Consider the following 243,793-nt stretch of genomic DNA (forward strand, 5'->3'; position numbering starts at 1 on the left):
TAATTTTGGCAATGAAAGGGAGATTGGAGATGGGTCTGAAATTAGCTAGCACATTAGGGTCTAGATTGTGTTTCTTGAGGAGGGGTTTGAGTGAAGCTGTTTTTAGACTGTCTGGGTAGCTTCCTTGAATTAGAAGGCTGTTGATGATACTTGTCAGAGGTCCTGAGATCGTGTTAGGGATGAGAAGCAGGAGTTTCGAAGGGATATTATCAGCCGGATGGCTGGATGGTTTCTGTCTTTTTAGAAGGGATTCGATCTCTTTGGTGGAGATTGATTCGAAGCTGTCAAGCTTGGGTTTAAAAAAGGAGTTGGAATACTCGCCTGATTTGAGAGGTGTTGTATTTGGAGGTAGAAGGGCGAGTGTATTTGAAATCTTCAATTGAAAAAATGAAGCGAGCTCATTAGCCTTGGATAGAGCTTGTTCGTCTGGAATAGGTGGCGGGGTTGATTTAGTGATTTGTGTTACGTAGGCAAATAGGGCCTGGGCGTCATACTGGTAATGATGTATTTTGTTGGCGTAGTATTCCTTTTTTTTTTGTAGGATGCAGGTCCTGTAGCGATGTAAGTATCCCTTGTATGCTGAGAGGGTAGATGCGTTGGGGGTTTTTCGCCATCTATTTTCTTTATGGCGTAGGTCTTGTTTCATCTGTTTTAGTTCGGTGTTGAACCAGGGTTGATTTCCCTTTTTTGTTGGATTGATTGTTTTGGAGGTCATTGGGCACCATTTGTTTGCGACTGCTTCGGTAATTTTTTGCCAGGAGGATAGGGCTGAGTCGGGATTAGATAGGTCCAGGTTAGAGAGTTCCTTGGAGAGCTCGTCGCTGAGTATATCCGATGGACATGCTTTCCTGAATTGAATGGTGGAGAGGTGCGGAGCGGTGTGTGACTGTTTGTATGTGGAGAAGGAAGCTTCTATCAAGAAATGATCTGACCAAGGGATTGGGGAACATGTGGGATCTCTAGTGCACATGAAATTAGAGTTAATGAATATTAAATCCAGGATGTGTCCAGCTTTGTGTGTGGGGTTGTTGATAGTCTGAGAGAATCCCATTGCAGTTAGGGTTGTGAGGAGGGCTTCGCAGTTCGCCGATCTAGGAATAGCGTCTGTATGGAGGTTGAAATCGCCCATAATCATTGTTGGTAGGTCTGAGTTGATATGTTTCACTATGGCTTCTATGAGGGGTGAAGGGTCCGTTTCTAAAACTCCTGGAGGAGCGTAGACTAATAGAATTTGTAGAAGTTTTGACTTGACTAACCCCAGTTCCAATTTGGACTCGGTCTTGATAGTGTGTGCGGTCAGTCTGAGTTCTTTCTTGGTGGCTAGAAGAAGTCCGCCTCCTCTCTTTTTGTGTCTATGGAAAGTGAAAATGTCATAAAGCTGGATAGGTAGTTGATTGGTTAAGGCAATGTCCGAGTTTTTTAACCAGGTTTCTGTGATGGCACAGATGTCTGGGTTGGAATCCAGGAGGTAATCATTGAGGATGTGTGTCTTTTTGGTTAAAGATTGTGCATTGAGGAGGGTTACTGAGAGTAGCGTGAGGCCTAGTAGTTGGTTCAAAGGTGACGTCATGATTGGAATAATTCTTTTTTGTATGATGTTGGTAGAGTTAGTTAAGGAGATTTTCCTCTGGTTGTGGATGATAGGGATGTTGTAAGATAGCATGATGAGTGAAGTTCTGGAAGAGGTTTGGTTTGAGAAATGTTTGGTTGGGACTGGATACAAACTGGTGAGAGTCTGTATGAATACAAGAGATGTCTGAGGGGCGGATGAGGGAAAGGTGTTTGTCTAAAAAGAGGGGTGGTTTGGGTGATTGCTGAATGGGTGTTTGTACGTTTGTTGGTTGACTGGTAGAATGCTCTGTCCTCCGTAAGCGTGGATGGGGTTGTCTGATCAGTTGCTGATAGCGGTCCTATCCAGAAGGTCCCTGCATTTAAACTTAAGCAGGGCTGTTTTGTATTTCTGGTTCAGAGACTTGTTAGAGTGCTGGTTTGCCAACGACGAGAGGAGGAGGAGTCTGTCTATTATGAGTGGGTTGTTAGCGAGAGTATTTAAGGAAGGTCACTAATTGTGAAACAGTTCATACCGGCGTTTCACCTTGCGTGGAAGTGTTGAGGATGAAGCCTGGGTAGGTGTTGGCTTCTGAGTAGAGAGATGGACCTGGGCCTGGGGCACTCCAAGGGGCGCGCTAAGGGGCAGGCCCCTTAGGTCGCGCTCCTTCGGGCGCGCGACGGACGGCGCACGACGCCGTCGGGAGTGGCCTAAATTTAAAGGGATGATAGGTGCCTTCTGATTGGCTGAGAGGCTGGTGCTGCGCTGGTCGGCGGGGCTTGGGTCCCAGGCGGGGCGGCGCCGACGAGGTCGGGATGACCGGCAGGGAGGCAGGTGAGCCGCGGCAAAGGGCTGGCCGGAACAAGGAGCCCCGATTTAAAGGGCTTACCTTTTTTTTAATTATTTAGTTCGGGCGTCAGTTCCTGTAGCCTGCTTCAGGCCTCCGATTGGTTGAGCAGGTCCCACGTGGTCAGATCGCAGGGCTGGCGGCTCGGAGCGCTGTGAGGCAGAGGCTGGGGCTGCGCTGGTCGGCGGGGCTTGGGTCCCAGGCGGGGCGGCGCCGACGAGGTCGGGATGACCGGCAGGGAGGCAGGTGAGCCGCGGCAAAAGGGAAAGTGGATTTATATTCAGACAACAATCAACAAGCACTGAATTGCACAGGCTGGGTAAACAAATAAGCATGGGAGTAGCTTGCTTATTGCTGTGGTTACTACCCCTAACCAATTAAGCTAGATACTTAACTTAGATGCAGTTCCAGCACTGTTCTCTACATTAATGGTGGGGGTGGAAGGGAAATAGAACCAAAAGGTTACTAAGGGCTAAGAGTAACATAAGTTTGAGGAAAAAAAAAAAAAAGTGTGAAAGCTTGCTGGGCAGACTGGATGGGCTGTTTGGTCTTCTTCTGCCATCGTTTCTAGGTTTCTATTAAGGTTGTCACATAAAACATGCTGCAGATATTTGAGAAGAGGATGTTTATTAAACTGATTTATAGTCCACACCCTTCAAGGCAGTTAACAATAAAAGACATACAAACATTTCAAACACGCAAAAAAATTTTTGTTACAAGAGCAGACACAAAAAAACTAGCATAATAAAATAAGCCTGCTACATAGCTTAACTAGATACGTCTAACCTCTATCTGCCTTAACTACTGGTCTCATGTAAACCTGTACTATTGCTCTTAGCAGAGGGGGACAGGTCTGAGAGTATAGCACAGTAATAATGATGCTATTTTGCCTGATTATAAGGTGAGGAAATATAAATACCCATGTCCTGGATTATGGAAATAGTGGGCCCAATATTCAGAGATATTTGGGTTTACATCTTAACTACATATAACTTAATCCAGCTAAGTTTCAAGGGATATTCAGCAGCACAGCTATGCCGCTAAATATCTGCGCACAAATTGCTACTTGCCCAGATAAGTTATATCTGACTAAGTTAGACCAACTCTCTGGCTGGTCTAACTTACCAATTAACCAGATAAGAGTGATTGCTACTTATCTGGTTAACTGGATAACTAGCACTGCCCTGATCCTCCCACTGCTTGCCCACATTTTAAGATAGGTGGATGTCACTTGTACAGCTATCTAGTGGCTACTGTAAGTTTTGTTTGTTTAATGGTTTATGCTGTGTACCCTTCCTAGGGTAAAAGATAAGAACATAAGCGATACCATGCTGGGTCAGATCAAGTTCCATCAAGCCCCAGGATTTTGTCTCTGACCAAACTCCAGGAATGCAGCAGATCCCAACATACAGCTCTAGTTCCTGTTGCTCATTCCCCAAACTAGTAATGCTTTTTTTTTTCAGTCTACCTGGCTAATAATGTGTTGGTCTTTTCCTTCAGAAAGTTGTCCAAACCTCTTTTTATATATTTCAACATCTTTATTAAACAATAAATTACAAAACAAGTTCAGCAGATTGCAATACAATTGCCAAATTAGAACATTCAATGAAAGATGAAAATCTTTTTCCATATTTTATGGTTCTGTCCTTCATTCCCCCCTCCCCCATCAACTACAAGGCCATTATATGATGTCCAACCTCTTGGAAATCCCTGCTATGCCAGTCATTTTGGCCACGTCCTCTAGCAACAGATTCCACAGTTTTGTTGGCATTGAATGAAAAACTTTCTATGATTTGTTGTTAAGTTTCAGGGCGTGTCCCTTTGTTTTAGTATTTTTTGACAGGGTAAAGAACTGCCTTCTCTTTTCCTGTTCTGCCCTAGTCATGAAACTTTTATTATGTCCTCTCATATGTCTCTTTGCCAAGGTGCAGAGCCCTAACCTGTTGAGCCTTTCTTCGTAGGGGAGGTGCTCCAGCCCTTTTATCATTTTTGTTGCCCTTCTCTGTATCACTTCTAGTTTTTTTTAAATCTTTGTTCGAGATGGGACAACACAAAGGGTGCAGTCTCGCCATGGAATGCTTAGAGCTCGGATGCCCCTTTCCGGTAGGAAGGCTGTGATTCCTCCTCCCAGGCTCTAGGGGACGCTGCAGCCTTAGGGCCACGGTTCTCCCGGGCTCGGGGGCGCTTTAAGTCTTAGGCCGTGGTTTGTCTTCCTCCAGTGCTACAGTGGATACTGCAGGCTCAGGCCCGCCTTTCTTACTCCTCCCGGGCTCCAGGGGGCGTTGCAGGCTCAGGGCTGCAGTTACTCCTCTCCTCGAGGGGACGCTGCAGGCTTGGGGCTGCGGTTTCTCCTCCCGGGCTCCAGGGGACGCTGCATGCTAAGGACCACGGTTGCTCGGTTCCCCGCCGGGGGTGCGCTTGTGCCTCTGCAGGGATTCGTGCCAGAGCTTGCGGCAGTGAAAGCGCCGGGAAAAGGCGGCCGTGACCTGCACGGGGGGGGGGGGGGAGAGGGAGAGACGCACTTGGAGCCTGTGCTGAGAGTCCTTGAGCAGCATCAACAGGAGAGAGGAGGAGGCTATGCCAGGCGCTCCCATCTGGAGCTGGAAACTAGGAGCTCCGGCGGGTGGAGGGTCCTAAGGTGCTTTCAGCAGGAGGACGAAGTCAAGCCCAGGTCAGTGACGGGAGAACCCCCTACTCCTCTTCCCCCCCCCCTCATCCTGGCACGGGTCAGTGATGAGAGCCCCACCCACCCCTCTTTTCTTCCCGTTCTCCACATCAAGGCACAGGCCAGTAATGGGAAGCCCTTCCCCCATACCAAGGCACGGGTCAGTGATGGTAGATCTCTCTTCTCCCTCATCAAGGCACGGGTCAGTGATGGTAGATCTCTCTTCTCCCTCATCAAGGCACGGGTCAGTGATGGGAAGCCCTTCCTTCCCCCATACCAAGGCACGGGTCAGTGATGGTAGATCTCTCTTCTCCCTCACCAAGGCACGGGTCAGTGATGGGAAGCCCTTCCTTCCCCCATACCAAGGCACGGGTCAGTGATGGGAAGCCCTTCCTTCCCCCATACCAAGGCACGGGTCAGTGATGGTAGATCTCTCTTCTCCCTCACCAAGGTACTGATCAGTGATGGGAAATCCCCCTCAACTCCCCCCTCACAAAAGGTTCCGGACAGTGATGGGAGATCAGGGTTGCCAGGTTTTCATGAAAGAACAAGCACTTTTTTCCAAAAAAACAAGCCCAAAAAAAGCCCAAAACACGTGAAATTGAAACAATGTCTGAGTCGCATAGATGACAGAGGAGCTTAGCTTTTTGCATGTTTCTCCGTTTTAGCAGGTTGCAGAAGGTCTGCATGATGTGCACGAACGTCACTTACAAAATTTACACGTAGCCTTATTCTCATTGCTGAAAACCGGCTGAATCCATGCTTTTAGTTCACGTTCCTCTTCCCATGCTTTGCAGTACTTTTTACTGTATTTAGCCCAGTTTCTTACTGTAGCCATAGTAGATCAAAACCATTTAGTAGTGCAGCAGCCAAGGACGGAAACAGTAGGTATAGACTGGCTTTCTTCCAGCGGTGATCTTCTACAGGGAGAAGAAATGAAAGAAAAAAAAAAAAAGCAAAATTAGAGGAAAGCAAAAGTGGTGTAGAAAAATAGCATTACAAGTTTCCATGTCACACTTTTTTTTACCTGTAGTCAGCAGGTATGGACAAGCTTTCTTTTGTCAAAATAAGGGTGTTTTTTTTTTAATAAAAGGTGATCAGCTACAGGGAAGAAATGAGAAAAAAAAATAGATAAAATCAAGTGGAGTAGAACAAATTGGAGAAATTACTTACCTGATAATTTCGTTTTCCTTAGTGTAGACAGATGGACTCAGGACCAATGGGTATAGTGTACTCCTGTTAGCAGCTGGAGACGGAGCAGATTTCAATCTGACGCCAGCCCCTAGTACAGTGATGGCCAACCTTTTGCGCTCAGTGTGTCAAAATTCATAAAAAAACAGAGCATAACTCGGGTGGTGTCACTTCTAGAAAAATCCATAATTTTGTGATATTTGTAGCTCTAATATTAATAACAAAGTTATAATTTTAATATGTTCTGTATTTATTAATAAAGCAAAACAAATAATTATTTACCTTACCTGCTTAGTGACTTTTTTTTCTGAATTTCATTGGCTAAATCTTCAATTAAAACACTCTCTCCCCCTCCAAACTCTTACTCCCCTGGATTTTCTCATACACACTCATGCTCTCACACTCACTGGTTCCCTCACACACACACACACACACAACCCCAGGCAGGCTCCCATTCATCCTCCAGGCAGGCTCCCATGCATTCACACACATACACCCCCAGGCAGAGTCCCATTCATTCATATGCACACACTAAAGGCAGACCCCCCTCTCTTTTGCCAGCAACCTCAGAGCCTCTCTCATTCCTCTGCTGCCACTGTCACTGCTGCCGCATGGCTATTGGGGAGATGCCGATTGCTGCTACTGACACTGAAGCCCATTCTGCTGCCTCCTCTGTGCAGGCCCCGTGGCCTTCCATTTTCTCCATGCTGATCTCGTACATTGTGAGATCTGCATAGAGAAAGTGCTATTCTTGCACATTCCCAAAGATTACATGTGCCAATCACTAAAAAGTAATTTATTTTGTTTTTTACCTTTGCTGTCTGATCTTCGTTTTCTAATTGGTTGGTCACAGGCTTTTTTTTCCCACCTTCCCTTTCTTATTTTTTTTGCCAATTCCTTTTATATTGTCTTTTTTCTGTTTCTTTTCTCTCCATCTTCTTCCCTCAAACACACAGGTTCTCATTCTCACATGCTCTTCTCTCTCACACACAGGCTCTCACTGTCACATGCTCTCTCTCATACAATCATTCATACACACAGTATCTCACTGGCACATGCTGTCTGACTCACACACAGGCTCTCTCTCACTCCCACATGCTGTCTTGCTCAAGCACATGCTGTCTCTGCAAACATTCAGGTCCTCACGCTCACACACAATCTCTCAACTCATCTCATACACGCACGCACACACACACCCACCCCCCCCCCCCCCCCTCTACAGACCCTCAGCCTCTCTCTCTCACCTCTGGGCCTCCTCTTCGTGGGTCGTCGCAGGATGGGCTCTGCGGCAGCGCTGCTACCAGGCCTCTTCCTCTTCTCTGGCTGCTGCGACTTGGGATTTGCGGCTGCCCGTAACGCAAGCGCTGCTCCTCTTCTGCACGTGCCGATGCTTATCACCTCCTTCCAGCCCACGTGGCTCCGGCAACGTTTACTTCCGGGGCCACACAGGCAGGAAGGAGGAGGAGCATCAGCGCGTTTAAACGTGATCTTTTTCTTCGGGCCACGGCCCTGCCTATCTGCCTGTCGCTGCGCCCAGGGGCATTGGGGGGTGGAGGGGTCCGGAGGGTGGGGGGATACTAAAAAACTAGTTTTAAAGGGTCGGTGTAGCCGATTAAAAAAAAAAAAAGATTCCCGATAGTCCACGAAATGCTACGCGTGTCAGCAAAAAGTCTCGGCGTGTCACCTCTGACACGCGTGTCATAGGTTAGCCATCACTGCCCTAGTACACATACCCCTGCAGGAAGTGAAGCTCCTCAGTATTCTTCCTTGAAAAGCGTTGTGGATATATATGTGACTGACTGATTGATTAACTTCATATTATGGTTAACTAACTTGTTAGAACGTTTAAACTCGATTAAACTTGATTAACTTGAACTGATTGGTTGACTATAGCTGGAGACCGCCAGTGTACTCAACCGGAAAGCGTCGACACCGGGCAGGGTGGACGTCTTAGGTAAATAAAGACATGGCTTACCCGTAACTCATTGGCACAATGCCTCAGGGCAGCCCAGGGTGGGATGCTGAGTCCATCTGTCTACACTAAGGAAAACGAAATTATCAGGTAAGTAATTTCTCCATTTCCTAGCGTGTAGCAGATGGACTCAGGACCAATGGGATGTATAAAAGCTACTCCCGAATCGGGTGGAAGGCTGCCCGTGGTCCACTTAGAATTGTCCTTGCAAAAGCCGTGTCCTCCTGAGCCTGTACGTCCAGATGTCCGCAGGTGACAGCATTCTAGTCTCTGCCCAGGACACCGCCTGGGCTCTGGTTGAATGGGCCTTGACTTGTAGTGGTTCTATGTAGGCCGCCTTAATGACTTCTTTGATCCAGCGGGCAATGGTTGCCCGCGAGGCCGCTTCCCCTTGCCTCTTTCCGCTGTGAAGGACGAAAAGGTGGTCTGTCTTTCGTACCGGTTCCGACCTTTCCAAATATCTGGCTAGGAGTCTGCCGATGTCGAGGTGACATAAGCTACGGTCTTTTCCAGAGTTCTTCACGCCGTCCATCGTTGGTAGTGCGATGGTTTGGTTGAGGTGGAAGTGAGACCACTTTGGGGAGGAAGGAGGGAACTATGCGTAGTTGGATGGACCCCGGGGTGAATCTGAAGAACGGTTCACGGCAGGACAGTGCTTGTAGCTCCGAGATGCGGCGGGCCGAACACATGGCCAGCAAGAACACTGTCTTTAAGGTTAACAGACGGAGCGATAGGCCTTGGAGGGGTCTGAAGGCGGATCCCGCTAGGAACTCCAAGACGAGGTTGAGGTTCCACAGAGGTACCATCCACCTTAGAGGTGGGCGAATGTGTTTGACTCCTTTCAGGAAGCGTGATACATCCGGGTGCGAGGCTATGCTGTTGCCCTCACTCCTGGAGCCATAGCATGACAATGCTGCTATCTGTACCTTGATGGAATTGAGGGACAGACCCCTTCTGTAGCCCATTCTGTAAGAATTCCAGGATCACGGGAACTCTGGAGGGGCGTGGCTTGACATTGTGGTCTTCGCACCAGGCCTTGAAGACTCTCCAAATCCTTATGTACGTTAGAGATGTGGAGAACTTGCGTGCTCGGAGGAGAGTATCTATTACAGCCCCCGAGTATCCGCTCTTCCTCAGTTGAGCCCTCTCAATGGCCAGACCGTAAGCGAGAATTGAGTCGGGTCCTCGTGAAGGATCGGGCCTTGTTGGAGCAGGTCTCTGTGCGGCGGCAGGGGTAGTAGGTTCCCTGCCAGCAGTCTTCTCATATCTGCGTACCAGGGTCTTCTTGGCCAATCCGGGGCCACCAGGAGAACTAGTCCCCTGTGTCGCTGTATCTTGTGAATGATTGCGCCCAGCAAGGGCCAAGGCGGGAAGGCGTATAGAAGGGTCCCCGGAGGCCAGGGCATCGATCCCCTGGGACTGCGGCTGAAGTATCTGGGTACTTGAGCGTTGGATCTGCTTGCCAGAAGGTCCATGTTTGGGATCTCCCACAGATTCACTATCATTTGGAAGGCTGTGGATGACAGTTTCCATTCTCCTGGGTTTAGACTTTCTCTGCTGAGGAAGTCTGCCACAATGTTGTCTTTCCCGGCAATGTGGACGGCCAAGATCTCCTGGAGATTTGCTTCCGCCCACGCCATCAGGAGGTCTATTTCTAGGGACACCTGTTGGCTTCTGGTTCCACCCTGTCGGTTGATGTAGGCCACCGTCGTGGCGTTGTCCGACATCACTCTGACCGCTTTGCCTCGAAGTATGTGGGCAAATCGCAGGCAGGCTAATCTGGCTGCCCGTGCTTCTAGGTGGTTTATGTTCCATCCCGCCTCTTCTGCGTTCCACTGCCCTTGGGCGGACAGCTCTTCGCAATGTGCTCCCCATCCGTGTAGGCTGGCATCTGTGGTGAGCAGGGTCCAGGTTGGGGAGGATAGGCTTGATCCCCGGCTCAGGTGGCTGTTCTGCAGCCACCACCGTAGCTGGGTCCGGACACTGCCCGGGAGTGGAAGGCGTACGGTGTAGTTCTGGGACCGTGGACTCCACCGCGTTAGAAGTGAGTGCTGTAGAGGTCTCGTGTGCTCGCACCCATGGCACTACTTCCAGCGTGGACACGCTGTGGGACGAGGAACGCTCAGCAAGGTTTGAAGCCGGACCCGCAGCTTTGACCTCCTTGCGGGGGTCAGGCTGACCTAGTCTTCCTTGGTGTCAAATTGGACTCCTAGGTATTCCAGCGACTGTGCGAGCTGTAGGGAGCTTTTGTTTATGTTGACCACCCATCCTAGGCTTTCCAGTAGAGCTATGACTCTGCTGGTTGCTTGGTGGCTTTCCTCCGGTGACTTCGCCCTGATCAGCCAATCGTCCAGGTAGGGATGAACGAGGATTCCCTCCTTACTGAGTGTTGCCGCCACTATTACTATTACCTTGGTGAACGTCCGGGGTGCTGTGGCTAACCCGAAGGGTAGTGCCCGGAACTGATAGTGACGATTCAGGACCTTGAAGCATAGGAAGCGCTGGTGTTCCTGATGCATTGGGATGTGTAAGTAGGCCTCCGACAGATCCAGGGATGTGAGGACTCTCCTGGTTGTATTGCCCGTATGACAGATCGTAAGGTTTTCATGTGGAAGTGGGGAACCCTTAGGTGGCGGTTGACAGACTTGAGGCCCAGGATGGGCCTGAATGTGCCCTCTTTCTTGGGTACGATGAAGTAAATGGAGTAATGTCCAGTATTCATTTCCCGTATAGGCACCGGGGTTATGGCCTCGAGAGTCAGAAGCCTGTTCAGTGTAGCTTCCACTGCCGCCCTCTTGAGGGGGTCGTGGCAGGGAGATTCCACGAATTTGTCGGGGGGAGTTCGAATGAAGTCCAGGTAGTACCCCTCCCGGATGATGGCCAGGACCCATTTGTCCGTAGTTATCTCGACCCATCTGCGGTAGAATAAGGCTAGTCTGCCCCTATAGCATCTTCCCTTGGATGGGTCGGCTGATTCTCATTGTGGGGTGCGGCTGGAGCCTGCACCCGCGCTGGTTCCTCTCTTGGTGTGCTTGTTCCGAAAGGACTGGTTCCTGCCCGTAGGGCGGGGTGCTCGATAGTTGCTTTTGAAAGGGTTGAAGCGCTGTGAGCTTCTGCCTCTGGCAGATCTGTGGAAGGGACGCTGGTTTCTCTTAGTCTTGTCTTCCGGCAGGCGCGGTAATGGGGAGTCACCCCATTTGTTGGCCAGTTTCTCTAGTTCGCTGCCGAAGAGGAGGGATCCTTTGAAGGGCATCTTTGTTAGACTCGTCTTGGAAGAGGCATCCGCCGACCAATTTCGGAGCCAGATCTGTCTTCTGGCTGCCACAGTGGACTAGACACCTCTGGCTGTTGTACGCACTAGATCGGAAGCCGCGTCAGTGAGAAAGGACAGAGTTGATTCCATGTCCTTTCCCGGGGTGCTGTTCCTGGCTTGAGATAGGCAGGCACGCGTCACCACGGTGCAGCAGGCCGCAATCTGAAGGGACAGAGCTGCAACCTCGAATGACTGCGTTAGCAAGGCTTCTAGGCGCCGGTCATGAGCGTCCTTGAGCGCCGCTCCTCCCTCCACTGGGATGGTAGTGCGCTTAGCGACCGCGCAGACCATGGCCTCCACCCTAGGGCACGCCAGGAGTTCTTTGGTCGCTGGGTCCAGGGGATACATGGCCGACAGTGCTCGACCCCCTTTGAATGAGGACTCTGGAGCATTCCATTCTAGGTCAATTAGCTGTTGTGCCGCCTGTAAGAAAGGAAAATGGCGAGACGTCTGACGAAGGCCCTCCAGCAGGGGGTTCATTCTAGGTGCCCCTGAGGGCCCTTGGCCCGGGATAGCGAGTTCCGTTAGACATTGGGATACTAGGTCCGGGAGCTCATCCTTTGTGAAGAAGCGTCTCATGGTTCGGTGTGGCTCTGTCCCCGGGGGGGAGTTCCCCTTCTTCCAGGGGCTCAATTTCCTCTTCAGAGTGGTCTGTGTCCCCGTAGGCGGAACTTCTGGATGGTGTGGACCTGTGCCTAGGCCTCGAGGGTCCTGGGGCATGAGTTTGCATCCTGACAAAGGCGTGAATCCCCTTGAACCGCTCCACCCAGGATATCGAAGTTGGGTCTAAGTTGAGGGGCGCCGGTTCTCTGGGAGTCCCCGAGTGCGGGGGTGGACTCCCTGGGGCCTGCTAGGTCCGGGGTGCCCCCTGAAGAGCTAGCATTGGGCACTGGCTGGGAACAGCCCTGGCCTGGATCTCCCAGGGCCTCCTCCAACTGTGCGCACAGGGCGTCGGCCTCCTCGCTCTGTGCGGCTCTGACGTGGCTTGCTTGGCAGAGGCCTTGCGCTTTTATGCCAGACTCTGGAGGTGCCATGACCGTGGCCGCGTGAGCTCGTGCGCTCCAGTGCGCCTCATATGCGCTGAGATGTGCGCCTAGCCGCAGATATGCGCCTTGTTCCGTGCGCGCAGCTTATGCGCGTGAGGTATTATGTGCGCCAAGTTTATGCGCACAAGCGACTTGTGCGCCTAGCTCAATTTGTGCGCTCGAGTTGAACGGCGAGGCGGGTCAAGATGGCGACGGCGAGCATGCGGGCAATATGGCGACCTCCTCGGAGGGTCTCCACGTGGGTAGACCCTCGGGAACAGCTGGGGCCTAGCCCTGCTAGGGCGGATCAAACCCGGCGGCAACTGGCTCCGATCGGCGGCCTATGCTTCTCTTCGATCCTCGGAGACCATTTACATAGAAGATTTCTACCTTACCTTGTCTTCGGCGCTTCCCCGTTTCATCCCGGGCGGTCTCTGGCTGCAGGGGGGAGAGGGCAAATACCTTCACCGCCGAGCTCGAGGAATGCACCCGCTGCCTCTCAGCCATGCCCAAAATCGGGGGCTAAGTCCCTGCTGAGATTCGGCCACCGGACCGAGGCTCACCTCTGAGGGACCACGGAAATCACCTCGGGAATCTCAACTGGGGGAGGGACCCGAGGGTATCACCGCAGGAGAGTGGGGCTAGTCTTCAGGTAAACTTTTCTTCTTAAATTTGGGTTTTTCCTTGAATTTTGGTTTCTAACGCTCAGAGAGCGTGCAGATAGCCCCCAACTGCTTTGGAGACGGAAAATACTGAGGAGCTGCACTTCCTGCAGGGGTATATGTACTAGGGGCTGACGTCAGATTGAAATCTGATCCGTCTCCAACTGCTACCAGGAGTACACTATACCCATTGGTCCTGAGTCCATCTGCTACGCTAGGAAATAAGATACCAGCCCCTCACACTCATTCCCCCCTCCGAGCACATCCCTGGCCCCACACACTCACTCACTCATTCCCCCCTCCGAGCACATCCCTGGCCCCCACACACTCACTCATTCCCCCCTCCGAGCACATCCCTGGCCCCCACACACTCACTCATTCCCCCCTCCGAGCACATCCCTGGCCCCCACACACTCATTCCCCCCTCCGAGCACATCCCTGCCCCCACACACTCACTCATTCCCCTCTCCCCACCCCCCCTCCGAGCACATCTTCCGGCCCCCCACACACTCACTCATTCCCTCCCCCATCCGAGCACATCCCTGGCCCCACACACTCACTCACTCCCCTCTCCGAGCACATCCCTGGCCCCCACACACTCACTCATTCCCCTCTCCGAGCACATCCCTGGCCGCCACACACTCACTCATTCCCCCCTCCGAGCACATCCCTGGCCCCCACAGCACTCACTCACTCATTCCCCCCTCCGAGCACATCCCTGGCCCCCACACACTCACTCACTCATTCCCCCCTCCGAGCACATCCCTGGCCCCCACACACTCACTCACTCATTCCCCCCTCCGAGCACATCCCCTGGCCCCCACACACTCACTCACTCATTCCCCCCTCCCGAGCAACATCCCTGGCCCCCACACACTCAACTCACTCATTCCCCCCTCCGAGCACATCCCTGGCCCCCCACACACTCACTCACTCAGTCCCCCCTCCGAGCACATCCCTGGCCCCCACACACTCACTCACTCATTCCCCCTCCGAGCACATCCCTGGCCCCCACACACTCACTCATTCCCCCCTCCGAGCACCATCCCTGGCCCCCACCCACTCACCTCACTCATCCCCCCCTCCGAGCACATCCCTGGCCCCCCACAACACTCACTCATTCCCCTCTCCCCACCCCCCTCCGAGCACATCCCTGGCCCCCACACATTCACTCATTCCCCCCTCCGAGCACATCCCTGGCCCCCACACACTCACTCACTCATTCCCCCCTCCGAGCACATCCCTGGCCCCCCACACACTCACTCACTCATTCCCCCCTCCGAGCACATCCCTGGCCCCCACACACTCACTCACTCATTCCCCCCCCTCCGAGCACATCCCTGGCCCCCACACACTCACTCATTCCCCTCTCCCCACCCCCCCTCCGAGCACATCCCTGGCCCCCACACACTCACTCATTCCCCTCTCCCCACCCCCCTCCCAGCACATCCCTGGCCCCCACACACTCACTCATTCCCCTCTCCCCACCCCCCCTCCGAGCACATCCCTGGCCCCCCACACACCTCACTCATTCCCCTCTCCAAAGCACATCTCTGGCCCCACACTCTCATTCCCCTCTCCCCACCCCCCTCCGAGCACATCCCTGGCCCCCCACACACTCACTCATTCCCCTCTCCAAGCACATCTCTGGCCCCCACACTCTCATTCCCCTCTCCCCACCCCCCTCCGAGCACATCCCTGGCCCCCCACACACTCACTCATTCCCCTCTCCAAGCACATCTCTGGCCCCCACACTCTCATTCATTCCCCTCTCCCCACCCCCCTCCGAGCACATCTCTGGCCCCCACACTCTCACTCATTCCCCTCTCCCCACCCCCCTCCAAGCACATCTCTGGCCCCCCACACTCTCATTCATTCCCCTCTCCCCACCCCCCTCCAAGCACATCTCTGGCCCCCCACACTCTCATTCATTCCCCTCTCCCCACGCCCCTCCGAGCACATCTCTGGCCCCCCACACTCTCATTCATTCCCCACCCCCCTCCAAGCACATCTCTGGCCCCCACACTCTCATTCTCCCCTCCTGATACCTGGCTGTAGTTGCACAGTCTGAAGATCCCTTTGCTGTTGCCCTGCTGCTGCCCTTCCCGTTCCAGGTCTGCCAACAAACATGTGCTCGTGAGGTATCCATCAACAAGGCTTGCAGCTCACTAGTTGAATCCTGCTCTGATTGGCTTACTGCTGCAATATAGGGATAGGGTGTGCCGGATATGGACAGGCTTCATCGCAGCAGCAGCAGCCAATCACTGTAACATCAGAGCACAAGTCCCGCCCAACAAGCCCAAAAAAACGCGACTGGCAGAAAAAATAGCCCAATTAAAAGCAACCAGCGAATCGGAAAAAAAAAACGCGAATGACTAGGAAAAGAAGCCCAATTTCGCGGTAAATAAGCGAGGTTGGCAACACTGTGGGAGATGCCCTTAATTAGAGATGGATGAATGATGGCAGACCTTCCCCCGAGCTCCTCCCCACATCAAGGCACAGGTCAGTGATGGGAAGCCCTCCTCCCCCCATACCAAGGCATGGGCAATGGGAGACTCCCTCCCCCCAGGTCCCCATACACAACAGGCACAGGTGAATGATGGTAGCTCCTCCCCAAACCGAGACACAGGAATGCAAGGACTACACACAAATATCCTCACCATTCTCTTCCTCCCCCGGCTCCCCCCAATCTGCCACGCCAACCCACAGATGAGTGAATTGGAACCATCCTTCCCTTCCCACAAAGGCTGAGATTAGTGACAGAATTCCCCTGCCCCTCACCTGCTCCAGCACCAGGTACAGGTCAGTGCAGGCTAATGTCTCCAGATGGTTTGCTTTTGTGCAGTCCTTGACAATCTCAGCCTCTCCAATTTACTGCTAATTTATGTATTTTATTTATTTAACATTTTTATATACCGGGATTCATGTAAATATTACATATCATCTCGGTTTACATTATAAACGGAAAATGCCCTTAATTCTTATGCCCTTCTTAATTCTTGCTTTGTGCCAAAGAGACCTTACTGGAGTTCTTGAGGTGCGTGTGCGCAGGCAATGTGTCTAGGCAGGTGGAAAAACTTCAATATTTTTCTGGTCTCTGATTGCATCATTTGGTATTTGAGGATTCTCTCTCAGTCTATACCTTGTACAGAATAGTTGCTTTGTACTGACTCCTGTTTTAGCAATTCGGTTCTTGTGCTTTTCTCCTTTACTGCTTTGTCTTCCATTGAGCTTTTTGTTAGTGATCAGTGATGGGAGACCCTCTTGGTGTTTAACATAGAAACATAGAAATGACGGCAGAAGAAGACCAAATGGCCTATCTAGTCTGCCCAGCAAGCTTCACACATATTTTCTCTCATACTTATCTGTTTCTCTTAGCTCTTGGTTCTATTTCCCTTCCACCCCCACCTTTAATGTAGAGAGCAGTGATGGAGCTGCATCCAAGTGAAATATCTAGCTTGATTCGTTAGGGGTAGTAGCCGCCGCAATAAGCAAGCTGCACCCATGCTTATTTGTTTTACCCAGACTATGTTATTAGCCCTTATTGGTTGTTTTTCTTCTCCCCTGCCTTTGAAGCAGGGAGCTATGCTGGATATGTGTGACGTATAAGTCTTCTCCCATGCCGTTGAAGCAGAGAGCCATGCTGGATGTGCATCAAAAGTGAAGTATCAGGCACATTTGGTTTGGGGTAGAAACCGCCGTAACAAGCCAGCTACTCCCCGCTTTGTGAGTGCGAACCCTCTTTTCTTCTCCCCTGCCGTTGAAGCAGGGAGCTATGCTGGATATGTGTGACGTATAAGTCTTCTCCCATGCCGTTGAAGCAGAGAGCCATGCTGTATATGCATTGAAAGTGAAGTATCAGGCTTATTTGATTTGGGGTAGTAACCGCCGTAACAAGCCAGCTACTCCCCTCTTTGTGAGTGTGAATCCTTTTTTTTTAATCCTTTTGTTTAGAGTGGTGTTGGGTGCTTTGTGAAGGCTGCCTTAGCCAGTAAGGTACAGAGGAATTATGTATGTCTGACAGGTGGCATGCAGTCGGGGTGAATGGGCAATAGGCTGATTTTTGGGAGGTTTCTCACTCTGCCTCAATGCCATTCATTGCAGCTGTAGTGAAATCTTCACAGTTGCGTCATATGAAAGCAAAACCTGGCGCAAGAGGAAGCAGCGCAAAAATGTCAAACAGGGCAAGGACCCAGGCAGCAGGTGACACAGGAATGGACGGGGTCTATGAGGGCAGCAGGTGTCGCAGGACACTGACTTGGGCGAAAGTTATCATAGGACAGGGTCTAAGCCAGCAGGTGCCACAGGACAGGGTCCATGTTGACAGCAGATGTCATAGGACAGGGTCCCAGGTATTAGGTATCACAGGACAGGGTCCATGTTGACAGCAGGTGTCACAGGACAGGGCTAAGAACCAGACATAGTAGAGTTTGAATCCCATTCTCCCGCTAATGCTCCTTGTGACCTTGGTCCTGTGACTTCACCTTCCATTTCTTCAAGTACAACTTACTGCAAGCCCTCTGAGGCAGGCACCTACCTACAGTACCTGATATTACTTGCCTTGAGCTTGCTAATTAAATCTAAAACCCAAGCTGTATGTTGTGCTGGATGCTGTTGGTGAGGAGACACCTGGGACTTGTAGGTTGGTCAATGTCCTGATTTGTGTTTCTAATTTTCATGGACTCAGTGTGCCTGAAAGGTGGTGTTTTAGAATATAAGAGCATAAGAAATTGCCATGCTGGGTCAGACCAAGGGTCCATCAAGCCCAGCATCCTGTTTCCAACAGTGGTCAGTCCAAGTCGCAAGTACCCAAACACTAAGAAAATAACCACTGCTATTACTGGCATCAGTAGCATGGAATAGACTTAGTTTTTGGGTACTTGCCAGGTTCTTATAGCCTGGATTGGCCACTGTTGGAAACAGGATGCTGGGCTTGATGGACCCTTGGTCTGAGCCAGTATGGCATGTTCTTAAGATCCCATGCTACTGATGCCAGTAATAGCAGAGGCCATTCCCTAAGTCAACTGATTAATAGCAGTTAATCGACTTCTTCTCCAAGAACTTATCCAAACCTTTTTTAAACCCAGCTACACTAACTGCACTAACCACATCCTCTGGCAACAAATTCCAGAGCTTAATTATGCATTGAGTGAAAAAGAATTTTCTCCGATTTGTCTTAAATGTGCTACTTGCTAACTTCATGGAGTGCCCCCTAGTCCTGTTATATGAAAGTATAAATAACTGGTTCACATCTACTTGTTCAAGACCTCTCATTATTTTAAAGACCTCTATTATATCCCCTCTCAGTCGTCTCTTCTCCAAGCTGAACAGCCCTAACCTCTTTAGTCTTTCCTCATAGGGGAGCTGTTCCATCCCCTTTATCATTTTGTTCGCCCTTCTCTGTACCTTCTCCATTGCAACTATATCTTTTTTGAGATGCGGCGACCAGAATTGTACACAGTATTCAAGGTGTGATCTCACTATGGGGTGATACAGAGGCATTATGGCATTTTCCGTTTTGTTAACCATTCCCTTCTTAATAATTCCGAACATTGCTTTTTTGACTGCTGCAGCACACTGAGCTGCCTATTTCAAAGCATTATCCGCTATGATGCCCAGATCTTTTTCCTGTGTGGAAGCTCATAATATGTAACCTAACATTGTGTAACTTCAGTATGAGTTATTTTTCCCTATATGCATCACCTTGCACTTGTCCACATTAAATTTCATCTGCCATTTGGATGCCCAATCTTCCAGTCTTGCAAGGTCCTCCTGCAATGTGTCACAATCTGCTTGTGATTTAACTTCTCTGAATAATTTTGTATCATCTGCAAATTTGATCACCTCACTCATTGTATTCCTTTCCAGATCATTTATATTGAAAAGCAGCGGTTTGTAATATTTACAGGATTGGAACAGCAGGAACAGCTCCTAAAACACGACAGAGCATGGCAGCAGGCAGCCGTGCTGTTCTCTGGCTCTGGGGCATGTTTGTGTGGAATAGACCTGACAGAGGAGGGAGGGGATGGCCCTTATTCTCTCTTCCTGCCCTGCTCCTACCTGCGCTGGTAAAGCACAGAGAAGGATGCTTCCTGTTGGAGCACATGCTGTACACAGAGCCCCTGCAGGAAGTGGGCAGTCATCTTACTGTCATGCCGTCTATGGTTTGGTTTCTCTTTGTCTGTGGGTGAGCGAGTGCTGGGTCTGGGAGGTTAGGAGTGTTCCCCCTCACCCCCTTCATTCTCCTGGTTGCTTCTGTACCTTCAGGGCTCTTTCATTAATTCTAACTCCCACGGGAGTTTTATTTTGGATTTCCAGTCTATTTAGAGAGTTCCAGGAACTGTAACATCATGAGCCCTGAAACTAACAGGTGCAAACTAACTTGAAGCAGGCTCTGCTGCTTCCTCTTCTGTGACTCTCTGTGCTCTGGCTGCCACCCCTCCTCTTGCACCATTGCACTCTGTGGCTTCAGGCAGAAAAAGCTTCCTGTGTTGAGCCCATACTGTTCCAGAATTATTTTTGGTACATGAATGGTATTTTTGTTGTTTCATTAGGAGAGGCTTTTCTTATATTCTTGCGTCAGCTTCCCGTGGATCCGTGCACCCGTGCCAAAGACGGTTCCCGCTGCAGCTGTTTCATTGTGTTAATAAGTGATGTCAGGAGACAAATCTGCATTGTGTGCAGGACGGAGTCCGTGTCTTTGGAGGCCTTTCCAGGCACCAGAGAGCTACAAAGCATCAGGGCCAGGACCTGTTTCTCCCTGATATGGATGGGTACTTGGCCCGCTCTGACTGTGGAGACAGGGCCAGGTGCCGGCAGGAATGAGGCACTCCCTGACTGGGGGCATAGAGGTGAAAGTTCCCGAACGAACAGCATCAGTGTGGTAGAGCAGGGGTAGGAAACTCCAGTCCTGGAGTGTCCCAAACAGTTCTGGTTTTCAGGATGTCCATAATGAATAGGTATGAGAGAGATTTGCTTGCACTGCTTTCACTGTATGCATATTCATCATGGATAGCCTGCGAAGCAGATCTGTTGGTGGCTCTCTAGGACTGGAGCTACCTACCCCAGGGTTAGGTATTTTGGAGCAGCATAGCCAGGGGTCTCTGAGTAGTAGCAGCATGGATGGGGTGGGGTTCTGAGCACAAGGCAAAGGATGGGAAATCTCACCCGTGACTCAGCTTCTGCTTTTGTTAGTTCTGTTCTCGTATTTAGACTTGTGGCCTCACACCTTCCCTCTTTACTTCCTCTATCCCAGCTGCAGCTCGGCCTTTGAGCCTACTGCCAGTCACAGCAGCTTGGCTTCTTTTCTGACCTGGCTCCTCCTGTTCCTTTTGCAGTTGAGGCCTCCTGGAACTGGTCTTTAAATGAGCCTTCATTTACTGCTTAGGTTTTTCTTTCCTTCCTCTTGTTGAGCCCAGTTCCCATAGTTCTGGCTCAAGGGCTGCAGATTGTGGTGTTAGTCCACAGTTTGCTTGGTTTGTACCCGGAGTCTGACTACTACGGTAGGTGTCGGCATTTGTGCAGTGGTGAAGAATCCCTCCACCCGCCAGCACCCCTGACTCTAGCCTACCTGAACAGCAGAATCCAGACTCAGATCACCCACCTGACTGCATGTGGCACTGTCACAAGAGTCCTAAGGCCAGTCTTGTCACTACAGTTGCTGGACCTTTGGTCTGACCCAGTATGGCACTTTCTAATGTTCTTACAGTTCTTTAATGCACCGTGCTTGGGGGCGGCGGGAGGAGATGGGTAGCTGCTTGCATTAGTAGGATCTCTTGGAAGGTGCTTAGAGGAAGCAGTAAGCTCCCTGAACATGTCACATTTTAATCAGGAGGAAAATAAAGGGGGGAGGGGGTCAGCCTGATGACTTAATGGTAGATTCTGCATAGTGCCATGCAAAGGACTTGGGGTCGGTTCCCTCTGCAGGTCGTCTGTGTCCTGAACTGGCTGGGGATGCTGCAGAAGCAGCGCTCACAGGTCCTGGGGGACGGAGTCATAAACATTGTGCAAAAAAGCAGATTTAGGGCCCATGACTGCAAGGTTCCTGAGGAAGACCAGGGTTGTTGCACCGAGCTGAGGACCGTCGCTGCATTGACTGGGTTAAGTGAGCTGGGAGGGGGGAAAACTCCCTTCGTGGTTATGAATAAAGATCCCAGCTCTGGTTCCGACTGCACTGAAGCCCAAAGGAGCAGGAGACAAATGCTGCCGTGCCCCAGATGCAATAAAGAGAAGTTCATATTATTATAGTCCAAGAAATCCCAACTCTCAGCGCACGTGAGTAGTCGGTCTGCTCCTCTTATAACAGGTGGCTCTAGTTTTCTCTTCTGCAGTCTTTGGCAGTTCTTCAGTCCCCACATGTTGGGGGCCAGGGATAGGCCGGCTTTCTTCAGCACTGTGCTGTACCATGGGGGCAGGCCTATCTCACTTCCTAATCGCAGTTTTGTTTCTCACATATTATGATTTAGATTCCTCATTTGTATAGCACTATCAGGAGTATCTTTTGTTGAACAGAGGTGCATAAGAGGCAGCCCCTGCTCCTTGGAGCTTACAGTCTAGTCAAGGCAGACCGACAGGAATCAGATGTAAAAACAGTGTGGCTGGGATTGGGAATAATTGGGATAAACTTTGTTGTAAAGTATTCTAGTAGTGGCCCCCCCCCATCGCTGTCATGATTATTTATATTGTGCTTCTTCCAGGAGCTGTTACAGAAGAGAGAGGCCTACAAATGGCACTCGTGCACTTCACTTCCATTTGGGTTAGTGTGATGGTCACTAAATAGTACAAACATCCGAAGCCCAGGCCTAGGGTGTGATGTCAGTAGTGTGCAGCAGTGGCTCTGCACCTAGGCAGAACATTTCTCAAATTCTTGCCTTCTTACAGGGAAACATTGGTAAAACAAGACAAATCTTCAGTATCAAATCAGAATCTAAAATTAATTCAGCATCTGCTCTTAATTCTGCAGGGGATGTATTCGGAGACAAAAATTATTTATTTTTCTTCTTCTGGCTTTAACAAATAATCCTCATCCAAATTTTCTTCTTTTCTTAATGTCTCACTTAACCCTTTTTTTTTTTTTATTAGAAAGGTTCGGGCTAATATTTCCTTGCTTCTCCCCTTGACACTCGCTATTCTCTTCACCCTTAAAACTTCTCAAGTTTTTCAAGCACATATACAAATAGCGCAACTCAGCAGAGTATCCTGTGACAGTAACCTATAAAGGGAGGTTCTGGAGGCTACGTTTAGGCTTTTAGCTAGATAGCTGAAATCCAGAACCTCCAGGGTTGCATTCTCGGAGATGCTCCCCGTTCCACGTGCAGGATCCCAGGGGCAGGCAGAGCTCTGGAGTCTCAATGCAAGGATGAAATGAAGGTGCATGGAAGATTGCTTTAGGCTTGATAGAACTGGGGATCATTCTGATGGGAATGGACTTTGCCTTAACTAGGGTACAACCTGGTTGCTGGGGCTAACATTTAAAAAGGAGATAAAGCAGCAATTACTACCTTCACAGAAGGCAAGGGTGTAACCTGTATGGAGCAGCAGCGGCAGACGATAACCTCACTCTGATCCATGCACTTCTAAATCACTATTGGCTTTCCCCCACTGTCTAAAGTTGCTTCGTGTAAGTTACCTCCATGCCTTCTGTTAACGGTGGTATCTGCCACTCTGTGCAGGTTACCCCCATGCATTCTATTAATGGTAGTAACTGCCGCACTGTGAAGGTTACCCCCATACCTTCTGTTAAGGGTAGTAACTGCTGCTCTGTGCAGGTTACCCCCATACCTTCTATTAATGGTAGTAACTGCCGCTCTGTGCAGGTTACCCCCATGCATTCTATTAATGGTAGTAACTGCTGCTCTGTGCGGGTTACCCCCATACCTTCTATTAATGGTAGTAACTGCCGCACTGTGCGGGTTACCCCCATGCATTCTATTAATGGTAGTAACTGCCGCTCTGTGCGGGTTACACCCATGCATTCTATTAATGGTAGTAACTGCCGCTCTGTGCGGGTTACACCCATGCATTCTATTAATGGTAGTAACTGCCGCACTGTGTGGGTTACCCCCATGCATTCTATTAATGGTAGTAACTGCCGCTCTGTGCGGGTTACCCCCATGCATTCTGTTAATGGTAGTAACTGCCGCACTGTGCGGGTTACCCCCATGCATTGTATTAATGGTAGTAACTGCCGCACTGTGCGGGTTACCCCCATGCATTGTATTAATGGTAGTAACTGCCGCACTGTGCGGGTTACCCCCATGCATTGTATTAATGGTAGTAACTGCCGCTCTGTGCGGGTTACCCCCATGCATTCTATTAATGGTAGTAACTGCCGCACTATGCGGGTTACCCCCATGCATTCTATTAATGGTAGTAACTGCCGCTCTGTGCGGGTTACCCCCATGCATTCTATTAATGGTAGTAACTGCCGCACTATGCGGGTTACCCCCATGCATTCTATTAATGGTAGTAACTGCCGCACTATGCGGGTTACCCCCATACATCCTGTTAATGGTAGTAACTGCCGTACTGTGCGGGTTTCCCCCATGCATTCTATTAATGGTAGTAACTGCCGCACTATGCGGGTTACCCCCATGCATTCTGTTAATGGTAGTAACTGCCGTACTGTGCGGGTTTCCCCCATGCATTCTATTAATGGTGGTAACTGTCGCTCTGTGCAGGTTACCCCCTTCCATTCTATTAATGGTAGTAACTGCCGCGCTGTGTAGATTAACCCCAAGCCTTCTGTTAAGAGTAGTAACTGCTGCTCTGTACAGGTTACCCCCATGCCTTCTGTTAAGAGTAGTTACTGTCGAGGGCAGCTGGAGAGACATTTTCCCTTTTTAAAATTACCTGGTAAGCGATGTTGTTAATACGAGGTCTGAGCAGAGGTCAGTGTACAACCTCTCCAGACCACTATCTTGGCTGTACAATTTGACAATATTGATTGAATAATAAAAACCGTTTAAACTAAAATTACCTGGTAAACCGCAGAGACTGCTACCATCTGTGAGTAAATAAATTTCCTTGTTGAACCGGACTTGCCGCTGTGCCTGACATCAGAGGGAGGGGCCGGAAGTGCCTTTTAAGATCGACACTCCTGTGGCGCAGCCACCGGTGCGCCACCAAAGCCGCACGCACATAAGGGGCGCGCGGCTTTGCCTGGCTTAGCCCGGGTTTGCCCAGTTTACCTGGTTTACCTAGATTACTGCCGGAAAATCTCTGGGGAAAAAAGGATAAGAGAGCGATATAGAAGCATCATTAAGCGTAAGAGTTCATCTTTTTCTGTTATTAATAACTTCTTGACCATGCCAGCCAAAAGGAAAGGGAAAATAAGGGTTTTTTTTCCCTCCGAACCTTACCCTCCCTAATGCAACTCGAAATTGATCACTTTTTGACTCAGCTGGAAACGCAGGGAGCTAGTGAATCCGTTGGAAGTTCGCGGGAAGGAGAATGTGAAGCTTACCAGGATAAAGCATCCCTGAGCCCAGACCAACGCCCGCCTCCTGCTCAACGCAGCTCTGGTGAGGTCACAGTCCAGTCGCCCCCCCCCAATAAAGTGGATGGAGCGGGGGGGGGGGGGTGCTGTCCTCGGAGTAGCACCAGAGGGAAGGAGTTCCTTAGAGGCTGGAGAGAGACGTGATGGGGAAACATCTGAGAGAGAGAGTGCCAGGAACTCGCAGCTCCTGGGCAATCAGAAGATCTGCTGCGCAATATTAGCACGGCCAGAGACAGTTACTCTAGAGGCGATTTGGGAAGTGATTACTGGACTGAGCTCAACCATAAACAGGCTGGAAAAAAAAAGGATTTGGTTTCTTCAAATTTCCAAGAAAAAATTCAGAGTATTCAACAACAGAATAATGAAATTTCCAATAGAGTTGGGGAGACCGAGAGTAATATCAGGTCTCTTCAAAAGCTTAATGTTATAATGGTTAAAGATCAATTAGCTAATTCACGTCATCTTGAAAGGATTGAAAACAATATTATACACTATACGCAAAATCCCTGCTATTTGTGAGGTCAAAAATATCAATCCAAAACAACTCAATTTACCCCACTCATCTTACTTTAAACATTTTTTTATATGAGTGGGATACATTTAGTTATTTGGAAAACAATATTAGACATCCTAAACGTTAGGATGTCTAATATTGGGTAGCGGGGGAAATTCCCTTTTATTTCTTTAAAGAGATTCCTAGTAGAACAAAAAGAGCTTCGGCTCCCACAGTCTCTATTCCCGCAAACCTAGCAGGTTTTCTGGAGAGTTCTAGCTTAGAAGTCATAGATCGAAATACCCTCATAGTGTCATTCATTACTACACAAGATATAAACAAGCTTAGGAGGAGGTATTTCCAGAAAGTTCCTATATTTATTCTATGCCCAACCAATTAAGATATATCCTGATCTTGCTCCAGTTACTCGGGTGAAAAGAAGGGAATTCTTGTCTTTAAGACAACAGGTTATCTCTTTGGGATTTTCTTTTGTATTATGGTACCCTTGTCGGTGTGAAATTAAGAAAAATGAAGATGCATTTGTATTTTTTTCAGATAGAACAATTGCGTCAGTTTTTGGCGGCTCGATTACCCAGTACTTCCTCCCCTGTGCTGTAAATGAGTAGGCTTTAAATTAATATATGAATACCAGCTGATATTCTATGTTACTGCTTATTACTTTTGTTATTTTTCTTTGTTGATTATCTCCTTAAATAAGATTTCTATCCTTTCTGCCCATACATTTTACCAATATAATTTTGTTTGTTTGTTTGAATGTACGAATTTAAAAAATGTTCAAATTGAATGTATAATGGTTTTCTTTTTACTAATTTCTATAGAGGGATGAGTGTAAATTCTAAGTGGATAGATCAAACTATCTTTGAAATTTATGTCAATATTTGTAAATTCAAAATTTTATAAATAAAGAATGAAAGAAAAAAAAGAGTAGTCCCTACCGCTCCTTGCATATTACCCCCATGCCTTCTGTTAAGGGTACTAACTGCTGCTTCAAGCAGGTTATCCCTTTTCTTCATGTCCTATCTCAAGCCTCTAGGAATCTGCAGTATTTATTCCATGCCCTTTTGAATTCATTCACTGTTCTCGTCTTTACCACTTCTTCTGGAAGGGCATTCCAGGCATCCACCAGCCTAGCTTCTCTGTAAAGAAGTATTTTCTGATCTTGTTTCTGAGTCTCCCCCCTGGAGTTTTATATTGTTGACCCCTGGTTGTACAGTTTCCAACAGAAAAGTTCTGAAGTTTGTGCATCATAAATACCTTTCAGGTATCTGCATGTCTCTGTCACATCTCCCCTGTACTTTCTCTCCTCTGGGGTATATATATTTAGATCCTTCAGCCTCTTCCTCATAGGTCTTTCAAAACAGACACCACTTCAATTTGGTTGCTTTCCTCTGGACCACTTCCATCCTATCTATCCTTTTTGAGATACGGTCTTCAGAACTAAACACAGTACTCCAGGTGAGGTCTTACCCAAGATCTGTATGAGTCGAATGACTCTAAACTGCCTATATCATTTGCTGATAAGAAGGATGTGAATACAAATAGAAATACTTATAAAAATAAAACATACTTTAAAATGTGTGTATGTGAATGTCTGAATAGTAGGGCTGGAGAGTTAGAATATGTGGCATTGTATGAAAATATATAGACATAATAGGCATCTCAGAGATGTGTTGGAAGGAGGGTAACCAGTGGGGCACTGTGATACCAGGATATAAATTATATTGGTATGACAGGACAGATCAAATTGGAAAGGGGTGGCACTACTATATGTAAAAGATGGCATAGAGTCAAGCAGAATAAAAGTCCAGCAGGAAACAAAAGGCACTGTTGAATCTTTATGGATAGAAATTCCATGTGTGACATGTAAAAGTATAGCAGTGGGTGTATACTGCCATCCACCTGACCAAGATGCAGAAACAGTCTGTGAAATGCTGGCAGAAATTAGAAAGGCAAATAAATTTGGCAACACAGTAATAATGAGAGAGTTCCGTTACCCCCATTCTTGATTGTGTCAGTGTCTTTTCAGAATATGCTAGTCAGATTTAGTTTCTTGCTGCCATAAATGGCTGGTCCTAGAACTGATGCCAGTCTTGCATCAGGTAAAAAAAAGTTTAGGCATCTGGATTGGTTCCAGAATGTGTTTCCAACATCAAATTAAGGCGACCATTAGATCTGGCTTCTTCAAGCTGCATCTGCTTTGTGGCCTAAAACCTCTGCTCAGTCCTGGTGACCTTCGTTCAGTAGTTCAAGCCTTGATTTTGCCCTCCCTTGACAAATAATGTGGTCTATTTGGCCTTCCAGCTGTGGCCTTCATAGCACCGCAGCTTTCGCAAAAGGCAGCTGCGAGTCTGATCTCAGCCATGTGCTTACGCGACTATATTGCCCCAGTTCTTTTTTACTTACACTGGCTTCCAATTCAGTTGGGAATAAAGACTAAAATCTCTGTGATGGTTCATCACCTGCTTCAATTGAATTCCACACCCGTAATTTGAGATCACAGAATAGAGTATTGCTTGAGGTACCATCACACAATTTGGCATGATTTCATGAGACGAGAGAGAACTTTCTCCATTGCAGCTCCACAGTTCTGGAACTCCTTACTTGCAGAGCTGAAGCTCAACACGAAATCTAAGACCTTCAGAGCCGGGCTTAAGATATATTTTGTTTAATGTATGATTATGATGTCTTTAATGATCAATTTAAAGCTAATATGATGAGCAATTTCTTTTAAAGTGGTTTTACTTTAATTTATTTTGTCTTTTGTATTGTCACAACTGTGTATGTTGTTGTAAATTGCTTAGAGTCTTGTACAAGTGACGATTCATAAATTTTAATAAACTGTAAACTGTAGATCAAGTCCTCAGTAGAGCTCACGACCTGATGCAGAAGGTTACTATGATGGAGCCACTTAGCAATAGTGATCATAATGTAATCAAATGTGACATACTCACTGGAGGGAGGACATTAATAAAACTACTGCAGTAGCATATAAAAAAGGAGATTATGATGATGTGGGCTATAAATAAACACTTAACACTGTTTTCTAAAAGAGAGATTTTTATTGGAATATTCTAGGAGAGTGCAATTATCAGCAAGGCAATTCAGAAGCTGTCTCAGAGAATGTTATTGACACAGAAGATTAATTAGGTTACCATCTCTAATTTATGCACCAATGAGTGTTTGCATAACATTTTCCTAATTGGCTGGCATTATAATTTTATCTCATAAATGCTAATGAGATTGAAGTACTGTAAACTGAGCCCAGAAGGTGAATTCAAAACTCTGTGTTGTACTGTGACTACGTTTTGACCTTTTACATACATTTTAGCATTTCAGCAACCTTGGTTAGTTTTGCAAGTCTGATTAGTGCAATTTCACAGTACGGTAGTAATAGCTTTATAGGAAAATCTTTTCAAAACACTTATTATAATGACAGAATGAGGAAATTTGTAAACAACTAAAATGAACATTTCCAAAGATTAAAAGTCTGCATGAGGTGTGAGCGTTGTTTAGAAATACAATCTTGGAATCCCAGATAAAATGTATTCTATACATTAAAAATGATCAATGGAAGACCAAACGACAGCCCACATGGTTTAATGATGAGGAAAAGAAACTCATTGTTTGAAAAAACATTCAGCAATAATACATAAAACAGCAGTCAGGTATATAGGCTTCATAGGATCACATAAATCCATTTATCCTTTCTATAAACTATATATGTTTATCTCCCTATTTAATTACAGAAATAGTTATTTATAGACTCTCTTGGAAATCGTAACGCAATGCAACCTATCATTTAAAAAAGCCACAGTAGCTGAAGACTGGAGAGTGGCTCCAAGGGTAATCTGGGAAACTATAAAGCAGTGTGCCTGATGTTGGTGCTGGGCAAGATATAAACTGTGTACATATTCACTACAGCCTTTTGCACTGTTATTACCCATATGATGAAATTGGACCTCTCGTGTACGTAATCCTATTAATCATATAAAAGGACAAGATCCAGATCACTCATCATATACCTTATATTATGAAACGCTTTTCTGCATGTTCAGCTGCCCTCTACAGGACTGTCTATGTACGCAAGTACATCCGACTGTGCATCCGAATTGTGCACCCAGTTTCTTTTGGGCGCGCGGACTGTGCGCACATTCTAACACGTATCGGTTGTATGCCCAGGTTTGGTGCGGTGACAGTGTGCTTAGTTTTGCGGCGCAAAGACTTGGGGTGCCTAACTTTTGTGCGCTGAAATGTTTTCAGTGCGACTCGGCTGGATGCACATCTTCAGTCGCCTGTTAAGGGTACTGACAAACTAATGGCGCTGGTGACCAAGAAACCTAAGCATCTTTCTCTCTGTGTTACCTGTATTATTCAGGCAAGTCAGCCTGCAGGGCCCTCTAACATGTGTCAGCACTGCTTAGAGGCTCAGGGAGAATTATCTTCCTCTGTTTTTACTAAGCCTGGTTCTTCCTAGCCTGATGATGGCCTGGTTAAGGACTTGTCCGGAGGAACACCTGACCTTGGAACTTCCTTAACTGGTTCCTCAGCGGGGGATGGCAGCTCAGTGGGCCCCCGCACAAGTGCCTTCTGGTTTTGGCATAGGTCCTTCTGCCTTTTCTTGGGTAGAATTTTTCAAGGATTGCAATCCTTTCTTCAGATGCAGTCCTCGGCCCCGTCCAATCCTGTCAGATCAGATACTCAGGCGGTGGCCTCTCCCTCTTCTGGTACTGTGTTTAAGCACCGAAGCACACCTTTGGTTAGCTGTGGGTATTCCCAACAGGAATCTGGATAGCACTGATGATAAGGCAGACCCTGACTTTCTGGTGGATGGGGAAATTCCTCCGAGTCTGGAACCATGTAGGACTATGTTGTGGTTTCTTCATAGAGATGAACTGCTGGCCCTGATTCCCCAGACTTTGAAGATGCTGGGAGTACCTGGTTCAGATTCCATGTCTGAGCCAAAGAAAAATCCCATTTTGGTTTCCTTGGTAAAGCCTCTTGTTTTTTTCTGTTACAAAAGCCATTCAAGAATTGATTGATTTTGAATGGGACGCCTCGGAGGCAAATTTCAAAAGGGGTCGAATCTTAGAAGGACTGTACCCCTGGATTCAGTGTTGAGAGAGCATCTGCATTTTCCGAAAGTGAATGCGCTGGTCTCTGCTGTCTGTAAGCAGACAACTATCCTCTTGGAGGGAGGAGCGGCCTTGAAGGATGTGCATTATAGGGAGGATTGAGGCCATCCTTGACTAAGCATTTGAAGCAGTGGCAATGACATTGCAGATAGCTTCCTGTTGTTCCCTGTTGGCTCACTCTTGTCTGCTTCTCTCTCAGGAAGTTGATGATTCTGGAGTGAATTCCAGAGCAGTTATGGAACCCACCGCTGCCTTTTTTAGTAGATGCAGGCTGCGATTTGGCCCGTACCTTGGCCAGAGGAATTGCTTTGGTAGTAGTGGCCACGAAATTGGTCAGCCGACGCGACCTCCAAATCTAATTTTACAAAATTGCCTTTAAAGACTTGCTCTTGTTTGGGAGCAAGTTGGAGAAATTGGCCAGTAAGTGGGGTGAATCCCCAGTTCCTCGGTTACTGGAGGATAAGAAGCAGTTACTGCGCCCCTTTGGTATGAAGAGATGTCTTAGGGGTTCCAAGGGTTTCGCCCCTACAGAGGGTCGAACTTTGAGGACTCGGCCTTTCAGCAGGTTTCAGTCCTTTTGTCCTAGACAGCCCAAGAAAGACACGGGCTCCGAGCCTCACAATGAAGGTTTGCCGACCCACCCTCGGGAACAGGGAATAGGGGGACACCTCTCTATCAGATGGGTCGAGATCACATCGGATCAGTGGGTCCTGGAGGTGATTTGAGGAGGATATGTACTGGAGATTCGCACTGTTCCTTGCGATGTGTTCATGGTGTCTCCCTGCCACTCCCCGCAGAAGAAGCAGGCAGTGGAATCTACACTATCAAGGCTCCTCAGTCTGAGGGCTGTGGTTCAATACCTACGTCTCAAGAAAGTACAGGGCGATACTCCATTTATTTCGTTGTGCCCAAGAAGGAGGGCTCCTTTTGTCCCATCCTGGATCTCAAAGGAGTCACCCGTCATTTGTGAATTACTCATTTTTGCATAGAAACATTGCACTTGGTGATAATGGCCGTGCAGTCGGAATTTCTGATCTCTTTGGATCTGTCCGAGGCATTCCTCCACATCCCCATCCGATTTGGAATACCAATGTTTTCTGTGTTTCGTGGTGTTCAGGCGTCATTATTAGTTTCGGGCGCTGCCTTTTGGTCTAGCCACCATTCCCAGAACTTTTTCCAAGGATATGGTGGTGGTGACGGCAGAGTTGAGAGAGGATGGAATCCTAGTACACCAATATTTGGATGACTGGCTGATTTGAACCAGGTCCCTGGAAGAGAGCTGCCTGGTGACCCGCATGGTAATCTCCCTATTGCAGGAGCTCAGTTGGGTGGTGAACTTAGCCAGGAACAAAATTTCCTCAAAACTTAGCCAGGAACAAAATTTCCTCAAAAATTCACTTTATTTCATATATTTATTTGGCATTGCTTATTTTTATATTTATTGCTACGTTAAATAGTTATACTTCTTATATATAAAATATTATATTTCTTTATTTCCAGTTAAACTATTATCACTTTATTTAGTATTATGTTAAATTGTCAACCAGTTATACTGTTCCATATGTTCTACGGTTCCATGTAAAGCTCCGCTCTCTGTTGAGCAGTTCTTCGTTTTATGTAAACCGGAGTGATTTGTAGTCCCTACAAGAACTTTGGTATATAAAAATTAAAAATAAATAAATAAATAGGAACAGTCTTCAGCCATCTCAGTTGTTGGAGTACCTGGGTGTTTGGTTCGACATGAGGCAGAGCAAAGATTTCCTGACAGAAGTTTGTTTTCAGAAGCTGATGTTGCAGCTGCGTCTTTTGGTGAACACTATACACCCAACAGTGTGGTCCTATCTACAGGCATTCGGTTTGATGGCGGCAACCCCGGAAGTGGTGCTGTGGGTGAGAGCACATATGTGTCCTCTTCAGTGCTCCCTGCTATCTAGTTGGAACCCAAAGTCTCAAGACTATTCAATATGGCTCCACTTGCCAGTGGAAATCTGCTCTCACCTCCAGTGGTGGTTGCAAGCAGATCATCTGGGAAAGGGCATTTCCTTGACATCGCCGGATTGATTGGTACTCACAACAAATACAAGTCTCCAGGATTGGAGAGCTCACTGTCAAGAACTAATGGCGCAAGGACGTTGAAATAAAGAAGTCTCTCTCTCTAGAGCATCAATTGCCTGGAAGCCCAGGCAGTCTGGTTGGCTTGCTTGCAGTTCAGCACTTGTCTGCAGAGTCGAGCAGTCTAAGTAATGTTGGACAATGCAACAATGGTGGCTTACATCAATCGGTAGGGAGGAACCAAGAGCCAGCAAATATCACTGTAAATAGATCAACTTATGGAATGGGTGGAAGGGCATCTCCAGGTGAACTCGGCATCTCACATTGCAGGAAAGACAATGTAAGAGCAGACTTTCTCAGCAGGAAGAGTCTGGACCCAGGAGAATGGGTACTGTCAGACAAGACGTTTCAGCTCATAGTGGATTTCTGGGGCTTTCTGTTCCTAGACCTGCTGGTGACTTCTTGCAGTGCAAAGGTTCCTCGATTCTTCTGTCACAGGAGAGATCCGAGGTCCTTGGGTGTCGATGCTCTTGTGTAAATCTGACCAGAAGACAAGCTGCTGTATGCTGTATGCCTTTTCCCCATGGCCCATGATGGGCAGAATAGTTCATAGAATCGAAGGCCATAGCAGAGTGGTGCTCCTGGTGGCACTGGATTGGCCCAGAAGAGCATGGTATGCAGATCTACGAAGACTTCTGGTAGAGACCCCCCCTTTATCTTCCATCGTACAAGAATCTGTTGCAGCGGGGCCTGTCCTTCACGAAGATCTGACTCTGGTTTGTCTTACAATATGGCCCTTGAGAGAGTTCGCTTGTTGAAGCATGGATATTCTTCTGCGGTGATTGCCATCTTGCTATGAGCTTGAAAGTTCTCCACTCCCTTAGCCTATTTACGAGTTTGGAGAGTATTTGAGGCTTGGTGAACCTAGAAGATGTGGTAGGCCTGATTGACAAACTGAAGAGTAGTAAATCACCTGGACCGGATGGTATACACCCCAGAGTACCGAAGGAACTAAAAAATGAAATTTCAGACCTATTAGTAAAAATTTGTAACTTATCATTAAAATCATCCATTGTACCTGAAGACTGGAGGATAGCAAATGTAACCCCAATATTTAAAAAGGGCTCCAGGGGTGATCCGGGAAACTACAGACCGGTTAGCCTGACTTCAGTGCCAGGAAAAATAGTGGAAAGTGTTCTAAACATCAAAATCACAGAACATATAGAAAGACATGGTTTAATGGAACAAAGTCAGCATGGCTTTACCCAGGGCAAGTCTTGCCTCACTAATCTGCTTCACTTTTTTGAAGGAGTTAATAAACATGTGGATAAAGGTGAACCGGTAGATATAGTATACTTGGATTTTCAGAAGGCGTTTGACAAAGTTCCTCATGAGAGGCTTCTAGGAAAAGTAAAAAGTCATGGGATAGGTGGCGATGTCCTTTTGTGGATTGCAAACTGGCTAAAAGACAGGAAACAGAGTAGGATTAAATGGACAATTTTCTCAGTGGAAGGGAGTGGACAGTGGAGTGCCTCAGGGATCTGTATTGGAACCCTTACTGTTCAATATATTTATAAATGATCTGGAAAGAAATACAAAGAGTGAGATAATCAAATTTGCAGATGACACAAAATTGTTCAGAGTAGTTAAATCACAAGCAGATTGTGATAAATTGCAGGAAGACCTTGTGAGACTGGAAAATTGGGCATCCAAATGGCAGATGAAATTTAATGTGGATAAGTGCAAGGTGATGCATATAGGGAAAAATAACCCATGCTATAATTACACGATGTTGGGTTCCATATTAGGTGCTACAACCCAAGAAAGAGATCTAGGTGTCATAGTGGATAACACATTGAAATCGTCTGTGCAGTGTGCTGCAGCAGTCACAAAAGCAAACAGAATGTTGGGAATTATTAGAAAAGGAATGATGAATAAAACGGAAAATGTCATAATGCCTCTGTATCGCTCCATGGTGAGACCGCACCTTGAATACTGTGTACAATTCTGGTCGCCGCATCTCAAAAAAAGATATAATTGCAATGGAGAAGGTACAGAGAAGGGCTACCAAAATGATAAGGGGAATGGAACAACTCCCCTATGAGGAAAGACTAAAGAGGTTAGGACTTTTCAGCTTGGAGAAGAGACGACTGAGGGGGGATATGATAGAGGTGTTTAAAATCATGAGAGGTCTAGAACGGGTAGATGTGAATCGGTTATTTACTCTTTCGGATAGTAGAAAGACTAGGGGGCACTCCATGAAGTTAGCATGGGGTACATTTAAAACTAATTGGAGAAAGTTCTTTTTTACTCAACGCACAATTAAACTCTGGAATTTGTTGCCAGAGAATGTGGTTCGTGCAGTTAGTATAGCTGTGTTTAAAAAAGGATTGGATAAGTTCTTGGAGGAGAAGTCCATTACCTGCTATTAAGTTCACTTAGAGAATAGCCACTGCCATTAGCAATGGTTACATGGAATAGACTTAGTTTTTGGGTACTTGCCAGGTTCTTATGGCCTGGATTGGCCACTGTTGGAAACAGGATGCTGGGCTTGATGGACCCTTGGTCTGACCCAGTATGGCATTTTCTTATGTTCTTATGTTCTTATGTTGGTGTAAGGATCGAGGTGTTTTTCCTTGTCCAGTTAAGATCCCGTTCATTTTGGAATTTTTGCAGGATGGGTTAAATAGAGGGTTGGCCCTTAATTTGTTGAAGGTACAGGCTGCAGCTCTTGCCTGTTTCAGGGGCCAGGTGCCTGGTGAATCCTTATCGTCTCATCCTGATGTGGCTCGTTTCTTGAAGGGAGCGAAACATCCTCTTCCTCCCTTGCGGTAACCAGTTCCTTTGTGGAGGCTTAACCTGGTGTTGGATTTCTTGGTGGGCCCTATGTTTCGATCACTGCGTAGCCTTTCCTTGCGGTTATTGACCTTGAAGTCAGTGTTTCGGGTGGCGATATGTTCTGTGCATCGAATTTCCAAGCTGCAGGCCTTGTCTTGTCGGTAGCCATTCCAGCGGGTGCCTCCAGGAGCGATTCAACTGCGTATTGTTCCTTCATTCTTACCTAAAGTGGTCTCTGATTTTCACTTGAGTCCATTTCCTTGCCTTCTCTGGAGAAGGAAAGAGATGCGGAGGAGTATTGCCTGTTGCATCTCTTGGATGCCAAGAAATATGTCTTGAAGTACTGGAAGTTTCTAAGCCTTTCATAAAGATGGATCGCCTTTTTGTCCTTAATGTTGGAGGTAAACAGGGTGAACCGGCCTCGCGGACTTCAGTAGCTTGCTGGATTAAGGAGGTAATCACAATCATGTGGCCACAGAAAAGCCATTGCCTACTCAGGTTAGGGCTCAGGCAGTGTCGTGGGCAGAGGTTAGATTGTTGTCCCCCATCGACATTTGCCGAGCTGCGACATGGTCCTCCTTACATACTGTTATGGTTATTGATGTTTGAGTGGATCCTTGGAAACTGTGGCAGCTGACCACGCCCATGGGGGGCAGTCCCATGAGGGACCACGGTGTCTGGCTAGACTCTGAACACACAAACACAGATTTGAATCTTTATTTAAACAGTTTTGGAAACTACCAGAGGTGGCAGTAGTGAGTAGTTGATGTTGAGCTCGGCTGGGCGAGTATCCCACAGGACACTGGAACAGCGAATCCTCTGCTTGGCTGTGCTGTAGTGGAAAGAGACTGAGAGTTATGAGTACACAGTGAGAAACACACAGAGTCCCAGGTAGAATAGGAGAAGCTCCAAGACAGGGAGGGCAGGCCTTCGAGGAGCGAGTACCTGGCTCCAGGGAAGCAATACTGTGGAATAGATGGTAGTTGTACTCACACATGGAAACTGTTAGTGAAGTCTTCCAAGTCGAAAGGGTTGTAGATGCAGGCAGCGACTCAGGGAACATGGGCCCTCGAGGAGCAAGTACCGGTTTCCTGACAGCACCTGAAAGAAGCAGAAGAGGCTCCCGAGGAGCGGGTACCCCATTAGCAATAAGAGTTCCAGTTAATGCTGGAGTGGCAGAGTAGCTTCGGTACGGAGAGCGAATCCCATCCGTAGTGTTACGGGGTTGCTAACTCGATTAGCTAGCAAAAGTAGTAGGCTTAAATATCCGGGCAGCGTGACGTCATCTCAGGGGGACGCCCCTGAGGTTCGCGCCAACGAGGAAATAAAGATGAGGGCGGCGTGCGCGCGCCCTATGGTACCTTGGAGGAGCATGGCGGGAGGCAGCACCAAAGCAGGTCCGGGGATGCCGGAGAGGTCGGCAGCCAGTAGTCCGAGGTGTGCGGGAGGAGCTGCAAGAAGAGTCAGGTAGGCGGGACAAAGCCGTTGCAGACTGTCTGGATATGCAGGCCCAGGAGGGTGCAGTCTTTGCACGTGCGGTTTTGACTGGGCAGTGGGCAGCCTCCCATCTTATTAGGGAGTAGCTTTGGTACATACCACTGGTCCTGAGTCCATCTATCTACATGCTAAGAGAGAAGAAATTACTACTTACCTGATAATTTAGTTTTCCTTAGTGTAAACAAATGGACTCCCTGCCCTTGGCTGCCGAATGATTGTATTAATGGGCCTCCTGTGTGGCTACGTGTTCCACAGGATAACTGGTAAGTGTTCATCCAGTCCCTAGATTGGGGTACATACATTTATTGCCTGAGTTTAGTGTTTCCTTTTGGTTGAGTACAGTAATGATTGTCTGTTTTTAATTAAGTTTTTTTGCTAGTCTGTCCACAGTTGGCTTTTGAAGAGAATACTGGCAGGCTGATGTCACTGCAGGGGTATATATATATACTGTGACGTCAGTTTGCTCTGTCGCCATCTGCTGGCATAGGTGCATAACCCACTGGCCATGAGTTCATCTGTTTACACTAAGGAAAACTAAATTATCAGGTAAGTAGTAATTTCTCCTTAGCCAGGTAGTCTTGGGAAAGCTATTGCTATCCCTGGGAATGAGTAATAAGAAATAGATCTGCAGAATACTTTTGATTCAGACTGGCCACTGTTGGAGACAGGATGCTAGGCCTGATAGACCTTGGTCTGATCCAGCACAGCATTTATTATGTTCTTAAGTGTATCAAGACATAAAACATTGAACAAGATTGCCTTTAAGATTCAGGAACAATCATTATTTCTTTCTAGTAAACTTATATTTGCTGCCAAGGGTCATTAAAACTAGTTTATATCAATCTGAGTGACCCCCAACTTGTAATCGCTTAATACAATATTTGCTATCCTGCATAGACTGCACTCTCTCAAACTACCTTTCCAACGATGAACATATAAAATAGGAGTTAAGGCCAAGGATGAAAGCTGGGGACCTGGACCAATGTACTAATCCGTTTTCTTTACACATACGATAAGTAAAGACCTTCTTCCCTAAACCCTTTTCAAATTGACCTCCATGGGACCTGTTCATGCATCCATTGTCCTGCCCCAGAATGCCATGTTCATATGCCCCTTCTACTGCCTGTTGGTTTGCTGTGTCAATCGTCCTGTTGCTCTGAGCTTATTTATTGGTGCAGGTTATCTTGTTTTTAGCAAGTCACTCTGTGCCAACTGGAAGTCTTTAATAACACTTACTTTCTTTCATACTTTGCTAATTGACCATATGGACTGGAGTGGAGGCAGTGCTGTGCATGGAAGCCCCAGGCCTGACTGGAACTGAGCATGTGGAGGAAGCATTCACAGCTACTGGAGAGCGCTGTGAACTGGTTCTGGAAAGGCTTGCGGTTTCTGGCCCTGAGGCTGTTTGCTGCAACAGTGGTGAGGGATTTATAAAATCAGGGGAAAACCCTTGGATGGTTGCAAATGAGCTATGATGCCATCAGCCTCCAACAGAGACTGGTTCCAGTTGGGATGGAAGCCGAAAGGAGCCGCAGGAATATCTTCCACAGGCCAAACTACAAAAATAAACTTAGAGCGTACATGCGATTAGAAACACGCAAAATCAATATTACTCACCATGGGGGAGGGTGAACCTGGTTACAGAGTAATACTGCATGTTCCGATGCGGCTGGAATCTGTCTTTAGCTGGGCCGACAGTTGGTCTTTATCTACGGTTATCTGCTGTTTCATCTGTCCAGCATGGCAAAAAGAATAGGGTAAAGAGTAGAGAGACTGTACCCAGATCGTAGACACTCTGCTTTACCATACAGCTGATTGGAACGGAAGCCCCTAGAGTGTCATAGCAGATGAAATCTGTTTGCTAATCTTGTTTTCCCGCCCTTGACAGATGCTGGGAGGTGCCTCAGTCATGATGGAGGAGCAGCCACCACAGCTTGTGGACTATTTTGTGGTGGCGGGATTGACGGACACTTCTAAGCCCTTGGATGATGAGAGCCACCAGCGCGTGGCACGTCCCACAGAGCCCATCACCGATGTGACCGTCATTGTCCGGGCACTGGGAGAGGAAGTGCCAGAAGGCTTCACCTGCATAGAAAACACCCCTACAGGGCACCCTGCAGACCTCAACGCTGGTATTCTGAGCACGTCCCAAAAGTACATCTGCTACAGACGAGGAAGGGACAAGCCCCCGATCATCGAACTGGGGTAGGGAAAAGTCAAGGGGCAGGGTGGGGGGAGGGACTCAGAGGAGCGGGGAAGGAATGGAAGTAAGATTGTCAGTGTTATAGATTTTGTGGAAAACCAAACACTGGGAGGAGGGGTGGGGAGCTGGAGGCTGGGAGTGATGGTAGGATAAGGAGCAAGACAGAGTAATGGATGTAGGAAGCCAAATGCTGAAGTAAAAGAGGATGCTGGGAATAATGGAGAGGAGGCACAAATGTCGGGTGTGTGAAATGCCGGTAGTGCCATGTATTCTTCTATCTGATGCTTTCAGGGTTTTCTATGAAGGGAAGGATCACCTGAATTTGGACTACCAGGTCATCGATACCACACCATACAGCCACTCTGCTAATCTGAACTCAGGGGGCCCTGGGCACCATCATACGTTTCTGATGTATCGTCGGGCTCTCAGGTCCCAGGGCCTGAACATGCTTGGTGTGACTGACATCTGTATCATTAATCCCAGCAAGGGGGAGAGTACCCCCCACACTTTCTGCCGTGTGGACAAAAACCTCAATACAGCCATGGTGAGTAACATGACGTATTAGTCTGTAAGCAGCTAATTTCCTTTCCTAATCGTCTGTAACACGAGGAATAACTCTCCCCAGCTCATTCCCCACTGCCATATGTAACGTGGTATTATGCTGTAACCAGGCCCCCCCCCCCCATGGCGAGTAACATGTGGTATTACTCTGTGACCAGCTTCTTGCTCCCCTGCCCCCCCCATTGAGCAACATATAGTATTACTCTGTAACCAGCTAATTTCCTTCCCTAATCATTGGTAACATGAGGTATAACTCTCTAACCAGCTCATTCCCTCATCCATGGTGAGTAACATGAAGTATTACTCTCTGACCAGCTCATTCCTGTTCATACCCAGATCACTCCAGACTCCTGGGATTAGGCCTCCCTTCCAACAGATGGAGACAGAGAAAGTTTCACTGGCATGGGCATATAGCCAGGAGTGCCACCTGCAGTCGCTCAGTATTGACCTGTATTTCTCTGTCTCCAGCAGATGGTAGATGTGCAAAACCTGCAGTAAAAAAAAAAAAAAAAAAAGAGGGAATGAAGACAGCTGCTAGTATCCCTCCCTGAAGGTTGTGAGGCCCTGGTGAGACTATCCCTGCTGGTGTCGAGGGGAACGAGCAGGGGGTTGGGGACCCTTCTCTGACTTGCTTTTTCGCTGCAGGGGGGTGATTAGCTGGTGGAGCAGTTTCCTCTCTCCCCCCCCCCCCCCACAGGAGAACAGGTGGAGTCCAGCAGCTCTTCAGTCAGGAAAGTACCCCTTTTCTTTTCTCTGTCTGATTTAAAGGTGCATATAAAAAAAAAAAAAAGTAAAAGTTTAATTGAAGGTGGGGGAGAAAGATTGTGCGGCAAGGGTACTGGTGGCCGGGAAGTCTTTGTTTAAGAGTCTGGGGCTGTTCAGAGGTGAGTGCTTGGGCAGTGGGCAGTGAGACTGATCTCCGTGTGTGGTGGCGGGATAGTTTTTGCTACACGGTCAGGCATGTCAGCAGACAGTGTTTTGTTTGTGAATGGCGCGTGGCAGTGCATCTCTCTCCTGCGGCGATGCTCGCGCGCAGTTGTCCCATGCCGGATTGTGTTCCCGCTGCCATTCTGGTAGAGAGGACGTGTCAGAGCCAGCAAGCACGGCATTGGAGTGGCAGCCGAAGCAGTGCTCGGGCGTGGGGGCGCCGTTGAAATCAGGTAGTCAGGAAGTGGTAGTCAGGAAGTGGGACATTCCGGAGATGGGCCTGAATGTAGGCTGGGCAATGGCTAAGCTGTATCCCTTGCCTGAGGACACACTTGAATTGTTGGCACTTCCTAAGGTGGACATGTCTGTGTTGGCGGTCACCATTCCTGTAGCTGGCTCAGCAGCGCTGAAAGATATACATGACAGGAAGTTGGAGATTCACCTCAAAAAGGTGTTTGAGGTGTCTCCCCTTGGCATTCATGCGGTGATGTGCAGTAGTTTCATGCAGAGGGCCAGTTTACGCTGGGTGCAGCAGTTACAGGCTACTAGAGCTCTATCTCCGTCCAAGGCTAAGCAGGCGGACTGCCTGGAGGCAGCAGCGGCCTATGTTGCGGACGCTTCATATGACCTTATCAGAACTTCTTCCAGGGTTATGATGTCTGTGGTGTTGGCAAGAAGGTTTCTCTAGTTGAGGAACTGGTTGGCGGATGTTTTGTCTAAGTCTTGGGAGCCCTGCTGTTCAAGAGAAAGCTTCTGTTTGGAGAAGACTTAGAGGAGCTTGTGAAGCAGCTTGGAGAGTCCACGGGCCATAGGCTGCCAGAGGATAAGCCAAAAAGGAACAGAGGTTCCTTTGCTGGGTGCTCCCATTTTCGGTCGAGCAGGCAGTTTCATCCTGGTAGGTCTTCGGCAGAAACCCAGAGGCAGGGCGCTGGGAGGCAGCAATCCAGGAATCGGTCCTTTCGAGGGGGGTAGAAAGTCAGACAGAGAAGGTCTCTTCCAGGGTTAAGCGACTCTAGTCCACTCCTCTCTCCCTTGAGTGGGAAGATGTTTCTTTCTGTTTTATGAGGAGTGGACCAAGTCACAACAGACCAGTGAGTACTCTGTGTGATAAGAGATGGCTACCCATTAGAATGTTCTCGTCCGCTCTGGGACTTATTTATGTTTTCCCCCTGTGCCCCTGGCTACAAGAGAGAGGTGGTTTAAGGAACTGTGGATCGGTTACAAAAACTGGGAGCCATAATTCCCGTTCCTACAGAGGAACAAAGGACGGAAGGTATTCCATTTATTTCGTGGCCCTGAAGAAGGAAGGGTCCTTCCGTCCAATTTTAGATCTGAAAAAGGTGAATGTGACTCTCTGGGTTCCACATTTCCAAATGGATACCCTGCGATCGGTGATTTGGGCAGTGCGCAAGGGAGAATTCTGGGCTTCTCTGGACTTGACCGAAGCATATTTGCACGTTCCAATCCATCCAGATCACCAGTGGTTTCTGCGCTTCATAGTCCTCTGGGAAACATTTTCAGTTTTGTGCTCTTCTGTTTGGTCTGGCCACGGTGCCACAGACATTTACCAAGGTAATGGTTGTGGTGGCCGCAACCCTCAGGAAGAAGGGCATCTTGGTTCACCCATATCTGGGCAACTGGCTCATTTGAGCGAAGTCGGAGGCCCTGGGGACTCAGGTGGTGTCTCAGGGATTGGAGCAGCTGCGATCTCTGGGCTGGGTAGTAAGTTTGACGAAGAATCATCTCATCCCCTCTCAATTTCTAGAATTCTTGGGAGGATGTTTTGACACCAGAATGAGGAAGGTGTTCCTGATGATGCGCGTATTCTCAAACTGCAGGAGCAGCTGTGCAGGTTGTTGGATGCAGCAATTCCTAGGGTCTGGGATTACCTTCAGGTGTTGGGATCTATGGCCTCGACATCGGAGCTAGTCCCTTGGGTCTTTGCCCAAATGAGACCTCTGCAGCTGTCCCTCCTCTCGTGTTCGGACCCATTGTCAGAGCAGTTTCACCTTCCTTTGTGGCTCGAGGAACCTGCCAGGTCCAGTCTTTCATGGTGGCTTGGCCAGGAGAATCTCAGGCTCGTTGTGGCCTTGGAGGTTCTGAACTGGGTGGTAGCTACCACCGATGCCAGTCTCTTTGGCTGGGGGGCAATGTGCCAGAATCAGTTGGCCCAGGGACAGTGGTCCACGGAAGAGAAGTCCTGGTCTATCAATCATTTGGAAAAGAGGGTAGTGCGGTTTGCATTAATTGCTTTTCTGCCTTTTTTGAGCGGCTGTTCAGTGCACATATTGTCAGACAATGCGATCATGGTGCTTACATCAACTGACAAGGGGGAATCTGGAGTCGGGCAGTAGTCCAGGAAGCTTGCGACTTATTTTTCTGGGCGGAGCAGAATCTGGCGATTCTCACAGTGTCTCACATTGCCGGAGTGGACGATGTACAGGAGGATTTTCTCAGCAGAAACTGGACCCCAGGGAGTGGGAGCTGTTGGAAGAAGCGATGGTTCTGATTTGTCGCCGGTGGGGTACCCCCAGCTTAGACCTCATGGTGTCTCGAAAGAATGCCAAGGCACCCTGGTTTTTCTGTCACAGAAGTGAGCAGAGGGCCTAGATGCTCTGGTTCTTCCATGGCCCTGGGGAATTTTACTGTATGTGTTTCCTCCGTGGCCTTGTGAGGAAACTGATAAGGGGAATAGAAGATTACCCCGGAGAGGTGATTTCTGTTGGTGCCAGAGTGGCCAAGGCACCCTTGGTTTGTGGATCTGGTCAACCTGGTGGTCGATGTTCTGCTGCGACTTAGTTGCCGAACCTTCTGCAGCAGTGCCAAATATTTTCTGATCAGGTGGACTGCTTTTGTCTCGCAGCCTGACTTTTGAGAGGTGCCATTTGAGAGAAAAAGGGTACCCGGAGGATGTGATTTCCACTTTCATGCAGGCTAAAAAGATTTCCACTTTGGCACATGTCAGAGTTTGGAAGGTTTTTTGAGTCCTAGTGCACTAACCAGGGAGTGGTCTCCACTCAAGCCTCAATATCTCACATCTTGGCTTTCTTGCCAGGAGGGTTTGAAGAAAGGCTTGGCCTTTAGCTGTCTTTGAGGCAAGGTGCATGGAGTATCGTTGGCAGCTCACCCAGATGTGGTTCAATTCCTCCCTGGGGCAAAGCATCTGTGTCCCCTACTGTGGAGAATATGTCCCTCATGGAACCTAAATTTAGTCCTCAGAGGCATGTGTGGAGCCTCTCTTGAGAAGGGCAACGTTGAAGGACTTCATGTTAAAGGTGTTGTTTTTGGTGGCCATTTGTTCCGCCCACAGGATTTCGGAGCTGCAAGTGCTGTTGTGCAGATAGCCTTTTCTGAGGATTTCGGATTCTGGGATTTCATTGAGGACAGCGCCCTCTTTTCTCCTGTAGGTTGTGTCAGCATTTCGTTTGAACAACACCGTGGAACTTCTGGCTTTTCCAGGTTTAGACGTGTCTGCTCCACTCACTAAAGATCTGCGATGCTTGGAGGTGAAGTGGATTTTGTTGCGATTCCTCAGGGATACTAATAACGTCAGGGTGTCTGACCATCTTTTTGTGTTGTGGAGTGGTCCTAAGAAGGGCCAGAAGGCTTCAAAGTCTACGATAGCAAGATGGTTGAAGGAAGCTATAAGCTTGGCTTATATCCGTAAAGGACGCCCTGTCCCGGTGGGATTGAGGGCTCATTCAGTTCGGTCTCAGGCAGCTTCTTGGGCTGAGTTCCAGTGCCACAGGAAATTTGTTGGGCGGCTACTTGGAAATCGTTGCACACTTTCTCCAGACATTATCGTTTGGATGTCCAGTCCCCAGAGACCAAGGGCTTTGGTGAGAGTTTTATAGCGGGACTCTCGCAGTCCCAGCCTAGTTAGGGGAGCTTGAGTACATCCCAGGACTCTGGACTGATCCGGGTATGAACAGGAAAGGAAAATTGGTTCTTACCTGCTAAATTTCATTCCTGGGATACCACAGATCAGTCCAGGGTCCCACCCTGGTGTGGGGAAGAGGCTGCTTGTACTTCTGTCATGGTTCTATTGTATATAGGCTGCAGAGCTACTTAAGATTTCAAGTGTGTTCTCTTGGTTGGGAGTTACAAAGTAAAGGGTTTTCTTTCAAGGCGGGGTTTATCCTTTTTCCCCCTTGCTCGTTTTGGGATAAATCGTGTTACATATTTATTAGGATTGTTGTAGGAATAATGTTGGCTTGGGTACAGGTCAATACTGAGCGACTGCAGGTGGCACTCTTGGTTATATGCCAGTGCCAGTGAAAACTTCTTTGTCTCCATCTGCTGGAAGGGAAGCACAATCCCCAGGCGTCCTTACTGATCCGTGGTATTCCAGGAATGAAAATTAGTAAGTAAAGACCAATTTTCCTTTCCCTCTCCCATGGTGAGTAACATGAGGATTAACTCTCTAACCAGCTCATTCCTCTTCCCCCATGGTAATGCCTTCCCCACCCCTGCCCAGTTTGGCTTGGTCCTTGGCAGTCCCTGGGAGTGAGTTCTTCTGCATCTGATCCTTCATTCTTTTCTCTGTCCTTGTAGTGGGGTCCAGCTCTCTTCCTCTGCTATAAGAAGGCCATGTCGAAAGCGCACTCACTGGTGTACAAAGCAGGTGTGTTGTACCTTTTAGTTTTGCTTTCTTCGCCTCACCTACGTTGGGATATTGCTATTGCTGTAACATGGCCGGCGGTTGCATTAGGTTCCTATAATACAGCTCAGGGAGCTTGGGGCCTGCCGTAGATTCTGACTGGAATAATCACACTGCGATTATTGGACAGTCCCTGATGTGCCCAGGGATGTTTGTCACCAGAAGGACATGGGAGTGATTCCTCCCAGACCTCTGCGGCTCTCTGGAGTGCTGCAGCCTTTTCCTTTCACTGTTTCTGTTTCTGTCTTGGAATGAAACTGCAGGACTGATCGGACGCTATCCTGCCCAGGACAAGGATGCCTTCCCCTTGCCAGATTCTGTGCCAGTGTTCTGCTTACCAATGGGTGCGACCATTGAGAGCTGGCCACCGAATACCAAGTACCAGCTGCCTGTGTTCTCAACGTTTGTGCTCACCGGAGCCCTAGGGGGCAAGGTAAAAACCAAGTGAGCAGTGGCAAGAGAAGGATCAATGACTTACCGGGGAGAGATGATCTGTAGACCATGCTGCAGTGTAATTACAAATCTTTGACTCCTCCTAGGCCCCCATTAATTCTTCTCTGTATTTAAGCGGGTTCTCCATTTTCCTCCCTTCTTCCCTGTTTCTTTGGATGGGCTCCTCTTTGCCCTGCTCAGTCCTGGGTTATTTCTGCCCTTCTGTAGGTGTACGGAGCTGCTATCCAGTTCTATGAATCATACCCCCGGGAGCAGCTGACGGAGAAGCAGAGCCTGCGCCTGGGACTGCTCAGCGTGGTGGACAGGCGCCCCATCACCAACAAATCCGTGCAAGCCAAAAAGAGCATCTGCGTCCTTTCCCACTGGCCATTTTTTGATGTGTTCCAGAAGTTTCTGACATTTATCTATCGCTACTCCATCTCTGGACCACATGTGCTGCCTGTGGAAAAGTGAGTGCCACAGAAAAGAAGGGACAGACAGCGAGGAGGGAGGCAGGCAGGCAGCTGCCGAGGGTGCCAAATGTCCAGGTCAAAGAGATTCCTCGCTTTCTTTAGGACCATGTGCAGCTTCGGTGGGTGCTGAAATCTTAAATCTGGGGGAGGACAAGGGACAGATGCATAGAGAGAGGGGTATTTATTTATAAAATTATAACCTGCCAATCCACAGATCGCAGCGGGTTACAGTAAACATACATAGTATTAAAAGAAACACATCTCAATATTGCATTGATTTTATGACATTTAAACAGGATAAAAACATACATACAAGGTAAGGTGGCTTATTCTCAACCACATGTATCACAGTGGCCAGGCATGGAAGTGACCAAAAGGGTAAATTGGGCTGGAAATGCAGAAGAAAACAGATTGATTTCAGAAGGTAATTTTCTGTCCTAAGGACATTTTGGGAGTTATAGCCTGCAACACTGAACGTACAGTCACGACACTGGGCTAATTGGATCTTTTTTAAAGGAATAGGTGGGGCAGTAAACGAGTTTGGGAAAACGACTAGGTGCAAGCCTTCAATAGGTTTAAGTACTAATGGCAAGATTTTAAATCTAATGCGAGACGAGCACATGTAAAGGAGTCCCAGAGACCACACGGGCTGCAGAGTTCCTGATGACCTGTAAGGCCTGCAGTGAAGACTGGAGGGGAACCCTAGATGGAGGGAACAGCAGTAGCCTAGAGAGGATAGAATTGAAGCCTGTGTGATGATAAAGAAATCGGAGGTGTTTAAGAATGGGTTAATAGTGTGGAGCAGTCAGAGAAGATCAGCTACGAACCAGTGATTGTATTTGTAGGTGCAGAGAGAGAGAAGAATCCAGGAGGCCAACTAAATCTTAAGTTTTGGATTTGATTTGAATGTTAATGTTTTTAAAGGACCAGTGGGTGAGAATGGAATCCATTTCAGTCCATGAAAGAAAAAGTATCTCAGTTTTACCAAGATTTAGACCAAGGCTGTTACATAGCAACCAATCACTGAGCTGTGAAAAGCAGAGTACAAGTTTGTCGAATGCAGCAGAAAATCTAAAAGTAATAGGGAAAAAAAACATTGTATGTCATTGACATACAGTTTGAAGGAGATATCGAGCTGAGAGAGAATATGGCAGGAGTAGGTAAATTTTGAATAGTATAGGGAAAAGTGAGGAGCCTTGAGGGACCCCTGTAATAGGAGGTACAGTGGAGCAGGATGAGTTGCCTGTAAACACTCTGTAAGACCGGCCTGATAGAAAAGATGAAAACCAGAGGACTATAGAAACAATACCCAGTGATTCAAGATGGCCCAAAAGAATAGGGTGATTTATGGTGTCGAAGACGGCAGGTAAACCAATAAGGACCAAGAAATATTGAAGTCCCTTGTCAAACCCCTCCCTAATCGTAGCGAAATTATGCAGAAGCAGGGTCTCTGTATTATGATGTAGATGGAACCAGAACTGAGGAAATCCTGTAGTTGATTGAAAACTACTTTCCCTGTACGTACCCAGATCTGTCCAGCTGCCTGGGTTTTGCCTCCCTTCCAGCAGATGGAGACGGAGAAAGTTTTACTGACACTGCTTCATAATCCCTGGTGCCATCTGCAGTCCCTCTCTGTCTCCAGCAGACGTAGAGGTGCAAAACCTGCAGTCTGGAAATTAGTTAAAAAATATAAAGAGAGAGAGGGGAAAAGAAAAGGAGAGAAGATTTTCTCCCAGAAGATTGGCAGGTCCTGGTGGGACCATCCCTTCTGGTGCTGTGGTGGACAAGCAGGGGTTTGGGAACCCTTATTAGGCTCGGTCCTTTCGCCGCCGGGGGTAGACAACTGGTGGGGCCAGTTCCCTCTCCCCCAGGAGGATGTGCAGAGCCTGCTGCCCATCTTCAAGGGAAGTGTCCTTAAAGTTAAAAAAAAACAAAAACAAAAAACAAAAAAAAAAGCACAAACAAAAAAAAAGTTCTTTTGTTTGCATCGATCGACCCGAGGGGCTGATCGCAGGCAGCCATGCAGGGGCAAGGCTGCGACAGCTCTTGCATCATTTCTTTAGCGTCCTCTGAGCAGCTGTCGGGGCGTGCGATTGAGCCAGCAAGAGCTATGCTGCAAGGCAGTCAGTGTACCGCATGTGGTTGATGCATGCGTGCACCTGTCCCGAGCTGGTGTTTGTTCCTGCTGCCTCTCTGGGGGAGAGGGCGGCTCGGGAATGGCCGAAAAAGGGTCAGGGAGGTAATGAGTCTGCAGGGCTTGTGGGTGATGCAAGCGCAGTGAGCCCCTTCCCAGTTAGCGAGGGAATGGTGGCCATTTTAGGCTTCACTCATGGCTGCTTCTGAAGCTGCAGGGCAGGGGGGGGGGGAGGGATCTCCCTCCACCACTGTCCTTGGCCAATTGGAGTCCCGCAGAGGAACTGGGAGTCTGTTGGGGAAGAGGAGGACCTCCTGGGGGAGGATCCTGATGATCCTGCAGTTTTTTTCTTCCGAATTTCTTTTGATGCATAAGGCGTATCTCGCCAGGAAGGCTGTGAGGTGGCATTTTCCCAGGCAAGAAGGTTTGTAGGGTCCGTGCCCTAAAAAAAATAAAAAATAAATAAAAGGACCAGTGCGACCAGGATTCAGAGAGTCCTTGGTAGGGCTGCGCATTCAGATGTTGCGGATGAGGCCTTGGGAGATTCGGAGGATGAGGAGCCTCCAGGAGTGGACCCTCCTGAGATGGATTCTTCTCCAGAGGGACAGGATCTGGAAGGGGCGGGGTCAAGCCCAATTGTTGAGGGGGACAATCCGAAGGTGGTTTGTCTTTTCCACAGGGAAGAACTGTGGCCCCTGATTCCCTGTGTCCTTAAGGTGCTGGGAATTAGGTTCCGCAAGAAGAATCTTATCAGGAAGAGGGATCCAGTCATGGATGGCTTAAGAGGTCCAGCAAAAGCCTTCCCCTTCCATAAATCGATGAAGAAGTTAATGGTCAGGGAGTGAGATACTCCAGAGACCGGTTTGAAGGTTGGTAGAGCAATGGATAAATTATATTCGTTACTAGAGGACACACTTAAATTGTTGTGGATGCCTCAGTGTCTGCGATTACGAAGAAAAAAACATTCCAGTGGCCGGTTCTGCAGCACTTAAGGATATGCAGGACAGGAAGTTAGAGGTCTATCTCAAAAAGATCTTTGAGGTGTCTGCCCTGGGCATTTGTGGTTTGCAGCAGTTTTATGCTCTGGGCAGGTCTGTGCTGGGTACAGCAGTTGCAGGCTGACAAAGCGATGTTGGTGTCAGAGGCAAAGCAGGCCGAGCGGCTAGAAGCCCTGGTGGCCTATGGAGCAGATGTGTTATATGACCTCATCTGAACGTCGTCTAGGACTATGATGTTGGCGGCCTCAGCCAGGCAGCTCTTTTGGTTAAGGAACTGGTTAGCGGACGTTTCGTCTAAGTCTCAGTTAGGAGCGATACCTTTTACAGGGAAACTGCTTTTCAGAGAGGACTTGGAGGATCTCATTAAACATTTGGGAGAGAATAAAGGGCATAGATTGCCGGAGGATAAGCTGAAAGACGGAAAAGGTCCTTCTCTACACGGCCTCGCCTTAGGGTGAATAGGCGGTTTCGGCAGAATAGGGCTTCAAGAGGAGCCCAGAGACAAGCACTGGGAGGCAGAAATTCTGGAACCAGTCCTTTCGAGGTTGAAAGCTGAACAGAGATGGTTCCAGCCAGGGGGCATCTGGAGCAAAGTCCGCCCAATGAATCAAGGCTGGTCCACTCCTCTGTGCCGGTCATAGGGGTTCGGTTGACTCTTGTCTACGAGCAGTGGGCCAAGATCATGATGGACCAATGGGTCCTAAGTGTGATAAGACAAGGTTACGCTTTAGAGTTTGCTCGCCCGCTAAACGACTTGTTCATGGTCTCTCCTTGCACTTCCGTAAACAAAAGGTGGGTAGTACAGGAAACTGTCAACCGCTTACAGATGCTGGGAGCCATTGTTCCCGTCCCCGTAGAAGAACGGGGGACAGGAAAGTATTGTGAGGGCTCGTGCCAAGTGCATGATGGCCCTCTTTTAACATCGAGGCCGCGGGTCAGGACAGCACCTCTCGATACAAACGAGGGCATGTGCATTGGGGCGTGCTTCTGTATTTCCCACCCCTTCCCCTGCACAGCATAGTTATGACATAGAAAGGGGCCCGGGCACACAGCAGTTGCATCACGGGTAAGATTTAAACGGCTTATCTGACCATCACCCCCTCTTTCTTGGTCTCCACATTCCCACCCACCCTCCCTTGCTGTTAAGTCTAAAGTGAAATGTTGAATGTAGTATGGTAGTCATGTTTTATACTATTCCTTGTTTTGAGTTAGTAGTCAGATAAATCATGTTAGATAGAATGTTATTTAACTTTGTACCTTTATTAAGAAATTGTCTCAGCTTTTAGATGTGTACATGAGCCAGTGGGCCAACTTTGCCAGCCTTGAGTGGCCCCCTTGCACAATGGCTGTTTTGCTAGGAAACATGGTGGACAACACTTGGGCAGACACGGCTGGTGTCGATTGAGATCAGGTAGCTCGTGTAGGGAATTTCACATTAATTTTGTTTACAATAATGCTGTGGTCTATGCATCCAGACTTGGTCTCTGTCTCCTTTTGTTGCAAGGGTATAGGCTCTCAGGCGGGGTGGGTACTGACAACTATAGCAGATGTCGATGTTCCATTTATTCTGTGGTTCCAAAAAAGGAAGGGACCTTCTGCTCGATTTTGGATTTAAAAAAGGTGAACGTGGCTCTCAAAGTTCCTCATTTTTGGATGGAGACCCTGCGTTCGGTCATTGCGGTGTGCAAAGGAGAGTTCTTGACCTCTCTAGATTTGACCTTGGCTACTTGCACATAGCAATCTGGCTGGATCATTAGAGATTCCTGAGGTTCATGATTCTCTGGATACATTTTCAATTTTGTGCCCTTCCATTCGGGTTGGAGACTGCTCCAAGTACCTTCACTAACATGATGGTCGTGGTGGTGGCGACTCTCAGGAAGCAGGGCATTCTAGTTCACCCATATCTGGACAATTGGCTTATTCGAGCAAAGTGAGGGGTTCTTTGCAGACAAGCAGTGGCATTAGTACTGCAGTGGTTAAGATCCCTAGGTTGGGTAGTGAATCTGTCGAAGAATCATCTTACCTCTACTCAGGTGTTGGAGTTCCTGGGGGCACTTTTGACATCAGGATTGGGAAAGTGTTTCTCACCAGGGAACACATTTGCAGACTGCAACGGCAAGTTCGCAGTTTGTTGGAGAGAGCGGTTCCCAAGGTTTGGGATTACCTGCAGGTTCTTGGTTCCATGGCTTCCATGTTGGAGCTGGTTTCTTGGGCGTTTGCTCATATGAGGCCTCTGCAGAGGGCATTGCTTTCCTGGTGGAATCCATTATCAGAACAGTTTCATCTGCTGCTGCCTCTTACGGAGATAGCCAAGTCCAGTCTGTTATGGTGGCTTGGTCGGGACTAATTAGGTCATGGTGTGCACTTGGAGGTTCCAAATTGGATAGTAGTTACCACAGATGCCAGTCTCTTCGGATGGGGAGCTGTGCTAGACTCAATCACCGCAGGGCCAGTGGTCGGCGGAAGATGCATTGTGGTCTATCAAGTGCTTAGAGACAAGAGCAGTGCAGTTTGCGTTGCATGCCTTTCTACCTCTCTTATGCGGCTGGCTGGTAAGGATTTTGTTGGACAATGCGATGACAGTGGCTTACATCAACCGACAGGGTGGTACCAAGAGTCAGGCGGTGGCTCAGGAGGCCCAGGAGTTAATCTGCTTAGCAGAACATCATCTGGAATTATTGGCGGCTTCTCACATAGCCGGGATACACAATGTGCAAGCAGATTTTCTCAGTCAACAGCTGGATCCCAGAGAGTGGGAGCTGTCGGAGGAAGCAATGCGGCTTATCCGTCGCAGATGGGGCATGCCCCACATGGATATGATGGCAACTCAGCGAAATGCCAAGGCTTTGCGCTTCTTCAGTCGCAGAAGGAAGGTGGAGCAGAAGAGGTCGATGCCTTGGTGCTTCCATGGCCGCAAGGGGTTCTTCTGTACATTTTCTGCCATGGCCGCTAGTGGGCAAAGTGTTACGGCAAATAGAGATTCATCTGGGAGAGGTGATTCTAGTGATGATGGAGTGGTCTCGGTGACCATGGTTTACGGATTTGGTCAGTCTAGCGGTGGACAGGCTGCTGCGTCTCACCCATCTTCCAAAGCTTCTGCACAAAGTCCCATATTTTCAGATCAGGTGCCTCGCTTCTATCTTGTGGCTTGGCTTGTTAGAGGAAGCATTTAAGGTGGAAAGGGTATCCCAAGGATGTCATTTCCACTCTGCTGCGAGCTAGAAAGACTTCAATTTCCTTAGCCTATGTGAGGGTCTGGAGAGTTTTTGAGACTTGATGCACAGAGCAGGAGGTTGATCCTACTTGAGTGTCTGTGGCGCACATTTTGACCTTCTTACAAAGAGGGTTGGTGAAGGATTTGGCCTTTAATTCCCTCAGAGTTCAGGTGGTGGCGTTGGGCTGTCTTAGAGGCAAGGTGCAAGGAGCAGCCTTAGCTGCACATCCAGATGTGGTGTGTTTTCTCGGGGGGGGGGCGAAGCATTTGTGGCCTCTGTTGCGGAAGTTGTATCCCTCCTGGAGCCTTGGTCTTCAAGGAGATGTGTGCGGCTCTGTTTGAGCTGCTTAGAAGAGCAACTATGAAATATCCCACCTTAAAGGTTGTTTTCTTGGTGGCAATTTGATCTGCTAGAAAGATTTCGGAACTTCAGACTCTGTCATGTAGGGATCCTTTTTTGAGAATTACGGATTCTGGAGTCTCTTTGCGTTCAGTTCCCTCCTTTCTTCCGAAGGTGGTATCGTCATCTCACTTGAGTCAATTGGTAGAGCTTCTGGCCTTCCCAAACCTGGATGTGGTGGCACCTCATGTGAGTGTTATGAGTCTTGTATGTAAAGCGATCCTTGTTGCGGTATCTCAAAGTCACTAATAGCTTTCGACTATCAGATCATCTTTTTGTGTTATGGAGTGGAGCAAAAAAAGGGACATAAGGCTTCAAAGTCCACCATAGTGCGGTGGTTGAAAGAAGTGATAGGTTCAGTGTACATCTGTCAGGGTCATCCTATCCTTGAGGGTTTAAGAGCTTACTCTACTTGATCTCAGTCGGAAACTTGGGCCAAATGTCAGCAAGTATCTCCGCAAGAGATTTGTAAGGCAGTTACTTGGAAGTCACCGCATGCTCTCGCCAGGCATTATCGTTTAGATGTCCAGACTCTGGAGGACATAGGCTTCGGTGAAAGTGTACTTCGAGCGGGACTCTTACAGTCCCACCCTGTTTAGGGAAGCTTGGGTACATCCCAGTAGTCTGGACTGATCCGGGTACATATAGGGAAAGGAAAATTGGTTCTTACCTGCTAATTTTCATTCCTGTAGTACCACAGATCAGTCCAGAGTCCCGCCCAGTCGATGTGGGAAGAATTGGAGAGTCTGCTCCTTCTATTATGGAACTTGGTCTGAAGAACGGCACAGGTTTCGTTAGTTTTCTGACGTTGTTAATGTTAGAAAGGTTCGTTCCCATTATAAGGTTCCACTTCCTACTGTTTGTTCAGGGGGACATGAATATGTTTTCTTGTAATTATGCTCATTAGTATCTTGGCTAGGGTACAGGTCAGTACCGAGGGACTGCAGGTGGCACACCAGGTTATGTGGCTGTGTCAGCAAAACTTTCTCTGTCTCCATCTGCTGGAAAGGAGGCAAAACCCAGAAGTCTGGACTGATCTGTGGTACTACAGGAATGAAAATTGGTTCTTACCTGATAATTTTCTTTTTTCAGTTACTTTGGATAGCATAGGGAGAGATGAAATGGTCCTGTGGTTCACTGGCATTTAGTTTCTTCAGATTAGGGTGAATTGTTGCCTCTTTTAAATTGGTAGTCATTTTTCCCCATGTAAGGGAGGGGTGAACAATAGCCTTGATAAAATTGCCCAGATCTGACCTCATAACCTTGATTAATGCAGTGGAGCACGAGTTAAATGGACAAGTGAAGCAGGTATTGAGCAGATTTCAACTGTCAAAGGCAGACCAAGAAACAGGAGAAGAGGAGGAGATAGGGGGGCTGTTTGAAGAACCTGGCAAACCCTTCGTGAGCTCAATAATTTTCCTGTTAAAGAAGTCGGCACAGTCCTCTCGACAGTGAGGGTGGAATTGGAGGACCCATTTTGAGGTGTTTTAATCAGAGAGTGGATTATGCGAAATAATTCCTGTGGGTGGCAAGCAGCGGCTAAGATTCTTTGAGAGAAAAATTCTCCTTGGCAGTGTCTACGGTAGTTTTATAAAGTGCTAATTTAGCTTCATATGTTCCTCTCTCTCTGTTTTGTTTTTCTCCACCACCTCCGTTCAGTTTGTCATAACTGTCTTTAGAAGTTTTAATTCAGCAGAGTACCCAGGGTGTGTAATGTTTACGACGGACCTAAGTCAGTTTTAATGTCATGCAGGGCAGAGTGGAGTGAGGTCTTCCAATTAGACGTTACATCTTCAACATCGGAATACAAGGCAGAGGTTGCAAAGATATTCAAGTTGTATGGGGGGTGGCATAAGAAGCTGGCAGTTCTGCCAGAGACGGAGATTTGAGTCCAGGAACTTACCATAACTGTGAATTAAGTGATGGTCCGATCAAGGGACAGGAGTAGATGAGACCGATGATGGCAAGTAGCCCATTCGCTGCGTGCAAAGACTAGGTCTTTGTACACATGATTTGAGACCATCTTGGCTTTTAATTCACTCAGAGTTCAGGTGGCGGCGTTGGGCTGTCTTAGAGGCAAGGCGCAGGGAGCAGCCTTAGCTGCACATCCAGATAAGAACATGGCGGCTAAGAGAAATTCACTGCGGGTAGATAGAGGGAAGGCATCTACGTGGAGATTGAAGTCTCCTATGACCGTAGTGTTTTGCAGATCAGCTTTTGCAGCAAGCAGGTGGTCAAATAAAGATGAGCAATTAGCAGTTAAATAACCAGGGGAACTATATAGCAGACATAAACTCCAATTTTGTGATGAAGTTAAAAAAAAAAAAAAAAGTAATCTCTAAGGGTGTCATAGTTACAGTGGGGATGGGAGTTAAATTGAGGGAGGTTCTAGCTATAACCAGGAGGCTGCCGCCACGTCTAGTACTGCGCGGTTTTTAGAAAACAGAGTAACCAGGTAGTTGTAGCTGATTCAGTAGTGCAACATCAGACGATAGGAGCCATGATTCAATGATGTACAGTAGATCTAAGGAACTGTACTTGATTAGATATACTAAAACGGGGATTTTATGACGCGTAGACTGAGCATTAATGAGATCCAGTGATAGTAGGGCCAGGATTAATGATATCAATGCCATGGGAGATGTCAAGTGTGAATAGATATTAAGGCAGTGCAATTGTTCCCAGGCCTACCATGCATGGGAACGTTGGGAGGCAGGCGGCCATAATGTCCTCCTCCATAAATTACAAGGATGTATTGCTCCATTTGTAAGAGGAAAAACAGAAACCAATAAATGAGATGCTATACTTTAAAAACAGGTATGGAGAAGGCAGGGAGAGATTGGCTATCTAAGGCAGAAGCTGCTGCTCTAGATCTTGCTCCGAGTGGCCGAGGATGTCTGGGCTGTGCATTATTCTAAGTATCATCAGCACTGGATGTAAGGCAGGAGGGCCAGGCTGCAGGGATGTACTCTTCCAGCTGGACATGGGGAGGGAAGGCAGTTTGCAGCAGGGCCTATTCAACCCCCACCGCCCAGACCATGGGAAGAATTATTCTTTTTTGCTTTCCTTCTGCTTACAGGCACATCTCTCATTTTATGCACAATGTTCCCTTCCCATCACCTCAGAGACCTCGAATCTTGGTGCAGGTGAGCAGCTGCCCTGGACCCTGCCCCTGAGTTGGGAAGCTTTCCACCTGTGGTCAGCTGAATTTGAAATGTTGTTGTTTCTTGTGACTTTCAGATGTCTCCATATGATAACCTGCTCTTGTGCCAGCCAGTCTCCTCCCCACTGCCCCTCAGGTAGGGGGGTTGTGTGTGTGTGGGGGGGGGGGGAGGGGAAATGGGGGGAGCATGCATAGGGTGCTGGAGGGGAGACAGGGAAGGATGCATTCATGGAGATGGGAGAGGGAGGCAGGGTTTCTGGCCCTGGTATGGGAAGGAAGCATACCTGGAGATGGGAGACGGGTATCTGCAGAGCCCTCTCTCGGGTTTCCAGCCCTGGGATCTCTGGGTCTCCTTATGCTCTTTTCCGTGTCTGTAGTGGTGCCAGCTTTGTCACGCTGCTGCAGAACCTGGGAGCTGAGAACACCGTGACGCTGCTACTGGCAGTTTTAACAGAGCAGAAGTTGCTGATCCATTCCCTGCGGCCGGACGTCCTCACCAGTGTTTGTGAGGCCCTAGTGTCGGTGAGTTTCACTGCCCAAAAGGGAACCCGGGCATAATGACCAGAACTGTGCCAAAATTGGCCCAATTACTTGCTATGTGATAACACATGAGAAATCAGTACCAGATTGGTGTCACTTGTCCTTTAAATGAGACCAGGGATAATTAAGACTGGATTAGCACAAAACAACATGAACACAGTGAGGAAATTCTGTCCAGATTGTGTTTTAGGCAGTCGGCAAACCTTGCTCACAATGTTCTCTTCTGGTTCTGACTGCTGTCTCCTCATTGGCCCCCTTTTTGGTTCTGGCCACTGTTTATTCTAAAGGAAAACACAGCTGCAATAGTTAACTTTGAGATTTTATTAGGGAAAGACAGAGACAAAGGGAATAGGGAGAGGGAACAGAACAAAGCACAAGGACATAGTTTGTTCTGGGGGGGCGACAGGTCCATACAACTGTACAATCACCCATCCACCCCAAAGTTCCAGTACTGTGTATAAGCTTTTATATCTTCATACTGACCAATCAGAACCTACTCAGAGTGTTGATTCTAGATAAGTGCACTACATTTCATTTGAGAATGTATTAGACCAATCAGCTAATGGGTCTGGGGTGTTGGCTGGCTGCATTCCAGCACGTAGCAGAGTCCTTTGCATTCTGTGTCTAACACTGGTATACAGGAATACAGCACTAAGAAGTGTCAGAAAAACAGTGCATACCTACACCACTCTCTCTGTGCTGTTGCTGCTGTCTGCTCCAGCTCTGGCTGTACTCTTTCTGCTGCTGCTTTCTCCTTATCACTCCTTTCCTAGCTCTGGCTGTTCTCTCTGTATTGCTGCTGTCTTCTCGTTTGTCCCCTCCTGGGCTGTGGCTGCTCTCTGTGCTGCTACTACTACTGCTGCTGCTCGCTCCTCCTGCTCTGGCTGCTCTCTCTGTACTGCTGCTGTTTTCTTGTGTTACCCCCTCCTGGTTGTGGCTGCTCTCTCTGTGTTGCTGCTGCCTCCTCCAGCTCTGGCTGCTCTCTCCTCTAGCTCTGGATACTCTTTCTGTACTGTGGCTGCTGCTCTCTCCTCCAGCTGTGGCTGCTCTCTGTGCTGCGGCTGCTGCTCTCTCCTCCAGCTGTGGCTGTTCTCTGTGTTGTGGCTGCTGCTCTCTCCTCCAGCTGTGGCTGCTCTCTCTGTGTTGTGGCTGCTGTTCTCTCCTCCAGCTGTGGCTGCTCTCTGTGCTGTGGCTGCTGCTCTCTCCTCCCGCCGTGGCTGCTGCTCTCTCCTCCCGCTGAGGCTGCTTTCTCTGTGCTACTACTGTTGCTCTCTCCTCCAGCTCTGGCTGCTTTCTCTGTATTCCTGCTGTCTTCTCATCTGTTCCCTCCTGGCTGTGGTTGCTCTCTCAGTTCTGCTGCTCTGTCTTCATCTGCTTCCTTTTGGCTCTGGCTGTGCTACTGACTCCTCCAGCTCTGGCAGCTCTCTCTGTGCTGTGGCTGCTGCTCTCTCTATGCTGTGGCTGCTGCTGTCTCCTCCAACTCGGGCTGTTTTCTCTGCACTGTGGCTGCTGCTGTCTCTGTGCTGTACCTGATGCTCTCTCCTCCAGCTGTGGCTGCTCTCTGTGCTGCTCTCTCCTGCAGTTCTGGCTGCTGCTCTCTCCTCATCAGCCTGCAGTTCTGAATGTGAATGTCAGCTGGAGGTTTGGATAGTTCTTGCAGTAGAATCGATACAAGCTTGAAGTCTAGTCAGAGACAGCACATGCAGTAGTTTGAAAGGTATAGTAATCATTGTTAAACTCTCTGCTTTTTTGAGTGATTGTTCCACTGTACTCATAAGCCTCTCTGCACATCTGCTTCACTTTCCCAGGTTATCTTCCCTTTGCAGTGGCAGTGCCCGTACATTCCCCTGTGCCCACTCACTCTTGCTGATGTGCTGTCTGCCCCAGTGCCTTTCATTGTGGGCATTCACTCCAGCTATTTTGATTTCCATGACCCACCCCATGATGTGCTCTGTGTCGATTTGGATACCAACACACTCTTTCAGTAAGTATATTTCCAGAGCAGTATTCACTCTCTCTTGAAACCAGGCAGTGGAGTCACTGTGCCTTGTCTCTTGCAGCTGAGCGCGCACAGAAATATTTTTAAATAAATACATAAAATAATCTCTGAATTTGGATCTGCTAGGTACTTGCTTTTGACCTCGACTGGCCACTGTCAAAGCCAGAATGCATGGCTCGGTTGACCTTGATCTGAACCAGCGTGGCACTTTTTTTTTTTTTTTTTTTTTTAAATTGTAAAGTAAACTGGCACCTGACCTGCACAAAAACACCACAGCTACCAGCGTCACACAGTAAAGAAAAGAACCTCTTCTACTAAATTGCATGCAAGTAAACTTGGCCACAATTTTTTTTTGGCTGAGCCCCTCCATGTGGGAAGCATTAATACATCCAGATCATCATTTTTCTACCCCATTCTGAAGAGGTGGGAACCTGTCCTGCCCATATCTCTACTACTTAATATGCAGATCGGATAGTGAAGAGCAGATATTCCACAACTTCCAAATATAAACTTTGTCCAAGGTGGATCACATACGTACTTACATAATACATGTGTCAACAAATATATAATAAATAATGCCCTTATATTACATCAACACTAAATAAAATTAACATATCTCATTAATACGACATCCTTTCCCTGTTGCTCATTCCCAGAATAAGAGATGGTGATCCCAGCATCTCTCTGGCTAATAATTGTTAGTGGATCTGTCCTCCAGAAGTTTTGTCCAGACCATTCTTAAACTCAGCTATTCTATTAACTTTACCACATCCTCCAGCCCCAAGTTACATAGCTTAACTGGAAAAAAATACTTTAAAAAATGTGTTTTATACCTGCTACCAGATCCATTTATTTCATTGGTGAGTTACATTGATATTTTTCCCTGTTCCTACAGAATAAGGGCTTGATTTACTAAGCATTTTCCCCATAGACAAAGTATGGGAGGAAAGTCTCACTAAACCAGGCCCTAAATTTGTACCTGAGGCAATGGAGGGGGAAGTGACTTACCCAAGGTCACAGGCTGCTGGTTCTCATCCTGATGATCTAACTATAAGGCGATTGTTCTCATGGAGTGTCACGCATTATTTTTACAAATCTCTTATCGTATCCCTTCTGTCATTGTTTTTACAAGCTGAAGAGCGCTAACCTGTTTAGCCTTTCCTCACAGGAGAGCCCTAATCTGTTTAGTCTTACCTCACAGGAGAGCCCTAACCTGTTTAGCCTTTCCTCATAGGAGAGCCCTAACCTGTTTAGCCTTTCCTCATAGGAGAGCACTAACCTGTTTAGCCTTTCCTCATAGGAGAGCACTAACCTGTTTAGCCTTTCCTCATAGGAGAGCACTAACCTGTTTAGCCTTTCCTCATAGGAGAGCACTAACCTGTTTAGCCTTTCCTCATAGGAGAGCACTAACCTGTTTAGCCTTTCCTTAGGAGAGCCCTAACCTGTTTTGCCATTCCATCGTCTTTATCATTTTTTTTCACCCTCTTCTGCACTTTTTTTTAGTTAATGCTGGGTCTTTTTTTGAGATTGGGTGAGCAAAGCTGCACACCATATTCAAGGTGCAATTGTGCCATGGCTTAATACAGAGGCAATGTGATATTCTCTTTTGCTCTCCATTCCTTTTTGGATCATTTCTAGTTGATTTTTGGCTGCTGCCGCACACTGAGCTAAGCATGTGAATCTTTTGTCCACAGTGACTCCAAGATCCTATTCCTGGTGATTCCTACTACATAACCAGCATTGTGTACCTATAATTGGGATTATTTTTCCCTCTGTGGATCACTATCACTTTGCACTTAGCCACACTAAATTTCATCTGCTATTCATATTCCCAGTCTTGCAATGTCCTTCTACAGTTCTTCCTAGTCCACTTGTTTTTGAATAGTTTTCTGTTGGCTGCAGATTCTCTTTCTCCCTTCTCTTGCCAGTGTTCTGGAGAACATATGGTTCTGTCATGAGTTGTTCATGTACTCTGTCCTGTGTTTGTTTGAAATTCTGACTGACTTGCTTGCATAATATGCCATGTTAGCATTACATTAACAGCATGCTGAAGTGACCTGTTAATGTTGAATTCAGTAGTAGTGGGGTCATGGGGAAGTTTTACATAATGATGCGTTTATACAGTGCTTATGATTAAACAAGATTATATTCCTCTACATTCAGGCAGGCCAATCCCCACCAGTAGGTTATGCACCTCTGCCAGCAGATGGAGACAGAGTAAGAATCTGTTGTCTCGTGTATATATATAGTCCTGTTCCATCAGCCCACCAGTATTCTCTGTCTCCAGCAGATGGTTGACATGTATTTCCCTACTGGGGATTGCTTGTGTAAAAAAAAAAAAGCAAAAGAGAAATAGAAGAAAACAGAAGAAGACAAGACAATTGTGTAGCACCGCTTGACTCCTGAGGTGATTCCATTGGGTCCCTCCCTCAGTTGAGAGGCTTTAGTCCGGTAGCCTTGTTCTGGCGTGGATTTAAAAATTAAATTAATGGTTCCCGATCATACCCCACATCAGTCCAGACAAGTGGGCTTTGCATCCCTACCAGCAGATGGAGGCAGGGAATAAAAACTTTGCAGGCACTGCTACATAACCAAGAGTGCCACCTGCAATCCCTCAGTATTTCCCTGTCTCCAGCAGATGGTAGAAGTGCAAACCTGCAATCTGGAGTTTAATTGAAAAAAAAAGGAGAAAGAGAGAACAGCTAGTGAAGAGTGGTACTTCCTGAGTGCTAGGTTCCTTCGTGAGCCATCCCTTGGATAGAGCAGGGCGAGCGGGGGCTTGGAAATCCTTCATCTGGCTCAGCCCTCGTCTACCAGAGGGAGGGAAAACCAGGAGACCTGGTTCCCTCATTTCCTCTGAGGCCTTCTCAAATTCAGCTGATAGCCAGGAGCAGCCAAAAGCAGGGAAGTATATCTTTATCTTTCTCTGAGCTTCTTTGGTTGCTGTTTCTTTAAAAAAAAAACAGTTGGAGGAGAAGGGTAGATAAAGGAGTCCGTATCGAAGCGATAAGGCCCAGTAGTAAGGGTGAGAAGGGATGTACACGACTTGGTGGCGGCACCAGGGGTCCAGGACAGCACTGGCAAAAGTGATTCGGCGATCGTGGCACTTGGGAGGTTATTTTTTACTGCTGACCATGACAAAAGCATGGTGCCTCCTGCTGAGCGTGGGAAAGTGTTGGGCCTGTGGAGTGATTTGATCACGCCTCAATGGGGCCTCGTGCGCTGGATGTGCCTCTGGAGAGGAAGGGACCACATGAAATGGTAGCTGCACGTGGTTTCAGGTGTTGTTCAAGAGGCCCCAGGAGGGTCAGGAGATGACAGCCATGTTGTCTCCACGTATCAGGTGGCATGCAGCTGCTAGCGAGTTCAGAGACTCCCCTCCCCTGCTGTCTCCAACAAAGCAATGTCCTGTGGAAGACAGAAGGGGCAGGGGAGCCAGATGGGGATGCTGTGGAAAAGGGATCCAGTGATTCTGAGGATTTTTCCACAGATTTTATTCTATTTGGCTAAGAGGGAAGTGGCAAGTAAGCATTCGTTCACCCAGAAGTCCCAGTGCTTATCTAAGAGGCCTAGAGCAGCTATGCAGGCAAGGTCCAGCGGGCTTCTTCGGTTCCTGGGCTTGCGATGCCTGTTGGGTGAAGATGATACTTCTGAGGATTTAGAAGGTGAAAGTCTACAGGAGGATTTGCAAGGGGATCCAGGCATTGATCCTGTGAGCGCACCAGTGGGTAGTGGGCCTGATGCTGAGGAGGTTCCTGTCACAAAAGGGGATGATCTTATGGTGATAAGATTATTCCGTAATCTTATGGTGATAAGATAAGATGATAATCTTATGGTGATAAGATTATTCCGTAATCTTGATCCCCAGTTCCCCCATGCTGGAGGAACTGGGGATCAAGGGCACACAGGAGGATTTGGAAAATGAAGGAGTACACCCTGTGGGCCACTAAAGGCTTTTCCTTTGCCAAAGAAGGTGAAGAAGTTAGTTGACCAGGATTAGGATTCTCCTGAGGCAGGTGAAGGTTGCCAGGGCTATGGTTAGGTTGTATCCCTTACTAGAGGAGAACTTTGAGCTTTGGAGACTTCCGAAGGTAGATGCAGTGGTGTCTGTGGTGACCAAGAAGACGACTATTCCCGTAGCAGGGTTGGCTGCGCTGAAGGATATCCAGGATCGGACGTTGGAGATCCTTCTGAAGAAATTGTTTGAGGTCTCTGCTTTGAGCCTTCGAGCTGCAGTCTGTGCTAGCCTGATGCAGAGAGCTTGTTTGCGCTGGGTGCAGAAGGTGAAGGAGAAGATGTCAGGATCTTCGACTAATTTCAACCAGGCAGCTCGGTTGGAGGCAGGTGTGGTCAGTGTGGCGGATACCCTGTACGACATGGTCCGGTCGTTGGCCAATAATATAGTTTCTGCGGTAGCAGCACGGAGACTCCTGTAGTTGTGGAATTGAGTGGCCGATATGTGGTCTAAAGTGTAGCTGTGTAATCTCCCCTTTAAAGGAAAGCTGTTGTTTGGAGAAAATCTGGAACAGCTGATGAAGCATTAGGGGGAGTCAAAAAGGAACAAGTTGCTTGAGGATGATAAGACCAGCAAGAAAAACTTTCCTCTGCGTTTTCGCTCTCGAGAGCATCCATGCAGAAACAAGGTTTAGGAAGGCAGCAGTCCTTTCGGGGTTCACGTAGACTTGCTCGAGAACGTTCTGGTTAGGGGGCTGGAGGATGTAAGACCTCCCAATGAAGGCAGGCTGGTCCACTCTTCTCGGGAAGCCATCGGGGGGTGGGGGAACTAGCTCTCTTTTACGAAGAATGGACCAAGATCCCTTCCGATCAATGGGTTCTGGAGGTGATAAGAGACGGCTATGCTTTAGAATTTTTGCGCCCAATCAGAGAGGCCTATGTGGTGTCCAGTTGCGCTTCTTGCATCAATTGAGCAGCGGTATGGGATACATTATACATTGCAGCGGCTGCAGTGCCTGGATGCCATTGTCCCGGTTCACCTAAAAGAACAAGGATTAGGAAGATACTCTGTTTACTTCGTGGTTCCCAATAAGGAGGGCACCTTTTGCACATTCTCAATCTGCTGAGGGTCAATGCAGTACTGCAGGTGCCGTGCTTTCATATGGAGATGCTGCGGACGGTGATAGTCATTCACAAAGAGTTTCTCGCATCATTGGACTTAAGGGATGTTTACCTGCACATTTCCATATGCTCAGTCTATCAAAGATTTCTACGCTTCATGGTACTAGGAGAGCATTTTCAGTTTCGAGAGCTTCCCGGGTTAGCAACAGCACCACGGGCTTTCACAAAAGTGATGGTTGTGGTTCATCCATCCCTTGATGACTGGCTCATCTGAATGAAGTTGAAGTTGGCGTGTCGTCGTTCGATTTGACGCATCATGGAGCTGTTGAGGTCTCTTGGTTGGGTGATAAACATGACAAAGAGTCACCTGGAGCTTTCCCAGTGGTTGGAATATCTGGGGGTGCATTTCGATACCCGCTTAGGCAAGGTCTTCCTTATCTTGGAGAAGGTGATCAAGTTGCAGGCTCAAGTGCTTCAGCTATTGCGTCTTTCAGTACCCAGAGTCTGGGATTATTTGCAGGTCCTGGGTTCTATGGCATCTACGCTGGAGTTGGTCCCGTGGGCATTCGCTCACATGCAGCTTCTCCAAAGGGTGCTTTATCCCATTGGAATCCGCTGTCTGAGGAGTTTCAGCTACCTTCTGGGGGAGTCCAGGTCTAGTCTCTCATGGTGGCTGCCGCGTCCCAATTTGGAGAGAGGACTGTAACTGGAGGACCCCCGGATTGGGTGGTAGTGACCACAGATGCCAGCCTCGGGTTGGGGGGGTGGTTTGTCAAGGAGCTTTACTTGTTGGATGTTCGTCTGGCTCTGTTGTAATATCTTAAGGTCTCTAATACCTTTTGGGGGTCGGATCATCTTTTTGTTTTGTTCAGTGGAGCAAGGAAAGAATGCAAAGCTTCTAAGAGTATGATTGCATGATTGGTTGAAGGAAGCGTTTTGGGTTTTTTGACATCCTTCTTTGTAAAAGTCTATCGGTTCCAGAGGGGTTGTGGGCGCATTCTAGTAGGGCGCAGACAGCCTCCTTGGCAGAGTGTAAGCTGGTATCTCCCACTCGCTTCAGGATTAGCTTTGGTACATCCCACTGGTGGGGATTGGCTTGCCTGAATGCAGAGAGAGGAGATATTACTGCTTATCTGATAATTTCCTTTCCTCTGAGGGCAGGTCCATCCCCAACCTTCCCTCGGCTGTTGCATTTTTACCTTTGGTTTGCCTTTTTGGGGCGGACATTACAGAATGTTTTTTCCTGCTATTCATTGAAGACGGTAAATGGCTTAAACCAGTCCTTCAGTTTAGTAAATAAGTTTATTCTTTTGGCTGTGCTCAGTGTTCCCTATTGCTTCGAAGCATGAGTGGTTGATTGTTAATAATCATTTTCGAGTTTAATCAGTTTGTCCACAGTTTGGCTTTTCCAGAGGTTACTGGAGGGCTGATGTCAGGGCGGGACTATATATCCGTGATATCAGCTTCTTACTGCGTCTCCATCTGCTGGCAGAGGTGCATAACCCACTGGTGGGGATTGGCCTGCCCTCATTAGAGGAAAGGAAATTATCAGGTAAATAGTAATTTCTCCTTTTCCATCTGCTTTCAGAAGTGAAGAAAAAAAGATTCCTTCTTTCCGCATGTTCCCTCGTAAACCATGTAAAGTGCTGCTGAGCTCACTGTTGCTGATCCATGAACAGCTGGATGAAAGTGAGTTGAACACTTTTCATCCTTATCCAGTTCACACATGTTCTGTGTGCTCACTCATGCCCTGCTATTCCAGTGCTGAGACCCTCACAGCTCTGCCAATGCACTCACTCCTGCCCTGCAGCACCCCCTGCTATTCCAGTGCTGAGACCCCCATAGCTCTGCCAATGCACTCACTCCTGCCTTGCAGTACCCCCTCCTATTCCAGTACTGAGATACCGCTCCCCCACTCACACACATACACATCTCTGCCAATGCCCCTCACTTCTGCACCACAGCAACCCTTCCTTTTCCAGTATTGAGAATCCCCACACACACAGCTCTGCCTATGCACCTCGCTCTGCTTTGTAGTACCCCATACATAGCTCCGCCAATGAACCTCATTCCTGCCCTGTAGTAGCCCCATAAACAGCTCTTCCAATGCACCTCACTCCTGCTCTGTAGTACCTCCATGCACGACTCTGCCAATGCACCTCACTCCTGCTCTGTAGTACCTCCATGCACGACTCTGCCAATGCACCTCACTCCTGCTCTGTAGTACCTCCATGCACGACTCTGCCAATGCACCTCACTCCTGCTCTGTAGTACCTCCATGCACGACTCTGCCAATGCACCTCACTCCTGCTCTGTAGTACCTCCATGCACGACTCTGCCAATGCCCCTCACTCCTGCTCTGTAGTACCTCCATGCACGACTCTGCCAATGCCCCTCACTCTACCACAGCAACCCTTCCTTTTCCAGTATTGAGAATCCCCACACACAGCTCTGCCAATGCACCTCACTCTGCTTTGTAGTACCCCCATACATAGCTCCGCCAATGAACCTCATTCCTGCCCTGTAGTAGCCCCATAAACAGCTCTGCCAGTGCACCTCACCCTCGCTATTCCAGAACTGAGACCCCCATGTGCAGTTCTGCCAGTACCCCTTGATCTTGACATAGCTGCTGTTGCCATATTTGTGTTCTTAGTTCTTATGGATTTGACTACTGTTTCTCTGCAGTGTACAGTAAATCTGTGGATGAGGCCACACTGGAATTCCTGCTGAAGGATTATGATTTGATCTATGGTCGCCGGAAGCAATTAGAGCTGGATATTCAAGCATTATTCTTGCGCTTCATGGCCTGCCTTTTAAAGGGGTATCGTTCCTACCTGCTTCCCATCACACAGGCGCCTTCTGAAAAGAGCCGAGATTCCAGCAGTCTCTTCTTCCTCCAGGGTACAGATCTGAGCAATCCATTATTAGGGAGAAGGACCCGTAGATGATCTTGGTGGGGCTGATTTGTTAGCTCATGCTGCAGGCTGTGCATGTGTTGTAGGCTCTGCTGTAGTTTTAGGGAGTGATGATTTTTCTGTGGATTAGTTGGATAGAGTATTTCCTGTTCATACCCAGATCAGTCCAGACAAGTGGGTTTTGTATTCCGACCAGCAGATAAAAGGCAGAGAACAAACCTTTTTGAGGCACCGCTACATATCTGAGAGTGTCACCTGCCACTCAGTATTTTTCTGTCTCCAGCAGATAGTAGAGGTGCAAGCCTGCAGTCTGACAAAAAAAAAAAAAAGAATAAGGAGAAAAGTAGTCAAGAGAAGTTTTGGTGTTGAGGCTTCCTGAGGTGTTAGGCTCCTTCGTGGACCATCCCTCAGGTGGAGAAGGGCGACCGGGGGAGTTGGGAAAACTCTGGCTGGTGTGCACCAGCGGAATTACGGAGGCCCTGATAGCCAGGGGATTGACTCCCTCCTGGTCTCCGAGGTCTCCCCCTGCGAGCTGCCATCCTGTTCAGGGAAGTATCCCTGTTTTTTTCGCTGTTTTAATTGGGGGGAAAGAAAAAAAGTAAAAGAGGTCAACTGAAGGAATTGCAGTCGGGGCAAGGTGGTGAGGGCGCCTTGAGGGGAGGGAGAGTGTGGTGCCTGCTTTTCCCATCTTTCCAGGAGTCAAATGGAGGTTTATTTCCATGCACCTCTCAGGCCGGTGCGGCAGTGCGGAGCTGTGATTCAGCCGCTGGTATGACCTAAAGTTTTCCCCTCGTGCCGCTCGAGTCAGCATGAAGGCGTGGCACAGCGCCGCTGCCTCGTGGATGGCCTGGTTGGGGGTTTTTTTTTTAGGGTGCGCTGAAGCTGGCTGTGTTTTCTGGCAATCACGTGCATTATGACGCCAAGGCCACGCATTGCGGCATGCAGGGTGTGCGGTCTATGGTCCGCACTGCTCAATGCACGTTCCTTGTGCTCGGGCTGCGCCTTGGGGGGAAGAAGGTATTTCTGTGGGAACGGCCTTGAAGAAAAGGGCCCTCCAATTGTTGGGGGCCATGGCTGCGGTCCCGGGGGCACTGCGGGGGATTGCGGGCAGGGGGCTTCAGTCTCTAGAGAGCCTAGGGATTCCCCTCCGCCCCCTTTCTCTTGTGAGATAGGAGGGACAGGATGGGGGAGGGGATTCTGAAGGAAACCTGCTAGAGCAGGGGACCGAGAATCCAGAAGATTTTTCTACGAGTTCTTCTCCTGCATAAGGCCTTCCTGGTGAGGAAGGGGGGGGGGGGGAAGTGTCCAAGAGAGATGCCACTTTGTCCCTTTTCAAGAGGCCTAAGATGGGTGGCTTCAGGAGGGTCTGGGGATCTGCTGCGATGCTTGGATCTGGGTCATGCAGGTTCGGAGGTTTCTGATGATCCACAGGAGGACCCTCTGGATCTGCATGGGGCAGATCCTGATGTTGACATGGATGTGGCTCCGAAAGCAAATCCTAATGTTAATAAGGATGATCCTGATCCGGATGAGTTTCCAGTGTTAGAGAGGGATGATCCTCGGGTAGTCCGCTTGTTTAAGAAGGCAGAATTGCATCCCCTTATTCCCCAGGTGTTGGAGGAACTTGGGGTTAAAATGGCTCAGGAGGAGTCTGATAATGAGGGTGTGAATCCGGTCCTAGATGGACTGCGTGGTCCTCTTAGTGCTTTTCTCTTGCCTAAGAAGATTCGGAAGTTGGTGAACCGGGAATGGGACTTCCCGGAAGCGGGCCTGAAGGTTAACAGGGCTATGGCTAAACTTTACCCCCTGATGAAAGGGACCTTGGAGTTCCTATGAGTGCCTAAGATGGATGCTGCAGTTTCGGCGGTTACCAAGAAGATGACTCTCCTGGTGGGGTTGCTGCCACTTTGAAGAAAGTTCACGACTGCAAGTTGGAAATTCAGTTGAAGCAGATGTTCAAAGTCCGCCTTGAGTCTCTGGGCTGCAATTTGTGACAGCATGGGTGCAGAAGGCACAAGAGCAAGCCTCATCTGGGGCTGTTGGTGCTCTGCAGTCTGCGCTCTTGGAGGCTGGAATGTCTTATGTCTCAGATGTGTTTTATGACTTTGTGCGCACTTTGGCCAGGAACACGGTCTTGGCAGAAGTGGCATGTAGGCTTTTGTGGTTGCAAAATTGGTCGGCCGATATGTGGTCCAAAGCCCAGTTGTGTAATTTTCCCTTTAAAGAGAAACTCATTTTGGGGAGGATTTGGATCAGCTGGGAGTCCAAAGGGAACTTTGGGGGAGTCCAAAGGGAACAAGCTGCCTGAGGATAAGAGAACCAGTAAGAAGGATTTCCCTTCTCACTTCCGTTTTCGGGAGGCGGAGAGGTTTTGTTCAGGCAAGACCTCCTCCAGCTCAGGAGCAAAGCAGTTGTTAGGGCGATAGCAGTCCTTTCGAGGCCCCCGCAGATCTTCCAGAGATGCTGCTGGTTGAGGGACTGGTGGTGGAAATTCAACCTAATTAAGCCAGGATCTCGCATTCCTCCGTAGAAGTGGTAGGGGGTAGATTGTCCAGCTTTTACGAGGCGTGGGCCAGGATTACCTCGGACCATTGGGTTCTAGTGGTGGTGAGAGACGGCTATGGTCTAGAATTTTTGCGTCCTGTCAAGGAGGCCTTTCTGGAGTCTTAAGTTGCCTCTTGAAGCAAGCGAGAGGCAGTGTGGGGGACTCTGCAGAGGTTACTAAATTTAAACATGATAGTTCCAGTCCCATGGGAGGAGCAGGGACAGGGATGATACTCCATTTATTTTGTGGTTCCCAAGAAGGAGGGCACCTTTCGGCCCATTCTCGACTTGCAGAAGGTGAACAGGGCCCTGTGGGTTCTACGTTTTTGAATGGAGACATTGCGCACTATTATAGTGGCAGTCCACAAAGGAGAGTTCTTGGCATCATTGGATCTGACAGAGGTGTACTTCCATATTCCCATTCGTAAGGATCTTTAGAAGTTTCTTTGGTTCATGGTGCTGGGATAGCATTTCCAGTTCTGGGCTCTTCCCTTTGGCTTGGCCACGGCGCCCATCGGCGAGAAGGGAGTTTGGTACATCCATATCTGGACGATTGGCTCATTTGAGTGAAGACAGAGGAGGAGTGCATTCGGTCTCTCCAGCGAGTTATGGACACCTTGCGGTCCTGGGTTGGGTGATAAATGTGGTGCCTGGTGCCGACTCAGTCATTGGAGTATCTGGAGAGACTTTTCAATACCCAGAAGGGCAGGGTGTTCCTGACATCGGACAGATTGTTGAAGTTACAGGCACCAGTGATATGCCCGCTTTGTCTGACGGTGCCAACAGTCTGGGATTATTTGCAGCTCCTAGGGTCCCTGGCTTCCATGTTGGATTTGGTTCCGTGGGCCTTCACACACATGAGACCATTATAGAAGTCGCTCTTGTCCGGGTGGAATCTGCTGTCGGAGTATCATCTGCCTTTGCCTCTTTTATGAGAATCCAGGTCCAGTCTGTCATGGTGGCTATTGCATCGCAATCTGGAAAAGGGAATGGATCTGGAGACCCCGGACTGGGAGGTGGTGACCACAGATGCCAGTCTCAAGGGTTGGGGGGGGGGGGGGGGCGTGTTGTCCAAGGGCTTTGGTCCACAGAGGAAAAGCCCTGGTCCATCAATCGTTTGGAAACAAGGGTGGTTCATTGGGCCTTGGAAGCCTTCCTTCCCTGGATCAGAGGCCAGATGGTTTGCATATTCTTGGACAATGTGACAATGGTGGCATACATCAGTCGGCAAGGAGGGATGTAGAGTTACGCCGTGGCTCTGGAAGCTCGACAGTTGTTTGTTTGGGCGGAACACCATCTCGAGGGTCTCAGGTGCAGACAGCATGCAAGCAGATTTCCTCAGCAGGCAGCAGCTAGATCCAGGGAAATGGGAGTTGTCCCTGGAGGCTTGAGATTGCATCTGTACCAGTTGGGGCGTTCCCAGTTGGATCTCATGGCAATGCGTGCCAGCACAAAAACGGCAAGGTTTTTCAGTCTCAGAAGAGAGGTAGGTGCAGTGGGGCTGGATGCTCTGGTATGCCCTTGGCCGACGGGGATCCTACTATACGTTTCCTCCTTGTCCACTCATCGGTCGAGTTCTGCAGCGCATAGAGTCACATCCGGGGTCGGTGGTGCTAGTGGCACCAGAGTGGCTGCGACAGCCGTGGATCATGGATCTGTGCATCTCACAGTGGAGGGACCTCTCAGGTTATCCCACCTGCCAGGGTTGCTTCGGCAGGGTCCCATATTTTTGGATTGGGAGGATCACTTCTGTCTCGCAACTTGGCTTTTGAGAGGTGGGCATATGTGCCTGAAATGCTATTTGGAACTGGTTATTTCCATGCTCCTCCAGGCTTGGAGGCCCTCTACATCTCTGGCGTATGTCAGGGTCTGGAGGGTCTTTGAGTCGTGGTGTCTTCAACAGTGATTGGATCCGCTGTCTGTGGACAGTCCTCATATCTTAGCCTTTTTGCAGCAGGGATTGGCTAAGGGTCTGGCCTATAGCTCGCTCTGCGTTCAAGTGTCTGCCTTAGGTTCCCTTGGGGGCAAGTTGTGGGTGAGTTCTTTGGCCTCTCATCCTAATGTGGTTCGATTTTTGAAGGTCAAGCATTTGCGCCCTCCAGTTCGGAAGTTGTGCCTAGATTAGAACCTCAATTTAGTTCTGCGCGTGCTCTATGGCGTGCCTTTTGAACCTTTGAGAAGAGTGTCTTTGAAGGATCTGACTTTGAAGACTGTTTTTGGTGGCCATATGTTCTGTCAGATGGATCTCGGAATTGCAGGCGCTGTCTTGCAGGGACCCCTTTTTACGTATTTCTAATGATGGAGTCAAGTTGCGAATGGTCCCCTCTTTCATACCGAAGTTGGTGTCCTCTCTTCATGTTAATCAGACGGTGGATCTTCCGTCCTTTTGGGAGTGGTCTAAGGATTCCCCTCAGGAGAGAGAGCTGCAGCTTTTGGATATGCAAAGGATTCTGTAGCAGTATCTGGAAGTAACTAATTCTTTTCGGTGGCCAGATCATCTTTTTGTGGTGTTTGGTGGTGTGAAGAAAGGAGATAAGGCCTCAAAATCCATGATTTCTCATTGGCTGAAGGAGGCCTTATGCTCTGCTTATATTTGTAAGGGTCGCAAGATTCTGGTGAGACTGAAAGCACAGGAGTAGCCTAGTGGTTAGCGCAGTGGGCTATGAACCAGGAGATCAGGGTTCGAGTCCTGCTGTCGCTCCTTGTAATCTTGGGCAAGTCACTTTACCCTCCATTGCCTCAGGTACAACCTTGGATTGTAAGTACCTACAGTACCTGAATGTAAACAGCTTTAAAGTGCTGAAAAAAAGTGTGAAAAGCGGAATAAACAAATCTAAATAAAATAAATTCTAGAAGAGCGCAGGCAGCCTCCTGGACAGTTGCTGTCTCCTCAGGAGATTTGTAGCGCTACGGTGTAGTCTTCATTTCATACTGTCACCAGATTTTACCATTTGGATATGTGGGCACAGGAGGATGTGTCCTTTTGGTGAGAGTGTTCTTCTTGTGGGTCTTTCGGGTTCCTGCCCAGTTTAGGGGTGCTTGGGTACATCCCACTTGTCTGGACTGATCTGGGGTATGAACAGGAAAGGAAAATTGGTTCTTACCTGCTAATTTTCATTCCTGTAATACCACACACCAGTCCAGAGACCTTCTCCGTCACTGCCAAAAGACTGAACTTCCTGATTGTCGATGTACTACATCTCAAAGAGTTTTTTGCAGTTTGTACATATGTTGAGTTCAGACTTTTTTTGGTTTCTGGACGAGGCTCCAGTGCAGGGGGTTTCAACCCTGCATTGCCTGTTCGCCCTGGAGAGGGTTTTAAGGGCTGATCTTTAGCTTGGATACAGGTTAATAATGAGGGACTGCAGGCGGCACCCTCGGTTATGTAGCAGTGCCTCAAAGCTTTGTTCTCTGCCTCCATCTGCTGGTAGGGATGCAAAACCCACTTGTCACAATGGACTGATCTGTGGTATTCCAGGAATGAAAATTAGCAGGTAAGAACCAGTTTTCCTTTTTTTATCACAGGTAAACAAAGGTGAGTGGATGGGTGGGTTCTGATGGAGCGGGTGGATGGGTGAAAGAGGTGAATAAGTGGTTTTTGGGTGGTGAGTAGGTTGTATTTCAGGAATGTGAAAACAGGGGTGAGCGGATATGTGGGGTGAATAAGCGGTTGGGTTTCAGTAGTGGCCTGGGTGGTTTGGATTTTGGGGCATGAGTAATTTTCAGGGGTGGGTGGGTGGGTGAATATTGGGGTTTGATGGATTGTTTACTGAGGTTTCGATCTGTTCATTCGTTTGCCACTAATGTTGTAGGTTTTGTGAAGTCCCGAGACCGTGCGTTCCAGAAGTTTTACACCCAGCTTATTAAAACCCAGATGTTCTCCCAGTTCATCGAAGAATGCTCATTTGTCACTGCCAGACACACATGCCTGGAGTTTTTTGACAGCTGTGTAGATAAGGTGACTCTTTCCTTTCCAGTTTTGTGGCTGTATTATGTCTCCCTGAGAAAAGTGGAAATTTTGTTGTGAAGAATGATTGTTTTGGGGTTTTTTTTCCCTTATGTCTCTGGTTTTACCTTCCCATATGACTGTATAAACATTACAAACCTGAAGGCCAAAAGTAAAGCAGAATTACTTACCTGTAACAGATGTTCTCCAAAGACAGAAAGATAATTTGACCATGCAAGTCGGGAACTCTCTCACACCCAAGAACATTTTTCCAAGCAGGTCTCGTCAATTCAGATGTATCTGCCTGACCCATTTTGACAGCCAGAAAAATGTGATCACATTGCCCCACGCCTCATTTATTTATTTATTTTTTATTTATTTAACATTTTTATAAATCGAACATTTGTTTTACACTTCATGTTTGTCTACATTGTGACTAGACCAAGTATAAAACAAGTAAACTTAAATATATAAAAGCACTTGTAAATTATCAAAGTAATAAAATAAATAAAATAGTCATAAAATAAAAGATCAAAAATTACCCAATAAGTACATTTAAAGGTGGTATAAGTTATCCAAGTAAACAAAACTACAAAATAATAAAATACATTTTTTTATAAAACCTACATAAGACAAATCACTAAAATAGAACATTTCTTTTCTAAAAATACAGTAATGGGGGGGAGTCCATAAAAACAAAGAATTAACCTGGTTGAGAATAACAGTGCACTAGGAGCCTTTGTAGTATCAGGCCGTATTCAAAACCCTGATCCTGGCATTTAAGGCAGAACTCAAGAAAACCTAAAAAGCTTTAAAAAGGAGTTAAAAACGTAGTTGTTCAACAAAGCATACCAACTCACCCAATGAACAACATAACATCGTCGCCCTCCAATCCAACCTCATGAATAAATAAATGAAATTCATCGCATCTAGGTTTTCATAAATAAGAAATGAAACAAAAAACTGAACTAATTCCTTACACATGTTATCCCCTATGCTTAATAACAGTTTGTAATTTGCATCCCTTGTTTAACTCCTCCCCCCCCCCCTTATCCCGGTAACCTTATTTTGTAAACCGTTACGATGGCGTTATTTTGACGTTTCCGAATGACGGTATATAAAACTCATTAAATAACTAAATCTCCCTGTCTGAATAATCAGTTTACCCCATACACTCCCTCCCACCTTCCCACTCTGCTCACTACCTCAGGCTTGCCTAGTAATGCCAGCCCCTAGAGAAATGAGACTCTCAACCACCAGAAAAAGGACTTCTACTCCCGAGAGCCTGCCACCGCTTGAGATCAGGAAGAGGCTGAAAGCCATGCTGCAGCCAGCTCCACGAATTCCTGAGGCGATCCCAGTTGCTCTACCCGTGCTCTCTGCACCCAATAAAACCATCTGCTGACATGCAAGATCCTCTCTGTGCCTCTGAGTTGCGTAACCCCCCCCCGGGTCATGCCTTATCCCCTTCTATATGTAATAACACTGTCCACTACGCCCCAAATTTCTATCCCTGCTAAAGCAGCCACATATGTCGGCTATTGAACTATACTTAGAAAACTTTCTGTGTGAGAACAATGTCTCTCCTTTTTATTTCCTGTAACGCGCCGAGTTCTTAGGATGAAAAAGTGTGAGAATAATTATACATTCCCTGTACGTACCAGGATCAGTCCAGACTGCTGGGTTATGCCTCCAATGGTATCATGCAAGGGGCAGTCATGGCAGTCTGTGAGAGACACCTTTGCGTTGCAGAGGGGTCACTTCATGAAGGCCGGCATGGCGAAAAGAAGGAAGGTTAAGTCACTTTGTAAAAAAAAAAAAAAAAAATGCAAAGAAATAATTTGAAGATTTTTATTTTTGAGGAGGCTCGCAAAAAAAAAAAAAAAAACCAGAGAAAAAAACCTGAAAGGAAAAAAACCTCAATGAGCGGCCTTGAGAAGAGATCGAAAAATGAGTCTGTTCACATGAGCGGATGCAAAGACCGAGGAGCTGCGCACGGTGGGAAGGTCTGTGCACGCCCGGAGCTTTTCTGTCCCAGCACTGTCAGGATCAGGTCACCCACTTGGGTGGCTGGCATTATCCTGCTTGTCCACAGAAGGGTTTCCAATCTTCACAGCTGACAGCATTGTGACTAACGTGGGCCATGTGTGCCCAGAGCTTCTCGCGTGAGCGGCGTTCCTCGAAACGGCATTCTGTTCTTTCCATGTGCACGAGGAGCACTGATGGTGACCCTGGGGGATGCCCAGGATTCAGGAGCTGGGCATGGCCATTGGTTTTGTAGTTTATTAGCTAAATGCTGAAGATTCCCGCTCACAATATTCAGTCCAGGGGCAGGAAGCACCCCCCGGGGCAATCTTCAAAAGCATGTCACTTGTGGAAACGGGCAGTTACAATTGCCTGCCCTGAATTCGGGTGGAAATACGCGCGCTGTCTACAATGCACGTACGTCTCCCCGCGTTGTCAGGAGGCGATCAGGTCGAGGGACGGGGAGTAACATGCATCAGCACACGTTATTTCCAAGGGAAGAAGTATCCGCAGGAAAAGAGGCCAGTCTTTGGGAGTACTTTTTCCTGAGGCAATAATCAAAACAGAAGTATTTGCACCCGTTTGCTTTAATTATTGGTGCAAATTCTGGTGTTTGCACCAATGGGAGCAGTTGCGCTATTGTCCCCGAGGAGCCTAAAAGTGATTATTATGGAATCTGCCTTGAATTTTAGATATGCACAGAATATAAATTGCTGGCGTACGTAAATAAATAATAAATGTTAGTAACTGGAACCATTTTCTGTGCAAACCTAAGCTCCCAGAACCGCTTATTTGTCTGGTCTGGGTTTCTTGACCAGATTGTAATTACCACGGAGCAGGGACTATCTCTTCTATGTGCTGCACCTAGCTGCATATGTCCTGAAGCACTTTAGAAACGACTAATAGTTGAGAATTCATGATGGAAGCTGTACAATGTTGGAGCCATTTTTTTTTTTTTCCTTTTGCCTGGCACCCCCTAGTGGCCAACATCAGTAGCACTGCAGATTCTAAATAGTCGTGTGCGTCTGCTGAGTTCCTGTGGGTCTCTCTCTGTCTCTCGCTCTCTCTATATATAAAAGATTACCTGTGGTCTGAGAGATGTCCACCCCTCTGCCCCCAGGTACAGGTGGACAACGAGAAGATGGAAAATGTGCCCCTAATAGAACTTGATGAATCTCACTGCAGTGAGCACACGGTCTTCATCATGCCTCCTGAGGATCCACAGGGTCCAGACGGCCTAGAGTTCCCTGCACTGTACAGGTAAAGGTTATGCTGTTGATCACTATTAGTGGTATTGCTGTGCTGGGCAGCTGAAATTCAAGTCTCTAGGGGGATCCTTGGTAAGATCCAGCAGCTTGTGATGAAAACCAGAGAAATCCCACAGAGTGGGTCCACCATGCATCAATTGGACAAATATCTTATGACCCTTCCCTTAACTAATTGATAGGCAGGGACCCTGTAACCTTTCCCCAAGCAAACACGTTGTGTCTACTCTTTACAGCTATGACAGCTTCCCATCTCTGAGGGAGGAATTGTTTGATCGAACCCAGGACCAGCTAATGACTCAGCTATGCCAGGCAAAGAACAGCGCGCCTAGCAGCCCAGTGCCCCGTAGAACCAAACAGGTAACTCCCGCCCCTCCCCCTCACTGAGCAGCACCACCACACAGACCCAAACGTGTGTAATTCCTGCTCCTGCCCTTGTGTGAAGGAACAGACAATTTATGTTCTGTCCACGAATTTGATTTTCCTGCTCTCTTGTCCGCTGTGTCTTACTCTTTTAATGTAATGTAAAGCCTGTTGCTACTTCTTTATATCTTTCACGTGTTTCTCGTAAAGCCCGTTGCTGCATTATGTTTTATTGTAAACCGAGGTGATGTTCCAAAAGTGCCACAGTATCTAAAAATCTCTTAAATAAATAAATAAATACTCTTTGCTTCCTCCGCAGGAAATTAAGGTGGCGCAGCGGGTGGCACAGAAGTATTCCTCCATGCCGGACATGTGGGCGAAGTGCCTGCTGGGACATTGTTACGGACTCTGGTTTATTTATCTGCCCACCTATGTTCGGGCGGCTGCCAGCAAAGTGCAAGCTCTGCAGACGGCATACGATGCCCTTAAGCAGATGGAAACCAAGAAAGCTGTGCTGCCGGACGAGGTGTGGATCGGAGCCTGCGCCAGAGAGCGAGGGTAGCAGCGCTACCACACAGAGATCAGTTCAGAATTTGCCTCCATTGGGGGGGGGGGGGAGGGGGAAGCAGGTCAGGTCTTGTCCCCACTGGCAGAGTGACTGGGAGGTTCACTAACACGCGGAAAGCCCCAGGACGGAGAGAGGACACTGTCATGCACGGAGTAGATTAGGACCAGGGAGAAAGCATGATGGGGCGCTGACATAATGAAAGCAGATTGTAGCCTCTCTCCCCACCCCCCCAAGGAAGGGGATTTATGGTATCCTGGTGGTGTCCCAGGGATATTACTTATTTGGGGCTCTATTAGTCTAGCAGTCCCAGAAAGCACTTTTATAATCACTTCCTCTGAAAGGTGCTGGCCTGCTTCCTGCTGGCCTTTGATGGGGAGGGATCAGTAAAGTTTATTTTAGTAGCAGTGTTTTGAGCGTCTGTTGCCCCTGCGGGTTGTGGCTGTCTCAGCTGCTTTCCTTACTGGTACATTCCCACAGGGGGTCCCCCTGCAGCCAGCAGCAGTGCCCTTTTGATTGAGACCCTGCACAGAGGATGGCGCACTGCTGTCCCCAGGGTCTTACCAAGGGTCTCTGGCATCCAGGGGGGCCAGTCCTTCCATTTATGCCCCTTGCCTCCCCCATTCTTCTCATAGCAATACTTAAGGTTATAGAAATTCACAATAATGCCATCACAAAAGGGAACTTTTAGGAGAGTGCCACTTCTGGCTTTTTGGAAGGGGTGGGGGAAACATTTGTATCTGGACTTTTCCATTTTTCCCTCGGCCTTTGCATCTCATTGGGGCCTCCATAGCTCACACTGCCCGCCCTCTCATGTAAAGGGGGTGTATTGATGAATGGGGGCCATGCAGCCACACAGCGTGTCTACTGGGTGGTAGTGGCAAGTGAGAACCATCCAGGGGAAGAAGGTCCTGTTTTTGGCCAGCTGCTGAAGGGGGAAACAGTGGCATGGCTGAAAGTTACAGCTGCAGCGTGAAAGGCACTGGGGGAATGTAGGGGAAGGGAGACACAATGGCAGAGGAGGGCTCGGCAGAGAAGTATAGGCCCGCGCAAGCCGCACTAAAGGCTGCATGGGAAGAGGGAGCAGTGTCACTTAGGCCGGGGGTGCTCAGACCGGTCCTCGGGGCTCCCTTCCAGCCAGACGAGTCTTCAGGATATCTTTAATGAATACGCATGAAAAGATTTGCATACATAGGAGGTAGTGCATGCAGATCTCATGTGTATTCATTAAAGATATCCTGAAAACCTGACTGGCTGGAAGGTTAAGCACTCACAGCTTTCCTCTGTCACTCACACACATATGCACAAAAGCAGACTGACATAAACATTCTCTCTCTTGCTGCCTTCCCCCCTCCATGGATGATCCCAGCACTCTCCCCTCTTTCCCCAAGCCTGATCCCAGATTTCCCAGGTATGTATGCACACCTTCAGCAGCAGGAGCATTGATTAATGGTGGTGACACCCAGATTGGTCAGTGCCCTCCCTGCCCCAGTTATGCCATTGGCTTTCCCCTTAGCTTTGGATGCCGTTTGTAATGAGAATGCAATCAGGTTGGGATCATGTGCCATTGTGAGCCCCTGATGTGATTGGCATAACTTCCCCAGCCTGAGGTAATGAGACAGTCTCCTTCGGAGAGTCTGAATGTTGAGTACTGTCATGGAGCCCCAGTTCCTGTTCATACCCCAGATCAGCCCAGACTCCTGGATTTTGCCTCTCTGCCAGCAGATGGAGACAGAAAAAAGTTTTACTGACACTGCCATATAACATAGTGTGCCACCTGCAGTCCCTCAGTATTTCTCTTTCTCCAGCAGATGGTAGTGGTGTCAAACTTCCAGTCTGAAAACAATCCCCAAAAGAAATAGGAACAAGAAAAACAGATTTCCAGTTCCTCCCAGGAGGTTGTTAGGTCCTAGTGGGGCCATTACCCCTGGTTTGAGGGGGTTGAGCAGGGGATTGGTGATCTTTGGTGGAAGCTCAGTCCTGGATCCATGGGGGTGTACATCTGGTGGTCCAGATCCTCATCCTTTATGAAGCAGCATTAGATTGGTGCTGGCAGCTGTGTAGATGAACACCTGGTTGAGCAAGGAAGAATTTTGCTTTTTTCTGTTTCCAGGGCTTGTGATAGCATTAAAATTTATTTTAAAAAAAAGTTTTGGCTGCCTTGCGGTATTTTTGCTGATCAAGCTGCTTGGGTTTCTGGTGGGGATGATTGCGGTGTGCAGAGCTGCTCCCTTTCTAATTCTCGGATTCTCTGCGTAACTTCAGCGGTGCTGGGCTCTTTGTACTGAGTGGTTAACATGGCGTGCAGCTCAGCATGCCGATCTTTTGGGAATTTGTGTTTGCATTTCTCGGGCCGGATTATGCACTCACTATATCTTGGGTAGTGAAGGCATGTCAGGTCAACTAAGCGATGGGGGAAAAAAGTCCTAAATGAGCCCCGCAGGTGTCTGGTTCTACCGCTGAGGTTTTCCTGGTCAGTGCAGGAACAGTGGCCATTTTGAATTCCCTTCAGATGCCGATAGAGTCAGCAGAGGGAGCTCCACCTTAGCAGTCGCAGTCCCTGACCCAGGGGGAGGGTCAGAGAAGCTCTGGCACAGACAGTCCTCTGGACCAGATGAGTCCCAGGAATTTTCTGCAGATTTTGTGCTACTGATGCACAGGGAATATTTAGCCAAGAGAGCTGCAGGGGAGTTCACCTTCCTCCCCAGTCTGTCTACCAAAGGTTCTCAGAAAGTGAAGAGATCCAGGCTCATAAAGGAGAAGCGATCCATGAGAGTTCGAAGGATTTTGGGTCTTTGGATGTCATCCATATAGTCCCGAAGGGGATGCTGATAGTTCAGAGGATTCTGATGCGATGGCAGCGGATTCCCCGGGGGCAGACCTGGATGAGGATGCAGAAGAGGTTCCGAAAGCTGAGCAGGATGACCCTAAAGTTGTGCACTTGTTTCTCAAAGTGGAGCTCTGGCCTTTGATCCTGCATGTCCTTAAAGTACTTGGGATAAAGTTTCTCAAGAGGAGTCCGACCTGGAGGGGGTGGATCCGGTTTTGGATGGTTTGAGGGCACCAACGGAGGCTTTTCCCTTTCATAAGTCTGTGAAGAAATTGATGATTAAGGAGTGGGACACTGCTGAGTCTGGCTTAAAAGTTGGGAAAGCTATGGCAAAACTATATCCATTACCGGAGGAGACATTGGACTTTTTGACGCTGCCAAAGGTCGATGCTTTGGTGTTGGTGGAACCAAGAAAACCACCATTCCGGTGGTGGGGTTGGCCGTGTTGAGAGATGTGCTGGATCAAAAGTTGGAAGTCTAGCTCAAGAAGATTTTTGAAGTCTTGGCTTTGGGCTTATAGGCTGCAGTTTGCAGCAGTTTTATGCAAAGAGCATGCCTCCGCTGGGTCCAACAGTTGCAGGCAGTGCAAGCTACGTCACCAGCTGCAGTGAAATGGGCTGAACGTTTGGAGGTGGCAGTTGCATATGAGGTGGATGACTTGTATAACTTGATCAGGATGAGATCTAGGATTATGATTTCTGCGGTGTCGGCCAGGCATTTACTGTGGTTACAAAACTGGTTGACTGATGTTTGGTCCAAGTCTCAGCTGGGTGCTCTTCCGTTTAAGAGGACCAGCTCTTGTTTGACAAGGACTTGTAGCAGATAATGAAACATCTGGGAGATTCCAAAGGGCAGAAGCTTCCAGAGGATAAACCAAGGAACAGAAAATATTTTCCTGCTCATGCACAGTTTCAGGAAATAAGAGATTTCGTCAGAGTAAAGGTTCTTTGGGGTCTTAGAAGCAAAGTTCAGGCAGAGTCAGTCCTGGGGACAGTCTTATGGAGTGGACACAAGCCACTCCGAGACTACCCTGGTCAGGGAACTGAGGGTACAAAGTTCTCGCAATGAGGTAAGGATGGTGCAGTCTTTGGTTCCAGCTATCAGAGGGCGTATAGCGCTCTTTTACGATGGACCAGTTGGTCCTAAGTGAGATAAACAATGGCTTACGCGCTAGAATTTGCTCAGCCAATTTGAGAGGCTTACATCATTTTCCCTTTGTGCTCCCAATGCCAAGTGGGTAGCTGTTCAGGAAACAGTGGACCGCTTGCAGTGTCTGGGGTTATAGTGCCAGTACCTCGCAAGGAGCAAAGAACAGGAGGTATTCCATTTATTTCATGGTGCCCAAAAAGGAGTGAACGTTTCAGCCGATTTTGGATTTAAAGAAGTAAATATGGCCTTCAAGGCGCCTCGTTTCCATATGGACACTCTGAGGGAGAGTTGTTAGCATCTCTGGACTTGACAGAGACATATCTGCACATAACCATCAGGCCAGAGCACCAGCAGTGTCTGCAGTTCATGATCCTAGGGGAACATTTTCAGTTTCAGGCCCTTTGTTTCAGATTGACAATGGCCCCATATACATTCACCAAAGTGATAGTGGTGGAGGCGGCAGCCCTCATATGAGAAAGTGTGTTAGTGCATCCGTATCTGGACAACTGGCTCATTCGGGCAAAGTCAGAGGACCACTGTCTGCAGTCAGTTTACCGTGTACTGAGGTGGTTAAGATCTGTAGGTTGAGTAGTAAGAACATAAGATATGCCATACTGGGTCAGACCAAAGGTCCATCAAGCCAAGTATCCTGTCTCCAACAGTGGCCAATCCAGGCCTTAAGAACCTGGCAAGTACCCAAAGTAAATCTAGCAAAGAGCATCTCATTCCCTCTCAAACTTTGGAGTATTTAGGGGCTTGAAGGAAGGAAGTGTGTTTCTCATGGAGGAGAGGATACTGAAGTTACAGGGTCAGATTTGTCTCCTGTTAGGGCGGTTGATGCCCAGAATCTGGGACTACTTGCAAGTTATGGGCTCTGTGGCATCCTCATTGGAGCTTGTGCCTTGGGCATTTGTGCATATGAGGCCTCTTCTCTCCTGGTGGAATCCATTGTCGGAGGAGTTTAATCTTCCCCTGCCGCTTGAGGGGTAATGCAGAGCCAGTCTTTCATGGTGGCTTATTTGCACCAATTTGGAGTGTGGTGTGGAATTGGAGGAGGTTAGTCACCACCGTTGCCATCCTTTCCAGTTGGGGGGTGATGTGTCGGGATCAGCCAGTGCAGGGCCAGTGATCAAGACAAAGAAGCCTTATTGTCTATCAGTCGGTTAGAGATGAGAGTGGCGCGTTTTGAGTTACTTGCCTTTCTGCCACGGGTAAGCGACTATTTAGTGCGAGTTCTGTTAGACAATGCAATGACAGTGGTCTACATCAACTGGCAGGGAGGAACCAAGAGTCAGGCGGTGGCTCAGGAGTTGATTCTTTGGGCATAGCAACACTTGGAGCAACTAATGGCATCTCACATAGCTGGAATGGACAATGTTCAGGTGGATTTTCTCAGTCGGAAAAAGTTAGACCCTGGGGAGTGGGAGCTGTCAGAGGCAACAATGTGTTTCATTCACAACAAATGGGGGTTTCCTCACAAGGACTTAACTGGCATCCAGGCAAGATACAAAAGCACCTCAGGTTTTTCAACCGCTGAAGAACACGGGGCAGAGGGAATCGACGCTCTGGTTCTCCCACAGCCTCAAGGCATTCTTCTTTATGTTTTTCCTCTGTTGCCATTGGTGGGCAAAGTGCTTCGGAGGATAGAGAAATATCCAGGCGACATGATTCTGGTGGCTCCGGAGTGGCCTCATTATCCATGGTTCTCAGACTTGGTCAAAATGGTAGTAGACGGACCATTGCAGTCAGGCCATCTGTCGATTCTTCCAGTGGTCCAGTATTTTCAGATCAAGCGGCTCACTTCTGTCTTGCGGCCTGGCTTTTGAGAAGAAACAGCTGAGGCATATTCTGAAGAAGTCATTACCATCTTATTGCAGGCCAGGCGACCTTCCACATCCTTGGTGTATGTGGAATTGTAGTGTTTTCGAGTCTTGGTGTACCGTTAACGGAGTACAACCTATTCTGGCTATGGTGTTGCATATTTTGGCCTTTCTGCAGGAGGGTTTGGTTATGGGCCTGGCCTTTAATTCTCTGAGCGTGCAGGTAGCAGCCTTAGGCTGTTTTCTGGGTAAGGGACAGGGATATCCTTTGTCTGCGCATCCGGATGTGATAAGTTTTCTTGAAGGAGTGAAGAATTTGTGTCCTCTGATTTGGAAGATCTGTCCATCTTTGAACCTTAATCTGGTGCTTAGAAGAATATGTGAGGCTCCATTTGAACCACTGAAGAGAGCAACTATAAAGGATTTAACTCTGAAGATTGTTTTTCTGGTGGCTATTTGTTCATCCAGGAGAATCTTGGAACTTCAGGCTTTGTCGTCTTGAGATCCTTTTCTACATATTTCAGAGTTTGTTTGTTTGTTTGTTTATTTATTTAGCCATTTTATATACCATCGTTCCAAGTGAAGATCACAACGGTTTACTTCATGACATAAATATAGGTAGACAATTACATTCATTTGATGTGTTCAGATGACATAACATTTTAGTGAAAGATATATACATTGACTAAGGTGGTCAGGAGAGGAAAGATATGCAGGGATGAGGTAGCACTTTTAGCACAGGGTACCAGAGGGATATAAAGTTGGGGATAGAGAGAAGATGTATCAAATATATTTAATTGGGCTGGGTTGGAAAGAAAGTAGTAGTAGGTTCTTTAATTAGTTCATAATGAATTTGCCCATGAAGGAGCACATATTGATTTCAGAACAGCTTAAGTTAGGTTATAGGCATTTTGAAATAACATTGTTTTAAGGTCATGTGTGAATTTCTTCGTTTCAGTAGTCATTTGTAGAGTTTCAGGTCGAGGGTTCCAAAGTATATAGGGCATGTTATGGAGAACATACGGACTCTTATTTTTGTCAGATGTGTATTCTGTAATGATGGCACAGCTAGTAAACCCTTATTATGAGATCTTAGTGATCTCTGTGGCTTGTATGGTTGATTTGGCACGCCTACCAGGCCAGTGTTGTCAGAATGGAGGGGAGGTGTGTATTAATGTTAAGACTTGATACTAGATTCGGGATTGTATCAGTAGCCAGTGCAGAGCTATCAGTGATTGCGAGGTGTGATTGAATTTCCTGGATCCTGTTAAGAGTCTAGCTGCTGAATTTTGTAGTAGCTGTAGTTTATTTTTATAAGACCTTTAGGTGCTCTGAGTAGAAGGGAGTTGCAGTAGTCTGATTTTGAAAAAATAAGGGTTTGCAGCACCATGCGGAAGGCTACGTGAGTCAGCAGAAGTTTTAGTCTATGTAGTAATTGCAGTTTAGCATAGCATGATTTGATTCATATATTTACGTGTTTTTCCATTGTTTAGGTTCTGGGGTATTGTTACATACGGTGGTGTCCTTTCTGCCTAAAGTTATTTGAGAGTTTCATCTTAGTCAAACAATGGAACTTCCAGCTTTTCTGGATTTGGATGTGTCCGCAAGGAGTTTCCAAGTACTGGATGTAAGGTGAGCATTATTTAGGTAGCTAAAGGTTACTTATGATTTCCACAGATTGGATCACCTCTTTGTGCTGTGGAGTGGTCCAAAGAAGGGGTATAAAGTGTCAAAAGCTACGATTTCTATGTTGGCTAAAAGAGCCTATTGGCTTGACTTATATTTGTAAGGGTTGTCCTGTGCCTGAAGGATTAGGAGCTCACTCGGCTTGTTCTCGGGTGACCTCTTGGGCCAAATCTCAGCAGATGTCTATGCAAGAGATTTGCAGGGCACCGAATTGGAAGTCGTTGCACACTTTGGTCAGACATTATCACTTGGATGCCCAGGATCTGGACTCCATGCACTTTGGGGAGAGTGTTCTATGAGCAGGACTCTCACGGTCCCACCCTGTTTAGGGGAGCTTAGGTACATCCCAGGAGTCTGGACTGATCTAGGGTATGAACAGGAAAGGAAAATTGGTTCTTACATGCTAAGTTTTTTGTTCCTGGAATACAACTGATCAGTCCAGTGGGGGGGAGTCCACTGCTCATACTGATAGTTTGTGTATAATGCAGAGCTGCTGATGGATTCAGTGCGCTTCCATTTTTTGTTTTTGGAACGAGTTTCCATATTGCTTACGACTTCACTTTCCTCCTGCTCATTATGGGAGTTTGGATTCATGATTTGTAGTATTCGTTCAATTGTTATCATCTTGGCTTGAGTACAGGTCATACTGATGGACAGCAGGTGGCACTCTAGGTTAAGTGGAAGTGTCAGTAAAGCTTTTCTTCTCTGTCTCCATCTGCTGGGAGGAGGCAAAACCCAGGAGCATGGACTGATCTGTGGTATTACAGGAACGAAAATTAGTTAAGAACCAATTTTCCTTTTAAACTGCTGCTTCTGTTGCTTTAGTTTTTGACTTTTAGTGAGGGGGAGCAACTTGAAAGCTCTGTCTGCTATGGCTTCCTTTCTGCAGATTTTTCCAGATAAGGTGGCACTGAGAACTGTTTCACATTTTGTACCCAAAGTTAATTCTGCTTTCTGCGTTAACTGATGTTGTTCTGCCTGCGTTGTGCTTGCATCCAGAGACTTTCAAAAAGGAAAATTTGCTTTCTCTGGACCTTAAGGGGTAGATTTTCAAAAACCGCGAATAGGCGTACTTTTGTTGGCGCTCCAGGCGCAAACAAAAGTACGCTGGATTTCAGTAGATACGCGCGTAGCCGCTGAAATCCGGGATCGGCGCGCGCAAGGCTATCGATTTCGTATAGCCGGCGCGCGCCGAGCCGCGCAGCCTACCCCCGTTCCCTCCGAGGCCGCTCCGAAATCGGAGCGGCCTCGGAGGGAACTTTCTTTTGCCCTCCCTTCCCCTACCTAACCCACCCGCCCGGCCCTGTCTAAACCCCCCCCTTACCTTTGTTGGGGGATTTACGCCTCCCGGAGGGAGAAGTAAATCCCCGCGCGCCAGCGGGCCGCTAGCGCGCCAGGACGCGATCTGGGGGCGGGTCCGGAGGGCGCGGCCACGCCCCCGGGCTGTAGCCACGCCCCCGGCCCGCCCCCGGAACGCTCCCGACACGCCCCGAAAACGCCGCGCGGTTTGGGCCCGCCCCCCGACACGCCCCCTCCGAAAACCCCGGGACTTACGCGAGTCCCGGGGCTCTGCGCGCGCTGGTAGGCCTATGTAAAATAGGCCTACCGGCGCGCAGGGCCCTGCTCGCCTAAATCCGCCCGGATTTGGGCGGATTTAGGCGAGCAGGGCTCTTAAAATCCGCCCCTAAGAAAGCTTGAAAGTTTTATTTAGAGAAAAAAGAGCAACCTTTTGTACCATTTGGTGCTGGTAAGGGAGAATTTCCAGCTTTTGCCATTATTTATTTATTTATTTAAATGCTTTTTTTTTATACCGAAGTATAGCTAGCTGCCTTCACTCCAGTTTACAGATTCAACAACTTAGTACATTTAGTCAACAATTGTTACAAACAGGGAGTAACTGCGATCAGAAACAGGTAATAATCAACAAAATGATTAACAACTTATGTAATTTATAAGTAACATTGTGGATTACTTTATAAAATTTGAGTACAGTTTTTACTGAAGGGGGAAAATATACTTACAGCGGAAAGACGTGGATGTCACCATTTGAATTAACTATTTTTAAGAGTTTGTGGATAAATAAATAGTGTCATTCTTATAGTATCATTCTAGTCAATTAATTAATTATTGAAGCAAACAGAAAGCACACAGACCCAGTTCACTTAGACCTTTACAATCAGCAGTGGTCTAGGATATTTGTTCTGCAAACTGCAGGTAATCACACCATATAGGTTCTCGTTAAATCACACCGAGGGAGTAATAGAATTTTCTTTTCATCCATGTCAGACCAGTCCAGAGAAGCTATGTCCTCCCTGCCAGCAGATGGAGACAGAGGAAAAAAAGCTCAAAGCTGCCTTCAGCTCACCAATATTTCGCTGTCTCCAGCAGATGGTGCAGATGTGTGAACTGGTGCTGCAGCTACGAGTTGGCTGCACCCAGAAAGGCTTTAGGCCAAAAGTCTAAATTTCACCTTCTGTTTAGTCAAGCTTCGTGTCCCCTTGACCTAGGTATGTTACCGTATCCTGATGCAACTGTGTGGGCTGTACGGGGAACCAGTGCTGGCCGTGCGGGTAATGCTGGAGATGAAGAAGGCTGGAGTGGTACCGAACACCATCACATATGGTTACTACAACAAGGTATGCTCTCGCCCACACCACACCTTTCTGTTTCCTTCTCTGGCTCTCTCGCCTCCTCCTATCTGAGGTATAGAGAGTATATTTATATCTTTATGTGCCTTGTTCCCAGGCAGTGCTGGAAAGCAAGTGGCCTTCCAGTACCCAGGGAGGGAGGCTTCGCTGGGCCAAACTACGCAATGTGGTTCTAGGTGCAGCTCACTTCCGACAGCCTTTGAAAGAGAGAGAACAGCAGGAGGCTTCCAGGCTCGTCCAGGAGAGCCCAGCTTTCAGCGCATCAGGTGAGACATTGGCAGCATTAAAGGAGATGTTTACTGGATTGCAGGGGAATTTGGTAGAGGTGTGGAGATTAATCTCTCGGTCACTTTTAGATGGCTGGAAAGATGCCAGGTGATGGGAGGAAAGAGATTAATGGAGAACTGCAGTCATTGCACCATAACCAGCCTCTGGGGCCTATGTACGAGAGATTGTCCCATCTCATTCTGAGAGGTGTGGCGGGAGGGATTAAACAGACTGGGTTGGGTTATAGTCTGTGTGTCTTGGGTGAGGAGATTTAAGTCTTTGTAATTAATTTTGTAATGTTAATTTGATAGTTTGTCTGACTGACTCACCCCAAGGGAAAGCAGTGTGTGAGTTCCCTGTTACATACCCAGATCAGTCCAGACTCCTGGGTTTTGCATCCCTGCCAGCAGATGGAGACAAAGAAAGTTTACTGGTACTGCTTCATAATCACTTGTGCCACCTGCAGTTCTCAGTATTACTCTGTCTCCAGCAGATGGTGGATGGTACAAAACTTGCAGTTAGGAGACCAAAATTTTTTTTGTTTAACGAGCCTTCCTCCCACAAGCAACTGGTTGTTTGGGAGATGCTGGACTGGTTGCGGAAGCTAGGAGCGGTAATTCAGGTTCCGCAGGAAGAACGAGTCTCTCAGGAAGGCATTCTATTTACTTTGTCGTTCCAAAGAAGGAAGGGACTTTTCGTTTGATCCTAGATTTAAAAAGGGTAAATGTGGTGCTCAAAGTGCCGCGTTTCCGGATGGAGACCCTGAGGTCGGTGATAGCGGAAGTCCGTAAGGGCGAGTTCCTGGTTTCTTTGGACTTGATGGAGGCATATCTGCACATACCCATTCACTTAGATCATCAGAGGTTTCTGCAGTTCATGGTTCTGGGACAGCATTTTCAGTTTCAGGTTCTTTGGGTTAGCCACGGCGCCACGCACTTTCACCAAGGTGATGGTGGTGGTAGCAGTGGCATTGTGCCAGGAAGGAGTTCTGGTGCACACCTATCTAGATGACTGGCTTATCAGGGCAAAGTTGGAGGATCTTTCTTGTCAGTCGGTACAGAAATTGATCCACATTCTCGAGTCCCTCGACTGGGTAGTAAACTTGGCAAAGAATCACTTGGTTCCCCTGCAGTCCCTGGAGTATCTGGGAGCCCGATTCGACACTCTCAGGGGTAAAGTGTTTCTCACGGAGGAGCGGGTTCTGAAGCTGCAGGACCAAGTTCATCAGTTGTTGGGGTTGTCGATGCCCAGAGTCTGGGATTATTTGCAAGTTCTGGGTTCGATGGCTTCGACCCTGGAATTGGTGCCTTGGGCATTCGCTCACAAGAGGCCTTGGCAGAGAGCTCTTTTGTCTCATTGGAACCCGTTCTTGGAGGAGTTTCACCTTCGTTTGCCACTCAAGGGTGTTGGCAGGGACAGTCTATCATGGTGGTTTCTGAGTTCCAGTCTCACTTGGGGTGTGGAGTTGGAGGTTCCGGATTGGGTGATTCTTACTACGATGCCAGTCTGTCTGGATGGGGCGGTGATGTGTCAGCAACAGTCCACTCAAGGCTGCTGCTTCATGACGGAGGCTTCCTGATCTATCAGACCAGAGTGGTGTGTTTAGCATTACTGGCCTTTCTGCCGTTAGTCAAAGGTCGGTCAGTGAGGGTTATATCGAACAACGTGATGATGGTGGCCTATATCAATTGGCAGGGAGGAACCAAGAGTCAGGCAGAGGCTTAGGAGGCTCAAGAATTGATTCTCTGGGTGGAGGGTCATCTGGAATGGATAGCGGCATCGCACATCGCAGGAGCAGAGAACGTCCAAGTGGATTTTCTAAGTCGCAGGTTATTAGATCTGGGAGAGTGGGAGCTCTGAGACGGCAATGCAGCTCATCAGTGAGAGGTGGGCCTGCCCCCTTGTGGATCTAATGGCAACTCATCTCAATGCAATGGTGGCTCATTTTTTCAGTCGTAGAAGAGAGCACGGGGGTTGAGGGAGTCCGACACTCTTGTGCTGCCTTGGCCTCAGGAAGTTCAGCTTTACGTTTCCTCCTTGGCTTCTAGTGGGCAAGGTGTTGCGTTGGATAGAGGGGGGCTTCCCAGTCTTTTTGCATCGAGTGTCACATGTATGATTTTTTACCCACCGGTGAGAAGTTGTACATGTGCATGCGATGCAAAGAGCTCCTGGCTCTCGGAGAACGAGTCCGATCTCTGGAGGCTAGAGTGGCAGACCTGGAGGAGCTGAGGGAGACAGAGAGGTATATAGATGAGACCTTCAGGGACATAGTAGTCCAGTCCCAACTTCAGACTGGCAGCCCTGGTGCTGCCTTGGAGGAAGAAGGTCTCATAATGGGAGAGCACCAACCAGATGTAGCAGGAAAGGATCCTGTAGCAAGGACCTGCTCTCTAGGTGATGCATTGTCCTTTCGCACTGAGGATATCTCCCCAAGGCCTACTGCCCAGGAGGGAAGGGTTAGGTCGGCCGTCATAGTTGGTGATTCGATTATTAGGAATGTAGATAGCTGGGTGGCGGGTGGGCGTGAGGATCGCCTGGTAACATGCCTACCTGGTGCGAAGGTGGCGGACCTCACGCGTCACCTAGATAGGATTTTAGACAGTGCTGGGGAGGAGCCGGCTGTCGTGGTACACGTGGGCACCAACGACATAGGAAAATGTGGGAGGGAGGTTCTGGAAGCCAAATTTAGGCTCTTAGGTAGAAAGATTAAATCCAGAACCTCCAGGGTAGCATTCTCTGAAATGCTCCCTGTTCCACGCGCAGGTCACCAGAGGCAGGCAGAGCTCCGGAGTCTCAATGCGTGGATGAGACGATGGTGCAAGGAAGAGGGATTCAGTTTTGTTAGGAACTGGGGAACCTTTTGGGGAAGGGGGAGTCTCTTCCGAAGGGATGGGCTCCACCTTAACCAGGGTGGAACCAGACTGCTGGCGCAAACCTTTAAAAAGGAGATAGAGCAGCTTTTAAACTAGAACAAAGGGGAAAGCCGACAGTCGCTCAGCAGCGCATGGTTCGGAGAGATGTATCTTTAAAGGATACTAATGATGCATTAGAATTAGGGCATCCCGACAGTGAGGTTCCAATAATTAGAAAAGTAGTCCAAGTGCCTGTAACTAAAAACTCACCTCAGCTAAAAAATTCTAACTTATCCCTATCAATTAAAAAGCAGAATAAAAATACAATCAAAAAACAAACTTTGAAATGTTTGTATGCTAATGCCAGAAGTCTAAGAAGTAAGATGGGAGAATTAGAATGTATAGCAGTAAATGATGACATAGACTTAATTGGCATCTCAGAGACATGGTGGAAAGAGGATAACCAATGGGACAGTGCTATACCGGGGTACAAATTATATCGCAATGACAGAGAGGAGCAGTCGGGAGGAGGTGTGGCGCTTTATGTCCGGGATGGCATAGAGTCCAACAGGATAAACATCCTGCATGAGACTAAATACAAAATTGAATCTTTATGGGTAGAAATCCCTTGTGTATCAGGGAAGACTACAGTGATAGGGGTATACTACCGTCCACCTGGTCAAGATGGTGAGATGGACAGTGAAATGCTAAGAGAAATTAGGGAAGCTAACCAAATTGGTAGTGCAGTAATAATGGGAGACTTCAATTACCCCAATATAGACTGGGTAAATGTATCATCGGGTCACGCTAGAGAGATAACGTTCCTGGATGGAATAAATGATAGCTTTATGGAGCAATTGGTTCAGGAACCGACGAGAGAGGGAGCAATTTTAGATCTAATTCTCAGTGGAGCACAGGACTTGGTGAGAGAGGTAACGGTGGTGGGGCCACTTGGCAATAGTGATCATAATATGATCAAATTTGATTTAATGACTGGAAAAGGAACAGTGTGCAAATCCAAGGCTCTCGTGCTAAACTTTCAAAAGGGAAACTTTGATAAAATGAGAAAAATTGTTAGAAAAAAACTGAAAGGAGCAGCTACAAAAGTAAAAAATGTCCAAGAGGCGTGGTCATTGTTAAAAAATACCATTCTAGAAGCACAGTCCAGATGTATTCCACACATTAAGAAAGGTGGAAAGAAGGCAAAACGATTACCGGCATGGTTAAAAGGGGAGGTGAAAGAAGCTATTTTAGCCAAAAGATCTTCATTCAAAAATTGGAAGAAGGATCCAACAGAAGAAAATAGGATAAAGCATAAACATTGGCAAGTTAAATGTAAGACATTGATAAGACAGGCTAAGAGAGAATTTGAAAAGAAGTTGGCTGTAGAGGCAAAAACTCACAGTAAAAACTTTTTTAAATATATCCGAAGCAGAAAGCCTGTGAGGGAGTCAGTTGGACCGTTAGATGATCGAGGGGTTAAAGGGGCACTTAGAGAAGATAAGGCCATCGCGGAAAGATTAAATGATTTCTTTGCTTCGGTGTTTACTGAAGAGGATGTTGGGGAGGTACCCGTAATGGAGAAGGTTTTCATGGGTAATGATTCAGATGGACTGAATCAAATCACGGTGAACCTAGAAGATGTGGTAGGCCTGATTGACAAACTGAAGAGTAGTAAATCATCTGGACCGGATGGTATACACCCCAGAGTTCTGAAGGAACTAAAAAATGAAATTTCAGACCTATTAGTAAAAATTTGTAACATCATTAAAATCATCCATTGTACCTGAAGACTGGAGGATAGCAAATGTAACCCCAATATTTAAAAAGGGCTCCAGGGGCGATCCGGGAAACTACAGACCGGTTAGCCTGACTTCAGTGCCAGGAAAAATAGTGGAAAGTGTTCTAAACATCAAAATCACAGAACATATAGAAAGACATGGTTTAATGGAACAAAGTCAGCATGGCTTTACCCAGGGCAAGTCTTGCCTCACAAATCTGCTTCACTTTTTTGAAGGAGTTAATAAACATGTGGATAAAGGTGAACCGGTAGATATAGTATACTTGGATTTTCAGAAGGCGTTTGACAAAGTTCCTCATGAGAGGCTTCTAGGAAAAGTAAAAAGTCATGGGATAGGTGGCGATGTCCTTTCGTGGATTGCAAACTGGCTAAAAGAAAGGAAACAGAGAGTAGGATTAAATGGGCAATTTTCTCAGTGGAAGGGAGTGGACAGTGGAGTGCCTCAGGGTTCTGTGTTGGGACCCTTACTATTCAATATATTTATAAATGATCTGGAAAGAAATACGACGAGTGAGATAATCAAATTTGCAGATGACACAAAATTGTGCAGAATAGTTAAATCACAAGCAGATTGTGATAAATTGCAGGAAGACCTTGTGAGACTGGAAAATTGGGCATCCAAATGGCAGATGAAATTTAATGTGGATAAGTGCAAGGTGATGCATATAGGGAAAAATAACCCATGCTATAATTACACGATGTTGGGTTCCATATTAGGTGCTACAACCCAAGAAAGAGATCTAGGTGTCATAGTGGATAACACATTGAAATCGTCGGTTCAGTGTGCTGCGGCAGTCAAAAAAGCAAACAGAATGTTGGGAATTATTAGAAAAGGAATGATGAATAAAACGGAAAATGTCATAATGCCTCTGTATCGCTCCATGGTGAGACCGCACCTTGAATACTGTGTACAATGCTGGTCGCCGCATCTCAAAAAAGATATAATTGCGATGGAGAAGGTACAGAGAAGGGCTACCAAAATGATAAGGGGAATGGAACAACTCCCCTATGAGGAAAGACTAAAGAGGTTAGGACTTTTCAGCTTGGAGAAGAGACGACTGAGGGGGGATATGATAGAGGTGTTTAAAATCATGAGAGGTCTAGAACGGGTAGATGTGAATCGGTTATTTACTCTTTCGGATAGTAGAAGGACTAGGGGACACTCCATGAAGTTAGCATGGGGCACATTTAAAACTAATCGGAGAAAGTTCTTTTTTACTCAACGCACAATTAAACTCTGGAATTTGTTGCCAGAGAATGTGGTTCGTGCAGTTAGTATAGCTGTGTTTAAAAAAGGATTGGATAAGTTCTTGGAGGAGAAGTCCATTACCTGCTATTAAGTTCACTTAGAGAATAGCCACTGCCATTAGCAATGGTTACATGGAATAGACTTAGTTTTTGGATACTTGCCAGGTTCTTATGGCCTGGATTGGCCACTGTTGGAAACAGGATGCTGGGCTTGATGGACCCTTGGTCTGACCCAGTATGGCATTTTCTTATGTTCTTATGTTCTTATGACATCTGGGTGATGTGATGGTAGCCCCAGAGTGGCCATGTCGCCCGTAGTCAACTTAGCCGTGGAGAGTCCATTACGCTTTGTCCATCTGCCGGGTCGTCTTTGGCAGGGGCCAGTATTTTCAGATCAGGCTGCTCACTTTTATCTAGTGGCTTGGCTTTTGAGAGGCAGCGATTGAGCTGCAGGAAGTACCCTGAAACGGTTATTGCTATGCTCCTTCAGGCTAGGCGGACGTCTACTTCTCTATCCTTTTCACCTTTTCACACGTGCATACAATTTACAATAATGAACTAATTATTCTGAACTCTAAACTGTTAGCATGATTCAGCAACTTAATATAAATGTGATGTATTTTAAATGATGTAGGTTGTAATATTCTGTATGTTTTAATGTAAACCCCCAAGACGAATAGACTCCTACCCCACAGTGCAGTATATATAAAAACTTTTAAATAAATAAATAAATAAATAAATAAATAAATATCCTATATAAGGGTCTGGAAGGTTTTTGCGAGCGTTACGATCTTCAGTCTCTCAGATCTTGTCATTTCTTCAGGAGGATTTGGTCAAGGGTTTTGTGTTCAACTCTCTTAGGGTCCAGGTGGCTGCTCTGGCTTGCCTAAGAGGTAAAGTAGACTGTTGCTCTCTGTCCTTTCATCCTGACGTAGTTTGGTTTCTTCGGGGGAGGGGCTAAGAATTTGCGCCCGCCGGTTTGGAGAGAGTTGGTCCGTATTGGAATCTTAACCTTGTTCTCGGAGGTTTGTATGAGGCCCCTTTTGAACCTCTTCGGAGAGTGACACTTAAAAGTTTTGTCCCTTAAGGTCGTTTTTCTGGTGGCTGTTTGTTCAGGTAGGAGAATCTCTGAGTTGCAGGCTTTGTTTTGCCGTGATCTATTTCTGCAGACTTCAGACTCGGGAGGGGGGTGGGGGGTGGGGGTGTACTTGCAGATAGTGCTCTCCTTTTTACTGAAGGTGGTATCGGCATTTCATGTCGGTGGAACTTCCGGCTTTTCTGGAGATGGACTCTTCCGCTCCTCATACCGCTCCTCATTCCGCTCCTCATACGCTCCTCATACGAAGACCCTTAAGCTGTTAAAATTACGCAGAGCTCTGTTTAGGTATCTCAAGGTAACGAATGATTTCGGGAGGTCGGATCATCTCCTTTTTTTTTTTTTGTGGAGTAGTTCCAAGAAAGGTTTTCAGGCTTCCAAGGCTTTTATTGCAAGATGGCTCAAGGAGGCCATTGGATCCACGTACATAATGAAGGGATGTCCGGTTTCTGAGGATTTGAGAGCTCATTCTTCGCAATCTCAGGCAGCCTTATGGGCAGAAGCTCAGTTGGTTTTGCCGCAGGAAATATGCAGAGTAGTGACTTGGAAATTGCTGCGTACTTTTGCACGACACTATTGCTTGGATGTGGGGGATCCAGAATCCCAGTCATTTGGCGAGCGTGTGTTGTGAGCGGGACTCTCCAAGTCCCACCCTGAGTAGGGGAGCATAGGTACATCCCAGGAGTCTGGACTGATCCAGGTACATACAGGGAAAGGAAAATTGGTTCTTACTTGCTAATTTTCGTTCCTGTAGTACCACAGATCAGTCCAGAACTTGCCCGATCTGTGGAGGTGGAGACTCGTCCACTAAGCTGAGATTTTTTAGTCGAGTATTCAGAGGTTCATGGTATGGAATACAAACTTGTTGAAAATTTTTGTACATTTGTTGAAGTTGTTAATGTTTTACGATTTTTGTGCTTGGGTACAGGTCAATACTGAGGAACTGCAGGTGGCACAAGTAATTATGTAGCAGTGTCAGTAAAACTTTCTCTGTCTCCATCTGCTGGCAGGGAGGCAAAACCCAGGAGTCTGGACTGATCCGTGGTACAACAGGAATGAAAATTAGCAGGTAAGAACCAATTTTCCTTTAGCTGGATGCCAGTTATTGCATTGTAATGATTTTTGTTCACTGTATATGTTTATGAATTGTATTTTACTTTGTTTCATTATGATTATATTAATGTTAATGTGTATATACGAAAATGTATCTTTGCTTTCTGTTCACATCCCCAGATCAGTCCAGACTCCTAGGTTTGCATCCCTGCCAGTAGATGGAGACAGACACTGCTAGTTAACTTAGAGTGCCACCTACAGTCACTCCGTATTTCTGTCTCCAGCAGACGGTAGGGGTGTAAAACCTGCAGTTTTGAGTAAAAAAAAAAAAAGAGAAATTTCTTTAGGAGCTTCCTCCTAGGGAATTGTTAGATCCCTGGTGGGTCCAACCTCCCTGGTTGAGGTGGATGAGCAGGGGGTTGGTGACCCTTGATGCTGGCCCGTCCCTGCATGCTGAGGGTGTTTTGATTAGCTGTGTCCTGGACAACCCTTGGGACACAGCAGCCATTCTGCAGAATTCAGGAAAGTAATTTGTTTTGGAGTTTTTTTTTGTGGTAAAGTTTAAAAATAAAAATTCTGTTTTAAGAAGCTTGAAGAGGACTCTCGGCTCTGGCTTGCCCAGTGAGTGGTCAGTGATCACATCAGACACAGGTGAGAGCTGGCGGTAACTGAGGGTCCTGATGTTGACAAGACCGCTGCAGAGAGCATCAAAGCAGCACGTGTGGGATGCACATGGCGCCAGCCAAGTATCATGGCAGGAGCTGCCACTCATACTGGGATCCATATGTGTGGTGCATCTCCAGGGGACAAGCCAGCTCAAGCAGTGTAGGATATGTTTCAGCGTTTAAAGGTCCTGGCTCTGTTTTGGCACGTAAAAGAGCAACAAAGTTGTTGAGAGCTGCTGCAGATCTTTTCCCTGTGAGTATGGGAATGGCAGCCATCTTGACTGCAGTCGCAGCAGCGCGAGAGGCTCTTGGGGAGGTGGGAATCCCCTCTTTAATCGCCAATCATGCAGAATCTTGTGGAGAGGCAGGCAGACTCTGAAGATAAGTCCTTGATTCTGATGATTCTCAGTCCTTTTCATAGATTTTGTGTTACATCTCCACAAACCCTATCTAGTTAGAAAGGCAGCAGGGGAGCAGTACTTTCGTCCCAATGGTCAGCTGCAAGATGACTCATGGCCTGCAAAAATGCCCAAGGTGACCAGCAAAAAGACATTGGCCAACATCTGGAGGGTATTCGGCTTATGTGGACAGCAAGGTGGCCCCATGGATGAGTCTGAGGACTCCGAAGAAAACAAGAACAGAAGTTGCCATATTGGGTCAGACCAAGGGTCCATCAAGCCCAGCATCCTGTTTCCAACAGTAGCCAATCCAGGTTACAAGTACCTGGCAAGTACCCAAAACATTAAGTAGATCCCATGCTTCTATTGCCAGTAATAGCAGTGGCTATTCTCTAAGTCAGCTTGATTAATAATAGTTAATGAACTTATCTTCCAATGGCAGATGAAATTTAATGTGGATAAGTGCAAGGTGATGCATATAGGGAAAAATAACCCATGCTATAGTTACACAATGTAAGGTTCCATATTAGGTGCTACAACCCACCACCCCCACCTCCCCCCACCTCCCCTCCCTCCCTACCCCCCCCCCCTCAATCATTCTTACGTGCACCTGCCCCTGTCCTACTGTGAATAAGTTTCATATACCAAATATCTCAAGTGCACATGCCAATTAACCTGTATATTGGTTCTTTTTGTAACGCTGCCTGTTTGACTCTCCTCTCCCCCACACCACCATCAACTTCGCCCTGAAAACTATCACCGTTTGTACCCGGTTCCCACCACCCCCACCTCCCCCCGCCTCCGCTCCCTCCCTACCCCCCCCCTTAATCATTCTTAGGTGCACCGGCCCCTGTCCTACTGTAAATAAGTTTCATATACTAAAGATCTCAAGTGCACATGCCAATTAACCTTGTATATTGGTTCTTTTTGTAACGCTGCCTGTTTGACTCTCTTCTCCTCTTCTTTGTATATCACCCAGTTAACCCCTCCCCTGTTCATTGTAACTTCCTTTCCTTTCTCAGTTATTTGTAAACCGACATGATGTGTCCTACGAATGCCGGTATAAAAAAGTTTTTAAATAAATAAATAAACCCAAGAAAGAGATCTAGGCGTCATAGTGGATAACACATTGAAATCATCGGTTCAGTGTGCTGCGGCAGTCAAAAAAGCAAACAATGTTGGGAATTATTAGGAAGGGAATGGTGAATAAAACGGAAAATGTCATAATGCCTCTGTATCGCTCCATGGTGAGACCGCACCTTGAATACCGTGTACAATTCTGGTCGCCGCATCTCAAAAAAGATATAATTGTGATGGAGAAGGTACAGAGATGGGCTACCAAAATGATAAGGGGAATGGAACAGCTCCCCTATGAGGAAAGACTAAAGAGGTTAGGACTTTTCAGCTTGGAGAAGAGACGGCTGAGGAGGGATATGATAGAGGTGTTTAAAATCATGAGAGGTCTAGAACGGGTAGATGTGAATCGGTTATTTACTCTTTCAGATAATAGAAAGACTCGGGGGCACTCCATGAAGTTAGCGTGTGGCACATTTAAAACTAATTGGAGAAGGCTCTTTTTCACTCGGCGCACAATTAAACTCTGGAATTTGTTGCCAGAGGATGTGGTTAGCACAGTTAGTATAGCTGTGTTTAAAAAAGGATTGGATAAGTTCTTGGAGGAGAAGTCCATTACCTGCTATTAATTGAGATGACTTAGAAAATAGCCACTGCTATTACTATTTATTTATTTTTATTTATTTAGGGCTCTTATATACCGATATTCTTGTAACAAGTTACAAATCAATTCGGTTTACATTAAACCATAAAACCTGCGCTAGCAACGGTAGCATGGAATAGACTTAGTTTTTGGGTATTTGCCAGGTTCTTCTGGCCTGGATTGGCCACTGTTGGAAACAGGATGCTGGGCTTGATGGACCCTTGGTCTGACCCAGTATGGCAGCGATGAGAATAGTATCACTTCCTGTGTTTTCCTCTGGCTGAGGAGGAAGTTCTGGTACGCAGCAGACTCCACCGGTGGACGGTGGAGTGAAGGGAGTTCGAGTCTGCCGGTGAACGGCCTGGGCAGCGCTATGCGGGCCCTCCATGTAGGATGGACTAGGTGGGTAGGTAGGACCGGTGGATCGTGTGGCGGGTCCAAGAGGCTTTAGGCCGCAGCTGGTCCAGCGGGTCCAGGAGGTGTTAGGCCGTGGGAAGGGCCTACCGAGTATGTGGGTGAGAGCCTACCTCATACATAGGCTCTCACCCATACAGACCCCCAGACACCCATTCATTCTCACACATAGCATTTTCTCTCTCTCTCTCTCTCACACACATCCATTCTCTTACATGCGCACACAGACTGACCTCTAGGCAAGTGCACACACACAGACAGGCCCTCATTATGGTAGTGGCAGCAGCCCTTCAGAAGGAAGGAGTGCTGGTACACCCATATTTGGATGACTGGCTCATTCGGGCAAAGTCGCTGGACCTCTGTCAACTGGAGGTACAGCAGGTCCTAGAGAGGTTGAGGACTCTGGGCTGGGTGGTGAATTTAGCAAAGAGCCATCTAATGCCATCCTAATACTTGGTGTACCTAGGAGCTTGATTTGACACCCAGATTGGCAAGGTGTTTCTCATGGAGGATAGGGTGGGAAAGCTGAGGAGTCAGGTTTGCTGCTTGTTGCGAATAAGGGTGCCCAGGGTTTAGGATTATTTGTAGGTCCTGGGATCAATGGCATTGACGCTAGAACTAGTTCCCTGAGTGTCCACATATATGTGGCTTGTTCAAAGAGTGCTCCTCTCCTGTTGGAACCCGTTATCAGAGGAATTTCAAATTCCTCTTCCCCTCAGGGGGGGATCTAGGTTCAGTATTTCATGGTGACTTGGGCGGGTTAATCTGGAATATTGGATGGATTTTGAAATCCCAGATTGGGTGATAGTGACCACTGATACAACCTCTCCGGTTGGGGAGCAGTGTGTCAGCGCCAGACTGTGCAGGGTCAATGGTCGAAGGAAGAGGCATCGTGGTCTATCATCGGTTAGAGACTAGAGGTGCGCTTAGCCTTGCTTTCCTTTCTACCACTGTTATAAGGTCGGGCAGTGCGAGTTTTATCGATGGTAGCTTATATCAACCGACAGGGAGGGACTAAAAGTTGGATGGTTTTTCAAGAGGCTCAGTTGGTTCACTGGGCAGAGCGGCATCTGGAAGTTATCGCGGTGTCTCACAAAGCCAAGATGAACAACGTGTAGGCGCGTTTTCTTAGCAGGCAAAAGTTGGATCCTGGAGAATGGGAGGTGTCGAAGGAAGCAATGATTCTTGTTCAGACCAGGTGGGGAAACCTCACATGGATTTCATGGTGTCGAGACAAAATGCCATGGTGGTGTGTTTTTACAGTCACAAGCAGTGTGTTTTTTCAGTCATGGAGCAAGAAATTGATATCCTGTGCTGCCTTGGCCACCAGGGATGATTCTTTATGACTTTTCCCCATGGCCGTTGGTGGGCAAGGTGCTACGGAACATAGAGAGACACGCGGGCAAAGTGATTCTCGTGGCTTTGGAGTGGCCACATCGGCCATGGTTCGTAGACCTAGTAAACTTGGTGGTGGACAGTCCGTTAAAGTTTGGTCACTTTTTTGAGACTGTTGCACCAGGGTCCCATATTTTTGGATCAGGCGGATCGCTTCTGTCTCGTGGCTTGGCTTTTGAGAGGAAATGCTTGAGATGGAAGGGGTATTCTGAAGATGTCATTGCCACCTTACTGCAGGCCAGCTGGCCGTCCACATCTTTGGCTTATGTTAGGGTGTGGAGGATTTTTGAGGCTTGGCGTGTTGAACAGGGCCTGCAGCCTTCTCGGGCTTTAATTTCTCATACCTTGACGATTTTACAAAAAGGTCTAGTGAGGGCTCTAGCCTATAATTTCCTTTGGGTACAGGTAGCACTTTAGGCTGTCTTCGGGGTAAGGTGCAGTAGGTGTCCCTAGCCCTCTCATCTGGCTGTGATTCATTTGCTTTGAGGGGCAAAACGTTTGTGGCCCTCAATGTGGAATATGTGTCCCTCAGAATCTTAATTTGGTGATGAAGGTGTTGTGGGAGGCTCCATTCGAGTCATTGCGGAGGATGACTCTAAAGGATTTAACCCTGAAAATGGTTTTCTTGGTGAAATTTATTCAGCCAGAAGAATTTCAGAGCTTCAGGTTTTGTTTTGTAGAGATCCCTTTCTTCACTTTACAGAGAATGGGGTGTCCTTGCAAATGGTACGCTCATTTCTGCCAAAGGTTGTTTCGGGCTTTCATCTTAGTCAAACAGTGGATCTTCCCGCCTTTCTGAATTTGGATTCGTCTGTGCCACATGCAAAGGAACTTCGTGTATTGGATTTGTGGCGGAGTTTGATAAGATACTGTATCTCTAGGTGTCTAATAAAGATCATATAACATTTTTGTGCTTTGGAATGGGCCAAGAAAGGGGTGCAGGGCACCTAAGGCTACTATTGTGAGATGCTTGGAGGATATTTGTAAACATCGTCCGGTGTTAGAGTGTCTAAGGACTCACTTGACTTGAGTGCAGGCAATTTCAATTGCCAAGTGTAAGCTGGTTTCTTCACAACAAATATGTCTGGCGGCTACTTGGACGTCATTACACACTTTCTCCAGTCCTTATCGGTTGGATGACCAGGATCTAGACTCTGAGGGTTTTGGAGAGAGTGTATTGCGAGTGGGAGCTTGGGCACCTCCCAGGAGGCTGGATTGAAATGAGGTATGAACAGGAAAGGAAAATTGGATCTTACCTGCTAATTTTCATTTCTGGAATACTACAGATCAGTCCAGAACCCTGCCTGTTCAGTAAAGTCTGCTCATCATAGCAGTTTGTTTGGTTACACGATCTTCTGCTTAATGTTGTTGGAACAAGCTTTCCATAGATGCTGTACCTCCTGTCTGCTCATTGAGGGTCTCAGTTAATGTTATAGTTATTCTCATCTTGGCTTGGGTACAGGTCATACTGAGGGACTGCAGGTGGCACTCTAGGTTAAGCAGCAGTGTCAGTAAAGCTTTTCTTCTCTGTCTCCATCTGCTGGCAGGGAGGCAGAACCCAGGAGTCTGGACTGATCTGGGGTATTCCAGGAATGAAAATGATCAGGTAAGAACCAATTTTCCTATGCTGCCCTGGGATTAGTCGAGTGGAATATAAATGGAAGATTACATTAGATCAGGGGTCCCCAAACAATGACTTGCCGGCTCACTTTTCCAGCCCGCTCTATTTTTCCTTCCTATAACGGGAATCCAGCCCATGGTAAAGATTTCTTTTTTCCACGTGTGGTGGCTCTGGAAACTGAAGATGTATGGCAGGGCTACCCATGCCCCACCATCGGAAGAGGAGATGGCTGGATCAGCGCCACTGAATCAAGCTGCTGGTGGGGAGGCCAGGTCCCATCAGCGGAAGATTAGGGTGGGTGAGGGGGAGTGAGAGGAGGAAGCGAATAACAGGGGGAAAGAAAGGAAGGGCAGAGTGGGAGAGGAGGTGATGGGGAAGGAGTGCACCACATGTATGTGCATCTCAGGGGGGGAGACGGGGCAGGGTTACTGGGGATGTGGCAGAGGGTTACCAACTTCTGCGAAAGCTAGAAATAATAATATTGATCCTATGTGCCACACTGTCGGGAACCTTGCCTCCGAGGGAGATGGCTCCCACCCCCTCCCTGCTCAGTGAACTTTGAGAAGGGGTCTCCCCTCATCTTGGTGATTTGGTAATGTCTTATGTGGCCCTTTCCTCGAAATGTATGGGGACCCATGGATTAGATATTTGGAACTGCTGTGCTGCGAGGAGACCGTTTTACTCCTTGGCAGTAATATTTTAATGTTTTCCAGACCAGAGAGCAGACACATCCCTAGGGGAAGTACATGGCAGGTTGTACCTCCAGCGCCAGGTGATGTGGGCTAGCCGCAGCATGCGCGAGAGTCGGCAGAGGATTCAAGGGAGGCTGATAAAGAGCCGCAGTATGAGCTGTGAGCGCAGAACACAGGAGGCAGCTCTACCACACAGTAAGTCCAGGAGCAGAATGTGGAGGAATCTGTGGCACCTTTACAGAGGTGTGACATTATCCACTGACCCCGCTTCTGCCTTAGTGCTTCAATTTGTATCTGGCTGTGGGTTCAGTCTTGTAATACCTGCCAGTCCCAGCTAAGCCTTCCCTCTGCCGTCTTCCTGTCCTTCATTCTCTTGTGTTTTGTTTTTTTTTCTTGGATTAGTGATACAAGCTGTTGAGGAGATGACTCTGCCCAGCAATGCTCATTGTACCCCAACCGTTCAGCGCAGCTTTCTGAACACTTCTGTGATGACCCGGCCTGTGCACACAGTGGATGGGAGTCTTCCCAGCGTCATGGTAGCTCAGCCCTTTGGCTCAGAGGATGGGAGTCTCTCTAGCATCCTCACGGATGACACCTGCAGTGATCACCTGCCCTGGCAGGGCTCCGATGTTCAGCTGCCTGAAGGCTGCATGGAACTGTTGGACACAGGCAGTCGCTGTACATCCAAGCTGAGCCCAGTGGATGAGAACTTTAACAGTGTGGGCACACCACGGCGCAGCCTGGCAGGCAAAATCCAGCAGCTGCTCACGCCCAAGAGATCCTCAGTCTGGAGGAGAGCCAGTGCAGAGCAGATGGGGGCAGCAAAGGACAAGGGGTGTCAGCAGAGGGTGGAGCAGAATGATCAGTACCTGAGGAAAAGCCACATGGAGAACCTCCTGAAGGAAAGGCCCGACTCAACCACATCAGAGGTGGGGAGAGGGGGCTATCAGTGTCCCAACTCGGAGGTGGGGAGAGGGGACAAGCATGGGCATGGCTCGGCGTGTCCCGGCTTGGATGTGGGGAGAGGAGTTCAGCATGTTTTGATTTGGAGGTGGGGAGAGGGGCCTGGCAGGTCTCGGCGGAGGCGTGGAGAGGGGCCCAGCGTGTCTTGGCGGAGGTGTGGAGAGGGGCTCAGCGTGTCTCAGAGGGAAATTCAAAGTTTCCTTCCCCTCATCCTGCCTTTTCCACTATCCCTGACACCATCTCATCGCTGTTGCTATCGCACACCTCTGCCTATCGTCTCTATTCTCCTGCTCCTCCTTTTACGTTCAGCTGGGGATATCAATCCCAATTCTGGCCCTTCAAGGCAATTTTCACTTAATTTCAAGCCGTTCTTGATCCACTCTGTAATCCCTCATGCTGTAATCCCTCCAATCTTATCACTGTTCCCCGTCTCTATCCCTCGTCTCTTCCTTTCGTGTGCTCCCTCTGGAATGTGAAGCTTGCTTTTTTTCATGGCCTCTTCATCTCCTTGCCTTAACGGAGATCTGGCTTTCCCCTGAGTGCACCTTTTCTCCCATATACCTCGCCCAGTAGGCCATGGTGGTGGTGTTGGACTTCTGCTCTCCCTCTCCTGCAGATTTCAACCCCTTCTCCTACTTCAGTCCCCCTCTTTTTCTTTCTTTGAAGCCCATTCCATCCACCTATTCACCCCACTGCCTCTCCAGGTAGCTGTCATCTATCGACCCCTCCCCCCCCCCCCCCCCCCCCGATAAATCTCCCTCCTCCTTTCTCACGGATTTTGATTCCTGGCTTTCCTTCTTCATTGACTCATCCTTCCCTTCCCTTATTCCTTGGTGACTTTAACCTCCATGTTAATGACCTCTCTAAGTCTTATGCCTCGAAACTCCTTTCTTTAACTTCTTCATTTGATCTCCGACTCTGCTCTACCACTTCTACTCACCAGCATGGTCACTGCCTTGACACCGTCTTTGCTTCCAACTGCTGTCTCTCAGACTTCGCCATCTCAGATCATCACCTGATAACGTTCACATTAAACCACCCTTGTCCAGCCACCACTTACACCTTTAGGACTCTCCAAGCTGTTCACCCTTGCATCGTTTCCACTGCTGTTTCATCTCTTTTCCTTCATAACTTTGTCTGAATCTGTTAATGAAGCAGTTTCTTCTTACAACACTATACTCTTTTCAGCCTTAGACACTTTTGCCCCTCTTCTTACCCGTCCTGTAAGGTGCACTAAATCCCAACCGTGGCTCACCCCTACAATTCGCTACCTGCGTTCCTGCGTCCGCTCTGTAGAACGTCTCTGGCTAAAATCTTGTGCCCGTGCAGACTTCCTACACTTCAGATTCATGCAGACCACTTTCCAGTCTGCTATTGCACTTGCCAAACAAGATTAGTATGTCCATCTGACAAACTCTTCTACATCCAACCCTCACTGTCTCTTTGCCACTCTCAGTTCCCTCGCCTCCCTCCTCCCCTTCTCTCTCCGCCCAGTCTGTGGCTGACTACTTCCAGGACAAGATTCACAAAATTAGTCTTGAGTTCTCAGTTATTTCATCTTTATCTGCCTCTCCCCCACTTCTTTCCTCTACCTTTTCCCTAGCCTCCCCCACTCTCTCTCCTAAAGTCACAGTGGAGGAAACTGCTTGTCGTCTCTCTTCCTCCAAACTCACAACTTGTTCCTCTGACCCTGTCCCCATCCGATTTCCTCAGCTCCATCTCCACTGCAGTCATCCCTTCTATCTGTCACATCCTTAATCACTCTCCATTGCTACTGTTCCTGCTGCCTTCAAACGTGCTGTACTCATACCACTCCTTAAAAAACCCTCACTGGATCCTACCTGTCCTGTCAACTATTGTCCCATATCCCTTCTCCCTTTTGCCTCCAAACTACTTGAATATGCTGTTCACTACCACTGTCTTGACTTTCTTACATCTCAAACCGTTCTTGATCCATTCCAGTCTGGTTTTCGCCCTCTACATTCAACTGAAATAGCCCTTGCCAAAGTTTCCAGTGACCTGTTTATGGCTAAAGCCAAAAATCTTTATTCTATCCTTATCCTCCTTGACCTGTCTGCTGTTTTTGACACTGTTGAGCACCACCTGCTGCTTGATACTCTGTCCTTGCTTGAATTTCGGGACTCTGTCCTGTCTCTTCTTACCTCTCACATCGCACTTTTAGCGTTTCCTCTGCTGGTTCCTCCTCTACTGTCATTCCACTATCAATTGGTGTGCCTCAAGGCTCCGTCCCGGGCCCTCTTCTCTTCTTACTATATATTAAATCCCTTGATGCTCTGATTTCCTCTCATGGCTTTCAATACCATTTTTATGTTGACAACTCCCAGATCTACCTTTGTACACCAGAAATTTCACCAAAATCCAGTCCTGGATCTCAGCCTGCCTGTCTGATATTACTGCCTGGATATCCCGCCGCCACCTCAAACTCAACATGGCCAAGAATGGTGCTCACTTACCCTCTTCCTCCTTTCTCTGTTTCTGTGGTTGCCATCCCTGTCCCATCAGCTCATAATCTTGGAGTCCTCTTCGACTCCTCTCTCTTCTCTACATATATCCAAAACACTGCTAAAACGTGTCATTTCTTTCTTTATAACATTGCTAAAATCTGTCCCTTCGTTTCTGAACACACTCCCAGAATCCTTATCTACTCTCTCATCTCCTCCCGCTTAGACTATTGCAACCTGCTCCTTACAGGTCTCCCGGCGAGCCATCTCTTTCCACTGCAATCCACCCCAAATTTAGCTGCTTAACTTATCTTTCGCCAAAGTTTCTACGCTCACATAACCCCCTCTTCTGAAGTCACTGCATTGGCTCCCTATTGGCTCCTGCTTTCACTCTGCAGCATCTCACTACCTCTCCTCTCTTATCTCTCTCTACACCCCTCCTCGTGCACTCTGCTCGTCAGATAAGTCACTCCTATCCGTGCCCTTCTCCAGCACTGCCAATTCCAGACTCCATGCTTCCCACCTGGCTGCGCCGTGTGCTTGGAATAGTATTCTAGGAAGTGGTGCATCATGCTCCCTCTCTTGCCATGTTTAATTCCCATCTAAAGACCCTCCTTTTTGAAACCGCTTTTAAATCTTATGCCTGTCTGCTTTTAGTCTTGTTAACTAACTTTCTTTTCTTTTTAACCATTGTCTTACTTTATACCCCAAGTCTCTTGTCCTGTATGTTTGTCTTATTAGATTGTAAGCTCTATTGAGCAGGGAATGTCTTTTTGTATGTTTGTACAGCGTTGTGTATGTCGTGTAGTGCTATAGAAATGTTTAGTAGTAGTAGGGTGGAGAAGAATCTGGTGTATCTCGGCTTGGAGGTGGGGAGATTAAGGGACGAGAAGAGTGACATTGAGTTTTCATGATTTCTTGTTTATTCCCGTGTTTTAGAGTTCGGTATCCTTGGGCAGTGAGTTTGACCTTTCTGACACCTCTGTCTGCAGCTTTGGCCTCCAAAAATCTTCTGACCATCTGACAGAGATGAGCCAGGGGGTGCCACAGGTGGAGGTCAGTGTGTGCTTGAGATCCCCCTCTGGCAGTGGCTATACTAGAGCTCTTTGATGTACTCGGTGTGCAAGCAGAATGTGGTTGTCAGTCCTTTTCGCACCCTTTGACCATGCACCTCAAGCTCTGCTAATGACCCTTTATTCCATGTGCACAACTACAAGCTGTGGAATGTAATCACATGTTCCTGTTCATACCCCAGACCAGTCCAGACAAGTTGGATTTTGCATCCCTACCAACTGATGGAGGCAGAGAATAAAAACTTTTCAGGCACTGCTACATAACCAAGAGTGCCACCTGCAGTCCCTAAGTATTTCTGTGTCTCCAGCAGATGGTAGAGGTGCAAATCTGCAGACTGACGAATAGACTAGTTAAGATTGAAGAAAAGATAGAACAGAAGGAAGTCAAGAGTCTAGAAGAGGTGCTCCCTGAGGTGTTAGGCATCTTCATGGGCCATGGGAGGTTGGCAATCCCTTTGCTGCTTTAGCCCGTATTGTCCAGGGGATTGGAAAGCCTAAGTTCTTCATCCCCAGGATTGAAAGCTGGAAATTTAGTTGAAGAGAATGTTTGAGGTCTCAGCCTTAAGTCTCCAAGCGGCGATTTGTAGAGGGCGTGATTCCGCTGGGTGCAGAAGTCCCAGGAGAGTGAATCTGTCTCGTTTGACGGGGCTAAGCAGGCAGCCCAGTTGGAGGCTGGGGTCGCTTATGTTGCGGATGTGTTGTATGATTTGGTCCGAACTATGGTGTTGGCGGTGGCAATGCGAAGGCTTCTCTGGCTGCGGAACTGATCAGCGGATGTGTGGTACAAGTCGCAGTTGTGTAATCTCCCTTTTAAGGGGAAACTACTGTTCGGTGAAGACCTGGAACAGCTGATCAAATATTTGGGGAAATCGAAGAGAAATAAGCTGCCGGAGGATAAGAAGAGTGGAAATGACTTTCCTGAACTGGACCCGTTGCCGAGTTAGGAGGAGGTTTCACTCCAACAAGAATTCTTTGGCAGCCTTGCAGAAGCAGGGGTCAGGAAGGCAGCAGCCCTTTCGGGGCTCCCAGAGACCACCTAGGAATCGTGCTGGTCAGAGGACTGGCGGAAGCAAATCCACACAAAGAAGCCAGTCAAGTCCACTCCAACATGAAAGCTGTCAGGGAATGTCTGACATGTTTTTACAGGGAGTGGACCAGAATCAATTGGTCCAGGAGGTGATAAGAGATGGTTATGCTTTAGAATTTTCACATCTGAGGGAAACCTTCTTGATCTCCCATTGCGCGTCTCACAGCAAATGAGAGGTGGTTCAAGATATGTTGCAGTGCCTTCAAGGATTAGGTGTAATCATTCCGGTGCCGTTTAAGGAACAGGGTCGAGGAAGACTCTTGATTTATTTTGTGGTTCTAAAAAACAGTACATTTCGCCCCATCCTAGATCTGCAAAAGGTCAGTGCGGTACTCAAAGTTCTGCGTTTCTGGATGGAGAAGTTGCGTACCATGATAGTGGCAGTATGTCAAGGGGAGTTTTTGCATTGTTGGATTTTACTGAGGCCTATCTGCACATTCCCTTACGTAAGGAGCATCAGAGGTTTCTTCGTTTCATGGTGCTGGGGCAGCATTTCGAGTTTCGAACTCTTCCTTTCAGGTTAGCAAAGGCTCCAAGGATGTACACAAAGGTGATGGTCGTGGTGGCTGTGGCACTGCAGAAGGAGGGGATTCTAGTTCACCCTTATCTGGGTGACTGGCTTATCTGGGTGAAGTTGGAGGAGGAGTGTTGTCAGTTGGTCAGGAGGGTCCTGGAGATGCTACACTTGCTAGGCTGAATGGTCAAACTAGCAAAGAGTCATCATTAGAGTTCCTGGGAGCGAAGTTCGATACCCGGCGGGGCAAAGTGTTTCTCACTTCGGAGAGAATCGTGAAATTGCAGGTACAGGTAGTTCGTCTGTTGCGACTGCTGATGCCCAGGGCCTGGGATTATTTGCAGGTTCTGGGTTCTATGGTGTCTACGCTAGACATTTTTGCCGTGGGCCTTTGTTCACATGCGCCCACTTCAAAGGGATCTTTTGTCCTGATGAGACCTGTTGTCGGAGAAGTTTCAGCTGCCTTTAACGCTTCAGGGGCGCGTGCAGGTCCAGTCTCTCGTGGTGGCTATCTTGCCACAGTTTTGAGAAGGGAATGTATCTGGAGATTTCGGACTGGGTGGTGGTGACTACAGATGCCAGCCTCTGAGGCTGAGGGGCGGTCTATCAGGGCAGACGGATCAAGATCAGTGGTCGCCAGCGGAAACATCCTGGTCTATCAATCATTTGGAAACGAGAGCAGTTCGCAGGGCATTGGTGTTTACTCCTTCGGTCCGAGGGCGAATGGTGAAAGTTTTCTTGGACAATGCAACAACAGTGGCGTATATCAATCATCAGGGTGGAATGAAAAGTCATGGGGTGACTCTCGAGGCCAGACAACGGTTTGTCTGGGCAGAGCAGTATCTGCAAGGGATTGCAGTATCGCATGTGGCCAGAGTGGACAGTGTGCAGGTGGATTACCTCAGGAGGCAGCAGTTGGATCCGGGGGAATGGGAGTTGTCAGCAGAGGCTCTGGACCTCATTCGAGCCAGGTGGTAGAATCCCCAGCTGGACCTAATGGCATCGTGAAGCAATGCCAAGGTGGCTCGTTTCTTCACTTGCAGATGGGAGGTTGGGGCCAAAGGGATCAATGCTCTGGTTCTTTCTTGGCCAGTGGAGATTCTGCTGTACATGTTTACTCCATGGCCTCTTATAGGCTGCATGTTGCGATGCATAGAGCAATACCCGGGAAGGGTGGTTCTAGTAGCTCCGGAGAGGCCATGTTGTTCATGATTTGCAGAATGGTTCATCTCGCAATCGACGGGCCCTGTCAGATTGGTTCCTCTGCAGGGACTACTCCGACAAGGACCCATCTTCTTGGATCGGGCGGATTACCTTTGTCTCGCGGCTTGGCTTATGAGAGGAGATGTTTAAGGTTGAAAGGGTACTTGGAGCCAGTTACTGCTACATTGCTTCAAGCGAGGAGGCCTTGCACGTCACTGGCATATATATGGTTGTGGAGGGTGATTGAGGACTGGTGTTTGGAAGAAGGCCTAGAGCTGTTATGGGTGGATATTTCTCTTATTTTGGCCTTTTTGCAGCAGAGTTTGACTAAAGGTCTGGCCTACAATTTGCTTCGAGTACAGGTGGCGGCCTTAGGATATCTTAGGGGCAAATTACAAGGGAGACTGTTGGCCTCTCATCCAGATATTGTACAGTTTCTAAAAGGGGCGAAGCATTTGTGGTCTCTAATTTCTAGGATGTGTTCATCGTGGAGCCTTAACTTGGTCTTGCGAATCCTCTGTGGACCGCCATTTGAGCCTTTGCAGAGGGCGTCATTGAAGGACCTTACCTTAAAGGCGGTTTTTCTGGTGGCAATTTGTTTGGCCCAGGGGATCTCGGAGCTTCAAGCTTTGTCCTGTAGAGAGCCTTTTCTGAGGATTACAGACGATGGGGGTGTCAGTGCATAGGGTGCCTTCATTTTTACTGAAGGTCGTCTCCTTGTTCTATCTCAGTCAGACAGTGGAGCTTCCCGTAGTTCCAAAGTTGGCATCGGAAGAGTCGCATGCGAGGGAACTTCACTTTATGGGATGTGCATTAGACTATGTTGTGCTATCTTTAGGTCACTAACTATTTTCGGCAGTCAGAGCTTCAGTTTGTCTAGTTGACTAAACGAAGAAAGGAAGTAAGGCGACCAAAGCGACAATTGCTTGTAGGATAAAGGAAGCGATTTTCTCGGCCTACCTCTGTAAAGGTTTGACAGTTCCAGAGGGGTTGCGGGCACATTCTACTAGGGCACAAGCAGCCTCCTGGGCTGAATGTCAGTTCGTATCACCTCAAGAGATCTGGCAGGCGGCAATGTGGTCTTCGTTGCACACTTTCACCAGGCATTACTGTTTGGATGTTTGGGCACCGGAGGAGACTGTGTTTGGTGAGAGTGTTCTGTAGGTGGGTCTTTTTGGGTGCCTGCCCAGTATAGGGGAACTTATGTAAATCCCACTTGTCTGGACTGATCTGGGGTATGAATAGGGAAGGAAAAGTGGTTCTTACCTGCTAATTTTCATTCCTGGAATACCACAGATCAGTCCAGAGATCCAGCCCCCTTACCTGCAAATGACCTGGTTTGCCTCGATTAGCCATTAATGCTGAACTCTCTATGGGTATTTGAAGTCCGTTAGGACTGGAAGGTTTCATTTTATTTGTTTGATGTGAGGGCTCCAATTCTCAGTTTGTCCTGAAAGGAAAGAGGAAGTTTTGAATTGTTTGTCTTTAATTTGGCTTGGGTACAGGTCAATACTGAGGGACTGCAGGTGGCACTCTCAGTTATGTAGCAGTGCCTAAAACGTTTTTATTCTCTGCCTTCGTCTGCTGGCAGGGATGCAAAATACATTTCTCTGGCCTGATCTGTGGTATTCCAGGAACGAAAATTAGCAGGTAAGAACGAATTGTCCTCTTCTGATGTAAATTCCCAGATATTTGGACAAGGATGAACCGGATAGGGAGACGCAGAAAGAGAATGACTTTGTGGTTGGCGGTTACTGTGAGGTGGAGGCTGAGGGTGCTCGGGGGTAGGGGACAGTGAGACCACCTCAGGCGTCCTGCACCTTTTACCTGATTGCAGTGAGATTGGCAGCAGAGGTTTGCCGGCTCACCTCTTGTCCTCTCTTCTCCTTCCCTAAGGTTTTCCTCTCCAGCTGCTCCCTCTGCCAGAATTGTAACTCTCTGGTCTATGATGAAGAAATTATGGCAGGATGGACATCAGATGATTCCAACTTGAACACCAGTTGCCCTTTCTGCAGCCGTCCCTTTGTTCCCTTCTTAAATGCTGAGATCACAGATTCTTGTCAGAGGTATAGATGAAGACATCACAGACTCAGTAAAATATTGCTTTTTTAGTCCTTGTGGTACTGTCTCTCCCTGCCCACCCCCATTTGCTTTACTCTGTACCACACTGTCCACCTCTCTTGTCATTTCTCTCTCTCTGCCTGACTCTGTACCATACTGTCCACCTCTCCTGTCATTTCTCTCTCTCTGCCTGACTCTGTACCATACTGTCCACCTCTCCTGTCATTTCTCTCTCTCTGCCTGACTCTGTACCACACTGTCCACCTCTCCTGTCATTTCTCTCTCTCTGCCTGACTCTGTACCATACTGTCCACCTCTCCTGTCATTTCTCTCTCTCTGCCTGACTCTGTACCATACTGTCCACCTCTCCTGTCATTTCTCTCTCTCTGCCTGACTCTGTACCACACTGTCCACCTCTCCTGTCATTTCTCTCTCTCTGCCTGACTCTGTACCATACTGTCCACCTCTCCTGTCATTTCTCTCTCTCTGCCTGACTCTGTACCATACTGTCCATCTCTCCTGTCATTTCTCTCTCTCTGCCTCTGTAGCATACTGTCCACCTCTCCTGTCATTTCTCTCTCTCTGCCTGACTCTGTACCATACTGTCCACCTCTCCTGTCATTTCTCTCTCTCTGCCTGACTCTATACCAGAGCAACAGCAACAACATACTCTCCATCTCTCTTCCCTCTGGGTATGTTAAGTCTCTCTGTCCTTTATATTTCACATGACTCAGATTGCATTGTCTGATCCTGTTCGTACCCCAGATCAGGCCAGATAAGTGGGTTTATTCATCCCTACCAGCAGATGGAGGCAGAGAACTTTGAGGCACTGCTACCCTAACCGAGAGTGCCACCTGCAGTCCCTCAGTATTTCTCTGTCTCCAGCAGATGGTAGAGGTGCAGACGTACAGTCTGGTGTTTAAAAAATAAATTACTAAGGAGACTTCAGCTCCCCGAGGTGTTAGGTTCCTTCGTGGGCCATCCCTTGGGTATAGCAGGGCGAGCAGGGGGTTGGAGATCCCTGGTTGAGCTCAGCCCTTGTTGGGGGGGGGGGGGGGTGGTGGTGGTGAAAGCTTAGGGGTCCTGTTCCCTCCCTCACCCCGTTTGGATCCCTGGCACCCTCAGCACTCAAAGGCAAATATGGTAAAACCAGACCAATTTTCTTAGCTGGAGGGATTCCTTTATTAATTATATAATTAAAATCACAGATAGATAAAATATGGTCTGGAGCCTTGGGAAAACTGCTCGTGCGTTCAGAGAAGTGGTACTTATAAAGAAAATTCAAACTGTGCAGAGGCAATTCATGACGCTGGCTTTTAAATCCAAGACACTTTCACACTGCACATTTAGAGGCTTCAGTCTGAGATAAACCTGCTGTTTTTTTGTCACTGCACTAAAGAAGGGACAGCAGCAATGTAAAAACCATAGCATGTACCCAGTGTCCATTGATGTACATCCAACTTTTGACGTTTTTAAGAGAACTTAGCCCCTGACTCAGCCCTCTGCTAGGGCAAAACTCTGCCTGAGTCGGGCATATGTGATTTTAATTATATAATTAATAAAGGAATCCCTCCAGCCTAGAAGACTGGTCTTGTTTTACCATATTTGCCTTCTGGCCCTATCCAACAGTCTTCCGCCTTGTTTTCTTGGACCGACCCTCAGCGCTCTGCCTCCTTCAGAAGCAGGAAAGTGTTTCAGTTTTGTTCCTTTCTGTGTGTTTGTTTTTTGTTACAAAAAAAAAAAGTGATTTAAAGCTGAGCAGGCTGAGGAAGTGTGAGCGGCTGTTTTTTTTCTCTGCTGGGAGGCAGGTAAGGGTGGGGGGGCGAATTTGTGTTGCGGTCAGGCCCGATAGGTTTCAGCACTGGACAGTGTCGATTTTTCTCCTCATGTCTGCGGCTGTTTTAGGCCTGATCGCTGGCATGCCACCTCCAGTGCCGTTGTTTTGTCGGGGGGGGGGGGGGGCCTTGATTCAGCCGTGTTTTGCCATGAATTTGTTGCTGGGGGGGCTGGGACCTTCTCAGGAACTCCAGGGGGTGGCAGAAGCAAGAGGTCGGCTGGGCCGGCTTTAGAGGCCCTGGGGAGGGGGAGGGTCAGAGGAGCCGGTGGCCATTTTCTCTGCATTTGCTGGGAGCCAGGCTGCTGGTTCAGAGCCTTGGGACTCCCCTCCCATGCTGTGTCCTGTGGAACAGGACCCTGCTGATGGCAGGGAAAGGGAACGCAGACCTGGACCCTTCTTCCGATCTGGAAGATTTTTCAGTGCATTTTGTCCTGCTGCTCCATAAAGCCTATTTGGCTAGGAGGGGAGCGGGGACCAAGAGGCTTTTACCCAGGAAGTCCGGGACGGCCAAGAAGCCTAGGCAGGCGGAGTCCAGAGGGATCCTGCAGTCCTTGGGTCTCACGAGGTGTGCGGTGGGAAAAGAAGACAAGTCAGAGGAGACGGATGATCCATATCGGATATAGGGAGGACTAGTGGAGCCGGGCAGGGATCCTGTAAGCACGTTGGGATCCAGTGCAGGACCCGGATGAGATTCCGGTTGCAACAGATGGGGATGATCCTTGGGTGGTCTGCCTGTTCTGTTGGGATGAGTTGGGCCCACTAATTCCCCAGGTTCTGGAGGAGCTGGGGCTTAAGGTCACTGAGGAAGATTCAGATAATGAAGGGGTAAACCCAGTCCTGGAAGGATTACAGGGGCCCCCTAAGGCTTTTCTTTTGCCTAAGATGGTAAAGAAGTTGATGGATCAGGAGTGGGAATCTCCCGAAGCAGACTTGAAAGTAGCCAGGGCTATGGCCAAATTATATCCCTTGCCAGAACAGACTTTGGAGTCATGGAAGATTCCCAAGGTGGTTGCTGCAGTTTCCGCGGTTACCAAAAAGACCATCCCGGTGGCAATTGCTGCTGCTTTGAAGGATATCCAGGATCGGAAACTGGAAATTCTCCTTAAGAGGCTGTTTGAGATATCAGCTCTGAGCCTTCGGGTGGCAGTCTGCAGAAGCTTGATGCAGAGAGCTTGCTTGTGCTGGATGCAGAAGACGCATGATAAGCAGTCAGGAACAACTGTGGAGGCGGCTCAGGCTGCCCGCTTGGAAGCGGGAGTGGCCTGTGGCGGATACCCTGTATGACATGATCCGGACTTCTGCCAGAAGTATGGTCGCTGCAGTAACAGTGTGGAGACTGCTATGGCTATGGAATTGGTTGGTGGATGTGTGGTTTAAAGCCCAGCTGTCTAACCTCCCTTCAAGGGAAAGCTGCTGTTTGGGGATGATCTGGAGCAGCTCATGAAGCAGATGGGGGAGTCGAAGGATAAGTTGCCTGAGGACAAGACCCCCAAGACGTTTTTTTCCTCAGAGCTCGATTCTGAGAAGCGAGGAGGTTTCACGCTGGCAGGAGCCCTGGGCCAGCGGCGCAGAAACAGAGTTTGGACAGACTGCAGTCCTTTCAAGCCCAGCGACGGCCTCCAAGAGACGGAGGACCCCAAGGGGGAGGCGGAAGTAAGATTGCCCAATGAAGGCGGGCTGGTCCACTCCTCTCCAGAGGCTATTGGAAGGAGACTGTCCCTCTTTTACGAGAAGTGGACCAATATCATGTTGGACCAGTGGGTCCTAGAGGTGGTGAGAGACGGCTATGCCTTGGAATTTTCTCATCCAGTTAGGGACACCTTTCTTACCTCCCACTGCGTTTCCAGAGCCAAGCAAGAGGTGGTGTGAGAGATGTTGCAACGGCTATAGTCCTGCGCACCATAGTTCCAGTGCCCCCTCTGGAGAGGGGACTGGGTCAATACTCTGTGTATTTCGTGGTGCCAAAGAAGGACAGGACTTTTCGGCCCATTCTTGATCTGTAGAAGGTCAATGCTGTCCTCCTGGTGCTACGGTTTCAGATGGAGACATTGCGCACAGTGATAGTGGCAGTACGCAAAGGGGAGTTTCTAGCGTCATTGGACTTGACAGAAGCCTATTTCTGTATCCCTATTTGAGCCAAACACCGGAGGTTCCTGAGGTTCATGGCCCTGGGGGAACATTTCCAGTTTAGGGCCCTTCCCTTTGGTTTAGTGACAGTGCTGCGCACATTCACAAAGATGATGGTGATAGTGGTGGCGGCGGTGCTCAGGAAGGAAGGTATCCTGGTGCACCCATATCTGGACGATTGGCTAGTTCAGGCAAAATCGGAAGTGGAATATAACCATACTCAGAAGGAGTCATTTGAAGCCAGCCCAGTCAACGGAATATCTGGGGGCACGCTTCGATATCCGGATAGGAAAGGGCAGTCAGATTGCAGAATTAGGTCCTTCAGCTGCTGCAGCTGTCGGTTCCCACGGTCTGGGATTATGTATAGGTCCTGGGTTTCATGGCTTCTACTCTGGAATTGATTCCATGGGCCTTTGCTCACATGCGTCCTCTGAAGAGGGCTCTGTAGTCCTGATGGAATCCACTTTCGGAGGAATTTCAGCTTCCTTTAGTGTTGCCGGAGGAGGCCAGGTCCAGTTTCTCGTGGTGGCGCATCTTGGCACAATTTGGAGAGAGGAATGGACCTTGAAGTGCCCGACTGGGTAGTGGTCAACACGGATGCCAGTCTATCAGGCTGGGGGGTGGTTTGTCAAGGAAAATCGGCCCAAGGTCAGTGGTCGTCAGAGGAGGCGACCTGGTCCATCAATCGGCTGGAAACCAGGGCAGTGCGTGAAGCCTAACTGGCATTTCTCCTGCTCGTTCGAACAAGTCAGTACAAGTGTTCTCGGACAATGCAACAACAGTGGCATACATCAACCGTTAGGGAGGAACGAAGAATCGTCTAGCAGCGCTGGAGGCCCAAAAATTATTTGTGTGGGTGGAGAAACATTTAGTAAGGATAGCTGCTTCCCATGTAGCTGGGGTGGACAACATACAGGTGGACTTTCTCAGCAGACAGCGTTTGGACCCGGGAGAGTGGGAATTGTTGGTGGAAGCCTTTGCCTTGCTTTAGGCAAGGTGGGGCAGACCAGCGGTGGACCTCATGGCGACTCCGAGAAATTAAAAAATGGAGCGGTTTTTCAGTCACAGAAGAGAGGTCGGATTGGAGGGCATCGACACTCTAGTTCAACTGTGGCCGACATCAGTTGCTGTACGTGTTCCCTCCATGGCCTCTTATAGTTGAGTGCTGCAGTGCATTGAGATTCATCTGGGCAGGGCAATTCTGGTTGCGCCTGAGAGGCTGGTGCTGGCTGTGCATTGCGGACCTTCTTCATCTAGCAGTGGACTGTCCTGTTCGCTTGGCCTGTCTGTCCGGGTTGCTGCAACAGGGACCCATATTTTCAGACTGGAAGAATCACTTCTGTCTAGTGGCTTGCTTTTGAGAGGCAACGGCTCCACTTGAAAGGTTATTCGGAGCCTGAGATTGTGACTTTGCTTCAGGCAAGGAAGTCTTGCATGTCTTTGGCCTATGTACGAGTTGGGAGAGTCTTTGAATCCTGGTGTTTGTAGTTCAAGGTGCAACCTTTGAAGGTGGATGTCCCACAGATTTTAGTATTTTTGCAAGATGGCTTGCCCAAGGGTTTGGCTTTTAATTCCTTGTGGGTTCAGGTGGCAGCCTTAGGTTCCTTTTGAGGTAGGATTCGGGGAAAACTGTTGGCATTTCGTCTCGTCTGGATGTGGTTCATTTCCTCAAGGGGGCAAAACATCTGTGACGTCCGGTTTGGAAGATTTGTTCAGCATGGAATCTGAACTTTGTTCTTTGGGGGCTGTGTGATCCTCCTTTTGAACCGGTTAGGAGGGCTTTGCTAAAGGACTTAATTCTGAAGGCTGTTTTCCTGCTGGCTATCTGTTCCACTAGAAGGATTTCCGAGCTGCAAGCTTTGTCGTGTTGGGACCCTTTCTTGCATTTTTCGGAGGAGGGGGGTTTCTTTTTTTCACCTCAGTCAGTTGATCGAAAACTGGCTTTTCCGAATTTGTCTGCGGATGCTCCTATGGTGAGGGAGCTTCACTTGTTGGATGTGTGCAGAATTCTTTTGTGATATCTTAAGGTGACGAATGCCTTTTGAAGACCTGATCATCTGTTTGTCCTGTTCAGTGATGCTAAGAAGGGAAATAAGGTGTCCAAGGGTACTATTGCACGATGGCTGGAAGAGGAAATAGCTTCAGCTTATATCTGTAAGGACTGGTCAGTGCAGGAAGGGCTGAGAGCGTATTCCTTTAGGGTGCAGGTAACCTCGTGGGTGGAGTGTCAGCTGCTTTCTCCGCAGGAGATTTGTCATGAGGTGGCATGGTCTTCTCTTCACACTTTTACCAGACATTACCACTTGGATGTGCGGGCAGCAGATGAGGCTTCATTTGGGAAAAGTGTTTTGCATGCGGGTCTTTTGAGTTCCCGCTCAGAATAGAGGGGCTTGGGTACATCCCACTTGTCTGGACTGATCCGAGTATGAACAGGAAAGGAAAATTGGTTCTTACTTGTTCCTGAAGGTACCACGGGTCAGTCCAGAGACCCGTCCCCATTTTTTGAAACACTTCCTCCTTTCTGGATGTTGCTGAGCTGATATGTGATATATTCCGATGAGAAGTGTACATATTTTTCAGATGTGTATTCTGTTAGGTTAAGGGGGCCTAGTTTTCAGGGGGCTCCAACCTTTAGGTATCTGTTCGTCCCAGGTTTATTAGGGTTTGTTAAGGCAGACATCTTGGCTTGGGTACAGGTCAATACTGAGGAACTGCAGGTGGCACTCCCGGTTATGTAGCAGTGCCTCAAGGTTTTGTTCTCTGCCTCCATCTGCTGGTAGGGATGAATAAACCCACTGGTCTGGGCTGATCCAGGGTACGAACAGGAATGAAAATTAACAGGTAAGAACCAATTTTCCTTTTCTGTGCACCTCTTTCATACCCTTCGTTGTCTCTCTGCTTCCACCCTCTCCCCAGCCAGTTGTGCTCTTCCTGCAGAACTTGTATTTCTTTTTCTGCTCAGCAGTTCTGAGATGTCGTCAGCCACCGAAGGCATTACCATTGTGAGTGAGACCCACAGAGAATGTGCAGTGCTGCCTCCTGGCCATGGTCCTGTTCTTAGTGATCGTCGACAGTGTTTGGCATTAGATAATGAGGATTCAGAATCCGGGCCGGATTTTTCTAACAGCTACACCAACATGCTGGTAACCAACATATGATACTACAGCCAGGGCCTGCCTGTTGCCGCCCAGCAATCGTTATCTCTTACTGTTTGTTAACTGCAGACCATTAGCTTGTATTGGAGGTGCCAGAATAGAGCTTCAGCTGACTCTGTGTGCTCTCTCGCCTCTCTTAGAGGCCAGTGACTCGGACACCTGGTGCAGAGCTGGTCACCGTGCCCTACCTGAGCCCCCTGGTGCTGCGGAAGGAACTGGAGAGTCTCCTGGAGAATGAAGGAGGTGACTTCTTGTCTCAGCCAGAGCTGGTGGATAGTCACCCCATCATCTATTGGAACCTGGTGTGGTACTTTCAGCGCTTGGGCTTACCTGCCAACCTTCTGCAGCTGGTGATGTCATCAAAACACATCCAGCCCCCACCCCAGGTAAGGCAAAAGCGAGCCTACCAGTCAGAACGAGAGGCTCCCCACATGAATCTGTCAGTGGCATGTCTTCAGGCTTCATGTTTTCTTATCTGTCCTGTCTCCACCACCCTTGTGATCATGTCAACCTGGCTGAGAGCTGGAATGAGAACCCATCCTCTTACTTCCGACCCCAGCTCTAGTGACATAACACAGCAAATGATGCTGATAAAGATCAACTGGCCCAGCCAGTCTACCCAGATTGAGACTTCCTCTGGTTTTCTACCGTTGCCTACACCAAACCCAGCTCCCTTGCCCATGTACCTGCTCCTACCATCGTCCTCCACAACTGACCCAAGAATTTTGCCTTTTTTCATATCTTCTACCTGTTACCCTCATCAGGCCTTTCCCATCATGATTTTAGTTGCTGCTGCTGTTCATACCCAGATCAGACCAGACTCCTGTCTTTTGCCTCCCTGCCAGCAGATGGAGACAGAGAAAAAAAGTTTCACTGATGCATATATTCTAGTGTGCCACCTGCAGTCTTTCAGCATTTCTCTGTCCCAGCAGATAGTAGAGATGTAAAACCTGCAGTTGGCTGGTTTGCTGAATAATTTACTCCCAGAATTGGGCAGGTTCCTGGTGGGTGCTATTCACCTTGTCAAGAGAGGATGAACAGGGGGTCGGTGATCCTTGAGTGCTTTCGTCCTTTCCTGAGGAGGACTGAAAGCCAGTGGTGCTGGCTCCCTCATTCCTCTGACTCTCCTCTCCTCCCGGGCTGCTGACGGCCTCTTCCTTGATGCTCCGGATCAGGTAATTGAAATTTCCTTGCTTATTACCCTATTTGTTGATTTAAAAAAAAAAAGGGTTCTGAGGGTCTGGAGCAGAGCAGTCAGCACTTTAGCTCTGGTAGGGCTGCTCTTAGCTGGGTCGGTAAGGTTCCTGTGATGGGGGGCTGATGGAGATCAGCGGTCCTGTATATGGGTGAGAGAGAATGGCAGCAGTTGCTTGGTAAGTGGCATTAGCTGCGCAGTGCCAGTTTCTTGGTCAGACCCAGGCAAGAAATAGTTCCCTGCAATTTAAAAAGTGAGACCCGCTGCAGTTCCCAGTGGTAATGGCCTGTTTCATGGCTTGTCACTACGGCTTCCTCAGAGCACAGGAAGTATAGTGAAACAGGTGGAGACGCAGGGCTCGCGATAGTTCCCAATGGTGGTTGCCAGTCTGGGGACTCGTCATGGCGGCTTCTGCTAAGTGCGGAAATGCAGCGAGGCATGGGGAAATACAAAGCACAATCTATGCCAACAAAGCAGGGGCTCATGTCTGCATATATTGAAACAGTTCGGGGACTGGGAAAGTGGCTGCAAGCATAAGGGGACAAGTTCAGTGAACTGCAGAGACAGGCAGTGCTGGGCTTTCCCTGTAGTGTGGGAACGGCGGCCATTTTGGTTTTCATTCCCACAGTGCAGGGGGTTCACGGGGAAAGAAAGGTTTCTCTGCAGTTGTCTCCTACAATGAAGGCTCTAACAGTGCTCAGGAAATGGTCTGCTTAGGCTCAAATGATTTCCTGAGAGTTCTGATCCCATTTTCCAAGAAGGGAAGAACAATTTTAGGGTTCCACACTCTCGCTTTGGTTGGCAACCACTGCTCGAACATTCACCAAGGTGATGATGATGGTGGTGGCAGCAGCACTCAGAAGGGAAGGAGTACTGATGAACCCATATCTGGACAACTGGATCATTTGAACAAAGTCGGTTGATCTCTGTTGGCAATAGGTACAGCAGGTCCTCAAGAGCTTGAAGTCTCTGGGCTGGGTGGTGAATTTGGCAAAGAGCCATCTCACACTTTCTCAATCCCTGGAATACCTGGGGGCTTGCTTTGACCCTCGAATGGGGAAGGTGTTTCTCATGAAGGACTGGATGCTGAAGCATCTGTCTCAGGTTCATTACCTTTTGGGACTTTTCAGTGCCCAAAGTCTGGGATTATTTACAGGTCCTGGGTTTTGTGGGGTCAACAGTAGACCTGGTTCGTTGGGTGTTTGCTCATATGCGATCTCTTCAGACATCTCGTCTCTCCCAGTGGAATCCATTATCTGAGGAGTTTCATCTTCCACTTCTGCTCAGGTGGGTTGCCAAGGCCAGTCTTTCATGGTAGCTTTGTTGGGCCAATCTGAGTCAAGCAATGGAGCTACAGGTCCCGAATTGGGTGATAGTAACCACTGATGCCAGCCTCACCAGTTGGGAAGCGGTATGCCATAGTTGGTCTCTGCAAGGCCAATGGTTGAAGACTGAGGTATCATGGTCTATCAGTCGGTTACAGATGCAGACAGTTCATTTTGCATTGCTTGCCTTTCTGGAACAGTTACGCAGTCAGCCACTGCAGGTTTTGTCAGACAGTGCCACAACGGTGCGGTGCTTACATCAACAGGTAGGGAGGAACCAAGAGTTGGAAGGAGGCTCAGGAGTTGGTTTGTTGGGTGGAATAGCATCCTTCACTCCTGGCGGCGTCTCACATTGCTGGGGTAGATACCATCCAGGTGGATTGTCTGTTGAAGACTGCTAACCCCAGAGATTTGGAGCTATCAGAGAAAGCAATGGGTCTCATTTAGATCAGATAGGGAATGTCCCACATGGACTTACATAACATAACATAAGAAATGCCATACTGGGTCAGACCAAAGGTCCATCAAGCCCAGTATCTTGTTTCCAACAATGGCCAATCCAAGTCACATTTACCTGGCAAGTTCCCAAACAATTAGATAGATCACAAGCTACTATTGCTTATTAATTACCGTCATAGCAGTTTATGGATTTAACCTCCAGGAACTTATCCAAACCTTTTTTAAACCCAGTAACACTAACTGCTGAAACCACTTCCCCTGGCAATGAATTCCAGAGTTTAACTATGTGCTGAGTGAAAAATAATTTTCTTCAATTTGTTTTAAATGAGCTACTTCCTAACTTTATGGCATGCCCCTTGGTCCTTCTATTATCTAAGAAAGTAAATAATCAATTTACATTAACTTAATGGCATCACAGCAAAATGCCAAGATGGCCCTTTTTACAGTCACAGGCAGGAGCACAGGGCAGAAGGCATCAATGCTCTAGTGCTGCAGTGTCCTCTGGGAATTCTGCTTTATGTGTTTCCTCCATGGCCTCTAGTAGGCAAGGTGCTTTGGCAGATAGAACAGCATCCAGGACAGGTAATTCTGGTGACCCTGCAGTGGTTGCATTGGTTCACGGCAGTGGACAGGCTTTTAAGATTGTCACCAATTGAGGCTTCTTCACCAGAGTCCGATATTTTTGGATCGGGCTGCTTGCTTCTATCTCACAGCTTGGCTTTTGAGAGGAAACATCTGAAATGGAAGGGTTATTCTGAGGAGGTTATTCTCCACCTTACAACCATCCATATCCTTGGCCTTTGTGAGAATTTGGAGGGTTTTCGAGTCCTGGGGTACCGGGCAGGGAGTGAGGCCGACTCATGCTTCGGTTTCACATATTTTAGCTTTTCTACAGAAGGGATTGGTAAAAGCACTAGCTTTTAATTCCCTTCGAGTGCAGGTGGCAGCTTTGGGCTGTTTTCGGTGTGAAGTGCAGGGTATGTCCTTGGTAATGCACCTGGATGTAATTCGCTTTATTCGAGGGGCGAAACATTTGTGTCCTCTGGTGTGGCGGATATGCCTGTTTTAGAATCTTAATTTGGTTCTGAGATGCATGTGTGACGTTCCATTTGTACCGCTGAATAGGGCGACTATAAAGAATTTAATCTTGAAGGTGGTTTTTCTGATGGCAATCTGTTCAGCCAGAAGGATTTCCGAGCTTCAGCATTGTCACATAGAGTTCCTTTTCTACAGATTTCAGGGTCTCATTGCACACAGTACCCTCCTTTCTCCCAAAGGTTGTTTCTGCGTTGGCTTTTAATCAAACTGTGGAGCTTCCAGTCTTTCCGGATTTGGATTCATCCACGCCTCATGAGAAGAAACTTTGGGTACTGGATGTATGACGGGCATTGCTGAGATACCTCAAGGTTACTAATAATTTCCGTTTGTCAGATCACTTCTCTGTGCTTTGGAATGGTCCGAGGAAAGGGTGTAAGGAATCTAAAGCTGCAATTGCCCATTGGCTAAAGGAACCTATTGCCTCGCCGTACATTTGTAAGGGTTTCCTCGAACCAGAAGGTTTGAGGGCTTACTCGACTCGTGCTCTATTTGCTCTCAGGCAGCCTCTGGGACCGAGCATCAACAGGTGTCCCCGCAAGTTGGGTGGCTACTTGGAAATTGTTTCACACTTTCGCCATACGGTATCGTTTGGATGTCCAGCTTCCGGATTCCATGGGATTTGGAGAGAGTGTTCTATGAGCGGGACTGTCTTGGGTTCCACCCTTTGTAGGGAATCTTGACTACATCCCAGGAGTCTGGACTGATTTGGGTATGAACAGGAAAGGAAAATTGATTCTTACCTGCTAATTTTCGTTCCTGTAATACCACGGATCACTCCTACCCACACCCGTTGGAGTCCGCTTGTACTGATATTTAATATGTAATGCAGAATCATTGAGGAATTCAGTGATGTTCTCCCTGATTACAGTTAGAAGGGATTTCTGCCTTTGAGCCTTCACCTTTTCCCCTGCTCATTGAAGGCGTTTTTGGAGTCTTAGTTGTTAGTGTTTATTTTTAATCATCTTGGCTTGGGTACAGGTCAATACTGAGAGACTGCAGGTGGCACACTAGGCTATATGCCGCATCAGTGAAACTTTATTCTTTGTCTCCATCTGCTGGCAGAGAGGCAAAATCCAGGAGTCTGGACTGATCTGTGGTATTACAGGGACAGCAATTAGCAGGTAAGAGCCAATTTTCCTCTCCCTTTGCTGGTGGCTGTTCCTTTTTCTTTACATCTTTCTCCATCCAGCTCCGTGCCATAACCTCTTGTACTTGACTTTCCGCTTCTGTGGAAGATTTCACCCACATACTTTACTGTCAAATATTTGAAAGTTTTAATTCTATTCCAATCCGTTCTCTTCTCCAGCAATTACATTTTAAGCTTCTAATGCCTCTTTTTACCTTTGTAACATTTTAGTGCCCCTCTCTGAAACCCACCCCATCCTCTTGATGTTCCCCGAATTAAATACAGTACTTAAGTGAGGTTCTCGCTAGTGATCAGTGGAGAGGCAGTATTATCTTCTTTTTCATGCTGATTATACTTCTACTAATGACATATTCTCTTGCAGATTGTTAGTATCATCCACAGATAAATATTATTCTCTCAAATCCCTCAGCAATGTCGCTAGTAAAGGTATTGAACAGAACCAGTCCCAGTGCTGAGAACTTTATCTACACCAGAGTGGACTCCATTCACCACTACTCTGTGTCCTGCCACTCAATCAGTTCCTTACTTGGAGCAATAATGAAAAGTGATTTTACGGGTAAATGTGGTTTGATTGTTGCCGTTGTGAAACAACGCAATGTACTTTAAGCCGCACACAAAAAAACAGGGGTTGGAATTAGGTCAGGGTAGTGAAGCTACATATAGAAATTTCAGTTTGAAATCTCCCCGTTTACTTTCATGTGAGTACTTTACACCTGTGGTATATGTGCCGGCTGCATTTTCACTCTGAGTGGTGGCTTCTATCCTGTTTCTAAACTAAATAGCCACTTCCTGTGATCTTCTGAAGATATGATAGCCTGAGATGTTCACCTCTCAATCCTGGCTTCCATTACTCCAAGCCTCACTGATTGCACCTCGTCTATCTTCACTATGATGTCCTCTGGGCCTGTGATGTGCTGTGCACTGCCCCATCGCCACAAGCATTATAATCAGCTCAGACCCATAATAATGTCCTTAAGATAATTGGCTAAATTCTAATTACCAAGTAGAATTTTAAGCCAGGAAGGTCTGGGGAAGTGAAGGGTCTGGAGAGAATCCTGGGTATATAAGAGAGGTCTAAGGAGACAAGGGGCAGATAGAAAAGCGGGGATCTTGTCAGGTACGGGGTGGATGGAGAAGGGCAGATGAATAGAACAGATGGAATAAGGGTGTCTGGGGAGGTGCAAGGCCAAATGGAATAGGGGAGTCTGGGGAGGTGCAGGGTCAGATGGAATAGGAGTATCTGGAGTGCAGGGTCAGATGGAATAGGGGTAACTGTTGGGGTGCAGGAGCAGATGGAATAGGAGTGTCTGGGGAGATGCAAGAAAAGATGGCATAGGGGTGTCTGGAGAGATGAAAGAGCAGATGGAATAGGGGTATCTAGGGAAGTGCAGGGTCTGATGGAAGGGTGGAGCTCGGTTAAGCGCAGTCTGAGAGGTGCAGGGCATATTGAAGATGAGCATCTGAGGAGGTACAAGGGCAAGTGAATGGGGTGGTTGGGCAGAGGATTGTGGATATATGAGAGAGGTCTGGAGAGGTATGGGGGTTAATTTTGGAGGTAGAGGGCAGATAGAAGGCGGGAATCTGGAAAAGCTCAGAGTTAGAAGGAAGGGGGAGGCATGGCATCAGATGAAAAGGGCTGTCTGGTGAGGTGGACACAGTGCTTGATGGAGGATATGTTTTAGGGTTACTGAACATTACTGCTTTCAAGTCAATCACAGTGTAAATGTCTCCAGTTACCGAAAATGAAAAGCCTCCACTTCAGAAACCTTTCTTTACCATATTATATAACACTAGTGACAACAATTCATGTTCTTATTTAAGGTGAACTCTTTCTGGCTTGCTCAGGAGAGCCCACCTGTGAGAGTAAGAATGATGTGGGACATCCTCACTCCAGATGTAGACAGTTGGCCCCCTCTTTATATCCTTTGGAGGCTACACAGTGAGTAATGAGGCTGAGACAGCTGGAATAAATAGTGATACCGGCAGAGCTGGAGCTTATGTAGCGATTAGTGATGCAGAGGGAAAGAGGGTACACAGTAATTAGAGACCCTCAGGGTGCTGAGAAGAGGGAGGTTGTACAGCAATTAGCAATATGAAGAGTTCTTGGAAAAAGGAGGTAACAGAAATGATACTGAGAGCATACAGGTTATGCAGTAAACAGTAACACTGGCAGGAGGCAGGGTACACAGTAAATAGTAACACTGGCAGGAGGCAGGGAACACAGTAAACAGTAACACTGGCAGGAGGCAGGGTACACAGTAAATAGTAGCACTGGCAGGAGGCAGGGAACACAGTAAATAGTAACACTGGCAGGAGGCAGGGTACACAGTAAATAGTAACACTGGCAGGAGGCAGGGAACACAGTAAACAGTAACACTGGCAGGAGGCATGGTACACAGTAAATAGTAACACTGGCAGGAGGCAGGGAACACAGTAAACAGTAACACTGGCAGGAGGCAGGGTACACAGTAAATAGTAACACTGGCAGGAGGCAGGGTACACCGTAAACAGTAACACTGGCAGGAGGCAGGGAACGCAATAACACTGGCAGGAGGCAGGGTAGGCAGTAAACTAATACTGGCAGGAGGCAGGTTACACAGTAAATAGTAACACTGGCAGGAGGCAGGGTACACCGTAAACAGTAACACTGGCAGGAGGCAGGGAACGCAATAACACTGGCAGGAGGCAGGTTAGGCAGTAAACTAATACTGGCAGGCAGGTTACACAGTAATGGCATGAAGGGTGTTGAGAGGAAAAGTTACACACATAATTGATGCAGAGAGAAAAGGATACATAGTGCATAGGGTCACAGTGAATACTGACAGCTTTGAAGGGAAGGAGGCTTTATGTTGAGTAGTGACGAGAACTCTGAGGGAAAGGAGTATGCATGGTGAGTAGTAACAAGAAGAGCACTGTGGGAACAGAGGTTGCGTGGTGAGTAGTGACGTGAAGAGCTCTGAGGGGAAGAAGAATGAATGATGAGTAGTAATATGGAGAGTTCTGAGGGGAAGGAGGTTGCACGGCGAATAGTAACGTGGAGAGCTTTGAGGGGAAGGAAGTTGCATAGTAATGATAGCTTAGATGTGCAGCTACCTCACTGAGGAATTCATGCTATTTCTGCAGGTAACATCCCAACAACTAACCATCGCTGGTTCAGGCACAATCATCCTTTCACACTGAGTTTCTTGGAGGAGATTCTTCGCTATGTGGGACTTGGTGAAGTCCATAGAGCTATCTTCTTATTCTTGGACACTGTGGCTAATCAACCATCACCTCCACGAATTCGAAGGTACAAGATCTGCTGCTGTTACGATCCCTAATAGCCTTTCCCTGTATGTACCCAGATCAGTCCAGACTCCTAGGTTTATGCCTCCCTTCAAGCAGATGGAGACGGAGAAAGTTTTACTGACACTGCCTTATAACCTAGTGTGCCCCCTGCTACACACTACCTATGTAGCTGGGTTCAAAAAAGGTTTGGATACGTTCTTGGAGGAGAAGTCCATTAATGGCTATTAATCAAGTTTAGTTGGGGAATAGCCACTGCTATTAATTGCATCAGTAGCATAGGATCTTCTTAGTGTTTGGGTAATTGCCAGGTTCTTGTGGCCTGGGTTGGCCTCTTTTGGAAACGGGATGCTGGGCTTGATGGACCCTTGGTCTGACCCAGCATGGCAATTTCTTATTTATTTATTTATAATTTTTCTATACCGAAATTCCTGTATGAGATACAAATCACTCCGGTTTACAAATAACGGTAACTTGCCCGGGGCTTGAATAGCCAGGGCTTTTTACATTAAACAGATAAACATGGCCTAATTACGGTTTAAAATACATTAATTACGGCTTTAAATATATTAATTACGGCTTAAATACATTAAAACAGTTAATTACAATAACATAAACAGTAAGATAAAATAAAATAAACTAAACGTTAAACAGATAAATAGTTAATAGGCAGCATACTGTTGAACAGTGATAAAGTTTACCACCGTGAATCTTGGAGAGATTATCATGATAGACGCATTGATAGATTTACTGGGGTTGAAGAGCTCGTCAATGTATTGTCTGGGAGCAAGGGCATTGGGTAGGGGGTAGGGGGTAATGGAAGGGGTGGGAAGGCTAGGCTACTTTATGAGTCTGGGAACGCTTGTCTGAAGAGCCAAGTCTTCAACCTTTTTTTAAACTCAGGTAGGCTTGGTTCAAGGCGTAGGTCTGGTGGGAGCGTGTTCCATTGGTGGGGACCTGCTGTTGATAGTGCTCTCTTTCTTAATAGTGATTTTGCTGGAGGTGCATACAGCGAGCCTTTGTATGCGCTTCTGATGGGTCTGGATGATACGTGTGCTCGCAGTTGTGTCTGTAGTGTGATGGGGGCGATGTTGTGTATTGTTTTGTAGATGATGGTGAGTGTTTTGAACAGAATTCTGTATTTGATGGGTAGCCAGTGTAAATTGCAGAGAATAGGGGTGATATGATCTCTTTTCTTAGTGTTTGTGAGGATTCTAGCAGATGCGTTTTGAACCATCTGTAGGGGTTTGATAGTGTTAGCGGGGAGGCCGAGAAGGATTGAGTTGCAGTAGTCGAGTTTTGTTAGGATGATTGATTGTAGAACTAGGCGGAAGTCGCTGAAATGTAGTAGCGGTTTTAGCTTTTTGAGGACTTGAAGTTTATAAAAGCAGTCTTTGGTGGTGGTGTTTATAAATTTTTTCAGGTTTAGTTGGTTGTCCATCCAAATTCCTAGGTCTCTGACATCTGGGGTGAAATCCATGTTTAGCGCAGAGGATAGTGTGGGGATTGTTGTGTTGATCTTGGGGTCATGAGAAATGATTAGCATCTCTGTTTTGTTGTCATTCAGGACTAGGTTTAGGCTGGAGAGTAGTTGTTTGATTGTAGGCATTCCTTCCAGTGGGTGATGGTTTTTATAAGTGATTCGGTAACAGGAATGAGTATCTGTATGTCGTCCGCAAAAAGGTAATAGGTGAGATTGAGGTTAGAGAGAAGTTGGCAAAGAGGGAGGAGGTAGATATTGAAGAGCGTTGGTGAGAGTGATGAGCCTTGGGGTACCCCTTGGTCTGCAAGGACTGGCAGAGATTCCTTGTTATTTATCCTGACTTTGTAGAATCTGTTACATAAGAAGGACTTGAACCAGTTGAGAGCTGTACCTTTGATACCTATGTTTGCTAATTGGTTTATGAGTATAGTGTGGTTTACAGTATCGAATGCTGAGGATAAGTCTAGAAGTATCAGTAGGTGCGATTGTTTTTTCTCCAGATTTAGTAGGAGGGTGTCTGTGAGAGAGAGCAGCAGTGACTCGGTGTTTCAAGTTTTGCGAAAGCCATACTGAGCTGGAGAGAGAATCTTATGTTCTTCGAGGTATTCTGCCAGTTGTTTGTTTACCGCTTTTTCAATCAGTTTGGCTATCAAAGGGAGGTTTGCGATGGGCCGGAAGTTCGCTGGGTCTGTCGGTGAGGCGTTAGGTTTTTTGAGTAAGGGTTTGAGAATTGCTAGTTTTAGTTGATTAGGAACTATGCCTTGAGTTAGTGAGGAATTAATGATTTTCGTAATTGGTTGTGCGATGGTGTTTGGTATGGAGGTGAGTAGGTTTGTGGGAATTGGGTCTGATGGGTGGGAAGAGGGTTTTATTTTCTTGAGGGTGTTTTCAATCTCTAGGGTGGAGGTGGGTTCGAAGCAATCTTCTGTTGAGGCTGTGATTTGCTGGATGGGTTGGGTGCGTAGTTAATGGTTGTAATGGAGCGGGTGAGATTGGTGATTTTTGTCTTGAAGTAGTTGGCTAGTTCGTTGGCTTTGTCGAGAGCTTGGTGATCTGGAATTGACAGTTGAGGTGGTTTGGGGAGTGAAGAGACGTATGAGAAAAGTGCCTTTGAGTCAAAGATGAAGTTATGGATTCTTTTAGCATAGAAATCTTTCTTGGCTTTGTGGATGGCATTCCTGTAAGTATTAAGAGTGGTTTTGTAGGCTGTGTGTAGAGCGGTGGAGGGGTTTTTTCTCTAGCTTTGTTCTTTATTGCGTAGGTTTTGTTTTAGAGATTTAAGTTCCGGGGTAAACCAAGGTTTTCTGTTGTCAAGTGCAGGATGTAAAGTTTTGGTGCTGATTGGGCAGATTTGGTCTGCGATTTTTTTTGTGACTTTGATCCACGACGTGGTGGCTGTGGTGGCATCGGAGAGGTCTAGGTGGTTTAGTTCTTTGGAGCAGAAATTGTTGAGTAGGTCCAGGGGGCATGGTTTTCTATATTGAATTGTGGTTTTGATGGAGGATTGAGGTGGCTGGATTTCTTTCTTGAGGGTCGTGGAGATAACTCTCAGGTCGATCCAGTATCGTCCGCTCGAGGATTGCCCGTCTGTAACGTGCTCGTAGCGCACAATTCGGGCGCGCAAGGCAATTCGGCGATACAGTCTCCAGTTTCACGCGTCTGTATCGCTTCTGAAAACAGACGCATAACCCTTTCCGCACCCGGCATGTAAATGAACGAAAAAGCTGTATAATGAAGGAATTAGCTATTCCCCTGCGATACTGTAACGGGCGCTGATATTATCTCCTCCGTAACCCGCTGTTCTGCCGCGGCCTTAACCTGCTAGTTTACCGCCTCCCCCTAGTAGGAGTTAGTGTAGTGTAGTGTAGGGTAAAAACATTGCTTACCCGCCCTGGTCCCGTCCGGTCTCCTGCAGCCCCGTCCGGACGGGACCAGGGCAAAACAAAACAAACGAAAAAGTAGCAAGGCTCGGGCCTGCTATGGTAAGTTTAAAAAGTGTAAAAAACAAAAAACCTGTGTGTTATATAAAAAAATAAAACAATTTTAAATACCTGTCGGAGGGCCGTGGGTCCCGGTGGGCGGCGGGCAGTCATCAGCGGCATCCGGTAGTCCCTTCTCCCTTCCTCCCTCCCTCCCCTGCCTGGATGAGCGCCAAAATCGCACGGGCGGGTCGGCAGCGGGGGGGGGGGGGGGGGCGGCAGCAGGATCCGGGAGCGGCGGGTAGGCGGCAGCGGGGTCCGGGGGGGCAGCGGCAGCGGGGTCCGGGGGTGGCAGCGAGATCCGGGGAGCCAGCAGCGGCAGCATGTTCGATCGGGTAGGCAGCTAGGTGGCAAAGTAAAGATGGCCGCCTGCACGGGAAAATCGTGCAATTGGCCGCTGAAGACGTGACGTCACGACGTTTGGCGCTGGTACCTGTCATTTGAAATGACAGGTACCAGCGCACCCAGGTTACTGTATAGGCGCTGTTACAGCGCCTATACAGTAAAATGGGTTGCGCGGGCATAACCCTTCCCTAACGCTTCACAGCCGCGGCATGCATTTGCATGCGATTAGAGGAGAGTATCGGGGAGTTAGTAAAGAGAACTGTGCGTGCGGGGAGGAAGGGTGCGCCTGACACTACCTCACTGTTTTTACCGCGGCCTTACTGGATCGACCTGTCTGTGATCTGACCAGGGGACTGGTGTGCATGAAGGACTGGTGTGTATGGACAGTCTGTCATTTATGAATATGAGGTCCAGCGTGTGTCCGCCCTTGTGTGTCGGACCGTTGACTATTTGTGTGAAACCTAGATGACTGAGTGCAGTAAGCACTGTTTCGCAGTTTGTGGATTGCGGGTGTGTGTCAACGTGCAGGTTGAAGTCTCCCAGGATAATGGTGGGTTTATCTGAGTTGATATATTTGGCTATCAGCTCTATAAGAGGTGATGGGTTCGAATCTAGCGTTCCTGGTGTGGCATAGATGAGGCAAATTTGTAGATGTTCTGACTTAAAGAGGGAGAATTCGAGTTTATTGGTGGAGTTTGTTTGTTGAAGCGTGAGGCCTAGTTGTTTTTTGGCGGCTAGTAGTAGGCCTCCTCCTTTTTTTTTAGGTCTAGGTATTGAAATAAGATCGTAAGCTTGTGTAGGTAGTTGGTTTGTTAGTACTATGTCTGAAGGTTGTAACCATGTTTCCGTGATTGCGCATACGTCTGGGTTGGTTTCTATGAGATAATCATTGAGGATATGCATTTTTTTAGAAAGTGACTGTGCGTTGAATAGGGTTAATGTGAACAGTGAGAGACCTAAGAGTTGCGTGAGAGGGGATGTCATTATTGAGATTAGTCTTTGTTGTCTTGTAGCATGTTGGGAGATCGGTGTTGTAGTTGTTCTGGCTTTGTTCCTGATTATGGGAATAGGAAGTGAGTGCATCTTTGAGGTAGTTGTGTAAAGTGATGGTAAGTTGTGTGTTGAGGTCGTTCTGTTGTGGAGGGGTCAGAAGGCTGGTTCTCCAGGAATGTAGAATATTACAGCTATGACCTCTGGGGGGTTATAATGCTATGTCAGGGTAGTTACTGGGAGGACTGGACTTCTACCTCTGGTTGCACTTTGGGTCTGCACGAAGGGGCGCACAAAGGGGCTGGCCCTTATGTTCTTATGAGTGAGTGGGGGAGCAGAGTGTCATGATGGGTGTGAGGGGGAGTGATTGGGGGACAGGCTGTCATGATGGGTGTGAGGGAGAGTGAGTGGGGGCAGGGTATAATGATGGGTGTGAGGGGGAGTGAGTGGGGGCAGGGTGTAATGGGTGAGGGAGTGAATTGGGGGGCAGGGTGTCATGATGGGTGCGAGGGGAGTGAGTAGGGGCAGGGTGTCATGATGGGTGTGAGGGGGAGTGAGTGGGGGGGGCAGGCTGTAATGATGGGTGCGAGGGGGAGTGAGTGGGGGGGCAGGCTGTAATGATGGGTGTGAGGGGGAGTGAGTGGGGGGGCAGGGTGTATTGATGGGTGTGAGGGGGAGTGAGTGGGGGGGGCAGGGTGTATTGAGGGGTGCGAGGGGGAGTGAGTGGGGGGGCAGGGTGTCATGATGGGTGCGAGGGGGAATGAGTGGGGGGGCAGGCTGTATTGTTGGGTGTGAGTGGGAGTGAGTGGGGGCAGGGTGTCATGATGGGTGTGAGTGGGAGTGAGTGGGGGCAAGGTGCAGTGGGTGAAAACGAATGGCATGTCCCGGCTGGGGTGGCTTGTGAGAAAGTGGATGGGCATATCCACATGAGAGCATGGTGGGAGTTTACCACTGGGAGCAGATATGAGAGAATGAACACACCCAACACATTGAGTGTTGGGTGTGAAAGAGAAATGGCATGTCCTCCATGGGGGGTGGAGGGTGGGGGGTTGTGAGTGAAAGATGGGACAGCACAGGATGCCTGAGGAGAGAGATGCATTTCTCAGTGGAGGTGGTGAAGCCGAGTGTGGGTGGACATATTTAGAGATCTCCCCCAGTGGGGGTGGATGTATGGGCAGCGGTGGGAACAGATGTAGGGGAGGCATGAGCCAGTGGGGACGGGGTATGCATGCACCCAGTGTACAGAACAGAAGGAAGGGAATTGATATGGATGTGGCGAGTGCATCTCATCTCAAGTGATTGTTTTTCTTCTTGTAGGAGTATTTATCGAGAGATTCTCTTCCTTACTCTGGCAGCTCTGGGGAAAGAACACACAGACATAGGTAAGGGAGGGGGAGAGGAACAGGAGCACAGTGGCTGGTGGAGGAAGGGTGTTGTGCATGAGAGAGTTTCTCTCAGCAGTGATGGACTGCTTTTATTTCACTGTCACTTAGAGACAGTCGTGGCACATGCGCACACTGCAGTTACTAAAAGTAAATTGTACTTCTCTTTTCTTTGCTTCTAGTTGCATTTGATAAGAAATACAAAGCAGCTTGCAACAAGCTGGGGAAGGAAGACCTCAGGAACAGTCGGGTCCAGCTTCCAAGCACCAAAGCCATGGACTGCCGCAGGTCCTTCGGAACGACCCTGGAGTGCTAAGGAGATAATCTGAAATGATGCAGAGGTGGAGAGGGCAGGAGCAGAAAGGTGACAGAGGAGAGCAGAGTGGGACTTGCGATATAGGAGTAGTGTAGCGCACAGTCAGGGTCCACCTGTTGAGTCTGTTCTCTCCAGAGATCCCTATCTCCCTCTCTCAAAGGCTGTGATGTGTTCAGGTCATGCATTTTTTCTTGTCCTGATCTCCCTGTGAATTTTGGCTTTCATCGCTGTGCTGTTAGCCTGCAAACATAACCATGTGCACTGTCAGAGCTGGGACTTGTCTGTCATGAACGTACATGCTCCCCTGCCTGCATATTTACCCTGTTACCCTATAGAGCATGGGCTGGCACGTTAGTAGGTCCTGCCTGCACCAGGGTCCCAACCTGGAGCTCAAGTTGAGTAGTGGGATGGAGATCAGTTGCAAATACAACCCAGTAAGAGTCACAACTAAGGAGCGAGCGGCAACAGTGACAGTTCTCTGGCGACATAAAAAATATGAGAATTGGCAATACATACAAAAAAAAAAACAAAAAACACCCAAGAACAGAGAGATCTCCCTTATTTAAAAAAAAAAAAAAAAAAAGAAATCCAACAATACAGGTAACACAAACCTTAACCCCCACCCATATTTCTCCCAGAATCCTCCTAAGAACAGAGAAATCTCCCTTTAAAAAAAAAAAAAGGAAGCATATTGCTTTCTTGGAAAACCTTTATATTTTATACTTCAAACCAAATACTTTATTCATTACAATAAACAAAAACACATTTTCAGGTGGCCAAATAGATCTCCCATAATTCTAATTACTTTAAAAAAAAAAACCAACTACAAAACAATCTTCACCTGACCTCAAATAATATGAAATTTCAAGCTGTCGGCAGCAGAGCAAATGTAAATATATCTATGGTTCCTAGAGGTATCTACAGCAATACGTGAGCTGCATAAATTGCTTTTATCACAGGATAAACAGAGACATCTAAGTCCGATTTCCCCTTCCTAGAAGCTAAAAAAAACCGGCAGCAGATCCCAGGCAACACCATGCAGGACCCATCATTTATAGAGCAAGCCCCTGATGCTCATTACCTGCTTTGCAACCCCACAAAGAGCGCAGTTATAGTTTGGGGGCCGTGAAGGAAGGCATTAAGGGGGGTGTGAAGAGCCACAGGGCCTGTATCCCAAGCCACAAGGCGGTCCCTGCAGGGAGAGGAAGCGGCTAAGCCAGTGCAGAAATGGCCTGCAGCTGCTTAATCCACACAGCCCACTTCTCCACAACCACGGCGCCAACAAGGGCCAGGCCCCAGCTCGGCTTCTGCTCCCCCTTCCCCCTTCCTCACACACATGGCTCGGGGAGAGGGCCTGACAGAAGCAGTGGCTGCCGGCATGCTGGGGGCCTTCACTCTCCAGTTCCTGCAGGCACGGAGCAGGGCATGATCTAGGAGTGTCCATGGGGGGGGGGGGGGGCCCGTAACTGAACGTTTTCAGAAAGGCAACAGGCTCTGGACTAAAGTTGCGCTCCGTGGGCTGTGGTTTGCCCACCTCTGCTGTAGAAACAAAGGTGCCACGGTACGATCTCGAGAGGACCGCTGCATAGTCAATATTTGGATTAAACCACCACTCCCAGTTTCTAGAGGGAGACCTCGGGCCAGTCCTTGATTGTTGTCACCATTCTTTGCTACCTTTTAGGGTTGGTTTGAAATGGAAGTGGCAGACGACAGATACAAAAAAAAAAAGCATAACAGCATTGGCCAAGTCTGCCTGTCTGCAGCTCGGAGAACCGCGTTGTGCCCGCCAGCCCATAAGACAGGCGCATGCCTGCGGAGCTCCCTGAAGCGGTCTCTAATAATGTAACACTGGAGGGAGTTTTACCACTGGCTCATTCTGTTCTTTCTTGTGCTTTTAAGGAAAATAACTTGCCAGTTTTTGCAGTTTCTTTTGCCTTTTTGAACAGTATTACTTTTGTTGGGCATTTGAGACCAGAGCTTCTCTGAGAGGAAAGTGTATTTTTTTAACACAGGTGTTTTATATATATATATATATATATAAATATATATATATTAATTTATTAATTGTTTTGTTTTGCTGTACTGCTGGACACGTGTGCCGAGTACCTAAGAAGGAAGTTCTAGATTGGTTTGGGGGAAGAGATACGCGCTGCCCCAACCTTACGCCTGCTTATTATGCTGTAGGGTGTTTCAGCTGCCTGCCTTCCTTCCTTCCACATGCAGCTTCCTTGGATGGACGTCTTCACATCTAGAAGTTCTGATTTAGCTTTAGAAGGGGGTTGAAATGGTTTCCCTATGCTGGACAAAGCCCTCAAAAAAAAAACAAAAAAAAAAAAAGCTTAAGAACTTTCCTGAAGCTTGGTGTTCAGATCCCTCCTCTCTTGCATTTTGAAAACAAATGTGAATTTTCGCTACTGCTGTTGTGAGAGAGGCTGACCTGTAAGCTAATGCACTGACTCATAAGGCTTTGCCAGTTGAAACGGAGTACTGTATCCATCTCTAATATAGCAGCTGGGCAATATCGAGTAATGATGTCTTAATTTCTCAAGGAAAGGATTTGTTCTTTTTTTTTTTTTATTTTAATTGCTAATGTAAATAAAGTGTTTACATCACACCATTCCTCTTTGTTTCCCCTCGTCTGCTCTCAAATTGTTGGTAACTGTAGATGCTGCACGATGTATGTGATTTGACCCCCTTTCTGAAATAGCAGCTTGAACTGGTCCAGTAGCAGGGCCTGTGAGCAGAGCCCAGTGCCGGAGTCTCTGGGTACCTGGTGATTATCCTGCTTAAGCGTCTTATTAACACATTGTATTTCCAAAGTGTCCTTTGTAAGCTGTACCGAGCAGGGACTCTCTCGTGTGTGTTTTTGTACGCTGCCACATACATCGAGCAGTGCAATAGAAGTGATAAATGGGGGTGGGGGGGTTAGTCTGACCCTCTGTGGTGAGCAAATGATTGGAATTGCTGCTTAAAACAGAGGCTAGCACGGATTCCAAGGCTGTGTGATTTACCAAAGCCTAGGTCTTGTCAGACAAATCTGATCAGTTTCTTTGACTGGGAGAGAACGCTAGATGTAATAGATTTCAGTAAGGCCTTTGATGTGGTTCCACGTAGGCAACTTATAAAGAAAAGTGAGTATCCTAAGTATGGGGCCTAAAATGACTGAATTAGAGACTGGTTGAGTGGAAGGCGACAAGTAGCTAAGGAGCATGGTAAATGGCATTCACCCTGAGGAGGCGAGCTTGCTAGTGTTGTGCCGCAGGGATCGGTCCTTTGACAGGTCGTTTTCAACGTTGGTGAGTGGCATTGTGGAATGATTTTTGTAAAAGGCTTTTGCACAATACCAAAATCTGCAACGAGGTAGACAGCCAGAAAGGTGTGAAAACCATGAGAAGGTATAGAGCAAAGCTAAGACTCACTGCTAAAATATGAGCTGCAAAAACCCAAGGGGGAGAGGTATAGTATAGGGGGTGAAATTCTGGTCACGAAAAGACCGCTATATGATGATCTTAAAGTGGCCAAACCCCTTGGATAAGGAGACGGCGACAGCCAGAAAGATGATTGATTGCATAAGGAGAGGCATGGTCAGCAGGGAAAAGGAGGCGATGGTGCCCTTAAGTCCCTGGCGAGGCTTCATTTGGATACTGCGTACAACTCTGAAGACTGGAGTTTCTCAAAAGGATATAAACAGGATGGATTTTCACAAGGCATTCGACAGTCCCTCAATGAGAGGCTTCTCAGAAAACTAAAAAGTCATGGGATAGGAGGCGATGTCCTTTCGTGAATTGCAAACTGGTTAAAAGACAGGAAACAGAGTAGGATTAAATGGTCTGTTTTCACAGTAGAAAAAGGTAAACAGTGGAGTGCCTCAGGGATCTGTACTTGGACCAGTGCTTTTCAATATATTTATAAATGATCTGAAAAAGAACACGATGAGCAAGGTTATCAAATTTGCAGATGATACAAAATTATACAGAGTAGTTAAATCACAAGCAGATTGTGATAAATTGCAGGAGGACCTTGTGAGACTGGAAGATTGGGCATCCAAATGGCAGAGGAAATGTAATGTGGACAAGTGCAAGGTGATGCATATAGGGAAAAATAACCCTTGCTGTAGTTACACGATTTTAGGTTCCATATTAGGAGCTACCACCCAGGAAAGAGATTTAGGCATCATAGGGCTATTACATTGAAATCATCGGCTCAGTGTGCTGCGGCAGTCAAAAAAGCAAACAATGTTAGGAATTATTAGGAAGGGAATGGTGAATAAAACAGTGGATGTCGTCATGCCTTTATTGCTCCATGGTGAGACTGCACCTTGAATACTGGGTGCAATTCTGGTTGCTGTGTCTCAAAAAAGATATAGCTGAACTGGAAAAGGTACAGAGAAGGGCTACCAAAATGATAAAGGGGATGGAACAGCTCCCCTATGAGGAAAAGCTAAAGAGGTTAGGGCTGTTTAGCTTGGAGAAGAGATCACTGAGGGGGGGGGGGGGGGGGGGGATATGATAAGAGGTCTACAAAATCATGAAAGGTCTTCCATGGGTAAATGTGACTTGGTTATTTATTCTTTCAGATAATAGAAGGACTAGGGGGGCACTCCATGAAGTTAACAAGTAGCACATTTAAAACAAATCAGAGAATTTTTTTTTTCACTCAGTGCATAGTTAAACTCTGGAATTCATTGCCAGAAGATGTGGTTACAGCAGTTAGTATAACTGGGATTAAAAAAGGTTTGATAAGTTCCTAGAGGAAAAATCCATAAACTGCAGTTACAGTAATAAATAAGCAATAGTAGCTTGTGATTTATCTAATGTTTGGGTACTTGCCAGGTACTTGTGACTTAGATTGGCCACTGTTGGAAACAGGACACTGGGCTTGATGGACCCATGGTCTTACCCAGTATGGCATTTCTTATGTTCTTATGATGTTGGGGGTCCGTGATGGTCTCCACCAGTCCTGGTGCCAGCCGCTGATCCACCTCGGGGATCCAAGGAAGATCTGGCCGCCCCTCCTGCCTCCTAGTTGTTGGGATTGGCAACTTTCGAGGAGGAGCTGGAGCGGAGAGTCCAGCTGGCGGGGGAACGAGCGATGCAGGGCATCGGGCCTGCGGGACAGACAGTACCAATGTCTGCATTTTCCATTCGGGACCCGCTGTTGGAACGGCTCAATGTGCTTAATGGTGTGTTCCCTGAACGTACCCGGATCAGTCCAGACCGTGGGTTGAGCCTCCTGTCCAGCAGATGGAGACAGACCAAAACTGAAAGGGTATCCTATATCGGGACAGAGCCTACCCTGCAGCCCTTCAGTATTTGTCTGTCTCCAGTAGATGGATCAGCTCACCCTGCGGTCTCCTGATCTGGGCTTCTAGCCTTTTCTTTCTTCTTGTGCGGATCAAGCAAGTAGTAGTTTTTTCTTTAGGCTTGTCCTAGGTTTTTCCAAATTAAAAAAAAAAAAAAAAGAATTAAAGTTTTCATTACTTTTAATTTCTCTCCTTTTGACAGGAGACTGTTCCGTCTCCTTGCTCTTGCCGGACTTAGGGGGGCTTCGCCCCTTGTGTGCTGCATAGCCTAAGTCCGTAGCTGCTTCCCTGGTGTGGGGACCGAGACTGGTGGTCCAGTCTTTCGTCTCCCCCCTCTGGCTGCCTAGAGAGCTTATTGCTCCATTCTTTTTCCCCTCAGTGTCTCCTCAGCTCTTGTTTAAAAAAAATAAAAAATAAATAAGCAGGAAATATACTTAGATAATTTAAGGGGGAATAATTAAATAAGAACTTATAAAATCTTACCGGCAGCCAGGTACAAGGAACATGCAGGATTCGCTCCCCTGCCTCCGCTCTTGCCGGCAGAGCATTCACCCGGCTATTTTTAGCTGACAGTGATTTTTTTTTCTGCTCGGCTCGCGGCTCCTCTTCAGTGGGGATGCCGCGGCCAAGCGCCTGCATTGCGTGTGGAGAGCCCTCGGCGCGCCTATCGTGCGAGAGGCTCTGTTCTGCCTGCCGGGTGAGGAAGGCCCCTCCTCGGCAGGGCAGGCAAATTTAGCTCGGGGGCGCACTCTGCCACGCATGGCCAGGCCGTTCCCGGGTTGGCAAACCGCGGGAACGGTGGCCATTTTGGGAATTTCAGCAGCTCCCAATTCGGAGCTGCCTGGGGCTGGGGAGCAAGATTTACAGGACTTATCCTCCGATTTAAGCCCAGAGGTCCCCTAGGATGAGGTTCCTGACCCTCCCTCACCTCCTCCTCCCCCTCTGGGAAATCTAGGACTCATTTTTCCTCCGATTTTGGCCTCCTCCTGCATAAACCTTATTTAGCCAGCTTGCAGGAGGAGGAGGAGGACCCTTCCCCAGGCCCCCCCCCCCCCACTGAAAATCCTGCGTCCGGCGCCACTGCCCGTCCTCCCTGTCCCGGAGCCCCAAGGGTCTGTTAGGGTGCGGGTGATCCCTGGAGTGGCGCCCATTCCTGACATCCCGGTGGCTCCAGTTACCCCCGATCCGGATCCCACGGCAGATTTGGAGAGCGTATTCCCACCCCTGGAGGGGGACGATCCTAGGGTCCTCCGCATGTTTCAGAGGGAGGAGTTGGAGCTCCTTATCCCCTTTGTCCTTCAGGAGCTGGGGCTGGAGGGGCCCCCTGCGGACACCCTTATGGCCTCCTTGCCCAAGGATATGGACCCAGTCCTGGCAGGACTCAGGGCTCCGGCAAGCGCCTTCCCCTTTCATCCGATGCATAAGTTGCTGCTCCTGCGGGAATGGGAGGCTCCCGAAGCGGGACTCCGGGTGTGGCGAGCTATGGACAAGCTCTATCCCCTCTCGGAGGAATGCTTGGACATGCTGAAGATGCCCACCGTGGACTCTTCTGTTTCCGCAATTGGTCCGCTGACCCATCCTCCAAGGCAAGGCTGGGCACGTTGCCCTTCAAAGGTTGAGTTGCTTTTTGGAGAGGACCTAGAGCAGCTTTATCAATTCCTTGGGGGAAAACAAGGTGCATAAGCTACCGGAGGATCATCCGAAACAGTCTTGATCTTTTGCGCCCTCACTTCCGGGGGCAGCGGAGATACACACCCCGTGGACGAGGTGGCTCCTCCAGAGATTATTCTTCCTGGTCTCAATCCTGGTCTCAGCCTTTTCGCGGACGACGACCCTTTCGCGAGGGCCAGTCCCAACGCCCCACCCCCAAAGCCCTCCACACAATGAAGTTCGGTTGACCCATTCCTCGGTTCCCTTTCTGGGCGGTCGTCTCTCCCTGTTCTTCGAGGAATGGGTCAAAATTACTTCGGACCAGTGGGTCCTCGACATTATCCGAGACAGTTACGCTTTAGAGTTTGTTTGAGATCTACCAGACCTCTTTGTATTCGGATTTCCACTCCCCATATGCATGACTTTGCACTTCTTGGCATTGAATCTGAGCTGCCATATCTTCGACCACTCTTCCAGTTTCCTTAGATCCCGTCTCATTCTCTCCACTCCTTCCGGCGTGTCCACTCTGTTGCTGATCTTCGTGTCATCCGCAAAAAGACAAACCTTTGCAGGTTTTGTGCAGGTGATGGCCGAGGCCATTCCCTTTCGTCGTTGATGGAGGAAGATGGTAGGCACAAATTGCTGGAAATCCTGCAGTTCGTGGAGGCTCCTAAGGAGATTGTGGCGGTCTTGGTACATGAGATCCTTAAGGAGTTGCTGTTGAGGATCTGGGAACACTCCTTCACAGTACCTCCCATGAACAGGAAGGCAGATAGGGTTTACCTCGTCCACAAGGCTACTGGATTTGAGAAGCGTCAGCTGCCGCACCATTTGGTGGTGGTTGAATCTGCTCTTGAGGGCCAAGCGCTCTCAAAGCCACGCCTCAGTGCCCCCAGGGAAGGATCACATAGCAATGGCTCAGTGCTCCCAGGGAAGGATCACAGGGCAATGGACGCTCTTGGGAGGTTAGTATACCAGGGAACCATGCTCATTGCCTGCATCGCCTCCTACCAGCTCTGTATGAGCTAATACTTACAGAACCTCCGGAAGCAGGTGTAGGAGGTGGCTGAGCAGCTGTACACCCTTATGCAACTGGTGCATAAGGGCCTGGAGTGTGGAAAACACGAGGTTTGGACAACCTATAATGTTTTCAAAACAGCATTGAGTGTCTACAGCAGAAATCTGCACCCGCAGAATGGCATGGCTGTGGACCTCTGATCTCTGGCCAGAGGTACAGAAAAGACTTGCTGGCTTGCCATGTACGGGAGAGAATATCTTCGGAGATAAGGTGAGGGATGTGGTAGCCCAGCTGTGGGGCTACCACAGCCCTCTGCCAGCACTTCCAACCTGCCCTTGTCAGCTAGGAGGTTGGCTAGACAGGGTCAGAGGAAGTCTTTCTACCGGCCCCTCGCTCCCATTTGCAGCAGGTGAGCTCCCGCAGCTGTCCCAGGCAGCAGAGAGCTCCCAAGCCCCAGCCGGTGCCCCAGTCAAATCTCGGGACAGGGTTTTGAGTGGATTGTAGAGAGCATAGGCAAGCCACCTGTACCCAAGATGCAGGATCCGGGAGCAGGCTGCGATTCTTTGTGGATCAGTGGCCCAGTATAACTTCAGACCAGTGGGTTCTTTCCATTGTCCATCAAGGGTACCTATTAAACCTGTTAGATGTCCTGCTACATTGCCTTCCGTGCCCATTTTGGGGGCCAATAGTGCATCAGGAGGTACTGATGTACTTGTGTGCATACAACTGCGACCTAGTCTTGAATGCGTATTTGCATTTGTATCTCTGGAGGGGGAGTGGAGTGTGAGGTGAGGCAATGGTCAGTTCGCCCTTGTTCCCGAGGACAGAAGCTTCCCCGAGAGAGACTGGAGAGAGCAAGTCCCCTGCTTACTGAGGGCTGAGACAGCCATCGATCATCAACCCCCCCTTCTGCTCGACTGGTGTGCCTTAAGGGATGGCTCATGGAGGAACGTAGCACCTAAGGGAGCCAAATTTTCTTTTCTTTTTTCATCTTTTTCTTTTAAACTCTTCCCCACTCTAGACTGCAGGTTTTAGACCTCTACCATCTGCTGGCGATACAGAAATACTGAGGGATTGCAGGTGGCACTTGGTTATGTAGTAGTGCATGAAAAGAATTAAAAAAATAATTTTTTTTATGTCCCATCTATTAGTAAGGATATAAAACCTACCTCTCTGGACTGATGTGGGATATGAACAAGAACAGCAGTTGCCGTGCTTGTTTTTCCTACAGCTGGATTGTGTGGGATGAGATACAAGTATGTTTAAGTAAGGTGCAGAGTTATATTTGAATAACTTTAAGGCCTTTAGTGTGTCCACAATCCCCCCAAACCCTCACAAGCAAATGCATGTTCCTGATGCTGTCATTTGCCTGTGCTTATAGGAAAAAAAATAGTTTTTCTGTACATCCTGATATTACAGTGCTATTATGTTGGAGGAAGGAAAAGGTTAAAAAAAAATTTAAAAAAGGAAATTTAAAAAGGAGAAAGTGCCTGAGGCTTAGAAACATAGAAATGACGGCAGAAGAAGATCAACAGTCCATCCAGTCTGCCTAGCAAGTTTCACATTTTTTTTCCTCATACTTATCTGTTACTCTTGGTTCTTAGGAACGTTTTGGTTCTATTTCCCTTCCACCCACACCATTAATGAGAGAGCAGTGTTGGAACTGCATCTAAGTGAAATATCTAGCCCAATTAGTTAAGGGTAGCAACCTCTGCAATAAGCAAGCCACACCCCTGCCCACCCAGGCTAAATAATTCAGTCCTTGTTGGTTGTTGTCTGGATATAGATCCACCTTTCTTCATTCCCCCTGCCGTTGAAGCAGAGTAGGAAAATGGATATGTGTAAAATCCAGCGTGTGTTCCAACCCTACTGTCCACCTTGCCTCACTCAAGCAGGTGCTAGGGGTGCACAATTGTCCCTAACACTTATTTTTTTTTTCCTTCACCCCCCCTCCCCCCACCCATTTGCAATCTGTATCACGTGTCCAGGTGCGGGGGCTAAGTGAAAGGTTAGATATGAGAGTGATAGTTTCCTGGTCTTTGAAGCAGGACCCCGCTTTTTTTTTTTTTTTTTAAATAGGACAAATAGAGGTGGTTTAAACCCATTCGTTAATCTTAAAAAGTTTGGGATAAAACCTGCCCATATGCCAAATTCTAAACGGCTGGTGAGCCAAGGTGGCAGTCTTAATAAATAGGCAGTGGCAATCACTTGTTTTAAAATTATGTGCTAATTTGATAACCTACGTTGCGCGAAATAAGTGAGCTTAGTAGCTACAAGCCAAGGGTCGTCAGGTGGCGGAGGAGCCCTAGGCCAAGCGCAGCTGATCTGTGAGGACGCATTGGCACGGGGCGGTTGGTCTGGTTTGCCTGGCCCTTTCCTGGTGCCGTGGGGGATAGAATGGGGGCCTTGCTCTCTGCATTTGGGTTAAGGGCAGGTACAGTGTGGCAGACCGGCTGCATGTACTCCCACTCTATTATCTGGGGGAAGAGGGAACGTAATAAAGCAGGCCTCAGGGCAGACACGGGGGCTGGTATGCTGAAACACTGTGTAGACTGGTCCCACCGTGCTACACATCCACGAGGGCCGCTGACCGGCATTCATCCTAACCCCGCTTCCCAACGCTGTGCGAGGAGTGGCTGGCACACCTGTCATTCAAACCCACCTACTTATAGCCGCCTCTTCCACGCCGGGCTCCTGTCAATCACTCATCGTTCACCAATAAGCGCCAGCGGCAGAAAAAAATTCACATTCTGTGTGAGTAGCAACATTCTTCACCAATCACGTGGTGGCGGCCCACGGGCTTTCGAAAAGGCGGGATCTGTCCGCTATGTGCCCCGTGATTTCATTGGAGAGGGAAGCAGTCAATCACAAGGACAGCGAGACGGGACAGAAGGCGTGTAAAGCTCTATGGCCAATACGCGTTGCCGCGTGCCTACTAGGCGGGCCCAGCGCTTTGGCACTCGCCCAATCAGCGTCATTGTTTGTGTGTCGCCGCCGGTGCTGGTGCCGGCTGTCTACCGCAGTGTCTGCGCTCGCGCGCCCGCCACCTCGCGCCAGACGTGCTGTCCCTTCCCGCCCACCTCCCGCTCCCCAAGGGTTCTGCGGTGACGGTGGCGCGAGGCAGCGGAGACGGAGAAAGAAGCGCCACCGCCCGACCTCCAGGAGCTGCCGCCAGGTGAGGCCGAGGGTGCGAAGGGCCTAACGCAGACAGACAAGCTCCGACCCGCCCGCCACAGGGAGGAGCAAAGTGGGGGAGGGGAGGCCGCGGTCTTCACCGTTTCTAATTCTCTCCTCACCTCGTCTCACCTCACCCCCCACCGCGGCCCTTCCCATTCCCTCACCCCCCCCCCCCATTTTTCCTGCTTCCTTTACCTCCCCCCCCCCTTTGCTCCCTCAGTACCTTCAGCCTCCAGCTTCTCCCGCCTACTTCACGTCCCTTCCTGTCCCCATCCCCTTCTCACTACTCTGACCCTCATGCTCCTCCTCCTAGTACCCTGCTTTCCTCCTGCTCATTCAATGCATCTCTTCCTTGCTAATTTAGCTTCTATCCTTGCTTTTTATCCATTAAGATTTTGTTTTTTTATAGCCTTCTCCTTTCCTTATTCCTCTAGCCTTCATATCTTTACATAGCCTCTCTCTAGCCTATACCTTTTTATAGCTGCCTTATTCCTCTAGCCTCCATTCCTTTTAATATCCTCCCCCTTTCTTTATTCATCTAGTTTCCATTTCTTTATATAGCCTCCCCCTTTATTCCTCTAGCCTCTACCCCATTTCATAGCCTCCTTCTGTCCCTTATTTCTTTAACCTTTGCCCCTTTACATAGCCTCCCCCTTTCCTTATTCCTGTAGTCTCCTTCTCTTTTTATATCTTTTTTTGTTATTCATTTAGTCTGTCACATTTCATAGTCTCCATCCCTTTTTATATTCTTTTTCTAGCTTCCATCAAGCCTCTATCCCTTTATATAGCCTCCCCTTTCCTTATTTCTCTAGCGACCAATCTTTTTCATAGCCTCTCCCTTTCTTTATTCCTTTAGCCTCCAACCCTCTTCATAGCCTTCCCCTTTTCTTATTCCTCTAACCTCAGTCCTTTTACATAGCTTTCCCCTTTCCTTATTCTTCTAGGTGCTATCCCCTTTAATATCCTTAGCCTTTTATTCATCTAGCCTCCATCCCTTTATGTAGCTTCTCTTTCTTTATTACTCTAATCTCTGCCCCTTTTCATGGCCTTCCCCCTTCTTTAGCCATCTAGCTTCCATCCCTTTTCATGGCTTCTATTTAGCTTCCATCCCTTTTACATAGCCTCCCTCATTTCTTATTTCTCTAGCCTCAGCCTCTTTTCATAGCCTCCTCATTTCCTTACTCCTCTAGTGCCATCCCTTTTCATAGCCTGCCACTTTCTATATTCCTCTAACCTCTATCCCTTTTCATACTCTAGCCTCTGCCCCATTTCATAACCCACCTTTTTATATGCCTCTAATCTCCATCCCTTTATATATCCTCTTTATTCATCTAGCCCCATACCTTTAATCAGCCTCCCCTTTCCTTATTTCTCTAGCCTACATCCCTTTTCATAGCCTCCATCTTCTTATATATCTTGCCCTTTTTTATACATCTACTCTCCATCCCTTTTCATAATCTCCGCCTTTCTTCATTCCTTTAGCCTATGTTCGTTTCCATGTCCTCCCCCTTACCTTATTCCTCTAGCCTCCATCCCTTTTCATATCCTCCCTCTTTGCTTATTCCTCTAGTCTTCATCTCTTTTCATAGTTTCATTCTGTTGGTAGTGCCCCAGGTCCAACCTAGCACTTCCCCTCTGTAATGCTTAATTTGGTGATAGTGCTCCTGCTCTGTAAGATTAATTTTGCTGCCAGTCATCTTGTTCTTTCTTAGGTGAGATTCCTGGGTGGTGGACTATGATAAAATTAAGCATTTGGTATTGAGCTTTATCCTCATATCCCCCATGATCCATCAACTTCCATTCTGACCACAGCATATTTATGGTTGTCGGGCTGAATGCTTATTAGTGTTCAATGTTGTGTCTCTGGATTTTGCCTTAACACTACAAAGAAGGTACATCGGGTTTTTTTCTGGAAGCAGGCATACAGCAGTCTTAGTAAAAATAAATAAATAAAAAATGCTATTAGGTACATCAGAGGTAGGCAGGAGCCTGGGGCTTTAGCAGCTATGGCCGACTTCTTCTGATTTACTTATTCTTTGAAGAAGCAGGGAATGAAGGTTGATTTTTCTGACCCTTTTACTGTGGCTGCGTGGAGAAGCTTTGTGCCTTTTATTTTCAGATGACAGATGTGTATCGGTGTAAAAGATCAATGATGATTTGCTTCTCAGCTGTTTGATAAAAATGTTTTAATGAAAGCATCTTGCTGTGGCCACCAGGGTTATTGGTTTGATATAGTACGAGTTCTCTGCCTTCACTGGCCTAGAGCAGATTGTCTCTCTTGGAGGTGAGTAAGGCGTCATTGCCTAGGAACTAGCCTGAAAGCTCTTGGCATCTCCTGCAGTGACAGCTGTCAGTTATTGTGCCCAAATTATTGTATGTGCGTGCATGTGTGCTGCCTTCATTGCTTTCTTTCTGGAAAAGGAGCTTGCACTCGTGTAGAATGCATGTGTGTGTGTATTTTTGAGGGACCACAGGGCAAATCAAGCAGGTGGAGGAAAAGGTGCTGGTACTCAGTTCCTGTGAGTTCCCCCCTGGAAAAAAAAAAGCCTTGGTTGCCTAGGTTTCTCTTAAGACTGTTTTGTTTTGGCTTGACTGGGACCTTCCTGGTAAGGTAATTACTTGCATTATATGCTTACACCAGTATCCATCTTCTTGAGGTTGTGTTGTGATTTATTTGGTAATCTTCTTACTTCCGTTCAGAGGTGATTTTTCTAAGGAATTACTCTAGTCACACATCTACCCTGGGTCAAGTGAGGCTTTAAATAATCTACTGAGGACAGAATATTTGCAAAATAGGTTTCATTGCCATGCTTTAGGTTTGGAGTCTAAAATTCCATTTGCACAACACTTTTTGTCTTCGAAATTACTCCTGGGAGTAGTTGGGTGTGAACAAGCCACAGTATTCCCGTAAGGGCAGGCATGCAGCTTCTGTTCTGCATCTTGAGTAGGGAAGTTGTTGTATGATAAATTATACAATATCATAACACTATCTTTAATGTAGAGTTCTAATTAATTTCTTCCTTTAGTAGTCATATGCTTCTTGTACAGGTAGACCTGCTTAATCTACAAGTTGGAGAAATGAATTAAAAGAACAGTCTAAGAAAGCAGACATTGTTGCGTACGTTTTAGAAAAATGGTTAGCAGAATATTTTTGCCTAGATCTGATGGATTGGGGTAGGGATACCATTGTAAAAGTATGCTGGATGCAGCTTAAAAGTTCTTCTTGGAGTAACTAAAAAAGTTGACAGTGCATCATGTTTACTTTGTGAAATGACAGGAAGATGCTGCTGTGGCAGTTGCACTCTAAGGAGCACAGATTGTTGGTAGATCACAGCTCGCATAATAAGATGTTTTTCTCTTGTATGGTAGAATTTCTTTACCTTTTTTCATATCTTCAAGTTGATTTACATCTGTGTGTTGGGGCTGAGGGCTGTGGAGGCAGTCACTGTTCTGTTTCAAGAACACAAATGTGCTGTGGATTACCTAGGTCACTGCCTGCTGCTGCGGACTCTTATCTGGTATAAAGATTGCAGCCTTGTATATCCAGAATCCGGAATGCTTACCTATGTGCCGTGGACTTCATAAATAGGTAGCTATGTGTTCTCAGTGGCACACAGGATGTGGTGCAGGAGGTAAAGATGGCGCTTGACAGCAGTGATTATTATGCAATACAGTTTGACACCACTGGAGGGCAAATACTAAGGACAAGTGCAGTAGCATTTACTGATAAAAAGGGAGATTACGATAAAATGATGAAATTTGTTAGAAATTGAAAGGAGCAATCCAGAAGTTTAAAGCTTGAAGAAGGCATGGATGCTGTTTTAAAATTACCGTCCTTGAGGCCCAGACAAAATGTATTCCATACATTAAAGGCCAAAGGAAAACCAAACGACTGCCAGCATAGCATGGTTTAATAGTGAAGTGAAAGAGGCAGTTAAAGCCAAAAGGCCACCATTCAAAAAATGGAAGTAGGGAAGATGTCTCGGCCTGCTTAATTACATTTTTACAATTTGAAACAAAGTTTGCCTAGAGGTGAAAGTTTTTATTTGTTTTTAAATACATTCGAAGTAAAAAGCCTGTGAGAAAGTCAGTTGAGCTGTTAAATAACTGATAGGATGTTTAGGAAGGACAAGGAAATAGCTGAAAAACTAAATTAATTATTGATCTTTTTTTTACTGAGGAGAATGTTGGGGGTCATACCCACACTGGAAACGTTTTTTGATGGTGACTGAGATTAGATGAAATCACTGTGAAACTGGAGGAAGTAGTAACTTGGGTTAACAGACTAAAGATTAAAAAATCATTAGGGCCAGGTGGTATTCACCCTGAAGTTCTGAAGGAACTAAAAAATGAAATTGCAGACCTATTTCTAGTAATTTGCAGCCTATCATTTAAAACAAATATGGTACCAGAAGGCTGGAGGGTGGCCAGTGTGACAGCAGTTTTTAGAAAGGGGTTCCAGAAATGATGTGGGAGATTAAAGACTGGTGAGGCTGACTTTGGTACTGGACAAAATGATTTAACTGTTCTTAAAAACAAAATCACATAGACACAGTTTAATGGAGCTCAGTCAGCATGGCTTTTTTTTTTTTTTGCAAAGGCAAGTCTTGCTTTACCAATTTACTAGATTTTTTGTAAATAAACATGCAGATTAAAAGTGAAGCTAGTTGATATAGTATATATGGATTTTTAGAAGGCATTTGACAGAGTCCCTCATGAGAAACTTCTTAGGAAATTGGAAAGTCATGGGATTGGAGGCAGTGTTGTATTGTGGATTGGTAATTGGCTGAAGAAGGTCCAGCTTCTTTAGTGGGGTATGGACCTCGTAACCAGGGATAGATGGGAGTGTAGGCCTGGACAGAAATGGCAGGGGGGGGGAGAAGAGAAGACAGGAAACTAGGGCAAAGCTAGAAAGTATCCTGGCCATCTTGGCAGTTTGAGCAACAGAGCCTGGAAGGTGGGGAGGCAGCATCATTTGGGTGTGGGATAGCTTACAGAAGCCCCATCTGCCACACCCAAAGGCTGATGCAGTAAGGATCACAGGCAGAGGAGGAGTTGTCACAGCAGGCAGCTTCCTCACTGCTGCAAGAAGGAGGTGCAACTTGAACAGTTATACGTAGGTGCCATTGGATGCAGGGCGCTCAGGCTAGTTACGGCCATGGGCAATTTAGCATCCCAGGTCCCCAATGCAAAGGGCCTGTGCAGTTATCAGTGACAAGATTCTAGTGTTTACTCAAACTCTGGTAGAAGTGATATATGGGGAAGGGCCATAAAAAGTGAGGTGGAGGCAAAAAAAGCACAGAGCGGCTGTTGTGTGTCCTTAGCGGCAGCATTCACAGAGCGGGATGCTGCTGGGCAACTAGTTGAGGGATTAGTTAGAAAGTTTCAAGTTGCACAGTATACGTTCTCATCCCTTGCCGCTGGGAGGTACAGTTAAGGGTTAGAGCATTGGCATGTTGGTTATTATCTTCTTGTTCCATTTGCGTTTTATGTATGTTTGAATAAAGCTGCTGTGGCTGATTCATTCACTGAATAAAGACAAAAAAAAAGGCTGCTTCTGGATATGGATGATGTGATTATTAGGAAAGGGGGGGGGGATGTTCTGCCATATGGCGAGGACCGTGAGGTATGGCCGGGTTAAAGAATGGAAGGAGCGGAAAAGACTTAATGGTCAGTTCTCCGAAGAGAGAGAGTATTTCTTTAGTGGAGTGCCCCAGGGGTCTTTATGGGGACCTGTGCTATTTAACATATTTTGAAATGATCTGGAGAAAGACAGACAAAAATGAGATGACCAAACTAGCAGATGATTCGAATTGTTAAAATAGTAGCACATGGAGGTCACGTGATGCTGTGAAGGGGAAAGACGCACATTTTCCCTTCTCAGCGCCCCTGCCGGGTATCTGGACCCATCGGGCACCTAAATGCGGCGATAATTAGCAGTTTTACAACCGCAGAATTAACTTAAGAGCACAGAGTCACCTGGACCGACATGACTACCCGACAATTGAAGAAAGATAGAGAGAAGGAAAAAGATCGAGTGCGGCCCATGGACGCCATGATTGACGGGGAGGAAAATTCCTCAGATGCGGCCCCGCCGGCTAGCCTCGCCGAGATTAAGCTGGCGATGCAGGAAATTCTCAAACCTGAATTGTCACTGATTTCCTCGAAACTTACCGACCTCTCGTCTTCTCTGCAATCGTTTGAGACACGCTTCGCCGAGGCGGAACAACGGATCTCTGATCTTCAAGATGGCCACCAGTCAGTGCAACAAGAGCTTGAGGCCCTTAAAAAGGTGGTGCACCGTCAGTCGGATCGCATGGAAGATCTAGAAAACCGTTCACGGCGATCGAATCTACGATTTGTGGGCCTCCCTGAGAGCTTACCCGATCGTGAGTTACCAGCTTTCTTTGAGAAGTGGCTTCCCTCGGTGCTTCAGCTCTCTAATACTCATGGCCCCGTGCGTGTCGAGCGCGCGCACAGGTTGGGCCTGAAAAAGCCGACTGATCCTCGTCCATGTGTAATTATCGTGAAGGTGTTAAATTTCCTTCACAAAGCTGAAATTTTAGCACTTACGAGAGGTGGTAAAACGCTGCAATATGAAAATCAGAAAGTCCTCGTTTTTCAGGACTTTTCGGCGGCGGTCTCACAGCAGCGCCGAGCAATGGCGCCTACCTGCTCCCGTCTACACTCGTTGGGAATCAAGGCGATGCTCGTTTACCCGGCGAAACTTCGGGTGCCCACGAATACCGGGGTGAAGTGGTTTACTGACCCGGGAGAGGCTTCTAAATTTGCCGACGGATGTGAGGCGTCTCCGAAGCTGCCGCCGGCCGTTGCATGAGTAGCCGAGGACTAAGCGGAGCTGATTCGCGGTTTTGAGGCCTGTTTGGGAGCTGGTTTGGCGACTTCCCTGTAGCTATATCTCTGGTTTACAATTTTCAATTCCATAACGTAACCTGAGCTGCCCTTCGGGGCCTGAGTGACCTGGAGCTAGCAGGCTGAACGGGTGCAGAGCAGCCTCATGAGTGGTTTGCTCCCATTACAGGCACGCTAAGTTAAGTCTGTGACGGGACTCGGCTGACTTGATGTTATGTTTTTCTACATTTTCTCATTTTCTAGCCTTGTTCACTTTGGCTGTTATACATGTAACATAAATAATGAAGTTCAGTTTCAGTTGTAATGCACAGCATGTTGTGTCCAGAAGGGGGATGGGGTGCTGGGTGGGTCGGGTTGCCCGGTGGGGGGGCTGTCTAGTACAGAGTGACCTCTAGCCCTCCTTGGTGGGCTTATGGTGGGTATTCTTCGACTAAAGTTGAGGGGTTGGTTGGGTGGGGGGAGTGCGTGGGGTCAGCTCTTTGGTGGTGGGGATTGGGTCTCTGTCCTTTTGTGCCATCTGTTAGCTTTCAGTCTCAGGTTTGCCCCCAATGTTTGGGCCTGGTGGCTCCCGCTGGGAGGGCCATCTGGCTTTTTGATTTCTGTCATGCTTTCTCACATATCGCCTTGGTCCCTCGGGATTACCTAAGTATGTCTAAGCCAACTTTGAAGTTAGTATCCTGGAATGTCTGTGGCGTTAATTCCCCAATTAAGAGAACAAAAATTCTGTCCGTTTTAAAGAAGAAGGCGACGGATGTGGCATTTCTCCAGGAGATGCATCTTAATGATCTGGAGCACCAAAAGTTGCGCCAACAATGGGTGGGGGCGGTTCATTTTGCCTCGGCTACAACTAGATCTGCTGGTGTAGCCATCCTCATTCATAAAACGGTTCCCCTATGTGTCCATGAAGAGATCAGGGATCCTCAGGGGAGGTACCTGATTCTGGTTGCAGAACTGGATCATAAGCCCATTGTTTTATGTAACCTCTATGCGCCTAACAACCCGTCTCTGGGTTTCTTTCAAAAGCTTTACCGTTCTTTGTTGCCCTACGTGGACAAAGATTTAATTCTTGGTGGTGATTTTAACTCCGTTACGGACCCTGCTCTTGATAGGGTTGGTGTGCACCACATACCTCAGCAGTCTAGTAGGGGGCTAAAATTTTTGGTAAGATCCTTGCATCTGCTGGATCCTTGGCGCCTCCTGCATCCCCTGGAAAAAACATTTACACATGTGTCCAGAGCTCATCCGTCGCAGTCTCGCATTGATTATTTCTTTATTAGTCCTCACTTGTTTACTAATGTAGTTCAGGCAGACATTGATGACATTGTAGTGTCAGATCATGCTCCAATTGGGTTGGAAATACAGATGTCCTTGTTCTCCTCTGTGGGCCGTTGGTGGCGCTATCCTGTGTACTTGGAGGGAGATCGTACATTCCAAGATTATCTTCGTTCAAAATGGAATGACTATCTTCAGTTCAATGGGGAACATGTATCGGACCCGATGTTGTTTTGGTATACAGCGAAGGCAGTGCTGAGAGGGGATGTGATAGCCTTCGTGGCTCGCCGTAGGAAATTAATGGATAAACGCTTAATGGGTTTGCATGACCAACTTCGGCGGGCCGGACAGGCTCTGCAGCAGTCTCCTACGAACCAGCATCGGACCCGATACTTTGCTATTCAGGCTGAGCTCAACACACTGCTGCATCAGCGGGCAAAGAAAAGTATGGCATATTACAGGTACCGCCTGTTTCAATATGGAAATAAGCCGGGGAAGATGATGGCGAATTTGGTAAGATCACATCAGGCTTCCCGGTATATTCCGGCGTTATATACCCCTGGGGGGGACCTGGTGCGGGATACTCCCTCTCTATTGCGCACATTTCACGATTATTATGCCTCCCTGTATTCGCAGGGGCCGACTAGTTCCCGAATGCGTGAACAGTTTTGTGCCAATGTACCTATTCCCTCCATCACGGGGGATCAGCAGACTTGGCTTAATAGGCCTGTTTCTGAAGAGGAGGTGCGCTTGGTCATTCAAGGGGGGAAAAGATACAAAGCCCCAGGACCAGATGGCTATGTGGCCGAATTTTATAAAACTATGCTGGATTCCCTGGTTGGCCCTCTTACCCGCAATTTCAATGCACTCATTGCACATGGCTCCTATCCTCCCCATATGAATACGGCTCTTGTCACTTTAATTCCTAAGCCAGGTAAGGATCCCCTTCAACCAGGCTCCTATCGCCCGATCTCGTTACTAAATGTGGATCAAAAATTCTTAGCCAAAATTATGGCCGATCGGTTGGCCACCATTCTTCCCAACTTGGTGGGTCCCGGACAGGTGGGGTTTATTAGACACCGATACGCCTTAACTAATATCCGTAAGGTGTTAATTGGCCGGACGCTGTGTCAAAATGATAGTATTCCTCATCTGGTGGTCAGTTTCGATGCCGAAAAGGCATTTGACCGTGTAGAATGGAGCTATTTGTTTCCACTTCTCCATCAGGTGGGGATTGAGGGTTTTTTTTACCAAGCTATTCAATTATTATATCATGGACCCCTGGCCGCTATTGTGGCGAATGGCTCCCAATCCGAACCCTTTCCTATTACCCGAGGCACGAGACAGGGTTGCCCTCTGTCCCCGTTATTGTTTGTTTTACAGTTCGAACCATTGTTGCTAGCGATCCAAGCTGCACAAAACATTAAGGGGGTACGGTTTCAGACTGAGACCTTTAAATATGCAGCATTTGCTGACGACCTCTTGGTGCTCCTGACACATCCCAAGGAGTCCCTGTCCTCATTGCTGTCTCTTTTTACAGACTTTAGCTCTTTCTCGGGGTTTAAGCTGAACCATGGGAAATCTGAAGCCCTTCCATTTCCCCCGTCCCTTAAGGATAGTTGGGGATCCGATTTTTCCATGACTTGGGCCACTTCTCAAATCCGTTATTTGGGTATATTTCTTCCGGCCCAATTAAGCTCCTTATATAACTGTAATGTTACCCCGCTTTTGAGAAGAACAAAAGAGCGGTTGGAGGCGTGGCGTGCTTTGCCACTTTCTCTTTTGGGGCGGCTTAATCTTTTCAAGATGCTTATTTTGCCCCAATGGCTTTTTTTATTTCAAAATTTACCCTTTCTTTTGAAAGCAACTGACATAAAGCAGTTGGAGAAGCTTCTGCGGGGGTTTTTGTGGCAGGGGAGACGGGCGCGTATACCTCTTCGCAGTCTTCAGGCACGGTGGGGATCGGGTGGATTGAGTGTGCCCAATCTCCGTCTTTATAATCTAGCCAGTAATCTTAGACTTGTACGGGATTGGCTCACAAGGCAATCTAATTACATCAATCTGTCAGCGGAACGAACTTTAGTGGCCCCGGTTGATTTGGGGTATGTCCTGCAGGGGGGTCATGGTGGGTTCGCCTACCCCCACCCTGTGGAGGCTCTCTTTACCCCTTTACGGGTAACCTGGCGGGCCACAATGAAATTACTGAAGCTTCCTCCTGTTTGTGCCTATTTGTTGCCCCTTCGGGGGAATCCCGATTTCCCTCCAGGCTCAACGTCAGCTAGTTTTCCAGTCTGGCTGGATCGGGGTATTACTCACTTGGGACATCTGTTTGATGGGGATGGTCAGTTATTAACTCATTCCATGTTAACACAACAATATGGATTGCCCTCGACCCAGGTATTTTCCTACCTACAGGTACGACACTATATTAGGTCCCTTCCCCCACCTAGCCTGGAGCCGAGTCTTTTTGGTTCCGTAGAAACCTTTTTTGCATTGACTGCGTCCAAGTCCCCCACTTTATCTCAATTCTATAAAAAGCTGACGGGGACCCGACAGAATGACATAGCCATGATTTTAGAAGCTAGGTGGCATAGGGAGGGCCGGACGGAGGTTAAAGCGTCTATGATACGCAGCTGTTTTCGCCACTTATCCACTGTCTCCTCCAATACTTATTATAGGGAAATGCAGTTTAAATTCTTGTGGGGGGCGTATATCCCACCAACCAGGGCGGTATACTACCAACTTGTTTCAACGGGCACCTGTGGGAAGTGCCAGGCTCTCGAGGGCAATCTGCTCCACATGTTTTGGGCTTGTTCTCGGGTGAAGAGGTTTTGGCTACGAGTGCTGCATTATCTTTCAAATCTATTAGATGTTGTTCTTCCCTGTTCTTTCTGTATGATATTATTTGGTCAAATACCATTGACTCTCATCCGGGGACAGGGGCCACGATTGATGCTGCGGAAGGGTTTTGCTGTGGGGAAAAAGGTTATACTCTGCAACTGGAGGTCTGCCGCTTCACCATCTTATTGGCACTGGAGGAACCAGTTTCATCAGCTGATGATGATGATGGACAAGCAGTGGGGGACAACATCCTTTCAACGTGAACGTCGTTTTCTAACTATTTGGGACTCTTATATTCAATCGTTATCTCACAGACTTCGCAGTCAAATTTTGAACGCTTAAGACATCAGTATTCTGGGTGAATTGAATATGTTCATGGGGTTGCCTGGACTGTTGGCAGGGAACGAGAGACTGGCACAGGGGGAGAGAGGGGGGGGGGTTAACTGATGATAGTTCGATACATGTCAATGTAATGTATATGTTGAAAACCAATAAAAACCGTTTTGCAAAAAAAAAAATAAAAATAGTAGCACATTGTAAAGAACTGTAGAAGGACCTTGGTGAGACTAAGAAACTGGGCGTCTAAATGGCAGATATGATTTAGTGAGTGTGGACAGGTGCAAAATAATAGACGTATGGAAAAATAACCCCAACTACAAGTATATGAAGCTGGGTTCCATGTTAGGAGTCTTCCACAAGGGAAAAGGACCTCTGAGTCCTTGTGGTTATTACCTTGAAATCTTTGGTTCGGTGTGTGTGGCAGCAGTCAGAAAGACAAGTAGAATGTTAACAATTATTTGGAAAGGAGTAGAGAACAAAACAGAGAATATCAAAATGTATGAATTCATGGTGCGCCTGCTCCTTCAGTATGGCTTGCAGTTCTGGTTGCCCATCTAAAAAAAAAAGACATGGTGGACATGGAGAAAGTACAGAGAGAGGCGACAAAAATGATGAAAGGGACAGAAAAGCTCCTGTACGGAGACAGACTAAACAGATTAGGGCTTTTAGCTTGGAAAAGAAACTGAGGCATATGATTGAAATATATAAAATCATGAGTGGGGTGAAACGGGTAAACGGGGAATGAATATTTACCCTTTCAGACGCATGGGTTAGTTAGATGACACTCCATGAAACTAGCAACCAGCAAATTTAAAACAAATCTTAGGACATATATTTTCACTCCGTGAACAATCAAGCTGTGGCAGCTTTTGCCAGAGGACACAAGGCAACTAACATAGTGGGGCTCAAAAGAGGATTGGACAGGTTCCTGGAGGAAATGTCCATAACCAGTTAGACGTGGGAAAGCCGGCGCTTACCCTGGGAATGAAATACAAGTAATAGATCAACTATTGGGGATCTGCTGGTTACTTGTGATATGGATTGGCCATTGTCAGAGACAGAATGTTGATGTACTTTGATCTGACCCAGCATGGCAATTATGTGTTTTTTCTAGTAATGGGTAAAGTAAATTTGAGGTGAGGTTCTTTAAAACTGATAAATTTAATAAACATACTGAACTTCCAGCAGAGAAGATAGCTAAGTTAATGGTATGAGAAAATGGAATGCAGAAGGATGTATCAGCAAGATTTAATAAAACTAATTTCAATAATCTTTCTATATTATAAAAAAATAGTAGGGGTGATCACTTCAGCACAACAGCAGATGAGCACGCAGAACTGCACACAGAGACCCAGCAGCAACAGTGGTAGAATAGACCCCAGCTGCAGAAACATGAGCAGAACCCCAGAGACCCTTTGAAACATGGAACTGCTGCAGTGGTTTTGAAATAAACACCCGCAAGCCACTGGCCAGGCATCAAGGGTTGTACAAGGAGTAGGAAAACAAAACAAAAAAAACAAACTTCAGTCCTGACTCTGCAGCCCCTGGGGAGTCATTACCTGGGCAGCCAGCTGGGAAAAGAAGCATGGAGCCAGCAAATAAAACTAAAATTTGAGCCTCGTGAAGACTGCAGGCCACATGGTCGAGAGTAGAAGGAGGGGAAGACGGGAAGTGTGGGAGGAGTGATGGAGCTGGGGAACAAATGCAAAGAGTCTGTAGCAGGAATGCAGAAAAGGTGAAGAAGTAGTAGAACAGATGAGAAAGTGGAATGCCCACACTCCCAATCCAGAAACACACCTCTTACCCCACCCAGCACCACATCCCATAAATATCTTCTGAAACACATCTCCCCAACTCCCACCCACAAGCAGCTCCCTACTGCCACTCACAGCGCATATACCATTAGAAAGCCACTTGTAACACTTGCCCAAACACCGCCACCCATTCACCCCCTTACATCACTGATATCACTACCACCCACAAACCAACCTGCACCTCCATCACCATAAACCCTGTTATGATGACCATCCCCTCACTTCAGTGACAGTACCACCACTACCCACAATACATCTCATCTCCACATAACCATGCATGCTGCCACCAACCCAGATGCAATACTCTGTCTCCCTTCCAAGTCTACTTTCTCACTGGTAACTTAACCCCCTTATGCCACAAAGACATACCCTCCTACACACTCCCTGCACACATCCCTAACCACAGCTACCTATACCATACAAACTTCTGGAAACCCTGTTGCAATTCTTGGCCCCCCCCCTGCATATACCTTTACACCACCACCACCATCACACCATCCTCACATGCCCCCCATACCTATATGTGCACACCATAGTTCCATAGGTGAGCGTTCACTTATACATTTTGGAGTGTTGCTCACAGTTTTTACATGGTCACTCACATTCTTATTTTCTTGGTGCTTTATACAAAAATGCAACACCAATACTGTTGCTCAAAAATTGTTGGTTTAAAACAAATTGTTGCTCTTACAAAAAAAACCCCAAATCTACACACACCTAGTCACTCCTTGGAGGGAACAAACGTTGCTGCACACCCCTGCAAATCCATTTGCAACACTCAACACCCCTTGCAAACTCATTCAACCCCTCATTGTACCAAACACTGCTCATGCCACAAAAACATCTTCAAACACATTTCCACCCACACACAATACTCAACAGCTACTCATACCACATCAATCCCACACACTACTCACCCCCTCCTAACACCACCTACACATGCACACTTTTCCTCTATTGCTACATGCCCCCCATGCCTACACCTTAACCCTATCACTCTCGCCATGCAAACCATAAACCCAATTTCTCAGCATTCAGACAGGTTAATCCATGACTAGTGGGTTATGCACCTCTACCAGCAGATGGAGATGGAACAAAGCTGATATCACGGTATATATTACCCCTGCACTGACATCAGCCCACCAGTATTCTCCGTCTCCAGCAGATGGATGTGCATCTCCCTACTGGTGATTGCTTGTTTAAAAAAAAAAAAAAAGACGAGATTAATCATGCATCGCCTCTCCTGAGATGATACCTTGTGGTCTGACCCTCGGTCGAGTTTTCCTGAGGTGAAATCTCATAATCCCTCCCTCAGTTGACTGCCTTGATCCGGTAGCTGGTTTTCCAGCGTGAACTTAGCCTCTCAGCTGCTTCTCTCCTGACAGCTAACTGGTGCAAGAAGCCAAGTGTAGCAGTGAAGGCATTAGCCCTCCTCTCCCCTTCTCCCCCCCCCCCCCCCCCCCCCCCCCCCCCCCGCAGCTGGAGACCAACTCTGTACTTGCCGGGACGGGCTAGCTCAGGTAAGGGGATGTAAAAAATAAATAAATAAATATATATATAATACATACATAAAAAAGAGGGATAATTTTTGATTCCTCTCCCTGTCTTCTGGTCTGGACTCTGAGCCTCGGTGTAGATCTGACATTCATTCTCACCTCTGTGAAGGGTTTGGGGAAGCGTGGCAGTTTTGGCGGGTTGAGCAGCCTTTTGGCTAGGTCCTGCATGTTAGGCCACAGTGGCCTCCTGGGCAAGCCTGCTGTGAGACAGTGACTGATGTTGGTTTGCACGTCCAGGTTGGGCGTCCGTCTGGACCATGCTGATTGAGTATCCAAATTTTGGGGGTCTGTAAGTTTATGCGTTCCTCTGATCTTAGTACCTAAGCTCTTCATCATAAGAGAGTACACGCTTATGGGACATCCTGTCTTAAATAAAGGCATCCCATATTTGGGCGTTCTTATTTTGGGCGTCGTGTCCGGGCTTGCCTTGTACAAGATGCACAGTTGTCAGACGCGTGTTTGTAAGTGTGCTGCTAGTGGACGTCTTATCCATGGCGCCGGTAGCAAAGAATCCCAAGCGCCTTGCAGTTTGCACTGCTTGCCATATTTGGGTATCACAGAAGGGTGTCCCCTCTAACTTTGTCAGTACTATCTGGAGGCTCAGGGAGAGTTGTTTCCTGCAGATTTGGCTGAGCCCGGCCCTTCCCAGCGGGAATGGGACTGGAGTGGGTTCTGTTAGATGTTTCGCCTGGTTTTGAGGCTCCCCTAACTGGAATTTCAGCAAGGGAGAACTTCTCAGTGGGCACGTCTCTGGCGCTCCCTGGTTTTGGTATGGATCCTTTCGCCTCTTTTCTTGGGCAGAATTTTTTCAGGGGCTGCAATCCCTTCTAATTTTTGGAACTGGCCAAACCTGGAAGTTCGGAATTGCAGCTGTGGAATCCCGTAAGTCTGGTGCCATGGATAAACGTTGGAATATGCCCCAGCCTGCTGCGGGTTCCACAGATGGGGACCCTGCTGGCTTGGATGATGAGGGTGATCCTTACTCCCTGGAGGATAGAGTTTTACCTCCAGCTTGGAGTCCTATAGATGGGTTGCCGGCCCTGCTCTCCCAGACATGGTGCTGGGTGTTGGTTCCATGTCTGAGTCAAAGAAAAATCCCATTTTAGTGCCTTGAATGGGGTGCTCCGGAAACTAATTTTAAAGAGGGACGAGCCTTGCGAGGGCTGTACCCCCTGGATCCAACAGCTAGAGAGAGCAGTGTTTTGTTTTCCAAAAGTGGATGCTCTGTGTGCAGTCTGCAAGTGGACAACCTTTCCTGCAGAAGGGGGAGTGGAATTGGAGAATCCTTAGGATAGGAGAACTGATGCAATCCTTAAGCAGGCCTTGAGGGGGTGGCAGTGAATACAGTTAGCTTCTTGCTGGTCCCTGGTGGCTTGTGTTTGTTTGCCTCTCTCAGGAAGTCACTGAGACTGGTTTGAATACTGGGGCACCTTTTTTGGCAGTTGCGGTCTGCACCTCGGTCTGTCCCTCTGCCAGAGGGATGGCTTCAGGGTTAGCAGCCACGTGTCAGCTGTGGCTGAGATTTTGTTGCCTGCCACAATTTCTTATGAAACTGCTCTTAAAAGATCACTCTTGTTCTCAGAGTAAGTTGGAGTAAATGACCACTACGCGGGATGAGTCCCAAGTTCCTTGTTTGACCAGAGGATTAAAAACAGGCACCATGCTCTTTGTCTGAGGGGCCATGCTAGGGGTTTCAGACGTTATCGACCGTACAGGGAAGCAACTTCTCAGAGGGCTCAACCTCTGAGTAGGTTTCAGTCCTTTCGGCCCAGGTGGCTTAAGACAGGGCATAGGCTTGGGTGGCGATGCATCCTGACTCCTGTAAATGAAAATGGCCGACTCACCTCCTAGAACTGGAGATGGGGATTCGCCTGTCTCTCTTTTTTATCGGAGGAGGGTCAAGATCATGTCAGACCAGTGGGTTCTGGAGGTGATAAGGACTCCCAGGCAGGAAAGTTGCTAAAATTGCATGGTCAGATTCGTTGCCTGTTAGGGCTTTCTGGGACTATTTGTAAGTCCTAGGATCTATGGCATTGACGCTAGAGCTGGTTCCATGGGTATTTGCTCATATGTAGCCTCTTCAGAGAGCACTTTTCTGCTGCTTCCTCTTAAGGGAGAGTCCAGTTGTAGTCTTTCATGGTGGCTTGGTCGAACCAATCTTGAGTCAAGGAGGGAAGTTGGAGGTCCCGAATTGGGTGATAGTGACCACCATTGCCAGCTTTTCCAGATTGGGAGCGATGTGTCAAGGTCAGTTGGTGCAGGGCCAGTGGTTGAAGGAGAGGGTGTCAAAGTCTTATCAATTGGTTAGAAGCGAGAGTAGCACATTTTGTGTTTCTTGCCTTTTTGCCACAGTTATGTGGTCATTCAGTGCATATTCTATTGGACAATGCAACAATGGTAGCTTATATCAACCGGTAGGAAGAAACCAAGAGTCGAGCAATGGCTCAGGAGGCCCAGGAGTTGGTTTGCTGGGCGGAACAAAATTTGATACGCCTGGCAACTTCTCTCAAACATTCATGATTGGCTTTTTCAAAATAAACTTGCCTTAAACTTCCTGAAAACCGAAATTATGATCCTGTCTCTGTTCCCTCTTTCTTATGTTCCTGAAAAAATTATCTTAAAAAATGAAAATATGCCTTTATCCAAAACAGTTCGAAATCTTTGCATCCTTATTGATCAGTCTCTTTGCATGCTCATATCAAAGCCCTTACACAAACTTAGTTTTTCAAGCTGCAATTCTTAAGTTATCTAAAACCACTTCTGAATCCTCCTGATTTTTGAATGATTTTTCAATTGCTTCTTTTTTCTATAACCAGCCCTTTTTTATGGAACTCCCTCCCAAAAGAGGTAATAGCAGAAGCAAAGCTTTTACGAAAAGCTCTTAAAACCCATTTATTTCAAAAGGCATTCCATCTGAGCACTATAAATTTATCTATATTGACAATAGTTAGGTCTATCAGAGTTGTAAGTGTCTGTGATTTTGTTTGATTTTTATCATTTTTGATTGAGTCTTATGTAATTTTATGTTTTCTACTATCCTGCCATGAACATAGGAAAGGCAAGTAATAAATATTTTAAAACAAATATCCAGGTGGATTTTTTCAGTCTAATAAAGGCTAGACCACGGAAAGAGGGATCTGTCAGAGGAAGCAATTTGCTTCGTTCAGGTCAGATGGGGAATGCCCCACATGGACTTAATGACATCGTGACAGAACGCCAAGGTGCTTTGTTTTTACAATCACAGACAAGAACATGGGAAAGAAAGAATTGATGCTCTGGTTCTGCCCTGGCCTTTGGGAATTCTTTTGTGTTTCCTCCATGACCGCTTGTGGGCAAGGTGCTATGGCAGCTAGAGAAACATCCTAGCAAGGTGATTCCAGTGGCCACTTGACCATGGTTCTTGGACGTGGTCAACATTGCAGTGGACAGGCCGTTAAGGTTCAGTCAACTGCTGAGGCTTCTTCATCAGGGTCTAACTTTAGATCAGGCGGCTCACTTCTTTCTCGCGGTTTGCTTTTTGAGAGGAAATGTTTTGACATGGAAGGGTTATTCTGAGGGCATCATCGCCACTTTACTGCAGGCCAGAAGACCATCCACATCCTTGGCCCATGTGAGGATTTAGAGGGTTTTTGAGTCTGGTGTACCGAACAGGAAGTGCATCCTACTCATGCTTCAGTTTCCCATATTTTTTACTTTTCTACAGAAGGGGTTGGTTAAAGGACTAGCCTTTAACGCCCTTTGGATGCAGGTGGTGGCTTTGGGCTGTCTTTGGGGTATAGTGCAGGGTGTGTCCCTTGCAGTGCATCTGATTGTGATTCGTTTTCGTTTTCTTCAGAGAGCAAAACATTAGCAGCCTCCAATGCGAAGGATATGTCCTCCTTGGAACCTTAATTTGGTTCGGAGGGGGATGTGTGAGGCACTGTTTGAACTGCTGAAGAGGGTGACTATAAAGGATTTAACCCTGAAAGAAGGATTTTTGGTGTCAGTTTGTTTGGCCAGAAGGATTTCCATCTTCAGGTATTGTCATTTAGAGATCCTTTTTTTTTTTTGTTTACAGATTTCGGAGTCCAGGGTCTCATTGCACATAGTATCCTCCTTTTTTTTTTTCTTTTCTTCTGAAGGTTATTTCTATATTCTATTTAAGTCAAACAGTGGAGCTTCCAACCTTTCCCAATTTGGATTCATCTGCATCTCATGCGAAAGAACTTTTGGTATTGGATATACGGTGGGCCCTGCTTAGGTATCGTAAGGTTACTACTAGTTTCTGGAAGTAGGAATGATCCAAGGAAGGGGGTGAAAGGCTATGATTGCATGTTGGCTGAAGAAAGCTATTGGCTCGTTTTTTTACATTTGTAAGGGTCGCCCATTACCAGAGGGTCTGAGGGCTCACTTGCCTCACTTTCAGGCGACATTCTGGGCTGAGTGTCAACAGGTGTCTCTGCAAGAGATTTGTCAGGCGGCTACTTGGAAGTCGTTACACACTTTTCGCTAGATGCCATCGGTTGGATGTCTGGGCTTCAGATTCCATGGGTTTTGAGAGTGTTCTATGAGTGGGACTATCACGTTCCCATCTTGTTTAGGGTAGCATAGGAACATTCCAGGAGTCTGGAATGATTTGGGCATGGACAGGAAAATTGGTTCTTACTTGCTAATTTTCGTTCCTGGAATACCACAGATCGGTCCAGAGCCTCCTCCCGATTAGGAGAGTTTGCTTTTGTTGGCAGTTTATATTTGATGCAGAGTTGTTGAGGGGATTCAAGTGATCTCCTTTGTTGGAAAGGTGTTTCCAGTTTTGAGGCATCACCTTCCTCCTTCTCATTGAGGGGGATTTGGGGGTATTAGTTTGTGTTTAGTTACCTTGGCTTGAGTATAGGTCAATACTGAGGGATTGCAGGTGGCACACTAGACTGTATGGCATTGACAGCAAAATTTATTTTTGTGTCCATCCGCTGGCAGGGAGGCAAAACCCAGGAGTCTGGACTGCCCTGTAGTATTTGAGAAATGAAAATTAGCAGGTAAGAACCACTTTTCCTATACCTCCTGCACACCGTTTCCATCCCCCCCCCCCCCCCCCCCAATACCATATATCTAATGACACACCACTCTCCTTCCCCTGGTGGAAGTGGAGAGTGCGAGGGGGAATGAGTGTGCACTCATTGCCTCCCACCTTATTACCACCCGCACGCTCTACCCCTCTATCACCAACACACATGCCCCACCGCCACACTGTTGTTATTTTGTCACCCCCCATATATATCTCATTTACATAACAAACACTCTTGCACATATTGGAAAGGGGAGCAGGGCAAAATGCAGACTGCAAGAGAAACTGTTCTCACTCTTCTCCCCCCTGTAAGTCTCTTGACCCACACACTACCATGCCTTCCCCACTGAATTTACACCACACCACACCCCTTCTATAACTTACAGGTCTTGGCGTCAAACACGCTCTTTGAAGTTGACATACAAACAATTCTAAACTCGTTTTTTTTTTGTTTGTTTTTTGTTGTTAGGATTTCCCTTTACATACAAGCATGTTCAGTCTGAGGGAAAAAATGGAGGGTCAAGAATTGTATAGCTCTCTTTCCAGTTAATTGCCCCACCTAACTGTTCCTTGCGTTTTATGTGTAGGCAGGAAAATAGGGTCCAGAGCAAAGAGCTCACTATAGGGTTGGTGAGTGAAGAGAGCAGAATCGCAGCCCCTAGTTTTCAATAAAAAGTAAAAACAAAAAACCCCCTATTTGTAATAGTAAATGTGCTTATAAATTTCCATAGAAACTCAACACCAGCTCCCCTTCCCACTGGTCTTTTATCAGACTTCTCAACACTTTTCCAACCATTGCCTTCCATGTCTCTCTCAGACATGCCCAAAATCTGCCTCCCTGATGATGCCCTCAACCATATCTGCTAGTATGCCATCTCAGGCCTTGCTATCTTCAACATTGATTCTTACAAGTCCAGTACTTAAACTATCACCCAAGCCCTCTTCATATGTCTTAATACCAAGATTTTTAATAACCCCTCACAGTCACAAAGGTAAGTCAGTTGTGAAAGAAAAACACTGCCTTTACAGGCTCATACGTGTACAAAGTAAATTGTGGATCGAGTTAAACAAAGAACCTTGGCCTCAGTTTTTCATGTCTTAGTCTTATGTTTTGTTTTATGTATTGGTCATAATTGTAATATGCTGTGATTTGATGTTTAAAATTATGGATTTATGTACCCTGCAGGGAGCAAGAATTTAGGACCTGCGAGTTATAAATGTTTTAAAAACAAAAATAATTTAAAAAAAATTGAAGTTTGGGTTCTATCTGTAGTTCCTCCGTTCAAGTTACCCCAGCTTTTGAAGCCTGATGATATTTATTTATTTAACATTTTTTATATACCGACAGCAGTTTGCACATCGTATCGGTGTACATTTAACTCAGAACTAACAGGCAGTGCCTTTACATGGAACAGAAACTAAAATTAAAATGCTAAACAGGTATACCATCGCTCCATGCAGGCTATCCCGATGCTTTCTTGGAGGCCCAATGCAGTCTTGTCACTGCTGTTAACCCTATAGATGTTATATTTCAGAACTTACTATTACACTGGTTTAATTGAGAAGTCTTTGAAAAGGCATTTGTGAACCTGATTTGTTTCAGATGACCCTTTGAGAGCTCCTTAAAAGTACTGTCCATCTTTTGTCTGCACATCATTTCTGTCCTAGCAGCCATCACTATGTTTTGCTCCTAAGCATTTCTATTCATGAAGCCTCAAAAAACCACTTGGGATTATTGAGGCTTGGGGTCCTAGCTGCCACTGAGACTGTTGGGAGAGCCTTGTGCTTTCCAGGCGACGGTTCACTTGTCTAATACTGTTACTATGTGAGGTAAGATAATTCTGTTGTTGAATTTAATACTTGTTTCAGTGTCATAGTTTCTTCATTGTTTCTCACTGCAGCAGAACAGTTATTGGCATTATTATTATTATGAAGTTAATATGGTCTCCTCTAATCATTTCAGAATTTACCAAAGGCTTCTTGTGGTCAATTATGCACGCCACAGGGTATAGCACTATGTACATCTAGTAGTGTTACATAAGTGACTAACAGTAAACACAAGCATGGAACATGACAGCAGATAAAATCCATTTCGTCTGCTCTTCTGCTCAATTTTACAGTCCCGTCCTCTCCCTCAGAGATTCTCTGTGCTTGTCCCATGCTTTCTTGAATTCTGATAGTAGTAAAGGAAGCCTTTGAAGTTTGTATTTGGTGTCAGAGCTTTTAAGTGAGTCTTGGGCCCGGCTTCGTGTCTTTTGGGTTTTCATATACTTGGGGAAATAAAAGGCACGGAGAGATTTAAATGAGCAGCTTCTAATACTAGCTGGAGGTGCAGGCCAGCCAGCCTGTCCCTCGCTGTCATTTGAAAGAAGGCCCTTAAGGTTTTCAGTGCACTCACGGCTGAAACTGGCAGCAGGGCTTTTAGAGCAAATCAGATCAGTTCATCTCTTTTATTCTTAGGCCAGAAATTTAGTGTGGAACACTATTTGTTGGCTATGTGGTACATAGCAATTGGGAGAGATACACAAAAAAACCTGATGCCTGTCAGGGCTGTTAATGAGAGATTGTGGCAGCAATAACATTGTTTGCTTTTTATGCAGGTGGAAACTTCAGCAAACCCTCCACCATGCTGAGCACTGCTTATTCTTGAAGTGTTTTTGTATCTGTTCTGTTGATAGAATTTTGGAAGACTCGCGTAACCTTCAGCAGGAACAAGCAGAGGTACAGAAATTGCACCTGCCACAAACACAGAGCAGCAGCAGAATTCTGTACAGGGCAGTTTTCAAAGGGATCGAGATGGGGAATTACCACAGAACCAACTAGATACCCTGCCGCATGAGCTAAACATTTGCGTACTTACTGCCCGATTAATAGAGACCTTCGTTTTCATTGTTTGTTACAAGAACAGGAGAAAACTGTGGAAAGAGACTCATTTTTCCAGGTCAATATTTTTGTTCTTAGCTGTAATAAACGTGGATAAATTACCAGGAAAAATAAAATAAAAACTAAGATCCCTATATATTAACAAGAGGCATTTCTGAGGGACGGAAAGGGGACAGTAAACTACACTTATATAATTGTATTTTCAATTGTATATGTTTAGTTTTGCCTGCTTCCTTTGTCTACAGTAATAGCAGTTACAAAGTATACAAGTGCTTTTGTACCTGCATAAGTGTTACATTTTCTTTGAAATTGTGCTTATCTGGTTAGTTGCTTTTTTGAAAAATCACAACCAATTGCTAAGTACAAATATATCTGCATACTTTGCACTTGTGTGGGTTACTCAAAATCACTTCGATGTTTAGCAAATTGGACCCCAGTGACCTGCTCTGTATTTAATCATATTTTCCTCAGATTTCTGAGGATTATTGTGGGGTCCTGTGCTTGATTATTGAATCTGCTCTGTATTTAAACAGCAGATTCTCCGCACTGTACTTTGCTGGACTAGTATAAGATGCTTCCATAAACATGCGCGTGAAAACAATTTGCCATTTGTTAGCAAGATTTAATTTCCATAAGATTTCAGAGGTACACTTAGAAACCCATAGCCAATAAGGCGTTCCTCTGGCATTCATGGAGCGGGGTCGGTATCAGTATCATGTAAAAGGAGGGCTTCTTGTATAGTACATAGGCCGTAACAAAAATACTAGTTTGAGATTAACTTAATTTGCTTTACATTGCGTTTTGTTTTTTGTTTTGTTTTTTTTTACTATTTTTACCAGGGGGAAGTGAAAGCCTTGTGGGACTGAGCTGGTCTGCTGTGCACTTGATTACATGAAAGCATGCTTAACCCCAAACAAATGTTCAGCACATTCCCTAGGAGTTCTTGAGTGATCTGTATTAATTACTTTAAAGCCCATACATTACCAATCTAGGACAACAAATTTTATACATGTTCTGAACATTTGGGAAGAATTGATCTGAGTGAATCTTTTTCTTCTGATTGATAATGGTTCTCAGCAGATCCACATGGTGAAGACTGTAGAGTGGGGAGCACCGACGTGCATCTGTGTTTAATTTTGATGGCTGCATTAAGTGGTGCTGGAGCTGATGAGTCTGGAATGGAGACATTGGAGGCAGGTGCAAGAATGAAGATCTTAGTTACAGTTATTAGTATCTGTCGGAGATGAGGTTGGCACAGATGTTAACAGTGACCAAGGTGTTGGTTGTCAATGGTGAGATCAGTTCATAGGTTTGCGATTGGGATGCTGATTCGTCTATTTAATATGAGATTGGGATGGAATCTGGTTGTAGATGTTGAGATCAGGTGGGTATTGGCCCTCCTGGTTGAAACTCTTGGTTTTGGGCTTGATGTCTGACTTTAGAAATGGGATTGAGATGCTGTTAGGTGGAGCTTGGATGCAGGCATTGATGTCAAATTTGGGGCTAGCATGAAACTTCAGCCGTGGTCAGACATTGCAGCTGGTGTATGTAACTTTGGGTTTGCTTAGAAGTGCTGATGATACAGTTTGCAATAGTAATACATCTGATAGATTTAGATTGTTCGTGGGATTAAATTGCAACATATATCCTGTTAAGTTATTGTATTGCAGAGGTTGAATCAGTTGGTGCTGTGACAGGTACAGTAGAGCCATGTGTTCTAAGCTTTAAATTCCAACGCAGTTCTGGTGAAAACTTGAAACTTGGGGAAGAGGACAGTAACCTTGTGATGCTGAAGGATGTTGTGCAGGGATTAGTAAAATGCATGGTAGGACCTTTCACCAGGCAGGGAGCAGTATCTGGACACATTTGTGGCACCACTGAAATGTCACAGGATGTAAATAGTTAAAATATTTCCTTGAAGGAAAGCAGCCCCTGGATGTGAATGAAAACAAAGTTTGGCCTGGTGCCAGAACCTGTTGGGGGGTGTGGGGGTGGGTGGGAAGGAATTGGAGGAGGGGGAGGAGAAAATAAGTGACTTAACCACAAACGACTTAAAAAAAAAATAAATTAAGAGATAATTCCATGTCCTGAGGTTACAAACCGGCTGCAACTGGTTTTTTTCCTGCCCCTGCTAGGCATCATGGGTAAAAGTAAGCATCCCCTTTTCTTTTGTTTAATATAAGTGTAGCGCGCAGGATTGGCAAGGAAGTGCCCGTTCTGAGACCAGGCTCTGCAGGTCCCTAGAGGGGATGGCACAGAGTGTGGGGCTGCCCAGGTCCAAGCGAAAGGGCTTCTCAGAGAAAAACCCCTCTCTCCATCTTCCTGCCTCCCCTAGTATTTCTCTTCCTCCTTTCTTTTTCATTTTTTTCTCCCTTCCCTTTGAATTTTCTTGGCAACTAGCAGAAGCAGCAGGAAAAATTTGTACCTGTGAGTATTCTACAGCATGTCCTTTTAGAAAGGAGACAAGAGGCATTATCCAGTTTGTGTCCTTGTGAATGCAAATGGGAGAAGATTAAAATTAGGTTGCATTTAAATGTATATTTAAAAAAAAAAAAAACCAAAAAAAAAAACTGACTAGTTTTCCTTCCTTGCCGTTAAGCGATGTGTGTTCCCTGCTCAGCTTCCCTTGTTACTAGTCTTGTGGGATTGCTAAAATGACCCTCTGAGATGTAAGCTGCACAAGAAGGCTTATTTAGGATAAAGAAATTCTTTTGTCTGTAGTGCTGCTGGTTTGATGCAATAACTCACGCCTCCCCGTCTCCACCCCTTCTCTTCTTGTCAGCGCCATCCCCTCTTTGTGAATGGAGTTCAGCAGCTGGCACAGTGCCAGGGGCTTGGGAGTCTGCGTGCATGCGTGTGCATTTGTCGAAGTGTGTGTGTGTGTGCAGCACTGAGGAGGGAAGCCTGCAGTCTAGGAAGCGCCAGCAATTATATAAGGAAGACTGCGTCATCCCAGCTGTCTGAAGCTGACAGGGAGTTAGGCAGAAAACTCTCCTCAGCTTTACCCCCACTCCTTCTCAGCCTTGTGATTAGATTTGGTATGAGTTGGGAGCATTTTCATGGGAAGAGTCTCCTTTAGTTTTTCCTTCTGTTCAGACACTCTTTTTTTCGGGCATTTCCCAGGGCCGCAATCACTGCAAGGTTGTTGCTCTGATGGGATTTGGCCTTTGCTGTATATGATGAATGTGTCCAAAAGAGAGAATGAACAGTCACATCAAGGAGCTAATTTTTTCAGGTTTGCTCTTTGTAGCTTTGCTGGTGTGATAAATAGGGACTTTTTTTTTTTTTTTTGCACCCCCCTGATGAAATTATGCAGTATTTATTTATTTATTTTATTTTAATTTTTATATACCGGAATTCCTGTATACAGTATACTGTATACAGCCTGTATGCAGGCTGCTGTGCTACTTGCAGGTAGAGGGGTCTTTTGGAACTGGGGTTACATTTCATCAGCTTACAACTGCTCTAACACCAACTTTGTTCATTTTTGAGAACCTGTAAGTCTGAATTTGTCTGCGGAACAGAGAGGGGTTTTCTTCGCATGGTAACCAAGGAAGTTTGAGCACGTGCATTGGTGGGGAGAGGGGTTATGCTGTGTTCTTACGGTATGAATACTTATTCTTGTCTTTTAGTTGAATCCCAGCTGGCAGTTCTGTGCTGTGCTGAGTTCCAGGAGTGTGCGGAAGCTTCCCTGGACTCCAGTCTTACAGACCTTGCCTCATGCTATGGTGAGAAAGTTATGGAGGAAGGTTAACCAGTGTCTTGGCATTTAGTGCCTCCTTATTTTCTCTCTGCACTTATTTGCTGGAGTTCAATTGGCAGTAAATGAGACATTGGAGCCTCCTTGGACAAACTAAATTCCTGCCAGGATGGCTTCTCCTGCTTCTGTTGATACACCAGGGCTAGGATGTCATGTGAAATCTTTTTTTTTTTTTGTTTTGTTTTGTTTAATGCATTGCAAGACATCCATTTCTTTGATTTTGCCCTGTGTATAAAAAATCCTTTTCTTTTCATTTTATTATGTAACATATACCTGTGGCTAAGAATATTTTCTTAGCATGTATGAGGCTGTTTTGGTCTCTGGTATTTAACTCCTGTGCATATGTTTTGAGACCCCTCTTGGGTATTCCCATACTTACCTCCCAATACATTAGCTTATTGTATTAATCTGTGCATTAAGAAACTGTGTGCTTGATTTTCAGCGAGCAGTTTTTAACACACAGGTTATTGCATCAGCTTATGTAATAGGGACTCTTTAAAGAGTACCATGTATTTTCATCTGTGCTTCCTCTGAGGCCTGTATGAAAACCCATCATAGAAATACTGGGCTCTGCGCAAGTTAACACTTCCTGAAGGGCTGGTCTTTCTCTCTTTAATGTTTGAAGCTGAGCTCATTGGTAGTGATGGAGGTGGTGGAAAACAGCTTTTGAAGGAAATTTAGGGCTTATATATGGGGAAGATTCTGTAGTATATGGTTTGGGACCCAAACATGTCCATTTTTGGTACTCTTCTTAGGATGCTTGTAGTGTAAGTATCTTTCCATGCCTTGCAATAGAAGTGTTTCTGCACACTGCTATCGTAAAATATTTTTGGTAACTTTTTATTTCTTAATTTACAGACCTGCCTGCCTGGAAATTGTAATGGGAGAAATGTTTGTCTGTTATTTTGAAGTTTGCTGGTAATGGGATAATTTTAAATGCATAATTACACTTCAGCTAACTACATACTTGCAGATTTCTAGTAAGAATGCAAACTGTAATCCCAGCCCTTGCTCCTGCCTTTGTGTTGCCAAATCTAATGTCCACTCTCCCCAGTAGAGCACTGGTGTGGCAGGTGTATCTTTTTGCTTCTAAAAATCCTTACCCCCCTCTTCAATTTATTTTGTGGAGGGGTAGCCGTATTAGTCTGCAATAGTAAAAATAAGTCCGATGGTACCTTATAGACTATAAGCCAGGGTTTTTCAAGCCTGATAGTTCTACAGTTTTGTATATACAGAGAGAGAGAATTCACAGAATTTCACAATATATTATGATTGGGTTCATTAACGCACACAAGTTTGAACACCACTGGACAAACAGTTATTGCAGCATTGGCTATGAAGAACTTGTTAAGATGTGATTTATATTCTCTTGCTTAGGTTCCATTTGACACTTTTTTGCCTTTTTGGTCAGAGATGGGGCCTGATATTTTTGTTGCAGATCAAGACTCAGATGCAGTAACACATCTATGCTTTTATTTCTGATGCCCACACAGGTCTCTCTACCAGCATACCTTACTCCTGTCATGTAGCACTTTTTTTTTTGTTCTTGAGTCTCCTTCTCAAAGGCTAAGTGGAAGCTTGTGGTGGACTGGGGGGTGGACACTACAAGGTGATTGTACATGGATTCTAGGTCCAAAAGAGGACATCCTTCGTAGAACAAAGGAAATCAAAATCACTGATGCAATAAGCAGTCATTCCTATTTAGAAGATGTTTTGAGAGAAAATTTGGGAGGATATTTTTTACACATTGTGTCTCTTTCAAAATTAAACTCTGGGTGTTAAGATTACTAGATCTCCTAGTGAATTTAAGTCTGGTTATGCTGCAGACATGTATAATAGATTTAGTCCTCCAGTGAAGGTTTCACTGTACACTGCATCATGTGTTACAAGTATTATTGATGTGAAAACTATAAAGCTGAACAGTTCTGAAATCCAAAATATTCAAGAAACATGACATCTTCTTGGGTTGCTGTTGGTCTTGGAGTCTGGTTTGTGTGCTCACTATAGGACTATTTCTATCTTGTGCCTGAGAGCTACAGTATATTGTTGCTCTGCTTTTCCATATGCCCCAATGCTCGTGCTTCTGCTTTCTTCTTTGAGAAAGGTGAGCTAACTAATGCTGGTCATTGCTGACTGATCTATGAGACAAGATGGTGACTGGCTGCACTTCTGAATGTGGTGCAGCTACTTGTTGAATCTTGACACCCAATGAGCTGCTTGTGAACCAGCAAGAGACTAAAATATGGCAAGGGTGGAATGTGTAATCTTATGGCAAGTGGGTACAGATCCTCTTGTGTTTTAGGGACAAGTTAAAGGGTTAGGGATTATTGTTGGGGAATTAGCGAGCATGTACTATTTGTGGCATTGACAATCATATCTGTAATAAAACATTGTTCTTAACATGAACAGTCTGATTTAAATGTTCTTAAACCTCCAACTTTATTTTCCTCATTTAACTGTTTTATTCCTTTTTGTTTAGGATGGACAGAATGACTGAAGATGCCTTACGCTTAAACCTTTTGAAGCGCAGCCTAGACCAGGCTGAGGAGAGAGATGACATCTTGGCCAAACGTTTAAAAATGGAGGGACATGAGGCCATGGAGCGCCTGAAGATGCTGGCACTGCTGAAGAGGAAGGACTTAGCAGGAATGGAGGTGTCTCATGAGCTGCCCATTAAACAGGATAGCAGCAAAGTATATGAGGAGAAAGTGAATGGAAGTTTAAGGCCTCATGGAGATAGCCGGACTTCGGGGAGAGCAGGCAAGGAGAACGTTGAGGAGCCTGTAGATATGAGTGCCAGGAAAAGGTACTGCGATCTTCATCCTTTCTTGTTTCATTCAGGTTTGGGTGTTGTCTACACCACCATAAGTTGCACCAGAGACATGCATGTTCTCTTGCTCTGATCTGTAATATGAGTTGGGGGAAAAGTTCCTGAAAGTGGACAGAACGTCTGTAGTTGTGCCACTACTATTTCTAGTTTGGTTTAAATCTGGCTTTGGGTCAAAGCAGAATGCATGATGGATACACTGGGGCAGAGTTCCAGCACAAGGCTTGCAAAAAGAGAAACTGACCTGACTTGTAACGAGGTCACAGAACTGGGGTTCAGCAGAGCCTCATTAGAGAGCCTTGTGTTTGGCAGGATATGCATATGTCTGAAGCAATGTACTTCAGTCCTGAAGAGGATGGAGGAAGGTTGCTGCATTAGAGGTGATCCTTGCTAGTTCAGGTGTGGAGAACTTACATCCCTATGCCATTTAAATGGGACCAGGTCTGCCTTTGATAGTTATCCTGGTAAAGGGGTGCTGGAAAGGCCAAGGAAAGCTGGATGAGCATGTGTGTATGTAAGAAATGATATGTGCTTCTTACAGTCTCCAGTTGGTTCAGTTCATTTGCAGGTAGTGTGCTGTGCAGCACAAATTGACAGACTGCTTCACTGGGTGTCTTTGTTTTGTGTTTAGCCTCCTTGCAGCTCCCCTTCCTAACTTACATTTTCATCCTGCCCTCACACTAAACAAGTGTTTGTTTTTTGTTTTTAATCTTTTACCATTGCATCCTAGGACCAGTGAATATTTCTGTTGCTAAGTGAAGCATGAGATGAAATTGAAGTGTAAAAGATGGTGTTCAGTTCTGCAAAATGGGAAGGTGGATTAGTTCTGAGGGCTTAGGTTTTTGTATTGCTGGAGCTAGTGAGAGCTCAATAAGGAGCAGCTGAAGTTGTTTTGGAGACACTGTCTCTTTAGGAAATGAATGGAGAATTATAAATTTCTTCTACGAGGTGTGGCCACTTTGCCTCTAACATAGGGCCATATGGATTTTTTTTCCCGATACTTTTCAAAAATGTTATACATATGAAGAGTATCCATGCTTATTGCACTGTCTGTACTAGTCTTGCACCATCTCCATATGATGCCCCCTATTTTCCATGTGTGTACCAGTCATGTTTCACACTCTGGCTCTGCGCATGAAAGTGACTTTCTATGCAGAGAGTACATAATTGTTGATATAAGCATATATATATTGGATACTATATACATTGGTTAAGAATTGGTAACAAGGCATGCTTAGAGAATGGTATGTAACATTAACAAATAGAGAGTAAATGGTTGTTAAAATAATATATATATAAGTGAAGGAAAAAAATTTGGTAACAAGGCATGATCAGAGAGAGTAGCTGGCTGGGTGGGGGTAATGGTAGGTATTAGGGGTATGCTAGCTTGAAAAGCCAAGTTTTTTTATTTTTTTCTTAAATTTGTGTGTGCAGGGTTCAATGTGTAGGACTGGAGGCAGAGAATTCCAGTTGATGGGTCCTGCTATTGAGTGCTCTGTCCCTAGTGGAGGATCGTTGTGTAGTTCTGGGAGAAGGGGATGTGAAGTGTTCCTTTATAGGCAGATCTGGTTGGCTTATTGAAGGTATTGAAGTGGAATGAGTTGTTTAGCCAGGTGATGTTCTGGTCATGTAAGGTTTTGTAAAGAATTCTAGATGGGATCGGGAGCCAGTGTAGGTCTCTTAAGATGGGCGTGATGTGCTCTTTTCTATGGGTAATGGTTAGTATTCTGGCAGTGGCATTCTGTAATAGCTGAAGGGGTTTGATGGTAGAGGCGGGGAGGCCTAGTAAGAGAGTTACAGTAGTCTATCTTGGCGAAGATTAAGGTTTGTAGGACGGTGAGGAAGTCATGAGCATGTAGGAGAGGCCTAATTTTTTTAGCACATGGAGTTTAAAGTAGCATTCCATCAAGGTGGACTTTATGAATGCTTTAAGGTTCAGTTGGTTGTCAAATGTTAACACCCAGGTTGCATACTTGTTGAGTGAGGCGGGGTTGGGAGTGGTGAAGTGCTGGTAAGTGTGGGGTAATGTGGCGGGACTGTGCGAAATAATGAGTTCAGTTTTGTTGGTGTTGAGTACCAGATTGAGGTTAGAGAGGAGGTGGTTGATCGAGTTGATGCATTTGTTCCAGATTATTAAGGAATTGTCTAGTGAATCGTTCATGGGGATAATGATTTGGACATCGTCTGCGTATAAAGTGAACGATGCCTAAGTTGGTTAAGAGGTGGCAGAGGGGTAGCAGGTAGATGTTGAAGAGGGTGGAAGAGAGGGCAGAGCCTTGGGGTACACCTCAGGTAAGTTTAATGGGGTCAGATTCGCTGTTTAGTTTGACCTCCAAAATGTCTATTTTCGAGGTATGATTTGAACCAACGATGGGCAGTTCCAGATATGCCTATGTTAGAGAGGTTGTTAAGAAGGATCTTGTGACTGACGGTGTTGAAGGCAGAGGAGATGTCAAGCATGGCTAGGAGGAAGGCTTGACCATTATCCATGCCTTTCAGTACAGACACAATAGGAGTGTGTCTGTACTGAAAAATTTACGGAAACCAAATTGGGACAGGGATAGGATGTTGTGTGTGTCTAGTTATTCAGTGAGGCGGAGGTTGACTACCTTTTCAGTGATCTTGGCTAGTAGAGGTAAGTTTGAGATTGGGCGATAATTGGTTAGGTCTGAAGGGTTAAGGTTAGGTTCTTTTAGGATGGGTTTCACAATTGCTTGCTTGAGGGAGGAGGGGACTTCACCATGTGTGATGGAACAATTGATAATCTCTGCAAGGGTTGAGGCTATAGTTTTGGGGATGGTTTGTATCATTTTGGTGGGGATGTTGTCTAGGGGGTGTTTGGAGGGTTTGATTTTCTTTAAAAGTGATTCAATTTCAATTGCCGATGTGGTTTCAAGGTGTTCGAAGTTGGCTGTGGTGTTGGGGGGGGGGGGGGAGTTCATGGTAAAGGCTGTATCGGGGGAAAATTTGCTGTCAGTTTGGTGACTTTGTTATGGAAGAAGGAGGCTAGATTGTCACATTTGCTGTTGGAATCTGAGGAAGGACTGTGTGTGGGGGATGGTTCTGTTAGGTTTGATATCAGTGTGAAGAAGGCCTTGGAATTGTACTGATAATCGTGTATTTTGCATGCATGGTAATCTCGTTTTGTTTTTAGGATGGTAATCCTGTATTCATGCATGGATGTTTTGTAAGATGTGAGTATTGAGGGGGATGGATGCTTTCTCCATTTTCTTTCCTTGATTCTCAAGTTGGTTTTGAGTTTCATTAGTTCTGGTGTGAACCATGCTTTTTTATTGCAGCGGGGAGGGGTTTACATTTATTGTTTTTAATGGGCAGATTTTGTCTGCAATGTCTTTGGTGTCGTCCCAAGAGCAGATAGCTGATTCTGGGTTGGTGAGATCAATCTTGTTCAAGATGTCATAGCATGATTCGATAAGGTCTTCTCTGGAGCAGGGTTTGCAATATTGGAAAGAGTGAAGGGGGGGGGGTGTCTCTTTCATTATAGAGAGGGTGGTGTTTGAGGGTGTGGTCGCACCAGGGTGCTGGTGGGAGTGTAGTGGTGGCTGTGCTGATGTTCGTAAAAATGAGATCAAGTGTGTGTCCTGCTTTATGGGTTGGGAGGTTCATTATTTGCTTGTATCCCATGGCGTCCAGGGATGAGAGGAATGCTTCGCATGAGGGGGAAAGTGGTCAGGAGTCGACATGTAGATTGAAGTCGCCAAGTATGATGGAAGGTGTGTTGAGTCGGCAAAGAATTCAATGAGTGGGGATGTGTCATGCTCTAGTAGCCCGGGGGGGGGGGGGGGGGGGGGTGTGTACACTAGGCATATCTGTAGCTGTGGGGATTTGAAGAAGCCGAGCTCATATTTGATGGGCAGATTGACTGTTTGGGGGTTAGGTTAAGTTCTATTTTGGCTGCGAGGAGTAGGCCGCCCCCTCTTTTTTTTTTTTAGGTCTGGGTAGTGAGTCATTTAAGAATACTTTAAGAATATAAGATGTGCCGTGTTGGATCACAAGACTGGAATCTGCTGTCAGAGCACTTGGTCAAGGCAATTAACATAGGATCAAAAGAGGATTGGACAAGTTCCTAAAGTAAGTCCATAAACAGTTGTTATCCGGGTAGACTTGGGAAAGGCAGTACTTATCCTGAGAGTGAGATACAAAGAACAGATCAACTTTTGAGGATGTGCTTATTTGTGATCTGAGCTGGCCACTGTCAGAGAAAGGATGCTGGGCTCAATGGGCCTTGCTCTGATCCAGCATGGCACTTCTTATGAGGGAGAACTCATGATTGTTTGTTTGTCACTGGGGAGAGGGGTTCCAGACTGTCACAATGGCTTAGTCTATTGCATGCCCTAAATAGACAAACCCAACTGTATTGACTGTTCCAAGTTGATAGATTAAAAAAAATTGATGGGTGAGAGAATTTGTCTTCTCCTGATGGGGTAGTCTTAGTAGTGGTTGAGTCTGATTATGTCCTGGCCCAGTCCTTGAATGTGCCCTTTCTTTGTATTTTCACCCTGTGGATGATGATTTGAGCAGTGCTGTTCAAGATCAAGTAGCACACTGCTTCCTTCTGTCTGTTACCAACAATGTTGACAAGGATCTCTGTGTGTTGAAGCTGTTGGATATTTGGAGTTGTGCCAACACTTTTTTTTTTTCTTTTCCTTTTGTGGTGCTTGCAATTTTGGGCATGTTGATATGTAGTGGGTGGGACAAAATTCTGTCTTGCTTTTCATTGGTCATAAAATATTGGCTTTCTGTTCAGTTTCTAAACTTCATTACTGTGTTTGATAAATGTAAGTATGGCAAACCCAACAGTTATATTGATCCTTTACAGATGGCCACTCTTGGTCTGTTTTGGTCATGACATTGATTTTGACAAGAGAATGTACATAAGCCAGCACACACATTTGGATTGCTTTCACAATGCTTGTTACCAACTGTGCAAAACACACCAATAATTTAAGTCTAAATTTAGGGAAATCCCATCAGGAGCCAGAATATCTTGTCACGTGAAATCAGTGTTGCATTGTTCTTAAAAAGTCTTATAAATCATCCTATTTGACTAGCAAAGGAAAAATGTTCTAGAGTGAGACTGAAGCTATCTGGGGAGGAGACTGCTGATCTGTGCCTATGGGATAGCACAATACTGTGGACCTGAAGCTAATTTTTACTCCTGATAGAGTATATCTTTGAAAATTCATGGCCAGTGAAAGGCTGTGTGGGTAAAGTACCTGCAGACTTTCATCTGCTTTACTGTAGGGGCAAAGTGTGCACATTTCAGAGTGAAATTTCCACACAGACTTTATCTCCCTGCCATGCCTCTCCCCACAGCCAAAAAAATCAGAGTACTTTTGTCCAATACAGAGAGGGCCGTCTACAGCTCGGGGAATTTACCCTCATAACTGCATAGTTATCTGTGCTAATTCTTTTGAAAATTGTTCTCAAAGCAGAACGGTAGTGTCTGGAAATGGGATCCATCTGTACTCTTGAGTCAGAGGCCCTTTGTCTAGCCACCTCTGGGTGATGCATAGGGGCCCTTTGTCTCCACGCCATATTATAGTGAAGAGTTAATCTTATTTGGGAGTATTTTGTTTCTTTTCTGAAATGTGCAGTGATATTTGTTCCTTTCCTGTAACTCATCAACTTTCTTCTAACAACTGGTTGCAGTGTTTTCAAAGGTGTTGTATGCGAAGCTGTTCAGAATGATGAACATGGTGTGGCAGCGAGGGTACAGGTTAAGTAGTGAATGCATTTTTAGTGTTGAGGGAAGCCTCTTTTGATTTCTGAACTGTATTGATACTGTTACTATTACCAGGCCTAATGTCATGAAAAGTGGGATTATTCCATTGTTTTCCTACAAGTGACTAACTGGCCAGACATTGATAATGTAAATTATTAAACCTTTTGTTTCCTACAGATTCTCTTCACACCACCCCCATTTTCATTCAGTAAGTTTGTCGTGAGCAGTGCTTTGTGCTAAATTATAAAAGAGTTGGAGGGACTGATCTCGCTGCAGTCATGAATTGAGGATTTTGGAGACTCCTGCAGTTGTTAGAAATGCACAGTAGGAATCTGCATTTGTTTTGATACAAATGGAAACATGCAGCAAATGAGTCTTATTTGGGGTTCAGGTCAACCAAACTGAATGGCCACAGCACCCCAGAAAAATCTGAATCCCTTTAAAATCTGTAGGGGAAGTAAAGCAAGCGTTTTTTATATTCCAAGTCAGAAAAAGCGGAGCTAGTTGGGGATGTGACAGGTGATGAACAGGATCAATCAGTCAGCCTATCCCAGCTGGTAGCTACTGTCTTGACTTCATCATAATTTTTAGGTGAAAATTAAACTGAGATCACTTTGCGCATTGACCATTTTGTTCTCTGTCGTTCCTCTGTTGGATCTTAGAGTGAGAAGGCAGATTCCAAAGCTCTTTGCTTCAAAAATTTAGAGTAAAGAAGAAATTAGTTAAAAGATTTACAGAAGAAAGCAAAGTGTGCTTGCTAATCACTGAATGACACTGAGCCTGTGATCTGGGATGCTGCCTAGTAGCAGGAGAAACAGTGTAGCTCTCACAGATTAGACTATCATTAGGGCAAGACTACCACTTGGATTTTCAGAAGGCGTTTGACAAAGTCCCTCATGAGAGGCTTCTAAGAAAACTAAAAAGTCATGGGATAGGAGGTGATGTCCCTTTGTGGATTACAAATTGGTTAAAAGATAGGAAACAAAGTAGTATTAAATGGTCAATTTTCTCAGTGGAGTGCCTCAGGGATCTGTATATATGTGTGTGTGTGTATGTGTGTATATATATATATATATATATAGTTGGGGTGTATATATGTATGTATATAAATAATCTGGAAAGGAATAAGACGAGTGAGGTTATCAAATTTGCGGATGATACAAAATTATTCAGAGTAGTTAATCACAAGCAGATTGTGATACATTACAGGAGGACCTTGCAAGACTTGGAAGATTGGGCATCCAAATGGCAGATGAAATTTAATGTGGACAAGTGCAAGGTGTTGCATATAGGGAAAAATAACCCTTGCTGTAGTTACATGATGTTAGGTTCCATATTAGGAGCTACCACCCAGGAAAAAGATCTAGGCATCATAGTGGATAATACTTTAAAATTGTCGGCTCAGTGTGCTGCAGCAGTCAAAAAAGCAAACAGAATGTTAGGAATTATTAGGAAGGGAATGGTTAATAAAACGGAAAATGTCATAATGCCTCTATTGCTCCATGGTGAAGACCACACCTTGAATACTGTGTACAATTCTGGTCGCCGCATCTCAAAAAAGATATAGTTGCGATGGAGAAGGTACAGAGAAGGGCAACCAAAATGATAAAGGGGATGGAACAGCTCCCCTATGAGGAAAGGCTGAAGAGGTTAGGGCTGTTCAGCTTGGAGAAGAGATGGCTGAGTAGGAGATATGATAGAGGTCTTTAAGATCATGAGAGGTCTTGAACGAGTAGATGTGAATCTGTTATTTACACTTTAAAATAATAGAAGGACTAGGGGGCATTCCATAAAGTTAGCAAGTAGCACATTTAAGACTAATCGGAGAAAATTGTTTTTCACTCAACACACAATAAAGCTCTGGAATTTGTTGCCAGAGGATGTGGTTAGAGCAGTTAGTGTAGCTGGGTTTTAAAAAAGTTTGGATAAGTTCTTGGAGGAGTAGTCCATTAACTGCTATTAATCAAGTTTACTTAGGGAATAGCCACTGCTATTAATTGCATCAGTAGCATGGGATCTTCTTAGTGTTTGGGTGATTGCCAGGTTCTTGTGGCCTGGTTTGGCCTCTGTTGGAAACAGGATGCTGGGCTTGATAGACCCTTGGTCTGACCCAGCATGGCAATTTCTTATGTTCTTAAGTTGACACTGTGCCAGTGGCTGCAGGAAAGATACAGACAGTGTCTGTTTCTTGCAGTAGGTGCACTGTGGTGATTTAGAAGCAGCCACCTTCTTTGTTGATAAGCAGATCTGAATTAGCTATGACATGCGTGATGTCATCCAATGGCACTAAATGGGCCCTTCTCGCTAAGCTTGTAAAGATTTTGCTTCTACTGAGCATGTGTAGGAGTTCCCACATGGGCATTGCCTTGTGAGCCTCTTGTCTTTTTTGGGCCAAGTATTAGCAGAGAGCGGGTATATCGCTTGGTATCTTCATTCTCGCTGCCTCGGAAGCCCTCAAAACAGCAATTTTCAGTGCTATTAAAAAAAAAAAAAAAAAAAATCAATTTTCTTCACAGGATGTCCAACATCAAGACGCTCACTATTAATGGTTTAAAAGACTGTCTGCAGTAGAAAGATGTCCATTACAGATGGACATAACATTTTGTTACTGATGCCTAGGACTGAACCACAACCAGATCAACTGTTAGCACTGTGGTCGGATGTCTCTGTGCTCTCAAAAGTCCAGGGCATGGAAGAGAGGAACTGCTTAAGAGCCACAGCTGGTTCTTCTCCTGAAGTGAAGCCCTTGTCTTGCTCCCTGAGTACAGAGTTGAGAAAGAGTTCCAGGAGAGAGCCTCCTGCCTTGCTGGAACAGGCAGAGGGTATCTCCAGCTCCTCTGGGCTGAACAAACAAAAAATCGTCATTCTCATACATTGATGAGCCCTTCGCAAATATCATGAAGCTCGAGGCCTAGTAAGAAGCGCCATTCCTCTGAACCTGTGATGTAACTGGTATTGAAGATGTATTGAGCTTCTGTGCTGTTAATGCTCTATTCACCAGCACATATACCTCCCAGTGCTGTTAATGCACCAAGCCTTGACACCATGGTACTCCCTCTGTCGATGACTCATTAGAGCAAGTTTCTGCATTGTTGATGCAACTCTTCACTAAACCACTAGTTTCTTCCTTACACTTAGGATGGATTTCAGGGACAGAAGAACATATACTTCACTTACCCTCTAATTATTAGCGCAATGTCGTAAGCAAGGCCATTGGAGCAAGGCCTACGCCTAGACAATCCAGATTCCTTTTGCTTTGTGGTGCCATTAATTTCTAACCAGCCCCCAGGTGAAATTTTACAAAGTCCAGAGGAGAATCAAGAAGATTCTGTCCTAGTCTCTGAAGAGGTTTCTCCTCCACTACCTGGCCAGAGGGCAGATCAGCCTTTAGACAAAGTTGCAGAATTAATGAAGACTTTCTTACATCCCTGGTGGCTAAGGATGGCACTCTTCAACCTCTCCTTTCCCATATATGGGATTTAGTCCCACAAGAAGGAGCACCAGTTATTCCAACATAAGGATACTCCTCCCTCAGAACCCCCACAAGATGGTTCTAGTCCTCACCACCCATTTGCAGTGGAGTCCAACCAGTCAGAAGATGTCCACTAGGAATACACCCCTCGGAGGCAACCAATGACCCCTTCTGTGTCACCTAGTTCATCATTGGGGGCCTGGATCAGAGTCCAATCTCCTCTAGGATCAGTTTGTTGAGAATCCCCCCTCCTATCCCCTACCTGAGCCTCCGGAATACTTGTCTTCACCTGAGGACTTCTCTTATTCTAGGTTTGAGGATAAGTTAGGTAGGGCACTTAGTTAATGTCTCTAAGAGCAGTGACCCTCACACAGAAGTCTTAGGCATTCTCTGGATTCTAGATACCTTGGTAGAACCAGCAGCCATTCCAATTTATTCTATCCTGCAAGAATTACAAACTAGAATGTGGGAGAATCTGATTTCCTGTGCACCAGTAGCCAGGAAATTAAACCTAAAATATAGAATTCAGATGACTCCAGGTTTTGGTGTAGTGTAGCTGCCTCTTCACTCAGTTGTGGTGGAGTAATTTCTGAAAAGGTCAAAGAAAACAAGAATATTCTCAAACACTCCACCAGGGAAAGACCCAGGCTTCTGGACACCTTTGTGGAAAAAAGTTATTCCAGTTCTCCATTCTTAATGCACATATATCTGCTCACCAGTTTTATATGGTACAATACTTATGATTATATTTATAAAAAAAACCCCCAAAAAACTGAAGCCATTTTTTTCCTCAAGCACACAACTGTTCTGCATACCTATAGCCACTCCTTTATGTGAATTTGGTCAGTTTACGAGATATTCAACACAAAAGCCTGCTGCTCCTCAGCTTTCATCAGAGCATGCTGATAAGGTAGAACAATCTGTTACAGCTTTTTCTGAGAGGTTGTCTGTGAAGGAAGGTAAACTTTGGTCCAGTCTACAAATATGACCTTGCAAAAGTATAATTTAATGTTCATTATAGATGAAGTTTTGCAAAATAAAATGAGGTTTTTGAACCTTAAAACTTTAAATTTTTCTCAGACCACCTTGATTGGGTGTGGAGAGCTGTTTTAAGAAATATATGGTGGAGATTTTGAAGATCTCAACTATCTTCCTCAGAAAAACATGTTACAACTACTGAAGTACAAGATAGTGTCGTACAAGACCTTGGAATTGTCTGCCGGCTTTTTTTTTTTTTTTTTGATAATTCACAAGATGACATGTCTTTTAGAGACACCCTATTAGTATCCTTTGTCTTTGAATCTGATGATAACTTTGTAATGCATCTTTTCTTCAGAAATAAAGAATGTTTATGGGTCAAAAAGTTTTTTCTTTTGACGTATCATTTGAAACGCGGGCTAGACCTAAGCAATTTTTGCAGATGAGACAGGATGTGCTTAATGAGTGGTGAACATTTTCTTCATTTTCCTTGTAATGAAATTAGAAAATGTTTTGTTACAGCTTTTTTTGACCTTACACAACTCAAAACTACTTTTTGATGCAAAAACTTAGGATTTGTTATTTCTACTTTATATTTGTATAACTCTAGATTTGCCTTTTCTGCTTATATTTTGTATTTGCATTGATGAGTACAGCTTGTTTTTTGCTGATTTTCTTTCCTCAACTTATATTGTAGGCGAATTAGAGGATTATAGGAGTTTAATAACATTTCTTTATTTGCACTTTTTGGGCTTTTTGCTTATCTTTTACCTCATTTCGGTAACATACTACTTTATTATTAATTGTTAAAACTCAATTAAGAAAACAAACATGATCTCGCTAGTTCAGGTACAGCTTGCCAATCCAAGGTCTACTGCCAGAAGGTTCATCATATTCTGTCACATAGTGGTGGCCATCCACATAGTTCCATTGACTTATCTTCACATATGTTACCTTAATGAGGTCTCTGATCTCAGTGGGATCAACTCATTCAACCACTATCTACACTAATATGAATCATATCACCAGTGGCAAGGGAGTTGCAATGATAGTTGCGTCCATATGTGCTCTAGGAAGGTGCTCTACTCCAGTTGGGTCCCCACAACAGACACCTCAACCAAAGGTTGGGGAACCCATGTAGGACAATTTCGGACCCAGGGTTTCGGACTCCACAAGAATCTGTCTTCCAGATCAATCTCCTGGAGCTAAGCACAGTATGGTATGCTCTTACCACATTCACGTATTTTCTCTGCAAAAAGAATGTCCTGATTCAGACAGACAATCAAGTTGCCATGTTCTGTGTCAACAACGAAGGAGGAACAGAATTGTGGCTGCTTTGCTGGGAAGCGCTGAAGATCTGGAATTGGGCAGAATGACACCAAATGGAAATACCTGGCAGGTAAGTTAACATTGAATCTAGCAGATCATCTCAGCAGAGTGTTTCTACCTCATGAGTGGTCTCTTCAGTAGTCAGTAGCAAATGACCTGTTCAGCTTCTGGGATCTACTGAAAGAGGACCTGTTTGCATCACAGCAAAACACAGAACTAAATCAGTTTTACTCCATTCTTCAAAGCATCTCAAGCTAGCACACACACTTTCCTTATCAGTTGGGACCAAAACCTCATGTGTGTTTTTCCACCAACGCCACTCATTGCCAAGATAATATGGAAAGTTGTCTGAGAAACCTGCCTTATTCTCAGCACAGGTGTGGCCCAGACAGATTTGGTAAGTGTATCTCATCAAGCTTTCCAGCAGTCCTCCCATATCTCTGGGGTCAGACCCTGCTCTTCTAAATTAAGATGACTGGATGCTCTTTCATCCCAATCTCAGCCCTCAGCTTAACAGCATAGATGCTGAACGATCAGTAATTGCTAATCTTCACTTACCATTAATTTCCTCTAGAAAACCTTCAACCAGGAAAAAAGTTCGCTTTCAAATTGAAAAGATTTTCCACCTGGTGCCAACAGCATGATTTTGATCCCTTTTAATGTGAACCACTGCAACTTTTGCAATACTTTATTCACCTTCTTAATAAAGGCCATGCCACAGCCTCAGTGAGAGTACATCTGAGCTCCAGTATGACAATTTGTTTACAAACCAATCTTCATGAATCCACTCGTCTCGTTTTTTTGAAGGGACTCTGGTATGCCAAATCCCTGATACAGAAACCACCTGTTCCATGGGATCTCAATGTGGTCCTCGCTCAATCAATGAAACCTCCTTTTGAACCATTGATGTCAGTCCTTTAAAATTCCTAACTTGGAAAGGCCTTTTCCCAGTTGGTCGCCTCAGTGAGAAGAGTTAGCGAGCTCCAGGCTCTTGTCTACTACCTTCCATATCTGCAGTTCTCTCAACACGGTGGTTTTTCATACTCGCCCAAAGTTCCTACCAGAGATAGTCTATTTTCCATATTAATCAATCTGTATTACCTATGTTCTTCCCAAGGCTTGCATGCGCATGAGGGAGAAAGATCCTTGGCATATTACAAGCGATGTACTGAACTTCATTGTCTGGCTAATCCAGTTTTTCATCTCATATAATTCTAACCGCCTTGGTATAGCGGTTACCAAATGAATGTATCCAGCTGGATAGCCAGGTGCATCTATCACTGCTATGACCTAGCAGGACTTCAGCTTACAGACTCCATCGAAGCTCATAAAGTATGAGTCATAGCTTCCTCTTGCTCATCTCAGACATGCCTATCAAAGACATCTGCAAGGCTGCAATGTTATCTGTCCACACATTTGTGTCCCACTATCTGAACCATGTCAAGGACTGACAGTAGTTTTGGACAAGTACTTTTGCAAAATCTGTTCTGGCCATAGTCCACTCTCCACGGTGGAGTCCAGGATGATCATTCAATAATCGCTGTACTTCAGTCCTTGGCTTGGGACTCACCACATATAATAGCTAATTCAGCCTGCTTATCAATGGAAAAAGCATATTTGCTTATCGTAAACGGTGTTTTCCATGGATAGCGGGATGAATTACCTGTGCAATACCCACCCACCTCCCTGGAGAGTAGACTGTGCAGCTAATTTCAGCTCTGTTTCTGACTGAGGAGGCTCATAAGGCATCACCTAGGAGAGACAAATTCAGTGCTGCTGGAGGACGTTGCCGTCTTGTAATAGCTAATTCATCCTGCTAGCTACAGAAAACACCATTTATGGTAAGCAATCATGCTTAATAGCGTCTACCAGAAAATCCTCAACTAGAAGAGCTTATGACTTTTTAAATTGAAACCGTTCTCGTCGTGTCAACAAAGCTGCTGGACCCGTTTCCATAAAAGCCATGAGAGCTGTTCCAGTATAAGCTCTTTCTTCCTCAGGTCTCTATACCTCATCAGTAAGTATACTTCCACACTGAAGGTAGACCAAGCGCCGCTTATCTTTTAGTATCAAAATTCATGAAAGATTTATGCCATGGTAAACCTCTAGTGGTCCTTATCTATTCCATGGGACCTTAATGTGCTTCTGGCGCAGCTTATGTGAAATCAACTTCTATTTCTCTTACATTTCTTACTGGAAAGTAATACTCCTTGCTGCAACCATGTCAACTAGAAGTCAGTGAATTTCAGACTTTGGTTCATTATGCACCTTATATGCAATTCTTCCACAAGAGTGATGCTCTGCACCCACTCAAATCTACCAACATTACCCATGTTCCACATAAAGGTGAAAAGGCCCTTCACTGCTTAGACTGTAAAAGAACATTGGTTTACTATGGAAAAAGAACTGTCGTCATATCAGGCCTCACAACTATTCATCCATTATGAGTCATACTGGTAGAGTATGGCAGTTGTCCGGTTGGCTAGCACATTGTGATACGCTTGCTGGCCTTCAGATTAGACTCTTATCGAGGCTCTTTAAGTGAGAGCCATGGCTGCATTGCTAGCTCATTTGCAGGCAGTACCTATTGAAGACATTTGCAAACCTGCAACTTGATAATCCATTCACTTCTTTATGTCCCATTACTGTTTGGACAATTTATCAAGAAGTGACAGTAAATTTGGACAAGCAGTTTTGCATAGCCTTTTCACCCAGTAGTCTACTCTGTGGGTGAGGTCTGGACTGCTTATTAAGTAAATGCTCCACTGAAACCCTCAGCTTGGGACTCCCCCCCCCCCCCCCCCCCCCCCCCCCATTTCATGAATAGTTCAACCTTACTTGTCAACAGAGAAAGCAAGTTTGCTTACCATAAACAGTGTTTTCCATAGACAGCAGGATGAAGTAGCCATGCTAAATACCCACCCACCTGCCTCCCTGGAGAATTGGCTCTAAAATCAACTAAGGGGCTCACGAAGCAACGCCTGCGCAGGAATTCCCACACACACGTTTTAGAGAAGGGTCTGTTTAAAGCAGGCTGACATCACCCATGTGTCATGACTAATTCATCCTGCTGTCTATGGAGAAAATTGTTTATGGTAAGCAAACTTGTTTTTCTCTGTGTGAATTTTGTGTACGGTTTTTGCACTGTTTCTTATTTTCTTAGTGTATACAGTCACTCAACAAGCATCGTCAGTTCACTCATTGTCTCCATTTCTGACAAAAGTGACTGATTTGCTATCTTTAAGAACATAAGAAATTGCCATATTGGGTCAGACCAAGGGTGGTCCAACAGTGGCCAATCCAGGATACAAGTATCTGGCAAGTATCCAGACACTTAAGTATATCCCATGCTGGTAATGGCAGAACTTACCCAAACCTTTTTTAAACCCAGCTACACTAACTGCACTGACACATCCCCTGGCAAAAAATTCCAGAGTTTAATTGTGCATTGAGTGAGAGAATTTTCTCCAATTAGTTTTAAATGTGTAACATGCTAACTTCATGGCGTGCCCCCTAATCCTATTATCCGAATGAGTAAATAACAGATTCACATTTACCTGTTCTAGACCTCTATCATATCTCCCCTCAACCATATCTTCTCCAAGCTGAACAGTCCTAACCTCCTTTTAGTCTTTCCTCATAGGGGAGCTGTTCCATCCCTTTTATCATTTTGGTTGCCCTTCTCTGTACCTTCTCCATCGCAACTATATCTTTTTTGAGATGCGGCGACCAGAATTGTACACAGTACTCAAAGTGCAGTCTCACCATGAAATGATACAGATGCATTATGACATTTTTCTGTTTTATTCACCATTCCCTTCCCAATAATTCCTAACATTCTGTTTGCTTTTTTTGATTGCCACAGCTCACTGAGCCAGCGATTTCAGTGTATTTACTGTGATTCTTGGGTGGTAACTCCTAAGATAGAACCTAACATTGTGGAACTACAGCAAGGGTTATTTTTCCCTATAAGCATCACCTTGCACATTAAATTTCATCTGCCATTTGGATGCCCAATTTTCTAGTCTTACAAGGTCCTCCTGCAATTTCACAATCCACTTGTGATTTAACTACTCTGAATAATTTTGTATCATCTGCAAATTTGATTACCTCACTTGTTGTATTCCTTTCCAGATCATTTATAAATATATTGAAAAGCACGGGTCCCAGTACAAATCCCTGAGGCACTCCACTTCCCATCCACCTCCACTGAGAAAATTGTCCATTTAATCCTATTCTCTGTTTCCTGTCTTTTAACTAGTTTGTAATCCACGAAAGGACATCTCCACCTATCCCATAAGAACATAAGAAATTGCCATGCTGGGTCAGACCAAGGGTCCATCAAGCCCAGCATCCTGTTTCCAACAGAGGCCAAACCAGGCCACATGACTTTTTTTTACTTTTCTTAGAAGCCTCTCATGAGGAACTTTGTCAAATGCCTTTTGAAAATCCAAATACACTACATCTACCAGTTCATCTTTATCTACATGTTTACTAACCCCTTCAAAAAATTGAAGCAGATTTGTGAGGCAAGACTTGCCTTGGGTAAAGCCTAACTGACTTGGTTTAATGGAACAATGTCTTTCTATATGTTCTGTGATTTTGATCTTTAGAACACTTTCCAATATTTTCCCTTGTACTGAAGTCAGGCTAACCAGTCTGTAGTTTCCCGGTTCACCCCTGGAGCCCTTTTTAAATATTGGGGTTACATTAGCCACCTTCCAGTCTTCAGGTACAATGGATGATTTTAATGATAGGTTACACATTTTTACTAATAGAAACTTAATTTTTGAGTTCCTTCAGAACCCTGGGGTGTATACCATCCGGTCCAGGTGATTTTCTACTCTTCAGTTTGTCAATTAGGCCTACCACATCTTCTGGGTTCACCATGATTTGGTTCAGTCCATCTGAATTTTTACCCATGAAAACCTTCTCTGGAACAGGTATCTCCCTAACATCTTCTTCGGTAAACACCGAAGCAAAGAAATTGTTTAATCTTTCCGCGATGGCCTTATCTTCTCTAAGTGCCTTTTTAACCCTCGATCATCTAACTGTCCAACTGACTCCCTTGCAGGCTTTCTGCTTTGGATATATTTTAAAAAGTTTTTACTGTGAGTTTTTTTTGCCTCTACAGCCAACTTCTTTTCAAATTCTCTCTTAGCCTGTCTTATCAATGTCTTACATTTAACTTGCCAACGCTTATACTTTATCCTATTTTCTTCTGTTGGATCCTTCTTCCAATTTTTGAATGAAGATCTTTTGGCTAAAATAGCCGCTTTCACCTCATCTTTTAACCAGGCCGGTAATTGTTTTGCCATCCTTCCACGTTTCTTAATGTGTGGAATACATCTGGACTGTGCTTCTAGGATGGTATTTTTTTTTTTAACAATGTCCATGCCTCTTGCACACTTTTTACCTTTGTAGCTGCTCCTTTCAGTTTTTTTTTTCTATTTTTCTCATTTTATCAAAGTTTAGCACTAGAGCCGTGGATTTGCTTATGTCCCCCTTCCGGTCATTACTTCAAATTTCATCATATTATGATCACTATTGCCAAGCGGCCCCACCACTGTTACCTCTCTCACCAAATCCTGTGCTTCACTGAGAATTAGATCTAAAATTACTCCCTCTCTTGTCAGTTCCTGAATTAATTGCTCCATAAAACTGTAATTTATTCCATCCAGGAACTTTATCTCTCTAGCATATCCCAATGTTACATTTACCCAGTCAATATTGGGGTAATTGAAATCTCCTCCCATTATTACTGCACTACCAATTTGGTTAGCTTCCCTAATTTCTCTTAGCATTTCACTGTCCATCTCACCATCTTGCCAGGTGAATGGTAGTATACTCCCATCACTATACTCTTTCCCCAACACACAAGGGATTTCTACCCATAAAGATTTGATTGTGCATTTAAGACCGGTATGACTCTATGCCATCCCAGACTTAAAGCGCCACCCTGCCTTCCATATGCTTCTGTCATTGTGATATAATTTGTACCCCGGTACAGCATTGTCCCATTGGTTATCCTCCTCCTTTGGGTATCCAAACTAGGGAGTACAAACATTGTAATACTAAAAGCCCTTAGCCACTACTGACCTGTTTCAATGAATTCCAACGTATCACTGGCATCAAGAGGCAAACGTGGCAATGAGTTAGGAAGAGGGATGGCTTTTCCTCCAGAGATCTGGTACTAGCACAAGAAGTAATAGTGGTGGTGATGAGAGGCATAAGATGAGGGCCAGGAGCTCTCATACTGGCTGGAGAGGCTGGATTAGTGGAGAAAGTGGAACAGTGCCTGCTCTTATTTCCACTGTTAAAATAATGCAAAACCAGTACATGAGTCCACAGCTAGCACGAGAATTGGTGAAAAGTTGATCTTAAGACAAATCTCCCTCTGCCAGGTTTCCTGGAATTTCCATATGAATGGAAGGAGAGTGTGCACAGCTATACCAAAAGAGTGCCCACGCTTTTTTGCTCTCGGCACCTTGCTATGTTGGCAAGTTGCCACTTTTGCTGCTGCTGCCTGGCTTGCTTCTCTTGCCCTGTCTCTCTCTCCTGTTACAGTGGGATGTTTTGGCCCCCAAAAGAAAATCCTTCCCTGCGCGTACTCTGATCAGTCCAGACTCCTGGGTTCTGTCCACTCACCAGCAGATGGAGGCAGAAAAGAAAAACCTTCCCCCCTGCCCCTTTCTATATGCTTTAGGGTCTTGGAGTTTTATTTCATTAAAAATGTTGTTACTCACACAATCCCATAGCCCTGCGACGGCTGCTGCTGCCTGCCATCCAACCTGCTATGCCTTGCTTGTCTTCCAGTTCAGTGCCGCCTTGTGCTGTTGAGCCATTGTTGCTGCCCGCCTTGTTCCTCCCTCCTGCCCTACCTCTCTTGGATTAGCATCGTACTATCGATGCCACTCCTCTTGCTTCTTTACTCGACACTCGATGCCTGGGAGTATTGAAACTACTCTTTTTAATGCACGTCTCCTCGCTTGATGTCCGTGTTGATGCCACTGTGCTTTCTGCCATGCCCCTCACTCTCTGCCTTCGGGTGTTCATGCCACTGTTCCTGCTGCTTTGCTCTTCTTGGTGCCTGTGATCTTCATGCCACTGTTGTGGGTGCCTTTTGCCCTTCTTTTGGTGCTTTTTGGTCTTCATGCCACCATTGGGTGCACTCTGCCCCTGTTTTTGATGTCTTGCAGTCTTCATGCCACTGGACCCTGGGCTGTTTGTTCCGCTTTCCTCTTTTGTGGTGGCCTGGGCTGCTCATGACATTGTCTCTTCCATTTTTCCACACTCATGGTGTCTTGGAGTGCTGTCCCCTTTACAGCAGATGCCTGCCTGTATGTTTCATTAAACTTTTGTAGAGAACAATGTTAGAGTCCAAAATCCAATGCAGATTGACTTCAATGTAAACGAAAGAAAAAATATTTGGAAACTGAATTGAATGCAATAAAATAACTTAACCACAATAAGGAACAAAACTGAAATTTTTTCCATACACACATCTAGTGCACATACATCTTGTAGAGAAATCGCATGTCTCCAGAAAGGGGGAGGAGGAGTTTATGGAAATGCATTCTCCTATACTAATTCATTATATTCATCTAGTGCACTCAGTGTACAAAACACTATATACTAGATTTCCATGGCACTGCCCTTGCTTCTTAAAGCTTATAAGATCAAATGACACTGAAGGTCACACAATGAACTATGACAACTATACTGCACTTCCCAGCCCACTGCTCAGCTGTGCTGTCTGATTTCATAACTAGCAAAGAGTTATTATAGATATGGAGTGGTTTTAAATGGTCACATGATTTGTCACACTGTATGGGACATCCCTTAAGTGTGATATTCTCTGTAATAGAACCTTGCCCAGGAATGACTTAATATGTTCAATAACGGATGTCCAGTTACATAGACTGCTTTGAAAAGATGACCTTACCTGCGCTCTAATGTTCTGTAGGTGCTTCATTATGACATCGTTCCTCAGCCCTGGCTTGGGATGAGGTCACAGTAGATGTCCTATTGCTGGGTTACGCGATTCAGCATACGCGGATTATTTCCAGGGACACTCACGGCTCTGTTTTTTCCTTCGCTCTCTACTTGCTGGTTTTTCAAGTTACACTTGAATGGGATTCAGCATTACCGTGTTTACAATATTTTCGATGTCTTCTTTCCAAGGGGGAGGTTTGTGCTACATAGATATAAATTTTACTCTAGCCATGAAATGTCTAAACAGAAGACTTAAAAGCAACCATCTTTTGCTGTGTGCAAGATGGCACCAACTGTTATGTTCTCTGACTCCAGTGAGGTGATGTGGATTGGTGGTGTGATTTTCTTCTCTTCTGACACCTCTGAAGAATGAGAGACAGCAGTCTGCTGCAGTTACTAGCAGATATTTAGGGCTGTGCAACCTGCATTACTGATGGTATTAAGTCAGTTGGTTTCCATGTGTCATGAGGATAATATTCAAAGCAGTCTAGCAGAGTTAAAACAGTTTAACGAACCTAGATTGCCCTGTCTCAAAAATTGTTGCCCTCGAACTGACTTAAAAGTACATGTGGGCTTCCCCAGCATGCAAACATTTATCTGGATTGTGAGGCAGTATACCTCCCGGGAGGACGACAGCACCTGTCTCTGACACTTTCAAAAGAGTGAGCATTGTTTTAACCCTTCTTGGGTGTCCACTCAGTATAGGTGTAAGAATTTATGGGTGCTTTAGGCAGATGAACCTCATGCTAATTTTCAAACACAAACCATCCCAGATACATGTGTATATACTTGAAAATTGGCATAGCTATTCGAAAATTGCTCCTTATTAAATGCTTTGTATTTCCCTGTGTACTCTGTTGGTTTTGTTGCCCTTTCCTTTGTTTGTGCTCCATATACGTACTACTTTTCTGCTAAAGCACACATTGTGTGTACAGTCTTATGGAAAGTAAGGGAACTTAAGATTTCCTTTTGGTAGCAGTGGTTTATGCTCTTAGACAAGCTGTTTCAATGACAGTCCATTTTATCCTGGTTATATTGGCATGTAGGTGAAATTTCTCATGTCTTACACTCTTCTAATGTGGTTCTCTCACCACCTCTCCTCCTGCAGTGATCAGGACCGTGGAAGACTGACCCCCTCTCCAGACATCATTGTCCTTTCTGATAATGAAGCATCAAGTCCACGTTGTAGCTCCCGCATGGAAGAACGTCTCAAGTCCGCTAATCTGGAAATGTTCAAGGTAAGAGGACTTGTTGCTTTCAGATCCTGAGCAAATGTGATGGGATCATTGTGGTGTGGAGAACTTTTTATCAAGACCTTGAACATCACAAGGGATCCTGCGTCATGTGAAAGAGAGAGGGAGCTCTCAAGTTAAGAAAAAAGGAAAGCTTTAGGGGAACTTTGGCTTCCATTCCTATAATCAGCCTCTATTTGAATTTTTTTTAAATGATGCTCATTTTGGGAATGCTTGTTCTAGTTCAGGATAGGAATTGCCAGACTTGCGGGCCGAAACAGTAAAAGTCACAGGCGAGCGCACGGGCCACTCTCCTGTGCGTGTGATTTAGTATCGGCCTGCATGCGAATGAGGGCCGATACTAGTGCCTTTTTTGACAGGAGCGGCGGCTGTCAGCGAGTTTGACAGCCGATGCTCAATTTTGCCGCGTCGGTTCTCAAAACCACTGACAGCCACGGGTTTGGAAACTGGATGCTGGCAAAATTGAGCGTCCGGTTTTTGAGCCGCGGGCCGATTAAAAAAATTTTTTATTTTTAATTATTTTTAAGTTTTTGGACCTCTGACTTAATATCTCCATGATATTAAGTTGGAGGGTCTACAGAAAAGCAGTTTTATGGCCTGCATTGGCCACTGTTGGAAACAGGATGCTGGGCTTGATGGACCCTTGGTCTGACCCAGTATGGCAATTCAGCATACGCGGACTATTTCCAGGGACACTCACGGCTCTGTTTTTTCCTTCGCTCTCTACTTGATGGTTTTTCAAGTTACACTTGAATGGGATTCAGCATTACCGTGTTTACAATATTTTCAATGTCTTCTTTCCAAGGGGGAGGTTTGTGCTACATAGATATAAATTTTACTCTAGCCATGAAATGTCTAAACAGAAGACTAAAAAGCAACCATCTTATGCTGTGTGCAAGATGGCACCAACTGTTATGTTCTCTGACTCCAGTGCATGTTGCGGGAGCTATTAGTTTCGGGGGGGGTTGGCTGCACGTTTTCGCGCTATTACTCCTTACTGAATAAGGGGTAAAGCTAGCTCGTCGAAAACGCGCATCCAAACGCGGGTTAACAGTGCGCTCCACTGGAGCGCACTGTACTGTATCAGCCTGTTGGTTGGGTGAAAGGTCCATCTAGCCCAGCCTCCCATACCAAACACTGATGCTCAGAGGACATGTAAAAGAGTGGGGGCACATTCTGTTGCAAGGATTCATTGAATGCAAAAGGGTGGCAGCTGTATTTTTTTTTTCTGCAGATCTAAAGGGCAATATGTTAAAATTTGAGTGAATCAGTGGTTGCAGTTTATTTGGCTAGTGACCTTATTTATAATCTGGGTCATGGGGGCAATTGATAAAATTCCTAAATGTGATTTTTAGATGAAAGGGGAGAGAGAATAAATATTTCAGATCTGTCAGGTACAAGGCAGCAGCATTTTTTATAGAAGGGTGAGGGTTCATGCTGCAAAGCAAAGGTAGTAGTGGGGGGGGGGGAAACTTGAAGCAGGAAGTTGAGTGAGAAATGTTTGCAGCTGGGGGCAGGCAAGGTGTGTTGATACTGTGTGTTACAGGGTGTGACATTTAACACTGAGATGTTATCTTTCTAGCACTTGAGTTGAGCATGAACTTTCCTGGATGCTGCATTCTGTCCTCTGGCATCTACTGGTGTACACTTTCTTCTTTCTTTTTTTTTTTTTTTTTTTTTTAATATGGAGTTAATAGTGGTTAGTACAGTTGCTAGGATGATGCATATATGAACTCTGACTAAACACTCTTTAGAGCCTGATAATACACGTTTGTTTCTGCCAGACTATAAACGAGTAATCGTAATTCTTCATCCCTGCCTCTCTCCTTTCCCAATCTTGCCTTCCTGCACCATAGGGTAAAGATCTAGAAGAACGGCAGCAGCTCATTAAACATCTCCGAGATGAGTTACGGCTGGAAGAGGCCAGGTTGGTGCTGTTGAAGAAACTCAGGCAGAGTCAGCTTCAGAAGGAGAATGTTGTACAAAAGGTGACAATGCTGGCAGAGGCCTTCATAATTACAATTGGGCAGAGATTTCTGAAACTAGAAGAGTTTTTAGCTTGTTGTAATGGACTGTTTCCTCTCTCATTTTAGACTCCAGTTGTCCAGAATGCAGCATCCATTGTCCAACCCTCTCCTGCTCTCGTGGGGCAGCCGAGCCTGTCCAAGCTTCCATCCCGGCCTGGCGTTCAGGGGCTTGAGCCTCAGAACTTAAGAAGTGTGCAGGTACGTCCCCGAACATCACCAGGCTTGAGGCTCAGGCTCTGCATTACATTTTATTTAATTTCATCATTTTATTTACTCCCCTTTCAATGAAAGATAAAAAAAAAATAAAAAGACTGTACATAAAATAAAGACCATAGAACCCCACTCGCCCAAGTAAACTTATCCTAAAAAAAAATGCAGGAAATAGTAGTAATCAAACTATAAATGACTAAGTAGAGATTTTAAAAAAAGAATAACTATTGCTCCCCTTCCTCAACCTCCTAACTAATATTATTTATTTAAAAGTATCCTAGTCTATGTGTTACACTAAAACTTGTTTTAAGAGGATGGCAAAATTCTAAAAACATAAATACATGTGCAATAACAAAATATTTAAATAAGCTACAAGATACAAAATATCACTAACGTAGGCAAAACAAAACCACATCCTTATCGGCCCATCTGGCCAGTCCAACACAGGCAGAGCCACTGTTTTGCTGATGTCAGTCTATATAAGGCATTGTAAAGTCTGCAGCAGCTCAGTATTCTCTCTCTCCAGGAGATGGGTAGAGGGGTGTAAAGCCTGCATCTGGTTTACTGGAGATTTTTGGGAGTTCCCTAGTTGAGCAGGGGAGGTCACTGGCCCTCTTCTTGCTTGATCTTTTGCTGTGGGGGACCTTCCAGCCTCCCCCCTGTGGAGGGCTGCAGTGTGAGCCTGCTCTCACTTAGAGAAGTAGTAAGAAAAAAAAAAAGCATGTTTTTTTTCCTGGTTTTTCAGCGGTGGCGAGTACTCCTTGTGAGGTTGATATGGTATAGCATAGGAGAATGGGAAGGGTTATGCGCTCTGGGGGGGGTCAGCATGAGACCGCAGTGGTAGGTGTTTGCCACATTTCTCTGGACGCTGATATGCGCTGCCTGGGGAGGACCTCCTATGTTTATGGTCCTGTGACTGGTCCATCAGGGGGAAGAGTGTCTGTCTATGGGAGCATCAGCCATTTTGTCTCCTGGCGGTATCTGCAGTAGGGCCCTCGCAGATCCTCTGGTCCTGTTTCATATGTGGGGGGGAGGGAGGGGAGAGGGGTGCTCTTGGGCACCAGGAGGAAGAACTTGGGGATCAGGAGAACATGGATTGGCTTTCCCTTTCTCAGATTTCTCTTTTTCACTAGAATCTGTGCTTTCCTCTTCATCCAATCAGACCAGTCCTGACAAGTGGGTTATACACAGCAAACAGGAGATGGAGAACAGACTTGCTGATGTTACTCCTTATATAGCTCTGTGATGACATCAGCTTGCCAGTATTCTGTCTCCGGTAGATGGTGGACAAGCTTCCTGTGCGGGAAGTGAAGGCCTGGTTAGGCCAGGTGAACAGAATTCTGGTGCGCGCAGTTCATGAGGTGACAGACACATTCTGCCTCCTGAAGAAGGGTGTCTGTGGTTAGCAACTCCTGATGTGACAGCTTCAGGCTGAGTATGTTCTTTTGTACCCCACCCCAAACTTTGTAGGGAGCAGGCTATAAATAATTTTAAATACATAAATATTAAAAAGGGTTGTTGAGTGCAGATCCTTGAGATGCCCCCAGCTTTATGGGCTTCCAGTATAAAGTTTGATCCCGATTCTGACATGAAAAAAGATGAATATCCAACACTAAGACCGCGTGGTGAAAGGTACATCACTGTTCAATACATCTCCATAAAAATGTGGTGTGTTTACTCCGCCTTTATCGTGTGCCATGAAAAAAGATGAGCCAAATGGTGACCTTCCTGATCCTCATACAGCTGAGTTTGTGACTCGTATCCTGTAGAATAGCAGCAGTATTCTTCGGCTGTATAAATGTGCAGGGCCAAATTTAACATTGGGGTGCCCTTAGGCAAGGGGGGTGAGGGGTGTTTGTTCCATACCCCACCCTGAGGTTATTGGACCCAGAGCAACCCCCCACCCGGCCAGATCCTTCCCTTTCCCCGTGTCCCATCCTGACTTCAAAGTTTCAGGCTACAACTGCTGATGACCCCACAGAAGCAATGCCATCAAACTTCAGTGCTCGGTCTGCGAGCTCTCCCACTTGGACAGGATCTACATTGGTCCCTTCCCTGCCATGAGCTTCCATGGTAATTGGAATGCCCTGGGGAGACAGGTACCGTATTTTTCGCTCCATAAGACGCACTTTTTTTCCCCAAAAAATGGGGAGAAAATGTGGGTGCGTCTTATGGAGCGAATGTAGCAGCTCTCCCTCTCGCGCGCCGTCCCCCGCCTCCTCCCAACTCCGCCCAATCAGCATGGTGGTGTAGGCGTGTGTATTCTGCCGGCGGAACTTGAGCTCCCTGCCGGTCTGCTGTTCCCGCGGTGCATCTTGCTGCGAGGGTCGCCGCGGCGCAGGTCAGACATCACCTGTTTGACCTGCATGGGCTATGGAGGCCCTTCCAGTTCAGATGGCTGGCATTTGACCTGCGCCGCGGCGACCCTCGCAGCAAGCTGCACCGCGGGAACAGCAGACCGGCAGGGATCTGTTTGAACTGGAGGGGCCTCCGTAGCCCACGCGGTTCAAACAGGTGATGACTGACCTGCGCCGCGGCGACCCTCGCAGTGAGATGCACCCGGAACCGGCGGGGAGCTCGGGCTCTGCCGTCGGAGGCTCTCACTTGCAGTCCAAAGTAAGAACTTCACTCGTTGTGGTTTGGATGTATTGGAGGGTCATGGGGGTGGTATACTGCCTGGGATGGAGGACACATGACACAGACCAGCAAATAGAATTACTGCCTGTGCTGATTAAGTGACTACCTGTTGAAATATTAGGAGCAATTGCTCTCCTAATCAATGTAATATAGCCCTGACTATTTATTATTGAACTCTGGAGCAGTCATGAAAGTTTAAAATAACTGGTGTGAGAGAGATGTGTATGAGGGAGAGTCTGAGTGTGTGATTGTCTGTGGGTATGTGTATAAGTGAAGAGAGCTAGTGAATGTGAAAGAGCCTATGTATGTATGTGAGGGACAGAAAACCAGTGAGTGTGAGTACCTGTGTGGATGTTCTCTGCCTTACTATAAAAAAACAAAACAAAAAAAAAAATCCCACGGACGGCCACCAGGGGGGAGAGCCCATCATGGGGACAGAATTTTTTTTTTCTTAATTTTCCTCCTCTAAATCCTAGGTGCGTCCTATGGTCAGGTGCGTCTTATAGTGCGAAAAATACGGTATGTGGCCAGTGCAGGACTTTTCAGCATAAGAGGATTTGTTTTATTATTTTATTACAGTAATTTAAGAGTCTCATGCGCTACCAACTGAGCTAGCTGGGCTGCTTTTATTACAGTAATTTATGTTCTAGGCCTGGTGCTGAATTTTGCCAGCATAGTTGCTTTTGCTGTGGGGTAAGTGCTGGGGAGGCAACAGACCCAAATGATGGCATGGTAGGTTTGACTTTCTGGCGCGTTTGGCACCGGAGGCAGTTGCTTTAGTTGCTTATGCCTGATAAATGTGTATGTTAACACTTAAAGTCAAGGAAATCAGAAACCTAAAAGTAAAATTGCCTGTATGGTTCTAGTTCAGTGGCAGAATTATCACTCGTTTTGCTGTTACTCATTGATGATAGTAAGTTGCGCTTTCTTCTGCTGTAATATCTCCCCTATGAGGCGTTTTTGAATGTAGGGTGCCAAGCCGTCATCCTGTCTCAGATTTGCTGAAGAAGGAATGATAGTGGGAGGTAGTGAGTCTGCACACTATAGCCGGAGTGCACAGAGAGCAGGAGGTGGTCAGTGTATGAGCTGCAGGTGCTTGCAGAATCTCAGGCCATCTATTTTTCCATGCACCATTTGTTCATTCTTAAAAGCAAGTGGCAGCACAATGGTATAACAGAGACTGTAATAATCTCAGTCGGAGAAATAATCTACATCTTCGGTCCTGTTAGAGACAGATTCCCAAAGATCTTTATTTACATTCTAATATCTGACAATAGATTGTGACTGGTTCAGGCTATTTAGCTCCTATTCCCTGTACGTACCAGGATCAGTCCAGACTGCTGGGTTATGCCTCCCTTCCAGCAGATGGAGTCGGAGATTAAAACTGAAAAGCACCACCCATATAACCCGGGGGTGCCACCTGCGATCCCTCAGTATTTTCTCTGACTCCAGCAGATGAGACATAACCTGCGGTCCTGATCTTGGTACACTTGGGGCCTTGCCCCACCAGGTTTGAAAAAAAAAAAAAGAAGATATATCTTAATAAATTTGAAAAGCTTACTGCAGCTTTTGCACCTGTAACTGGGTCATTTAAAAAAAAAAAAAAAAAAGAGGGAGTTAAAGTTGTGACTTTTTTTTTTTTTTCCTTTATATCTTCCAAGCAGCCATCTGTAGGCAGGCTCGGCAGGGCTGTGTCCTGCTTGTTTTTTCCCGGAGTTTCTTCTGGCCTGGTGAGCAGAGGGGGAGGATTTACCTGTGGGCCGGTCACTCTCCCCCCTCTCTCAGAGACGCTACATTCCTCTGGGTTCCCCCCCAAAAAAAGAATGAGATAAACAAGTAAATAGATATTAGTAATTTGGTCGTAGAGATACTTAGCTGGAGCTGCTCTTCCTTTCTCAGCCGCGCCTGCCTTCACTCCCGGGCCTCCGGAGGGGGTGGAGCTCTCCACCTGGCTGCAGTCAATGCCTAGGGGGACGGCGTGCAGCTCCTGCGGAGAGCCGGGCTCTCCCACGAAGGCTTCTGCTCCCGGTGCCTCCCTGGGGGCGAGGAGCCTTCGCAGTGCATCTATCCACCGCGGGGGGGGGGGGGGCGCCAGTTTCGCGGCGCAGAAGGCCGCGGGAGGACCACAAGGCAGAGAGGCAGTGGCCGAGCTCGCTCCCGATTAGCGTAGGAGCGGTGGCCATTTTGTCTGCCTCTGATGATGCGGCTGACTCAGAGGGAGGGGATCTCCCTCCTCCATTATCCCCGCCTCACAGACCTGTGCGGCTTGCCGGCAGGGCTGGCTCCTCCTTCAGAAAAGGCTTCAGGGGGGGGCCTTAAAGCAGCGGCAGCCTTTTTCTTCCAGGTTTATTTTATTAATGCACAAAGTCTTCCTGGAAGCAGAATCTGACTGGGAATTTCAGTCTCCCATCCCAGTCCAAGGCCCTGAGGGGCTCGGGGATAGGTTCCGGGCTAAGATACCTGTTCTACCGGACCCGGTGGATCCATTTTTGCCGGACTCTCCATCTCTGGATGATAAAGGGGATGTGGTCTCTCCGGTGGAGGGGGATGATCCACGGGTCCTAAGGCTGTTCCGTAAGGAGGAACTGGACCACTTAATCTTGCATGTGCTCCAGGAACTGGAGCTTCCGCTGTCACAGGATACGTCGGAGGTCTCTACTGGTGATGTTGCTTTAGCGGGGCTTCGAGATCCACCGCAGACGTTCCCCTTTCACCCAAATCTTTCGCAGATTGTGTCCCGGGAGTGGGAGGCTCCGGAGGCTTCCTTGCGGGTCACCAGAGCTATGGAAAAGTTGAATCCACTCCCGGTGGAGACGCTCGACCTCCTTAAGGTTCCCAAGGTGGATTCTGCAGTCACGGCTATTGCCAAGGACACCACTATCCCGGTGACTGGAGGCACAGCGCTGAAGGACCTTCAGGATCGGAAGTTGGAGGTGTTGCTTAAGCGCATCTTTGAAGTGGCCGCCTTGGGAGTCCATGCAGCGGCTTGCAGTAGCCTTATGAAGTGGGTCTTACTTCGTTGGGTGCAGCAGATGTTGACAGCCCAAGATCTTCCTCCTGGAGAAGCGGCCCGCATGGCATCAGCTGTTGCCTATACGGCTGATGCCCTCTATGATCTCTGGCCTCGGCGCACATTATGTCGTCGGCTGTCTCTGCGCGTCGCTTGCTGTGGCTCTGGAACTGGTCGGCAGATGCCTCTTCCAAATCCCAGCTCGGATCTTATCCTTTCAGAGGTAAGTTTTTGTTTGGAGATGAGCTGAAGCAACTTATTAAGGCATTGGGGGACAACAAGGTGTATAGTTTGACCGAAGACAAGCCTAGGACAACCCGCTCTACTGGTAGCTACCGGAGCCGTTTCCGGGGGCAGCGGTGTTTTAGGTCCAATAGGGGAGCTTCAGTCTATGCCCCTCGCCAGTCTGCTTCGAGAGCGCAGTCTTGGCCATCTTCCTTTCGAGGCAGGCAGCCTCAGCGACCGGGAGCTCATGCCTTTGCCAACAGCAGCAAACCCACGCAATGAAGGGACGCCGGCCCATTTCGAACATCGGAGGTCGACTGTCCCACTTTTACGAGGAATGGGTCCGGATTACTTCCGATCAGTGGGTACTAGATATTATAAGACGCGGCTACGTTTTGGATTTTGCTCGTCCCCTCCGGGATCTTTTCCTGATATCACCCTGCGGGCCACCACACAAGCAGCAGGTGGTGCTTCAGACGTTGGAACGCTTGAGGGCTCTTGGAGCCATTACGCCCGTTCCTTTGTCGGAGCACCGGACCGGTCGTTGTTCCATCTATTTTGTGGTACCAAAGAAGGATGGGTCCTTCCACCCGATTCTGGACCTAAAGCAGGTCAACAAAGCCTTGCAAGTGCCTCGCTTTCGCATGGAAACGCGGTCGGTGATTGCGGCGGTGCACAAAGGAGAATTTTTGGATCTGATGGAGGCATATCTTCACATAGGGATTCAAGAGCACCACCAACTATTTCTCAGGTTCACGGTCCTGGGGCAGCACTATCAGTTTCGTGCTCTGCCCTTTGGTCTGGCAACTGCTCCTCGCGTTTTCACCAAGGTGTTGGTGGTTGTAGCGGCAAGCTTGCGTCGGGAAGGAATTCTGGTGCATCGGTACCTGGACGATTGGCTCATTCGGGCGAAATCGGAGAAGCTCTGTCTCGCGGCGATCCGGTCGGTGGTGGGTCGCCTGCAGTCTCTGGGTTGGGTTGTCAACTATGCCAAAAGTCAGCTGATACCTCTCAGGTGATAGTTTCTGGGAGCTTGATTCGATTCATCGGCAGGCAGAGTCTCCCTTCCCCTCGATCGCATGGACCGGTTGATGTTCCAGGTTCGGCGTCTTCTCTCTCTCGCCTCTCCGGTGGTATGGGACTATTTGCAGGTTCTTGGCTATATGGCATCTACCCTGGAGTTAGTCCCTTGGGCCTTTGCTCATTTAAGACCATTGCAGAGAGCGCTGCTCTCGCGTTGGGATCCCAAGTCGGAGGAGTATCAGGTCCCCCTGCCTCTGGTTGAACCGGCCCGGTCCAGTCTGTCCTGGTGGCTCAATCCGGATCACCTGCTGAAGGGGGTCTACCTCGAGAGCCCCCAATGGATAGTGGTAACGACAGATGCCAGTCTCGCCAGTTGGGGAGCAGTGTGCCACCGGTTGGTGGCACACTGCTCCCCACCGGTCGGCTCAGGGCTGTTGGACCCCCTGGCAAGCGCGATGGTCCATCAACAGGTTGGAGACCAGAGCGGTCCGGCTGGCTCTACAGCATTTCTTACCACTGCTACGCAACAAGGCGGTGCGGATCCTCTCCGACAATGCGACCGCGGTGTCTTACATCAACAGGCAGGGAGGCACCAGAATTCGACCCGTGTCAGAGGCCGATTTGTTGATGAAGTCGGCGGAGCGTCACCTCGATCGGATTGCGGCGTCTCACATAGCCGGCGTCGACAATGTTCAGGCGGACTTCCTCAGCCGATAACAGTTGGATCCCGGAGAGTGGGAGCTGTCGGAGGAAGCAAATGAGAATGATAATACGGCAATGGGGGATCCCACACCTGGACCTCATGACGACTTGTCGAAACGCAAAGGCGGCTCGCTTCTTCAGTCGCAGACGAGACCACGAGTCCGAAGGGGTGGATGCCCTGGTTCTCCCCTGGCCAACACACGTCCCTTCTGTATGTGTTTCCTCCATGGCCCCTATGGAAAGGTATTGCGTCGTATAGAGTCACACCAGGGGCCTGTAATTCTAGTCGCTCCCGAGTGGGCCCGGAGGCCATGGTTTGCCGATCTGATCAACCTAGCGGTGGACGGTCCGCTACGGTTCGGTCACCTACCCAGCCTGCTGCGTCAAGGCCCAGTATTTTTAGAGCAGGCACATCGATTCTATCTAGCGGCTTGGCTTATGAAAGGAGGCGCTTAAGGAAAAAGGGATACTCGGAGGCTGTGATTTCTATGCTTCTCCGAGCTCGAAAAACTTCTACGTCTCTTACTTACGCCAGTCAGGAAAGTCTTTGATTCCTGGTGTCGGGAATTCAGTTTGTCTCCTCGCCGGGCCACTATTGTTGACATCCTGTCTTTTTTGCAGGACGGGTTGCATAAGGGCCTGTCTTACAGCTCTCTCCGGGTTCAGGTTTTGGCCCTGGGCAGTCTCCGTGGTAAAATTGATGATCGTTCCATAGCAGCTCATCCGGATGTGATGCGGTTCTTGAAGGGGGCTAAGCACTTGAAACCGCCGGTTCGGGCGGTTTGTCTGTCTTGGAGTTTAAACTTGGTTCTCCGCTATCTGTGTGGCGCATCTTTCGAACTGTTAAAGCGAGCGACTCTTAAAGACTTGATGCTTAAAGCAGTGTTTCTTGTGGCCATTTGCTCGGCTAGGCGCGTCTCCGAGCTTCAAGCTCTATCCCGCCGCGAGCCTTTTCTGCGTATTTCGGATTCTGGTATCTCTCTTCGCACAGTACCTTCTTTTTTGCCCAAGGTGGTTTTGGCCTTTCATGTGAATCAATCCGTCGAATTGCCAGCTTTCTCGGAGGAAGACATAAGGACCTCCAGAGGTTGGACGTCTGGGTTCTTTTGCGATATTTGGAGGTTACTAATCCGTTTAGAGTGCCTGATCATCTCTTTGTTCTGTGGAGTGGTCTGAAGAAAGGGGCGCAGGCTTCTAAGACTACTATCACCCGGTGGTTGAAGGACGCTATTGCTTCTGCTTACATATGCTGTGGGCGCCCGGTACTGGAGGGTCTTAAGGCGCATTCTCTTCGGTCTCAAGTGGCTTCGTGGGCGGAAAGCCAGTGTGTGTCGCCGCAAGAGATTTGTCGGGCGGCCGCGTGGAAGTCCTTAAACATATATTTGCTAAGCATTACCGGTTGGATGTGAGGGATCCAAGGGGTGGATTCCTTTGGCGATAGGGTGCTTCGCGCGGGACTCTCCAGGTTCCACCCCATTTAGGGCAGCTTGGGTACATCCCAGCAGTCTGAACTGATCCTGGTACGTACAGGGAAAGGAAAATTAGGTCTTACCTTCGATAATTTTCGTTCCTGTAGTACCAAGGATCAGTCCAGACGCCTGCCCATGTACCGGAGAGTCCAATCAGTATGTTCATTATTTTTTGCAGGTCGATGCTGATCTTGAAGAGTCTATATGGTTAACGTGTTGCGGAACAAGTTGCTTCATTTCTGGAGCAGGTTTTGTTTTAACCTGATCTAGTCACTGGTTGCAGAGTGTATCTAAGTTTTTTTTTTTTTATCTTTCTCAAGTCTTTTTTTGGGAGGATAATGGTTTTTCATTCTGCTTTGTTATCATTAATACTGAGGGATCGCAGGTGGCACCCCGGTTATATGGGTGGTGCTTTTCAGTTTTATCTCTGACTCCATCTGCTGGAAGGGAGGCATAACCCAGCAGTCTGGACTGATCCTTGGTACTACAGGAATGAAAATTGTCGAAGGTAAGACCTAATTTTCCTTTCCAGTGCTTCTCCAAGTTCTGATCCTCTGGACTGGGATTACAGGGTTCTGAAGGGATAGGAAAGGGTCAGACTTCATCCTGTTGCATTGATGGGGAGCTGGAGCTCAGCATGCTGCACGAGAAGATAGAATAGGGCTGGATCCTGTGAATAATCTATTCTTTTCCTTTCTGAACTTGCCAGAGTCACAGCGTCATCAGATCAGCCACAAATGCAACTCTTCCCCATATGTTGATGTCACAGCGTGTGATTGCTCCAAACCCAGCCCAGTTACAAGGGCAGCGCATCCCCCCTAAACCTGGTCTAATTCGCTCTACGACTCCCAACATGAACACTGCCATTAACTACCAGCCGGTAAGCATAGCTTTATGTTTTGCTGGAATTAAGATGAGATAAATCTGTTCTAATACTTGGTATCCTATAGCACTATTAGAAAAAGTTCTTAATATTGTGTATGACTGTAGATCTGGCTTGTTCTTGTTAAAAAGGGTTCTTTTAGGGAAGCTGCTGTATTCTCCTCTCCCTATCCCATTTTTGTTCTATCTCTCTAGGGTTGTGATTGAGGTCAGTCTCCCCCCACCCTTCTTTGTGACCCCTGTATTAATGCTGAGATTAAACCTGTTGGCATTTGTCTCCCCCACCCCTTTCTCCTTTCCAGCAGTCCAGCTCCTCAGTTCCCTGTCAGCGTACGTCTTCATCCGCCATTTACATGAACCTTGCATCTCACATCCAGGCTGGAGCTGTAAACCGGGTATCCTCCCCGCTTCCCAGCCCTAATGCAATGACTGATCCTGCCAGCTCCCAAGCAGCTGCTAAACTAGCCCTGCGCAAACAACTGGAGAAAACGCTTCTGGAGATCCCTCCTCCCAAGCCTCCTGCACCACTGCTCCACTTTCTGCCTAGTGCAGCTAACAGCGAGTTTATCTACATGGTGGGGTTAGAGGAAGTGGTGCAGAGTGTCATTGACAGTCAAGGTAAGGCCATAACATGTTTTTATACCTTACCATGTGCCTGTGTTTTAGGTGAAGGCCTTGTCTGGCTGGATCCCCGCACACACGCTGTACACTTTTACTTTCTCTTTCTGTGTTTAGGAAAAGGCTGCGTTTCCTTAAGGATGGATCCTTTTGTGTGTGCTCAGTGCCACACAGATTTCACCCCTCACTGGAAGCAGGAGAAAAGTGGCAAGATTCTGTGTGAGCAGTGCATGATGTCCAATCAGAAAAAAGCACTGAAAGCAGAGCACACCAACAGGCTGAAAAATGCTTTTGTGAAAGCTTTGCAACAAGAACAGGCATGTATCTTCATGTAGTATCAGAATAATCCCATTCCTCATAAAGGCTAAACAAGTTAGGGCTCTTCAGCTTGCAGAGGAGACCACTGAAAGGGGATATGATACATGTTTATAAACTCATAACTAGTGTGGAGGTTTACACTCCCTCAAGTAGTACAAGTACTAGGGGACACTTCCATGAACATATCCTAGCAGATTTAAAAGAAATTGGAATGAGTATTTTTTCACCCCACGCACAATTAAGCAGTAGAATTTGTTGCTGGAGGACGTGGTCTAAGCGTCTAGTATATCAGTTTTTAAAAGGGTTTTAGTAAAAATTCCTAGTAGAAAAGTCCATAAATAGTTATTAGACAGGTAGACCTGGGGAAAGCCACTGCTTATCCCTGGAATGAGCAAGAAGGAATTGGATAAACTTCTTGGAATCTGCTAGGTACTTTCTAGAAATCTGGATTGACCACTGTCAGGATGTTGGGCTCAAGGAACCCTTGGTCTGACTCAACATAGCACATCTTATGTTTTTAGCTAGGGTCAGGATATCCCCATTCAAAGTGATTTCACTGTGAAATGCATTAATATATACGATCTATACAACATCATTGGGTGAGGTGCAGCATTATTTGCTTTTCTACTACACCCACCTTCTAGCAGCTGTTGATAGGTTTTCATCTCCACCCTGCCAACATCCAGTCAGAAACAAAATCTGAAGCCCACCCATCCCATGTCTGACACAGTATGGCATGTCTTTTGTTATATAGAATTCTAAAGGGCATGGATAAATACACAATACTAGCGGCTCGAGGAGGAAAAGAAGAAAAGGGGGGGTGACATACCATGTTTGTGTAACATTTCTGCATGAGGTAACCTGCACAGAGTGAGTTACAACCCTAAACACCTTGCTTGGCAAACTGAATGAACCATTTTGGTCTTTATCTGCCATCACTTATTTTGTTACAATGGAATCTGTTTAGGATTAGGCCAGTTGACATAATCTTCAGTGCTGGCCAATTGCAGGAAAAATGTAAGAAATGATGTAAAACTCTCTCTAAGGCTTTCTTCATGCTCATGAAACCTTTGACTGTTAGCCGAGAAATGTTGTGGAGGATCCTTAAGTACAAATGCCCACCAGAATTTAATACCATTCTTTGCCTGCTGCATGATATCCAAGCATTGATTCTTAGTAATAGATTCATCACAGAACCCTTTGAGATTAATAAGGGATTAAGATAAGGCTGTCATTGCCACAGCACACTTTTCCTGATAGCTGCTTGTGACTGACCATCAGTAAGCTTTCATTCAGAGTAGAAGAAAATTGCTGAATGGAAAGTATGCTGACTCCAATCCAGAAGCAAAACCACCCAGACTTTGGCTGTTGAGTTCCAGTACACTGACTATTCTGTAACCGAGGCACATGAGAAGATGGGATCAAAATTTAAAGCTCAGAAAACTTGCTTTTATCAGCAAGCTCTTGGTGAGCTGCCCCTAGCTTCAGCAATTCTAATTCGTTGTGGCTTTCTGGAGAATATTAAGCATTTTCCTTATCTCAGAAGCCATGTGACTTTATTAGAACTACAATATGTATTGCCACTTTTTAGGAAACAGTAAAAACTCAATTCCTTAAAGCAAGTTTTGATGACAATGTATAAAGTCATTAGTATTTTTCATCCTCAAGTAGGTAGCTCAACTTTTCCTGTACATACCCAGATCAGCAGATAGAGGCAGAGAACAAAACCTTGAGGCCCTGCTACCCAACTGAGTGCCACCTGCAGTCCCTCAGTATTTCTCTGACTCCAGCAGATAGTAGAGGTGCAAAGCTGCAGTCTGACCAAATTTAAATTAAGAGACAGAAGTGGTTTTCGAAGGCTCCCTGAGGTGTTAAGTACTTTCATGGACCATTCCTCAGGTGGACAGGGTGACTGGGAAGGGGTTGGAACCTCCTGGCTGCTGTTCGTCCTCGTCTGGTTGGAGGTCCTGAAAGCCAGGGGACTGGCTCCCTCAGGGTCACTGATGCCTCCTGAGTCTTCACCAGCCTGTCAGGGAAGCCCCTGTTGTGTTTCAGTTAAGCTGTTTAAAAAAAAAAATATTCCATGTATGTACCAGGATCAGTCCAGACCGTGGGTTATGTCCCCCTTCCAGCAGATGGAGTCAGAGCAAAAACTGAGAGGGCGGTCCCTCATGACTGGTGCACCCTCTGTAAACCTTCACTATTTTTCTGACTCCAGATTTGGGTTGCATCTTCGGTTCTCCCATTTTCTTTCTGTGAGAATAGTCTTTGTTGATTTATTTCTCCTGTTTTCTTAACACTTTTTACTTGGATGGATCTTATTAAAAAAAAAAAAAAAAGAAAGGCAAAGGCTTTTCATTGTAGCGTAGCTCTACTTTCTATGGGCTGTCCTGCAGGCTTGCAGGCAGAGCTTTCATTCAGTGGCAGACCTGTCATCTTTTTTATTTATTGCTGTATCGTTTTGTAGGTAAGTTTTGTTAACTTTCCTTTTACAGGGCTGTCATTTGCTGCCTTTAGGGGTGAAGTTGGTGGTCCAACTTCTCCCCCTCGATATCGACCCGCTGCCTGGAGATGTCGTTTCCTCAGGGCAGCTCCTAAGCTTCAGAGACGTGACATCCCTCTGGCTTGAAAAAAAAAAACGAAACTGAACAGGTTAAAGTTAGTCAGGCAGCGCAGGACTTTGATTTCGTTCCTGCTGTGGAAGGTTTTCGGAGGTCTGGGTTCCAAGCCCTTCTTTACTTGCCTCCAGGCCACGGCTGACACGATGCAACGCCTGGGGGGAGCCTGGATCGCGGCTCTCCCGGGAAGGCTTGTGTGCTCGGTGCCTCCCTGGCGGGGAGGACTAGCATGCTCAGTGGCCTCACAGGGCCAGTCAAAAGTTTCTAGAAACTTTGACAAAGTTTTCCTGCATAGGGCTCCCATCAGTGATGTCACCCAGATGTGAGGATTACATCCTGCTGTCCTGGGGATAACCACCTATTACAAGGTAAGCAATTTTGCTTTTCATCCTATGCTCCTCCAATTGCTGTCCAGGGGGTGGGAGACTCCGGAGGCATCTCTGCAGGTTGGCAGAGTGATGGACAGACTGTATTCACTCCTCGAGGAGTCCCTGGAACTACTTAAGGTGGATGCGTCTGTATCCGCAGTTACAGCTAGGACACCTATTCTTGTGCCTGGAGGAGCAGCCCTCGGGGATTTGCAGGACCACAAACTTGAGGTGTATTTGAAGAGAGTGTTTGAGGCGTCCGCCTTGGGAGTTCGGGCTGCTGTTTGTAGCTCCCTGATGCAGTGTGCATGACTCTTGTGGGTCCAACAACTACTCGGGACTCAGGACCTTCCTCCAGGGGAGGCACAACAGGCGTAAAGGCTAGAAGCAGTCATAGCGTATGGAGCGGACGCGCTGTATGATCTTCGGGTGTTGGCCAAATCTATGGTTTCCGTAGTATCAGCTCGGCGCCTCCTCTGGCTCAGGACCTGGTCTGCAGATTCCTCCTCCTAGCCTCAACTCAGCTTTCTTCCCTTCAAGGGTAAGTTGTTGTTTGGAGATGGAGCAACTTAAGTCGCTCTGGGAGCATAAGGTACTTAAGTTACCGGAAGATCATCCTCTGAGATCCAGAACGTACAGCTCCACGCGGAACCGTTTCAGAGGACAATGGCGCTTCCACCAGGTGCGGCCAGTGTCCCACAGGCCTCCCTAGTCTAGATCGCAGTCCTGGTCTCATTCCTTTCGGGGATGAAGATCAGCCCGAGACACCCTCGTCCAAGGGACTGCCACTACATCTTCACAATGAAACATTGCCGGCCCACTCTTCGATTCCCCGGATAGGAGGATGCCTGTCTCTCTTCTACAAGAAGTGGGTCACAATCACCTCAGACCAGGGCGTCCTGGATATTCTACAGCACAGTTATGCTTTAGAAATTGCTTGACCTCTCAGAAACAGGTTTGTCTTTTCTCCGTGCGGACTAAGAAAACAGGGCGCAGTATGTCTGATGCTAGACCGCCTCCTGGATCTGGGAGCCATTCTTCCGGTGCCACTACCGGAACAAGGACTCGGCCATTATTCTGTCTACTTCGTAGCCCCCAAGCAAGAAGGCTCCTTCCGGCCGATCCTGGATCTCAAGATGGTCAACAGGACGCTCAAGATAACACTCTTCAGGATGGAAACTCTGCACTCAAGGATTGCTGCAGTGCACTGGGGAGAGTTCCTGGCGTCCTTGGACTTGACGGAGACTTAACTTCATATCGCCATCCTGAAGGATCATCAGCACCTCCTTCACTTCAAGATTTTGGGGTAGCACTGACAGTTCCAGGCTCTGCCATTCGGCCTGGCAACCGCTCCTCGCACCTTTACCAAGGTGATGGTAGTGGTGGCGGTTAGCACCTGAGGAAGGAACGGATCCTGGTCCCTCGACTTTCTTGGGAGCTCATTTGACATCAAAGTAGGCACAGGCTCTCTTCGTCTGGAGCGGGCCCAATCGCTCCTTGCTCAGGTTCAGCGTTTCGAGACCTCAGACTTCCCACAGCCTGGGACTATCTCCAGTTGCTAGGTTCCATGGCCTCCACAACAGTTGTGCCTTGGGCCTTTGCCCACATGCGTCCCTTACAAAGAGCATTACTCTCCCGTTGGAAGCCGGTATCTCAGGAATTTCAGGCTCCTCTGCCAATACCGCCCCTACCCAAGGTCAGCCTGACCTGGTAGCTTGACCTGGATCATTTGCTTCGAGGCGTGGAGCTCGAGGTTCCACAATGGGTGCTCGTTACAACAGATGCCAACCTTACTGGCTGGGGCCAGTGTGCAGTCTGCACTCGACGCAGTGTCAGTGGACACCAGAACAGGCAACTTGGCCAATCCACCGTCTAGAGACAAGAGCGGTCCGTCTTGCGCTGCAGCCTTTTCTGCCCCTAGCACAAGGCTGAGCAGTCTGGATCCTCTCCGACAACGCCACGACTGTGGTGTACATCAATCATCAGGGGGGAACAAGAAGTCTCCATGTGACTTGGGAGACGAACAAGCTGATGATGTGGGTGGACTCCCCATCTGGATCTGATGGGAACGCAAAGGCTCCGTGTTTTTCAGCCACAGAAGGGAGCACGGAGCAGAAGGCGTCGATGCCCTAGCCCTCCCATGGCCAAGGAACATCCTACGTTCCGTGTTCCTGCCTTGGTCCCTGGTAAGTGTGCTCCGAAGAATAGAGGGTCACCAGGGGCCCGTGGCTCCGGAGTGGCCTTGTCGGCCGTGGTTCGCAGACTTAGTCAACCTAGCGGTGGACGGCCCGCTGCTCCTGGGGCATCTGTCTAATCTCCTACGGCAGGGACCAGTATTTTTCGACCAGATAGATTGTTTCTGTCTAGCGGCCTGGCTTTTGGAACGGCGCCGGCTAAGGAGACGAGGGTATCCAGCGGCATTTATCTCCACTCTTCTCAAGGCTAGGAAGCCTTCCACCTCCAGGTCCTATGTCCAAGCTTGGAAAGTTTTTGAGACTTGCTGCCAGTCCTCAAGTCTCTTTCCACGACGTGCGACCATAGCCCATATCTTGTCATTCTTACAGCGAGAGCTGGAGAGGGGATTAGCCTACACTTCTCTCCAAGTTCAGGTGGCAGACCTAGGTGCTCTAGTTCATCATCGGGATGGCCCTCCTCGTGCGACACACCTGGACGTGGACCGGTTCTTGAAGGGAGTAAAGCATGTGAAACACAGATTCGCAATTTATGCCCCTTGGGGAGTTTTTGATTTTGGATCCTTCGTATTCTTGGCGGGCCGCCCTTTGAACCACTGTAGAGCGCTACCCTCAAGGACCTGACTCTTAAGACAGTTTCCTTGGTTGCCATCTGTTCCGCTCGCAGAATCTCGGAGCTGCAGGCCTTGTCATGTTGAGAGCCTTATCTCTGCTTTACGGATCCCGGAGTATCCTCTGGTATCGTACCATCTTTCCTTCCAAAGGTGGTCTCGTCTTTTCATCTGAATCAGTTGGTGGAACTGCCATCATTCCAGGATGAGGATTCCAAGGAGCTCAGGCGCCTAGATGACAAGCGAGTCCTCCTTCTATATCTGGAGGTTACTAACGACTTCCGCTTATCAGATCATCTTTTTGTCTTCTGGAGTGGTCCCAAGAAGGGGAACTAGGCCTCAAAGACCACCATTGCCCGATGGATGAAGGAAGCAATCTCTAGCGCGTACATTGGCGTGGGGCATTAGCCCCCAGACTGTATTAAAGCTCATTCTCTCCGAGCTCAAGCAGCTTCCTGGGCAGAAAGCCAAGCGGTCTCTCCACAGGAATTTTGCTAAGCGGCCACTTGGAAGTCTTTGCACACTTTTGCGCATCACTATCGCTTGTATCTGCAATCAACAACCTCTGGTTCTTTTGAGGCTTAGGTCATTTGAGCTGGGATATCAGTGGCCAACCCTATTTAAGGGAAGCTGTGGTACATCCCACGATCTGAACTGATCCTGGTACGTACAGGGAAAAGAAATTATTTCCTTACCTGCTAATTTTCGTTCCTGTAGTACCATGGATCAGTCCAGAAGCCCACCCTAAGGATTTTGGGTTTTTTTCTTTGGGTTAATTCTTCAGCTCGACTGTGTAATAATTTCAGGACCTGTTTGGGACTGACTGAGAGTTCACATTGCAAGTTTGCCTATTCAGATTTACAGTTTGATGTTCAATTTAGTTGATATTCATTTTTGTATTGATCCATCCAAGGGGTTTTTCTTTGTTGCTTGGATATTCTTAATACTGAAGGTTTACAGAGGGCGCACCAGTCATGAGGGACCGCCTCTCAGTTTTTGCTCTGACTCCATCTTCTGGAAGGTCTGGACTGTTCCATGGTACTACAGGAACGAAAATTAGCAGGTAAGGAAATAATTTTCTTTTTGACTTTTCTTACAGCAGCTTAAGGGAACAGTTGGGCTGCGAGTGCCTTGGTGACAGCGTTTGGTTTTTTTTTTCTCTCCCTTCTCCCTCGCTCCAGGGGCCCCAGGGGTGGCGAGGGAAGTGGCACTGGAATAACAGGGACCGAGGTAGTGGTTTGATTTGCCGGTTAGGGTCTTGGGCTGCTGCGCAACTTTGCAACAGGACCAACTGCCTTCACGTTGGGATTTCCTGCATGCTGCTCAGGCTGTTTTTTGTCAGCGGCCAGCGCACTCTGTTGCTGCCACGTGTGCAGTCTGCTAGGCCTGTTGTGTGCGCAGTGTGTTTAATGTGGGCAAGTGTAAGGTGTTGCATAAAGGGAAAAATAACTCTTGCTGTAATTACACAATGTTAGGTTCTGTCTTAGAAGTTACCACCCAGGAAAGAGATCTGGGCATCATAGTGGATAATACATTGAAATAGTCATCCTGGTGTGCTGTGGCGATCAAAAAAGCAAATAATGTTAGGAATTATTAGAAAGGGAATGGCAAATAAAATGATGGATGTCATAATGCCTCTGATTTGCTCCATGGTGAGACCGCACCTTGAATACTGTGTGCAATTCTGGTCATCGCATCTCAAAAAGGATATAGCTGCATTGAAAGTGCGGAGAAGGGCAACCAAAATGATGCGGGGCATGGAACGGCTGCCCTATGAGGAAAGGCTGAAGAAGTTAGGGCTGTTCACTTTGGAGAAAAGATGACTGAGGGGGGATATGATAGAAGTCAACAAAATCATGAAAGGACTTAACCGATTTACAATACCATGTTTATTTACTCTCTTAAATAATAGGACCAGGGGGCACTCCATGAAGTTAGCAAGTAGCTCATTTAAAACAAATTGAAGAAAATTCGTTTTTCACTCAGCACATAGTTAAGCTCTGGAATTCATTGCCAGAGGATGTGGTTACAGCAGTTAGTGTAACTGGGTTTTAAAAAGGTTTGGATAAGTTCCTAGAGGAAAAATCCATAAACTGCTATTACGGTAGATCACACGCTATTTTTGCTTATTAATTATCTAATTGTTTGGGTACTTGTAACCTGGATTGGCCACTATTGGAAACAAGATACTGGACTAGAAGGAACCTTGGTCTGACCCAGTATGGCATTTCTTATGTTATGATTTGAGAAATTAAGATCATACCAGCACAGTTTGCTCATGTTTGCGGCACTTACTATTGGTGCGCCTAAACTTTGTGCATGTAAATTTTGGGCGCTTGCAATTTTTCAGCACGAGCTGGCAGGATGTACATTCTTTGTCAGCTGTGCACTGATGGTGCTGGTGAGCAAGAAACCTAAGCGCCTTTCTCTCTTTGCCTGTCATATTCGGGCATCTCAGCTGGATCATGGAACTCCCTTTATTGGTACATAAGAACATGCCATACTGGGTCAGACCAAGGGTCCATCAAGCCCAGCATGCTGTTTCCAACAGTGGCCAATTCAGCCCATAAGAACCTGGCAAGTACCCAAACACTACGTCTACTCCATGTTACCGTTGCTAGTAACAGCAGTGGCTATTTTCTAAGTCAACATAATTAATAGCTGGTAATGGACTTCTCCTCCAAGAACTTATCCAAACCTTTTTTAAACACAGCTACACTAACTGCACTAACCACATCCTCTGGCAACAAATTCCAGAGTTTAATTGTGCGTTGAGTGAAAAAGAATTTTCTCTGATTAGTCTTAAATGTGCCACATGCTAACTTCATGGAGTGCCCCTAATAACTTCCAACATTCTGTTTGCTTTTTTGACTGCCGCAGCACACTGAACCGATTTCAATGTGTTATCCACCATGACGCCTAGATCTCTTTCTTGGGTGGTAACTCCTAATATGGAACCTAACATCGTGTAACTACAGCATGGGTTATTTTTCCCTATATGCATCACCTTGCACTTATCCACATTAAATTTCATTTGCCATTTGGATGCCCAATTTTCCAGTCTCACAAGGTCTTCCTGCAAACATGGCGGACTTACAGATGAGAAGACGTACCCAACATTAAACTATATAAAGTGAGAGCCTGCAAAATCAAAAATTTTAAATATATATCGTAACATTAAACCAGCACCAAAACTCAGGTTTGGCAGAACACATGCTGGAACAAGAATGTATTTAGCTTTTTCCTAAATGTATGCAAGTTGTCAAATGAAGGTGTTGCAGCAGAGTGTTCCAAAAAATAGAATCTGCTATGGAGAGCTCCCTTTCTCTTGTCTCTGGAGAAGAGCCATATGTATTATATGGATATCCCGTAACCAACCCTGAGGGATGCAGGGTAGGGTTATAACCTCAAAGCATGGCATTAATCTATGGGAAAACATTGTTGAGGAACCTGTAAATCATCATGCAGTCTTACATTTTATATACCATTCCATTGGCAGCCAATGATATGAATCTGGGTACCTAGCCCTAATAAGATATTAGCAGCTGAATTCTGTAGAATTTGCAGAGCCCTCAAACTATACGCTGGCATACCAATGTAAATAAAACTGTAGTAATGTAGGCTAGAGAACACCAAAGCTTGGCATACAGACCGAAACTTGGAAAAGCTAACAAAGGCTTTAGCCTCTGCAGTTTAAAGAACCCAGCTTTGATCATAGATTTGACGTGGACTCACATCAATAAATTTGATTCTAAAATGACCCCTAAGCTAAGTGAGTCCCCTTGTCACCTTCTCTGTGCTGTTATAGGCTTGGTAGTCTGTATTCTAAGCATGGATGTCAGGTTATATCTATGCATAAACACATTCTCTTTCCTCCCTTAGGAAATTGAGCAGCGGTTACAGCAGCAGGCTGCCATATCTCCCACGGCGGCCCCTGCCATCTCCAATGTCAGTAAACAAGAGACCATTTTGAGACAGCACACACTTCGACAGGTGAAGATCCAGGGGAAGACCCATTCAGTAGATGGGAGTGATGAGTTTGTATGACCTAGAAGTAGTTAGGTATAACTTGTGTAGGGGTACTGTATGGGATTCTTTCATATAGTGTTTGGGGTGAACTGTATAAATGCAGGATAATCTCAAATCAAGTTGTGGTATGTATGGAGGCACAGTATGCATATAAGTTAAATCACATATGTACGGTTAAGTAGTTGAAAAATAGAAGTAATAAAACTTGTGTGATATGAATGCAGGGAGTTTGTGTATCTGACTGTGGGGTGACCTCATACATTTCATGGTGTGTTGGAAGTTCTGTATATATGAAAAAGGGTGATTTCATGCAGCTTGTGTGGTGTTTAGAAGGAGGGGGACTATGTGTTGAATAAGAGGTGATCATATACAACTTGTAACCACTTGGTTCTGCATTACACAGGCTCCACAGCCCCAGGCTACTCTACAGCGTGGGATTCCCAATGCCCGCTCGATGCTCTCTAACTTTGCCCAGGCTCCCCAGCTATCTGTAGCAGGTGGTCTTCTGGGAATGCCAGGTAAGAAGCAGCCCCGCCAACAGCTCATGATTAATAACTCAGGGCAATAAAACACCACTGGCTGTTAACTTGATTGGCCATAGGTGAGGGTGAGGCCATGACTCTCAAGCTGTGAAGCTTAATATGTTATGTAGAGCAGGTGTTTATATTGAGCCAGGAGTGAATTTTTTTAGCATAGTCCCTATAGGAAATGAGGTCGCTGTCGCCTCCTTATGTCCCCTCAGTAAATTGTAAACCATTCATCCAGTTTCTTTCATGTTTATGCTACAGGGCCCAATGTACTCTTGTTCACACTGTTAAATGTTCATTCTCTGCTTCTGACAAAGTAAGGGTCAAAAATAAGGTTCCTGCTCATTCTCCAGATCATTCCAGACTCCTGGGTTTTGCCTGCTTGCCAGCAGATGGAGACAAAAGAAAAGCTTTACTGACACTGCTACTTAACCTACAGTGCTACCTGCAGTCTGGAGTTAAAAAATTCTTTCAGGAGCTTCCTCCTAGAGGGTTGTTAGGTCCCTGGTGGGGGGCCATCCTCGTTGGTTGAGGTGGATTAGCAGGGGGTTGGTGACTTGATGCTGGCTTATCTCTGGAGGGGTTTTGACTATCTGGTGGTCCAGTTCCCTCTATCCCTCAGAGAGCCCTCTGGAACCAGCAGCTACTCTGCAGCATTCAGGAAAGTATTTTTCTCTTTATAAAAACAAAGATCGTTTTACACAGCAGCTTGGAGAGGGTTTTTCAGCTGGCTTTGTGAGTAATGGGTGATCACACCAGATGCAGGTGAGAGCTGGTGGTTGCTGAGGGTCCCAGTGTTGCCGAGACCGCCATGGCGAGTGATAAGGCAGTGCATGTGGGACGCACATGGCACTGGCCAAGCATTGCGGCAAGGCCTGTTGCTAGTCCAGGGTACATGCAAATTTGTGTGTATGCTTTTGTCTCCTGGGGAGAAGGCAGCTTGGCTGGTGCAGGCTCAGTTTTTGGCATATGAGTGCAGACTTCATTTCGGCGTGAAAAAAGCCTAGGAGGTTGTTAGGAGCTGCAGCAGATCCTTTTCCCTGTGAGTGTGGGAACGATTGAAATTCTTGTTCGTGCTCCAGATCAGTCTAGACAAGTGGGTTTTGCATCCCTGCCAGCAGATGGAGGCAAAGAACTAAAAGCTTTGAGGCACTGCTACATCACTGAGAGTGCCACCTGTAGTCCCTCAGTATTTCTCTGTCTACAGCAGATGGTACAGCTCGGATGATTTGGACCTGGATGACCCAGAAGTTGGTCACGTGATGGATATGTTGCGGTCCTTGAGCTGGGTGGTGAATTTGGCGAAGTCACCTGAGCCCTATCCGAATGCTTGGGGGCAAAGTTGGATACTCAGCTTGGCAGAGTGTTTCTCACCTTGGAGATGTTTCAGAAGTTACAATCCCAGGGGGTGTGGATTTTGCGGATGCCAGTGCCCAGAGCTTGGAATTATCTTCAGGTCTGGGATCAATGGCATCTATGTTGAATTTGGTGCTATGGGCTTTTGCCCACATGGGCCCTCTATAGGTGGTGTTGCACTGGAATCCATTGTCGAAGGAGTTTCATCAGCCTTTACTGCTGCAGAGTACTTCCAGATTCTGTCTCTCGTGGTGGCAGTTTCGCCCCAATTTTGGAGAAAGGGATGGGCCTGGAGGTTCTGTACTGAGATATAGGGATCATGGATGCCAACCTCAAGGGTTGAGGGGCGATCTGCCAAGAACAGATGGCACAAGGACTGTGGTTGCCAGTGGAAGCATCCTGGTCTATCAATCGCTTGGAAGCGAGAGCAGTGTGCAGGGCGTGGGTGGAATTCCTTCCATAAGTCTGAGGTCAAATGGTCAGAGTGTTTTTGGACAATGTGACAATGGAGGCTTACATCAATCGGCAAGAGGGAATGAAGAATCACGTGGTTGCTCAAGTATCTGCAGCTGCTGGTGCATAGATTGGGTCCACCATGGAGTTTAAAATTGGTCTTGCGCTTTGTGGGCCTTTATTTTGAGCCGTTGAGGAAGGCGTCGTTAAAGAACCTCATGTTGAAGGTGGTATTTTTGATGGCAATTTGTTCGTTCGAAGGATCTTGGAGGTGCAGACTTTGTACTGTAGGGAACCATTTCTGAAGATTTCGGATGAGGGGGTGTCTTTGCCTACGGAACCCTCGTTCCTATCTAAAGTGGTATCTTCGTTTCACCCGAATCTGACTGTGGAGCTCCTACCTTCCTGAATTGGTGTACTGAGTCACCGGAGGCAAAAGTCGCAAACAGTTTTCAGCGTTCAAATCATTTTTTTTCATTGTTTGGAGGTGCCAGAAATAGATTCAAGGCCTCCAAAGGCACGATAATGCACTGGCTAAAGGAAGCTATTGTTTCGGCCTGCCTCTGTAAGGGGAGAAGAATTCCAGAGGGGTTGCGTGCAGACTCTGCTAGAGCGCAGGCAACGTTGTAGGCAGTGTGTAAGTGCCAGGAAAAATAGTGGAAAGTGTTCTAAACATCAAAATCACAGAACATATAGAAAGACATGGTTTAATGGAACAAAGTCAGCATGACTTTACCCAAGGCAAGTCTTGCCTCACAGATCTGCTTCACTTTTTGGAAGGAGTTAATAAACGTGGATAAAGGTGAACCGGTAGATATAGTATACTTGGATTTTCAGAAGGCGTTTGACAAAGTTCCTCATGAGAGGCTTCTAGGAAAAGTAAAAAGTCATGGGATAGGTGGCGATGTCCTTTCGTGGATTACAAACTAAGACAGGAAACAGAGTAGGATTAATTGGACAATTTTCTCAGTGGAAGGGAGTGGGCAGTGGAGTGCCTCAGGGATCTGTATTGGGACCCTTACTTTTCAATATATTTATAAATGATCTGGAAATAAATACGAGTGAGAACCAAATTTGCAGATACAAAATTGTTCAGAGCAGTTAAATCACAAGCAGATTGTGATAAATTGCAGGAAGACCTTGTGAGACTGGAAAATTGGGCATCAAAATGGCAGATGAAATTTAATGTGGATAAGTGCAAGGTGATGCATATAGGGAAAAATAACCAATGCTATCATTACACAATGTTGGGTTCCATATTAGGTGCTATAACCCAAGAAAGAGATCTAGGCGTCATAGTGGATAACACATTGAAATCGTCGGGGTTAGTGTGCTGCGGCAGTCAAAAAAGCAAAAAGAATGTTGGGAATTATTAGAAAGGGAATGGTGAATAAAACGGAAAATGTCATAATGCCTCTGTATCGCTCCATGGTGAGACCGCACCTTGAATACTGTGTACAATTCTGGTCGCTGAATCTCAAAAAAGATATAATTGCGATGGAGAAGGTACAGAGAAGGGCTACCAAAATAAGGGGAATGGAACAGCTCCCCTATGAGGAAAGACTAAAGAGGTTAGGACTTTTCAGCTTGGAGAAGAGATGGCTGGGGGGATTTGATAGATGTGTTTAAAATCATGAGAGATCTAGAACAGGTAGATGTGAATCAGTTATTTACTCTTTCGGATAATGGACTAGAGGGCACTCCATGAAGTTAGCGTGTGGCACATTTAAAACTAATTGGAGAAAGTTCTTTTTCATTCAGTGCACAATTAAACTCTGGAATTTGTTGCCAGAGGATGTGGTTAGGGCAGTTAGTATAGCTGTGTTTAAAAAAGGATTGGATAAGTTCTTGGAGGAGAAGTCCGTTACCTGCTATTAATTGAGTTGACTTAGAAAATAGCCACTGCTATTACTAGCAATGGTAACATGGAATAGACTTAGTTTTTGGGTACTTGCCAGATTCTTATGGCATGGATTGGCCACTGTTGGAAATAGGATGCTGGGCTTGATGGAACCTTTGTCTGACTCATTATGGCATGTTCTTATGTTGCCGCAGGAGATTTGTAGAGCAGTGACATGGTCTTCTCTTCACACTTTCTTGCCATTACTGTTTAAATGTTCAGGATCCAGAAGAGCCAACCTTTGGCACAAGTGTGTTGAGGCGGGTTCTTTCGCGGGCCCGCCCAGTGTAGGGGTGCTTTGGTATATCCCACTTGTCTGGACTGATCTAGGGTACGAATAGTAAAGGAAAATTGGTTCTTACCTGCTAATTTTCATTCCTGAAGTACCACTGATCAGTCCAGAGTCACAGCCCCTTAATGTTCGCAAGACCGTTAGAGCATATCCATGTTCTGGCATGTTTACTGGGAAGAACTGTCAGAATGTATATATACGGAACCTAAGGACGTTTGTCAGGTTGTGGTTAGCCTCTTGGGTTGATTTGTGGTTTTTCTGTATGGGAGGCTCCAACCTTTAGGTTTACCGTTTGCCCTCATTTAGGGGGTTATTGAGGAATTCTTTAGTTGGCTTGGGTACAGGTCAATACTGAGGGACTGCAGGTGGCACTCTTGGTTATGTAGTAGTGCCTCAAAGCTTTTAGTTGTCTTCCTCCAGCTGCTGGTAGGGATGCAAAACCCACTTGTCTGGACTGATCTTTGGTACTTCAGGAATGAAAATTAGCAAGTAAGAACCAATTTTCCTTTTTGAGTGTAGTCTCAGCAGCACTTGGAGGCTCCCAGGAAGTCAGGGAATTCCCCTCCTCCCTTATTGCTTGCTGTGCAGAGTCCCATGGAGAGGCTGGAAGCCTCTGAAGAAGAAGAGGCCTTAATGCAGGAGTATTCCGATGATTCTCAGCAGGGGAAAAGTGCCCTCGTACCCAGGGTTAGCTGCAAGGTGACTCGCAACCTGCAAAAAAAACATTGCCTAACATCCGGAGGGTGCTCAGTTTGGCTGGGCAACAAGGAAGAGTCTGAGGACTCCAAAGGCGATGACGTTCCGCTGGGTGGGTCTCTGGGGGAGGAGTCCCCTCAAGACTTTTTGAATCAAGATCTGGAGGAGGTGATGGTGACCAAAGGGGGCGACCCTAAGGTGATCCAGCTATTTCGCAGAGAAGAGTTGTGGCCATTGATTCCACATGTACTTAAACACCTAGGCATCAGGTGCTTTCTGACCAGGAAGGGGTGTACCTCGTCATGGTCGGCTTGAGACATCCAGCTAAGGCGTTACCCTTCCACAAGTCTGTAAAGTAGCTGGTATGTTAGGAGTGGGACACACCTGACACCGAGGTGAGATTGCACCATTACTGGAGGAGACACTTAAGCTTTTGATGCTTCCGAAGGGAGACTTCTGTCTTGGCGGTGACCAAGTAAACCACCATGCCAGTGACTGGGTCCACTGTACTGAAAGATGCGCAGGACCGGAAGCTGAATTTTTGAAGTTTTTCCTTTGGGTATCCAGGCTGCGGTATGCAACAGTTTTATGCAGAGAACTTGTTTGTGCTAGGTTCAGCAGTGGCAGGTGAAGGAGATGTCATCTTCCGCGGAGCGCTTGGAGGCAGCGGTGGCCTTATATAGCCGGGTGCCTTGTATGACTTGTTTAGAATGTCCTCCAGAGTTATGTTAGCAGTTTCGGCCAGGCAGCTGCTATGGTTAAGAAATTAGTCTGCAGATGTCTGATCAGAGTCTCAGCTAGGGGTTCTCCCGGTCAGACATGTGACATATATTTATTTTATTTATTTATTTAACAGCTTTTCTATACCGACATTAAAATACACATCATATCGGTTTACATAATAACAATAGATAGAAAATACAAATAACAGGGGGAGGGGAAGGGGAGAACTAAGAACAGGGGGCCGGAGGGGGTGACCCCAAACTAAGATATTTTATTTATTTATTTAACATTTTTCTATACCGACCTTCATGGTTAAATACCATATCAGGACGGTTTACATCGAACAGGGATAAAAATAATTAGGTAAAGGAAGAGACAAAGTTACATTAAACGAGGACCGTGAACTTGGAAGCTTAGGTAGCTGGAAGAAAAGAGATAAAGTTAAGTAAAGAAAAGAGAAATAACAAATTCCGGACTAGAGATAGTTCAGAATAGAATTAGTCCACATGTTAGAGTTGGTATCCATGCTGTCCAGGAATCAGATGAGGGGAGGTATAATTGTTTGTATAATTGTTCGTGAGTAGATAAAGTCTAATGTGTATCCCAGGGTTCTGGGAAGGCTAGGCGGAACAACCACGTTTTGAGTTTTTTTTTAAAAGTTAGCAGGCAAGGTTCCAACCTGAGTTCAGCAGGGAGGTTGTTCCAGATAGCTGGGGCTGCTGTTGAAAATGCTCGGTCCCTGGATGCAATGAGTCGCGTGGCTTTGGTTGGAGGGGCTTGTAGTGTTCCTTTGGATATTTCTCTCATTGGCCTATTAGAAGTATGGAGTTTTAATGGAATTTCAAGGTCGAGATAAAGGAGATCGTAGATGGATTTATGTATTAATGATAAAGATTTGTGAAGGACTCTGTGGTTGATTGGTAACCAGTGTAGATTTCGGAGGATGGGTGTAATATGATCACTCCGCTTGGTGCTTGTTAGGATTCTGGCAGCAGCATTTTGTATCATCTGAAGTGGCTTAATGGTTGAGCTGGGTAGACCTGTGAGGAGAGCGCTGCAGTAGTCTATTTTGGCAAATATCAAAGATTGAAGAACTGTCCTAAAGTCGTGGAAATATAAGAGAGGTTTGAGTCTTTTTAATACCTGTAGTCTGAAGAAGCAGTCTTTGGTGATAGTGTTAATCATACTCTTTATATATAGATAGGAGAGAAGGCGAGAGGAACAATAACAAGGTTAATTAGATGTGTATGAGTACATTATATACAAATTGAGCCAGGGATAGGTGGAAGCAATTATACAATTATATAGTTATACATTTATACAATTATGCAGGCAGGCCGGCCGGGAAAAAGGGGGGGGGGGGGGGGGGTCAGTGGAAGTGCTGAAGGACAGTCCGAAGGGGGGGAAATAATCCCTTCCCACCAGTTCGCATTTGAGACTATAGATGATATTGGCAGTACAGAGGCAAAGCTCAGGCAGGACCCAGTCCTTTCAAGCGGGCCGATACAGTACAGTGTGCTCCAGCAGAGCGCACTGTTACCCCGCGTTTGGACGCACGTTTTCAATGCACTAGCTCTACCCCTTATTCAGTAAGGGGTAATAAATAGCGCGTTGCATGTTGATGGCCCTATTAGTAATTCCCGTGCGATTCAGTAAGTAAAATGTGCAGCCAAGCCGCACATTTTACTTTCAGAAATTAGCGCCTACCCAAAGGTAGGCGTTAATTTCTGCCGGCACCGGGAAAGTGCACAGAAAAGCAGTAAAAACTGCTTTTCTGTGCACCCTCCGACTTAATATCATGGCGATATTAAGTCGGAGGTCCCAAAAGTTTAAAATAACTAAAAAAATAAAATAATTTAAAATCGGCTCATGGGTTAAAAACCGGACGCTCAATTTTGCCGGGGTCCGGTTTCCGAACCCGTGGCTGTCAGTGGGTTTTAGAACCGATGCCGGCAAAATTGAGCGTCGGCTGTCAAACTCGCTGACAGCTGCCGCTCCTGTTTTAAAAAAAAAAAAAAGAGGTGCTAGGGACGCACTAGTGTCCCTAGTGCCTCTTTTTACAGAGGACCCTAATTTGTATGTTTGTCCCCCCTGAATCGCGCGCACAGGAGAGTGGCCTGTGCGCGCGCTGGGAGAAGGGGCACTCGCCCGCTCTCCCACAACCTTTACTGTATTGGCCTTAAGGTGGGCAAAAGCCAAAGCGAGATCCCCCCTGGTCAAGGAACTGGGGGAGAACAATGAAACACAGCTTTCTGGCTGTTTGGGGGGGGAGGGGCGGTTGGCTCACTTTTACAAGCAGTAGACTGGACTCTTAATCTGTTCCTGCAGGTCTTGTGCAGGACTTCATTTGAACCTATTAGTGATGCATCGATTAAGGGTTTGTCGTTTAAAGGCATTTCATCAGCTCAACATATTTTGAAGTTTTCAGAGGCTGGACGTTTGTGGTACAGATGGTGCCTTCCTTTTTTTTTTTTTTTTTTACCAAAATATGCTCACATATGTGAAGTTAATTATTTTGGGGATCAGATCATCTGTTTGTTCTCTTTAGTGCTAAGGAAGGTTGATGCAGCTTCAAAGGCCAGTATAGTTAGATGAATTAAGGAGGCTGGTTTATATTTTTAAATGGTTCCCAGTGGTCTTTGGGTGTATTCGATGAGAGTAAGGAGACTTTGTGGGCCAGATGAAATTTACTAGGCAGCACTTTGGGTTTTCTTGCCTGCCTTCTCCAAGCATTATCTTTTTGATATATAGGCTTTGGGACAAGTGTCATGAGGGCAGATCTGTTGGGCTCCCTCCCGAATTAATGTAGCTTGGGTGCATCCCATGTATTAAAATCATCCGTTGTACCTGAAGACTGGAAGGTGGCCAATATAACCCCAATAATTAAAAAGGGCTCCAGGAGTGATTTTGGAAACTATAGACTGGTGAGCCTGACTTCAGTGCTGGAAAAATTTGTGGAAATTGTTATAAAGAATAAAATCACAAAACAATTAGATAGACATGGTTTAATGGAACACGGCCAGCATGGATTTACCCAAGGGAAGTCTTGCCTCACAAATCTACATTTTTTTGAAGGGATGAATAAATGTGGACAAAGGTGAACTGGTAAGATTTGGTGTATTTGGATTTTCAGAAGGCATTCGACAGTCCCTCATGAGGCTTCAAAGAAAACTAAAACGTCATGGGATAGGAGGTGATGTCCTTTTGTGGATTGCAAACTGGTTAAAAGACAGGAAACAGAGTAGGATTAAATGGTCTGTTTTTCACAGTGGAAAAGTAAACAGTGGAGTGCCTCAGAGATCTGTACCTTTTAATATATAGTGCCTTTTAATATATTTATAAACAATCTGGAAAGGGGTACGAAGAGCGAGGTGATCAAATTTGTGGATGACACAAAATTATGCAGAATGGTTAAAATCTCAAGTGGACTTTGATAAATTGCGGGAGGACCTTACGAGACTGGAAGATTGGACTTTCAAATGGTAGATGAAATTTAACATGGACAAGTGCAAAGTGATGCATATAGGGAAAAATAACCCTTGCTGTAGTTACACAATGTTAGGAGTTATCATCCAGGATAGAGATCTAGGAGTCATAGTGGATAATACATTGAAATTGTCGGCTCAGTGTGCTGTGGTGGTCAAAAAAGCAAACAAGGTTAGGAATTATTAGGAATGGAATGGTGAATAAAATGGTGGATGTCATAATTCTTCTGTATCGCTCCAAGGTGAAATTGCACTTTGAATACTGTATGCAATTCTGATTGCCACATCTCAAAAAAGATATAATTGCACTGGAGAAATTCAGAGAAGGGTGACCAAAATACAGGGCATGGAACAGCTCCCCTGTTGAGGAAAGGCTAAGGAAGTTAGGGTTCAGTTTGGAGAAGAGATGACTGAGGGGGGATATGATAGAGGTCTACAAAATCATGAAAGGACTTGAAAAAGTTAATGTAAATCAGTTATTTATTCTGTCAGATAATAGGAGGACTAGGGGGCACTCCATGGAGTTAGCAAGTAGCTCATTTAAAACAAATCGAAGAAAATTATTTTTCCTGAACATACCCAGATCAGTCCAGAGAAGTGGGTTGTGTATCCCTATCAGCAGGTGGAGACAGAGAGCAAAGCTTTGGGCACTGCTATATATATACGAGAGTGCCACCTGCAGTCCCTCAGTATTTCTCTGACTCCAGCAAGCGGTAGAGGTGCACTCCTGCAGTCTGTCATTTTTTCAGTGTAGTTAGAAATTTTGTGTGTTCTTTTTCTTCTCATTTGCTTCCTGAGGTGTTAGGCACCTTTTGTGGTCCATCCCTCAGTGGAAACCGGGCATCCGGGGGGGGGAGACACTCCTGACGGCGTTTCGCCCACGCCAACTCGGGGAGTACAGGCCAGGGGCTCCTGGTCTTTCTACCCCCGAAGCTGCTCCCTCAACCCCTGTTTGGGCTGGCTCCATTAGTTAAGTAAAGTTGATTTAAAAAAAAAAAAAAAAAAGATTTTCTTCAGTGCTATCTGCGTCTTTCACCTGAGGTAAGGAGTCTGCACCGGGGGGCCTGACGTGCAGAAAGCTGTTGGGGAAGCATGTGAGCCTCGGAGCTTTATTATCCTTCCATTTCCGGGGTCCCGGGTTGTCAGTGAAGAGAGTCAGTAAGTGTGCCGGATCTGGGCCGCATTTTCAGCACCCGTTGGGCTGAACAGCTCAGTCATTGCGTCGGAGGCCTTGGGTTTTTTTTTTCCCCTGCTCCGCCAGCAGCGCACGCAGCTGACTGCCTGAGGTCTATCTTCTCCTCACATTTTTTCTTGCCGCGTGGCTGCACGATTCGGCATGGCGTTGCGCTCCAAATCGCCGGCCTGCCGCACAAGCAGGCATTGGATTCAGACTCCTTTTGCCCTGACTGCGCCTCCGGATTAGAAGGCTCTTCGGGGTCGGCCCCTCCTCCTCGAGGGGGGGGGGTGTGACTCAGGTCGCGCAGCGCGGGAGGTGGATTCCCCTCCCATTTTGGCCCCCATGGGAGAGGCTCAGGCCTTGGGGGCTGGAGATCCGGTACCTCAGGACCCCCTGGATTGGGGGGGGGAGCGGACCTGGAGGAGTTTTCCCCAGAGTTTCTGTCCTCGGGGGCACCATTTCAGTTGCCTCCTCACCAAATCTCTCTCACGACGGATGCATCCAGAAAGGGCTGGAGAGCAGACTTAAACGACTTAAAAACTCAAGGTCGCTGGTCTCTTCAGGAGACCAACTATCAAATCAATCTCCTGGAGCTTCGAGCCATTTGGAAAGCACTTCAAACCTTCTCTTCCCAACTTCGAGGAAAACATCTCATGGTATACACAGACAACCAGATATCCATGTTCTATGTAAACAAGGAAGGAGGATCAGGTTCCTGGATACTCTGTCGGGAGGCACTTCGCATACTGATTTGGGCAATATCGAACCAAGTCTCGATACAAGCCACTTACCTTCCCAGATTAGAAAATGTAACAGCGGGGACTGCCTCAGCAGAATTTTCCATCCACACAAATGGACCTTGAATTGGGAAGTAGCATCAAGCATATTCCAACAGTGAGGCTTTCCAACCATAGACCTCTTTGCCACAGAGAGCAACCGGCAAACAGACATTTTGCTCCATCTACCCAAGCAAACTTTTCGTTACGCTCCAGATGCTTTCCTCATTCCATGGACGGAGGGTCTACTCTATGCTTACCCTTCCCAGTCCACTAATATCCAAAACAATACAAAAATGCATGAGAGATGCAGTGGACATGATCCTCATAGCCCCGTCCTGGCTAAGGCAGCCATGTATGTGTATCTCATGAGACTATCCATTCGCCCACTGATTCTCCTGGAAAACCATCCCCAACTGTTAACTCAGGAAGGGGGATCCTTCCTTCATCCGATGCATCGATCCCTATATCTGACTGCATGGATGTTGAGTGGCACGTATTAAGCCATCTAGGACTTCCATCTCAACTTGAGGACATTCTCATTGCATCCAGAAAACCTTCCACCAGGCGTAACTATGCCAGGAAGTGGCGTCGTTACTTAGAATGGTTGAAACCAAAAAGACTGGACCCTTACTCTACAACAGTAACACATCTCCTGGAGTACCTCCACTCTTTTTACGTTGCTGGTTTGGCATCTACTTCAGTTCGGGTGCATATCAGTGCCATGCAGCTTTCCATCATGCTCACAATGGACTTCCCATTTCCAGCCACCCCTTAATCTCCAGATTCATGCGTGGCATGCTACGTCTTCGTCCACCAGTCACAAAACCACCTATACCATGGAATCTCAATATTGTCCTGGAACAATTAATGTTACCCCCTTTTGAACCTCTAGATTCCTGCCATGTCAAATACCTAACTTGGAAAATAATATTCCTAGTCACCGTGACATCAGCAAGGAGAGTAAGTGAACTTCAGGCCTTGGTTCATTACTCCCCTTACTTAGAATTCTATCATAATAAAGTCACACTTTGGCCTCATCCGACCTTCCTGCCTAAGGTGGTATCTGCTTTTCACATCAACCATTTCATTACACTTCCAATCTTCAAGCCTAAGCCTCATACGAATGACAGGGATAGACTTCTCCATTCCCTAGACTGTAAGAGAGCACTGGCTTATTACAAGCAAAGGACACATTCTGAATCCAGACCATCTCAGCTGTTTCTCTCCTTCAATCCAAATTCTCCGAACCAACCTGTCTCCAAGAGAATTCTGTCTAGTTGGTTGTCCCAATGTATAACTTTCTGCTACAATAAGCGTAATATTCCATTGGACACAAGACCAAAAGCACACCAAATTAGAGCAACGGCGGCGTCTGTTGCACATTTCAGGAACGTTCCGCTGATAGACATTTGCAAAGCAGCAACTTGGTCTTCTCTCTACCCTTTCACATCACACTACTGTCTAGAACAGCAAACCTCTTTTGATGCAGCCATGGGTTTGGCAAACCTGTCAACCCTTGCTCCTAATAAGACTGTCTGCCTTGTTGAGGGGTAGTGTCCTAATCTAAAGAACATAATACCTGGACACCACCCGGGAGCTTGGGATTCCCAGACAGCATGGCTAATTCAGCCTGCTATCGTTGGGAAAAAGCAAGTTTGCTTTTACCATAAACAGTGTTTCCATAGATAGCAGGATGAATTAGCCATGCGTTCCCGGCCCATCTCTCTAGACAGTCTACAAATACGCAAAACCTATTTCCACGTACATCTCGCTTGGTGACAAGAGACTGAGGTAAAAATGGCAATCGCGCGGGAACCTCACCGCGCAGCCGTACAGAGTTCAAAACTCTGTACTCTGAGAAAACTCCGCCTACTGACCTGGTCACGATGCTCCCAGACAGCATAGCTAATTCATCCTGCTATCTACGGAAACACCATTTACGATAAGAACATAAGAAAATGCCATACTGGGTCAGACCAAGGGTCCATCAAGCCCAGCATCCTGTTTCCAACAGTGGCCAATCCAGGCCATAAGAACCTGGCAAGTACCCAAAAACTAAGTCTATTCCATGTAACCATTGCTAATGGCAGTGGCTATTCTCTAAGTGAACTTAATAGCAGGTAATGGACTTCTCCTCCAAGAACTTATCCAATCCTTTTTTAAACACCGCTATACTAACTGCATGAACCACATTCTCTGGCAACAAATTCCAGAGTTTAATTGTGCGTTGAGTAAAAAAGAACTTTCTCCGATTAGTTTTAAATGTGCCCCATGCTAACTTCATGGAGTGTCCCCTAGTCTTTCTACTATCCGAAAGAGTAAATAACCGATTCACATCTACCCGTTCTAGACCTCTCATGATTTTAAACACCTCTATCATATCCCCCCTCAGTCGTCTCTTCTCCAAGCTGAAAAGTCCTAACCTCTTTAGTCTTTCCTCATAGGGGAGCAAACTTGCTTTTCTGGAATGACCATGGGATTTGTGCTATGGGGCAATTATTTGTGAAGGGAAAGTTCATGTGTCTTAGAGTTTAATACAACTTGCAATACCACTAATACTCCAATATTTCTGTATTTGCAGCTGAAAGGATGTCTCTTAATTTTCAATGATGTACTTATTACAGTGAAATTTATATCACAAATGTCTTATGTGCGGCTTTCTGCACCAATGACATGAAATATTCACACACTACCTTGTTTCTTCTCTCTTTAGGTGTCAACATTGCATACCTTAATGCTGGCATTGGAGGTCACAAAGCATCCAGCTTGGCGGATCGACAGCGAGAATACTTATTAGACATGATCCCACCCCGGTCTATATCGCAGTCCATCAGTGGGCAGAAATAACACCCATGCACACGCCCCCCCCCCCTCCCTCCCTCGCATGCAGTGCCTGTACTGGAAATCCATTTCAGCACCGTCGCCTGTCCTTCCCCGTCCCCAGTCTGTCTTCTAGAAAGGAGAGGTGGCTGCAGCGGCTGAGGTCAGAGTCATTTACACAGCACTATATATGAGACTTGCTTATGCTGCTTTTCTCCTGGCTTACTGTTTTTTAAGTGTCAATGCTTAGAATTCTTTTTTCCAATTGCCAGTTGCACATTTTCTTTCTTGAGAGGTCACTGTGGTGGGTTTTTCAGTGCTGCTGACATTGCTGCCCCCAGAAAGACTCCTGGGCTCTAAGCAGTGATGGGGGATGGGTTTTAGGGGGTGCTGTCAGGGATTTGTCTGCATCTGCTCTTCATGTATTAAGAGACAGTTATTTTCTCACTGGTCTTTTTGGAAGACCAAGATTTTGCCAAATGGATTGGCAGGCCCCACACCCGGAGCTGTGAAGGAGTCCTTCCTGATCATGAGGTGTGCCGAGGTCAGAGGAGGTGGCGACTGGTGCCAACCTGGGTGATGTATGCGGGGCGCTTCCCTGTTATCGGTCAGGGCTTTTGAGGAGTTTAGTTGCTTTGCAGCTTACCGTTACCAGAGGGCAGGCAGTTATCCAGCTCCTGATCTTGGCAATCTCATTTGCTGCACTGTTTTACCCCGCTGGTTGAAAGAAATGAGTTGACATTTTGTGTCCTGCCTCCCTGCCTAATGTGAGTGAGCAAATGAGAGCAGCAGACGAGTGTTAAAGGGGGGGCTGTTAGTTACAGGTGCTGTCTTGACACTCCTGGAGCCAGTTTCTAAATTACTTTACTGTACATGGGCACATGGGCCAGGAACTTGGATTTATTTTATGGCAGCTTCCTAAAAGGAGGAAAAAAAAAAAAGAGTAAAGCATTTTGAGAGCTTCTGAAAACAAGTTAATGGGTTTGTTGTCTAGATTCTAATGCATTCCTCTCTGCACTAATTTGGGTTCCTTGGGCGTATTGAAGAATGGACATGTGCCATTAGAGGGCACTGCTCTGCACTAGAAGCTCCCACAATTGTTCAGAACAGTGTTAAATTACTCAGCCACATGAGTCGCGCTTCATAGCGACTTCTTGTTTTGAAAGGAGGACATGAAATGGTAGCTATAATCTCCTGCCTAGGATAATAACTACAGGGAAAAACATGAGCTGGAAATTGGGGAGACACACACATGCAGTCCAGTTTTATTCTTTGTTGTGTGCTGAAGTTGGTTGATTTCCTCTCAACAAAGACAAAATGTGGTCTACCTGCACTCTGCATTGTAGACGCCTGTGTTTGCAGTCCTGTTTATCCCAGGGGCTACTGCTGTTGCAAGGGAGACGGCCTAAAGCTGCAGCCGGTTAGAGAGACGGCACTTACTGCAGAATGGGAAGAGCCCCTCGTACAGTGTGCTCCAAAGCTGCAGCCTGCCTGCCCACTCCCCAGTGTGGCTGTGATTACACCGCCTTTGGGGCCCCAGCTCTCCTTTTTCTGCCTTCTATCTTCCATTTTGCCCTATTGAAAGCTTTGAAGGTAGTCCAGGATTCATCAAGGGCTCTGTACTTCTATTATTATTATTTTTTTTTTTAAACTACTTCCACATTAAGAATTACATGGAAGTTCCCCCTGTGCAGTGACTGCACTTTCTAATGCACTGGGTATGTTGAAGGGACAGTATCTGCCCAGGCCTTCACGTTGTTCCTTGTGTATTGTCCTGTGCCCTCGTGGCAGCTGTGCTGTGACTCCCTGCGCTGGCTGGGCATGTGTTTGTAGGAGTAGCGCTGGCAGGTCCACCTGGGTGTGGAAACATTTCACCAGCCCTCACGTCCCTCCTTTGCACTTAGGGGTGCAGTTTATCCCCCTCTGCAGATGGTGCTGTCTTCAGAGTGACTTGCTATAAGCCTAAAAACAAGTAAAATCCTTTAAGCAGTGTAGCTTAGTATTTTGTGAGATACTAAGACAGAACAAATTAATTATCGTAAGTGAGGCAGGACCCCATTTAAGGAATTTGCAGACTCTCTAACCCTGCTGACCTAGGGCCAGGAGCATGCTCTGTCTTTAAAGCACTTAAGATTTGTTAATATTTATTGTACACTTTTAAACACTTGGGTAGATTTTGCTACGTATGGGTCCCCTGGGCTGTGGCCATGGTGTTACTGGAATTCTGCACGCCATTAGTACTTTAAAGTCTTCACTCCAGACCCTTCCCACATCCAGCCTCACTGAGTCACCCAGTTTTCATTGGTTACTAATGGAGCTTGTTCAGTGCATTGAGAAGAGGCGGTGACTACTGCTGAGAATCTTCATGGCTCTCTCTCCTCACTATAGATACTGGGCAGCCCCTCAGCATGTTACTGGGTGAGTAGAGCAGCAGACACTTAGTCATATCCTTTGCGGGCCCTCCATGAGGTGTTAAGGGATGCTTCCTTCCTCTTCCCTTTTCTGTTGCGCTTTGGTTCACTGGGCACTTAATTAACCAGGGATTAACAAGTTTCTCATATCTGGTTCTTTGGGACTAAATGGGATTTGCTGGGCCTGGTGCTGTTTCCTTGGCATGGGGCCATTTGCTTGGCACTGTGATGGGTGAGGTTCTGCTCTCCTGCATTATCGATCAAGATGGAGAAAACACACAACAATTTGTCCATTTCTTATAAGCATACCCCCAAGACCAACAAATCCTTTCAGCACCTTGTCTCTGCAGACCTGTACTGGGTTTATATATAAAAAAAAAAAAAAAAGGCGACTATAGAAACTCTCCTTTAATCGCATCTGCTGACAGCAAGTACGGACCCAATCTCATGCCATTCTGCTGAAAGTGTTCGTCCGAAGCTCTGCTGCTGTGGGATCTGCCAGGTTTCTGTTGGGCATTTCTGGAGGATGCAGCCTGGAATTTCCTTTACAGAGTCCTGTTGTACAGGTTCTTCTCTGGAGGAATTGTGGAATCCGGTTTCATCTCCATCGCTGCCAATTCCAAAGCCCAGAACATCCATCTGCTGAAAAAAAAACTAGTAGGCCAGTGAGCCACAGGAGCTGCGATCTCCTCAATAAAGTTGGGTTTCCAGAGTGGATTAAAGCACGAAGGTTCTGAGCACCACATCTCCAAATTCACTGTGTGTGTGGAGTGGGTCATGGAGTGTGCTGTGTACAGACTGGGGGAAGAAGGGAGCCACCCCAGCACCCTCTTCCCCCCCCACCCCCCCATAAATATGGAAATGGACATATTTCCCCTTGCTTTTGTAATTTTTAAGTAGCTAGAAAGTGCTATGTAAAAAAAAAAACAAAAAAAACAAAAACAGCTTCTTGTGTTTTTGTTCTTGGAAAAGCATTTTTCTGTACTGCCACCCCACCTTATTTAGCTTCTGATATTGCTGCCAAAATGTTATATCAAGGACTTATTCATGTATATAAGCTATTTCTTGATGCATTAAAATACAAAAAATTGTATATTGTGTAGAAAGCAAAAATCCTAGGCAATGAAATGACTTGTGAAAGTTGTTCCGTCAATTTGTATTGTGACCTTTGTGTACTTCCATGAGCGTGCAAAAGAGTGCTCTCTGGAGTGGGTGGGAGGGAGGGAGAACGGGAAATCTGAAAAAGGAGAGAGGAAAAAACCCTCTATAGTGGTCAACTGACTGCTGTAGGATAAGTATTGGAATGTCTTCACTTCCACACTGCCCCCTCAGACATGTTTGGTTTATTGCTTCCAGCTGTTGGTGTAAACTGGGTTTTTAATACTTTGTCATGTGATGTACCCTATATGTCATCCATATGGCCCTGTTCACATATAGGGTGCATCAGCAGGAAAAATAGGCCTTATCCTTCCAGGAGCTTCTGTGCAGACTGGACCCACACTCGGTCTCATGAAGGGATTGGAGTCGCTGGGGCTATGGGTAAAGAAAACATAATTTGTCTGCATATGTCTTTTCTCATTTAAAAAAAAAATGCAACTGCAGTAAGATACTGCCTTGTTTATCAGATCTCAGAGTGAGCACTAGCTCATGCTCTGCCTTGAGGCGCCTGAAGGTCCTCTCACTAGTATAGTAAGAATAAAGAATCTGATGACAAGCTGTGTTTTCGGAAACCCCCTGCTTTTGTGAGTTGAGTTTAGGAATTTAGTGACAAGGCTCTGTTTCCCTGGTAGTAGATTTGTGTGAGACGATGCACTTGTACATCTTTCTATAGGTCATTTTGTCTGATTTTGGAAAGCAGAAGTGCTGGCAGGACCTTTCAGCATTCAAATACTGTTGTTCAGAGTAAATAAGGCAGAGGGTCTAGAGAGCTGTGAAGCAACCTGGGAGCCAGTCTCTCTCTTTCTGTAAAGAAACTGACAGAAGTTCTGTTCCCTGAAATTAGATGATATCCTTTCAGGTTGGTAAAATGCTTTTTTTAAAGTAGGACAAGTCACCCATATGAATCTATTAAATGAACCTGCTGTACATTAACTGGATGGGTTACAGTTCCCTCACCTACAGTTTTCCATTTACCCAGGAATCGTCTTAGTTGGGTTTAAGGTAACCAAACTTTGAGAGGGCAACATGTCTCCTGATTTTTTTAAATGCTGAGGTTATATGGTCAGATCTGAATCTGCATAATTTGGCTTACTGACCACCAGGCAGAGCCTCAGAACCCTGTAGGACAAGTTCCTAAATAAAAGTAGCTTGTTACGAATTGAGCTTCATGAAACTTTACAAAATGCATTTTACCAGGTAAAGTTGCGTGTAACCCTGTAGCGTTTCCTTCGTGCTGCTTTGCTTTACCATTACAAGTAGACATTCTAGAATGCTTATTTGTCAGATGGCTGTTTGCTAAGAGTATGGGTCATAGACTGCTTTGTCGGGATTGCCTGACTCATTGCTTAAAACATTAGAAACATGATGGCAGACCATACAGTCTGTCTAATCTGCAAGCAGCCTCTTATGAATTATCCCTAAACAAATTTCCTTACTCTCGACAAAATGAGGGTTTCAGAACTGGTTGACCTATTTCTTACTAACAAATTCTGAGAGCATATTTGCAGTTTAAGGATTCTGGGTAAATAAGGAGCAGTTGTCCAGACATGTTTTGCACCCATATGAACTCTTATTATGCTAAGGAAATAGTTTGCATAGATACAAAATGGAAGCATTTTTCTATAGTTTGCAGATGTTTTTCTACTTTCCCCAGCAGTTCATGTGACCAGACAGCCCTCAGCCATTCCTTACAGTCATATGGTTAATATAACTTCTAAAAAGACATTGGTTCTTTTTGTAGAAAATGTCCACCTCACTCTTTAAGTATTATAATTGAAATGGGTTGAATCTCCTTCACAGAGAAGTAATGGTCAGGTTTTCATCTCAGGGAAAGCACCAAAATAGCCCAGAAAAGCGCTTCAGTACTTTGACATACCTTTACCTTTCCTCCTCCTCCTTCTCCCCTCTGCTGATGGGATCATTGTCATCGACAGCTGCCTAGTGCTTCCTCGTTCCTTTTTGTTATGAGGCAACCCAAAGTAGCATCTTTTCACAGTAGACAGAGTGCCACAGAGAAAACTAGATTTTGAGGGGCCTCCGTCAAGCTACTGAACAGTTGTGTGATTGCTGTTAGGGTTGTGTATCCCTGTGGTCCCAGGCATGAGATGGGAACTGTGAGGTGCAGTGATCCGGGAGCTCCCCCCCTCACCTGAAAGAGACATCTCTCCCGTGGCTACCACTTGGGTTTGGGAATTTTCTCACATGGTTTGAAAGCGAAGGAGACATCTCTACTGTTCAGGAGATGGGACATGATTATCTTGCATGCAGCAGAGCCCAGGACCTTTGCACAATTTCAAGGGTTTTATTTTTTTTCTCTTTTGCATTGTGTTGAAAGTCTGGGAAAAAGAAAAACAATGCTGTTTAAAAACTGCGGACTGATTATGCAGTGACTGATTAAAAAAATAAGCTAATTTTTGGAGAAAGGATAAAAAAAAAACTTTGTAATATTTATCACTTGCAAGCTCTGTTTAATAAAGGAATGGTTTATTAATTTCCTGGGCCAAGTGGATTACGTGTGATGTCTCACTAAACCACATAAATATGAAAGTTTGTGCTTTCTTTAGGCAGGGTTTACATAAAGCAGGGCTTCCCAGACTGGGTCAGGGCCCTAAATGGAGACACTTAACCTTCAGCTGGGGTCACAAGTGCCTCAAATGGCAGTGTTCTTCAGGTGCCAGCAGTAGCAGCATTATTAGTGGAAGTCAGCATGGGAATGTGAGCCTCAGGTTGTGCAGTGATTCCACCCTTGTAGGAGTTTCTGTGGTGGAAACACCCTACATGAGGAGGGATGAGGGCTGTTGTAGGGCCTAATGACCTTCACGGGCCCCATGCTGACTTTCATTACTAATGCTGCTTCTTGCAGATCATTCAGGCTTGGGTTTAGTCAGGAGTTGAGTGTGCACGACTGCTTTTTTTCTCCTCACCCACAACGGAACCTTCCCAAGAGAAAAATGTGTCTCCTGTCATCAGTCTTGTCTGCTCTTTTCATTAATTGTGGCATCAACCTGTGACCCACAACCCAAAGGAAAATGCTGCTGATCCTGGCCAGGGTGATGTTTGGACAAGGGGCTGTTCGAAGGGAGGAATCAGATGCAGGAATGGTTTGAAGATTGGATCAGCTGGAGGGATTGGCTGTAGAGGATGGGAGGTGAGAGAGTATCAGGGTGGATGTGAGGCTGGGAGTTAGGGAAAGGGAATGGAGTGAGGAGTTACAGGATCAGTTGGGAGCTAGAAAAAAGGCTTGGGTATGACTCAACTGAGGGGATGTGAAAAGGGCTGGAGAGGGGTGTGGGGGTGTGTGAGTTGCCGAAATATGTAAAAAGAAAAAAAAAAGGGGCAGAGATTGAGAGACCAGCTGGAGAGGAGGAATTTGAGGTGAAGTTCTCTAGAGAGGATGGAAGTTGAGAAGGGGATTAGCTGGAGTGCGGGGAGGGGGAGAGTAGGCTGTTGGAAGAAGAGCGCACCACTCTAATTTTGTTTTGCTTGTCTTCTGGGGTCATGTGAATTTTCAAGTCCTAAAATGGGGTCACATTGACAAAATGTTTGGAAAGACCTGGTTTTACAGGGTGTACTATCCAGAAATAAAATAGCACAACTTCCTTTCTCTGTGGCCAAGCACAAAATATAGCCACACTTTGTCAACCTCCAGTATTAAAATCGAGAATGCTCTCCTTATATAGCTCAGAAACTTCTAGATCTTTAACTGAGCATGCGTGGGCATTCCTGCCCAACTTTCATCTCTCCAAGTGACCTCTGTTTTTCTTCTTGTCCACTAAAGTGTCTCTCTCTACAAGATGACTTCAAAAATAAGTGCCGTTTAAGCTCTGCGACAGATGTCTCCAAGAAAATATCCGTTTGGGCCACCCATAAAATATGCCTAAGACTCCCCAAATTGTAAGTCGCGTGGTAGCATGTTTCCTCGGGCACGTGTCTAGAGCTGAAATTGAGATATGAGCACATGACAAAGATGCTCTGAAAAAGCATAGTAAGTCTAGAAAATAGTTGAATTTTTCAAATGAAACATTTGACTGCTCACATAAGTAAAAATTAATCGAGCAGAAGTCTTGAGCTAACAGAGGATCATCTTCGCATTCCTCTAGCACGAAAGAAAAAAAGTCGCAGGACCATGAAAGGAGTTGGTGCCGTTTAATTATCTGAGCCAGCATTTGCAGTGAAATAGACTGTACCAAATCAGTCGGTGCCGAAGGAGCTCGGTGCCAAACCCATGGAGCCCTTAGCACTGAAGCCTCTGTGCCAACATCAAGCCCTGTTTCTATGGCATCGATGGCATAAAGAAAAATACAGAAGTTAGGAATGCTTCCCCACTATCAAAAAAGCAAAAACTAAAATGAAGCATATATCTACACTAACAGATTCTGACTCAAAATCATCAGAAGGAGAAATCACTACAAAGAAATCAGACCATTCATATGAAATGGATTTAGACTCCGATGGGACTATTCTCCTTCCTTTTCCACAATGAAACCGGCACTCATTCATTAGAAGAATGTAGTCTGATTTTGTTTAAAAAAAAAAAAAAAAAACCCCCAAAAAAAACCAGCCTATAAAAGGAAAAAGATGTACAATCCTAAGGAAAAGTAAGGACAAGAGAGAATCGGTCCCACAACACCTCCAGGAATGATGATGATTCAGAATTAACTGCACCCATAGTTTCTTCAGATCATTCAAGCTCCTCCCTAGACTCTTTAGAGTGTTCATTACTAGATAAATCCCCCAGATCTACCGTCGGCTCCTTCTGATATTCCATGTAATGTAATGCCTCCAGAAGAAGACACCTCTACAGTACATTTATTAAAAGAATGGCCAAGTTCAAAGCTTCCCTACTTGAAGTTCATCAAACCTCAGCAAATGAACAAAGCTGTACCAATGCTAGATGCTTTCTTAGATCTACAGGATAGCAAATGGACTGTACCAGCACCTAAACCACTGTCCATGAAATGTGCTAAAATAATGTTGCGACCATATGATTGTACTCTAATAAGCCTCCTGGAAAAGACCCTAGAACCCTAGACAACACAGAAGAGTTTTCCAAGCAGCAACTTTACAAGCAAGAATTGAGGCACACCAAATTCAAATGGTGCAGTTCATGTACAACACCTTAAAGGATATGAAAGAATAGTGGTCGTACGTACCAAATAACGAATATAATTGCATACCTCTGCAATAATCATTGCCAAAGGTAGATTGGCATCATTGCATGCTTTCCAATGTCAACGAAGACGTACATGGAAAACTTGCGGACACCCCATGTAAAGGGGAAAACCTGTTTGACATGTTGGAGGAAGCTCTAGAAGCCATAAAGAAGCAAAACACAGCTCTGCAATCTTTATCGACATCTACTACTTCAAAACTATCAAAGTAGAAGGAATCCTGCCTACTCCTACAAATGCCCTTCTTACTCGTCAGGATAACAGGGATGTTACAAGTTGTACAACTACTACTGCAGACAACTCCAAGTTTATTATACATTTCCACAACAAAATACCCAGCAATCACAGAATCAGGCACCACAATCCGCAGGTAGAGGACAAAACAAGAAACCTCAACAGACACAACCAAGGTCCCAAACGAGTTTTTGATGCCCAAACTGAAGACAGACACTCTTCTCATTCCAACCAGAGGAAGATTTAAAAATTTCCACAGTTTATGGACAACAGTAACATATCAGTGGGTACTATCTATAATCATACAGGAATATTGCCTCAATTTCAAGAAGATCCCAAGGATCCCTTTAAAAAAAAAAAAAAAAAAAAAAAGCATGCCTGTGCCATGAAGCAGTCATAACACACAAAAGAAAAGGAGCTTTCCACCTACAGTATTCAATATCAAAATAAGGATGAAGAAAGGCTTATATTTTGCAGCCCAAGCTAGGAAGTCCCAGTTGCCTGGCTGTTTTGCGTGATTGTCCATGGAGAAAGCAAAGTTTCTCACATGTAACAGGTGTACTCCGTGGATGGCAATGCAAAAGCAACTTGAGATTTCATTATGATTTTACTAGGTCTTATGTGTGTTACGTTTATTTTGATATTTGTTTTTATTAGGAATATTATTTGTATTGTAAATCACTTAGGCCTTTTTGTGTTAAGAGATCAATAAATGAAATTAAATGAACCAATCCCTCCCTCCCTCCTTGGAAAGCTTATAAAAATACAGAAAAAAGATAAAGCTATTGGACTGAAATGAGGACGCTTGGAGAGGTGACGGTTTGGTGGGAACACCCGTGCGTGCTCAGTTAAAGATATATAGAAGTTTGAGCCATATAAGGAGAGCATGCCTGATTTTGATGCTGGAGGCTGATGTCACCCACTTGTGTGGCTGTTCTCGTTGGTGGATCCACGGGAGAGCACCTGTTAAAAGTAAGAAACTTTGCTGTACTGAGACTTCTCCTAATGCAGAGGTGGGAAAGGGGGAAATCCAGTGACCCACCAAAAGATCAGAATAGTTACATCAGCAATAAATCACTCTAGCCAAGGGTGTAGCAACTGGTCACCTGGACCATGTACTAGAGGCCCCGGCCCCCACCCCACCGCCACCTACTGTATCTTCTGTGACAAGGCATAGGACTTCAGCTGACTCTAAAGCAAAGTGTATGTAGAAAATGTAAAAAACTGGAGAGATGTTTCATTTGTGCTGTACTGCTTTTTTATAACCACTAGTTTACGGAGTATTTTGTAGTTTGTGAAGAGACCCTATCGACAATATGGAGCTGGATCCTGCAGTGCCTTGATGCAGTCATCTGCCTGATGTCTTTCTGCTCACACATCTTGAGAAGGAGGAAAGCATCCATGCTTTGAATAAATTACCAGGTAGGAAATGTCCTCTTCCTGGACACACATGTTCAGATATTTCAAAGGCTATAGAATACATGAAGTGTTTAGTTTTCAGTGGAAAAGTAGCTGTAAAGCAATGGATTAGTATGTGGCTGGAGGGGTGAGAGGAGTAACATTAGGAAATATGTTTTTTTTTTCATAGAGTGGTTTTAAATATGCTTTATTGTTCTGTTGTAATCTGCCTAGCAATGGATCCCATTATAAGTGGAATATAAATATTTTTAATAAATAAAACCAGTAACAGAATTCAAGAGAGCCTGAGATGAGCATGGAGGATCCCTAATTGTGAAGAAAAGGTAAAACTGGAAGTCAAGGAATCTGCAAGAAAACATTCAGACTGAATGGGCCTTCTGCCTTTTATCACATTCAACATTTGTAATATATTGAGATAAATGTATTTCTGTAGAAAATCTTTGTTCCTGTAGTTTTCAATGTCTTACATAAACCAGGTACTCCTGGGCTGTTGCGAAGGACCAAGTAATGTATAGGAGATTTATTATGGAATGTGCAACCTTTAATATTGAAGGTATATAAGATTTTTAGACCCTGATAAGCTATCCTCTTTGTTAGAACAATTATCACAACCCTAAGGTTCTAGTTTTCTTCAGGAACAATAGAGCTACTGGAACTGTTCATCTGGAAAGCAAATTTTGCTTATGAATATTACACTGGGATGTGTCCAGCTTAAACTGGGAATGTCTAACACAAGGTCTCTGGTCCTTCCAAGGAAAAAGATTTTGTATCAATATCTTGGTGATTACTGCTGTACTGAAATACTCTGAACGACTTCAGAAACCAGGAAGTCAACAGAAGGTTAGTACAGACTGACGTTCATATACTATCCAGTCAAGCAGGGAGGGCTTCAGCCTCCTGTGTGTGGAACCTTGTCAGCCTGTAGAATTGAGGATATCCCTGTGTGCCACTTACCTAAAAAGAAAATATCCTGGCAGACTTTCTGGGCATGATGTATGGTCCTTGGATCAAGGGGTAGCAAACAAGATCATTTTTTAATAGACCCTACCCAAGGAGGATCTGTTAACAATCCTGAGGAAGAGATGAAAAGGTAATCTAGCAGCTGATACCACTGCCTTTCGGAAAGAAC

General features: G+C 46.5%; 2 protein-coding genes and 1 long non-coding RNA gene across 15 annotated transcripts; 2 read left to right on the forward strand and 1 right to left on the reverse strand.

Annotated features, from left to right (window-relative positions):
* Window positions 1–4,498: 4,498 nt before the first annotated feature.
* LOC115078590 lies at window positions 4,499–15,408 on the reverse strand. The gene is made up of 3 exons (XR_003853125.1): window positions 15,273–15,408; window positions 6,089–6,162; window positions 4,499–5,981 (listed from the first exon to the last, which is right to left on the reverse strand). It is a non-coding gene; the product is annotated as an uncharacterized LOC115078590 (long non-coding RNA).
* A 185-nt stretch (window positions 15,409–15,593) lies between these two features.
* On the forward strand, window positions 15,594–136,400 carry DENND4B (DENN domain containing 4B). 9 transcript variants are annotated; one of them, XM_029580312.1, is made up of 28 exons: window positions 15,594–15,726; window positions 38,643–38,959; window positions 39,249–39,501; window positions 45,000–45,069; window positions 45,369–45,538; window positions 45,766–46,007; window positions 55,836–55,902; window positions 55,997–56,055; window positions 56,297–56,441; window positions 58,268–58,443; window positions 65,123–65,223; window positions 66,220–66,435; window positions 72,806–72,951; window positions 76,085–76,224; window positions 76,466–76,589; window positions 76,912–77,118; window positions 87,150–87,278; window positions 87,388–87,556; window positions 102,531–102,704; window positions 102,912–103,438; window positions 106,874–106,990; window positions 111,708–111,877; window positions 118,799–118,979; window positions 119,132–119,377; window positions 126,037–126,154; window positions 127,339–127,504; window positions 133,615–133,679; window positions 133,862–136,400. In XM_029580312.1, exons 2-28 carry the CDS (start codon window positions 38,643–38,645, stop codon window positions 133,993–133,995), a joined length of 4,629 nt encoding a protein of 1,542 aa, XP_029436172.1. In that variant the 5' UTR covers window positions 15,594–15,726; the 3' UTR covers window positions 133,996–136,400. The 9 variants fall into 9 exon arrangements, 8 of the variants coding, with proteins under 8 accessions (XP_029436172.1, XP_029436173.1, XP_029436171.1 ...); XM_029580313.1 differs by lacking the exon at window positions 15,594–15,726 and adding an exon at window positions 15,831–16,026; XM_029580311.1 differs by lacking the exon at window positions 15,594–15,726 and adding an exon at window positions 37,722–38,173 and having other exon boundaries at window positions 76,091–76,224.
* Window positions 136,401–144,852: 8,452 nt separating this feature from the next.
* On the forward strand, window positions 144,853–235,116 carry GATAD2B (GATA zinc finger domain containing 2B). 5 transcript variants are annotated; one of them, XM_029580919.1, is made up of 11 exons: window positions 144,853–145,140; window positions 174,004–174,330; window positions 194,980–195,109; window positions 196,981–197,112; window positions 197,218–197,349; window positions 207,137–207,307; window positions 207,612–207,927; window positions 208,045–208,244; window positions 217,917–218,027; window positions 218,467–218,581; window positions 232,165–235,116. In XM_029580919.1, the coding sequence occupies exons 2-11, from the start codon at window positions 174,005–174,007 to the stop codon at window positions 232,296–232,298; spliced, it is 1,767 nt and encodes a 588-aa protein (XP_029436779.1). In that variant the 5' UTR covers window positions 144,853–145,140; window position 174,004; the 3' UTR covers window positions 232,299–235,116. The 5 variants fall into 5 exon arrangements, with proteins under 5 accessions (XP_029436779.1, XP_029436781.1, XP_029436778.1 ...); XM_029580921.1 differs by lacking the exon at window positions 144,853–145,140 and adding an exon at window positions 169,981–170,191; XM_029580918.1 differs by lacking the exon at window positions 144,853–145,140 and adding an exon at window positions 171,473–171,492 and having other exon boundaries at window positions 207,615–207,927.
* The last annotated feature ends 8,677 nt before the right edge of the window (window positions 235,117–243,793 follow it).

The sequence above is a fragment of the Rhinatrema bivittatum genome, chromosome 16, assembly GCF_901001135.1.
Source record: "Rhinatrema bivittatum chromosome 16, aRhiBiv1.1, whole genome shotgun sequence".
Classification (NCBI taxonomy): Eukaryota; Metazoa; Chordata; class Amphibia; order Gymnophiona; family Rhinatrematidae; genus Rhinatrema; species Rhinatrema bivittatum.

What these genes read in the sequence shown, in the direction of transcription:
- DENND4B (XM_029580309.1), top strand. Translation starts at nt 38,078, where the DNA reads ATGTGGAGGAAGCATTCACAGCTACTGGAGAGCGCTGTGAACTGGTTC. An exon ending in AAAACCTCAATACAGCCATG is followed by an intron (nt 39,502 to 44,999) that starts GTGAGTAACATG and finishes CTGTCCTTGTAG; the next exon opens with TGGGGTCCAGCTCTCTTCCT. An exon ending in TTGACAGCTGTGTAGATAAG is followed by an intron (nt 72,952 to 76,084) that starts GTGACTCTTTCC and finishes CTCTGCCCCCAG; the next exon opens with GTACAGGTGGACAACGAGAA.
- GATAD2B (XM_029580917.1), top strand. An exon ending in GATATGAGTGCCAGGAAAAG is followed by an intron (nt 174,331 to 194,979) that starts GTACTGCGATCT and finishes CTCCTCCTGCAG; the next exon opens with TGATCAGGACCGTGGAAGAC. An exon ending in AGGAGAATGTTGTACAAAAG is followed by an intron (nt 197,113 to 197,217) that starts GTGACAATGCTG and finishes CTCTCATTTTAG; the next exon opens with ACTCCAGTTGTCCAGAATGC.